This window comes from Bubalus kerabau, chromosome 18 (genome assembly GCF_029407905.1).
Source record: "Bubalus kerabau isolate K-KA32 ecotype Philippines breed swamp buffalo chromosome 18, PCC_UOA_SB_1v2, whole genome shotgun sequence".
NCBI lineage: Eukaryota > Metazoa > Chordata > Mammalia > Artiodactyla > Bovidae > Bubalus > Bubalus kerabau.
The window spans coordinates 37,153,127-37,441,484 of NC_073641.1; the positions used below are offsets into that span (position 1 = coordinate 37,153,127).

At 38.9% G+C, this 288,358-nt stretch overlaps 2 protein-coding genes and 2 long non-coding RNA genes across 11 annotated transcripts; 3 read left to right on the plus strand and 1 right to left on the minus strand.

Annotated features, from left to right (window-relative positions):
* Nucleotides 1-18,128: 18,128 nt before the first annotated feature.
* On the plus strand, nt 18,129-154,815 carry RICTOR (RPTOR independent companion of MTOR complex 2). Of its 4 annotated transcripts, XM_055554724.1 has the most exons (39): nt 18,129-18,239; nt 18,411-18,458; nt 55,371-55,468; nt 78,669-78,733; nt 79,523-79,654; nt 85,347-85,410; nt 91,799-91,925; nt 94,098-94,267; nt 98,801-98,868; nt 105,516-105,583; nt 111,471-111,553; nt 112,881-112,968; nt 113,616-113,706; nt 113,819-113,885; nt 114,012-114,092; nt 115,664-115,764; nt 117,525-117,690; nt 118,312-118,413; nt 118,536-118,582; nt 120,028-120,163; nt 120,542-120,741; nt 121,901-122,027; nt 122,427-122,591; nt 122,762-122,838; nt 123,277-123,355; nt 127,526-127,635; nt 128,075-128,162; nt 129,399-129,491; nt 130,059-130,165; nt 130,626-130,855; nt 132,597-133,605; nt 133,878-133,949; nt 137,271-137,448; nt 138,220-138,298; nt 138,997-139,230; nt 147,922-148,077; nt 148,410-148,533; nt 150,113-150,251; nt 150,377-154,815. In XM_055554724.1, exons 1-39 carry the CDS (start codon nt 18,191-18,193, stop codon nt 150,449-150,451), a joined length of 5,193 nt encoding a protein of 1,730 aa, XP_055410699.1. In that variant the 5' UTR covers nt 18,129-18,190; the 3' UTR covers nt 150,452-154,815. The 4 variants fall into 4 exon arrangements, with proteins under 4 accessions (XP_055410699.1, XP_055410700.1, XP_055410702.1 ...); XM_055554725.1 differs by lacking the exon at nt 133,878-133,949; XM_055554727.1 differs by lacking the exons at nt 18,129-18,239; nt 18,411-18,458 and adding an exon at nt 25,948-25,971.
* Nucleotides 154,816-159,288: 4,473 nt separating this feature from the next.
* OSMR (oncostatin M receptor) lies at nt 159,289-227,451 on the minus strand. Of its 4 annotated transcripts, XM_055555335.1 has the most exons (19): nt 227,342-227,451; nt 227,099-227,173; nt 208,200-208,285; nt 199,796-199,968; nt 192,180-192,351; nt 184,023-184,292; nt 182,617-182,740; nt 181,936-182,087; nt 179,447-179,589; nt 176,949-177,102; nt 173,592-173,668; nt 171,579-171,801; nt 168,761-168,940; nt 167,535-167,639; nt 165,689-165,865; nt 164,888-165,055; nt 163,277-163,358; nt 162,179-162,251; nt 159,289-161,823 (listed from the first exon to the last, which is right to left on the minus strand). In XM_055555335.1, exons 1-19 carry the CDS (start codon nt 227,362-227,364, stop codon nt 161,248-161,250), a joined length of 3,033 nt encoding a protein of 1,010 aa, XP_055411310.1. In that variant the 5' UTR covers nt 227,365-227,451; the 3' UTR covers nt 159,289-161,247. The 4 variants fall into 4 exon arrangements, with proteins under 4 accessions (XP_055411310.1, XP_055411311.1, XP_055411312.1 ...); XM_055555336.1 differs by lacking the exons at nt 227,099-227,173; nt 227,342-227,451 and adding an exon at nt 226,274-226,523; XM_055555337.1 differs by lacking the exons at nt 227,099-227,173; nt 227,342-227,451 and adding an exon at nt 226,073-226,247.
* LOC129633384 (uncharacterized) lies at nt 225,521-231,132 on the plus strand. 2 transcript variants are annotated; one of them, XR_008705045.1, is made up of 3 exons: nt 225,521-225,845; nt 229,012-229,141; nt 229,773-231,132. It is a non-coding gene; the product is annotated as an uncharacterized LOC129633384 (long non-coding RNA). The 2 variants fall into 2 exon arrangements; XR_008705046.1 differs by having other exon boundaries at nt 225,521-225,832.
* A 31,294-nt stretch (nt 231,133-262,426) lies between these two features.
* On the plus strand, nt 262,427-264,516 carry LOC129633385 (uncharacterized). Its single transcript, XR_008705047.1, has 3 exons — nt 262,427-262,542; nt 262,726-262,805; nt 263,106-264,516. It is a non-coding gene; the product is annotated as an uncharacterized LOC129633385 (long non-coding RNA).
* Nucleotides 264,517-288,358: the final 23,842 nt, after the last annotated feature.

The following is a 288,358-nucleotide window of genomic DNA, read 5'->3' on the forward strand; positions in this document are numbered from 1 at the left end:
GAATACACAGAAAAACTGTACAAAGAAGATCTTCATGACCCAGATAATCATGATGGTGTGATCACTCACCTAGAGCCAGACATCCTGGAATGTGAAGTCAAGTTGGCCTTAGAAAGCATCACTACGAACAAAGCTAGTGGAGGTGATGGAATTCCAGTTGAGCTATTTCAAATCCTGAAAGATGATACTGTGAAAGTGATGCACTCAATATGATAGCAAATTTGGAAAACTCAGCAGTGGCTACAGGACTGGGAAAGGTCAGTTTTCATTCCAATCCCAAAAAAAGGCAATGCCAAAGAATGTTCAAACTACCGCACAATTGCACTCATCTCACATGCTAGTAAAGTAATGCTCAAAATTTTCCAAGCCAGGCTTCAGCAATACGTGAACCGTGAACTTCCAGATGTTCAAGCTGGTTTTAGAAAAGGCAGAGGAACCAGAGACCAAGTTGCAAACATCCACTGGTTCATCGAAAAAGCAAGAGAGTTCCAGAAAAACATCTTTCTGCTTTATTGACTATGCCAAAGCCTTTAACTGTGTGGATCACAATAAACTGTGGAAAATTCTGAAAGAGCTGGGAATACCAGACCACCTGATCTGCCTCTTGAGAAATCTGTATGCAGGTCAGGAAGCAACAGTTAGAACTGGACATGGAACAACAGACTGGTTCCAAATAGGAAAAGGAGTACGTCAAGGCTGTATATTGTCACCCTGCTTATTTAATTTCTATGCAGAGTACATCATGAGAAACACTGTGTTGGAAGAAGCACAAGCTGGAATCAAGATTGCCGGGAGAAATATCAATAACCTCAGATATGCAGATGACACCACCCTTATGGCAGAAAGTGAAGAGGAACTAAGAAGCCTCTTGATGAAGGTGAAAGAGGAGAGTGAAAAAGTTGGCTTAAAGCTCAACATTCAGAAAACGAAGATCATGGCATCCGGTCCCATCATTTCATGGGAAATAGATGGGGAAACAGTGGAAACAGTGTCAGACTTCATTTTTGGGGGCTCCAAAATCACTGCAAATGGTGGCTACAGCCATGAAATTAAAAGATGCTTACTCCTTGGAAGAAAAGTTATGACCAACCTAGATAGCATATTGAAAAGCAGAGACATTACTTTGCCAACAAAGGTCCGTCTAGTCACGGCTATGGTTTTTCCAGTGGTCATGTATGGATGTGAGAGTTGGACTGTGAAGAAGGCTGAGCACCGAAGAATTGATGCTTTGAACGTGGTGTTGGAGAAGACTCTTGAGAGTCCCTTGGACTGCAAGGAGATCCAACCAGTCCATTCTAAAGGAGATCAGTCCTGGGTGTTCTTTGGAAGGACTGATGCTAAAGCTGAAACTCCAATACTTTGGCCACCTCATGTGAAGAGCTGACTCATTGGAAAAGACTCTGATGCTGGGAGGAATTGGGGGCAGGAGGAGAAGGGGACGACAGAGGATGAGATGGCTGGATGGCATCACTGACTCGATGGACGTGAGCCTGAGTGAACTCCAGGAGTTGGTGATGGACAGGGAGGCCTGGCGTGCTGCAATTCATGGGGTTGCAAAGAGTCAGACACGACTGAGCCACTGAACTGAACTGAAGGTACAGTGTCCAGTTTCAAGAGAAAGACTTAACAAGACTGAAATATAAATGTAATTATTGTTAGGTAAACTTGAAGAATATGAAGTGTCAAGTCTACAATAACTTCAGGAAAAAAAAAGATAGTATATAGCGAAGGACTTTTTAGCAAACATATCAAAATTTACACATTCAGCCTAGTATTCATTTCTTTCAAAGCAGTCAATTTTAGGTATCTACACTTGTTTCAACTATTTGTACGAGATTAAGATTTGTTGTTAGGCCAAAAAAAGAAGAATTTCACTTTAAATTTGCCTTTAGAACTTAGAACAAATTATTTTTAATATATTTGTTATCGAAAGATAATAAATGTTTATCCTTTGAAAGCAGATTTGGTTTTCACAAGTAGGCTAAAACCATTTAAACTTCATCTAGGGTATAAAGTGGGTAAGAAATCAAAGCAAGGCTTCTATGCACAATTAAGCTGTGACTGTATGTTGATGGTATTTTCTTGTTCATCATAAATTTCTTCTAACCTTTGTTAGTATCTAAAGATAAATTTCATTGAATATTTAAATCTTACATTTATAATAATGGTATAACAGTTTTTTATTTCTCCCTCAGCCATCTTTTAAAAATGAATTTTATCATTAAATAAAGTATTGTAAATATATTTAAAGCTCCCTGTGTGCTTCACTCCAGTCACGTTTTATTTCTTCCTTTCCTCCTCAGAAAAAAACAGTGCCTGATTTTGGTGTTCGTCATTCCCAAGGATTTCTTTATACTTTCATTACATATGTACGTATCTTTCAAAATTTATCAGTAACTATTTTTTTATTTGTTAAAATTTGATGTAACTAGTATCATACTATATTTACTTATTTGCAACCTGCTTTTGTCACTCCTCATTATGTTTGGAAGAGGTATATCATTCTTTGAATAAACAAATCACAGATAGTTCTGTTTTTAAACTGCCATCTAAGTTTGATTATTTCCAGTTTTTGACATCATAAATAATGCTGTTGTGAAAATTCATGACAGTTTCTGTGGGAGCACATATGAGGGTCTGTCATTATACCCAGGAGGGGTACTTTTAAATCTTAGAATGGGGCATCTTCCACAAGAATAGAGACCTCCACAAGAAAAATCTCCATTTGGTATCCCCAGTTGGTTTTCTTTTCATTTTAATATTTATTGATTGATTTGGTTGCACCAAGTCTTAGTTGGATCATGTGGGATATTTAGCTGTGGCATGCAAGATCTTTAGTTTCTGGATGTGGACTATAGTTTTCTGACCAGGGACTGAACCCCAGCCCCCTGAATTGGGAGCACAAAGTCTTAGCCACTGGACCACAGGGAGGTCCTTGCGTGTCTTATTTTAGAAATTCTAATCATTACCAGTTCATGAAGCTATTCTATACTTCTAAAAGTTTTGTTTTCCCTTTTTAATTCTTTGAACCCATCTGGAAATGTAAATCTTCCCCCACCCCAATTAAGCTCCTCCTTCAGACCACTTTTGCCTGGTTCAACTGTCTTCACTAAATGCAAGACCAACTCTCCATCATATGCTAAGGTCTCGTTTATATCTGTTGTGAGTCTCATTCCCAGGGCTTCACTTTTATTTCCACTAAATTCATGCTGAACTTTGCTTCCTATCTGACCAGACAATTTCAAGACTCGGAGCACTTTTTACAAAAAATTTAAAGAATTCAATGTGTTGTGCTGTGCTGTGCTTAGTCGCTCAGTCATGTCCAACTCTTTGCGACCCCATGGACTTAGCCCACCAGGCTCCTCTGTTCACGGGGATTCTCCAGGCAAGAATACTGGAGTGGTTTGCCATGCTGTCCTCCAGGGGATCTTCCCAACCCAGTGATTGAATCCAGCTCTCCTGCATTGCAGGCGGATTCTTTACCAGTTGAGCTACCAGGGAAGCCCAAAGAATTCAACAGCATCAATAAATTATTTAAAAAGAAGCCATAATAATTTTTTAAAATCTCCCTTATAGTAGCAAATTAAAAGAATTATCTTTTGTAGGAATACTAAAGGAAAAAAGTTAATAAAAGCATAAATACAAATTAGAAATTTACAAAAGTCAGAAAAGTTAATGAGGAATATTAGACACAATTTGTTAAAACTTAAAGTATTAAAATATTCCTCAAAAAATCCAACCATTGGATGTCCCTGGTGGCTCAGTGGTAAAGAATTTGCCTGCCAATACAGGGGACACGTGTTTGATCCCTGGTCCGGGAAGATTCCACATGCCATGGAACAACTAAGCCCATGGGCCACAACTATTGAGCCTGTGCTCTAGAGCCTGGGAGCCACACCACAGCTACTGAAGCCCGCATTCCCTAGAGCCCGGGCTCAGAAACAAGAGAAGCCACCACAATGAGAAGCCCATGCACCTCAACTAGAAAGTAGCCTCTGCTTGCTGCAATTAGAGAAAAGCCCAAGAAGCAGTGAAGACCCAGCACAGCCAAAAATAAAATAAGTAAAAGTATTAAAAAATAAAGAACTATTTCTCTAATTTCATGCTGACAAAGTAACCTCAGTTTCCAAGGTATATCTGGAAAGAGGGTACTGCAGTAGAGCAGAAATAGACACTTCAGTCCCTGGAAGAGCTATTCTATTTAACAAATTGCTTTCTTACACAAAAGAATTCTTATGAATGTCTAGCGTGATCTTCAGGAAAATCCTAAAATAGGATCTGAAAATAACTGGCACCAATCATGTAATTATTTTTCCCTCTTTTGAAAAAACGAAATCTCACAGATCATGACATTTGTTTTTAAAGTTGACCGAGCCATGTCCCAAGGCTCTTCTTCTGACTGACAAGTTGTGTCTATGCTGAAGGTAAATGAAAGCCTGAGCAAACCGCCTCTTTGAAGCTCTTTTCTAAGGAATCCTGCTTACTTCCTGTTCTGTGCTTGCTTTTTCTGATAAGACTCCTTACAGGAAAATCAAGTTTTAACAGCAATCATCAGGAAAGAAATCTGCCTAAACTAACAATAGTTCAAGAAGTATTTTGGACTCTCCCCTTATAATGATCAGCAAGTTTTCTTCATTTATTTCTATTTTTGTTTTGTTTTGTATTGTTACTATTTTATTAAGTACATATGCTTTTATAATTTTAAATCTTCCTTATCACCGAGCCTCTTTTCATTATGTTGGGATAACTTGGGCCACTAATTACGCTTTTTGACTTAGTCTATTTTTTTCTCAAAGTCATATAACCACTCCTTTTTTTTTCATCTGTACAGTTTTAAACTTTTTAAAAATTTTAGTGTATAGCAATAGCATAATTGAATTTTTAAAATTAATTTAACTATTTCTGACTTTTAACTGGTCAATTTACAATTAAATACAGATAAAGCATTCCATCTGTGTACATATAATTAGATGTGTTTTTAATCTTGCATTATATTTTCTGTTTGCCAGGTTTCCATTTTGTCTTATGCTTCTCTGTTCTCCTTCTTGTCTTTTTTTTTGAAGACCGATCTATTTCTTCCTTTGCTGTTTTTGTTAGCTCATTCCCCATAATCGCATACCACTCGTGTGTAAACTCTGTAATCTGTTGTTCTTCTTTTGGTTGTTACACTTGCATTTTTTCCAGCATACTTCAAGAAGTCTAAAGCTGGTAAATTACTTATCCCCTCCCTTGGAACAATATAAGCATTTTTGGACAGATTAATTCAGATCTCCACTCCTACATAACAAACTAATATTGTCCGCTATTTTATTTCTTTCTTTTTTAATCCCGAATATTAAAATATTTTCAGAAGCAAACTTTTTGTTTACATTTGTTTACATGAGTTACTAATTTCTGTACTCATCATTCTTTTGTATCTTAGACTATCCTTTCAAAACCATTTTATTCTTCTTGAAATGCATATAATGAAGAGTCCTATGGTCAAGTCTTTTGGTGGTGAATGTTCCTGTTGTTTATCTAGAAATGTCTTTGTTTTTCTATATTCTTTAAAGATAGATTTTTTTTTTTAGTACAGACATTTGGTTGGCAGTCATATTTATTACCACTTTAAAGAAAATTTCCTCTGGCATCTATTATTTCTGCTGGGGATTCCTGTAGGTTATCTATTTTTCTTCTACATCTGCCTTGAAGAATTCTTTGTCTTCGATGCTCTGCACTTTCACTATGTAGTGTCCAGGTGTGGATTTTCTTTTATTTATCCTGCTTGCCATACTTTATCCTTCCCGTATTTGTAAATTTGAATTTTTAATAAATTCCTGAAGATGTAAACCCTAATCTCTTCAAATATTGAATCTTCTCTAATATCTCAATTCCTTCTTTCTGAGAATCCTTTTAAAGTATGTTAGAGCTTATACTACACTCTGTATATTTTCTACATCTTGGGGTAATTTTTACTTCCATTTTTTAAAGGTCAAAATTATATACAGATAAATTTGACCTTTTTAATATATAGTCCTGTAAGTTTAACAAACACAGTCACATAACCATCATTGTCAATAAAAAATAGAAATAGAATAGAAATAGAATCCTACTGTTTGCAGTATGGGTCAAACTGGAGGGCATTATGCTAAGTGAAATAAGCCAGACAGAGAGAGACAAATACTGCATGATCTCATTTATATATGGACTCCGAAAAACTGAACTTACAGAATCAGAGAGCAGTTTAGTGGTTGCCAGGGGCAGGAGGTGGAGGAAATAAAGAGAGGTTGGTAAAAGGGTACAAACTTTAAGTTACGAGAGGAATAAATTCTGAGGATCTAATCTATAACATGACTATAGTTGATAATACTGTATTGTGTCATTGAAATTTATTAAAAGACTAGATGTGTTCTCAACAATAACAAAAAAGGTAAATCTATGAGGTGGGAAATGTGTTAATTAACTTAATGTTAGGAATCCTTTTATTTGTTAATTATACACTACTTTAAAAAAGAAAATATTTTCTCAAAGTCTATCATTTATCTTTTTATTCTCTTAAAATTATCTAAGAGCAGAAATCCTTCTTTTTCATAAAATCCAATTTATCAGCTTTTCTCTCATATTGACCATGCTTCTGGCAACCTATGTAAGAAATCCTTGCCTCACCAAAGATTACAAAGATTTTATCCTCTTTTCTTTTAGAAGTTTTGTAGTTTTAGGCTTTATATTTGGGTTTATGATCCATTCAAAGTTAATTTTTACATAGAGCATGAAATGCAGATCAAAATTTATTATTTTGTATGTGGGTATCCAATTTATTCAACACATTTGTTGTAAAGACTATCCTTTCAACATTTAATTGTCTTCCCAACTTTGTAAAAAAATCAACTGAAGATATGACTATATCTGAGCTTTTTATTTTTGCTCATTTCATTTACATCTATCCTTCTCTATAAAATTACCCTGTCTTGGGAATTCCCTGGTGGTCCAATGGTTAAGACTTGGTACTTTCACTGCCAAGGTCTCCAGTGTGATCCCTGGTAGGGGAATTAAAACCCTAGAAGCTATATGGCCCAGCCAAAAAATATACATTTGTTTTTCTTCTTCAGTATTGTCTTGGCTATTCTGTGTTTTTGCCTTTCCTTATAAACTTTAGAGTCATTTTGTTAATATCTATAAATGAGATTCTTGAATAACCATTAGTATTTTGCATCTTTCAAGGAACTGGTCCATTTTTCATCTAAGTTGTCAGATTTGCTGGCATCAAGCTGTTAATATTCCTTTTGTAGTCTTTTAATATCTGGAGGTTCTACAGTGGTGTCCCATCTTTCACTTTTGATATTTGTAATTTGCAGCTTCTCTCTTTTTTCTTGATCAATCTGGCTAGAAGTTTATCACTCATTTATTTCAAAGAAACGACTTTTGATTTCATTGTTTTTCTCTGTTTTCCTGTCCTCATTAATTTCTGCACTTAACTTTTTTATTGCCCTCTGCTCATTTTGGCTTTAATTTGTTGTTCTTTTTCTAGTTTTTTAAGGTAATAGTTTAAACAATTGATTTGAGATCTTTCTTTTTTTAAATAAAAGCACTTAATACTGTTAACTCCCCTGCTTTAGCTTCATGCAAAAATTTTGGTATGCTAAGCTGTCATTTTTATTTAATTCAAAATACATTTTAATTTACTTTTTGACTCTTTCTTCTTTGACTCTTTTCTGTTTAATTTCTAAATATTTGGAAGTTTTCTAGACCTTTTTGTGCTATTGGTTTCTAGTTTAACTTTATATGGTCCAAGAACATGTTTCATATAATTTCAATTTTTCAGAGTTCTTAGAATTTGTTTTGTGGCCCAGACTGTGCTCTCTCTTGTATCTATTCTGGTTGCATTAAAAAGAATGTGTATTCTGATTTTCTGTGTATTTGTTCTCTTAATTACTGATGAAGGAGAGTTGAAGTCTTTGACTGCAAATGTGTATTTATCTCTTTATCCTTGCAGTTCTTTTGGCTTTTGCCTCTTGTTTTCATCTATCCTTACGCCAGGTCTACATTGCCTTAATTACTGTTGGTTTGCAGTAAGTTTTAAAGTCAGAAAGTGTATAATTTACATACTTTTAATATAATAATTGACATGGAAGGACAGAAATCGCCTATGTAGCTATTTATATTATATACAATCTTAACTAATCACTGTATGCTTTGAACTAATATTGCACCATTTCATACATACTACAAGAACATTATAACAGTCCAGTTTTGTCACACGTTTTACTTCTATAATTTAAACCCACAGTACATTGTTGTTGCCTTTGCTTTAAACAAGAAGTTATCTTTTAAAAAGCATCTTTTGCATTTAAGTATATATTAACCATTGTTGTCTCCATTCTTTGTCTCTTCATGTAGATCTGAATTTCTATCTGGAATTATTTCTCTTGTCTGCAGAACTACCTTCAACATTTATTGTAGAATACGTCTGTTCATGAAAAATTCTTTCAAATTTTTGAAAGTCTTAAAATGTCTCTATTTCATTTTTTAAAAACTGATTTTACTAGATACAGAATTCTAGACTGTAGACATTTCTTTCCTTTCTCACTTTAAAGATGTCATTTAATTGATATCTTATATTCCTTTTGCCTGGCTTACATTTTTTCTGACTGGAAGTCACCAGTAATTCTTATTGTTATGGCTTGTAGTTAATTTGCTTTTGGTTCTCTTCTCTGCTTTTAAGACTCTTCTCTTGGGAATTCCATGGCAGTCCAGTTGTTAGGATTCTGCACTTTCACTGCCAAGGTTAAGGGTTCAATCCCTGGTCAGGGAATTAAAATCCTGTAAGCTGCATGGCACAAACAAAGATTTTTCTCTTTCTCTCTTTGTTAATTTTTTAAAAATTTATTTATTTTATCTTTGTCTGCACTGGGTCTTTGTTGCTGCCTGCAGGCTTTTCTCTAATTGCAGCAAGTGGGGGCTACTTTCTAGTTGAGGTGTGTGGGCTTCTCATTGAAGTGGTTTCACTTGTTGCAGAGCATGGGCTTTGGCATGTGGGCTTTAATAACTGAAGCACATGGGCTCAGGACTGGCACATGGGCTTAACTGCCCCACAGATTCTTCCCAAATCAGGGGGAAATGTAGATTCTTCCCAAATCAGGAGTCAAACTCGTGTCCCCTGCATTGGCAGGTGGACTCTTAACCTCTGAGCCACCAGGGATGTCCTTCTCTTTAGCTTTGATTTTTGACAAGTTGACTATGATATATCTGGGAATGGTTTTCTTTGCTTTTGATTCTTTCAGCTTCTTGGATCTGTGTTTTTGTTTTCATAATGTTTGGAACATTTCAGCATTATTTCTTCAAACATTGTTTTTCTGTCCCAATCTCTTTCTACTTCTCTTGGGACTCCAATTACATATGTTTCAGGCTGTGTGCTTGTTGTTGTTTTTTTTTTCAACATGGGTTACAGAAACTTGTTCTTCCTTCTTTCATCTTTCTTTCTCGTCTTTTTCTTCTCTAGTCATTTTATTGCTCTCTCTTCAGATTCATTGGTCCTTCATTTTTTAGTGTCTATTGTGTCATCATTTAATGGATTTTTACAATTTTAATTTTGTATTTTTCCTTTCGAGAATTTTCACTTGGTTCTTTCTAACAGTATACCTTTCTTTAGTCAAAGTCCCCATCTGTCTATTTATTATGTCCAACTGTAAAATATTTAACTATATTTATAAAATTCTACTAGTGTCAATATCTGTGTTATTTCTGTGTCTGTTTTAATTGACTCTTTTTCTAATGATGACCCATATTTTCTTGGTTTTTCACATCTAATAGAATTTTTATTATACGTTGGACATTGTAAAAGCTATGTGTTTGAGAACTGGGATATTGCTTTCTTTTTAATGGCTTTGTGATTTTTTCCCCCTAGTTATCAGCTAATATATTGGCAAATCAGTTTGATCCTGTTCAGACTTGGTTTCATGTTTTGTTTGGATGCATCTATAGTATTCTTTATTTTAGGATTGGTGCAGGTTTTCCCTAAGTTATAAGTGTTGGGGGTTCTCCATTCACTCCTTTCCCTAAATTATAGCCGTTTGGGAAGTCTTAACTGAATGCTCGGAGTGTTCACCAAAGTCTCTACTTCCTGGTTGGAACTCATACTGTCTTTCACCAGGCTGCAAACTCTGGATCTTCTCTGTTTAGTTCAGAGTCCCCAGGAGTTGTTCTCTGCCAGGTCTCACAAAGTACCAATACTTATGCAGCTTTCAGTTCAGCTAAATAATCAAAAGGATTCATGTACAGATTTCTGAAATTCCTACTCTGTACAGCTCCCTCCTTCCTGGTATTTTGTCCCTCAAATTTCAATTGCTTCATTATTTCTGAACTTTAATCTTTCTTTCCTCCATTCAGTGAGACTGCTGTTCTCTATTTTGTTTCCACAGATTTGTGTTTTATTTTGAAAGGTGTCAGCAGGCAAAAAGCAAGAGAGAATGTTGAGTTGACTTTGTTTCTTAATCTCCTTCTAAATCTTGGGCTTTCCTAGTGGCTCAGAAGGTAAAGAGTCTGCCTGTAGCGTGGGAGACCCAGGTTCGATCTCTGGGTAGGGAAGATCCCCTGGAGAAGGAAATGGCAACCCACTCCAGTATTCTTGCCTGGAAAATCCCATGGGCGGAGGAGCCTGGCAGACTACAGTCCCTGGGGTCGCAAAGAGTCAGACATGACTGAGCCACTTCACTTTCTTTCTTAATCTCAAGGTCATGGTCCACACTATATATATATTGTCCAATGCCTAAAAGCAGTTGTTCATATATTTTATCTAGACTAATATTTATTGTGGGAAAGTAAACCCAACACCTATAGTCCATCATGGATGGAATCAGAAATTCTTAATTAAAAAATTATCTATCTATCTATCCATCTACCTATCATCTAACTGCTGCTGCTGCTAAGTCACTTCAGTCATGTCCGACTCTGTGCAACCCCATAGACAGCAGCCCACCAGGTTCCCCCGTCCCTGGAATTCTCCAGGCAAGAACACTGGAGTGGGTTGCCATTTCCTTCTCCAATGCATGAAAGTGAAAAGTGAAAGTGAAGTCGCTCAGTCGTGTCCGACTCTTAGCAACCCCATGGACTGCAGCCCACCAGGCTCCTCCGTCCATGGGATTGTCCAGGCAAGAGTACTGGAGTGGGGTGCCATTACCTTCTCCATCATCTAACTAGATATCACCTTATATTCTGTTTCTGATCATCAATATCTGAAGCTGATGGGATATAATTCTGATTTTTATTTCTATTGATTCTTATTCATGGTGACTTTTCCCTATGATTTTAATGATCTTTTAACATGGACTTTTATTTGTTTGATCTTAAATGTGAAGAGCCTAGGAGTTACATAGAGTGTATCTTTTTTCCAGAAAGGATTTGTAATTGCTACTTCTGGAAGCCAGGGGGCACTACCAACCTGGGTCCACTTTGGTCCACTTCTGGGATCTTGGGCTTAAAGCAGAAGTGTCAGTATTCTGCTTTTCTTCCTTCTGGTAGTGGTTTGGCCTTCAAAGCCCTGGTATGCTATTGGCATTTGCCCTCTAGAGAGCTTGGCTTCTCCAGTTCTCCATTTGTTTACTATTGCTCTAATTTTAGTACACTCTTAGGCTTTTGGTGGAGAAGTTTTGGAGTTTTTTTTTTTGTTTTTTTTTTTAGGAAAAGAACAAGAAAAGATAAAATAAACTATTGGTATTTATTATGCAGATTGACAATCAAGCTGTCATTTAGTTAGTAGGTTAAATTGGCATGAGTCATATAAGGTATCCTGAGGGAAGACTCGGAGAAGGCAATGGTACCCCACTCCAGTACTCTTGCCTGGAAAATCTCATGGACGGAGGAGCCTGGTGGGCTGCAGTCCATGGGGTCGCTAAGAGACACGACTGAGTGACTTCACTTTCACTTTTCCCATTCATGCATTGGAGAAGGAAATGGCAACCCACTCCAGTGTTCTTGCCTGGAGAATCCCAGGGACGGGGGAGCCTGGTGGGCTGCAGTCCATGGGATCGCTAAGAGACACGACTGAGTGACTTCACTTTCACTTTTCCCTTTCATGCATTGGAGAAGGAAATGGCAACGCACTCCAGTGTTCTTGCTTGGAGAATCCAAGGGACAGGGCAGCCTGGTGGGCTGTTGTCTATGGGGTCACACAGAGTCGGACACGACTGAAGTGACTTAGCAGCAGCAGAGGGAAGACTAGGTGTTCTGAAACTCAGAGGAGTTCACAACACTCCCCTACGAAGTCTTTCACGTGGGCATCATATATCCATATATTACATCCAGATAAGTGGATTTAAGGAGTATATTTTAAACTATCTTTCAAAAAGTGGATACATGGTGGATACAAGATGACAAAGAATCTTGCAAAGGACCTGTGTGATTATAAAACAAAGAGTGAAAGCACAAGAACGAGATTTTAAAATATGGAAGATCAGATATTCCCACTCCTGATATTAGCACTTTATCAACATCATTATAATGAAAAAGCAATGATAATGTAATCGGATGAGATGGTTGGATGACATCACTGACCCGATGGACGTGAGTTTGAGCAAGCTCCAGAAGTTGGTGATGGACAGAGAAGCCTGGTGTGCTGCAGTCCATGGCATTGCAAAGAGTTAGACATGACTGAGTGAGCTGAACTGAATGTAATCGGTTATCAGTGTCAGTCAACATTTAAAAAAAATTGAAATGATTACAATTATGTGAAATATGAATTTGTGCACATTGTCTTTTAATATTATTTAATTCTAAGTGTACACTGTTCCTTGGGATGTTAGCTAATTATGGTATAAAGCTATCTGATTAGTAAAATATTTCAAATATTATGCAGATAATTGAAGATATTATGAAAATAATTTTCTATTTTGTTTTCAGTAATGTTAGAAGTTATACAGTGTTGAATTCGAAGAGCCGACTCATTGGAAAAGATCCTGATGCTGGGAAAGATTGAGGGTGGGAAGAGAAGGGGGTGACAGAGGATGACATGGTTGGATGGCATTACTGATTAAATGGACATGAGTGAGCAAAATCCGGGAGATAGCAAAGGACAGGGAAGCCTGGCATGCTGCAGTCCATGGAGCTGCAAAGAATCCAACATGACAGAGCAGCTGAACACAACAACAAAGCACTGAATTCATTGCTTTGCAAAAAAATAGTTCTTTTTAGCAACAAAGAGGTCCATGAAGTCCTATTGGCCAACCAAAACAAAAAAGGAAAAGAGAAAACAAACTGACAATTTGAAGAAAAAGGTACTTGAACAAATAGGTATTATGGAAGCTTTTCTGTGCACTCAGATGGAAGCAAAAACGACACTTGTCTCCGCTTATGTTGTTTGCTAAATTCTGATCATTGGTAAAACACACCAATAACTGCTCTTTTTTTTTGTAGCACCAAAGCAAAGATGTACCAAAGAACATATATCCTTGTCAGTAAACAACTACCTTAAAAAAACCAATGTTTTATGAAAAAAACAACAGAGGTTTCTATAAATTACAATCTTACAGGAATTCACACATAAACAGAAAAATACAGTTTAGTTTTCACACGCTTTGAAACGAGAAGTGGAGTGACTATGAAGAGCTTTTGTATCATGCAGGTGTTTGATATCTATTTAGTGCCAAACTGTTTTTTTTGTGTGATGATTGATTATGTCCAGTAGCATTGTATCTATCAATTTTTTAAAAATTTTAAAGAAATTTTAAAAAACATTAAATTTAATATTTTCCTTTAAGGTAGACATGATGAGACTAACTAATAAAGCTATTGATTTTCAGAGAACTGTGTGCTAGGAAGAGAGCATTTAAATAACAGGTATTTGGAAACACTTAGCTTTGTGATTTTTTTCTTCTTCTGAACACAAATATAAATACATCACCCAAATAAATTTTATATCTACACATTTAAAAATCATGGAAACAGAGTTACTAACATGCTTCGAATCTTTTGGATAAAGATTTTTAAACCATTTTGAAATTATCTGATAAATATTTCTAAATGTTTGCCTTCCTGTTTGCTATGAAAATGAATTGACATGAGGAGAGATGGACATTCATTAGCTAAATTACATTTTAAAAGTTTTGAATGAATGGAATTGGATGGATTTGAAAAAAACAAGGATTATGATTTAGAAACTGCAGCCAAGAGAATAGTTCTTTGACTTTTGACTTCTTTTTTGTCCAGCCACTAAAACTCAATATACAAATAAACTCTTCTTGGAATTACTTTTGAATTGCAATACCATGAAGATTTTAACAAGAGATTTTTAAAATACTGAAGTATATTCAGCTCCTTTGCTTTTTACTTGTGCCATTAGTAAAGTAACATAAAAAATTACTTTGAGCCATTTTAATTTCATCTTTATGCTTTATATTTTAGTTAATAAAAAAGCTAATATACATGTATTAGAATATGTGTAGAAATGTTCTTTTTAAATAATGAGATACATAAACAATTTTGATAGGTCCACCACTTAACAAATTTTTACAATCAAATGTTTATAATTGTGGTTAAGATAGCCAACAAAATGTCTCTAAAACAGTTTTCCTTTAAAAAGTTTTTCATAAGTAATAATTTGTTTTAGAACAATTAAAATGAGAAAAAGAAAAATAAAGTCACTCAAAATTCTACCAACCAGAGATAATCACTGTTGAAATTTTGGCACATACCCTTCCAGATTTTATGAATTTATTCATCTTCTTTCACAAACATACTCTTAATTTCATTTAAAGCTGTTTTCATTGACGGCCTTTAGACTCCACAGAATTTTTTTTTAAATGAGATTTATATTAAGTTTTGGAACAGAGATTGAAATTGAAAGGAATAATGCTAAGAAGCAACTTTGTGCTGTGACAAGGCTGAATCTTCATAATTAATCCTGTCAACTAAAAAGATGCACAATGTGAGTATTATTTTGGGCAAAATGAGGACTGCAGCCTGGGAGACAGCATCTCAGATAGCTCTGAGGAACTGTCCCAAAGAGGTAGTGAGGGAAGGCCAATTTGTAGTTGTCAATCCTGTGTAGGACTATAAGATCTATTTTAGACCACCGTCTGTCATTTTAATGGCCTTTATCTAGATGTTAAATTGTGGTTTAACTAAGGGATGAAATTACCAAAAAATAGACTGATCAAACGTTGTGGTTTTTGACTTACTTTATCTTCATATGGCCTATGTAATAAGGCAGATAGATAAAGGGAACTAAGATTTTGGCAAGGCTTCATTTCTGTTCAGTGTTACCACTGTATCTGAAACTGATACAATTTGGTATATAATTAGAACTATTAACTGTAATTGGATAGAAATAGAACCCAGAGAATGACTATCAGTGAAGTCATTGTATCTTTGGAATCAAGCAGTTATCTTTCAGAGGTGCGGTCCTGGACCTAATCTCATGTAACATTTTTTATCAATGACTAATACTACAAGAAAAAACAGTCATTCACACAGTAAATGAAACTTAGTTGGGAAATGAAAACTAAGAAGAGGAAGTCACATTCTCAATGACCAGATTAGAATCAAAATGACCTGGAAAATTGGAGAAGTAGTAAGAAGTAAACAAAATGAGTAAGACAGAGGGATGGGCTAAAATAAACAAGGAAGAAAAACAAGTTTCAAAATGAGAAATGGCTAAATATTGGCAAGTTTAGAAAATAACTTAGAGATTTTAAAACAAGCTAAGATTAATAATGTAGCATTACAGTTTAAATTAAGAGCAAACATAACAATGTATTTCCTCCTAAAATTTACTGAAACTCCTGCTTCCTAGATGAATGTCATTTGTAAACACTAAGAATGTGTGTTTACCAGAAATGCCATTCACCTTAAGAACAAACATGGAGAACACAGCCAAATGACTGAGATAGTAACACAGGAAAAAATTAGTTTCATTGTAAGATGTAAGTCTTGGAGAAAGATGATTTTTTTTCTCCTGAAAGAGATGGAGTAATTGAATAATGATCTTTAAATAGGAACATATATGGATAGTTATAAAGATAAAAGACTGTTAGATTCAGGTTCTCAAGTATCTTAAGTCACTTAACACTGTATCAGTTGTACTCAGTTTTCGTGGAAGACTGAAAAAGAAAACCAAGTTAAGTTGTACTGGGAAAGAGTTAATTCAGAATAGATGAGAATTTCTTTAATTGGTTTAAAGCGTGGTTGAAAATCGGAACAATACTAAGAAGGTGGTGGAATTTCATTGCTAGATTTCTGCTTTTCTAAAATGGTGAAATGTGCTACATAAAGAGATGAAATACAAAATTTTAATGTCCTAACTAGACTTCAAGTTTTGCCTTAAGCTGTAACTAGAATATTAATATCAGAGTATATTTTTAAAAAGTAGGCTAATTGTATCACATCCTTGAATCTAAGAAGAGTATCAGCAGCAGATATCTGATTGCAGATCTCCTAAGAAAAGGACCCGGAATATACAGAAAATAGTATCTTAAGGAATAAGTATTCCTCTTTTGTTTTCTTGATGATGCTACTCTATGCTGCTTTTATTTTTCTCGTTAAAATTTTTACTTATTTTACAATCGATATGTACTGATTATAGGACATTTTAAAAGTACAGACAAGCAAACAAGAAGATAAACCCTATGTCTAATACCACCACTTAAAAGGGAAAAAAGTTAACATTTTGATGTATATATCAGACTTTTCTCTCCATACATAGATATGTAAAATATTTTGTATACTTTTATGTATTTTAAGTGTTTATAAAAAAGAGAACTAATCTCTTGCTAGATTTAATATCATGAACATTATTTCCTACAAATACACTAGACCTGATTCGTCATTTTCAAAGGCTGCAATAATTTGCATAATCCCTTTCTTTTTTCCATTGTTCCCTATTATTAACGACTGCAATTGGTATGTACAAATAGCTTTTTTTTTTTTAACAGCAAAAAGAGCGTTGAAACAAGGAATCCAAGGCATTTATTCAGATAATTCATTATTTATTGAACACTTATTTATTATGGACAACGCATTAACCGGTAGCTGGGAAAAGACAACAAGATCTCTTCTGTTAATCAACCTCCAGTCTTATAGAACAGAAAGGAAAGCGTTGAGGAATAGGAAGAGACGAAACGCTCACCCCTCTCTTTAAAGTTAATCTAGTTTTTAATCAGCTGTGCCCCAATACCAAGTAAAAAGTTAATAAAAAACAAAGTTAATCTAGTGTAAAACAAAGTTGCTGGGTCTGTGGCCAGAAGCATATATAGTGATTAAAGTCTCTACACGTAGTAAGTGTTAGGTTCATCTATAAAAAATATTGGTCCACAACATTTGCACTACCCACTGTTTCAGGAGTTACACAGAGGGAAAACCCAGACAGAGGCTTCAGCCACTACTCTTGGTTCCAGGAAGAGAGGAAACCCTCTCCCCGGGCCCGCAGGCGCCCGCGCGTGCGCGGGAACAATCCCACCCACCGTCAGGGACCACCACCCTGCACCCCTGACTTCTTCATCCCGTTCTCGGGTTCCGCTCCAAGCGGTCAAAAACAAAACTTCCACCCGACCACTTCCACTTAAAGAAGCCAGCCTGGCTGAGTGTGGCTTTGAAGATCAAATGCAAGGCTGCTTAGCACGGTGGTTTGAGCGAGGTCGGAGAACAAACTTTGTTATATGTTAACTTGGTTGGGGCAAAGAGATTCTAGGCAGAATTTAGTTACATTAAAACGGTGAATTTTTTTTTTTTTTTGGTATTGTTGTTTTAATAAAATCGTCTTGAATTGATAAATAAGGAAGAAGGGCTGTCTATTTCAGGACTTGAAAACGGTCATCCTGGATGGTTTCAGCAGGTGGCCAGTGCGGCGCATCACGGCCTCCTCCCACCTAGCGTCGGTTTAGATTACGGTTTCCGCGGCGGCTGGACGGGAAGCATCCTCCACGCTGCAAATTCGCATCAATGGGATTCCCCCCGTGGGAAATGCCCCCTCCTGGCGGACGTGCCCCGGAGGACCGAGCACGTCGCGGAGCCTTCCACCCTCCGTCGAAAGCTCTATCGAGATCCCAAGTCGGCATCCTATTCCCTCCGCGCCCGGGTGAGCCGGCACCACCCGCTGCCCGCCGCCAGCCGCCGCCGAGGGGCGGGAGAGATGCCGCGGGGGGCAGGCGCGGCGCGCGGGGAGGGGAAGGGGTTCTCGCGCGATTGGGCGAGGTTTCCGGTGTTGTGACTGAAACCCGTCAATATGGCGGCGATCGGCCGCGGCCGCTCGCTGAAGAACCTCCGAATACGAGGTAAGTCCGCTGCAGCCCTCACCCCTCGCCGCCCGGCAACCGCCACCCCTGGCACTTGCCTCCCCCGGGCCCTGGGCGGGTGGAGCGAGCCGGGGCGCTGGTCGGAGCCAGGGCTGCCACCGCTGGCCTGGGAGCGAATCCTAATTGGGGCTATGTGTCTGTTTCGCGCAGGGCGGAATGACAGCGGCGAGGAGAACGTCCCGCTGGACCTGACCCGAGGTAACGCAGGGCGCCGGCGAGGGCGTCCTACTGGGGAGGAGCCGGGGTTGGGGGCCGCGGGCAGGGACCGGCCCCGCACGGGACCTGCGGGGGTACGAGAGACAGAGCCCGAGCCCCGCCTGCCGGCCCGCGGGAGCAAGTCGGGGGCTGTCTTCCCGGACCCATCCCCCTTCCCGGTGCCCGCTTTCCTCTCCCTAAGCCCTTTTCCGGGCCTCTGGGTGCTGCGGTGCCCAGAAGCACCAAGCGGGACTCGGCGGAGTCGCCGACCCTCTGGGTTTTCTAGACCCCGGGGGGAGCGTAGTCGTACTATCCCGGAGCTCAAGCAGCCGAATCCCAGGGGCGGCCGGAGGGAGGTGGAGGCTGTTATTTAGGTTGCTAGAGGATGTCTGAGGGAAGAGAGACCACATCCTGCCCTCCCCGTCCCCCAGCGCCAAAGCCGGACCTGCTCGGTCCTTGCCGACTGCGTGATGCATTTCTCCTTGCCCACCGCCCTGGGGGACTCGCAGCATTGATAAGTCAGTAGCGAAACCCAGAGCCCGTGATTTCTGCGAAGCGTGTGTGTTTCCCTCTTGTTTCCCTTTCCCGGGCCGCTGAGACTGTAGTTGGCAAAGACCGCCCCCTCACCCTAGCTGCAGGTTCATTGTTTACCTTCTGCAGTGGCGACGGGTTTGTTTACACCTTCGGAACTGGGTAAACCCGGGTTATATTTTTAAGGACCTAATCCGGCTACTGGCCAGTATATTTTCATCACTCACCATAATTGGAGTTTATTCAGTATCTCGGCCGAGGATTTGGTAGTTATATACAGGGTTTTTCTTTTCTCTTCCACGGTAAACAAGATTGAGTCTATTGATTCCGATGAAGTCGTTTCACACCCGCTGTAACTTAACGTGTAACCTGGTTCAGCTGTATAGAACCAGTTTCCTTTTTGAGATCTGAAAAACACTTTAGAAAGTTTAAAAAAAAGTCCTTTTAAACATTCTATATAAAAATTTTAAACTACGTTCTACTTGACATAATGACTTATTTACAGTATTTGTTAGATGCGGGCTCATTGTTGAGGATCATTTCTGTATCTAAAGCATAGCGCATTCTCTAATTTGTTTTATTTTGTATATCATAATGTAAGATTACTGTTTTGTGGACTGAAAGGCTAGTTTTTAATTTAACTACAATAAATTTTTTTTAACAATATTTTATTCCGAAAGTTCAGGGACTTTGTTTCGGGTGAACAAGGTACTTTTGTGGAGTTGCTACAATAAAATAGGGCTTAAGTAATAGAAATGACAACTAATTAGATTACTAATGCACTAAATTAGAACTTTTTTCAGCAGATAGGGTTTGAATATTAATGTAGAGAGATATAAAACTTGACTTTTGTGTAACAGTTTGGAAACTTGACTATAACACGCATATGAAAAGTCTGTATAAAATACATGAGCAAAAAGATTTTCTAGTAAATTTCATGACAAAATAAGATTCCCACAGGGCTCAATTTAGCATTTGAGTTTTGTAAAAGATGTAGTTTTAGTGATTTAATTTATATATGTGCATATATGTTTTAGATGAAGGTGCGAAGATCATTTATTCGATAGATATTGGGTTTAATTTGTGCATTAAAAATCTGTTTGAATGTGGTACTAGAAAATGAATTATACTTGTGCTTTAAATTGACTTTGCTGATCTCCTATATGTAGTGGTTTGTCTGGTGTCAAAATTTGGGGTAGTAAAAGAGCTTATGTACAAATTTGAGTTGATACCTTTCATTTACTCCAGTTTTACTCAAGTACACAGATAGCTGTATATTTATTATTTAGAATGCTGTATTCCCTGAGTGTTTAGTAACCATCTGTGTCTATAGGTGTTTCTAGGATAATATCAGTACAAAAAGTGCAGAAAACGCTTGCCCTGACAAGATGGATTTCAGTTTAGAATGAAGTACGCACAACTAGTGAAACTGATTGCAAAAGCAACATGTAATGAAGAGTGAGAGGACATGTGAGAACTGTTCTCAAATCTTAAGGAAGTTTTGAATAAGAAAAATAATCTGAGTTAGATTCATTGTATAGTGACTCTATTGTTTGAGAAATTGCTATTCTCACAAACATTCATTGTTAGAAGAAGGCTTGTGGATCTAACATGAAGAAAGTTCATGAGGAATTAAGCTTCCGTAATCATTTGAGAACTGTGGGGCAGTCTGGGTTGCAGCTGAAGGGCAGCTGTTTGTGGATTGGATTACGGCATGTTTTAGATAAAGTTTGAGTAACTGAAAAAATTTCTTAAATGCTGTAAGGCAGGGTTTGCTCTCATTCTCATTATTTTTATGTAACCTTTGAGAAAGTCATTGTGTAGCTGTCTAACAAAGTTCATTATAAAATAGAGGCCATGGTCATTGTAATTCCTAGAGGAGCCATCAGTGTGTAGTATAAAGTCAAATGGTTCTGAGTTGTAATCTCAGCTGGGTGACTGGGGGCGGTTTATTTAACCTTCATTAACTCTTGGTTTCTTCAGCTCAAAAAAAAAAAAAAATTCAGGTTATTCTTGAAGGTTGTTAAGAATATGAGAAGTAAAGGAACTCGGCCATATAGTACTCAGAATGGGACCTAGGACTTTGTGAGTGATGTTAACTAAATGTTAGTTGCTTTCCTAAACAATGAAATCAAACTTCTTGCTTCTTGGTATCACATTTAAAGTATTTCAGATGATTGTTTTTAATGATGATTGTTTTTAATATTATGAACTTGTTAACCAGGAATCACTGTATTGAAGCTTTCATTTATTTTTGAGACATAACAATTAATTGGGTATAATCTCTCTGAACTGGAATTCTTTTTTATTGTTTTTCAATTTGTTAAGAAAAACTTCAAAATATATAAATCATATGTGAATACATGAATATAGTAAGTTATAAGAAACTCGCGTGTGTCCGCATCACATAGTTTGTTTCCTAGGCTCCTACCCCTATTGTGATCATTTTTTCTTCTTTTCTTGAGAGATAATTAACATACAGCACTTCATAAGTTCTTGAGTATAACAACTGTAAAAAAAAAACAAACTGTGACATTACTAAGTAAAGAACAATCTATTATATGTACTTAAGATAAAATGTGGTATTTTATTTAAAAATATTAAATATTCTACTTTATGGTTTTTCTCCCTGATTCCAGAAAATTTCTTGGTAATGAGACTTGGCAATCCTTGCAAGCTTCTTGAAGTCCAGGAGAGGTTTAAAGTTCTTTAGTTTTTGTTTTGATGTTACTGCTATGCTTTGTATGAAAGTGCTTCAGTTAAAAATTGTTTATGGGTTAATTTTGAGTTTAGAAACTTCATTGTAGGAGATCCTATAGTTGATTTATTGGTAATTGTTGCTTTAAGTTTTGTTCAGGCAATTACTTAATTGTGAAAGTCCCTGATAACTGCTATTGGTATCATTAAATACTCTCTCTGTTTTGCATGCCAAAATTTATTTTGAAACTGAAATGCTCCCTTAACCACTTCCACCGCAAGGATAGTCTTTTTTTTTTTTTTTTTAAATCAGTCCACTAAGGCATCTCTTCCTGGTACTAAATAACTTGGGGAGAGAGTATTCTTCCTGGAATAAGAAACCCTTCTTAGTATAATTTAATTATTGTGTTCAAGGTGAATTCCTAGGACATGGAAACATGTATATTCAAATATAAAATATAATTTATTAAGTATTGAGTCTTAACATATTTTTGACCATTCAATCCTTTTATTTTTCCATTACTAGGAATGAAAAGGTTGAGTGTCTTAGCTGCTCTTTAATACTTAGAAAAGCAGGAAGGTTATCTGAATGATGCAGATTTGAACACTGTGTTGCGTGATTTTTTTTCTTGTTAGGATTAAACTCATGTTTAATCACTTAACTTCAGTTAGACGAAACAAACATTTGACTGCTTTTTATATAATAAATGCTGAATTAAGTGCTGGAGGACTAAAGATGAGGAAGATATTACTCCCTTTTTTGGAGTTTACTGGAACAGACACAAGTGATTGTGATATAGAACAATAAACTAATCAAACTATACAAGGAACAGAAGTAGCCTAGAGGAGAGAATGATTAACTCTTTGAGGAGAGGCTCAGAGGCAGCTTCATGGAGAGATTGACTTCTCATAAAATAGTAGTGGACACGGTGGAAGGAAATGTGGGCTCTCATGTCGAGAGAATATGCCACACCTTGGGAAGAGACAGCAGGAAGAGGAGCTGCTCTGTAGGCCACTGATAGAGTCTGAGATGATGGGGCACTAGACCAGGGTATTGGAGGCAGATTAAGTTGAATATATGTTAAAATGGATGAACCCACTAATTTTTTTCTCCAGATTCTAAACTGACTTCGGAATCCTCCTACCCTGCATGGAGGAAGATTTTATTTCTTTTATTTCTTTATTAAGAGGATGGAAGCTGTCTAATGTGAAACTACTTGTCTTCTCCCCTTTATATTTCACCTATGCTCACCTTCTGTTTTCTCGAATCAGAGGATAAAGCATCTCTCTTCGTTTCCAAGGCTAAACTGGATAAGAATTTTATGCTCCTAATTTTATGCTCCTAATTATGTTTCCCCTAAGATTCTTTGTAGAAGATTTCTTGCTTCTTTACTTCCTGTTAGGTTAATTTTCTCATATTCAGCAAACATTTGTTGTATTCTTTCTATGGATCACTTTGCTAGGCATGGGATGATGGTGAGACATATGGAACAATAAAGACAAAGATTTTTAAAACAGTCATTTTTTCATAGGCTTTACACACAGAATAGTTTATCCTCACTCTAGTTTTCTTTCTTAACTCCTTCAGTCTTGTAAGCACAGCTCTCCCCCTGTACTTAAAATAGTTTTCTTAAAGGATGCTAGTAACCTCATGCAAAATTCATTGGCATTTTTAAGTTCCCCATTCTATTATTAGTACTACTACTGTATTAATGTTGTTCCAGACAGTAAAACGTATTATTTTACTTAATCTTCAACAACTCTTTCTGTGCGTGCGTGCTCAGTCATGTCCTACTCTTTGCCACCCTGTGGACTGTAGCCTGCCAGTCTCCTCTGTCCATGGGATTTTCCAGGCAAGGATTTGGAGTGGAAATTCCTTCTCGAATTTCCTTCTCCAAGGGATCTTCCCGACGTAGGGATAGAACCCTGTCTTTTGTGTTTCCTGCATTGCCAGGTAGAGTCTTTACTACTGTGCCACCTGGGAAGCCCCGACGACTGTTTGAGGTTCTCTTATCCCTGTTTTACAGTTGAAGATACAGGCTTTTAAAATTCTAATGACTGAAACTCAGAAAGGTAAGTTATTCAGCCTTACCTGAATAACTAGTGAGTGACTAACTGCAGATTATGCACTTCTAGCTACTACACTGTGGCTAGTCTTAAAACTCTGGTTCTTTTCCTTAACTCTCATGCCACTCTTTCTCTGTTTACTGGCTGGTCTTCCAGCTCCTTTAGCAAGTGTACCCTAAGGTTCTGTTCTTGACTTTTCTTGTCCTCTCTCTCATTGATGCTACCTTCTGTAGCCTTTTCACTCGTGGCTTCAAAAAATCCATGAATTGAGATGGTTACAATAGTTACATTTTTATTCACACTTTTTCTTCTAAACTTGCAAAATTTATTAGTGTGTATGTGTGGTAGGTAATTGTCAGAGATTGTGGTGTATAAAATTTTGTACCCCAAAACTTACCCACTTTTCACTTTCTTGGTACCACCACCATCCTTTGGTATTCAAGCTGGAGACCCATTGCTTGTCCACTTTGTTCATTTGACGTGTTTCCCCAATTTGCCTCTGAAATACCTACTGAATCCAGCTTCTCCTATTTTCATTGTTGTTGGTCTACTGCACATTATATCATTTGGATGACCTCATTATCTGGTTATGTTGACAGTAAAATATTCTTTTCTCTCACTTTTTTCATTTTTTCTCCTATGTGATTGCCAGGATAATTTTCCTGAAATCTAGATCTGATCTTTTCATTTCTCTTATTTAAAATAACAACAATAATCCATGTGCACTTAATAGTTTCATTTTTGCTCACAGTATAAAGTCCAGATTTCCTAGCTTGGCATTGAAGGCCTTTTGTGATTCCAGAATTATTTTCTTCTATACTATCTTAACCATACCATTCTCTGTCTGTCTGTCTCTCCACATAGTTAGCTTGGGTAAAGCACTCCCTTCTTTTCACACAGTGCTTCTCAAAGGGGGGTATTGGAGAATTTGCTAGTCTAAGCACCTACATTCCACATTCATATTGTTTCTCCTTGGAGATCGTGTTGTGCCTTTGATTGAGATTTTCTGCTTTAGTCAGAGGTGACTGTTTGTTATTCCTTGCACATGGCATGCAGTTTCTGTTTACTTTGCATAGGTTGTTTTCTGTGCTTAGAATTCCGTTTTCAGCACTCTTTAGAGAAATCCTAATTCTTTAGGGTCTAGGTCATATGCCACTTCTGGGAAAATCCTTCCTTATCATCCCAGTGGGAATTCATTCCTTCCTTCTCTACTTTTCCACATCTTTGTTTATTCCTTTCTAAATATCACTTACTATTGCCTTATTTAAGTTCTTTGCTCAGTTCTTTTTTCACTGGATCTTACGCTGCTTTCTCAGCATATATCATATAATAATAATAACTGAAACATGTATTGTAAGGAAGAATGGAGAGAGAGAGATGAGAAAAGGGGCACAATATTGAGAGTAGAAGTAAAAGAGTATTTAAATTTGCAGACTTGACAATGAAAGCATTGGTGCCAAGAAATGGAGAAATTGTTTTGGAAGTGATGATAATGAGTTCAGCTTTGCACTTTGAGTTTGTCAGAGATGTGTAAGAGGTAGCAGCAATTTCTGGCATGGATGTTTTTGTAATTGTTTTTAACTTGTGATCTGATTGTTCTCTGCTTTAGGGCCTTGAGAGAGGGAAGAATGTAAATAGAGAAAAAGCTAAAGATTTGGATGTTAGCGTATATGCTGATTAGAGTGTACGTCACAGCACAGGGATCGATAAAAGGAAAGAGGCCAACAAGAGAAGAAAGCTTAAAAATTAGCAAGATTGTGATCTTTGAAGCCAAGGGGAGAGCTTTGGCTTGAAGGCACTGTCAGCTCTAGCATTGAAATTGAGTTCTGGAGGACTCAGTTCTCTCCCTTAATCTGAGGTTGATCTTGGCACGCTTATTTAACCTCTTTAGGCTTCAGTTTTCTGATCTCCAAAATGCATACTACTTTACATGCATAGCCCTGTCACCTTCAGTCTTTGTGATTCTCAGATATCAGGGTGTTTCTGGGATATCGAAAGGTTAAAGAGCAAGTCTTGTTAAATCACTTGTTAAATTACTGTCAGAAGGATTCCCATAAACAGCAATGAGTATATGTAGGAGTATGGTATTTCATAGTACTTTAAATGTAAATTATAGTCAACTCTCAATTTCCTTTTAAGTGATCATCTGCAGTGACTTGCTGCCTCCTCCCCCTCCCAGGTCTCAGGCTACTGAAAATAGGGCTGTGAAAAGCACAGTGGGGTGAGTGAATGGTTTGCATGCCTGTGTATCTGTACTCCTATCACCAAGCTGAATGCAGTCCACTCTCAGTTATCTATACTTCATAAAAAGGTAAATACTAGTGGAAGAATTCTAAATATATAAATAACTTTATATATGGTTGGGGATGATTTTGTGTTTTTTCATCCCCTACTGTAGATTGATGTATCTTTCATTTGAATTGTTAGCATCAATTTTTATTTCTTAGGCAAATACTCTTAGAATAGTGAATGTAAACAGGCTAAAATATTAACTAGGTAATCCACATATGAATAATTGAGAGTTGACTGTTAATGCTTTTTGGATCATCCATTGTTTTGTATTACCTGTGCTTTTTTTTTTTGTTACTGTAACCGGGTTAAAGCTGAATAGCTACTTCAAAGTTATATTGATAGGATAAGTGTACTTAGAAGATTGTACAGATGCAAACTAAATTGAAAATAATTACGTAAAACTAGCTAAATATAACATTCGTGCATTCAGAATCATAAGATTGAAAGAGAACATAAGCCTAAGTACATTCTTAATATTCCTCTTATGGAGTTGTCCAGCCAGACATATTGCATAAACTGAGTGATGTGACTGGTAATGACAAAATTTATATAAAATATAATAAAATTGCGGATGTACCAAGGCTTCAAACATACCTGTTCGAGGAGTCAGTTGAGATTAGTAATCAATATACAAGAGTTTTTAACCTTAATTACCTGAATTTTAAAGAATCTGGCCCCTTCAATTACTTTGCCATTTTGTTTATCCTAAAATGTTGAAGAATTTGGATGTGTAATGGTTTGTTAAGTCAGCATATTTTTGTAGTAAATGTTAATGTGAATCAGAAAGGCGTAATTCTTGGCTTTACAGAGTTTATATTATGGTTGGGATATACCTGTATCAGAACATAGTATTTGAAGCACCTGCCAGTTATCTTTATAAAGGAATCCAAAGCTAGAGGAATTAAGGAAAAAAATGGGAGATAGATAAGGAATGACCTAGAGGGGAATCCTCATCAAATTGTTGACACCTGTAATACCTTTGCATAAAAGGGCAGTGTTTAAATAATTGTACTTACTTTTCTGAACTGACATATTCCTGGCATATTGTTGAGAAAAAAATTGGTGATGAGCTTTGTATATAAATATACTGAAGGCTGATTATATTTCAGACCAGCGCTTTTCAAACCTTTGAAGGTAGTGCTTGACTAGACTGAGAGATTTTAGGCATATTGTAAAGTAATTGTGTGCTTCTGATTATGAGTATATAGATGTTTGGCTGCATTCCAAACCAAAGCATAAATAATTTCCTTCCATTGTTTTGTAGTGTATCTCCCCTTCATTAATATTGCATGCTCAAAGGGCTCTGTAAATTTGTATCAAACTTATTTCTAGATACGTGCAGTTTGGAAGTAGATACCAGAAGTGTTTTTATTATTTTCCACATTAACATGACTTTGACTTTAAACGTATTTTCTGACTTTAAACATGTAACCTGATGGTGAGAGAGAATATTTGAAATTAAGATTATCCTGAAAAACATGGACTGTTTCGTTGCCAAATCCAGACATCCTACCCTCTGATTATTTGGGTAAAAGATGAACAGTATTTGGGGAAGTTAACACTCTATTAAAAAGAGCAAAACAAGAATTGAATTGCCACTTGCAGGGATTGCAAGTAATCTTGTTCAGAACCCAGTGTAATTTCATGTGTTTCTTACAATGAATAAATAGTGAAGAGACACAGAAGCTGTAAACAGAGAAGACTGCCAAGTAATGTACTTTTAGTTACTTAGAAGAAACAGCTTGCCAGATAAAAGTGTATTTAACTGTTTTTAGATGTGTATACATATATATTTTTTATCAATAGTTTCATATTTTGAGAAATCACATCTTAATATTGCTAGTTATTTCCATGCTTAATGTTCATCCCTCATATAGTAAAACTTTTAATTGCCCTGGTTTTTCTTTCACTCATAATTCTGTATAATATCCACAACCCCATCACCACTAACCCCCTCCCCCAAGGGGGGAGCGGAACTGAGGGGAATAGAGTTGCAGAGTGAGTGAGAAGACTCCAGTGGTTGGAGGTAGGTGAGCTATGAACTCTAACGTCTAGCTATATGGCACTGTCTGGGGTGGCAAGTGGAATGTTGTAGAATGTTTCATTTAACAATGTGTTGTAGATACAATTTTATTCATATCTGTCACAAATTTTAGTATAAAGTCATGGTAGTGGGATATTTGAATGCAAATAGCTATTTTTACCTTGTTTATTTAGAGTGGTTTGTGATTTTATTACTGTAGGTTGTAATTTGTGTTATTTTTGAACGCTATAACATGGTATAAAGTAGACTGGGTTTATTCTTAAATTGTATAGGATTCTGTATTTCATGTAGGAATAATTCTTAACATAAAATTTTATAAGTTTGTAATGAGCTAAATTTTAGATTGGCATAGTCTTAAAGTTTAAATCACTTTGTATTTTTAATAAAACCTTACAATAGCCCTTTTCTGTCACGGGAGAATTCAGTGTTGTGTATTCATGTTTCCACATTGTTTTGAATATATAAGTATATATTGTTTTACCTGGCAGAATGAAGAAATTTTTTAAAATGCTGGTTTTCAAAAGGAAATAAAAAGCTTAAGAGATTTGGATAGACTGTGGCAGTTGCCTTTTGCTATATTATTGTTTCTTGTAATAGTTGTTTTGTTAAGAAAGTTTAGATTTAATTTTTGAGTCCTAGGAAATTTCTTTTACTTACATCAGTAATTATTTCTACATTATAAAAGTGTGTCAGAAAAAAGTATAATTATTTTTTAAATAAGTATATTGCCACTAAATAGTCACCTGGGGTACTTGAATATGAGTGGATTTGGGGGAAGTATGTGTCTGTATAAATATTATGTCTATTTTTAGCATATTTGGAGTTCCTTTAGAAATTTTTTTTTATATTACTGTGATGTAAAATAGAAACTGTGTAACTGGACTTGTTAACATTATATGGAAAATAAGGATAAATAGGTTGTGATTATAGGAATTAAAGGGCTTTACTGTCAATAACATATGAACTGTAGTGAGTAAACTTTGATGATATATACTTTGAATTTTTATTGACATCTTTTGGAGTGCTTTCTTTTGCATCCTGGTTGTTTTCAAGACAGATAATTGCTTCATAGCATAGTTCAAGGTAGGTGAGATATGACTTGATAAAGTTATTATATATGTCTACAATTTGAATAGTAGGATTATATGTATAAAGATAGACAATAAGGTAAAAAATATATAAAATAGTAGGATACTAATATGGACAATGTGGTATGAATGTGGACAGCATTTAATAACATGCTTTCCCTGGTAGCTCAGTGGTAAAGAATCGACTTGCTAACACAGGAGACGCGGGTTCGATCCCTGGGTCAGGAAAATCCCCTGGAGAAGGAAATGGCAACCCACTCCAGTATTCTTGCCTGGGAAATCCCATGGATAGAGGAGCCTGGCGGCCTGCAGTCCTTGGGTTTGCAAAAGAGTCGGAGAGGACTTACTGACTAAACAGTTGCTTGACACATAGACAGTCTGGAACTGTAAGCGCCTGAGCTTTGGAACCTTGCCTTTTGTAATTTTTTTACTTTGGACAAACTGCCTTTTCTGATCATATTTTCTCATCTCTATTGGAGGAGTTAGTGAAATGTTTGTAAAATATTACAGTTGGCAGGTAGATATACATAGATATTAGGTGTTTTTTACATGTTCAGTTAAAGCAAAGGAGATGAGAAGAGGGAGAGTTTAAGTGTGAACTGTTAAAAAAAATGAGACATTGTTTCAACTTTGAGTGGATGTGGTTAAATCAAATAGGGCATAAATAAAAAACAAAGTATTTTACTGAGAGTAGACTAAGAGAAAGAATTTTAATATTCATGTTGGGTTTGTAGAATGGGGGTACTGTAGAGTTTAAAACTGTGTGGAGTTGTTAAAACATCTTTTTTTGTTGTTAAAATATTTACTATAGGAAGAAATGGAGAAGGAAATGGCAACCCACTCCAGTGTTCTTGCCTGTAGAATCCTAGGGACAGGGGAACCTGCTGGGCTGCCGTCTATGGGGTCGCACAGAGTCGGACACAACTGAAGTGACTTAGCAGCAGTAGCAGCAGCAGCATAGGAAGAAAGCAGTAAATGTTATTTATAATTGAAGAAAATGTAGATCTGAGAGTTGTCATAAATTTACAGTTCTATGAAAGTTAACAAATTGAACCCAGGTCAAGAGTCAGAATAGTGCAATACCCTAGAAGTTCCTATTCTGTCTGCATTTAGGCACTACTTCCCCCACCAAAGACAGCACTATTCTGACTTCTGATACCATAGATTAGTTTTGCCGGTTTTTGAAGTTTATGTGATTTTCTCCTACATTTTTGAAGTTTATGTGATTTTTGTTTGTTTTTGAAGTTTATGTGATTTTCTCCTACATATACCCTTTTATATTTAACTTCATTTGCTCAATAGTATGTTGTATCGCTGTGTTGTATGTAAAGTCGAAGTTATTTTAATCCAAGTCTGCCTATGTGTGTCAGGTGTATCATGATATATATGGATTTTTTTAATTTGAAAGGGAAGTGAATTTATATGATTAAATAGAATTTGGAATAATTCCACTAATTCCAACTTTAAAAAAACTTTAAAAATCATTTTCTGAATATGTCTTTTTTTCCTCTTCAGTCTGACCTTTTAATAGGTTTTAGGCATTAACACATCTGGATAGGTGAATTTTTTTCTTCAATTTTTTTCAAAATGACTATTTAAAGAAAAATTAATAGATCACCATATGGAGTTCAAAGCTACCAGTTAGTAAGTTGGAAAAATTAGAATTCCAATCCAATGAAAGTTGTGTTGACCTAATTAAATTGGTAGAATGATTATGAAAATTGGCTTAGTATTTTTATGGAGAAAAAGGGTAGATGGTAAGCGTTTCTTGGACCTCACTGATAATATTTTCAGTGGAAGACCTCATTAATAGTTACAAAGTATCTTCATGTGATTGTTTCTCTATTTTCCCTTGTTTTTTCAATTTCTTTCATTGATTTCTATTTCTCTTATTCCATTTCTAGTCTTCTGGTGACTACTGTAATAAGACATGCTATTGAAATGGACTAGTTTTTTTTTTCTATGTATACTTGATAGTGTTTTCTATTCCTTGATTGAAGATAAATTTTAATTGTTTTTTATTTTATTTGTTTTTTACTCAGTCCTTTACTGAATTTTAGGTTTTTTTCCTCTGAGTTGGCAGTGCTTTGTGAGGAAGATTCTACTGCCCATCTCTTGGTGTGCGTATCCTCAAGAAAGTAGAAGAGAGTATTGCATGGGAAATTGATTAAATACTTGACAGCAATTTGGCAACATGTGCTTAGTATAAATGAGTGAAATAGAATAACATTTACTTATTTCAGTATGCAAAAACAAGAGTAAATGTGAAAGTGAAGCAATATTCAACTATACTGAAGGTGAAGAAGTTTTGATGAGTGAGTTTTCTAAACGTTGGTAATTTTAAAGATATTAATATTCACTCCACTTAAAATATTCTTATGCATATACTCTTTGAAAGTATGGAAAACAGTGACTTAGTAATTTCCTGAAAGCTATGCTAAGTCACTTCAGTCGTGTCCGACTCTGTGTGACCCCATAGACTGCAGCCCACCAGGCTTCCCCGTCCCTGGGATTCTCCAGGCAAGAACGCTGGAGTGGGTTGCCATTTCCTTCTCCAATGCACGAAAGTGAAAAGAGAAAGTGAAGTCGCTCAGTCGTGTCTGACTCTTAGCGACCTCATGGACTGCAGCATACCAGGCTCCTCCATCCATGGGATTTTCCAGGCAAGAGTACTGGAGTGGGGTGCCATTGCCTTCTCTGAATTCCCTGAATGTGGGAACATTTAATAACCTTGGAATATCCTTGTTGATTCTGAGTCTAGAATATTTAGTTCACTGAACCAGATTTAAACTGTGTGGATTATTAATTACCAAAAGAATGCTTGTTTTTAGTGGTGAATTTTGAGTGATTGCTTGTTTGATTTTATTAATTAGGAATGGGTAAATGCAGTAAATCTATATTTTTAACCATGTTTTTCAGGATTATATTAGTTACTGCTCTTGTAATACTGGTACGTAGTTTTTTTTCCAGACTATTTTTAGTGATTTTTCCTAGCATAGAGCTGAGCTACTGTGGTAAATTGTTGGCTCGCTAACATGATCAGAACTTGGTCTAAATGATATTTTATCAAAACATTACCAATTGTGTGAAGGATTTATCAAATGATGACTTGTTTATTCTAGACTGTCTAGCAGACAGTCTAGAAATTATTTGTTATGAAGTAGATGTTTTCCTTCTAAGCAGTCCTCTTGGAAGGGCACATACTTGTTTTAGAGATGATGTCACTGTTCAAACTTTTAAACATTCTGCTTCTGAAGATTACTAAAGCTTATAATACAGACTTTTAGATTGGTATTTGGTTTCTCCTTTGGGAAAAATTGGAGTTCAGGAAGTGGTTAAATATAAATTGGGTTCAAATATAGTGGGAATTCCATTTGATTTATTCACTCATTAATTTGAAAAAATTCATTGAGCATCTGCTGTATTTTAACATTGTATTAAATAGTGGAATATATGTGACAAAATAGTTTTTCTTAAAAATATACAACCTCTATATGTGATGACTGCCATTATAATCTAGTTAGTGACTTCTTCACAACCATTCTCATTTCCTAAGTCTTCCTTTTGTTCATTATATTTGGCAAAACAGCCTCTCTCTATTCATTCCTACTCTTATTCTCTTCTCAGGGCCTTTGTACTTCTTACATTCTGTCTGGATTATTCTTCCCCTAATCTTAGTAGGCTTGCTCTCTCACTTCATTTAGCTGTGTTCAAATACCACTTTATCAGTGAGACCTTCTCTGATCACCTGTTGTAACCCTCATCTCCATCATTTTCCATTTGGTTTTGTTTTCTTCCATAGCTCTTGTCACTGTTGCCGATTGCGGTATTGTTTATTGTCTCCTGGAATGTAGGTTTTGTGAGGACACGCGCTTGGTGGTGTTCCCCATTGTATCCCCGCGCCTGGCACAGCCCCAGTGCGCTTGATAAGGACCATAAATCATTTATTGGCTGAGTAAATGACCATCAAATTTGTGTTGAGTTTGAGGGCTCCAGACCAATTTTTTCAACAGCTTACTCAATATCTTAACCATGTGGTCATGTATATCAAGCTTTCTGTGTTTCACACTTACTAATTACCTTACTCTTATAAAAATCTTTCTGTATTTTCCATCTGGGTCTTCAGCGCATTACTTTAATGGGCCAGATCACCCAAGAGAATACCCAGGAGACATTCTGACCTCATTCCTTGTCCTTTTTCTGCATGTCAAATCTGTGACCAGATGATAATGACTTTATCTTTAAAATACTGAAAAAAAATTTTTTTAAGCACTAAGAACTTTATTCAATATCCCGTGATAAGCCATAATGGAATACAATATGAAAGATAATATATTTATAACTGATTCACTTTGCTCTACAGCAGAAATTAACACAACATTGTAAATAAACTGTACTTCAATAAAATTAAAAATAAAAGATGTTGTTTTAGTTGCTAAGTCATGTCTGACTCCTTTGCAACCCTATAGACTGTACCCCAACAGGTTCTGCTGTCCATGGAGTTTCCCAGGCAGGAATACTGGAGCGGGTTGCCATTTCCCTCTCCTTGGATAAATCTTTTTTTCCGTTTCTGTTGTCATACCATTACAGAGTCCTCATTTTCTTTCTTGGGTGATTGCATTGGCTTCATAACTAGTGTCCCTATTCTAGTTCTGTCGTTTTCCAAACTGTTCTTTACACTCTTAACTAGAAACACATTTTCTACAAAGTTAATGTTTATTTCTCAGCTGGGTTGAATATCTTCCTTATTTGAGCTTCTGTAATATACTGTATGTTTCTTGTAATATTGCTATAATTTCTTCACTCCTTTCTCCCTTAGTCATAGTTGACAAATATTTATTTACCTTTACTATGTGCTGGGTAATTTTCTTTTGCTGGTGATTCAGTGGTGAAAACCTTGAATATTTCCACTGAGGAGTTTATGTTCTAGTAGAGAGAACACAGATAAAAGCAAGTCAACACAGAATTTTAAGTAGAAATAAATGCTCAAAATAATGTAAAATTTGAGTATGTGAAAGGGAGTTGATAGGTGCTTAGGGGGATTGTCAGGGAAAACTCCGATACTTAGTTAATCCAGGACTAACAGGGAAACAGTAAGTGAAGATGTAGGGGGAAAGTCAAGTAGAAAGAGTATATAATACTAAGGCCCAGAGATAGGAAGGAACCATAGATAGAAAGTGCTTGGGGAGAGGGAGAGTGGAGAATGAGAAACTAGAAGAGGTAGGCAGGAAGTAGTGTAGTTCAAGTTTATTGGTGTGGAACCTTGAAGCTGAGTAAGTACTGAGAGTTTAGAGGTAGCAGAAACTTTAGAGATCACTTAAAGTTGTGAGACTTAAGAAAAGGGCTTTCTAAATATTATAGGTAGATCAGTGCTGAGGAGACTTGTAACAATATTAAGAAGGTTGTTTGAAATAAACTTGTCAAACCCTGCTTCCTTTACCCCCAGTTGATTTTATTATATGCTTACAGACTCATACTGGAGAAGGCAATGGCACCCCACTCCAGTTCTCTTGCCTGGAAAATCCCATGGACGGAGGAGCCTGGTGGGCTTCAGTCCATGGGGTCGCTAGGAGTCGGACACGACTGAGCGACTTCACTTTGACTTTTCACTTTCATGCATTGGAGGAGGAAATGGCAACCCAGTCCAGCGTTCTTGCCTGGAGAATCCCATGGACAGAGGAGCCTGGTGGGCTGCTGTCTGTGGGGTTGCACAGAGTCGGACACGACTGAAGCGACTTAGCAGCAGCAGCAACAGACTCATACAGAGATAAAATAGGAATTACAAATTGAAACAGTATTACTTCAGACCTAACTGGTAATTTGTGCAGGTCTGCATTAACCACAGTTTATTTTTATAATGCTGTGAAAAAGATATTTTTAATACTATCAAATTAAACTATTTTGCTTAGAAAACTGACATTTCTTTTTTGAAAATATACATTCCTAATTATTCTGGGAAATGAAAACTGAGTTGGTAATAGGGAAGATCTTGATCCAAATTCTTGCTCCGTAATCTGCAGGGAAATACCTAACTTGCTATTTAATTTTCTGAGCCTAAGTTTTCTTTTTTATGGAAAGGGTTATATTAGGCTGGTACAAAAGTAATTTTGCTTTTGCATTGTTGAGCTTTACCGTTTGATATTGGAATGCATTCTTAAATAAATGTTATATTATACATCATTTCGATGTGCACTTCTTGCTTTACATGTTTTGCTAATGAATTATTACTTGCTGATTATTTTATATGTATTACAGACTATGGATGATGTTAGACGAAAAGCAAATTCAAGTGATTTTCTTATTTGAGTTCAAAATGGGTCATAAGCAGTAGAGATTACTTGCAACATCAACAATGCATTTGGCCCAGGAACTCCTAATGAATGTACAGTCCAGTGGTGGTTCAGGAAGTTTTGCAAAGGAGATGAGAGCCTTGAAGATGAGCTCAGTGACTGGCCATGGGAAGCTGACAACGACCCACTTGAGAGGATCATTGAAGTTGATCCCCTTATAACTGTACAAGAAGTTGCCTAAGAACTCAGTGTTGACCATTCTTTGGTTGTTTGGCATTTTAAGCAAATTGGAAGGGTGAAAAAGCTTGATAAGTGGGTGCCTAATGAGCTGACCACAAATCAAAAAGATCGTTGTCTTGAAGTGTCATTTTCTCTTATTCTGTGTATCAACTATGAACCATTTCTGGATCAGATTGTGACGTGTGAAGAAAAGTGGATTTTATACGACAGCCAACGACAGCCAGCTCAGTAATTGGACCAAGAAGAAGCTCCAAAGCAATTCCAAAAGCCAAACATGCACCAGAACGGGTCATGGTCACTGTTTGGTGATCTGCTGCCAGCCTGATCCACTTCAGCTTTCTGAATCCTAGTGAAACCATTACATCTGAGAAGTATGCTCAGCAAATCGATGAGATGAACTGAAAACTGCAAACCCTGCAGCCAGCATGGGTCAGCAGAAAATGGCTCAGTTCTTCTGCATGACAGCAGCTGACCACATGTCACACAGGTGCTTTAGATGTTGGATGAATTGGGCTACAAAGTTTTGCCTCATCTGCCATATTCACCTGACCTCTTGCCAACTGACTACCACTAATTCAAACATCTTGACAACATTTTGCATGGAAAACGCTTTCCAAGAGTTTGTTAAATCCTGAAGCATGGATTTTTATGCTACAGGAATAAACAAATCTATTTCTTGTTGACAAAAATGGGTTGATTGTAATGATTCCTGTTTTGATTAATAAAGATGTGTTTGAGCCTAGTTATAATGATTTAAAATTTGGGTCTGAAACTGTAATTACTTTTATGCCAACCTAGTAATACTCTGGCTCTTACAAGATTATTACAGTATAACATGAGAAAATTTGTTCAAAGATCCTAGCATAGTGTCTGTCAAGTATTAGGGTGAAAACCCAGAAGGTAAATGTTATTAAATAATAGTGATTTATTCATTCTTTTAATCTTGGACATTTGGTCATTTGTAGTTCCTTGCTCTTACAAAGAGTAATTTTATATATAGTCTTGTATATGAATTCTGGTACTCATACATAAGTTACTCTAGGTTGTATAATTTGGTGTAGAATTACTGCTTATGTGAAAAAATTATATATCATAGTAGAGATATATTAGAGTTGTTCTTGATCCACATACTTGGGATTATCAGACTTTCACTAAAAATATTTTATTATGAAAAATTTCAGTCATAATATGTAAGAAAAATATAAGGAGCCCTCATATATTCCTTATCCCCCTTCAACTATATAAACATATGGGGCAGTCTTACTTCATATGTATATTGTCCTTTTTTCTTTGTGGATAATTTTAAAGCAAACTTAGGCATATATTAATTTCATTTGTAAATACATCTGTGTGTATTTCTAAGGGATAAGGACTTTAAAATATTTAACTGCAATACTGTTAGCACAACTAAGTAAATTAGCAGTACTCCTCTTTAGATCATCTAGTATTCAGTGTTCAGATTTCCTATCTTACAGATAACATTTTGAGTCAGGATTCATACACTTTTGGTTTCATTTTTTTATATATATATATCACATTGCTTTTCTTGCTACATAATCTGTCTTTTCAGATTATGTATTATTTCTTTTGCCTTAAATATCTTGGAAAAAAATGTGTTTAGATGGTTGTTTGTACTATTTTGAAATTCATTGAACGTCCTGATTCTAAGTTTTTGAAGAATTTTGAAAAGTTCTCAATCTGAGGTTTTGAGTATTGCATCTCCTATATTTTTTCTTATCTTGTTTAGAAATTCTTACTAAATACATGTTAGACTTCTTATTATCGTTCTTGTTTTTTAAATTCTTTCATGTATTTTGTCTGCTTTTTTCGTGGGGATCATATACATATCATCTTCAGATACATCTTCCAGTTCATTAGTGATACATAATATCTTTAGATATATCTTTCAGTTCATTAGTTCTCCCCTCAGCTGTATCTATTATTTTATCCCCCCATTGAGTTTTTAAAATTTCAATCATGCTGTTTTTATTTTAAGAAGTTCTGCTTAGATGATTGTAAATTTTGAATCTTATATTTCTGGTCCTTTCTTTCTTTTAAACCAAAAGTTTGCAAGTTATAGCTTGAAGATCTTGTGATGTAAGGCTTACAAAGCTGCATTTCTAATAGTCTTATTCAGACATAGACATGCTCATTTAATATTGTCTATACCTGCTTTCTGAGTGTTGAGCTTTAAGCCAACTTTTTCACTCTCCACTTTCACTTTCATCAAGAGGCTTTTGAGTTCCTCTTCACTTTCTGCCATAAGGGTGGTGTCATCTGCATATCTGAGGTTATTGAAATTTCTCCCAGCAATCTTGATTCCAGCTTGTGCTTCTTCCAGCCCAGCGTTTCTCATGATGTACTCTGCATGTAAGTTAAATAAACAGGGTGACAATATACAGCCTTGACATACTCCTTTTCCTATTTGGAACCAGTCTGTTGTTCCATGTCCAGTTCTAACTGTTGCTTCCTGACCTGCATACAGATTTCTCAAGAGGCAGATCAGGTGGTCTGGTATTCCCATCTCTTTCAGAATTTTCCACAGTTTATTGTGATCTACACAGTCAAAGGCTTTGGCATAGTCAATAAAGCAGAAATAGATGTTTTTCTGGAACTCTCTTGCTTTTTCCATGATCCAGCAGATGTTGGCAATTTGATCTCTGGTTCCTCTGCCTTTTCTAAAACTAGCTTGAACATCAGGAAGTCTGATTGAACTCCGGGAGTTGGTGATGGATAGGGAGGCCTGGCGTGCTGCGATTCATGGGGTCGCAAAGAGTTGGACACGACTGAGCGACTGATCTGATCTGATACCTGCTTTGGTGCTACTATTACTGAGTTAATTACTTATAAAAGAGACCTTATATTAATAGCTTTCAAAGCCCAAAATATTTAGTCTGACCCTTAATGGAACAAGTTTGCCAAACCCCCTGCTGTATTTTCTTTTTTTTTTTTTTTTGTATTTATTTATTTGGCTGCACTGAGTCTTAGTTGTGGCAAACAGGATCTTCATTGCAGCACGCGGGATCTACTTTGCTGACCAGTAGTCGAACCCTGGGCCCCCTTCTTTGGGAGCGTGGACTCTTAGCCACTGAACCACAAGGGAAGTGCCGCCCCCCCCCAACTTTACATATATAAAATATTATTTCATTGTTTGTATTATGTATATGATAATTCTAATATTTAATGTGTTTTTAGTTTTTTGTTTTGTTTGTTTCTGTTGAGACTGACTCGTTTTCATGTTTATAACCAGGGTAAGGGTAGCTTCTTAGTTGGGTGGGAGGGTGGGTGGGTTGGAGTGGTGGTTAATGGTTGAATTTGCCTCTCCTCCTTGTCCGGGAATATGGTAGACCAAGGAATACTTTAAATTAAAATTCTCTCGTTGAGGTTTTTTTGATTGTGCAAAAGAATGTATCTAGGTTCCAGAGACACTTGCTTCAGAGTCTCAGGGAAGTCTCTCTTTATTTTTCAGCTTTACCTAGAAATACTTTTCTTTGCTCTCTGCCTCTGTTGAATAAGTGTTCTAAGTGTATCCAGACTCACAGAATGAAAGCAGATGGTCAGCATAAACCATACTGTTTGCATAAATGGTTTAGGGCCAGGAAGCCACTCTTACCAGTTAGGGTGGTAGAAACATTCCCTGAGTTTGTTTCCAGATGTAAGCCAGCAACTAACCTGGTAAGTAGACCTTTTTAAGGAAAAGCAGTTGGGCCTGTTAGGTTACTTTTTTCTAAGTAAATGTACAAATGCAACACCTGAGGATGTTGATTTAATGAGAAGTCAGATTGGGGAGGTATGGGAGCGTGCAAGATTCTACATTTCTAACTTGCTGTGAGGTAGCACCCATTTTGGTAGTTCACAGATGTACTTTAGTAGCCAGGTAGCTGCCCTGAAGCAGAAGTCTTTCTTTCCAATGGTTTTTTTTTTTTTTTTTTTTAACCATACACAGTAAATTTTTATTCTGAATTGATAGAAAAGTTATTTGTTGGGGATTAAATTCTCTGTGGTGACAAGTTTTTTCCTTATTGAACTTTACTCAACTTGACTAAGGAGATCTAAATTTATACTTCAATATTGGTACATATTTTTTGTCATTGGGAGAAATGCAGTTTCAATGACTTTGTTGTAGAAAAGAATGCAGGGTCTGGGATGTTGGTAATACTAATTGTACAGACCCACAGCCTATTATCCACAGTTTTGAAAAACCAAAAACTCTGAAAATGAAAGCTGTTTTTTGTAAGTAAAGTGATGTGACAAAACCTAACCTGACCTAAACTTACTTGGCAGCAAAACGTGACCAGAATTTGTATTATCTCAGTGTGTCTAACCAGCATGTCAGACAAAGGCTCATCTATAAAGCAGTCATATTTAAAGGAGTTATCAGAAAACATAAATAAATATAAAAATATTAGCAGTTAGTGTGGTCATATTCAGATGTCCTGTTCATGCAAGAGATAACCAAAGAAGTGCTTTTTATTGTTATATTTATAATAGTTCAGAGCTTTTTAAGGTTAAATTCAAGCAATGTTTGTAAATTTACTTTTCGATTTTGATTATTGGTGCTAATTCACTTATTTATGCATGCCTGAGTGAAATGTATGGAAGAATAACAGGTAGTAAAGTTTTAATTAGAGAGTTTGTTTACATTTGCATTACACAAATAAATTGTGTATTATCGAATTTTTGCATAATTAAAATCACCACTGACCAAGGTTCTTGAAAAAGCTTAATGTATCATGTGTTTTTCTTATTCCTGGGACTCCAGATTAGTCATTATGTTTTTGTCTTGATAATTTTGATGAGGTGTGTCTTCTTTGATGTATATAAATTATTTTTTTGAGCCATAAAAAGCATAAACAGAAAACTACATGTGGGCACTGATTCAGAACTTAATAGTACATAAAAATAAAATACTACTGTGATATAGTCTGTATAAGATGTCTCAGTGATATTTGTTGTCCTGGATGTAATTTTCTAGTTCAGACATTGTTACTATTGGCTGTAGAAGGAAATTTTGGAAAGTTTTTTTTTTTTTTTTAAGGATGAATTAATTTGATTACAGGACATACTGAATTTGAGATGACAGATCACCAAACATGAAAATAGATTTGTTTCTTAACAAATGTAGAATAATGATAAAATGTAGAATTGAAACTTTGAGGCTTTGTTTATTTAAAGGTTTAAATTGAATTTGTTAGTGTTACGGAGACAATGAAAACAGAAACCTAAGGGCAAATGATAGAATTTTTGGTAATATTAAAGAGTATAAAATAGGAGGAAGGAATGCAGACCTTTAAGAGAGGTGCATAAGCAACAGTGAGAAATAGGTATGAAGAGGACCAAGATAGTGTGATTATAGAAACGAAGAGAAAGAAGCTAGGTTTGGTTATCATTGGCCAATAGTACTATAATGGAAAAGTCAGGGAGTTTGAAAAGCTGAGAAAAAAACCTTTGCATTGGGCAAATAGTGAACTTGTAGAGGACAACTTTAGTGGAATGGTGGCCTAGATACCTAATTAGTAGAGTTTAGAAGGTGAGGAAAGAATTAATTAGCGAGTTTCAGAGAGTTTTGGTAGAAGTAATGTCACATCAAAAATGGGAAACACTGGGCAGAAGCATTTTTTTTTAAGACTGGTAAAAGAGACAGGTCAATTAGAAATAGTGAGTAATTAATGATGGAAATACTGGAATTAGTAAGGTGTGAAACCAATAATACAAATGGAAAGGTTAGAAAATAACATTGTAAAAGCATTTTTCAGCTTTCTGACTCACATTCAAATTGTGTCCTGCAGCCAAAGTATGTTTGTACCCTTTACTCCTCGGGCTCTGAGAGGGAAGTCCTTAATTACATTCATAGAAGCCACCTGCCAGACAAGTGATCCTACCTATAAATAGTCGTTTCATAGAGAAAAACAGAAACATGAAAATAGCTGTATAAGCAAAATGTACAGCTAACTTTGTAAATAAATCTAATAGGCTGGGGGTATATAACAATTAATTGTCTCAGCTTTTAGGCACAGCTGTTCTGTTCTTTTACAAGGTTCATTGACATAGTGAGTTGTTTCAGAGAGAAACAGAACTTTTTTCTTACGATGAAAGATTTCTGACGAGAGGACTGTGGAAACCTAATGATTTAACAGACTAAGACATAGAAGTTTTAGCAGAACATCCAGTGATTGTAATCTTTATATGGAAATAGATTTTAGTTATTCACCATCTTAGAAAATGTTCTGATTGCAGACAGTGCTTTTCATAGATTTTCTGCAGAAAAATAGCAATAAAATAATGTGATGACCAAGATTTCTTTGAATCTTTTTTGTAGCCCGGTGAATGGCTTTTGTATGGCTTTTTTTGGTATGGCTTTTGTATGGCTTGGTGAACACGTACTTTGTTTGTGTTCACAAAGTGAAAGTGCTTTGTGAATTTGGTTACTATTTTGTACAGGAATTACAACAAATGTTATAAGCCTAAGCATTCTGATCTCTAATTTTACTGTAAAAAAGGGAAAGAGATGAACTCTTAAGAAAGTACTTCATATTTTTTCCCCAACTCTTCTTCATTTTCTACCACAAACATCTAAGTTATCTTTACCAGAAAATCTTTAAAAATTCACAGATTACTTAGCATGTAAAAATAGAGATGATGAAATGATTAGAAGATAATTAGGTAAGGTAAATTGTTAGGGTCAAGGCAGTTCATTGTTAATCATATTAAATAAGCTTATTCTTACTTTAGAAAGTGTGATTCCTTTCCAAAGCAATAGAAATTGAAAAACAGATACATTAAAGCAGTATGATCTTTCTTATCTGCTCCTTTTTTATATGCATTGCTACTATAGTTATTGTCATTATTATAATTAATCACAAGATAGCATTTCCATTATAAATTCTTACATTTTAATATTCATAGTGTGATGTGGGGCATCTATTCAGTAAATGTTTTTTGGGGTGGTTACTGTGTATCAGACATGATACTGTGTGATCATCACAGTATCATGATACTGTGCCATTAGGATGGCATCGTAATTGTGAACCGAAGGTCAGACTATCATGTAATTACAAACTAGTATGTACACTGAAGATACATTCTCCTTTGAAAGACAGGAGAATTGCATATGCAGGGTGATTCCATATGGAATAAGATAGACTCTAGAGTCATATAACTTAGATTCAGATCTTGCTACCATATCTGGTATTTATGTGACTTTAGTCAATGAACTAATGTTCATTTTTTTTAAACATGAGAATGATAATATTAGCACCTACCTTGTATGGTTGGTATGGAGATGAAAACAGATTTTTCATGTAAAAATATTAGCAAAATATGTTGTAGTACTTAGCTTACAGTCTAGTGAAGTCTTTATCAAACTTTTTGTTTTTCCCGTAGTATTACTAGTAAGTGCTGTATATATTTTCATATATATATACACACCTATTCCCATTTCATGTTGATCTCCAGACCTGAGATTGTATCTTATATTTACTAGTATTTCTCATCTAAGCAGTTGGCATATAGTGTATTGGCATAGTGAACCCTGAAATGTACAATTGAAAAAAACTTAGATGTGGTTAAGACTCCCAATGCAGGGGCCATGGGTTCAAGCCCTGCTTAGGGAAAATCCCACATGCCTCATGGCCAAAAGAAACCAAAAAAAAAAAAAAAAAGAAAACTTAGAAATGTAAAGTTACTCCCAAGATAAATCAAAACTGTACTTTATAGGATACCTTTGTATTCTTAGTTTTATAAGTAATAAAATGGCTAAATACAGTCCAGAGGGGAAGCCTATGTTCCTATTATACTGTTCCCAGGATGTTGGAACAAGAACCCAACAAAAGTATTCTCTTCCAGTCTCTGGGAAAAGGAGATAGAGAAAAGATTTAGTTGTAAGAAAGTATACAAACGGTGGTTGAGTTTTAACTAACTATACCTCTGATGGTCATATCATTTACAGTACAGCCTAGCATACTTCAGGGAGTGAAAGGAGGTGGTATTAATCACACTGGCATGATAGGTGTAAATTAGAACTTAGATCAGATATATGTTCTGTCATAACTTGTGATAGTGGTATGAAGAATGTATCATGAGAACATAAAGAAGGGTGCTTGCAGGTTAAGGAAAACCTTTACACTTCTGAGTAAGACTTCTGAGGAATGAGGACTTCTTCTAGATCAGGTAGGGAAAGAATGGGCATGCCTGGCTAAAGAAACCAAGTGCCATCTTGCTGTCTCTGTAGTCTTGCCTCTAAACGAATTATTCCCTTTCAAGAGGTGCTTCATGTCCATCATTCTTCTAAAGTAGCCCTACGAAACTATTCAATTTTTAGTATAATAAATCTAACATTTAAGGAGCTTATAACTAAACTGATTTGCTTGCAGAAGTAATTGATAGGTTTCCTTGTCCATCTCTATTACATATTTATATTTAAAATACAACAGTGATTAAAAGAAGATTATTGTCTACTTCAGTTGCTTGTGAGGAAAAATGATCATTTTCAGTACTGAGGGTAGATAATTCCTGTTCTGCATTCCAGATTGTTACACCAGAACAAATGAATGAAAATTACAAAGGGACAGAGTTTGGCATTAGTATAAGGGGCAATATTCTACTACTCTATCAAAAGTAGAATAGGGTCTCCTAAAGGAAAAGGAGTACGTCAAGGCTGTATATTGTCACCCTGCTTATTTAACTTCTATGCAGAGTACATCATGAGAAATGCTGGACTGGAAGAAACACAAGCAGGAATCAAGATTGCCAGGAGAAATATTAATAACCTCAGATATGCAGATGACACCACCCTTATGGCAGAAAGCAAAGAGGAACTAAAAAGCCTCTTGATGAAAGTGAAAGAGGAGAGTGAAAAAGTTGGCTTAAAACTCAACATTCAGAAAACGAAGATCATGGCATCTGGTCCCATCACTTCATGGGAAGTAGATGGGGAAACAGTGGAAACAGTGTCAGACTTTATTTTTTTTGGGCTCCAAAATCACTGCAGATGGTGACTGCAGCCATGAAATTAAAAGACGCTTACTCCTTGGAAGAAAAGTTATGATCAACCTAGATAGCATATTGAAAAGCAGAGACATTACTTTGCCAACAAAGGTCCGTCTAGTCAGGGCTATGGTTTTTCCAGTGGTCATGTATGGATGTGAGAGTTGGACCGTGAAGAAAGCTGAGCACCGAAGAACTGATGCTTTTGAACTGTGGTGTTGGAGAAGACTCTTGAGAGTCCCTTGGACTGCAAGGAGATCCAACCAGTCCATTCTGAAGGAGATGAGCCCTGGGATTTCTTTGGAAGGAATGATGCTAAAGCTGAAACTCCAATACTTTGGCCACCTCATGCGAAGACTTGACTCATTGGAAAAGACTCTGATGCTGGGAGGGATTGGGGGCAGGAGGAGAAGGGGACGACAGAGGATGAGATGGCTGGATGGTATCACTGACTCGATGGATGTGAATCTGAGTGAACTCTGGGAGTTGGTGATGGACAGGGAGGCCTGGCGTGCTGCGATTCATGGGGTCGCAAAGAGTTGGACACGACTGAACAACTGAACTGAACTGATCTGAACTGAAGAAGTTTTTAGTTCCTTTGCGTTAAAGGTAAAAGGAAGGCCATTTTCCCAGGATGCTATCATTTTGATCTTTTCCCTCCTAAATTATATAACTCTTTGATATTAATAGTTGTTAGAATTTCAGGAAATGTTAAATAATTTGAAGCAGTGCTTCCTCACCTTTTGGACCTGTGGGTAAGGGTGAGAAGATGTACTTTCACTGTCCTTGCTGATGGAGGAGACAGATTTGTTGCTGGCTTTTACAAAGGAAATACTAACTGTAGGTATTGCCATGTATTTTTAATCCTTTATGTCTTCTCATAATAAACATAGATAATATTGAGATGTAATTAAGTAATACATATCAGATTTATGAAGTCACATTTAATTTTGTTACATTCTTATGCATCCAGCTTTTCTAGCTTGATGCTTATTAGCATTTGTTCATGTATATTCACAAATAAATCACAGAAAATATTGTCCAACTCTGCACCCACTCATTATTCTGTCATTTTTAAGAAGGCAAATAAAACAAAAAATTTTACTTCAAAAATGAGCAAATCTTGGATCATAAAAGTAATACGCTAAAACATGTAGGCAAAATTCATTAATTTAGACACACTGCTGCTACTGCTGCTAAATCGCTTCAGTCGTGTCTGACTGTGCGACCCCATAGACAGAAGCCCATTAGGCTCCTCTGTCCCTGGGATTCTCCAGGCAAGAACACTGGAGTGGGTTGCCATTTCCTTCTCCAATGCATGAAAAGGAAAAGTGAAAGTGAAGTCGCCCAGTCATGTCCAACTCTTCACGACCCCATGGACTGCAGCCCACCAGGCTCCTCCGTCCATGGGATTTGCCAGGCAAGAGTACTGGAGTGGGGTGCCATTGCCTTCTCCGTTAGACACACTAATATGTGAATTAAACATTTGTTTGGGCTGGCCGCATAACTTTCACATAATTGATCCATAAAAAAACATAAAAATTGTTTTTGTAAGCAGATAATAACTAATTTTAATGATAGCTGCTGCTATTTATTGAATATCTGTTATGGGCTAGGCACTCTGCTAAGTTGTAGCTCACACCTTGAAACAATGCCTTCAAGGTTAGGTAATTAGTATAATATATTCACTATAACCTTGGGCTTCCCTGTTAGCTCAGTTGGTAAAGAATCCACCTGCAGTGCAGGAGACCTGGTTCAATTCCTGGATCGGGAACATCCACTGGAGAAGGGATAGGCTACCAGTATTCTTGGGCTTCCATTGTGGCTCAGCTGGTAAAGAATCTGCCTGCAGTGAGGGGGACCTGGATTCGATCCCTGGGTTGGAAAGATCTGGAGAAGGGAACGGCTACCTACTCCAGTATTCTGGCCTAGAGAATTACGTGGGCTGCAGAGTCCATGGGATCACAAAGAGTTGGACGCGATGGAATGACTTTCACTCATTCACTATAGTCTTAACATTTTATGGAAAAAACCCAAAATGAACTTTTTGGCCAACCCAGTATAAGAAAATGGTGCCTGTGAGGTTTAGTAATGTAGTCAAGGATACATGGTTTGTAGGTGTTTAAGCTAGATTCCTTTTAAAGCTGTGGTTTTTCTAGTAGTCATGTACAGATATGAGAGTTGGACCATAAAGAAGACTGAGCACTGAGGAATTGATGCTTTCAAATTATGGTGCAGGAGAAGACTTAAGAGTCCCTTAAACTGAAAGGAGATCAAACCAGTCAATCCTAAAGGAAATCAACCCTGAATATTCATTGGAAGGACTGATGCAGAAGCCGAGACTCCAATACTTTGGCCACTTGATGGGAAGAGCGGACTCATTGGAAAAGACTCTGATGCTGGAAAAGATTAAAAGCAACAGGAGAGTGAGGTGGCAGAGGATGATATAGATGTAGATAGCATCACCACTCAATGGACATAAATTTGAGCAAGTTCCGGGAGATAGTGAAAGACAGCAAAGCCTGGCATGCTTATAGTCTGTGGGGTTGCAGAGAGTCAGACACAATTTAGCAACTAAACAGCAGCAAGCTAGATTCAAATCCAGTTCTTTTTTATTTCAGAATTGTTCTTTCTATTACTCTCAAATAAATGTATGCCACTAGTATCTGGTCATTAATTTACTCTGTGTACTTGAACCAAAATTTATTTAAGTATCAATTTTATGCTATATGTTTATTGACAGGTAAGGATATTATTAATAATATGATTTATCACAGCATGTTACAAAGCAGTATATATTGGAAACATTTTAAAATAAATGCATGCTTACTCGTGTGTGTGTGTGTGTGTGTATATATATACATCTGTGCATGTATGTATATGTACATACATGGAAAATTATATATATATATATGTGTGTATCTATAGATGTATAGAGATAAAAGTTTTCTTCACTGTAGTTTTCTTTTGGTGGTTTTCTGTATTTATATTTGTATCTATGTATGCATGTTTGTGCTTATATAATATTAAATTGCTGAGTATTGACTATAGTTATTTCATTACTTCCAGAGAGTCACTGGGAACATGCATAGGACTACAAGTTACACAATAAGAGGAAAAGAGCAACAGTAATTTTAGCAGTTCTTTTGTGTTTTGCTTCCTTGCATTTGAATGGTTGGCCATCATTGCCAGCTAGCCACATTTTTTTTCTCTCTCTTTTTTTCTAGCCACTTTTTTTTTTTCTTCTCTTTTTTACTTAATGCAGCTCTGGGCTAAACTACTGGGCTTCAGGGAAATCCTAGTAGATTATCTCATTTGTGCTTTATACATTTCACATAGCACAGTTTTGGAGAGGCTGAATTGGAAACATTAAGTGAAAGTAGTAAGAAATCAGAAAGGTAATGCTAATGCTAAGTCGCTTCAGTCGTGTCCGACTCTGTGCGACCCCATAGACAGCAGCCCACCAGGCTCCCCCGTCCCTAGGATTCTCCAGGCAAGAACACTGGAGTGGGTTGCCATTTCCTTCTCCAATGCATGAAAGTGAGAAGTGAAAGTGAAGTCGCTTAGTCGTGTCTGACCCTTAGCAACCTCATGGACTGCAGCCCACCAGGCTTCTCCATCCATGGGATTTTCCAGGCAAGAGTACTGGAGTGGGGTGCCATTGCCTTCTCCATCAGAGAGGTAAACTCCTCCTTAAATTCTCTCCCCTGTGCACTACCCCCCCCCCCAATAAAAAGTCCATTGATCTCAACTTGCTCATGTAGTTTTAAGTTCTGTCTAGCATAGGAGTTGACAGTTGACAGATCATGAGCCAGTGTTATTGAAACATAGCCTCATTCATTTACTTACCTATTTTCTCTATTGCTTTCTTGATTACAACAGAATTGAGGTTACAACAGAACAGACTTTATGGCCTAAAATACTTACTGTATGGGTCTTTAATTAAAATGTTTAGGTACTCCTGATCTAGCACGTAAGGAAGAAACTAGGGACTTCTCACTTAACCAGGGAAAATTTACCTTAGTATTTGAAGTTATGGATCCCCATAAGAACATTGTAACATATGAGCATACCTAGTATTTGATGTTTAAAATGGCCCTAATGCTGCCCTGGTGGCTCAGATGGTAAAGCGTCTGCCTACAAGGTGGGAGACCCGGGCTCAATCCCTGGGTTGGGAAGATCTCCTGGAGAAGGAAATGGGAACCCACTCCAATATTCTTGCCTGGAAAATCCCATGAATAGAGGAGCCTGTTAGGCTACAGTCCATGGGGTTGCAAAGAATCGGACACGACTGAGTGACTTCACTAAAATGCTATTTTTGAATTTGGGAAGAAGTATGAGTTTCTGGAAGGAAACATGTTCTGTGTTTCAGGAAATATATTGTGAAGAAACTTAGAAGCTCTTCCATATTCCAATTCTGTTTGGGGGTTCCTGGTAATTGTGTGGGCTTCCCTGGTGGCTCAGATGGTAATTATATATAGGACAAAGGGATGAGGAGGGGAAAGAAGAAAGGCTGATTTGATTTGGATTGACAGCAACAGTGCATTAAAGTATGGTAGGTTCATTTTATATCAGTATTTATTAGGCAAACATTTGACACAGTATTGGCTTCTGACTACCTGTCAGTTTTCATTTTGTGCCTTTTTCTGTTGTTAATCCTCAGTTTTCTTCCAATTGTTTATAAGGTCCAGTAAGAAAGGATGTCTCTTGTTCATTGATGTATTATTCCCAGTACCTAAAACAGTACTTGACCATAGTAGGTGTTCAGTTAATACTTCTTGAGTGAGTGAGTTCAGACTCGAGGTTTTATTTTTGTCACAAAATTGTGGCTTTTCAAAAATGTCTGCAATCAGTTTGTACCTAGAAAATAGGTGATAATTAGAAATATGCAAGCCTTTTTGAAAACTATATCTTCAACCTAATCATCATAAGTATTAGTCCTGTCACATACCATAGCAGAAACTGGGTCTTCGCTTTAGTGAAACTGTTTGATGTCTGACTACTCAATTATAAATTGATGTAAGATGGTTAAATTATGTATTTCCAGTAGGTGAATTTCACAATGCCTTTTAGTAAACTCTGACTTGTAAAGTGATATAGGTTCTGAATTAGCACAAGTGTTGTTAAAAATTGTAGTATGTTCTCAAATATAGTTAAATCATTTAAAAATCATTGGCTTACTTAAATTTTTCTTTTTCAGTGTCTCCAAACAGGTACCATTTATAACAAAAAGATATTACTAATAGTGATCTACTCATAGTTCCTTGCAGTTTTTTTTGTATGAGCTCTGCTACCACACAGTGATAAGCTGTTTTCATTCCATGTTTAAGATGAAAGAGTTACTAATTATAAAGACATACCCTAAACCATCTAATATTAGATCAAATTTCATTGGAGTTAAAATAAATATATCCAGTATTTGTAGGAAATGTTCTGAAATCAAATGAATGATCTTCTTGTTGTTCAGTTGCCTGGTCATGTTCAACTCTTTGGGACTCCATGGACTGCAGCATGCCAGGTCCCTGTCCCTCACCATCTCCTAAAGTTTGCCCAAGTTCACGTCCATTGCATCTGAGATGCCATCCAGCCATCTCGTCCTCTGATACTGTCTTCTTTTGTCCTCAATCTTTCCCATCATTAGGCACTTTTCCAGTTAGTTGGCTGTTTGCATCAGATCAGCAAAATACTGGAGCCTCAGCTTCAGCATCAGCCCTTCTAATGAGTATTCAGGGTTGATTTCCCTTAAGATTGACTATTTTGATCTTATGTCTTAGTCACTCAGTGGTGTCTGACTTTTCGACCCCATGGACTGTAGCCCACCAGGCTTCTCCATCGATGGGATTTTCCCGGCAAGAATATTGGAGTTTTGTTGTAATTTCCTTCTCCAGTGGATCTTCTTGACCCAGGGATCAAACCTGGGTCTCCCACATTGCAGGCAGGCTCTTTACCATCTGAGCCACCAGGGAGGCCCTCGTGGGGTTTGATCTTTGTAGCAATTTCAAAGAGATTGGAGATAGCTAGGATATGTAATGGAGAAGGAAATGGCAACCCACTCCAGTATTCTTGCCTGGAGAATCCTGTGGACAGAGGAGCGGGCTGCTGTCTGTAGGGTCACGCAGAGTCAGACATGACTGATGCAACTTAGCATGCATGCATGCACTGGAGAAGGAAATGGCAGCCCCACTCCAGTGTTCTTGCCTGGAGAATCCCAGGAACAGGGAGCCTGGTGGGCTGCCGTCTATGGGGTTGCACAGAGTCGGACACGACTGATGCGACTTGGCGGTGGCAGCAGCAGGATATGTAATATGCTTAGTGGTTTGACACTAACCAATGTGTGGTTGTCATGGCTCACGCTGAGTATAACAATGGAGAGGAGCAGATGCAAGCTAAATTTATAGAACAATGTGATGTTTTATTTGCTGAGGAAAACACTTATTCAAAACAAATAGCTTCTTAGTTTGTGTTAACAGATTAAAATCTCAAAGGAAAGTCATAATGGGTCTTAAAGTAAAATATCAATAATGTGATAATTTTTTTTTCTTTTTTAGATTGTGCTTTTGTTTAAAGCAAATAGGATGCTGAATATGTTATTAGGAAAATAACTTGAATAGACACAGTATCCAAGGGTTGGCAGATTCCCAACCACAGGGCAATTTCTGGCTTTGGCCTGTTTTTGTAAAACAGGTGAACTAAGGATTGTTTTTGCATTTTAAAAGCTTTTTATTTTCTTTCAGTATTTTAAGATGTTCCCCTGTCTTCTCATTTGCTTTGTTTTCCGGGAGAAATTTGTCATTCTTCTCTTTATTTCTCTGTATGTAACTTGTCTGTCTTTGTTGTTGTTCAGTCGCTAAGTCATGTCCTATTTTTTGAGACCTCATGGACTGCTGGGCTCCTCTGTCCTCCGCTGTTTCCTGGAGTTTGCTCAAATTCATGTCCATTGAGTCTGTGATGCTGTCTAACCACTTATCCTCTGCCACCCCCTTCTCCTTTTGCTTTCAATCTTTCCCAGAAACAGGGTCTTTTCCAGTGAGTTGGCTCTTCTCATCAGGTGGCCAGAGTATTGGAGCTTCAGCATCAGTCCTTCCAATGAGTATTCAGGGTTTCCTGAATATTCCTGATTTCCTTTAGGATTGACTGGTGATCTCCTTGCAGTCCAAGGGACTCAAGAATCTTCTCCTACACCACAGTTTGAAAGCATCAATTCCTCCGCGCTCAGCCTTCTTTATGGTCCAACTCTCACATCTGAGTATGACTGCTGTAAAAACCATAAATTTGACTATGTGGACTTTTGTTAGCAAAGTGATGTCTCTGCTTTTTAATATACTGTCTAGGTTTGTCATAGCTTTCCTTCCAAGGAGCAAGTGTCTTTTAATTTCATGGCTGCAGTCTTTTTTTTAATCTGGTTGCTTTTAAGATTTTTCCTCTACCAGTGATTTTGAGTAATTTGATTATGATGTACCTAGGTCTAGTTTTGGTCCTTTTCCTTGTGCTTGGGATTGATTGAACTTCTTGGATTTATTGGCTTACTTTGATCAAACTTGGAAAGTTTTCATCTATTATTTCTTCAATTAATTCTTCTATTCCAAACTTTTTTCTTTAGGGACTCTGGTTACACGTATTACAATTTTGTTAAGCTGCCTGAATCCCTATAGTTTGCTGTTGGTCTTTTCATTTTTCTTTTTTCCCTTTGTGTTACATTTTGGATAATTCTTACTGCTTTGTCTTCAGAATTCACAACTCTTACTTTCTATAAAAGCTATTATGCTTTTTTTCTCATCCAATATATTTACATCTGAGACACTGTAGTTTTCGTCTCCAGAAATTCAGTTTGAGTGCTGTTTACACTTTTCATGCCTCTCCGTAAGGTTTTGAAATATAGACTACAGTTATAAAAATTGTTTTAATGTCCTTTTCTACTGATTGTATTAGATTGTTGCAAGAGTAATTGAGGTTTGTCATTGTTGAACTTTGCCATTTGATATTGGAATAGTCTTAAATAAATGTGATTATGTTATGCATCATTTTAATGCACATTTCTTACTTTGTTTTTTTGCTAATGACTTATTACTTGCTGTTTATATTTTAGACTAGGGAAATGATGTTACACAAAAAGTAAATTTGAGTGATTTTCTTATTCAAGTTCAACATGGGTCATAAAGCTGCAGAGACAACTTGCAACATCAGTAACACATTTGGCCCAGAAACTGCTAACGAACGTACAGTGCAATGGTGGTTCGAGAAGTTTTTCAGAAGAGACTAGAGCCTTGAAGATGAGGAGTGCGGTGGCCGGCAGTCAGAAGTTGACAACAACTAATTGAGAGGATCATCAATGCTAATCCTCTTAGAACTACACGAGAAGTTGCCCAAGAACTCAAGTGTCGACCATTCTTTGGTTATCTGGCATTTGAAGCAAATTGGAAAGGTTAAAAAGCTTGATAATTGGGTGCCTAGTGAGCAAATCAAAAAAATGATTTTGAAGTGTTGTCTTCTCTTATTCTGTGCAACAACTAAGAACCATTTTTTTTTTTTTTTGGATTGTGATTCGTGACTAAAAGTGGGGTTTTTTTTTAATTTATTTTAATTGTAGGCTAATTACCACTAATTGCTAATTACCACTGCAATTACCAGCCCAGTGGTTGGATGAGAAGAGGCTCCAAAGTACTTCCCAAAGCCAAACTTACACCAGAAAAGGTCATGGTCACCATTTGTCCATCTGCTGCTGGTCTGATCCACTACAGCTTTTTAAATCCCTCTGAGACCATTCTGAGAATGCTCAGCAAATTGATGAGAGAGGCACTGAAATCTGCAAAGCCTCGAGCTGGCATTGGTCAGTACAAAGGGCCCAATTCTTTTCCATGACAACGTCCAACCACATGTCTCACAACCAACACTTGAGAAGTTGAATGAATTAGGCTACGAAGTTTTGCCTCATCTGCTACATTCATCTAACCTCTCGCCAACTGATTCACTTCTTTAAGCATTTCGGTAACTTTTTGCATGGAAAATGCTTCCACAACTAGCAGGATGTGGAAAATGCTTTCCAAGAGTTTATCGAAGTCTGAAGCACAGGTTTTTGCGCCAAAGGAATGAACAAACTTATTTCTTGTTGACAAAAATGTGTTGATTATAATGGTTCCTATTTTGATTAATAAAAATATGTTTGAACCTAGTTATAATGATTTAAAATTCACAGCCCCGAACCGTGATTATGTTTGCACCAACCTAATACTATCTGTGTCGGTTCTGGGTCATTTTCAGTTGATTAATTTTTCTGCTTACTATGAGTCATGTTTTACCTGCTGCTTTGCATGTCTGATGATATTTAGATACTAGTCATTGTATATTTTGCTTCATTAGGTGTTTTCTATTTTTCTTTTATGATTCTTACTGAGCTTTGGTCTGAGACATTTTAGTTATTTGGAAACAGTTTGATTCTTTCAAATCTTGCTTTGAAGATTTGTTGTGTGCCGTGTGCTTAGTCGCTTCAGTTGTGTCCAACTTTTTGTGACCCCATAGACAGTAGCCTGCCAGGCTCCTCTGTCCATGGGGTTTCTCCAGGCAAGAATACTGGAGTGGGTTGCAATGCCTTCCTCTGGGATCTTCCTAACTCAGGGATCAAACCCAAGTCTCCCACATTGTAGGCGGATTCTTTGCTACCACGGAAGCCCAAGAATACTGGAATGGGTAGCCTATACCTTCTTCAGAGGATCTTCCCAATCCAGAAATCGAAACGGGATCTCCTGCGTGGCAGGCAGATTCTGTACCACCTGAACTGCCAGGGAAGCCCAAAGATTTGTTAGGTAGAATCAAAGAAATGTTTCGTCTGTCCATGATTGTTCCCCACCACTGAGCCAAGACTTTTCTGAATACTCTGTCCAATGCCCCATGCACTATTAAGGTTTTCAGTATGGCCATTAGAAACAAGCACTGCTCCCTGTCCTGTGTAAACACATGATACTCATCCCTTTACTTTTTTTGAGTGTTAATTTCCTCACACACATGCACCAACTGTTGCTGTAATGGCTGCATAAAGGGTCCTCCCGCAGATGTTCAGTGTTCTCTCTGGGCGATGCTCTGTTCTCTGGTACAGTTTGTTCTCCTTGGACTCTGAGCTCTGTCTCTTGAACTCAGTTTGCCTGGGTATCTCCTCTCAGCACCAAGGCCTGGAAACACTCTAATGACAGTAAACTGAGGGCAGTTGTAGAGCATTCTTGGTTTTTTTTTTTTTTTTTTTTCCATTTCTCAATGATTATTTTTCTTTACTTAATGTCCAGTGTTTTGAGAACTGTTGTTTTATATGTTTTTTTCAATTTTGGGGTTGATTCAAATAAGACAGTATGTTTGGTTCCTGTTACTACATTATGGCCAGAAGTGAAAGGTGTTCTTGCAGTTGGGGTTGAAATTTTAGAATTAGTGGTTAAATAGTTCCAGGGGATGTAGAGAGTTGGACCATAGGTATAAATGGAGTAGAGAGGTGAAGGTCATTCACTGAGTCATCCACATAAACTTCGAAGTCTCCTAAATAGGTAGATTTGAGACAGAATGTAAGACTTTAAAAAAAACCCGAGAGTCAAAGTTGTGAAGTTTTAATAATGCATGTTTCATGTGTTTTGTTAGGGAAAATAAAATTGTTTTAAAATTATCTTAATCTTTTAAAATTATGTTATTTTATCTGTTCTAGAACCTTCTGATAACTTAAGGGAGATTCTCCAAAATGTGGCCAAATTGCAAGGAGTATCAAATATGAGAAAGCTAGGCCATCTGAATAACTTTACTAAGGTAAGTAACTTCAGTCTTTACATTATCATCCTAAGTTACTTTTTCCTTATTGTACTTATTAGGTATATCTTAACCACCATTAACAAGAAATTCTTCAGTATTCCCTCAATATTAGTGTTTCCTTGGCCCTTTCTCATGGATTTTTGTCATATGTTTTTAAATTTAAAAGTATATTTGAATAATGAGAAGTATTTGACATTTGTTGTCAAATATTTGGTAGGTTCAGAAGAGAATAAAGAGAAAAAAAATCACTGAGAAATCAGTAATTCAGTCTCCACTATTAGTCACATAAGGATGTAATTCTGTTGCCTTTTAATATTCATTTTTATGGGGTATCATATGATAAATATGTTGGTATATGAGTATGGTGTGTTGCATTTCATGGATGTAATGATTTCCCGAGAAATATTACCACTTCCTCTTCTTTCCTGATAACTCTGTTCCCATTATCTGGATCTCAGAACTCAACATAAATGTTAGGGCACTTGTCCCAAATAAATATTGACGTGATCTCTACTAGCCACCAAGAATTCCCAAGTTTGATAGATGGATTGGTATGGTTGGGAGCCTGGTAATGCCGAACAGCCAACTCGTGGAAACACTAAAATACCTGTTATTCGAAACACTAAAATACTTGCCATAAATAGAAAATAGAATGCTTCCTTTGGGAAAATGAATTTCCATTTTTACTTTACTAAGTATAAATTATTTTACGTTTTATTTATTTTTATATTTTATTGAAGTTTAATCGATTTACAGTGTCATGTTAGTATCAGGTGTACAGCATGCAATTCAGATTATATATACTCATTTTCAGATTCTTTTCCCTTATAGGCTGTTACAAATATTGAGTATAGTGCCTTGTGCATTTTAAATGTAGGAATAATTGTTTTAGCTGCTTACTAAAAGTGTGATCCATAGACCTGCAACATTGGTGTCACCTTGGAGTTTGTTTGATATGGACAATTTTCAACCCCACCCAGACCTACTCAGTGAGAATCTACATTTTAATGAATATCTCAGATGAATTTGGGTGTACATTAAAATTTGAGTCACACTGTTTTAATCTTTCCAAAATGTTTAATTCTTTGCCATTTGGTAGTTAGACTGTGGCTTAAATTTGATTTTATTTCATAGAAATAGAAGGGGTAAGAATATAGTCATATAGTAACAAAAAATTTTTTTCCCAATAAGGTGTTATATAATAAATACAAAGTAGATTAGGTTTTTTCTTTCCATAGTTGGTGCAATATACATATACACTTATTTTTTTCTTAATGAAACATTCTGGGATTTATTTTTATACAACATGAGAAAATTATCTTGTATGATTGATGACAGTGATTTTTTTAAAAAACTTTCAAAAACATTGAATAAGTGCTTGTGAAGGGGTTTTCAAAAATATCCTTGTTGTATGTTTCATTTTTATGAAAGTGTTGAAAATCTTCAAATACATTTCTTCAGTGTACTACTCAAGTAATGTCAGATTTTTAAGACCTAGAGTTATTTCAAGGTTACAAATTGAATCTCCTGGTTTTACTCTATTAAATTTCCCAGTTTTATGTCATCATTCTTCACTCAGGTCTAATAGTAACATGTCTTAGCACTTGCCTTCATTTAACTGTTAAAAACAGTTAATAGAGGTTTATGTCTTGTTTGATCTCCTGGTTCATGTTATAATCAGCTTGACATCTAGTTATGTACTTCGATATCATTTACAACTGGGATTCTAAAAGAAGAATGAATATAAGAATGGCAGTGATTTCTTTTATTTCACTTTGGCACCGGAATGGGTCCTTTTTTTGTTGTTCAGTCTTCAGTCGTGTCCGACTTTTTGCAACCCCATGGACTGCAGCACGCCAGGCATCCCTGTCCTTCACCATCTCCTGGAGCTTGCTCAAACTCATGTCCATTGAGTCGGTGTTGCCTTCCAACCATCTCATCCTATGTTGTCCCCTTCTTCTCCTGCCTTCAATCTATCCCAGCATCAGAGTCTTTTCTAATGAATTGGCTTTATGCATCATGTGGCCCAAATATTGGAGTTTCAGCTTCAACCTCAGTCCTTCCCGTGAATATTCAGGACTGATTTCCTTTAGGATTGACTGATTTGATCTTCTTGCTGCCCAAGGGACTCTTAAGAAGGGTCTTCTCCAACACCACAGTTGAAAAGCATCAATTAGCACTTGCCTTCATTTAACTCAGCTCTCTTTATGGTTCAACATAACTACTGGGAAAACCATAGCCTTGACTAGATGGACTTTTGTCGGTAATGTCATGTCTCTGCTTTTTAATATGCTGTCATGGTTTGTCAAGCTTTTCTTCCAAGGAGCAAGTGTCTTTTAATTTCACGGCTGCAGTCACCATCTGCAGTGATTTTGGAGCCCAAGAAAATAAAGTCTGCCACTGTTTCCATTGTTTCTGCATCTGTTTGCCATGAAATGATGGGACTGGATGCCATGATCTTAGGTTTTTGAATGTTAAACTTAAGCCAGCTTTTTCCCTCTCCTCTTGCACTTTCATAAAGAGGCTCTTTAGTTCCTCTTTGCTTTCTGCCATAAGGGTGTGTCATCTGCATATCTGAGGTTAATGATACTTCTCCCAGCAACCTTGATTCCAGATTGTGTTTCATCCAGCCCGGCATTTCAAATGATGTACTCTGTATATAAATAAGCAGGGTGACGATATACAGCCTTGACGTACTCCTTTCCCAATTTGGAACCAGTCAATTGTTCTATGTCCAGTTTAACTATTGCTTCTTGACCTGCAGGCAGGTTTCTTAGGAGGGAGATAAGGTGGTTGGTATTCCCATCTCTTTAAGAGTTTTCCACAGTTTTTGTGATCCACATTGTCAAAGTCTTCAGTGTAGTCAGTGAAGCATAAGTAGATGTTTTTCTGGAATTCTCTTGCTTTTTCTGTGATCCAGTGGGTGTTGGCAATTTGATCTCTGGTTCTTCTACCTTTTCTAAATCCAGCTTGAATATATGGAAGATCCCAGTTCCCATTACTGTTGAGGCCTAGCTTGGAGAATGGGTCCTAAAGCACAGTTAAACTCTGGAGAAGCACAATACAGTAGAAACACATGTAGGCCATTTTTGTAATTTTAAATTTTCTAGCAGGTCACACTAAAAAAGTAAAAGGAAGTGTGAAATTAATATTATATTTTCTTTAATACACTATATCCAACTTAACATTTTATGTAATTAGTATCAATTAAATATCAATGAGATATTTAATATTTTTTCATACTAAATCTTAGAAGATAAGTGTGGGTGTTTTCACCTCAGTTCAGTTGCTCAGTTATGTCTGATTGTTTGTGATCCCATGGACTGCAGCATGCCAGGCTTCTCTGTCCATCACCAACTCTCAGAGCTTGCTCAGACTCATGTCCATCGAGTCGGTGATGTCATCCAACATTCTCATCCTCTGTTATCCCCTTCTCCTCCTGTCTTCAGTCTTTGCCAGCATTAGGGTCTTTTCCAGTGAGTGAGTTCTTCACATCATGTGAAGATGTGAAACTCCAAATTATTGGAGTTTCAGCTTCAGTATCAGTCCTTCCAGTGAATATTCAGGACTGATTTCCTTTAGGATTGACTGGTTTGATCTCCTCGCAGTCCAAGGGGACTCTCAAGAGTTTTCTCCAACACCAGAGTTTAAAAGCATCAGTTCTTCGGCACTCAGTTTTCTTATGGTCCAACTCTCACATCCATACATGACTACTGGAAAAACCATAGCCTTGACTAGACGGACCTTTTTCGGCAAAGAAATGTCTCTGCTTTTTAATATGCTGTCTAGGTTGGTCATAGCTTTTCCTCCAAGGAGCAAGTGTCTTTCAGTTTCATGGCTGCAGTCACCATCTTCAGTGATTTTGGAGCCCAAGAAAATAAAGTCTGTCGCTGTTTCCATTGTTTCTGTGTCTGTTTGCCATGAAGTGGCAGGACCAGATGCCATGATCTTAATTTTTTTGAATGTTGAATTTTAACTCAGCTTTTTCCATTCTTCTCTTTCACTTTCATCAAGAGACTCTTTAGTTCCTCTTTGCTTTCTGCCATAAGGGTGCTGTCATCTGCACATCTGACATTATTGATATATCTCCCTGCAGTCTTGATTCCAGCTTGTGCCTCATCCAGTTCAGCGTTTCACATGATGTACTCTGCACATAAGTTAAATAAGCAGGGTGATAATATACAGCCTTGACATACTCCTTTCACTGTTTGGAACCAGTCCATTGTTTGTGTGTGGTCCTGTTGCTTCTTGACCTGCATACAATTTCTCAGGAGGCAGGTAATGTGGTCTGGTATTCCCATCTCTTGAAGAATTTTCCACAGTTTGTTGTGATCCACACAGTCAAAGGCTTTGACATAGTCTATAAAGCAGAAGTAGATGTTTTTCTGGAACTCTCCTTCTTTTTCGATGAGCCAGTGGATGTTGGCAGTTTGATCTCTGGTTCTTTGCCTTTTCTAAATCCAGCTTGAACATCTGGAAGTTCTCGATTCATGTACTGTTGAAGCCTCACTTGGAGAATTTTGAACATTTGCTAGCATGTGAGATGAGTGCAATTGTGCAGAAGTTCTGTGGAACATTGTTTGGCGTTGTCTTTCTTTGGGATTAGAATGAAAACTGACCTTTTCCAGTCCTGTGACCACTGCTGAGTTTTCTAAATTTGCTGGCATATTGAGTGTAGCACTCTCACAGCATCATCTGTTAGGATTTGAAATAGCTCAGCTGGAATTCCATCACCTCCACTAGCTTTGTTCGTAGTGATGCTTCCTGAGGCCCACTTGACTTCGCATTCCAGGGTATCTGGCTCTAGGTGCGTGGTCACACCATCATGGTTATCTGGGTCATTAAGATCTTTTGTATAGTTCTTCTTTGCATTAATGCCACCTCTTCTTAATATCTTTTGCTTCTGTTAGGTCCATACCATTTCTGTCCTTTATTGTGCCCCTCTTTGCATGAAACGTTCCCTTAGTATCTCTGATTTTCTTGACGAGATCTCTAGTCTTTCCCATTCTGTTGTTTTCCTCTGTTTCTTAGCAGTGATCACTGAGAAAGGCTTTCTTAGCTTTCCTTGCTATTCTTTGGAACTCTGCATTCAAATGGGTATATCTTTCCTTTGCTCCTTTGCCTTTACCTTCTCTTCTTTTCTCAGCTATTTGTAAGGCCTCCTCAGACAACCATTTTGCCTTTTTGCATTCCTTTTTCTTGGGGATGGTCTTGGTCATTGTCTCCTGTAAAATGTCATGAACCTCCATCCATAGTTCTTCAGACACTCTATCAGATCTGATCCTATTTGTCACTTCCACTGTATAATCATAAGGGATTTGATTTAGGTCATACCCGAACGTCCAGTGGTTTTCCCTGCTTTCTTTAAGTCTGAATTTTGCCATAATGAGTTTATGATGAGCCAGTCGGCTCGCAGTCTTGTTTTTGCTGACTGTATAGAGCTTTTCCATCTTCGGCTGCAAAGAATACAATCAGTATGATTTTGGTGTTGACCATCTGGTGATGTCCATGTGTAGAGTCTTTTCTTCTGTTGTTGGAAGAGGGTGTTTACTATAACCAGTGCTTTCTCTTGGCAAAACTCTATTAGCCTTTGCCCTGCTTCATTTTGTACTCCAAGGCCAAACTTGCCTGTTACTCCAGGTATCTCTTGACTTCTGCTTTTGCATTCCAATTCCCTATGATGAAAAGGACATCTTTGTTTGGTGTTAGTTCTAGAAGGTCTCATAGGTCATCAAAGAATGTTCAGCTTCAGCTTCTTTGGCATTAGTGGTTGGGGCATCGACTTGGACTACTGTGATATAGAATGGTTTGCCTTGGAAACAAACAGAGATTATTCTGTCATTTTTGAGATTGCACCCAGAGGCTCAGTCTCCCACTGGCCTCCAAGGTCAAATTCCCTGGGAGTTCTCAGCCCCTTTGCAGGATGCCCAGGTTGGGAAATCTGTTGTGGGTCCTAGAACTTTCTTAACAGTGTGAGAATTTCTTTAGTATAATTGTTGTGCAATTTGTGTATGTTACAGCACATTTCTGTTCAGATTAAAACAAATTTCTGTGCTTATAGCCACCTGTGTGTGGCTAGTAACTACTAAACATAGACAGTGTGTGTATAGAACTTTTTGAATTTGGAGTGATTTAAACATCTATTTCTTGTAATCTGTTGGATAGCTTTCTTTTTCACTTCTCTATTCTACATATATTTCTATCTAGATCTCCATTTCTTATGGGTTAAGGTCAGTTGTTCTCTTTCCCCTTTTCCTCCCTCCATTTCTTTGTTTCCTTTTGAATTTTTCCCATGGTTTTTCACGAAGTTGTTCCCTCCACTTGGTCTTTCTTTGATCTGTGTTCTTCCAGTCTCTTCTCGTGTTTCTCTTTCCCTCTGTTCTCTCCTTCTACTCCTCTTTTTACCTGCTTTCCTGGTTCATTTCCTCTCTCTTCACCCTTCCCTACACCTTCCCCTCTCTCCTTCCCTCTCTGTTTTCTTCCTTCCTTTTCCCCATCGTATCACTGTATAGAATGATGTGTCTCTGTAATAAAGGCCCTAGGCTTTTGAGCGGAGAAGGCAATGGCAACCCACTCCAGTACTCTTGCCTGGAAAATCCCATGGACGGAGGAGCCTGGTGGGCTGCAGTCCATGGGGTCGCTAAGAGTCGGACACCACTGAGCGACTTCACTTTTACTTTTCACTTTCATCCATTGGAGAAGGAAATGGCAACCCAGTCCAGGGTTCTTGCCTGGAGAATCCCAGGGATGGGGGAGCCTGGTGGGCTGCCATCTATGGGGTCGCACAGAGTTGGACACGACTGAAGCGACTTAGCAGCAGCAGCAGTAGCAGCGGCAGGCTTTTGAGCTTCTTGTACTTTTGTCTTTTGTTTTGCCATATCCTTTGTGTACAGTTTTCACATTTCTCTCTGGCTCTGGTATCAGCTTGTAGCAGCCCTTTTATTTTCTGTTTTAAATTATTTATGGATTTAACAATCAGATAAGCAAACTTACTAGAATTTTTCTGGAATATGAGAGCCTAACCATTGGGTAAGGGTGTGAAGGGCTGTTCCATTAGTAAAGTCCATAAACATGAGACTTGATAAAATCTGCTTTGGCTGCCTGGTGTTAACAGTGAGAAAAGTATGAGCTTCAGATCAAGTGAGTGAGGTCTTAATAGCCCATCTCTGACCCTAACTAGCAAGGCAGCATTGGACAGATTTCTTTACTCAGAGATTGTTTTGCTGCAGTTAGAGGCAAGGTCCCAATACAGTGCTTGGCACATAATATGTACTCCATACCAGATACTGCTTTACAACCTAGGGTTTGTTTTTTGTATTCTTTTTTTTTTTTTTTTGCTAATTTTCAGGAATTTTTGTTGACTGTAAAAAGGTGAGTCTCTTTAATAGCTTGAGTTGGAGATTGGTAAGCTGTTACTGTAACAGTTTTTCAGCTTGAGCAAGTTGACTTATTGGGCCAGATAATTATTTGTTTGGGGGAGCTGTCTTGTTCATTGTAGTGTTAGCAGCACCCCTGGCCTCTACCCAGGAGATGCTTGTAGCACATCTCCACTGATTGTCACAAGCAAAACTGTCTCCAAGCATTGCCAAATGTTTCCTAGGGGACAGAATCATCTCAGTTAAGAGCCAGTGCTGTGAATAAATGTCTGTAGGTTTTACTATCGGAGAAGGCATGGCACCCCACTCCAGTGCTCTTGTGTGGAAAATCCCATGGACGGAGGAGCCTGGTGGGCTGCAGTCCATGGGGTCGCTAAGAGTCAGATACAACTGGGCGTCTTCACTTTCACCTTTCACTTTCATGCATTGGAATAGGAAATGGCAACCCACTCCAGTGTTCTTGCCTGGAGAATCCCAGGGACGGGGGAGCCTGGTGGGCTGCCGTCTATGGGGTCACACAGAGTCGGACAGGACTGAAGTGACTTAGCAGCAGCAGGTTTTATTATAAAATTTCTCCAAATACCAAGCACAAAATAAATGCTTATTGAATTTAAATCATAATAAAATGTACTTTGAATTCTATTTTTTTGAGCTATGTTAAAAAATATTTACAGATTTGGTGTTTTTTGGTACAGTCTGTTAGTTCATTAACTTACAGTATAATATTTAGAAATTCTTAGAAGTCTCTAAGAATAGGTCTGCAGAATAAGAAAATAAAAAAAAAAGGGTTATGATTCCAGGAGACTAGTTAGACAGGAATTAGTTGGTCACCCTTCATTGTGTTCTCATAATAGGTTATAAGTGTCTACTAAATTTTATGATTTTGGGTATCATTACTATTTATTGTGTTGCTCTCTTATTAAACTGAGATTATTAAGCACAAGAAATATGTAGTATTTATTTTTTTACTCTTATATCCCTCTCTTCCCCAAATCTTGGCACATTGCAAGTGTTTAATTAAAGGTATTACATTGGAATGATTTTGCAGTTTGAATAAGAGTTTTCTGTTGTATTAGCATTTGTTTTGTTATTAAGTATAGCATGCCTGTTAGGATTAAGTTAATTTAGTAGATCAGTGGGGCTGAAATGTTGTATAGGGTGGGCTTTATCTCTAGAATTAAACCTCCTTTTAAGGTATGAAGAGAGGGTGCCAGTGATGTGATCCTAGGACCACGTGAATGTCACACACCCATGCTTGCCTTCTGACATCATTTCACTAAAGTATTGTGTATAACAGGCTGCTGATGAAAATAATCTTAGCATTCTATTTTTAAAACTGACAACATGCTGATTATCTAAAGACCTTTTTTTAAAGGTGAAAATATTTTAGCTCTTTTACATTTTAACTCTTTCCCTATATTTAATCTCATACATGAAAAGCTCCAGAGGAATCTTGTTCTGTCTAAAAAAGCTTCAAAATTATATAAATTAAATATAAAAATAATAGTGGTATTAAACAATATGCAGTAAAAAGTGAAAGTCCTGTCTCACATCTCTTTCCCATCTACCTCCTCACCCCGACAAAAGGACCATTTCTCAGAAGTTACCACTAGAAGGTATTTATTTTTATTCTTCTTTGGTATAATTATCAATGTGTATGTGTGTATGTTTTACTATGTTGTAAGAATTAAGCTAAACTAGAAATGTCTGATATAATGCTCAGTGTATTTAACATTTATTATATGTGTACATAAGGGTTTTTTTAATGAGATCTTGAGATTTGTAGTTTGTACTTTATCCACTTCCCAGGATATCATGAGCCCTTTCTTTTTCTATAAATGTAAATCCACTACTTTTTTGTAGCTACATATGTGTGTTGATAGATGTGTGTGCATATCTATCCATCTGTATATATGTATATGCGTCCAAATATACATACATGCATAATACATATACTGTAATTTATTTAATCATTCCATCATTAGAAAATGCAAGTATTCCCTACTTCTTTTTGCATTTTAAATAATGCATTAGTAACACTCTTATGTACTGTTTTATGCAGAATAGAATTTTAAAACTGTGATTATTTAGCCAAGAGCATTTGTACTTTTTATTTTAAAACCTACTTATAAATTACCCTCTAAAAAGACTATGCTGTGGAATTCTAATTTGTGGCAAGATTTTTTAAAGTTTGGGTTACTCTCTTTTGTTTCTTTAGGAGAACTGTTCAGTTAACCCTCAAAGCCCTATAAGTATAATGGTCATAGCATTTAACTGTCCAGTTTTAGCTGATCATTATGTTTTTTAAAGTTAATAATTTTAATAAGCATCTCAGGCACTTTTTATTACCTAGAGATGGTTAAGACTTCTAACTTGTCAAAATATAATATTGTTGATAGCCACCTTTGAATATTTTATATTTGTCAGAAATACTTAATTTGTAAAGAAGTTCTGTGAGTTAAGGATAACAAATAGATTAACTAATGTTGCACATGGATTTTATTAAGCAGAATATACAAATAGCTGTGAAAAGAAGAGAAGTGAAAAGCAAAGGAGAAAAGGAAAGATATAAGCATCTGAATGCAGCGTTCCAAAGAATAGCAAGAAGAGATAAGAAAGCCTTCTTCAGCAATCAATGCAAAGAAATAGAGGAAAACAACAGAATGGGAAAGACTAGAGATCTCTTCAAGAAAATTAGAGATACCAAGGGAACATTTCATGCAAAGATGGGCTCGATAAAGGACAGAAATGGTATGGACCTAACAGAAGCAGAAGATATTAAGAAGAGATGGCAAGACTACACAGAAGAAGTGTACAAAAAAGATCCGCACGACCCAGATAATCACAATGGTGTGATCACTGACCTAGAGCCAGACATCCTGGAATGTGAAGTCAAGTGGGCCTTAGAAAGCATCACTACAAACAAAGCTAGTGGAGGTGATGGAATTCTAGTTGAGCTATTCCAAATCCTGAAAGATGATGCTGTGAAAGTGCTGCACTCAATATGCCAGCAAATTTGGAAAACTCAGCAGTGGCCACAGGACTGGAAAAGGTCAGTTTTCATTCCAATCCCAAAGAAAGGCAATGCCAAAGAATGCTCAAACGACTGCACAATTGCACTCATCTCACACGCTAGTAAAGTAATGCTCAAAATTCCTCAAGCCAGGCTTCAGCAATATGTGAACCATGAACTTCCTGATGTTCAAGCTGGTTTTAGAAAAGGCAGAGGAACCAGAGATCAAATTGCCAACATCTGCTGGATCATGGAAAAAGCAAGAGAGTTCCAGAAAAACATCTATTTCTGCTTTATTGACTATGCCCAAAGCCATTGATTGTGTGGATCACAATAAACTGTGGAAAATTCTGAAAGAGCTGGGAATACCAGACCACCTGATCTGCCTCTTGAGAAATCTGTATGCAGGTCAGGAAGCAACAGTTAGAACTGGACATGGAACAACAGACTGGTTCCAAATAGGAAAAGGAGTATGTCAAGGCTGTATATTGTCACCCTGCTTATTTAACTTCTATGCAGAGTACATCATGAGAAACGCTGGGCTGGAAGAAGCACAAGCTGGAATCAAGATTGCTGGGAGAAATATCAATAACCTCAGATATGCAGATGACACCACCCTTATGGCAGAAAGTGAAGAGGAACTCAAAAGCCTCTTGATGAAAGTGAAAGTGGAGAGTGAAAAAGTTGGCTTAAAGCTCAACATTCAGAAAACGAAGATCATGGCATCTGGTCCCATCACATCATGGGAAATAGATGGGGAAACAGTGGAAACAGTGTCAGACTTCATTTTTTGGGCTCCAAAATCACTGCAGATGGTGACTGCAGCCATGAAATTAAAAGATGCTTACTTCTTGGAAGGAAAGTTATGACCAACCTAGATAGCATATTGAAAAGCAGAGACATTACTTTGCCAACAAAGGTCCGTCTAGTCAAGGCTATGGTTTTTCCAGTGGTCATGTATGGATGTGAGAGTTGGACTGTGAAGAATGCTGAGCGCCGAAGAATTGATGCTTTTGAACTGTGGTGTTGGAGAAGACTCTTGAGAGTCCCTTGGACTGCAAGGAGATCCAACCAGTCCATTCTGAAGGAGATGAGCCCTGGGATTTCTTTGGAAGGAATGATGCTAAAGCTGAAACTCCAGTACTTTGGCCACCTCATGCGAAGAGTTGACTCATTGGAAAAGACCCTGATGCTGGGAGGGACTGGGGGCAAGAGGAGAAGGGGACGACAGAGGATGAGATGGCTGGATGGCATCACTGATTCGATGGACGTGAGTCTGGGTGAACTCCGGGAGTTTGTGATGGACAGGGAGGCCTGGCGTGCTGAGATTCATGAGATCGCAAAGAGTCGGACACGACTGAGCGATTGAACTGACTGACCAGTGTTGTTGTTGTTGTTCATTCACTAAGTCATGTCTAATTCTTTTGAGACCCCATGGATTACAGCGTGACAGGCTTCCCTGTCTTTCACTATACCAGTGACATATTATCAAAACCTTTACTTCATTCATTCATTCATTCATTTATTTTTTTGTCTGCGCCATGTGGCATGTGGAATCTTAGTTCCCTGACCAGGGATTGAACCAGTGCCCCCTGCAGTGAACGCTTGAAGTCTTAACCACCGGACCAGGGAAATCCCGTTCCCCATTTAGATATAAGATATCATATAGCAATATTTTTGTTTATATTAAAAAATTTAATAGTTACACTCATGAAATAGTTGTGAATTTCAGATGGTATTGAATGCTTAAGTTGATGTATAAGTAACAAATTTAACAAACCTAATTCAACTGAGCTGATTATTTGCTTTCATGATGAGCAAGACCAAAAGTAAAATCTTAATTTCAGGTGGAATGACTTAGGGGTTGAAAAAATGTTAATTGTATTCTCTCTCTCCATTTCTCAGCTCTTTTCTTTTAGGTTAGTTTCATTCTCAAACACTTTCCATATGACTAAGATAATCATCTTTACATCTTTCGATAATAAGAGCTTAGCCTTCTCTTACAACTTCTGCCTTAACTCTGATCCTATTTAGTGATATTAAACTAGGTATTTTGTGACTGATAGTCATAAAAACAATGAGGTGGGAAGCAACAGAACGCCAATGAAATGTGTGATGTCTAATAATTTAGCATTTTAAGTGACTATTAAGTTCCTAATTCTTACACTTTGAAAGATTTTTCAATGATTTCTAACAGTAATTTATTCTTACTATTAACAAACCTATGTAATAGGGCAGGCATTGTTACATTTTAATATTTTACACAGGAGAAGGAAAGTTACCAATAATAGCTAAGACAGAATTTTAAAAATTTGTTACTTAATGATTGAAGGTTAATTAGTAATTCAGTCAGTAGTTGAGGCAGGATGAGATTCCTGTTATTTAAATTTACCAATTCAGTGTTCTTGCTATTTCTGCCCACCTCTTTGCTAGAGTTAAAAGTAAAAGGGTTTGATTTGTAAGATTTGTTTATTTAAATTGGGAGGTGATTGGTAAGAGAGTAAATCACCATAAAATTTTTTTATTAAAATAAGTTATTCCTAATATTTTGAAACTTAACAATAGATGAACTCGCCTGGTGATTAAAAGTGTAATGTTTCTTTAATAGTGGAAAATTTAGAATCTTAACAGTGTCTTCTCTAATTTCTTAGATATTTCTTAGATATATTTCCTGATATATGTGCATTATTTACATATAGAAAATTTAGTCTCTACTTGGGATAATTCTAATTCAAAAGGGATATTTTCATTAACACCGATTACTAAGACCTCTTCTATATATCTGGAAACAATTGTTCAGTTGCTAAGTTGTGTCAAACTCTCTGTGACCCCTTGGACAGTGTAGCCCAGGCTCTTCTGTCCTCCACTGTCTCCTGAAGTTTGCTCAAATTCATGACCATTGAGTGGTTGATGATGTCTAACCATCTCATCATCATCTTCCCCCTTTTCCTTTTGCAGTCTTTTCAAGCCTCAGGGTCTTTTCTGTTGAGTCAGCTCTTCACATCAGGTGGCCAAAGTATTGGAGCTTCAGCTTTAGCGTCAGTCCTTCCAATGAATATTCAGGGTTGATTTCCTTTAGGGTTGACTGGTTTGATCTCCTTGCTGTCCAGGGGACTCTGGAGTCTTCTCCAGTACCACAATTCCAAAGCATCAATTCTTCGATGCTTAAGCTTCTTTATGGTCCAGCTCTCATGTCTGTGTACATGACTACTGGAAAAACCATAATTTTGACTATAGGGACCTTTAGCAGCCAAGTGATATCTGTACTTTTTAATGTGCTGTTTAGGTTTGTCATAGCTTTCCTTCCAAGGAGCAAGTGTCTTTTAATTTCATGGCTGCAGTCACCTTCCACGGTGGTTTTGGAGCCCAGGAAAATAAAATCTGTCACTGTTTCCACGTTTTCCCCTTCTGTTTGCTATGAAGTGATGGGACTGGATACCATGATACTATTTTTTTTAACGTTGAGTTTCAAGCCAGCTTTTCCATTCTCCTCTTTTACCCTCATCAAGAGTCTCTTTAGTTCCTCTTCAGACAATATGAAAGCACAATTTAGCCACCTTTGAAAGGATAGCCTTAATATCTGTTACTATCCCTGGAGAATAGGCAGATAATTATGACAAATATGTTTCACTGTAAACTGTTTTTAGTTACTTGTGATTTTCCATTTTCCAGCTGAGTGGACATTTTTCTCAGAAACATTTCTTTCAGTATAAATACCTTTATATTAGGTAGCAGAAAATGAAACTCCTTTCTAAATAATTTCCAAATTCTGTGTGCTTTTAGGAAATCATAATAATAACTTAGACAAAAAATTTTTTTTCACCTTTCAAAACTGCTAATTCTAGCAAATGTTAAATGGTGAACAGTCATATATTTTGTGGTTTGAGAAGGGGGATAATTTTGAAATTACGTTTCACTGAGTCTATAGTTTTCTGCAAGGATATCTAGTAAGTGTGAAAAAGAAAATGCAGGGAAGGAGAACCAAGTACATACTTAGGTGAGAAACTAAGTCTTGACCAGATAAGATTTTTTATACTTTATTTTTAAGTTTCAAAGCATTTCATTTTATTAACATGATGTAGCAGAAGAATGGAAACACTGCCTTTTTAGAAATGGAGTTAGTTTAAGAAACTAACATTTTCCCCATTTTAGAAGCACAATATTTTATGTTTTAATAACAGATTCTGAGTTTAATTTTTCTATTAAGTTTATAAATTAGAACATATCCAAAATCTAAGTGATAACACCATGATAAGATGTCCTTTTAATTTTCTTTTTTATTAATATATGGTGCCATACAGTGACAATGATAGTAATCTAAAATATTTGTGAAATCTCAAATACTCCATATTTCTAGTAATGCAGTTTTAAGTCTTTTTGTCTTTAGGTCTTTAAGTAATGCAGTCTTTTTGTGTGTTTGTTAATCCTTTGAAATGGGCAGTAATTTGTGTATTTTTTTGCTAGCTGTTCTAGAAAAATATAATAAATTCACTTATTCATTTTATGTGTTAATAGCCAAGAGTATGGTTCTCCAGATTCTTGATTGATACCATTTTTGCAGCTGGGGAAATGATAATGTTCAGTTATTCTGTTTTTAAATCCACCACCTCCCCCATGTAAATTTGTGTGTGTGTGTGTGTGTGTGTGTGTTTGTTTTTGCATTGCATATGTAAATAATTTTAATACAAAAGTAGACTCATATTTCAATGGGCTCTGGACTTAGACTGGTTTGGTTTCATTTCTGGCTTTACCATTTAATAATAGCTTTGTGATGTTTGGAGGTCTTATTACCATCTCTAGTCTCAGTTGTCTTTATTACCAAAATATTACTTCTTTACTAGGATTGACATGATTAATAGTCAATAAATGCTACTTCTGTTACTATTTATGAATAGTATACTGTATATATAATTCTTCTTAGATTATCTAAGTAATAGATAATCATTGTAAATATTTATAAAATACAGAAAAGCACAGAAAGAAAAATAAACCACCTATGATTGTACTTTGTTTTTTGGTGATAAAATGGTGATGTGTGGACATCTTAAAAAAATGTATATACCTTTTTTTAAAGAAATGTATATTTTAAAGAATATTTTCCCTAACTCATTGATACATTATGCAGTTGTTCTTTGTGTTTCCAGTCTTCCCAGATGGGCCCTAGTGGTAAAGAAAGCACCTGTTAATGCAGGAGATGCAAGAGATGTGGGTTAGATCCCTGGGTTGGGAAGATCCCCTGGAGGAGGGCATGGCAGCCCCCTCCAGTATTCTTGCTTGGAAAATCCCACGGACAGAGGAGCCTGGTGGGATGCAGTCCACGGGGTCGCAAAGAGTTGGACATGACTGAAGCGACCCAGCGTGTTTTGTGTTTCAGTATTATGTAATACTAATACTGCTACATAGGTTTCTCCTTTATAAACATTTGTTTCTAGTTCCTTATTGTTGTAAATCATGTCATGAGGATCTTGTGCTTGAACCTACTTTCAGTTCAGTCAGTTCAATCGCATCTGACTCTTGACCCCAGGGACTGCAGCACACCAAGCATCCCTGTCCATCACCAACTCCTGGACTTTGCTCAAATGCATGTCATCGAGTTGGTGATGCCATCCAACATTCTCATCCTCTATCATCCCCTTCTCCTCCTGCCTTCAGTCTTTCCTAGCGTCATGGTCTTTTCCAATGACTCAGTTCTTTGCATCAGTTGGCCAAAGTATTGGAGTTTCAGCTTCAGCATCAGTCCTTCCAAGGAATATTTAGGACTGATTTCCTTTAGGATTGACTGGTTTATCTCCTTGCAGTCCAGGGGACTCTCAAGAGTCTTCTTCAACACCACAGTTCAAAAGCATCAATTCTTTGGTGCTCAGCTTTCTTTATGGTCCAACTCTAACATCCATACATGACTACTGGAAAAACCATAGCTTTGATGAGACCAACCTTTGTTGGCAAAATGATGTCTCTGCTTTTTAATATGCTGTCAAGATTTGTCATAGCTTTTCTTCCCAGGAGCAAGCGTCTTTTAATTTCATGGTGTTAGTCACCATCTGCAGTGATTTTGGAGCCCAAGAAAATAAAGTCTGTCACTGTTTCCATTGTTTCTGTGTCTGTTTGCCATGAAGTGATGGGACCGGATGCCATGATCTTTGTTTTTTGAACGTTGAGTTTTAAGCCAGCTCTTTACCTCTGCTCTTTCACTTTCATCAAGAGGCTCTTTAGTTCCTCTTTGCTTTCTGCCATAAGGATATTATCTGCATATCTGAAGTTATTGATATTTCTCCCAGCAATCTTGATTCCAGCTTGTGCTTCATCCAGCCTGGCATTTCACATGATGTTCTCTGCATATAAGTTAAATAAGCAGGGTGATAATATACAGCCTTGACATACTCCTTTCCTGATTTGGAACCAGTTCATTGTTCCTTGTCCAGTTCTAACTGTTGCTTCTTGACCTGCATACAGATTTCTCAGAAGGCAGGTAAGGGGTCTGGTATTCTCATCTCTTGAAGAGTTTTCCACAGTTTGTTTGAAAGTTAAGGCTTTGGCATTGTCAATAAAGCAGAAATAAATGTTTTTCTGGAACTCTTGCTTTTTCTGTGATCCAGCAGATGTTGGCAGTTTGATCACTGGTTCCTTTGCCTTTTCTAAATCCAGCTTAAACATCTGGAAGAACCTACTTTACTTTTTAAATTATTTTATTAGTAGAAATCATCAAAAGAAAGTCCTGATTTTGTTGCATTTTTCCAACTTAGTTGTCCATATGTGTTTAGTTTATAATTCCATCCGCAGTATGTTTTTTTATTTAGTATATTCATGTTGAAAAACAGTTTCTTGCCAGTTTGTTAAGCTCTGTTTAAATAGCATTTTCCGGTGTATTTGATTCAGATTTTAGGAAATAGGATATATGTTTATTTATCTTTAGTAAATTGTTTTGTGCATTTTCTTTGCCTCTTATTAATCTTTTTGCAATTTGTTTAGACTTTCACATGTTAAGCACCTGCCTGTATTACTTTACTGTGAGGGTGGGGTGTTATGAGCTGAATTGTGCTGCATGTTCCACCTCCAACCCCCCCACCAATTTGTTTGTTGAAATTCTAACTCCTAGTACCTCAGAATGTGTCTCTATTTGGAGCTTGGCCCATTAAAGAGGTAATTAAGATGAAATGAAATCCTGTGGGTGGTCCCTAATCCAGCGTGATTGGTGAATGGATAGATAAAGACCACAGCATACGTAGAGGAAAGATCATGTGCCGACACAGAGAGATGATAGCCATCTACCAGCCAAGGGGTGAGGCCCTAAGAACAAAAAACTCTGTCAGGACACTTTGATATTGAACTTTTAGCCTCCAGAATCATGAGAAAGTAAATTTATTTGTATAAACCATCCAATTTGCTTATTTGTTACAGCAGCCCTAGCAAACTAATATAGGGCCTAGACCTTTTTGCCTGTCATGTTTTTATAAATATTTTTGATTAATATATTATTTGCTAGTAATATTGACTTCCAGAAAAACATCTATTTCTGCTTTATTGACTATGCCAAAGCCTTTGACTGTGTGGATCACAATAAACTGTGGAAAATTCTGAAAGAGATGGGAATACCAGACCGTATTACCCACCTCCTGAGAAATTGTAGGAGGCGCTAATGGTAAAGAATCTGCTTGCCAATGCAGGAGACGTAAGAGATACGGGTTCCATCCCCAGCTAGGGAAGATCCCCGGGAGAAGAAAATGGAATCCCATGGACAGAGGACCCTGGCAGCCTACAGTCCATAGGGTTGTAAAGAGTCAGACATGATTGAAGTGACTTAGCATGCATGCATATAGCTTTTAAATAAATTGTCAAAACAGACTGGGTCAAAAACAAGGAGAGCCTGTGTGAAGGCAACAGGCAGTTACTCAGACTGTAAGTGGTGTAGGAACCAAGACTTCAGAGAAGAATCTTGTGGAAATGAGTTAACTTCTGCAACAATATTTACCTGGGAAGTACTGACTAATGTGGAATGTGGATGGGAAGGTAAAAATTCATACTCTAGTCCCAGGAGTACTATTGCTGAAAGATGGAGAAAACAGCACAGAGCTTTTGATGGAGACCTGTGGAATCAAGTAAAGGAGATTCTTTCCTCAGTACATATGTTGAATCCTGGGATGGGAAACTTAAAATCATAAGTAGAAAACCTTTGAAAATCAAGGTGGAGCTCCTAATGTTTTTGTAAAGCAAAAATGAGATGTGTCATTCTCTTGAGATTGGTCTCATGAACAACAAGCTTTCAGTTGAAACCTGGGGGAAGGAGGGGATAAAAGGAAAAACCAGAGGTTGACTCAGTCTTACAAGGGCAGCAGCCTAATCAGGACTCGCAAAGAGAGAGCATTGGCCTCACAAAGAGAGAGCAGGGTGAACCCCTTGTGGAGAAAGATGTCATCAGGAATCTCTGCAGGTTTTTGTGTACAAAGGTTATAGAATCCACCAAGATAGGACTGCATGACCAGAACAAAAGGAAAAACAAATAATGAAAACAGACTCAGAGATTATCTATATCATTCATATCCATTTAGATGATAAACACTTTAAATATTTAAAATGTAGTTAATATATCAAGAACATAGAGTAAACTGGAGAAAATAGGTGAAAAATGATTTTTTATTATGATATTGGATGTGTACAAAGTAAATGGAAACACATTATGTCAAGTTAAAAACTCACTGGATAGGTACAATAGAGGATTAGACATATCAGAAGACAAGATAATAGAAAATACCCAGCTAAAGGACAGAACCCCATGAACAGTATGAAAAGGCAAAATGATAGGATACTGAAAGAGGAACTCCCCAGGTCAGTAGGGGCCCAGTATGCTACTGGAGATCAGTAGAGAAATAACTCCAGAAAGAATGAAGTGAAAGTGAAGTCACTCAGTCGTGTCCAACTCTTTGCGACCCCATGGACTGTAACCTATCAGGATGCTCCATCCATGGGATTTTCCAGTCAAGAGTGCTGGAGTGGATTGCCATTTCCTTCTCCAGGGAATCTTCCCAACCCAGGAATCGAACCCGGGTCTCCCGCATTGCAGGCAGATGCTTTACTGTCTGAGCCACCGCCGAAAATGAAGGGATGGAGGCAAAGCAACAACAATACCCAGTTGTGGATGTGACTGGTGATAGAAGCAAGGTCTGATGTTGTAAAGAGCAATATTACATAGGAACTTGGAATGTTAGGTCCATGAATCAAGGCAAATTAGAAGTGGTCAAACAGGAGATGGCAAGAGTGAACGTTGACATTGTAGGAAACAGTGAACTAAAATGGACTGGAATGGGTGAATTTAACTCAGATGACCATTATATGTACTACTGTGGGCAGGAATCCCTTAGAAGAAATGGAGTAGCCTCATGGTCAACAAAAGAGTCCGAAATGCAGTACTTGGATGCAATCACAAAAACAACAGAATGATCTCTGTTCGTTTCCAAGGCAAACCATTCAGTATCATAGTAATCCAAGCCTATGCCCCAACCAGTAATGCTGAAGAAGCTGCAGTTGAACAGTTCTATGAAGACCTACAAGACCTTTTAGAACTACTACCCAAAAATGATGTCCTTTTCATTATAGGGGACTGGAATGCAAAAGTAGGAAGTCAAGAAACACCTGGAGTAACAGGCAAATTTGGCCTTGGAATACGGAATGAGGCAGGGCAAAGGCTAATAGAGTTTTGCCAAGAGAACTCACTGGTCATAGCAAACACCCTCTTCCAGTAACACAAAAAGACTCTACACATGGACATCACCAGATGGTCAACACGGAAATCAGATTGATTATATTCTTTGCAGCCAAAGATGGAGAAGCTCTATACAGTCACCAAAAATAAGACTGGGAGCTGACTGTGGCTCAGATCATGAACTCCATATTGCCAAATTCATATTAAATTGAAGAAAATAGGGAAAACCACTAGACCATTCAGGTGTGACCTAAATCAAATCCCTAAGAAGTAGATGTAGGGGACTAGATCTGATAGACAGAGTGCCTGATGAACTATGGATGGAGATTCCTGGCATTGTACTGGAGACAGGGATCAAGACCATCCCCATGGAAAAGAAATGAAAAAAAGCAAAATGGCTGACTGGGGAGGTCTTACAAATAGCTGTGAAAAGAAGAGAAGTGAAAAGCAAAGGAGAAAAGGAAAGATATAAGCATCTGAATGCAGAGTTCCAAAGAATAGCAAGAAGAGATAAGAAAGCCTTCTTCAGCGATCAATGCAAAGAAATAGAGGAAAACAACAGAATGGGAAAAACTAGAAATCTCTTCAAGAAAATTAGAGATACCAAGGGAACATTTGATGCAAAGATGGGCTCGATAAAGGACAGAAATGGTATGGACCTAACAGAAGCAGAAGATATTAAGAGGAGATGGCAAGAATACACGGAAGAAGTGTACAAAAAAGATCCGCACGACCAAGGTAATCACAATGGTGTGCTCACTCACCTAGAGCCAGACATCCTGGAATGTGAAGTCAAGTGGGCCTTAGAAAGCATCACTACAAACAAAGCTAGTGGAGGTGATGGAATTCCAGTTGAGCTATTCCAAATCCTGAAAGATGATGCTGTGAAAGTGCTGCACTCAATATGCCAGCAAATTTGGAAAACTCAGCAGTGGCCACAGGACTGGAAAAGGTCAGTTTTCATTCCAATCCCAAAGAAAGGCAATGCCAAAGAATGCTCAAACGACTGCACAACTGCACTCATCTCACACGCTAGTAAAGAAATGCTCAAAATTCCTCAAGCCAGGCTTCAGCAATATGTGAACCATGAACTTCCTGATGTTCAAGCTGGTTTTAGAAAAGACAGAGGAACCAGAGATCAAATTGCCAACATCTGCTGGATCATGGAAAAAGCAAGAGAGTTCCAGAAAAACATCTATTTCTGCTTTATTGACTATGCCAAAGCCTTTGTGTGGATCACAATAAACTGGAAAATTCTGAAAGAGCTGGGAATACCAGACCACCTGATCTGCCTCTTGAGAAATCTATATGCAGGTCAGGAAGCAACAGTTAGAACTGGACATGGAACAACAGACTGGTTCCAAATAGGAAAAGGAGTATGTCAAGGCTGTATATTGTCACCCTGCTTATTTAACTTCTATGCAGAGTACATCATGAGAAACATTGGGCTGGAAGAAGCGCAAGCTGGAATCAAGATTGCTGAGAGAAATATCAATAACCTCAGATATGCAGATGATACCACTCTTATGGCAGAAACTGAAGTGGAACTCAAAAGCCTCTTGATGAAAGTGAAAGTGGAGAGTGAAAAAGTTGGCTTAAAGCTCAACATTCAGAAAACGAAGATCATGGCATCTGGTCCCATCACATCATGGGAAATAGATGTGGAAACAGTGTCAGACTTCATTTTTTTGGGCTCCAAAATCACTGCAGATGGTGACTGCAGCCATGAAATTAAAAGACGCTTACTCTTTGGAAGGAAAGTTATGACCAACCTAGACAGCATATTGAAAAGCAGAGACATTACTTTGCCAACAAAGGTCCTTCTAGTCAAGGCTGTGGTTTTTCCTGTGGTCATGTATGGATGTGAGATTTGGACTGTGATGAAAGCTGAGCACCAAAGAATTGATGCTTTTGAACTGTGGTGTTGGAGAAGACTCTTGAGAGTCCCTTGGACTGCAAGGACATCCAACCAGTCCATTCTGAAGGAGATCAGCCCTGGGATTTCTTTGGAAGGAATGATGCTAAAGCTGAAACTCCAGTACTTTGGCCACCTCATGCGAAGAGTTGACTCACTGGAAAAGACTCTGATGCTGGGAGGGATTGGGGGCAAGAGGAGAAGGGGACGACAGAGGATGAGATGGCTGGATGGCATCACTGACTCAATGGACGTGAGTCTGAGTGAACTCCGGGAGTTGGTGATGGACAGGGAGGCCTGGCGTGCTGCGATTCATGGGGTCGCAAAGAGTCGGACACAACTGAGCGACTGAACTGAACTGATCAACCTAGAGATTCGGAAATTTATGTTTTCCCTAAGCAGGGATACAGATAAAACCACACTTGAACAGTTAGAATGAGAAAATCAAAAGATAGAGAACAATATCTTGCATGGAGTCTGAAAAAAAAGAATATGACCTTCTTAGGAGCCAATAATAAGACTGATATCAGACTTCTCAACAAACAATGGAAGCCATTTTGAATTGTTTTGAATTCATTACCAGCAATCTTGACTATAAAACAAATGAAGATACCAGTAAAACAGATCAACAACAATGACTGAGGGAGAAGAGAGAATACCCCATAAAGGTATCACTGGAGTGAAGAATAATGGAAATATTGTGCATTTGAGAGTAAATATAAATTGGTAATTGAACTAACTAAAAACAATTGTAGCTTTATAGGGCTTAAAAGATAGGTAGAAAAAGCAAAAACATAGGGAAAGGTGAGAGGAATAAATGGAAATGAAGTGTTTAAAGAGTGTTTTTATTGAGACATGGTAAACTAGTAATTTCTGTTAGACTGTAGTAATTTCAAAAACTGCATGTTGTAATCTCAGGAAAGAATAGTTTTAAAAGCAGTAGAAGTATGAAGGGGGGAAAAGAATAATAAAAAATAATTGTTTAGTTTTCAAACAAAGTCATGAAATGTAGAACTGTCAAGTTGGAAAAACAATTAGGTGATAGACATAAATATTCATACTTTGAAAGTCGAATCATATATTTTTCAAAATTTTATTAAAGACAAAGATCTTAATTTTCCTTTTTGAAAAAGTAATGTGTGTAAGTAGGCAAAAACATAATGCATTTTTGTATACTTATTTTGTTTTTCTGACAGCTGCTTTGTGATATTGGCCACAGTGAAGAAAAACTGGGTTTTAACTATGAGGATATCATAATTTGGTAAGTTCAGTTCCCTTCTTCATATCTTCTGAATTTTTAGTAATTTCAGTTTTAGTCATTTTAAACTAAAAATAGGTTACTGTAACACCTTGTATTGATTTTATATAAACAGTTGTGTGATTGTTAGAAAAATTTAGGATCTCCAACATTTTTAACATTTTCAACTGTTAATCCTATTGTAATTTTCAAATACATATAATCAAAACTAATGTTGAAAAGTACCTGGACTTCTACAGTCTTAACTTCTAAATTAAACACAGTAAAAGTTCTCATGTTATTCCCAAGAGCAAGAAGAACCTGTATAATTATCTCTACATCTCACCTAAGACAACATGTGCTTATGGCAAACCTGATTTGCTCAAGCCTACCAAGAAAGGCAGTGTTACAGTTTCATAGCCATCTTTTTGGTATGCTTAGGAATTAAAATTGGTATAAATAGTCTCTTCCTAATGTCATTATAAAGCATTTTTATTTATTGGCTTAAACCAGTGATTCTTTGAAAGAAGTGAAACAGGTAGGTGAATGGAGAGTGATAGATTGTAGAGGCATATGTGATACAGCCTTAAAAAGGCATGTATAATTTCCCTTTGTTTTTATGAACTACAGAAGGTAGGGATATACCAAAGAGGCACAAATTAAAAAACATTAGTGAAGTACCATGGCTTACAGTGAATAATTTTTATATGTTTAAAATGATGAGTATCTTTGCTTATTTCAGCTGAGGTATTTGATACCACAATTTTGTGTGTATTTGAAACTCATGTAGCATGACTTTTTGTTTTCATACAGCTTGCGGTTAGCTTTATTGAATGAAGCAAAAGAAGTGCGGGCAGCAGGGCTTCGAGCTCTTCGGTATCTCATCCAAGACTCCAGTATTCTGCAGAAGGTGCTAAAATTGAAAGTGGACTATTTAATAGCTAGGTAATTTTCTTAGAGCCCTCTGTTTTTATATATTTTTTAAATCATATATTAAGTTTTAGCATACCTATCATAAAGTATAGAGATTTTTAGTGTAAAACCTGTAATTTTTACAGGTAGATACAACCAAGTACCCTATTATCCAAAATAAGATATGGAACATTTTCAGTATCCCAATCAAGTTCTCTTGTGTCCCCCAATCAGTAGTAAACATGGCTCTGACTGTTCTCATTTTAGACTAGATTTTCTTATTTTTGAGTATCATATATTGGAAGTATATGTTACTCTTTTCTTTCCTTAATGTTATCTGTGAGATTTATCCACGTTGATTTAAAAAAAAATTCCATGTAGTATTTCATGTTATAAATAGAGTATAATTGATTCTGTTGATTTTTTTTTTTTCTTGGTTGTTTTCAGTGTTTGACTATTTTGAATAAAGTTGACCTGAACTTTATTGCACAAGTTGTTGGTGGATGTTGTGCGCTCATTTCTTTTAGTTACATATGTAGGAGTGGAATTGCTGGGTGATAAGTTTTTATGTATATTTAACTTTAGTAATAAGTTCCGTGGTAGCTCAGACAGTAAAGCATCTGCCTACAAAGTGGGAAACCTGGTTCGCTCCCTGGGTCAGGAAGATCCTCTGGAGAAGGCAGTGGCACCCCACTCCAGTACTCTTGCCTGGAAAATCCCATGGATGGAGGAGCCTGGTAGGCTACAGTCCATGGGGTTGCAAAGAGTCGGACATGACTGAGCAATTTCACTTTCACTGCTGTGCAGTTTTCTAAAGTAGTTGTACTGATTTCCATTCCTATCAGAAATACTTGCGTGTTCCAGTCTCTCCATATTCTTACCAGCATTTACTATTTTCAGTTTCTAATTATACCTTTTTTGCTATGGTTTTCATTGTGAGTTTCATTGTGCTTTTAATTTCCATTTCCCTTTCATTTGCCTGTTGACTGTATATCCTGTTTGTTTTTTGCTTATTTGTAAATTGGATTGTCTATCTTTTTGTGTAGGAGTTCTTGATGTCTTCTGGATATGATTCCTTTCGAGTATACTAATTGAAAATGTCCTCTCCTAGTCAGTTTACTTTGTTTTCTTACTCTTCTTAATAAAATCCAATATAGCAGTCTTTTATTTTATGGTTAATGAGTTTGGTCTTTGGAAGAGAGGTCTCTGATCTCTTCTGAAGGGTTTATTCCTTATATGTCGAAATAATTGTCAGGTCATGATTCATTTTTATCAATATCCAATAAATATTAGAGGCATTTAGTGAAAAGATTTTCCTTTTGTGTTCTAAATTAGTTTCATTTTTGTTGTAAGTCAGGTAATTGATAAGTATGGATCTATTTTTGCTTTCCCTGTATGCTTTATTTGGCCTGTTTGTCTGTTCTAGCTTTGTTTTCTCCCAGTTTTAAGTGTCTGTAGCTTGACAGTAAGTTATCTGTTAATGTAAGTCCTCCTTGAGTAAAGAAGTTTCTGGGTTATTTTGAGTTCTGTATTTCCACATGAATTTTAGAATCAACTTGTCCATTTCCATCAGACTTTCCTAGGTATTAATAATAATTGCATTGAAGCTCTGGATTAATTTGGGGTGAATTGACGTTTTAATATCAAATCTTCTCAGTGTTTATTTATTTGGAACTTTAAATTCTCTCAACATTTTGTAGTTTTCTAGTAGAGGTCTTGCATATATTTGTTAGGTTTATCCTAAGGCATTTATTCGGAGAAGGCAATGGCACCCTACTCCAGTACTCTTGCCTGGAAAATCCCATGGACGGAGGAGCCTGGTGGGCTGCAGTCCATGGGGTCGCTAAGAGTCGGGCATGACTGAGCGACTTCACTTTCATGCATTGGAGGACGAAATGGCAACCCACTCCAGAATTCTTGCCTGGAGAATCCCAGGGATGGGGGGAGCCTGGTGGGCTGCCGTCTGTGGGGTCGCACAGAGTCGGACATGACTGAAACGACTTAGCAGCAGCAGTAGCAGCAGCAAGGCATTTATTACATGATAGTGTTAATGTAATTAAAATTTTTTTTTCATAGTTCTCTCTGCTAACATATAGAAAAATAATTGTAGGGTTTTCTTTTTGTATATTCTTATCTCAGTGATCTTGCTAAATTCATTTTTTAATTTTAATTGTTTTTAAGGTTATTTTATTAGAGTTTCTATGTACATTAGTATTAGTTGCAATTGATGACCATTTTATTTCTTTCTTTCCAATTCTTATGTTTTTATTTTCCTCCTTATTGCTCTGGTTAGAATATTGCACTGACTAGAAATGGTATTTGGATAACTGTTTTGCTCCTGAACTTGTTGAAGTTGTTTGGCTTTTGCCATTGTTTATGATACTTTTTGTAGATTTTTAGTGGATTTCTTTATGTTTCTTGTTTGTATTCCTGAGATAAACACCATTTGCTCATTATGTCTTTTTATTTTATTTTTAATTGTATTTGATTTGCTAATAGTTTGTGGAAAAATGTTTGCAATTATGCTTATGAAAGGTATTGGCCTATTTTTTCCATTTTTCTGATCTTGTTTGATCTTGGTATCAAGAGTATGTTTATAAAACAACTTGAAATATTTCTCTCTTTATATTCTCTGGAAGAATTTTTATAAAACTCGTCTAATATACTGTTTTTTACCATACATGATCAGTAGAATTCACCAGTGGATCTTTCTGGGCCTGTGGTTTGTTTTTTAAGGCAGTTTTAAGATTATAAAGTCAGTTTTTTTGTTTGTTTGTTTACTGGCATAATACTATTCACATTTTCTACTTCCTCTGTCAGTTCTTTATATATTTTGAAGCTTTGTTATTGCATTCATATTTAGAATTTCTCATTGGGCTAATTGTTTTATACTTAGAAAAATGTGTCTATTTCTGGTAATACTTCTTTTATGAGTGTTCTTGTTATCTGATACTAAGATAGCTATACTAACTTTCTATTTCTTTTATTTAGGATTTGCACAATATATCCTTTTTTGTCCTTTCACTTTATTTTTCTTTTTCTTAAAAATTTAAGTTTCTCTCCTGTTAACATCATACATATTTCTTAAAAATCTAGTTTGACCATTTTTGTCTTTTGATTGGTGTATTTAGACTATGTCTAGTGGTTTTTATATGCAGCATCTATGGGCTTTGTCTAATGTAATTATATATATATATGTTTATGAATTTGTCATCTTGCTATTATTTTTCATATATATTTGTCTTTGCTATCTTGCTGTTCATATTTTGCTTGCCACATTTATTTTTTGGTCTTGCATTTGTCCTTTTTTGCTTCTTTGGGGAAAAAATCAAGATTTTTTTTTCCCTTGTCTATTAATTATTGGCTTTAAAGCCTTTTCTTCTTTAGCAGTTACCCTAGAGATTACATTTATCCTTGGTATATTAAGGTTTGCCACTTTTATTACAGCCAGAACCTCTTACAGTTTGACCATATTACCTCCCCTCTTGTCTTTTGTCATGTTACATTTTTATTTCTATATATATTTGTAAACCCACAGGATAGTCCTGTTAATTGTTTTAAATTGGAACCCTTGATATTTACGTATGTTATTTACTCATTCCAATATTCTTCCTTCTTGCATTTCTACACTTCTATCTTGGGTCACTGTCTTGAATTCCCATTACTGTTTTCTTGTAGTATAGGTATACTGGAGTTGAAATCTTTCATATTTTGTCTGTAAATCCTCTATTTACCTTCCCACTTGAAGGCTATTTTTTTGATCAGTTACTATTTTTCAGTGCTTTAAGTTACTGTGTTCTGGATTTTGTTTCTAAGTAAGTAGTTTCTCTTGTTGCTTCTTGTAAGTGGTAAGGTCTTTTTCTCCTTTGGCTACTTTAAAGACTTGTCTGTTATTTTTCTCTCCTATCCCCTGATACTCCAGCTATACAGTGTTGAATCTTTACACTGTGCCACATGTCTCTGATGCCCTTACTGTAACATTATTTTCATATTTGGTGTTGTTAACCTTTGTGCTTTCTACTAATCTGTTTTTTTTTTTTTTTTCTTCCATTGTGCTAGTAAATCAGTCTTTTGAATTTTGAATTTCAGTTACTGTATTTTTGTGATTTATATATTACTTAAACATTCTAGATCTCTCCTTTATTTATTTTCTTGGACATAATAGTCATAGTTATTTATAGATCTCTTACAACAGTTCCAATACGTGAATCACTTGAGTTTTGTTTCTGTTGTCATTTTCTTGGATTTTGGCTACTTGACCTCTTTTTTTTTTTTCGTCTTAAAGCATATTTCATATTACGTGATAGGATGTGAACATTGTATATTAAAAATTTTTGGTTCTTGGATCATGTTATTTGTAGACTTATGCTTTATTCTGGAGTGTTGATTTATTACACTAATTCTGTTAAAATTTGTTTTTTCCTTTGCCTTGGCTAGGAAGTGTCTATTGAGAATCTCAAGTGAAAATGTGAATGTTTAGCAGAACCGCTTCATCTTGATCAGCCTCAAGCCCTAACATGTTTCTTACAGTATTATATACCTGCTAAAATTTCTACTCAGTTATCTGGCTGCTCAGCTGTAGCTTTTTGCTTGGTTTTTTGGACTTTAACCCTGCATTTGCACGACATAGAAATAGGCAAATGTCTTGGAAAGAAGATTGCATGCGGATTCTTGCTTACTCTTCTACTTTCGTTTCTCCGAGATTTTTTTCCCCCTCAAGTCTCAGCCACTTTGGCTGTGCCAGTTCAGTCTCTTTACACAGTACAGCAAGATTTTTGTTTTTTTTTAGGACTCTATTCACTTAAAACTGGAAATTGACAAGTGTCCCCAGATACAAAACCCGAGTGAATATGGAGCTTGCGCTTTTTTCCAAGGGTTATTATCCATTGCCTTTTCACAGTTGCTTTATAAAGTAACATATTTAACCTTTATAGTTATCATTAGCAGGAGGATTGTTCAGATCTTTTGTGGCCAGAAATAGAATCCTGTGTCTATTTACTTTTTGATAAAATTGTTTTAGATTAATTATATTCAGATAGCAGAAATGCTTTTTGAATAGCAAGTTATCTATTTATCAGTAGGTAAAATATTGATTAGAATAGTGAACTGTCTAAACATAAGTAAGAATGAATTATTCTGCCACATAAACCAAAGCTCTTTAGAAATTGAATAATGAACTTTACAGAGAAATGTCAGTTAAGTCATACTTGAGCATTAATTTTTGAAGTACATTCACATTTCAAATTATATTTTAGTAAAATAGAGTTATTATGACTAATGTAAGACTTAACGTAGTCATAACATGCAAAATTTAGGCTGTGGTTAAAATCACAATTAAACTAAAACTAGGCTTGAAATATTTTTCCTTCACAATTTTTTAAAAATATCTGTGAACTTTTATCAAAGATAGGTGAATATCTTTTTCAGTAGATTTCTGATATTTTGCTTTATAAATATGTTTATTATTTCCATATAGATGTATGTAATTCTGTAAATTACTTACTATATTCTTTCTTGGAGTTTTAAATGAAATAGTTTTGATTTATAACAAGTATTTATCACTGGAGATATTAAATTAAATATCTGCTGGTACTGAAAAATTACATATATTAACATTTAAAAATAATGTATTGACATGAACATCGGTCTGTCTGATCATGGTATTATACAAAAATTTGTTTAATAAGATTTTTATCAATAATTAAATATTTTATATATTCTTTAGGTGCATTGACATACAGCAGAGCAACGAGGTAGAGAGGACACAAGCACTTCGATTAGTCAGAAAGGTAAGCTCCATGTCTGAGAGTAAAAGCAGATTTATGGTTTTCATGTTATGCATTTTACAGTTTCAGATTTAGACTGTCTTGTGAAATCTATTAAAATTTAAAGACTGAATTCTCATTAAACATTTTTATTTTGTTGAAATGATAGGCATTAAGTAGGTTCATTAAACTTCAAGGTAAGCATAGATATTTTGTGTAATTATTCTATGTGATTGGGTATAGCTGGGACAGTATTTTTAATAAAATCTCCATTGTAAAGAATATTTCTTCCTTTATTAGACATATAAAGAAATTACTGCTTTGATATGTTATTGGAGAAAGAGGATTACTTGTGTGGCACCCCCATTTTGTCTTAATTATATACTTGGAGTTAATTCTGTTTAAATGAATGTCAAAGGTCACCAGCTGGTTGTTTTGAAGATGAATTTGGGTACATCAGTAGACAGTTGCAATAAACAATTCAGGCCATTGTACAGAATAAAAGGTCAAAATCTAAACTCTGCAAAAGAAGATGTTGAGGATAATCCATAATGCTTCTAATGATAGGCTTTCCAAGAGTTTTTCTTTAAATTGTTAATGTGATGCCCTAATGGCAGAGGAATAGACTGAATTGAGAGTTAATTTGGTTAGGGTATGGCTCATGTAAGAATTTTATCATCTTTCATTCTGAAGTATCATGTTTCATCTTAAAAATTTGTAAGACTCATGCAGTATATGTTTGTTTTAATGTAAAAATATCTAAAATTAGCAGTTAACATTTTTTAGCTCTTCTCCTCTTTCCCTACTTTTGAATTCAGCACATGTTCCATGATTGCAGAACGTTGAGTTTGTGCATTAACTTGACCCCCTCTTTCCTTTTTCTTCCAGTTGTCCAGCTTATGGTTAGTAATAGTACCCACAGGTGAGCATAGTAAGGAAGAAGCAAATGGATGAATTGTCTTCAAAGAAACTTTTAGTTCTAGTTAAGAATGATATTGGAGATAGATTAAAAAAAAGTTTGTTATAGGGTAAAAATTGCTATGTGGGCATCATGATTTGACTCTTCATATTTAAATTTAAAAATTAGATTTATGTTTCCTTACTTACTCATACAATCTTTCCTACTGCAGTAATTTTGAGAATTCATGATAAAAAAACAAAATATGTTTCTGAAAAACCTAGAAATAACTCTTTGGTTATTTGAGTTATATATATGTCAGTATTTACTTACTAGGAATTTAAAGTGAGAAATTTAAAGATATATCAACATATTAAAAATTCATTATAAGTAAACAAAAATAACACTTTTATAAAAATAACTTTTTCAAAAAGAAAATTAATGACTAGAGTGGCATTATTTTAGATTTATACAAATTTCTGTAGTGTTTGTCCTGATAGAAGATAGCTGGATTGTCATATTTGCTTCTATATCCAATCTCTTGTGATTTCACATGCATTGAAGCCTCTGGAAAAATTCCATATGTACTTGTGAGAGAAAAAAGACAAATAATATCTTTGAATTACTATGAAAATAGTTTTGACTTTGCAGAATCCCTGAAAATATTCTAGGGACTGTCAGTTTTCTGTACCACAATTTGAGAGTTGCTGCCTTAGAAACAGCATTCAGGTGGAAAAACAAACCCAAATGGATTCAATTCAGCTTCTTTGAATTATTCACTAAATATTTTCTTTCAGTTTTGTTCAATGTTTTATGTAAGTTACCATTTAATCTGTAAGTAGCTCAATAAAAATAAGCAGACCCTTGAAGCAATTTAGTAATGCCATAACAAAAATATAATTTTGTTATCTTTTAAAGAACAGAGTAATTTGAGGCAGGTATCATTTGTGGATCCAAGGGCAAGAAAATTGGAGAAGGAAATGGCTACCCACTCCAGTATTCTTGCCTGGAGAATCCCATGGACAGGAGTGCCTGGAAGGCTATAGTCCATAGGGTCACAGAGTCAGACACGACTGAGCATGCACATACATGCACGCAGAGGTGGGGCGTGGAGGACAGCAATGAACGAAATAGATGAAGATGGTCAAAAGATGCAAACATCCAGTTAAAAAATAAGTCATGAAGATGTAATGAACAGCATGATAACTATGGTTAATACTGTATTGTATATTTGAAAACTGCTGAAAGAGCAGATCTTAAAAGTCCTGATCACAAGAAAAAGAACTGTAACTCCATATGGTGATGGATGTTACCTAGACTTACTGTGGTGATCATATCACAATATATACAAATATTGAATCATGTTGCATACTTGAAACTAAAAAAAAAAAAAAAAAAAACAGGCTCAAAGCAAGAGTTGTGTCGTAGGGTTCCTTGGTTTAGCTAAAAGCAGTTAGTTTAAAAGGGAAAGCATGCTTGCTGAATCAACAGTGGCCTCTAATGGCCAGAGGAACTATAATTTCACTAATACTTTTAACAATCAAAGCATGTATTTCTTTTTTGCAGCAACATCTTGACAACTGAGTTAGTAGAAATTAATGTTAATAATATAATTGCTAGGTCAACTGTGGGTTTTTTGTATGCATTTAGAACAGTTTTTAAATTTTCAATGAAAGTATTAATGTTTTATAGGGCTTCCCAGGTAGCTTAGTGGTAAAGAATCTGCTTGCCAGTGCCAGAGACTTGCGTTCAGTCCTCGGGTCAGGAAGATCCCTGGAGAAGGAAATGACAACCCACCCCAGTATTCTTGCCTGGGAAATCCCATGGACAGAGGAACCTGTCAGGCTACAGTCCATGGGGTCACAGAGAGTCAGACATGATTTAGTGACTAACCAACAATTAATCTTCTATATTTTAAAGGAAAAGCAAAAACACCTGTTGCTTTTGGATAACTTGCTTTATGAATAATTCAGAATACTCATGTTACTTTTTCTTCTTTTTCACCTGTTTCATTCATTTAGGGAATTTTTTTGTTTGCTTGTTTTTTTTCAATGTGTTTAATTTTTTTTTCCCTCTCTCTAATCCAGGTAATCCTTCCTGATTCTTACCGCTCTCATTTTCTATTATTATTTTCCCACTGAGCAGCCCTTGCTACTCTTTATCCAATTTAAATTCTTCTTGGTGGTGGGTTAGTCGCTAAGTCCTGTCTGACTCTTGTGAATCCATGGACTGTACTCTGCCAGGTGACTCTGTCCATGGGGATTTCCCAGACAAGAATACTATTGGAGAAGGAAATGGTAACCCACTCCAGTGTTCTTGCTTGGAGAATCCCAGGGACGGGGGAGCCTGGTGGGCTGCCATCTATGGGGTTGCACAGAGTCGGACACAACTGAAGCGACTTAGCAGCAGCAGCAGCAGGCAAGAATACTGGAGTGGGTTACCATTTCCTTCTCTAGGGATCTTCCTGACCCAAGGGTCAACGCCAGGTCTCCTGCATTGATGGAGGTCTCCTGCATTGCAGGGGGAATCTTTACCAACTGAACCACCAGGGAAGCTCTTACTTGCTGCCTAATTAGGCTATTATTCATACATCATTTCTTTATTTATGCAGTATAAATTTACTGGGCTTCCCTTGTGGCTCAGCTGGTAAAGAATCTGCCTGCAATGCAGGAGACCTGGGTTTGATTCCTGGGGTGGGAAGATCCCCTAGAGAAGGGAAAGGCTACCCATTCCAGTTTTCTGGCCTGGAGAATTTTGCAAAGAGTCGGACACGACTGAGCGACTTTCATGTTCAACATTCATGAATTTAATATATCTCACATTTTTTTTAATAGTTGAAAGGGATTGAGTTAAAGGAATCACTTGTCCTTGATACACAGCAGGATATTGGTTAAACCAGAGTGAAAAACCCAGTTCTCCAAATTTCCAAACCTGCACTGGCTCATGAATCCTTTTGGTATTAAGCACAACCTGCTTTTCTTGACATTCAGAGCTCACTTTTTGGCCAACCAGTTACTATGACCTATCTCATTATTAGCTTTAGACAAGCTGCCTTTCACCACTGCTATGATCATTGCTTGTGTCCTACTCTTTTCATTTCCACCCCTTTCTACATTAGATTCATCTTACAGTCTTAGCTGAAATTTTAAATATTTACCCTAGAAAAGTAGACTTCCCTGGTGGCTCAGACGGTAAAGCGTCTGCCTGCAATGCGGGAGACCTGGGTTCGATCCCAGGGTTGGGAACATACCCTGGAGAAGGAAATGGCAACCCACTCCAGTATTTTTGCCTGGAAAATCCCATGGACAGAGGAGCCTGGTTGGCTATTGTCCATGGGGTCGCAAAGAGTCGGACACGACTGAACAACTTCACTATCTATCTATCTAGAGAAGTCAGTGTTTCTGTAATTTCTTTTATAACAGTTCTACAAATTTATTACATACTTATGATCTTATATTTGTTACATATATATATCTGTTCTATCAAGAGATGATTAAACTTTTATTTCAACAGATATTAAATTGAATGACTTTTCCCTCACTGATTGCTCATTGATTTGTAAGAAAAACATCCATCCTCCAATTTACACAGAATTTAAGAGTTTCTTTGCACATATTTTTCCTGGAAAATAAGAATGGTTTCATCTGTAAAAACTTTTAAATTACAGATACCCATTTTATAGCACTACACTTGAGATTAATAGATTAGAATTTAATACTTGAAATTCTAGACATCATCAGATCATATGCATCCTCATTTACAAATGAGAAAACTAAGACATCGAGAGGACTGATTTCCCAAGGTAACAGTTTATTAATGTTTGATTTGGCCCTGAAAGCCAGTTGGCCTGGCTTCTAGCCACTTCTTTTTAGAATATGTTGCATACATCTTAACAGTCCTTATATGTGTAATAATAGATCAGTAAGTATTAAAATACAAATTATAGTCATAGGATATGAGAATTTTCTCACCCAGAAAGATCAGTTTCTTATACCTTTTTCCTTTCTTCTCCTTTCTTCTCCATTTTTAATTAATGAAGGATACTGTTTAGAAGCAAATGTGGAAGATTTTATAGATTTTAAAATTATTGGAGACATATATTTTATGTCATGGAGCAGTATTCTGTAATTTCATATGAATCTTGTCATACATTTACATGTCATGGAGCAGTATTCTGTAATTTCATATGAACCTTGTCATACATTTACATGTACTCTACCCAACATAGATCTTTCCTTTGAATCTGTAAAGGACCTAACTGGATATCAATTAAGTTTTATATTGTATCCTCTAATTGTGTCATGATACAAGTCTTATTTTTCAGAAGAATTCTGAATATAGTTATATCTAGGAAAGGTTGATTATCCCCAATATTTATTACCACCCAAATTGAAGAAAACGTTTTCATCTACTCCCATTCTAAGGACCTGTTATTTTGAAATACTTCATCTAACAAATAGTCTTTTATTTATTAAACAGTAATAGCTACATAATTTTTCCTTGTTTTCCAAATGGAAGATATATGTTATCTGTTTTCAGTATTCCAAATGTTATTGCCAATTAAATTTTTCATTTAAAGTGAGATTCAACAAAAGTTTTTATCACCAGGGGTATAATGTTTCCAGCACAGTTTTTGAAATATTAGAAATAGATTATGGAGGGATTCCTGCCTACTCTGAAATAGCAAATAATCATGAGTGAGCTCCCCATGACCGGGATCTAAGGGTGGCCTCTAAGAGCTGAGAGCAGTCACCACAACAATCCGAAAGAAAGTGAGGACTTACAAAAAAAAGATTATGGGTTATTAAACTTTGGCTTTCAGTATAGCAACAAATGATAGTTAGAGATGGGGGATTATTATGTTTCATTTTACTGCAGTCAAAGTAAGAAAGAATGCGGGCCCAAATCAGAGTTTGAAAGTGGAAAGAATTGGGTTAATGAGGTAAATTGATAGGATAGAGTGGTGATTATATATGAAGAAAGGGTCAGGAATGTAATAATATAGAAGTATGTTGACAGCTATTGTCACCACTGGTTTAGTTTGTCTGGTTACTGAAAAGTTGTTTAAAATAGAATTAAGCTTTTTTTTTTTTTTTTTTTGCCTTTTCATTCTATTCATGGGGAGCCTGGCATGTTGCAATTCATAGGGTCGCAAAGAGTCAGACAAGACTTGGCGACTGAAAAACAACAAGAGCTCCTCTTATCCTCTCGAATAAGCTCCTATTCTGGAGGAATTTAGAGTCTCTGAAAGATTATATCTTGTTAGTCAACTAATTTATAGTCTGGACTATTACGGGAAAAAAGCCAACACTGTTTGCCATGGTAATGATTAACATTTATTGTATCAAATATCTGTTGTATTAGCCCTTTGACATGTTCATATGAAGCAGAAGATTAAAATTGATGCCTTGGTCTTAAAAATATTCTGTGGTCTTAAACACCTCTGTCTGAACAAGATAGGTTTCGAAAATGTATTAGGAAATAATTTCTTTTTCTAATTTCTCCCTGTTACAGATGATTACTGTGAATGCTTCCTTGTTTCCTAGCTCTGTGGCCAACTCATTAATAGCAGTTGGAAATGATGGACTTCAAGAAAGAGACAGAATGGTTCGAGCATGCATTGCCATTATCTGTGAACTAGGTCAGAATTATTCTTTGAGTAATAAAAATACAGTATTTTAGAAAGAATATATAACATTTTTAATGTGAATTCTTTAGGTGTTGGTTAAAAATAAGAATATGAAAAAGTAGGACATTCCTGATAGGGAAGTAGTGGACTTACTGTTTAAACAGATTATTTCAAAGAGACATTTAAATTCTACAGATTTTAAAAGTTTTACTCATCATGAAATTTAAGGTAAAGGAATTGTCCAAATTCTAGTAATTAGAATAGAATCTCTTAAAGTGTGATTCTCAGACATTAGTTAACCACACTATGTATCTTGATGTGAATGAAAAACAATTCCCTATGTATTAAAAAAAGAATTCTAAATACAGGTTTAAAGAGTTAAAAAATATGGGGAGAAAAATGGATGAATTTTTTCTGATTGTAAGGAAAGGGAGTTTTGAATTATCGAAAGAAATCAAACATTTCATCAGCTGTAGATTTTATTATAAGGAGGTAAGAAAACATGCCATGCCAGAACAAAGAAAAAATAAATATAACAAATATGATAGGTAAAGAACTTATTTATATACAGATCAGTAGGAAAAATAAGTAATTCTCAAAGAAATGCATGGCTAATCAAAGTATTTTAAAGGTTTAAAGTTAAACCTCCCTTATAACCAAATAAATATAATTTTAAATGACAAGATAAGATCATATTTTTCCCCACTGAAATGGTATAGGTTACATTCACTCTAGATAAAATAAATAAATTAATAACAAAATTTAAAGGAACAGAAGAGCCAAGCCTTTAATTGAGAGTCTAAAAAGTACTGTGCGCAATACCTGTTGGTTTAAAGAGAAAGTCAGATATTTGATCAAGAAAATTTTTAAAAATCATGAAGATTTGACTACCTATCAATAAGTGGGATTCCTGGAAAGTCATATATTCAAGTTAACTTTTCATTAGAAGATACTTTTATAATTATGCAAAACATAATGAAAATAGTGAGTGAACCCAAGAAATAGAAAAGGAGGGAAAAAAGTCAATTTTAAGATAAGCAAGAGGAAAGCAATAATAATTTTCAGTCTTAGTGAACAAGATAATTTAATCTGTGTTAATTGGAGGAAGAAAATGATAGACACTATTGTTTTAGATACACAGATTGTTTGAAAAATGCAAAGGTCAGAGAAAGAAAAGGTTAATAGGATAAGGAAGAGAATGTAATATGAATTTTGAAAAGTATGAGATGAACTTTTTATATAATTCAAAATCTTATTGAAATGAATAGATTTTAATTTCCAGTTGACTCAAAGCAGAACACGTGATGGATCACAAACCATCGAAGTACTTGATGAATTAATTGCCTCCAAAAAAGACTCATTCACTTCTGTCTTAAAATATTGTTTCAAAGAACAAATAATTCTCATACACTGTAATCAAATTGATTGTAATTTGTAATTAATTTGTAATCAAATTAAAAATGTGTAAATTTAGCAATTTTTAAAATGAAAGTAACATTTTAAATATATAAACGCACACATACCTACATAAAGTGAAATAATTAAGATGCTACTATGAGAACATTTTTGAAAAATAATAAATGGAGGGGAAGAGTTTTTTTTTTTCACATGTATTTAAAAAATCTTAAGCTAGGTTATTAAAGAAAAAATGAAAAAGAGTCAATAGTTGCTTACCCTTACACATAGAAAACTTCAGAAAGCATGCTGGGATAATTGAATAAACATTTGAAAAAAATTGAGTTTATCATTATTAAACCAGAGTCTATTTCCTGAGAGATTTAAAACTGAAATGTTCACCATGAATTCAGTTAAAGCACACACGTGTGTGTGCGTGCATACAAAGAGAATGCCTGATCTTTGAAGTAAGGGAGGAATTTCTGAGCTTAAAATCTAAAGTTATTATTAGAAGTCAGCTAAAAGATTTGAAACAGATAAAGGGCTAATCTTTCCCCTATATAAAGAACTCCTGGCAGTTGACAGGAAAGAACTTTTCAGTAAAACATGGACAAAGGATATGAAAAAACAATTCAGAAGACACTAAGAAAAAAAAATTTTGTCCATGTTTTACTGAATACTATAAAGTTTTTTCAGTCAGAAAGCTCAGTTTTAAAATAAAATCCCAGATTTCTGATTATTTTTAATTATTCCCTATGTAATATGTTAAGTTTTTCTTCTTTATTTTAGCACTTCAGAATCCAGAGGTGGTTGCCCTTCGAGGTGGACTGAACACCATCTTGAAAAATGTGATTGATTGCCAATTAAGTCGAATAAATGAGGCTCTCATTACTACAATTTTGCACCTTCTTAATCATCCAAAGACCCGACAGTATGTACGAGCTGATGTCGAATTAGAGGTAGGATCTTTAATATTCTCTTGTAATTTTAAAATATGACTTTAAATACATACTCTTACTTTGAAATTTTAAAGTTAATAGATGCAGCACAGCATTAATTATTAAACCTAAATTAACATAAGTTTGGCTTATTCCAGCAATATTTTATCACTCATTCAATTTGGTTTGAATTGAAAGAATTCTCAAGAATATTTCATCAACATGTGAAGTTTATTCATTTCTTTATTATCTGTGAAAACTTGACTGAGCAAATTTGAGCACAATTAAGGTTTCATAGACATTTACCTGGAGAAGGAAATGGCAATCCACTCCAGTGTTCTTGCCTGGAGAATCCCAGGGATGGTGGAGCCTGGTGGGCTGCTGTCTATGGGGTCGTACAGAGTCGGACATGACTGAGGCGACTTAGCAGCAGCAGCAGACATTTACCTGTTTATTTAAGAAGACAATTTCTTTTTAAGGACTGCAGTGTATTAATTGTGTGGGAATAGCTCCTGCTAATTATGTACTATTTATTTATTATACCATGCTAAAATTTTCTGAACTTGGGAGCACTTGTTGGCAACTAATGGCCATATACAATTGAAAAAAATAGAATAAATATCTTTTAAAAAACACACTGTTGTTTTTCTGTTTTTACTAATTCAGTGTTGTTTTTTCAGTTAGTCTAAAATAGTAAGGCTATTTTTCTATAATAAACTGTGTAGTAGAGTTTGGAATAAAATTATCACAAGTTGTGTTCTTTCTTTCTCTCCCCCTGTCATTTTTGGCCTTGTCTTGTAGCTTGTGGAATACTTAGTTCCCTGACCAGGGATTGAATCTGGGCCCTTGGCTGTAGAGTGCAGAGTCCTAACCTCTGAACCACCAGAGAATTCCCACAGACTATTCTTACAGTTTATTTGTGTGAATATATTCAATATTACATTGTTGTCCATTGCAGGTATTATTCAGAGTAAGCTTACTATGTTTGTATTTGGGTGTGAAATTATGCAAATTATGAAAGATTTATCGTTCCCTACTTTGCCTGTTTAGATCATTTTATGAAACTTTCTTAAATGTTATAGTTCTGGTTTTATTAGGGCTACTAGAAATATTTTGATATTATAAAATTGACATTAGCTTGTATCATTAACAAATTTCAATACAACTTTCTCCTTAATAAATGATTTTAAATACATTATTCATGGGAATCCAGTGGGAATGAGCTGGTATTTTTGATATTTCACAGTGTATTTTGCTTTAAGTGTTTTCTTTATCAAGTGGGGAAACTGCTTTTAAGATTCGAGAGATGATCACAATAAAGAAAGATGTGTATAGACCTGTTTTTTTTCTTTTACCTATATTATCGTACAGCAGATTAGCAGAGCCTTTGTGTATATGAAAAAACCCTCAAAGAATACGGTGGACTTTTTAAGTACACTACCATCTTGGCTTCTTTCTTGTTTTTTTTTACAAATGTTAGTGTTTTTTTTCTTTAACAAGATTCCCCTGGTGTAGCATAGTGATTGAGAGCATAGACTTCAGGCTTTACAGATCTGATTTTGATTTTTTTGTTCTATAACCTACTAGCTTTATGATGTGGGGCACATTATTAGCCTCTTTTGGATCCATTTTTCACTAGGTAAAATAAAATTCATGGTTTTTACTTTAATTATTGTGAAGAATAAATACTATAATAATAATGGTAATAGTAATAACAACTAGCATTCTTGTAAAGCTTATAATAAGTTAGGTAATATTTCCAAGTGTTTTACATATATTCATTCTAATCTACATAAATGTTTTAGTTAGCACTTGACACATAATTAATATTCAGTAAATACTGATTGCCTTGGATATTAAATCATTATCATTCAGTTCAGTTCAGTTCAGTTGCTCAGTCGTGTCCAACTCTTTGTGACCCCTTGAATTGCAGCACACCAGGCCTCCCTGTCCATCACCAACTCCCGGAGTTCACCCAAACTCATGTGCATCGAGTCGGTGATGCCATCCAGCCATCTCATCCTCTGTTGTCCCCTTCTCCTCCTGCCCCCAATTCCTCCCAGCATCAGGGTCTTTTCCAATGAGTCAACTCTTCGCATGAGGTGGCCAAAGTATTATCTTCTACTTTATCGTTATCTTCATCCTAGAGTTAAGAGAATCTTGTCCCCATTTTTATTAATTATATTTTTATAAATTTTCACTCTAATTTGATAACTTTTTCCTATTCTTAACATGTTCCAAATTCTGAAGCAATTCTGGATGAGTACTTAAAGATTTAAGTTCAAAACTTATGAAGTATGTAGAAAAAATACCCAGTCTCTCACTGCTGAAGAGAAAAAAAAGTTTGCTAAAATCTCTATTTATAGTTTTGGAGGTCCATTCTTTAGAAAAAGGAAAACCCAAGGTACACTCAAATCGTAACAAAATTGCAGTGGTGGCTCGGTTTAACTCGGTGATTAGAGTAAGCTGATCACTCCCTTTAATTGACCTGACTACAGAGGAAAGGGTGAACCGTCTCTAATGAAGATAACATCGCTTGGAACCTTTAATCAAATCTGCAGTGTCCATCATTCAGTCAAAAATTTGACTATGTAAATGAAAAAGGATACATGTAAAAAGTTATGACTGTGTAATTGAAAACTCAAAAGTAATTCCATAGACTCATATCCACAGGTGATTCAGATACTGCAGCCAGAGGGACAAGATTTTAAAACACCCATGACTAACTTATTAAGAAAAATGGAGAAAAAGAAGAAAATAGATAAAATAATGGAAAATTTTACCATCTAATTGGAATATGAAAAATAAATCAAATGGAGCTAGTATCAAAAAATACAATACCTGAAATTCTGAACTAGATGAAATTAAAAACTCATTTTGGACAAGAAGGTGTCATTAGTAAACTGAAAGAGAAGTCAAAAATCAAAGCATTTGCAGGTGGGTAATAGGAAGAAAATGAACAGAACAAAAGGGATAAAACATAATTGTTGTCTTTGGAAAAGAGAGAGAGAATGAGCAGAAGCAAATATCCAAAGAAACTGTGTTCAAAACTTTGTTTTTAAAACTGGTGAAACTTCATAAAGCTCAGAAAACTCAAGATACTATAAAGAAAACAACTCATAGGCACATCATGGTAAGATTGTTGAAAACCAAGATAACTAAAAATCTTAAAATCAGCTTGAGAAAAAAAGACTACTTTCAAAGGAACAAATCTGACAGCCGATTTCCCAACAGAAATAGTAGAACCAGAAGACAGTAGAATGGCATCTTTAGAGTGCAAAAGGAAATAATGCCACCTCCCCAGAGAAAATGTCTTTCAAAAACAAAGGTAAAATAAAGATTTTTTAGACTAACATAAAAAGACCCAAGGAAATCTAAAGAAACACTATTCTTTCTTGGATTCCTTGCCTTTATGTCATGAAGACTGTAATGCAGCCTATAATGAGGCACACATGAGAAGGAACTCAGCCTTGTTGATAACAATTTGCATGTTGTGAGTGAACCATCTTGAAGTGGATTCTACAGCTTTAGTCAAGCCTTGAGATGACTGTAGCCCTGACCAATATTTTCACTGTGATGTTATGATGGACCCTGAGTCATAACTGCACAGCTAAACTCTTCTAGAGTCCTAACTCACAGAAGCTATGTGAGATAATAAACATTTATTGTTATTTAAAAAATGAGACAGACACAGAGGAAGGTTAAAGGGACTCCTTGCTGCTGCTGCTGCGTCACTTCAGTCGTGTCCGACTCTGTGCAACCCCATAGACGGCAGCCCACCAGGCTCCGCCGTCCCTGGGATTCTCCAGGTGAGAACACTGGAGTGGGTTGCCATTTCCTTCTCCAATAAGGGGCTCCTTAGAACGAAAATGATCTGAGACAAGGAAATGCAAGAAAGAATGAAGGGTGGCATAAAAAGGTACACATGTGACTAAATATAAAAGACTACTCATTGCCAAAAGCAGTATTTGTAATGTCTTAAGTATTTTAAAATTCAGACCACAATATAGTCACTGCAGAGCAGGGGGGTTAGGTAAATGCATTATAGTAGTTTAAGTTCTGAAATACATGAGTTTATTAACAAGATTGCTAAATACAAAGGACAATACACAAAAATAACTTGGATTTCTTTATACTAGCAACAAAAAGAATGGAATTTATAAAATAAAGACATTTAAATAATGTTCAGAAATAAGCAACACTAACTCATAGTGTTAGAAATCTGTGTAGTCATCTTGGGGGGAGAAGAAGGAGGCTTTGATGATGCTAGTTACAGTGAGTGTGTTTAGTTTGAGAAAAATCTGTCAAACTTCACATTCGTGATTTGTGCACTGTTTAATAGGTACAATACCTGTCAATTTAAAAGTTCAAAAACTGTACATTAAAAGAAATCGTTCAAATATATTCCTTGATGATGAGTTTGAAGAAATAAGCTCTTCAAATAAGCTCTAGTTGGGATTATTAGAGATACAGAGAAGTTGGATGAATTTTAGCTTGTTAAAGGAAGAGTGCATTTTATAAGGACTCTTTTTTCTTGCTTTTTCCTTTTATTAGCGAATTTTAGCACCCTATACCGATTTTCACTACAGACATAGTCCAGATACAGCTGAAGGACAGCTAAAGTGAGTACCATGTGTGTTGCTGTTTAAAATTTTTAGATTTGCCTGATTTTGCATGTCAAGCCAGAGCAAAATGAGTTTAAGTAAATTTACTGTTTCATGGAGTTACATTGTAGTTCTCTTGTAATTAACTATGGCTTAAAAAAATTAAAAGTAAGCTTTTGGGAAATTTAAAGACTTGGAATTAGTGTCTTATTTTAATAATCTAAGGTAGGTGGCAGTAGAAATCTAGACCTTTAATCATTTCTCTGTTGTACATTTGTTGTTGTTCAGACACTAAGTCATGTCTGACTCTTTGCGACTCCATGGACTGCAGCATGCCAGGCTTTCCTGTCCTTCACTGTCTCCCGAAGTTTGCTCAAGCTCATCATGTCCATTGAGTTGGTGATGCTACCCAACCATCTCATGCTCTGTTGCCCCCTTCTCCTCCTGCCCTCAGTCTTTCCCAGCATCAGGGACTTTTTCAATGAGTCTGCTCTGCGCATCAGGTGACTATAATATTGGAACATCAGCTTCAGCATCAGTCCTTCCAATGAATATTCAGGATTGATTTCCTTTAGGATTGACTGGTTTGATGTTGCTGCCCAAGGGACTCTCAAGAGTCTTCTTCAGCCCATTGTACATATTTTTAGCATAATTACATTGAAATGCTAAAAGAATCAAATAATAATGAGTAGAATGAAGAGCTGCCTTAAATTGAGTATGCAGAAAGATAAGCCATGTAGAATTTTGAGAGTAAGGTTAATAGGGAAATAAAAGGAGATAAAGATTATTTTCCAGAAATGAAGTAGGATGATTTTTCAGAGTCTTTTGGGAGAGAAAAGCACGTGTTCGCTAGGAATGCTGGAATAATTATATTTAAATTGATTTAGAGGTCAAATAATACACTATCTGTGGAGTTTTGCCAGTGACACCGTTCCAATAAATATGCTTTCAGGTGTAGCATAGTAGGTTTGTTGAATTGCATATATACATGTTTTTTTAATTCCTCCACTAAGTTTGGGAACATTGTAAATGGGCATATTTTTGTTGTTTTTCATTTTTCTCCAGAATTAAAAATAGCGGTTTCATATCTTGAAATACCTCCATCACTGTGGATGCATTGCATGCTAACTAACATCATTTCCTGAGCTAAGAAATTAAGAATAGTTGTTCTCTAGTTAAGACTTCTCAGATTTTATTTTTGCTAAGTTATGAATTGAGATTCTTCAGCCCCTTCCTTTCTTGGCTCCCTGTGACACTTGGGCATTCTCCTTACTGATGAAGAATGTATCCATTTTCTATTGCAGCATGACAAACCATTATAAATATAATGGTTTAAAATAGCATTAGTTTATTAGTTCACAATTCAGTAGGTTAGAGGTCTGGCATGGTTCTTATCTGGAGGTTTTAGTGAAGAATCCATTTATCTCTAAGGTCACTCAGATTATTGGCAGAATTCATTTCTTGCTCTTGTACAACTGAAGTTCCTGTTTTCTTGATGTCAACTGGGGCCTTCTCTCAGCTTCTAAAGGCCACCTTCTTGTCTTGGCACATGGCACTCTCCATCTTCAAACACAACAGAAATTCCTTGAATCTTTGTGCTTTGAATCTCTCCCTGACTTCCTCTTCTCCCTCCAGCTAGAGAAAGCTCTCCAGATCAAACCTACCAGATGATCTGCATATCTTAAGGTCTGTTGGGCTGTATGATATAAACATAATCACAGTCATGGCAGTGACACCATATTCATAGGGATCCAGGGATTAAGACCTGCAGTCTTGAGAAGAAAGGGGCATTTAGAGAAGAAAGGTAGGCATTGCCTACCAGGATAAGTAAGAAATGAACCAGGGTACTTAGAGGTGTGGTTGGGTGGGAAGTATATTCCACCAAAATCCTATCTTTCCTGTTTGGTTCAATACTTCTCTTTCCTTAAGTTTCTGGAGTATGGGCAGTTTCTGTAGCATGGGTACATTATGGCTAGGGCATAAGGAAATGGATGGATTGGTTTTGTTTTGTTTTTCAATAAAGCTACCAATTTATTGAATAGGTTAGAGAATGGGTTACCAGGCAGTCAATACAAGTGTGTCACAAACATTTTTAAGATAAGGAGCACCAAAAGTTTAGTCACACAGTTATCTAATTCTCATTTCTTTCACCACCCCATGTCCCCATTTTAGCTTCTGTTACAGTCTCATGTTGATTAGTACAGCAGAGCTCAGTGTGGTTGGTCTGTATGTGGGGGGATATTTTTAACTATTTTGTTCCACTTTTATAAACTGCTTGCTTACCATTCTTTAATTTGATTTTCTTTCATTGTTCTCTATTCTTTATGTTTTTGTTTTTTCCCTTACCAACTCTCTAGATTTTTGTATTCTCAAATTGTTAAGAACTTTATTAGAAAAGTGAAAAATATGGCACAGAAAAGAAATGGGCTGTTGACAGGGTAGAGATGGTTGAGGTAACATAAAAGTGCATGATTGCTAATTAAGTAAAACTGGCCATGTGCCATACATGAACAGTATTTAACAATGTAAATAGTTCTATTGGTTAATTGATTATCATAAACTATTACATAGAAAGACACAAGTGAGATGATTGGACACCAATTATAAAAGAAGAAAGGAGCTGGTAGTAGGCCCCAGCTGATGAGAACCAAAACCTCAGTTATACAACAGCAAGAGAGTGGATTCTGCCAACAGCCTGAATGAACTTAGAAGTAAATGAGTCAGATCAGATCAGTCGCTCAGTCGTGTCCGACTCTTTGCGACCCCATGAATCTCAGCACGCCAGGCCTCCTTGTCCATCACCAACTCCCAGAGTTCACTCAGACTCACGTCCGTTGCGTCAGTGATGCCATCCAGCCATCTCATCCTCTGGCGTCCCCTTCTCCTCCTGTCCCCAATCCCTCCCAGCATCAGAGTCTTTTGCAATGAGTCAACTCTTCTCATGAGGTGGCCAAAGTACTGGAGTTTCAGCTTTAGCATCATTCCTTCCAAAGAAATCCCAGGGCTGATCTCCTTCAGAATGGACTGGTTGGATCTCCTTGCAGTCCAAGGGACTCTCAAGAGTCTTCTCCAACACCACAGTTCAAAAGCATCAATTCTTCGGCGCTCAGCCTTCTTCACAGTCCAACTCTCACATCCATACATGACCACTGGAAAAACCATAGCCTTGACTAGATGGACCTTTGTTGGCAAAGTAATGTCTCTGCTTTTGAATATGCTATCTAGGTTGGTCATAACCTTCCTTCCAAGGAGCAAGCGTCTTTTAATTTCATGGCTGCAGTCACCATCTGTAGTGATTTTGGAGCCCAGAAAAATAAAGTCTGACACCGTTTCCACTGTTTCCCCATCTATTTCCCATGAAGTGATGGGACCTGATGCCATGATCTTTGTTTTCTGAATGTTGAGCTTTAAGCAAACTCTTTCACTCTCCACTTTCACTTTCATCACCAGGCTTTTTAGTTCCTCTTCACTTTCTGCCATAAGGGTGGTGTCATCTGCATATCTGAGGTTATTGGTATTTCTCCCAGCAATCTTGATTCCAGCTTGTGTTTCTTCCAGCCCAGCATTTCTCATGATATACTCTGCATAGAAGTTAAATAAACAGGGTGACAATATACAGCCTTGACAAACTCCTTTTCCTATTTGGAACCAGTCTGCTGTTCCATGTCCAGTTCTAACTGTTGCTTCCTGACCTGCATACAAATTTCTCAAGAGGCAGATCAGGTCGTCTGGTATTCCCATCTCTTTCAGGCTTGTCCACAGTTTATTGTGATCCACACAGTCAAAGGCTTTCGCATAGTCAACAAAGCAGAAATAGATGTTTTTCTGGAACTCTCTTGCTTTTTCCATGATCCAGCGGATGTTGGCAATTTGATCTCTGGTTCCTCTGCCTTTTCTAAAACCAGCTTGAACATCAGGAAGTTCACGGTTCACATATTGCTGAAGCCTGGCTTGGAGAATTTTGAGCATTACTTTACTAGCGTGTGAGATGAGTGCAATTGTGTGGTAGTTTGAGCATTCTTTGGCATTGCATTTCTTTGAGATTGGAATGAAAACTGACCTTTTCCAGTCCTGTGGCCACTGCTGAGTTTTCCAAATTTGCTGGCATATTGAGTGCAGCACTTTCACAGCATCGTCTTTCAGGATTTGGAATAGCTCAACTGGAATTCCATCACCTCCACCAGCTTTGTAGTGATGCTTTCTAAAGCCCACTTGACTTCACATTCCAGGATGTCTGGCTCTAGGTCAGTGATCACACCATCGTGATTATCTGGGTCGTGAAGATCTTTTTTGTACACTTCTTCTGTGTAGTCTTGCCATCTCTTCTTAATATCTTCTGCTTCTGTTAGGTCCATACCATTTCTGTCCTTTATCGAGCCCATCTTTGCATGAAATGTTCCCTTGGTATCTCTAATTTTCTTGAAGACATCCCTAGTCTTTCCCATTCTGTTGTTTTCCTCTATTTCTTTGCATTGATCGCTGAAGAAGGCTTTCTTATCTCTTCTTGCTATTCTTTGGAACTCTGCATTCAGATGCTTATATCTTTCCTTTTCTCCTTTGCTTTTTGCTTCTCTTCTTTTCACAGCTATTTGTAAGGCCTCCCCAGACAGCCATTTTGCTTTTTTGCATTTCTTTTCCATGGGAATGGTCTTGATCCCTGTTTCCTGTACAATGTCATGAACCTCATTCCATAGTTCATCAGGCACTGTATCTATCAGATCTAGGCCCTGAAATCTATTTCTCACTTCCACTGTATAAACATAAGGGATTTGATTTAGGTCATACCTGAATGTTCTAGTGGTTTTCCCTACTTTCTTCTATTTAAGTCTGAATTTGGCAATAAGGAGTTCATGGTCTGAGCCACAGTCAGCTCCTGGTCTTGTTTTTTCTGACTGTATAGAGCTTCTCCATCTTTGGCTGCAAAGAATATAATCAGTCTGATTTCAGTGTTGACCATCTGGTGATGTCCATGTATAGAGTCTTCTCTTGTGTTGTGGAAGAGGGTGTTTGTTATGACCAGTGCATTTTCTTGGCAAAACTCTGCCCTGCTGCATTGCGTATTCCAAGGCCAAATTTGCCTGTTACCCCAGGTGTTTCTTGACTTCCTACTTTTGCATTCCAGTCACCTATAATGAAAAGGACATCTTTTTGGGGTGTTAGTTCTAAAAGGTCTAGTAGGTCTTCATAGAACCGTTCAACTTCGGATCGGATTCTTCAGCGTTACTGTTTGGGGCATAGACTTGGATTACTGTGATATTGAATGGTTTGCCTTGGAAACAAACAGAGATTATTCTGTCGTTTTTGAGATTGCACCCAAGTACTGCATTTCGGACTCTTTTGTTAACCATGATGGCTACTCCATTTCTTCTGAGGGATTCCTGCCCGCAGTAGTAGATATAATGGTCATCTGAGTTAAATTCACCCATTCCAGTCCATTTCAGTTCCCTGATTCCTAAAATGTTGACTTTCACTCTTGTCATCTCTTGTTTGACCACTTCCAATTTGCCTTGATTCATGGACCTGGCATTCCAGGTTCCTATGCAATATTGCTCTTTACAGCATCGGACCTTGCTTCTATCACCAGTCACATCCACAGCTGGGTATTGTTTTTGCTTTGGCTCCATCCCTTCATTCTTTCTGGAGTTATTTCTCCACGGATCTCCAGTAGCATATTGGGCACCTACTGACCTGGGGAGTTTCTCTTTCAGTATCCTATCATTTTGCCTTTTCATACTGTTCATGGGGTTCTCAAGGCAAGAATACTGAAGTGGTTTGCCATTCCCTTCTCCAGTGGACCACATTCTGTCAAATCTCTCCACCATGACCCGCCTGTCTTGGGTTGCCCCACGGGCATGGCTTAGTTTCATTGAGTTAGACAAGGCTGTGGTCCTAGTGTGATTAGATTGACTAGTTTTCTGTGAGTATGGTTTCAGTGTTTTTGCCCTCTGATGCCCTCTTGCAACACCTACCGTCTTACTTGGGTTTCTCTTACCTTGGGTGTGGGGTATCTCTTCACGGCTGCTCCAGCAAAGCGCAGCCATTGCTCCTTACCTTGGAGGAGGAGTATCTCCTCACCGCGGCCCTTCCTGACCTTCAATGTGGGGTAGCTCCTCTAGGCCCTCCTGCGCCCACGCAGCCAATAATACCTAATTATTTAATAATATTAGTGAATATACAGCTTGTTGAGCTTGCTTGGTAGAGTAAGTAGAATAAGCTTGCTCAGATAAGTTTGGGACAAGACTCTTGAAGTAAAGAGAACACATGTAGTAACAGAGGTTTATGTGGTAATTTTCTTTGCTAAAGGGCAGTCTTTTGACAGAGATGCTTCTTAAGCAGGCTGGTGGTGTTGCCAGTGCTTACAGGTGTTAGTGAGCTATCTAAGAATAGTTTTCAGAAAGAGCAGGAAAAGTAGAACTCAGAAAAGCAGAATTTATAATTTGTTTTAAAACGTGAATTTCACATGTGGGAAGGCGTGATCAGTACATAATTGAGTAATTTGCTTTGAGGTAGATCTTATCTTTATTTTTTTTAATTATTTTTAATTTCCTATGTAATACTTAAATATTAAGTAGTGATAGCTGTTACTCTGATATAGTAATAGGGCAAAACTTACTTTTTATTTAAACATTTAATTTGTTTGACTCTACCCCCACCCCATCCAACAGAGAAGACAGAGAAGCAAGGTTTCTAGCCAGTAAAATGGGAATCATAGCAACATTCCGGTCATGGGCAGGTAAGTTCCTCTGTGTCACTTTGTAACATATAAGACAAACTTGACTATTTTTTCAAATGTTAACTTATTGTAGCATCTCATTTATATGTTAGCATGGTCTTTTTTTATGTGTTATCATTAGAACCAAGAGGGGTTTAATACACAGTATTAAAATTGACCATTTGTAAGTCAACATGCTGATGATAACCTAGGCATTTAAATAAAAAATTTGAACATCATCTGTACCAAAAAAGATTTTAAGAATGTTAGTTGAATACATAGCTAAAGTTTCTTACCTTAAAGTATAATGTAGAATGTTGTAAATACCTAATAAGCAAGATAGTAGTCCCAAATACCTTTCCTTTTGTTTCTTTATTTTGTTTTGGGATGTGTTCTTTAAATTTCTTATTGAAATATAGTTGATATATAATGTGCTTCTGGTGTATAGCAGAGTGATTCAGATAGAGAGAGAGAGAGATATATATATATATTCTTTTTCATATTCTTTCCATTATTGTTTGTTATAATGAATATAGTTGTCTGTGCTATACCTATATTGTAGGACCTTGTTTATTTTATATATAGCAGTGTGTATCTATAAATCCCAACTCCTAATTTATTGCTCCCTCACTTCTTTTCCCCCTTGGTAACCATATGTTTGTTTTCTCTGTTTGCAAGTCTGTTTATGATTTCATAAATAAGTTCATTTGTATCATATTTTAGATTCCACATATAAGTGATATCATATGGTATTTGTCTTTGTCTGACTTCATTTAGTATGATGATAATCTGTAGGTCCATTTGTGTTGCTACATATGCCATTATTTTATTCTATATTATAGCTGAATAATATTTCATTTTATATATATACCACATCTTCTTTATCCGTTCATCTGTTGATGGACATTTAAGTTGCTTCTGTGTCTTAACTATTAAAATAGTGCTGCGGTGAACACTGGGGTGGATGTATCTTTTCACATTACAGTTTTCTCTGGATATATGTTCAGGAGTGGAATTCCAGGATCATATGGTAACTCTATTTTTAGTTTTTAAGGAAACCTCCATACTATTTTCTATAATGGCTACATTAATTTACATTCCTGCCAATAGTGTGAGAGGCTTTCTGTTGCTCCACAGCCTCTCCGGTGTTTATTATTTGTAGACTTTTTAATGATGGGCATTCTGACTGGTGTGAGGTGATAACCTCATTGTAGTTTTGATTTGTATTCGTCTAATAATAATTAGTGATGTTGAACATCTTTTTGTGTCCCTATTGACCATCTGCATGTGTTATTGGAAGACATATCTACTTAGGTCTTCTTCCTTTTTTTTTTTTTATTAGATTGCTTTGTTTTTTTGTTACTGTGTTGTGTGAGCTGTTTAGATATTTTGGAAGTTAATCCCTTGTCAGTTGCATCATTTGCAAATACTTTCTCCCATTCTGTAAGTTGTCCTTTCATTTTGTTTAAGGTTTCCTCTCTATGTAAAAGCTTAAAAATTTGATTAGGTCTCATTTGTCCATTTTTGCTTTTTTTGTAAAAATTTTTTTATTGGAGTACAGTTTAAATACAGTGTTGTGTTAGTTTCAGGTGTACAGCAAAGTGAATCAGTTATACATATATCCACTTTAAAAAAAAATTTTCTTCTCAAATAGGCCATTACAAAGTATTGACCAGTGTTCCCTGTGCTATACAGTAGGTTATTATTAGTTATCTGTTTTATACATCAGATCAGATCAGATCAGTCGCTCAGTCGTGTCCGACTCTTTGCGACCCCATGAATCTCAGCACGCCAGGCCTCCCTGTCCATCACCAGCTCCCGGAGTTCACTGAGACTCACGTCCATCGAGTCAGTGATACCATCCAGCCATCTCATCCTCTGTCGTCCCCTTCTCCTCCTGCCCCCAATCCCTTCCAGGTTCAGAGTCTTTTCCAATGAGTCAACTCTTCTCATGAGGTGGCCAAAGTACTGGAGTTTCAGCTTTAGCATCATTCCTTCCAAAGAAATCCCAGGGCTGATCTCCTTCAGAATGGACTGGTTGGATCTCCTTGCAGTGCAAGGGACTCTCAAGAGTCTTCTCCAACACCACAGTTCAAAAGCATCAATTCTTCGGCGCTCAGCATTCTTCACGGTCCAACTCTCACATCCATACATGACCACTGGAAAAACCATAGCCTTGACTAGATGGACCTTTGTTGGCAAGTAATGTCTCTGCTTTTGAATATGCTATCTAGGTTGGTCATAACCTTCCTTCCAAGGAGCAAGTGTCTTTTAATTTCATGGCTGCAGTCACCATCTGTAGTGATTTTGGAGCCCAGAAAAATAAAGTCTGACACCGTTTCCACTGTTTCCCCATCTATTTCCCATGAAGTGATGGGACCTGATGCCATGATCTTTGTTTTCTGAATGTTGAGCTTTAAGCAAACTCTTTCACTCTCCACTTTCACTTTCATCACCAGGCTTTTTAGTTCCTCTTCACTTTCTGCCATAAGGGTGGTGTCATCTGCATATCTGAGGTTATTGGTATTTCTCCCAGCAATCTTGATTCCAGCTTGTGTTTCTTCCAGCCCAGCATTTCTCATGATATACTCTGCATAGAAGTTAAATAAACAGGGTGACAATATACAGCCTTGACGTACTCCTTTTCCTATTTGGAACCAGTCTGTTGTTCCATGTCCAGTTCTAACTGTTGCTTCCTGACCTGCATACAAATTTCTCAAGAGGCAGATCAGGTCGTCTGGTATTCCCATCTCTTTCAGGCTTGTCCACAGTTTATTGTGATCCACACAGTCAAAGGCTTTCGCATAGTCAGTAAAGCAGAAATAGATGTTTTTCTGGAACTCTCTTGCTTTTTCCATGATCCAGCGGATGTTGGCAATTTGATCTCTGGTTCCTCTGCCTTTTCTAAAACCAGCTTGAACATCAGGAAGTTCACGGTTCACATATTGCTGAAGCCTGGCTTGGAGAATTTTGAGCATTACTTTACTAGCGTGTGAGATGAGTGCAATTGTGTGGTAGTTTGAGCACTCTTTGGCATTGCCTTTCTTTGGGATTGGAATGAAAACTGACCTTTTCCAGTCCTGTGGCCACTGCTGAGTTTTCCAAATTTGCTGGCATATTGAGTGCAGCACTTTCACAGCATCATCTTTCAGGATTTGGAATAGCTCAACTGGAATTCCATCACCTCCACCAGCTTTGTTTGTAGTGATGCTTTCTAAGGCCCACTTGACTTCACATTCCAGGATGTCTGGCTCTAGGTCAGTGATCACACCATCGTGATTATCTGGGTCGTGAAGATCTTTTTTGTACACTTCTGTGTAGTCTTGCCATCTCTTCTTAATATCTTCTGCTTCTGTTAGGTCCATACCATTTCTGTCCTTTATCGAGCCCATCTTTGCATGAAATGTTCCTTTGGTATCTCTGATTTTCTTGAAGAGATCCCTAGTCTTTCCCATTCTGTTGTTTTCCTCGATTTCTTCGCATTGATTGCTGAAGAAGGCTTTCTTATCTCTTTTTGCTATTCTTTGGAACTCTGCATTCAGATGCTTATATCTTTCCTTTTCTCCTTTGCTTTTTGCTTCTCTTCTTTTCACAGCTATTTGTAAGGCCTCCCCAGACAGCCATTTTGCTTTTTTGCATTTCTTTTCCATGGGGATGGTCTTGATCCCTGTTTCCTGTACAGTGTCACGAACCTCATTCCATAGTTCATCAGGTACTCTATCAGATCTAGGCCCTGAAATCTATTTCTCACTTCCACCGTATAATCATAAGGGATTTGATTTAGGTCATACCTGAATGGTCTAGTGGTTTTCCCTACTTTCTTCTATTTAAGTCTGAATTTGGCAATAAGGAGTTCATGGTCTGAGCCACAGTCAGCTCCTGGTCTTGTTTTTTCTGACTGTATAGAGCTTCTCCATCTTTGGCTGCAAAGAATATAATCAGTCTGATTTCAGTGTTGACCATCTGGTGATGTCCATGTATAGAGTCTTCTCTTGTGTTGTTGGAAGAGGGTGTTTGTTATGACCAATGCATTTTCTTTGCAAAACTCTATTAGTCCTTGCCCTGCTGCATTACGTATTCCAAGGCCAAATTTGCCTGTTACTCCAGGTGTTTCTTGACTTCCTACTTTTGCATTCCAGTCACCCATAATGAAAAGGACATCTTTTGTATACATAGATGTTTAAACATTTTATACATACATGTTTTATACATAGTAGTGTAGATATGTCAATCCTGGTCTTCCAATTTATCCCCACCTCCATCCCCTGGTAACCATAAGTTTGTTTTCTACGTCTATGACTTGACTTTACTTCTGTTTTGTAAGTAAGTTTATTTGTATCCTGTCCCCTTTTCTTTAGATTGCACATGTAAGCAATATCATATCTGTCTTTCTGTGTCTGAATTACTTCACTCAGCATGACAGTCTCCAGGTTCATCCACGTTGTTGCAAATGGCATTATTCTTTCTTTTTATTGCAGTAGTAGTGCATTGTATATATGTACCACATATTCTTGGTATATCATGTTCTTAGTTTGTGAAAATGACTATGCTATCCAAAGCAATCTACAGATTCAGTGCAATCTCTGTCAAATTACCAATGGCATTTTTCTCAGAACTAGAACAAAAATTTGTATGAAAACACAAAAGGCCCTGAATAGTGAAAGCAATTTTGAGAAAGAAAAAAAGGAGCTAGAGGAATTAGTCTCCCTGACTTCAGACTAGCCTACAAAGCTACATTTATCAAAATGGTATGGTATTGGCACAAAAACAGAAATATATAATCAATAGGAAAGGATAGAAAGCCCAGAAATAAACCCACTCACCTATGATCAATTAATCTATGACAAAGGAGGCAAGAATATGCAGTGGAGAAAAGATAGTTTCATCAATAAGTGGTTGGTGCTAGGAAACTGGACAGCTACATATAAAAGAATGAAATTAGAGCATTCTTTGCACCATACACAAAAATAAATTCAAAATGGATTAAAGACCTCTAAGGCCAGACACTATAAAACTCTTAGAGGAAAATATAGGCAGAACACCCTTTTACCCAAATCACAGCCTGATCTTTTAAAAAAATTTTTTATTCATTTCTCCTAACGTAGTGAAAAAAACAAAACAAACCCAAATAAACAAATGGGATCTAATTTAACTTAAAAGCTTTTATACAGCCAAGGGAACCATAAACAACAGAAAGGCAGCCCTCAGACTGGGAGAAAATATTTGCAAATGAAGCAACTGTCCAAGGGATTCATCTCCAAAATATATAAATGATTCATGCAACTCAATATTAAAGACCCAAATGAAATGACTCAATCAAAAAATGGGTGGAAGGTCTAAATAAACATTTCTCCAAAGAAGACATACAGATGGCCAAAAAGCAGGTGAAAAAATGCTCAATATCATTAGGAAATGCAAATCAAAACTACAGTGAGGTATCACCTAACACTGATCAGAATGGCATTGTTAAAGAATCTGTAGGCAGTAAATGTAGAGAAGGTGTGGAGAAAACGGACCCCTCCTACACTGTTACTGGGAATGTAAATTGAAACAGCCACGATCGGAGAACCATATGGAGATTCCTTAAAAAACTAAAAATATCGATAGAGCTACCATATGATGTAGCAAGCCCACTCCTGGGCATATACCCAGAGAAAGCCATATTTTTGCTTTTATTTTTATTGCTGAGCAGTCCAGAATTTCTTGAGAACCTTTTTGAATGTAATTTAAATGGTAAAATTATTGATAATCTCTACTTGGTTGGAAATTCAGAGAATGTTTGAAGTATACTATCACTTATGATGATCAAATAATATAATAGTGTAATTTAGCTTTGAAAAATGTCACATTTTGTATTATGAATACATCTTTTGAAATTCAAATCAGTAATTTTTTTTATCCTTTATAGGTATTATTAATTTATGTAAACCTGGAAACTCTGGGATTCAGTCTCTAATTGGAGTACTTTGCATTCCAAATATGGAAATAAGGGTAGGTAAAAATTACTCTGTATCAGAATTTTAGTGGAGGAAATTAATTGGAGAAAAGTTTCAGGTGGTGTTTTTTCTCATGAATTGTTAATCTGTATCACAGAACATTTTAAAAATAGAGGAATAAATATTTATGACTTAGTTGTACACTAAGGAATATGAATCATTTGAAACAATGCTGTTGTTAGGAACTATGGATGTATTAAAATTATATTAAAATATGACATTAATTATGCCTTTTCTTTCTTTGAAATTAACTATGCTTTATTTAATAAAAGGTATAGACATTTCACAGGGGCATTCTCATTGTAAAAGTTTCAAGCAATACAGAAAACTATACTTAGGGAAAAGTAAGCATAGTAGTTATGCAACTTATGCCTTCTAACTTTTATTTTTATGTTATGAGCAATGGTTTTGATTAAAATTGGGGTACTTACATGCTTAATTATTAGACATAGCCCTAAATTATTAGGGCTTTCCTGGTGGCTCAGATGGTAGAGAATCTGCCTGCAATGCAGGAGACCCAGGTTCTCTCCCTGAGTTGGGAAGGTCCCCTGGATAAGGAAATGACAATCCACTCTAGTTTTCTTGCCTGGAGAATTCCATGGGCAGAGGAGCCTGGCGGGCTACAGTCTGTGGGGTCGCAGAGAATCAGACACAACTGAGTAACTAACACTTCACTTTCTAAATTATTAATGTATACGAATTGTATAAAACAGCTAAAACAGGTTGAAATTAGAGGGAAAGAAATTAACTCTTCACAAGGTTCTTCCTTTTCCCGTTCTACGTTTTTCTATTAATGTTCAAAGGAACAAAACTTGCCCCCCTGTTTCTAATTATTAGTACAAATATTAGCTAGAGGTGCCTTGCTTAAAATGTGAACTAAAAATAAAAGCATCTAAACCATGGAAGGATGTAATTAAGGATGGAAAGATCTATAAGCAGGGAACTAAAGGTTCCAATTCAGTTGACTTCTTACTCAGCAAAAAAACATGCTCTTTTGAGTTTGGCCAGACTGAGGTTTGACTCCTGATTTTATTATTTATAGTTCCATGACCTTAGGCAAATTATTTTAAAACTTTAAATCTATTTCTTCATGTCTACAATGGGGATAATACAAGATTTATTGAAAAAGTTACATCATGTATATGTAGTAAGCATTCAGTACTTTTCTCTAATATAGGCAGATACAGTAGTTTTCTAAAATATAGTAGTTCTGTTTTTACCAATTTTTAAATCTGTGAATAGGACATTTAAAAATTTTTAAGTAAAGATTTATTCCGTAAAAACAAATGAACTGTATTTTTTTTTTTTTTTTTTACTTTCAGCGAGGTCTCCTTGAAGTGCTTTATGATATATTTCGTCTTCCTCTACCTGTTGTGACTGATGAGTTCATAGAAGCACTGCTCAGTGTAGGTAAGTATTGAAGTGCATTCACTGTTCATATATTGTAATTCTTTAAATGACTTACCTAATAGAGGCAGAATCCCTCGAAGGGAAAATACTAAAATAAGTATTGAATATCACTTTCTTTTCTTATTGCATATTTGTGGCATGAAATTAATATAAAAATAAAATCTCAGGTGAACTTCTAAAAAGAAATTTTAATTTCTTCTCTGTCATCCTAATTCCTGAAATTAGCAGTGAAATTAATAATAGAAGGATGGATCAAGAAAGGAAGAGAGGAGATAATAAGAAACCTTTTGCAATTCTCAAATTAGATTATTTGATTTTTTAAATTTTATTTTAGCTAAATGACTCTAAACCCTTGAATGAAGAAAGTTAAAGTTAGATTTATGTAAACCTTTCATTTACAGAAATCATTTTTTTCTGTACGCCTTTTTGAGTCTTTTTCTTTTCTCTTTTTTTAGCCAACAGTTAAAATTATTTATAGCCTGGTTGTATGCTATGCTGTGCTAAATTGCTTCAGTCGTGTCTGACCCTTTGCGACCCTATGGAGTGTAACCTGCCAGGCTCCTCTGTCCATGGATAGCTTGTTTAGCTGATGGTTATTTAAAGTGTTTCATTGATGTATTATTTTCTTCTATCTAAATTTATTTTAGATCCAGGTAGATTCCAAGACAGTTGGAGGCTTTCAGATGGCTTTGTAGCAGCTGAGGCAAAAACTATTCTTCCTCATCGTGCCAGATCCAGGTAGAATTTAAGTACAGAAATAATTCAGATTTATTACAGTTGCTATTGTTATGTTCAATTTTCTAGTGTATGAAACAAGATTTAAAATTTTCTGTGCTGTGTTTATTTCCAGGCCAGACCTCATGGATAATTATTTGGCACTGATACTCTCAGCATTTATTCGTAATGGACTTTTAGAAGTAAGAATTATAAACCTTCTTCTATTTTATTTTCTCTAGCAGTTCTTTCAGAGCAACAAACATGATGCATAGGTGTGTTCATGTATGCTATTTTGCAACTGTGATATTTTCTTTTTATTTTCAAAGGGTTTGGTTGAGGTAATAACAAACAGTGATGACCATATCTCAGTTAGAGCCACCATCCTTTTAGGAGAACTTTTACATATGGTAAGTTTAACAACTTTTGATAATGTTTTGTACATTAATGTTTTAATTTATGAAACAAGGCTATTTTAACAGTGTTACTTTGCATTATCTCAAAAACATAAGTTTGCATTTATTTGGATATATATCTTTGCATTACAAAGAACCCTTGATACTTTGTATCATATATATATAGGCTAGTGTTTTAAATGGAAAAAATGTAAAGTACTGAATACTCACTTTCAATGTTGACATTTTGAGTTCATAAATATCTTTCTTTAGAATCTTTAGAATGACTTCCTACCTAAAAATTACAGAATTACAAAACTATAGATATTACTTCACTCAGCTAGGGATCGAATTGATAACAGTAAGTGCCTAAATTTTAGAAAACTTTGTGAAGGAAAAATCTAAATATAACTGCCTTATTTGAACATGTACTTCTCTGTAAACTTGTCAGTTGAGGTTTGTTTTGAAAGGTGGGAATCTTTTTTGGGGGGACATGGTTTTATGACATCAGTAACTTGTGGAAACAAGGAGCTAGCCAAGTGATCTGATCATTTTCAATACTTAGCAGATGAAGTAGTGAGGGTACTCTGACCATTTACAAATTCAAAATTTATATTTCTAAGTCTGTTAGTTAACAAGTGTGAAAGTCGCTCAGTCATGTCCAACTCTTTGCAACCCCATGGACTGTAGCCTGCCAGGCTCCTCTGTCCATGGAATTCTCCAGGCCAGAATACTGGAGTGGGTAGCCGTTCCCTTCTCCAGGGGATCTTCCCAACCCAGGGATTGAACCAGGTCTCCTGCATTGCAAGTGTATTCTTTACCATTTGAGCCACCAGGGAAGCCCATTAGTTAATAAAATACTAACTAAAAAGAACCACTCTGAACTCATTAAGGAAGAAGTAACCCTATGGGAAATCATTTGAAATTATGTTATGGCTTGTTATTACTGTCAGATTATTTTTTGTTTTTATAGTTGTGTTTGGCCCCTTCCATCACCAGGGTTTTTTCTATATAGAAGTTCAGCTTTGTGAGTGAGGAAAAGAAAATTAAGCAGTTTAATGATAACTGTCTTGTTTATCAGTAAGTTATTTAGCCACTTGCTCTGTTAAGCCCATCTATGAAAGAATTAATATTGCAGGTTTTGTTTGGAAAGCAAAAGGCAAGTTTCTTATTTTAAAGATTGTTGGAATTATGAGACAAACCTCTTTTGAGGAGCTGGCTTTTAAACCTAAGAGATAAACTTGTAAATTATGATACTGCATCCAGCATTTTAAATTTTACTTTTAACATAACATTATAGCACTGAATCTAAGTTTTGACCTACCATCCTTTTAAATTATTTAAGAATTGAGTTTAATTGGGTACCACTTAAGATTATAAATTAAAGTTAAGATTAAGGATCTATGGAATTTAGAGTTTTATTAATGTAATCTGAGCCTTTATCCTTGTATTTGTTACATGTCATCCTTGATGAAAGCAAATAAGATAAAAATAATAAGTATATATCAGAAAGTAAATAATTAACTCTGTGGCTAACATAAAATACTCTTTTTTAACTTTTTATAAAATACTATTTTTCATTTTAGGCAAACACAATTCTTCCTCATTCACATAGCCATCATTTGCACTGCCTGCCAACCCTAATGAATATGGCTGCATCCTTTGATATCCCTAAGGAAAAGAGATTGTAAGTATCCAAGTTCTAGCAAAGCTTGTGCGTAGTATATTTAATACTCACTTAGATGTCCTTATCTTCTTTTTAAGAAAGTAGTATATATAGGTTATTCCTGAGATTTCTTTTAGGGAAGCCTTTGGATAAGAGGAAAATTTGTAGTTTTTTAAAAATAATTTGTATTTTAGGCTACCAAGTATTTTGGCTTGGTAAAGTCAACCTTTTCTCATGTGTTTCTGGACGACATAAAATTTCTACTGGATCAGTCAAAATATTGGGATTGAGAGTTTTTTGGACAGTTGTATGTTTTGAGCAACAATTCAGTCTCTTTCTCAATGTCTAAATTAAATCAGATTAAAGCACAAAGACTAACAGTGTAATTTTTTTAATGGGTTAAAAATGTTGAGAAAAAAATGTTGGAATTTAGTAGCCCATACTTTAGGCATCGAAGTAAGCTAAACTCTTAGTGCTGAAGGAAATACTGCAAATATAGAATTTATAAACTAAAGTATGGTAATACAGCTGTAACTCTGCTGGAATTTGAGGACTAATAATAAAATATAATTTAAAGTGTAAGGTAGAGGAGCTTGATTGTATAGTGATAGTAGGAATCTTTTTTCATCTGATAAAGATTATGTCTAGTCCAGGGATGTCTTTTTTTTTCTCTCTTTATGATCAGAAAAATTTATATATTTAGGCTTCATTTTTTTTTTCCGTAATGTTTTAAAATGTTGTTCATTAGCTTAGTCAGAAACAGGAATTTTTGTTAAGTTATACTACAATTCTCAAAAGTTTAGTTAGCTTTATTAATTTAAAAGTACCTATAAGGGCTTCACTATAAATAAATAGTATTTTTTTATTAATTTAAAATCTACCAATGAGAATACTATTATTTAACAGATTGAAGTTGTATTATAAACTGAGGGCATTAGGGATCATCAGTTCTGACTTCAGGCTTAACATTGGTATTGGTAGCATTCAGTTCTTATTTTAGTAGTTTTCTTCATGGAAAAAATGTACTTTCTCAAAGCCTGGTAGACCTGAACTCTTTGAGTCAGCTTATGGCCATGGATTTTAGCATTCATCAGGAATTCAAATTTACCTTCAAAATTCCAATGATAATAGAATTTTTTTTTTAGCTTGGTAAGCTGTCTTTACTGATAAGTACTTGCCAATCTGGGCACATCTCAAAGTTTTTAAATTTTGAATCCAGTTTGTATTTATTACAATTTCTGAAGTTGAGACTTGACTGCCACCAGATTCTTGAAAACTGTACTTTTTATATACCACAAAAAGGGAATTAAAAATAATTTTTAAAAGGATTCCATTTACATTTACAGATTAGTAGGTAAAATAGAGACTGTTCAGTTAATATTGGTTATCCAACCTCATACCTTAAACAAAAATCAGTTTCATATGGATCAAGGCCTTAAATGTGAAAAGCAGAGTTTTAAAATAAGAAAATATATAAAACTTCAGTTTGGATCTTGAGGAGGGAGTTCTTAAAACTAACATACGACTGTACCACCACCACTATAAGAAAAAATTAGTATGTTTTGATGAATCTGAATAATTAGTGTTTCTTCATACAAATCAGCAGTGTTCTTGGTTTTTTTTTTTCTTTGTGGTTCCAAATTTGATTAAATCATTTACTTTTTAGTAACAGTATCTAGCCTGCATTCATGTAAGTTTCAATAGAATAGTTTACCAAAGTGATCTCTTTAAAATTATGCTATCCCTGCTACAGTATTAATTGAATTTTTTTCCTCATTTAGGCGAGCCAGTGCAGCTTTGAACTGTTTAAAACGCTTCCATGAAATGAAAAAACGAGGACCTAAACCTTATAGCCTTCATTTAGATCACATTATTCAGAAAGCAATTGCAACACATCAGAAACGGGATCAGTATCTCCGAGCTCAGAAAGATATATTTGTTCTTAAGGTACTGATGCAGAAGATGCGATTTTTACTTTAATTTCGTAATTCTTAACCTCTGTATTTTAGTAGGCATATACATGCTTGAGTTAGCACTTTTATTCATGCATATGGATTTTCAAAAAGCTTCTAATAAGTTTTATCATGATTGGACAGTTGAGCTGAGTTTTTATAACTTTTTGAAGAACCTTGATAATTCTCCTTTTTTTTTTTTTCAAAGTCAGAGATGGTGATGATGTATTTGCAAAGACTTTATCTCATAAAAATTTAAAGTTTTCCTTTCAGTTTAATTGCTCAGTCATGTCCTACCCTTTGCCGACCCCATGCACTGCAGCAAACCCGGCCCCCCTGTGCATCACCAACTCACGAAGTTTACTCAAACTCGTGTCCATTGAGTTGGTGATACCATCCATCTCATCCTCTGTCGTTCCCTTCTCCTGTCTTCAATCTTTCCCAGCATCAGGGTCTTTGTAAATGAGTCAGTTCTTCACATCAGGTGGCCAAAGTATTGGAGCTTCAGCATAAGTCCTTAAATGAAAAATTTTTCTTTTTGTTTTTAAAATTGCAACGGTTTTTTGATGTAAGGCCAGTTTTTCTTAATTTTTCTTATTACTTTCTGGTGATTTAGGATACAGAGGAAGCTCTTCTAATGAACCTTAGAGACAGCCAAGTCCTTCAACATAAAGAGAATCTTGAATGGAATTGGAATCTTATTGGGACCATTCTTAAGGTATGATAGGATACTTCTTGATAATGGCTTGATTGTTTTCATTATATTATTCATTGCAATTTATCATAATTATATGTTTAGGAATTAATAAGTACATAATACAACATTTTATGTTTTTCTAGTGGCCAAATGTAAATCTAAGAAACTATAAAGATGAACAGTTGCACAGGTATGTAAGAACTGTTTTACATTTAAATATAAAGAACTCAAATTTGAATTATATTATGCCTGATACCTGTTAAAAGTAGTAATTGACGTTTTAAACATACATTGTTACTTTTTAATAGTTGGTATTCAGTAGGTACATATTGATATATATTTTTATATATAGCTTGTGTTTTGTAACCAGAAATCATCAACTAATTCTTTTTCTGGTTATTTACATTCTGGTTTTAGTTTTGGAACAAATGAAGTACTTAAGATAAAAGTTTTATCAAATCAAGAGTATCAGCCATGTACTAATGTTGGCCCTAACATATGAGAATGATATATTAAGAGCATAATGTCTCCCTCTCAAAACTATGGCCATTTTAAATATTCTAATTTCTTTTGCCTGTGACTTTGGAGGTTATTCATTCTTCTCCCTTTTTACACTGTTAACCAGCCACACCTTCCATAAAACAGCTTATATTTATAGTATATACAATACTTAAGGGTATTATGCTATTTTCTGGTACCCCATGCATTTTTATTCCTTCTGAGTTTAGATTACCCAACCACCAGCATTGATTTCTTTGGATAACAGAGCTTTTACTTCATGTTTTTGAAAAGTTCACATCATTGGTATTATTATTGATTATTATCATCTCTTCACATTTTGAGAAATGTATAGAACATATAAATTACATTGGGATAAAGAAGCATAGCACTGACTTTTCCAGCTTGTGAGAACAGATATGAAGTCTCATTCAACTTTGTTTCTCCAGCTCCTGGACCTGGCATCTTTATTAGATTGGATAATAGCGTAGAAATTAAATTGAACTAAATTAAATGGAAGCTTAGAACATAATGTTGAAAATTATAACATGAAAATATCATCCATTGCTTTATAAATTCAGTTGTTTAAATTTTACCTGAAGCTTTTATGGTTGACTTTTTGCCTAATTGTGAAGAACTGACAAAATCATAGTGTAGTAACATTTATGTGCAGTTATCTAGTATAAATTCATAAAGTATAGTAGAAGAAAATATATATATTCTAGGTTTAAATAGAGTTTTAAAAAAAAGACCTAACAGTAAAATAAAATGTATACCTGTCAAAAAGAAAAAGAAGAATGAAAATTTATATCCAGGTGGTTTCATCATATTTATCCAACTGTGTATCTTCTAGCAGTGTTATGTTTGCATTTTTCCTGCTGAGCATCTTCTCCACTATTTTCTATCAGGCATCTCACCAAAAAATTCTTATCTCACGAAGATATTTTTTATAATGAAGGGGATTATTCGTGTGTGTGTGTGTGCGTGCGTGCACGTGCATGTGTAGAATGTACCAAATGTGTTTATTAAATTTACCCCAATGGTTTAAACTCAAAACATATTCAAAAGTTATGGTTAAGATTCTAAAATAATTGTTTGGTTTATTACTTTGTTGCTGATTTTTTATTTTAACCTTAGGTTTGTACGAAGACTACTGTATTTTTACAAGCCCAGTAGTAAGTTATACGCCAATCTGGATCTGGATTTTGCCAAGTCCAAGCAGCTCACAGTTGTGGGTTGTCAGTTTACAGAATTTCTTCTTGAGTCTGAAGAGGTAATAGGCACTCCAGAGTACATGTTTTTCACTGAATTTGACCCCTTCCTTTTATTTTTGAATATGTATAAGCTATATTTAGAAACATAGAATGAGCCCAGACCTAGATTTTTATCCTTAGTCACTAGCTATCTATGTGACTTTGGACAAGTTATTTGCCTTCTAAAAGACCTGGTTTTCTTTTGGTAAAATGGAAAATAATACCATCTCATGCAGCATTGTATTGAATGGGATTAAAAAGAACAGATACTCAGATTAATGTCTGTTATTAGTAACTTCATTATTATTAAATCTTTTGGACTTGATTAATCAAGTTGATTTTTCTAATTGTAGGCACTGACTGCTTTTCTAGCAATATCATAATGTATTTGCTTTTAGGATGGGCAGGGATACTTAGAAGATCTAGTAAAGGATATTGTTCAGTGGCTCAATGCCTCTTCTGGAATGAAACCTGAAAGAAGCCTTCAAAATAATGGTTTATTGACTACTCTTAGTCAACACTACTTTTTATTTATTGGAACACTTTCTTGCCACCCTCATGGCGTCAAAATGCTGGAAAAATGCAGCGTATTTCAATGGTGAGCATTCCTAGATTCTGTTTCAGTATATACCTAAACTTTATTTTTAATGTGATCAGAAAGGGTATGCTTTTTAGTCTATGTACCTGTATTTGGTAAGTTTTATTGTTGTTCAGTCTCTCAGTCATGTCCATCTCTTTGTGACCCCGTGGACTGCAGCATGCCAGGCTTCCCAGTCCTCCATCTCCCGGAGCTTGTTCAAACTCATGTCCATTGAGTCAGTGATGCCATCCAACCATCTTGTCCTCTGTTGTCCCCTTCTCCTCCTGCCTTCAATCTTTTCCAACATCAAGGTCTTCTCTAATGAGTCAGCTCTTCACATCAGGTGGCCAAAATATTGGAGCTTCAGCTTCTGCACCAGTCCTTCCAATGAATAAATATTCAGGGTTGATTTCCTTTAGGATTGACTGGTTTGATCTTGCAGTCCAAGAGACTTGCCTGTGAGTGTCCTGGAGTCTCAGGTGGAAGCGTGGGTTGACAGTGGCCTGCTGCAGGGTCAGGGACACATACTATAACAGTCCTGGAACCTGCTGGCATAAGTCCTTTTGAAGGAGGTCACCATTACCCCTATCATAGTTTGGCCTCAGACCAAACAATAGGGAAGGAACACAGTTCCACCCATCAGCAGAAAATTGGATTTGAGATTTACTAAGCTTAACCTTGCCACTAGAGCAAGATCCAGTTTTCCCCACAGCCAGTCCCTCCCATCAGGAAGCTTCCACAAGCCTCTAATCCTTGTCTGTCAGAGGGCAGACAGAATGAAAACCACAATCACAGAAAACTAACCAAACTAATCACATGGACCACAGCCTTGTCTAACTCAGTGAAACTATGAGCCATGCCGTGTAGGGCCACCCAAGATGGATGATGGGTCATGAAGAGTTCTGAAAAAATGTGGTCCACTGGAGAAGGAAATGGCAAACCACTTCAGTATTCTTGCCTTGAGAACCCCACAAATAGTATGAAAAGGCAAAAAGTTTTGTTAAAATACAAAAAAATTTTAATTAGAGTTGTCTTGATGCTCTGATGCTTTTTTAAAAATGGGATATTTCTTAAGTGCTTTCTTTTAGAAATGCTTAGGAATTTTAAAATATTTGTTGAATTAATGAGTCAGTACAGTAATTTCTAGTAACCTTTATTATTTTCATCATTTTTTTAGTTTACTTAACCTTTGCTCCTTGAAAAACCAAGATCACTTGCTAAAACTGACCGTTTCAAGCTTGGACTATAGCAGAGATGGTTTGGCCAGGGTCATCCTTTCCAAAATCTTAACAGCAGCCACTGATGTGAGTATAACATAGGCAATAGAACTATAAATTCATAACTGGTTAGTTCAGTATTTTATAAACTTTAGCCTAATAAAATTACAAATTTTAAGACTATGGGATGGAATTTGAGTTTATATTTAAATTTTAGTTTGTCCAGAGAACTCGACTACAGTACCCATATTTTTATATAAAGAGAAATGCTTTGAAGCACCTAGATAGATACAGTATTTTATTATACTGGGACTAAAAAATATATTTGTATCAAGGGCTAGATTGTCAATTCCAGTCTTTCTGCCCTTTTCAAGTGTAAAACTATTCTAAAACAAAGTCAGATGGACTGTCTATAGTGAAGTTTGGATGGTGGTGGTTGGTTTTTGTTTTTGTTTTTTTTTTTAATGTTCTCATTTATCTTTATAGGCCTGCAGACTGTATGCAACAAAACATTTAAGAGTATTATTGAGAGCTAATGTTGAATTCTTCAATAATTGGGGAATTGAACTACTAGTGACCCAGCTGCATGATAAAAACAAAACGATTTCTTCTGAGGCCCTTGATATTCTCGATGAAGCATGTGAAGACAAGGTGAAGTTTCATTATCTTGTAATAAAATACTTAGATATAAATTTTTATGAAACTATTCAAGTTTGATAGAAAACTGTGGAATTATAATGTATGTAATATAGTGGTTTTGGAAGTAGAGAATTTACTATCTTCATGCAGTTATTAATTTGCCTAATACTTATTTATTTTAGGCCAATCTTCATGCACTTATTCAGATGAAGCCAGCTTTATCTCACCTTGGGGACAAGGGTTTGCTTCTCCTCCTGAGGTAAATTTTAAGAAAATTTTTCTCGTAGTTATGTTTTCTTTAGTGTGCTCTCTGGCAGTGTGTATTAAAGCTGGATTCAAATCTGTAAAGGAAGCACTCTAAAGAGTTTAGCTGTTACTTCTGAAAGAGGCCCATTTTAGAATATTGGGCATCCTTTAATACTGAAACTAGGGCTTTTCATTGTTTTCCATAGTGTTTCTTTTTCATTTCTATGTGTCCTCATTCTTTTCATAACATTTTCTTTACTGTGGTTGGATTCATGTTTTTTGCAAAGATTTTCAAAGTATTTGTATTTGAAATTATAAGATAATTGACCTCTTTAAGGCACACTGTTCTTAAAGTCTTTGGGCTTAAGTGTATTTGGTTTGAGATACTTTAGCTTTTTAAACAATTTTTTGTGAGACCCAATGTTAAACTGTTGCCTGTTGCACTTTACAGATTTCTCTCCATTCCAAAAGGGTTTTCCTATTTGAATGAAAGGGGTTATGTAACAAAACAGTTGGAAAAGTGGCACAAGGTAACTTACTGTTGAATAAGTTTCAGTTTGTATGTTTTTATTTTGGAAAATAGATTTGAAGATTTTGAAATTAAAGTTAAATATTTAAATATTCATATGAAGTCAGGTCTTCAAATTCTGTTAATTATTTATATTCATATTTATCCATTTTTTAAACTACAGTTATTTTATAGTGTGAACTGTTGATTTTGTATGTTTTCTGTTGAAATTTTGCTTTCAGCTTTAATCTACTGGCATCATTTGTCAACCCTCCTTACCATCATCATTTCTTTTATTTTGGATTCCTTTTACAGCCCTTTTGAACTGAAACTTAAAACAGTTTTCCTAACTGAAGATTATAAAACAGTTTACCAAGCAGATATAATAATCTAATTATTAAACTTCATTTTAGGGTAGACTTTTCATAAATCTGAGAGCACACTTCTTGCTGTTGTACATAATAGGGAAATCTAGGAAGAAGGGACTAGTTTGAAGGTATTGGTTATCTCTCTAGCTTTTCTTTAGCTGGTCATCACTGTGGCTTCAGTTAACTTGAAGCATTATAAATCATCAAAGCATCTTAGAAGCTCATAGAATAATCAGTCCTAAGATAAATGATTCCCAGATTTTCCTTTATTGAATTCAGATCATTGTTTATATTGTCTATATTGAACCATATTTCATAAGATAGTCTCATTTAAAAAAAAAAATAATGAAACTATAGTTATAGTTACCAGAGGTGAATGTGGGGGTAGAGGAAATTGGATGAAGGCAGTCAAAAGATGCAAACTTCCGTTTATACACTTATAATAAGTAAGTACTAGGGATATAATGTACAACATGATAAATATAATTAGCTTTGTTGAATGTTATATATGAAAGTTGTTGAGTAAATCCTGAGAGTTCTTATCACAAGGGAAAGTATTTTATTTCTTTAGTTTTGTATCTATATAAAATAATGTATGTTCACTAAACTTATTGTGATAGTCATTTCAGATGTGTGTAAGTCAAATCATTATGTCAGTTGTACACACTGCTAGATGTCAATTATCTCTCAGTAAAACTGGATGGAAAAGAAATACTGTAACTGTAAAGCGTACAACTTAAGGCATGGAGTCTTTCAATAATTGGTGAATTGGAAAACTGAAATAAAGACGTAATAGTTTCATTCCCTAAACAAAATATTATCCTCACTTTAAAAAAAAAAAAAGTGAAAATATCTAGGAATACCGAATATGTAGTTTAGAAGCAAAATTGGTAAGAGCATGAACTTCAGTGGTGGCGAGGTTTGATAGAGACATTTTCTGGGCATTTTTAAAATAAAATGGACGGAATTCATGAACTGATTGGATACAGTAAATGAGGACTACTTGACTCTTACGGTTTCTGATTTGAATGCCTGAGTAAATAATGGCTCATCACTAAGAGACTGTGATTTGCAGGATTGAGGATACTAAATTTTGAATAAGTTGAACTGCTATTGCCTATGGGATGGCAAGTGATGATATCCAGAAAATACTTGGAAATGTGGATCTGGAGCTGAAGATGGCAGTTCGGGAGTTGTCAGTGAATAGTAGTAGTTGAAATTTGAATTGAGTGAGATCATCCAAGGGAAATGTAAAGAACAAAAAAATAAAACTGGAAATTGCTCCCTAGAGAACACTCTGCTTTAATGAGGGGAACAGAAGGATGGGGACACTGAGGAAGAATTATCAGAATGATTTCACTAAAGGATGCTTCAGGAAGGAGAGGCCAGTGGTATATATTCTTGAGAGAGGTCGGATAAGGTAAACACTAGAAAAAACACTGTTAAATGTGACAGGTCATTGGTGAATTTTGCCAGAGCAATTTCAGTAGAAAGTTGCAAACAGATGCTAACTTGCAGTTATAGTGAGTTTAGCCAGTAAATGGGAGGTGTAAAAACAAAGACAATGTAGTCTACTCTCTCAAATTAATTAGCGAATGGGAAATTAATTAGTGAATAGTGATTGCCTACCATTAAACTTAGTTCTTTTCAAGTATTACCTCATTTAATCCTCACAGCAACTCTGTGTAATGTTTTCTATTATTTCTGTTTTATGAAGGAAAATGTAGAAGCTAAGATGAGTAACCTAATTTATCCTAGGTCACAAAGCTTGAAAACAACAGAGCCAGGGACACTTTTTGATTCCAAAGCCCTTGATGCTCTTTCCTCAGTGTTTGATTTTCTCCCAGTAGTTTGTACCATGCCATGATAAAGCTGATGCTCTTTTTCTGGGTAATAAAACATCCAGGCCAGAATCATACTGAAAATCCAGTCATTTGATTAAAAACTTTCTCTCCTAGCCCAGGCTTGGTACAGACTTAGAAACCTGCAGTAAAAGAGGGGGTATGGTTTGTTTCATAACTCTTTATTGTTTATCTCCTCCCCATTTACCGGCTGCAGATTTAGGGCCTCTCCAGCTTTAGAGCAGGAGGGAGAAGAGGAGGAACGGATGAGAATTCATGGACAGTCTTACCCAGCTGATGCAGTTGTTACCTGGGGCTGTTAGCTTTGGGGAGGGCAGATTTCAAATGTTGATTTTTCTTTTTACTCAAGTCTTATGTTTGTAAATTCCTCAAAGACTTCACTCTGGAGATCTCTCACTTGTAGTTTCCTTTGACCAGAGAAGTGGCTCCTCTGGTTGCTTACTTAGTACCTCCTAATATCTAGAGGTATACCCTCATCTGGGATCTTGTCCCTCCCTGCCTCCTTGAGGCAGGATCCTCAAGATGATCCACATCAAAAACTCACTGCATTTCATCTTCACAAACCATACCCCTGACCTTTGCTAGTGTGTTCCACATGGTTGCCACTGGTCAAAAGACTAGCCAGACAGCACCATGTGAATGTAACTATTCCTACATAAAGCTCAAAATACTTGCCTTAAGTTGTATTTTTGTACTGAGATTTTCATGTCTAGAGGAAATTATGGCAGTGTTACAGCAGTAGTAATAATCTGGTTTGCTGATAATATAATTAAACTCTTACATTAGTTTTGCACAGTAAAGAATCTGAAAGAAAAGCAGAAAAAGTAAGCTTTTAGAGTCTCTAAGTAGGGAGTTAAGGTAACTCATCAAATTGAAGTAGTATAAGATGGTTTAAAAATGAAAAATATCTCCCTGCCCCCTTACTCTGTCTTCTCTGAAGGTAATGTTTGTTAACATTCTATATACATTTAAAGATGTATTGTACATCTGTAAATATATATTCTTCAACTAAAAATACAGATGAATTCATTCACACCTGTAAATAGGACTGTATTTAATTTTTTTCTTTAGCAATATATGTGAGATATCTTTTCAGAGCTGTGCATTTAGAGCTATCTAATTCTCTTCAGTGGCTACATAGTAAATTATATGAATGTACCCTAATTTTTATCATCACTCTTGTATTTTGGGCACTTAGATTGTTTCCAACTTTTTAGTTTTGTAAACAGTATTTGCTTTATATTCTTGCATTTTTTGCTTACTTGTGCAAATATATTTGTTGAACAAATTTCTAAAGTATAATTGTTGAGTCAAAAAGTATATTAATTTAAAGTTTGAATAAGTACTGGCAAATTGCTTTTCAGAGGTTCTATCAATTTCTTCTGAACAGTTTAAAGTGGAGATCTTTTGCAATGAAGATGGTAGTGTGATTGACTGTCTCAGTTAAAATAATTTGACTAGAAATTTTCCAGGTTTTAGTTGGAAATATTTTTACATTTGACCTGATTTAAATCAGTGAAGAAAGAGATACTATTTTTCACCAAAAGGTGCTAAAATGATAGAACTCAGTTAATTTCCTTTTAAAATTCCTAGTGAATATCTTCAGGATTTAATATTAAGAAACTTGTTTTTTTTTGTTTTTTTTAATGAGGAAAGGAATTCAAATAAGATGAAAAACAAAATTTTTAACTTACTTATATGGACCCCAAAATATTAATTGAAAATGGGGGAAAGAGTATAAACAGAAAGTTTATGGGTATGGATATGGTAGAACATTTTTGCATTCATAATAGCTTGTTATATCCATGCTCTTCAAAAATTTCTCAAATTTCCTGAACAAAGAAAAAGATATTCATTTTTCTTTTATTTGTGCTTCCAAGATTTGCTAGGTAACTAACATACTAGAGATTTAGTAAATGTTGTTATGGTAATATATATAATTTAAACAATATTATTTTCTAGGAATATAATTCAAAATACGTTGACTTGATTGAAGAACAGCTTAATGAAGCACTCACCACTTACCGGAAGCCAATCGATGGTGACAACTATGTTCGTCGGAGTAACCAAAGGTATAGTCCAGTGCATGGAACAGTTTATCGCTAGTCCTCAAGCATAAAACTTAAGATCATGTTGTCATAAATCATTATTTTTTAAAGTTTTCTGAGTACTTGGATATTCTTACACTGACATAGGAAAAATCTTTTTAAAGCATAGCACTGAATGTTCAGAATTTCAGTGGCATTCATAACTTGCATTCCCTGACTTGTAGAGTGTTTAGATCCCTTCATGTTCTAACCCTCGTCTGTCTTTCTAGTCTTAGGTCTCTTACCATTACTCTGAAACCAGCTAAACAATTATTTTTCTAGAAGAATTCTAATGCCTTTCCACCTCCGTATTTTTATTCATGCTGAGTGATGGTCTAGTTGTTTATCTCATATTTTAAGTCATTTTATAAATTAGTATGTTTACAGTGAACCAGTAGGTTTACCAATCATGTTTATCATACAGATTACAGCGTCCTCATGTCTACCTACCTGTACATCTTTATGGACAACTGGTACACCACAAAACAGGCTGTCATTTATTGGAAGTACAGGTAAAAACATAATTTGCTTATTTTAAATAGCTACAGTAATAGAAAAAAGTTAATACTACTAAAGTGTTATCTTTGCAGAAACTTCTCAACAGCCTTAAAGTCAGTGGTATAATTGCTTTTCAAGCTCCATCTTGTAACTGACTTTGGCATTCTGTGCTTGCAGTCCTTAGATACATAAACAGGCTTGCATACATTTCCCTGACTTAGGATCTTTTGCATATGTAATTTGTTATGTAGAATAAGTAACCCAGTCAAGGTCCAAGTTCTTTTCCTTTCTAGTTTGTTGGGAAAGTTCATCTTCTTAGTAAAAAAAACATGCTGAAAAATTGAATTTCTTCATTCCTCTCATTGGAAAATTAAACTGAACCTGAAACATGTTCAGTTAACTTTGGTGTGTAACAAACTGAAATTATCAGCTGCTGTTTGTTAGTATCTAACTACTCTCATATACTTCATGAAATATTGGAGGCTTAGGCAACCAGCTGTTCTTTGAGTATAGCATGCACATCAAATTTTGGGGGGGAGTATGTCTTGCTACTAGGTCTTTTCAGTAAGTATAACCGTTTTCTTATTTTAGGAATAGTTACAGAAGTATTTGTGTGTGTTTCTTAACAGTAGTAACCTAGATGTTCAGTTCCTTTTCATATCAGTATTCCCATCTCAGGAGCAAAAGTTTTACATAAATACACTCCATAATTTCATGTATTTTTATATTATCCATGAAGATTATTGAGGTGTGTACCTTTATATTAATTTTTTTTAATTTGCTGAAAATTTAAATGATTTTCTAAATGTCATTATCTCCATAGTATGAGAAGATCTAGTTGCTAATTTATTATTTTCTGTCTAAAAGAAATAATGATAATTAATGGCTAACATTTTATAATACTAAGTGCCAAGTACTTTGTTAAACTTTCTATGTAATAATTCATTAAATCATTAAACTTTATGAAACAGAGGCTATTATTATCCCTGTTTTAGAGTTCAGGAAATCAAGGCATGGGGAGATAAAGTAACGTGCTGAAAGCCACTTGCCTAATAAGTTCCCAGCTCTAGTATATGAGCTCAGAGCGCATATTCTAATGCTGCTTCTTAAGAAATTTTGCATAAAATTATTTTAAGATTTTAAATATATAGAAATCACTAAATATAAACATTAAATAGATTTTAATATACAATAAGAGAATATGTTAAAAATGTATTGGTAATCATATGGCATTTTTTTTCCTTCTCCAGAATATTATTACAGAACTCTGTCACAATGTTCGTACACCAGATTTGGATAAATGGGAAGAAATTAAAAAACTGAAAGCATCTCTTTGGGCCTTGGTTTGTAACAGACACTTCTATGAGATCTTCTAAATTTTTAGATTTTTACTCATTTTCCTATTGATATTAAATAAAAATTATTTTGTTTGGAATTTGTTCTTAGATTAGTATTCTAAAGCCAAGATTGTTTCTGCCCACTTAAATATTAGAAAGTAAATAATTAAACTATTGTTTTTCTTGATAAGACAAAAGTAAAGTGAAGTTGCTCAGTCGTGTCCGACTCTGCAACCCCATGGACTGTAGCCTACCAGGCTCCTCTGTCCACGGAATTTTCCAGGCAAGAGTACTAGTGTGGGTTGCCATTCCCTTCTCCAGGGGAAATCTTCCTGACCCAGGGATTGAACTGGATGTCCTGCATTGCAGGCAGATGCTTTACCATCTGAGCCACCAGGGAAGCCCCTTGATAAGACAAATGGAACTTTAATTCCTGAAGTTCCTTATGTGAGGTTTTTTTTCCCCCACAGTTCTTACAGATGTGGTTAGATTTTTTGTGTTATAGGTAGCTTTTTAAATGTCTTAAGAGTTACTCTTGGAAATATATATGACATGTGATTTCCTTTCTTTTAGGGAAATATTGGCTCATCTAATTGGGGTCTCAATTTGCTACAAGAAGAAAATGTGATTCCAGATATACTGAAACTTGCAAAACAGTGTGAAGTTCTTTCAGTCAGAGGGTGTGTTATTTAACTCAGAAATCTCTATTGTATATACTGTTGTTCACATGTGGATGTGAGAAAATTAGTTTATGATTATAGTTTTTCAATTAAACCTCTTATGGAGTTCCTTGTTTAATATTACTTTATTTTTTAACATTATAGTATTGACATTTACCCTGCAAGTAAACAGGGAGAGTTTAGCATGTGTCCAAATAGTCCAGTGTTCCATTAGCCTAAATATTCTGAATTTATTTCAGAAAAGCTAATGTATATGTATATATATGTTTTTTATTTGATTATAATTCTTTGAAATTATTTCCTTGTAATTAATAGTTTTATTAGGAAGATTTTCATGTCATTTTTAATAGCTTATTAAATAAAATGCAAATGTACATATAGCAAACCAATATTTTATGGTTGCTTTCAGAAATCTCAGTTTGAAATTATAAATTGTCAATACTTTACTTTTTCCTTACAGGACCTGTGTATATGTTCTTGGGCTCATAGCCAAAACCAAGCAAGGCTGTGATATTCTAAAGTGTCACAACTGGGATGCTGTAAGGCACAGTCGTAAACATTTGTGGCCAGTGGTTCCAGACGATGTAGAACAACTCTGTAATGAACTCTCATCTGTCCCAAGCACCCTCAGTTTGAACTCGGAGTCCACAAGCTCTAGGCATAATAGTGAAAGTGAATCTGCACCGTCAAGTGAGTACCGTGACAGCGATGTGTGAAGCTAGCAGAACTGACCCTGCTGATGTAAAAGTTAAATGAATTTTACATTCTTAATTTACTTCTTTCGGAGATAATTTGGCAGTAATAGCTTCTTGGAGAGTGTGTATCTTTTCACAACAGGGAGTATAGCCATCAACCTGTGTTGTTGTTTGCCTTTGCTTTCTAAATAGCTGTTGGAAACTTGTACTTACAGAGTTAAATAATAAATCATGTGCCAGAAGAACCATTCCCCCCACCTTTTTTTTTTTTCAATTTCTAATAAGTAAATGTTTATTTACCTACTGTCATCTTTTACCTAATTCTTTAGTTCATTTTTCATATATAGGGTTGTTGAGCTAGAATATATTTATTAAGAGGTATTATATTCACATACTCATTTTTAGAAGAAAAGCTAAATTTTAAAATTAAATAGTGAAACTGCTAAAAGGGAGTATCAAAAATCAACTAAATGAAGTTTAAAAAATCAACTAAATGAAAAATGGATTGCAATTTTAAGCTCTGTGTTAAACAGTGCTAGGTGCAAAAATTTAAGACACAGTTTTTTTAAAGAGGCTAGGGCACTGTTTATCGAACATATTTCACCAGGTCTGAGACATCCTAAATTATAATATGCACACCACTGTGTAAGAAAAAAAGATGCCTATTACAAGATACATCCTGATTTTAGAGATTTTAAGTGTGAAACATGTGCATCTTAAAATTGACATAATATGGAAAAACAGTGCAGTATGCAAGTTTAAGATTTTGTTTTGCCTTTGTTCAGAATATATTTGAAATCATTTCTAATTATTCAACAGAAAAATAAAATACAATCCCATAGATGTCATTAGTCACCTGGATTGACTTTTTTATTAGAGAGAGGCATTGAATTTCAGAGAAGGCAATGGCACCCCACTCCAGTACTCTTGCCTGGAAAATCCCATGGGCAGAGGAGCCTGGTAGGCTGCCGTCTATGGGGTCGCTAAGAGTCCGACATGACTGAGCGACTTCACTTTCACTTTTCACTTCATGCATTGGAGAAGGAAATGGCAACCCACTCCAGTGTTCTTGCCTGGAGAATCCCAGGGATTGGGGAGCCTGGTGGGCTGCCGTCTATGGGGTCACACAGAGCCGGACACAACTGAAGCGACTTAGCAGCAGCAGCAGCAGCAGGCATTGAATTTAGAGGAGTTTCTTAGTACCTAAAACAAAATGAGAAATAAATGTAATTCATTTAAACATGAACTTAAAATGTGGTGACTCAGTTCTAAGTATATGTTGTTCAAGATTGGACATTCATTTCTTATAAGATTGATTTCTCTTACCTATTGTGATTGGAAGTATAAACCACCAGGAACATGTACCAACTGAATAAATATCCATAGTCAAGTCTCCTTTCTGCCTTTAATTTTATCCTGAATATTTGGAGGTTTTAGAAACTTACTGGGATACAAAAGAAACTTCAGATAAGCTATGACATAATGAGTCCTGTAGTTTTTTTTTGTTTTGGAAATAACAAGATTTCATATTGACATAATTTTATATTTTATTCAAATACAAATTCTGAATCTCAAGGAAGCTCTGTTTATTTGGCTCAGCAGTCTTAACTCTTTATTTTTGAAAATAGTTTTTCCAGGTGACTATTAGACAAAAATTTCCTCAGCTATGTCACTTAAAGTTACCATAATTATTTGTCCTTTTTAATGTGCTTTTATTATCAATCCTTTGATTGTAGGTATGTTCATCATGGAGGATGACCGGTTTGGCAGCAGCTCTACTAGTACATTTTTCCTTGACATCAATGAGGATGCAGAGCCGGCATTTTATGATCGACCTGGACCTATAAAGGATAAAAATCCATTCCCTTTCTTTGCTTCTAGTAAACTTGTGAAGAATCGTATCTTAAATTCTCTTACTTTGCCTAATAAAAAACATCGTAGCAGCAGTGATCCAAAAGGAGGGAAACTGTCATCTGAAAATAAGACAAGCAACAGGCGGATCAGAACGCTTACAGAGCCCAGTGTTGACTTTAATCATAGTGATGATTTCACACCCATATCCACAGTACAGAAAACATTACAATTAGAAACTTCATTTGTTGGGAATAAGCACATTGAAGACACTGGTAGTACTCCAAGTATTGGAGAGAATGACTTAAAATTCACCAAGAGTCTTGGTACAGAGAATCACAAAGAAAACACAAGCCGAGAGAGATTAGTTGTAGAAAGTTCATCGAGCTCACATATGAAGATACGTAGCCAGAGTTTTAATACAGATACTACAACAAGTGGCATAAGTTCAATGAGTTCAAGTCCTTCACGAGAGACAGTAGGTGTAGATGCTACGACTGTGGACACAGACTGTGGAAGTATGAGTACTGTGGTAAGTACTAAAACTGTTAAGACAAGCCACTATTTGACGCCACAGTCTAACCATCTCTCTCTCTCTAAATCAAACTCAGTGTCCCTGGTGCCTCCAGGTTCTTCTCATACACTTCCTAGAAGAGCACAGTCCCTTAAAGCACCCTCTATTGCTACAATTAAAAGTCTAGCAGACTATAACTTTAGTTACACAAGTTCTAGAGATGCCTTTGGCTACGCTACCCTGAAAAGATTACAACAGCAAAGAATGCATCCATCCTTATCTCATTCTGAAGCTTTGGCATCCCCAGCAAAAGATGTGCTGTTTACTGATACCATCACCATGAAGGCCAACAGCTTTGAGTCCAGGTTAACACCAAGCAGGTGAGCAAATATACATTTTAAAATGAACATGGTTGAATTTTAACAGACTTAAATGTAAAGCGTTAGCCAAGTTTTACATCTACATAAGCCTCAGAACTAACCTACTGTTCACTGTAGTAGGCTATAAGCTCCTAGTTACCCGAATGTGATTTGAAATGGATTCTTGCAGCTGCGAGGGGGGAAAAGAAACTCCTTTAGGCCCTGGAAATAAACATACATGCTTTGCAAGGACACATAAGTCACAAGCTTTTTTTATTTCTCGCTTCTGCAAGGATCAATTTTAAAAAGAAGCATGTCGGGGGAATCAGGAGCTTAAGACCTACAATAACAAACAACTTTTTCAGGTAGGTCAATTTAAGGCTCCAAAAGTTGACCTTTTTTTTTTTTTTTTGAAGATAATAAAATTTCAGTACAAGTCTTTCCAGCTTAAGTTGTTTAGTCGCTAAGTCGTGTCTGACTCTTTTGCGACTCCATAGACTGGTAGCCCGCCAGTTTCCTCTCTCCTTGGGATTTCCCAGGCAAGAATACCAGGGTGGGTTGCCATTTCCTTCACCAGGGGATCTTCCTGACCATGGGATCAAACCTGCGTCTCATGCATTCGCAAGCAGGTTCTTTACCACTGAGCCACAAGGGAAACCCTCAGTTTAAGTAGCTGTGATAATTAAAGTAGGAACCAAATGAACATTAAATGAATTACTTGATCCTCAGAATTCAGCATTGCAGTATGCCTGTGCTCAAGAACATTTGGGAGATTTCTGCCGTATCTAAAGATTATATCAAGCTGGTCAAAGTAGTAAATTTTATCTGTAAAAGATTTTCATCACTAAATTTGATTTTTGTAAAAATTTCTAAAAGCTAATTTTTTGTTGGGTCAAGTGCTTCTAAAAATTTTCTATAGTTTTTGATTATTCATTTACTTTTTTTAAATGGATGTATTTGCCAAGTAGTGAGCCTAGTTCCTAGCACAAATTAAGCACTCGATAAAAGTTAGCTATTATCATCATGATTATTATCACTATTATTATTTATAGTTATTTCTTTAATCCATTTGGCTCTTATGTAATCAAGTTGTTAAGAAGTTATGAAGGCATTTTCTTTCAGTAATGTTAACACATTTAGTAGAAGAGACTCCTTGCAGCAGATAGTAAATTATGTTCCCTTTGGTAGGATTTCATAAATTATGCAGTACTGTCTTATCTATCTGACAGCCTCATCCCTCTCAACAACTCACTAGTATAAATCTATGCAGTGACATTCACAAATTTTATTCAAAGGAGGTACCTCTGACCCACATACAAAATTTGTCGGTATTTATTCTAACAGGTTTGGATATCAGGTTTTCAGGCCTATAGAAGCAATAATTAAAAACTTTTACTGGTAAGGACACTGTGACAAGAAAGAACAGCTTTTGAAATTGGTAGCAAAGAAGGAAACTTTTATACTAAAGCAAAGTATTTGAAAACTCGAGACTATAACAGCTAGTAGCATTCAGCCAGGGGCAGTAATGTAGCACCCAAAATAAGTAGTAAGGATACCCCCATCTTACAGCTCAGTACAATAAACAAAGCACTGTTAACTCTGGACCACCCAGTTAGGATTCTTCTACCCAGTTAGAATTATTCTATCTTGTTGAAGCAGGTATTTCTGTCTAAACTGATTACAGCACAGGTAAAAAGTTTCATTGCTTAACTATTCATTAGAATAAGCCAGAAATGACAACTCCAAATCACTATTTCCTAATCAGTCTGGGTTCTTAGGATCTTATTTCCTGTATTCTCTGTTGGAATGATAGACGGGTATGTGGAAGTTTTACTCCCGGAGTAAAATTCCAGCTTATTGGCATTATAAAGGATTACTATTTGTTTTTCATTTCTTGGGAGAAGGGAAAAAATAAAAACAAGATAAAGCAGTCAAGAGAAACAAGAATAGCTGTACAAAGGAATGAATGCTGAACAGAAATCTTACGTTCATCAAATCTTCCACTTAATCTTCAAACTGTGTTTAGTATTTAACCAGGTTCCATGGAGGAAAAAATTGTCGATATTGGTCTTCCTTTTCCCACTTCTTTCTTCTGGTTAATTCAGAGAAAATGAAAATGATGGAAGATAACTACACATTTACTATAATAGTTTAGATCGAGGCTGAAAAGATTTTTTTCCTATAAAATTAGAAGAGTAGTCATTCTCATACTGTAGTATAATGATTAGCGTGAATCCAACAGTCTTAAAAACTGTGTCTTTCTGAGATGTTTCTTTGAGGCATAGCAGAAAAAAACACTGAGTAGGAATCCTTAATCTTGAGATCTAATCCCAGCACTGAGTGAAGGAACTTGGAAAAAGTTCCATAATTATGCTGTAATGTCTCATCTCCTTGGAATTCAAAAGCTTTGCAAGCCTCATCAATCCAGAACAAAGGCAGACAAGCCTCTCAATTGTTTACTGTTGTAAATCTATATAGTAAAATTCATGAATTTTGAAATATGTAGGCCTCAATTGCTTGGAGGCAATTGGAGTAGATCAGTGGTTTTAAGCATTTTTTTAAGCATTAACTTTTTAAGTAGAGAAACCCTTTCTGCATAAAAACATTTCTGTGGAAACCCAATGTGAAGAATATGTAAAAATGGAGCTACTCTGATTGAAATAGGTATTGTGGAGGCAAGTATAACAATAATTTCTTCCCCTTCAGTCCAGTAGTCTTTGAAGAATTCTCTGGAATTAGATATAAAAGTACAAATTAAAAACTACTGACCTATTTTATAAAATTTGTAAGTTTCAATTCAGAGTGATTTTTAGGTGGAAATTAGTAGTGGTTTTTCCTATGTTACTTTTATTAGCTATTTATAAAACATTTATTTTGTATGCTTTTCAAAATAATTCTTTATTAGGCTACATTTTTACATTTTAAATGATTTGAGTTTTCAAATAGCAGTATACATATACTGTAGAACCTTGGGTACTGCCTTGTATATACAAAGCAGGCATATAATAAATATTTTAGTATGTCTGTTACATAAATAAAAATCTGTATAAGAAAGGTATATCTTATGGAAATGTTAGTATTCCGTGTCATGGAATCACTGGTAAGGAATGTATTGAGGAAACATCAGTGCTTCATATAAACTATCCTTTGTACTATTTATATATGATACCATTTTTACTATTTTGTGTCTGTCTGCTATGTTAGAAAATCTTATGTTGATAAAGTAATTACTATACAAAAGAATAAGTGATTAAGCTTATTTTAATAAAAGTAGTATTAAATAGCATTAGTAGACGTGCCCTTACTTCTATGATAGCAAATCTGGCAGTCTGAAGTGACTGTGAAGTTAATATTTGGATAACACCTCTTTTCTGAGGTCAGTTTTGTTTTTTTTTTACTTGTAGATGTTGAAAGTTACCTTAATTGCTCACCTTTTCACTTTTACCTGAGAGACCATAACAGTTGTTTTTGGTCAACAGTCAACATTACTAATGAACTATATATCAATTTATAAGAGAGAAGTATTTTCAAGTGTTCATATGTTCTCAGTACATAAGATGGCACTGTTTAGTACTTGACGCGCTTTCTCTCCTTTTTGAAGATACGAAAGAAAATGGAGTACAGTTATTTGTCTGATTGCTGTAGCAAATCAATAAACTAATGTAGTTTTTTTAATGATATTCTAGGTTCATGAAAGCTTTAAGTTATGCTTCGCTAGATAAAGAAGATTTATTAAGTCCTATTAACCAAAATACGCTGCAGCGCTCCTCCTCCGTGAGGTCCATGGTGTCCAGTGCGACATATGGTAGCTCAGATGACTATATTGGTCTTGCTCTTCCAGTAGATATCAATGATATATTCCAGGTATCATAAATTCTTTTGGTTTCTTTTGAATTAGTTTACTTTTCTTTTCATATTAATTGCTTACTAGAAATTATAATTTAGAGTGAATACTAATTTTAGGGAAGGTGATATTCTTAGGCAGTTTTATTTAAAGAAATTTTACCGTGAGAATTATTCCACCTTTCTCAATTATTCTGTACTCTTTTTAGCACCTCTAAGTCCCCAAAACATTATCCTTTTTCTCTTCTAATACTAAATCAGCATCTTGTTTGATTTCTTTATCTGTATATTCTCTATAAAAATTTTAAGTCCTAATCTTGCTTTTTAGTCACATTTGACTTATTCCTTATTTGTTTAAATTGATATACAAGTGACATATAACATTGTTTAAGTTTGAAATGTACAGTATAACCCTTGTTTTATTTAATCCTTTGATTCTGCTTATCTCATACATGGCAGCCACATACTGTGGTAATCCCACAAAATACTCAACAATCTAGATGGTAGATAGAATTAAGAATACACATTTGTCTAGAAGACCAAAAACACTTTAGATAAATTCTAAAATAATTATTTTAATATCCATTTAAGTAAACAAGGCTAGATAAGGACCTTAACGGTTTTATGTTATTTTGTCAAGTTTTGGTAATATAACTTCCTTCAGTATCTTTTCATTATAGGTTCATGTGCTCTAGTAATTCCATTTAAATTATATTTCATTTAATATTGCTAATATTCATAAAATAAATTTCTTTTTATAATAGGACTTACCTTGACTTATATCTATTTCAGGTAAAGGATATTCCTTATTTTCAAACAAAAAACATACATGATGATCGAGGTGCAAGAGTATTTGCCCATGATGTTGGAGGTAATGCGTGGTTTTTGTTCTCTTTATATTAAAAAGAAAATTCTTAACAGTAGGATGACACTAAAATTCACATATATTTAATTTTGGGCAAGAAAATAGTTAAGTCAATTTAAAATTAAACCATAACTTTTTTGCGGGGGGAACTAAGTACCTAGCCTCTCAAGAAGACAAAAACCAGATCAGTTGTTTCTGTTTTAAACATATAAAAAAAAATTGAGCACTTACTTTTTTTGGAGAGAGGAGACAGAAAAAAACTGTATACATTACATGATCTTTCTTTGCTATGATCTGTAGTATTCTAATTAATATATGCATATCAGCCACAGCTTTAAAGCTTTATAATCTTGATTTTTTTCTTAATAAGGACCTCTTTAGACCCATAATTATTTACTTTTTCTTTATGCAAATGTTGAGAAGAATTGAAATGATACCTAATTGTATAATTTTAATTTTTTATTTTGCATTTAAAACCTCATGTTAAAGTAAGATAAATATATCTGCTGATATTATTTTCCTAATTTAAAGCAAATTATCCTGTTTTTCTCCCCAATTAAGGTTAGATTTTGAGTCATAAAAGGTGTTCTGATTTTCTTCCCTAATTTCCCTTCTTTAAAATTTCACATAGTTTAATGCATCTTGAAAGAAGTGTCATTGATGCCATCTTCCTCAGATTATCTTTTATATTTACTCACACACAGGTCTTCCATCTGGAACTGGAGGTCTTGTAAAAAACTCTTTTCACTTGCTACGACAGCAGATGAGTCTTACGGAAATAATGAATTCAATCCATTCAGATGCTTCTCTGTTTTTAGAAAGTACAGAAGACACTGGACTACAGGAACATACAGATGATAACTGCCTTTATTGTGTCTGTATTGAAATTCTGGGTTTCCAGCCCAGTAACCAACTGAGTGCAATATGTAGTCATTCAGGTGAGTGATTATGTCTGTCTGGATGAATCCACCTGAATTTGAATCTGCTCAATCACAAGACATCTCCTACTGATCATCCTTCTTTCTCCATCTCATTACCTCAGCTTCAGTGCAGTCCCTCAGCATCTACCTGTGGAGTGTTAGTGTTTGTCTCCAATTTTGTCCCCTTGCAATTCACCTTTCATACTGTTGCCTTGGATTAGTCTGTTGACAGTTCTTTACTGACTTTTCATGTCTAGCACACAAGACTCCATCTGATCCGTCAATTGTTTTTATCACCATTCCCCTGTCTTGTAATTGACATGCCTTTACTTACTTATTTGGTGTTCTTGAGCAGACTGTGCTCTTTTTCATAATTCTAGGGTTGAAAAGTGTGTTTTCCATGCTGTTCCCTCTTGCACCTTCCCCTCCTCACACCCATGCAAGCTCACACACAGCCATGTAGAGCCCATTTGGCAAGCCCACCTCATCCTCAGAGATGAGCATGTTTCATCTTCACAGCTTTGTCTGACCCTCTTAGATATTGACACTTTTTCCTCTTTACTTTTATTGCCCTTTGTACATAGATCTCTTGTGTTAATTATTTTTGGTTATTTTTTTCCATTCCATTCAGTAAGGTGCTTCAGGATATAGTCTGTCATGCCCTTTCATTTTTATTTTCTAATACCTAGCTGCATACTGCTTTATATACTAGGCACTCAGTATGTTTTTGTTGAGGTAGAAAGTGAATCAGATCCAGATTCAGCTTTTTTATATGATATGTATGTTTAAAATATAACTATAGATACCTTTTCTTGGTGAGTATCACTTCGCCACCCTCAGAAAAACCTAGTGATAACCAGAATTCTCTGGGTCATTCATCTACACTTCTCCATGGTATTCTGATTAAGAGCTTCCCAACTGATGGATTTTGGCACACTGATAACTGAATAGGTTATGGATGTGCTGAGAGATTAATCCTCTCCCAGTAGGGCCTGGGTTTGACAAACCCTTGGACAAGGCACTTCCCACTATGAACAGGGACTCAGCCTGCTATATTATTTTCATTTTCTGTTGAGTGAAAGGTTTGGTCAGTATTGTTCTGATGTATTGTACACAGAAAAGAAGATGCTACTGTCATTTGTCTATACATTGTTTATGATGTTTTAGTTCTTGTAAGTTCTGTTTGTTTACTCATTCAGCAAATACTTAGGAAGCACTTACTGTGGAGTTCCGCTATACTCTTTTCTCTTTATCAAACAGGAAATAGGGAAGCCAGCCCTCTAATTACCCAGTCACAAGACAGTCCAGCAAATTCATTTGTGATCTGTTGCTGAGCTAGTTGGGCTTCCCTGGTGGCTCAGACAGTAAAGAGTCTGCCTGGAGCATGGGAAACCCAAGTTCGATCCCTGGGTCGGGAAGATCCCCTGAAGAAGGAAATGCCAACCCACTCCAGTATAGTAATCAGGTTGAGACTCATCAAGTTTGGGACTTGTGGAAGAATTGCTGCCATCAGTGAGGCTCTCACCTTGGCACAGCCATTAGAACCCCTTGACTTGTTATTCAAGTGATATGAAGTGGGGAGGAGAATAACTCTTAACTGGGAAATGATTACAGTTTACTACTGATATCCTCTCAGAGGTGTGAAAGGAGGCAGGCTAGTTGTTAAAAAGACACTGAACCTCTACTCATTCATGCATTCAACTTAATATTTATTATGTCACTCTGGGGATCAGGCATTGAACTAGATGCTAAGAAGACAATTGTGAGAGGAAAAAATAAAAAGACACTATTCTTATATTGTATATCCAATGGAGAAGGAAATGGATTGATCAACCACTCAATCAGTCAATACACAAATATAACAACCACATTTGCAACAAGTGCCATCAAGGGTAGGTACCAAGTATTAAGTTTTCCGTCAGTCATATCTAACTCTATGTGATGCTATGGACTATAGCCCACCAGGCTCCTCCTCTGTCCATGGGATTTCCCAGGCCAAAATACTGGTAGCCATTCCCTTCTCCAGGGGATCTTTCCAACTCAAGGATCGAACCCAGTTTTCCCACATTTCAGGCAGATTCTTTCCTGTCTGAGCCACCATTACTTGCTGCCTGGTATTAGCAAAGGAATAGAACCAAGTGAGCTTCCCTGGTGGCTCAGCGGTTAAGAATCTGATTGCAATGCAGGAGACCTCCTGCAATACAGGAGATGCAGATTCAGTCCCTGGGTTGGAAAGATCCCCCGGAGAAGGAAATGACAAACCCACTCCAGTATTCTTGCCTGGACAAGAGGAGCCTGATGGGCAGTAGTCTGTGGGATCGCAGAAAGAGTCGGACATGACTTGGCAACTAAACAACAGACATCATCAAATAAGCGATCAAAGAAGAGACTTCTGAAGAATTGCTGTTGAGCTGTGGTTGAAAGAATGAATAGAACCTAACTGAATGAAGACTGGAGTATAGAGAATTTTAAGAGAGAGGAAGGAACATGAGTAAAAGTCTTCTCTGATGGGTGCAAGCATGGGACACCCATGGGAATGGAGCCTGGAAAGTGAAGGGAGAGGAAATACAGGATCAGCCTAGAAAGATAGGTAGAGACCAGGTCTTGCATAGCCCTTTCTACCCAACGTGGCCAGTGAGCCAGCAGCAGCAGCATCACCTGAGCACGTTAGAGATGTCATCTCAAACTCTGCCCCACACAGAATCAGAGTCAGCATTTTAACAATATGCCCAGGTTATTCGTGTATACATTAATGTTTGAGAAGCACTGCTATCGGCCAAATGAATGAATTAATGTATCAGAAGGGAGATATCTTTATTATCCATGCATGTTCATTTATGTCCAACTCTTTGTGATCCCATGGACTGTAGCTCCCAGACTCCTCTGTCCATGGAATTTTCCTGGCAAGAATACTGCAGTGGATTGCTATTTCATCCTCCAGGGGTTCTTTTCAACCCAAGGATCAAACCTGTATCTCCTCCATTGGCAAGCAGTTTCTTTAGCACTGAGCCACCTGGGAAGCCCTATTATCCGTGGCAGATAACTAAAAAATAGTTCTCTACTTTTTTTTAATTGAAGTATAGGTAATTTACAATGTTGTGTTACTTTCAAGTTACAGCAAAGTGATTCAATTTTACATGTGTGTATGGGTGTCTTCTCTTTCAGATGCTTTTCCATTGTAGGTTATTAGAAGATACTGAATATAGTTCCTTCTGCTATACAGTAGACCTTTGTTGTTTACCCATTTTATGTGTAATAGTGCATATATGTTAATCTGAAACTCCTAATTTGTCTCCGCCCATCCCCTTTGGTAACCATAAGCTTGTTTTTTATGTCTGTGAACCTATTTCTGTTTTGTAAATCAGTCCATTTGTATCATTTTTAGATTCCACATATAAGTGATATCACGTATTTGTCTTTCTCTTCTGACTTAATTTGATAATCTTTAGGTCCATCCATGTTACTGAAAATGGCATTATCTCATTCTTGTTCATTGCTGAATAATATTCTGACTTCTTTATCCATTTGTCTATCGATGGACAATTAGGTTGCTTCCATGTCTTGTCTGTTGTGAATAGTGCTGCTGTGAACATTGGGGTGCATGTATTTTTTTGAATTATGGTTTTCTCCGGGTATATGCCAGGAGTGGGATTGCAGGATCATATGGTGACGCTTTAGTTTTTTTAAGGAACCTCCATACCATTCCCCATAATGGCTGCGCCAATTTATATTCTCACCAACAGTATAAGAGGTTTCATTTTTCCTCTATACCTTTTCCAACATTTACTATTTGTAGACTTTTTAATGGTAACCATTCTAACTGGTGTAAGATGGTACCTCATTGTCGTTTTGGTTTGCATTTCTCTAATAGTTAGTGGTATTGAGCGTCTTTTTATGTGCTTATTGGCCTTTTCATGGTCATCTCTATGCCTTCTTTGGAAAAATGTCTGTTTAGGTCTTCTGCCCACTTTTTGATTGGGTTTTTTTTGTTTTTTTTTTTTATTGAGCTATATGAGCTATTTGTATATTTTGGAAATGAATTCCTTGTCAGAAACATTGTTTGCAAATATTTTCACCCAGTCTGTAAGTTGTCTTTTTGCTTTGTTTTAGGTGTGGTGTTTTTTTTTGTTTTTTGTTTTTTTTTGCTTTTGCAGGGGGAGGGAGGGGGTTGCTGTACAAAAGCTTTTAAATTTATTTTGGTTATTTTTGTTTCCAGTTCAGTTACTCTGGGAGACAGATCCAAAAAAACATTGCTGCGGTTTATGTCAAACAGTGTTGTACCTATGATTTCCTCTGGAAGTTTAGGTCTCTAATGCATTTTGTGTTTATTTTTGTATGTGGTGCTAGAAAATGTTCTAATGTTTCGTTTGAACATTTCATGCTTTTACATGTAGCTGTGCAGTTGTACCAGTACTACTTGTTGAAAAGACTTTTACCCAGTGTATATTCTTGCTTCCTTTCTCTTAGATTAATTGACCATATGTTCATGGGTTTATTTCTAGGCTGTCTCTTCTCTTTCCTTTATCTATATGTTATATGTCTGTTTTTGTGCCATTACCACACTGTTTGGATTACTGTAGTTTGCAGTAGTCTGAAGTTGTCCCTCTGCTGTGTAATGATAATTTTAAAGAGACATCAGGACTTCAACATAAGACTTTTCACTCTTTAAAACTTTCAATCTGGTGGTAATGTTGGTAGTGGCAGTTGTTCAAAAAATGTTAAAGCTCAGAGGAAAGGTGATTATGATATTTCCTAATACTGTATTCTGTGTCTACCACCTTCTCAGATGTTTATGCAATGTTTTGTTAAGTATGCAAGGCAAAGTGTTGGCTGCATTATATGTTTCTTTAGGGTGCACTTTATGTATTACCACTGCATTTGCCATATTGTAGCTAACCAACTAAAAGTGGGTTAGACTGGTGTTTTAGACTAGTCCATCTGTGAAAGAGAGCACTGGAAAAAAATCAGCAGACTATAAAGGATAATAGCAAGGAGATTGGTTTGAATGTCTGAGTTATTAAACTGACAGATTTGTGAGGAGTGGGTAGCGATTACATTGAGTAAAGGAGGGCCCTAAAGAGACAGTGGTGGTTTTGAAAAATATTAGGTGTAAAACCCACGTTTCAGTAGCAGTCTATACAAAAGATCAGTGGTACGCAGATGATGGTGTAAGGGGAACACCAGGTGGTGTCCCATCTCCCTGTCCTCACCCAAATGTACAGCTGGGGATGGAGGAGACCAGGAAGTGCCAGGGCTCCAGGAAATCTCAGACCCTGGTGTAAACATAGCAGGGTGTGGGGTTTGGTGTCAAGAGCACTGAGGCTCAAAGCCAAACGTTTCCATCTTAAAATTTGATCTTGGGCAATATACTTAGTTTGATTGAGCTTTACTTTTAATTTTTTCTTAAATTTCTAAATGGGAATAATGATACCTGGCTTATGGTGTAGTTTTGGTACTTCCTAACGTGTAAGATTAGCATTCACTAAGCTGTCCATTAATGGTGACTCACACTAAGTTGTTTACATTAGCAATAATATTCTTTCATAAATTCTGATAGTTCAATTAGAATGATCTTACTGTGTTCCTAAGGAAAATCTCCTTGTTCATTTCAACAACAGTCTCCTTGTTCTTGCTGCCCAGGAGAAATGATGATCAGGTGAATAAGAGCTCCTCACAGAAATTCTTGATTTTTTTGATGAATTGTTTCAGCATTTAGTACGCTATTTGGAGACTTCACTTTCTGATAGGAAGAATTTAGCTTATGATTTTTCTGAATTAACCCATATGGACTTACATAATTATTTTCCCTAGAGCTTTTTGTTCTTTCTCACATAAGGCTGGATTCAGCCTTATGCCCAGATACAGGGTATAAAGAAGGTATGCAGTCTCTTAGACACTGATCTATCCTATACTTCATGTCACTATTTTTAATTAAAAGATAAAATAAAGCTGAGCTAGTGGCTCAGACAGTAAAAAATCTGCCTGCAATGAGGGCATCCTGGGTTCGATCTCTGGGTTGGGAAGATCCCCTGGAGGAGGGCATGGCAGCCCATTCCAGTATTCTTGCCAGGAGAATCCCCTTGGACAGAGGAGTCTGGCGGACTGCAATCCGCAAAGTTGCAAAGAGTCAGACACAACTGAGCAACTAAGGACAGTACAGAATATTATTAACTAAAAAGAGAGAAAACAATAAAAGCAACAGCTACAGTTAAGAAACTAAACATCAATTACATAGATAAAAAGATTCAATTTATGGACATAATGCTTCATCCAAATTAAATATAATCTAGAAATAAAATGTGTTGAGTAAAAGTGTGTAAAAGTTTCATTGCATTGAATACTTTTCAAAATTAAGGTCCCTAAAAGTCAATATCATCAGTCTAGTATGTACAGTTTTGGCCTTTAACAGAGTGCTAGACATTATCTTCCATACCTAAGAAGAAGTAGGTCAACTAGCTTCCCAATTTCAAGAAATTTTGGTTCTCCATATCCTGCTGCTGCTGTGTCGCTTTAGTCGTGTCCGACTCTGTGCGACCCCATAGACGGCAGCCCACCAGGCTTCCCGTCCCTGGGATTCTCCAGGCAAGAACACTGGAGTGGGTTACCATTTCCTTCTCCAATGCATGAAAGTGAAAAGTGAAAGTGAAGTCGCTTAGTCGTGTCCGACTCTAGCGACCCCATGGACTACAGCCTACCAGGCTTCTCCGTCCACGGGATTTTCCAGGCAAAAGTACCGGAGTGGAGTGCCATTGCCTTCTCCATATCCTACTGATTAATAAATAGTGCCAATATTCTACCCACGTGTTCTCTGAAGTTTCCATTTAGCACATGTAATTATTTCATAAAAAATTTTTATTCATATGGTTTAGCAAGTTTCACACAAAAGATACCCCATGGATTAAAAGCCTTCTGTTACCACTATTCTTGGGATGTTTTTTCACATCTTCCAGTGGAAGAAGATGTGAAGAAGACTCCAGTGAGGCTTCCCTTGTAGTTCAGTTGGTAAAGAATCTGTCTGCAATGCAGGAGACCTAGATTCGATTCCTGGGTCAGGAAGATCTCCTGGAGAAGGAAATGGCAACCCACTCCAGTATTCTTGCCTGGAGAATACCATGGACAGAGGAGTCTGGTAGGCCACAGTCCATGGGGTTGCACGAGTCGGACATGATTAGCAACTAAACCACCACAGTGGGAGAAACTAATTGTTTTGGCTTCTTAGTTAGAGGCGTGGGTTTTTTTTTTTTGTTTTTTTTTGGGGGGGGAATAAGAATGGATGATATCTTTAGAAATAAAATGTGGTTGTAACAGGTTAGAAATGTTAGGAGTCATCACTGGTTGAAGATGAGGCTGAAATGAATAAGTTTATAACTTTTCAGAAACAATGTTGACAAAGGAACATTGTCAGCATTTTCAAAACAACGTTGACAAAGGAAGATATAATTTTCTTATTGTTCTTTGTGCTGGAATATTTTGTCTTTTTACTTCCTGGGAAGCTTACTGAGTCCAAAATAACATAGTCATTTCTTACCTGGTTATTCAGCATTACTGGTTTTTAAGTACATCTTTAGTTCTCAGATCTTTGGCAGTAGTTTTATTTTTAAAATCAGTGTATAATTTAAGTAGCATATGTTACTTTTAAGTACCTGACAGATGTGTGATTTTCTTAGTAACCAAGATATTACAACTATGCTAAGTTGATATCCTGAGGAACCAGAACATATTCTGCTTAGTATTATGTCACTATTAATCTTAGGAAGTACTTACAGGTGAGATGAGGTAGTGACATCTATTTTACTGAAGCAGCATAGGGAGAATAGTATGTGTTGGTGTAGGTCTAGTTTCCTGGACTTTTAAAAAACTCTTATTACCACTCTGACAGTGTACTGTAGTGGAAAGAGGATAGGACTGACTATCAAGAGGCCTTACCATTTGACTGATGGTGTCTCTTCTCTCTGAAATCTCTTTTTCTTAGCGTACTAAGGTTGCATGATTTTCTGGGTTGCCCAGTGTTACCTCCTAAAAGGATAACTGAAGACTTTCTGATTTCCATTTGCTCTAATCACTTAGTTTAGGTGCTCAGGGAACTTTTAAATAAAAAATATTGATGTTATTTTAGCTGTACTAAGATGTTTAGTTGACTTTAAAATCCCATCTAGGAGTAGACCTTAGCAATGCATGGATAGTATAGTAAGTTTAACCCTATGGAAGGAACTGATAAGTCTGGAGAACTGTGATTGTTATATTGGTGATTATTAAATGGTAGGACTAGCAAGTGATAGAAAAATGGATACAGTGTAATCTCACTTATACACCTAAAGAGCAAGAGAGAGAAATTTAAAATATCAGACGATCTGAATTTTTATGTATTTAAAGAGAAGGCTATTTAGTTTAGGGGTGGGCATGGAAGATGGGGTAGGTAAAAGACTCTCACTTATTCTATATATATCTTTATATGAATTCTTTAAATAAACACATATTTATTATTATTATAGTTTAGGAAAATAAAATCTCAGGTATAAATGTCTTTAGAATTTAACACGTTACTATCTGAGCAGTCTGTAAATTTACTTTGAAAATCTTCATCTTGGAAAACAATTATTGAAGAGACTGGAAGGAAATTACAAGGAGAACCATTCCTTTGTGGTATACAGTGCAAGCATAGGACTTAAGCTGTTTTGATCTGTTGATTGAATTAATTTATTTCTTCAGACCTTCAAGACATTCCATATTCTGATTGGTGTGAGCAGACTATCCATAATCCCTTAGAAGTAGTTCCCTCTAAATTTTCTGGCATTTCTGGATGCAGTGATGGAGTGTCTCAAGAAGGCTCAGCCAGCAGCACCAAAAGTACAGAATTGCTACTAGGTAAGTTTTCAGATTTAAATCCAAACCTTGTTAACTGTACTTAGTTGTTTGTTGTTAATGATGAGTGCTGTTCATTAGTTGTCTCAAATCTATGACAACTTACTTTTATTGAGGTATATTTAGTCCACCATTGTACCTGTATCAGCTGCTGATACGTACTTGCTTAGCTGTCTGCTTTCATTAGAAAGAATTTTGATCCCCAAATGATTGGCAGGTCATGTGCAGTTTATCTTAGTTTTATATATATCTTTGGTAAAGTTTAAAAACAAATTCCATGAGTTATAGTAATTTTCTGTTGTGATACAGATAAAATATTTTGATCTTCTTTTCAGGTGTTAAAACAATTCCAGACGATACACCAATGTGCCGTATACTCCTTCGTAAAGAAGTTCTGAGATTAGTCGTTAATTTGAGTAGTTCAGTTTCAACTAAATGTCATGAAACTGGGCTTTTAACGTAAGTAAGCTTTGAGATGAGTATTTTTTGCTTTTTTATGGTAAATACTTAAAAAGTTTGATCAGTTAGCTTTACATCAGTAGTTCTCAACTGCATGGCATATCTGAGTGAGCCTAGATTTTCTTCATCTACTTCAACCAAACTAACATATGGTAATAAATTGAATGCAGAAGCAGGTATGTGAATCCAACGGTTTTCTATTCAGCCAGACGTTAAAAAGATTTGTAAAAATGTAAAACAATAGCAACTCTTCTCACTGTCTTGCTGCTACTGCTAAGTCACTTCAGTCGTGTCCGACTCTGTGCGACCCCATAGACGGCAGCCCACCAAGGCTCCTCCCTCCCTGGGATTCTCCAGGCAAGATTACTGGAGTGGGTTGCCATTGCCTTCTCCATCTCACTGTCTTAGTTTTGGAAAATATAGTTATTTTTCATTAAAATATATGTATTTATGTTAACATGTAATGATTTTATTTTTTAAATGAATTAATGTTTTGTAAATTTTCTAAATTTTGTAAATTTCTTGTATGTTAATTATTGATGGCTATGGCCCACAAAAGTAAAAGTAAAGAATCCACCTGCAATGCGGGAGATGTGGGTTCGATCCCTGGGTTGGGAAGATCCCCTGGAGAAGGGAAAGGCTCCCCCACTCCAGCATTCTGGCCTGGAGAATTCCATGGACTGTATAGGCCTTGGGGTCACAAAGAGTTGGACATGACTGACTGACTTTCACTTTCATGGCCTACAAAAAATAAGATTTGGGGGTTTCTCAACAATTTTTAAGAAAGTAGAAGAATTCTGAGACCATAAAACTCAAGAAAAACTGGCATACGTAAAAATAAGTGACATTTTCTTGGTTTAATTTTTCTCTATTTTTACTCCTTTCTTTTAATAAAAGTTGTAGAATTTTTTTTGCTTTTCTCAGTCACAGCAACATGATAAAAGAATATTCAGGCCATCTTCAACATCTTTGTTATGCACTATTTAAAGCTGTGATCCTCAAAAAATGAAATGCACCTCAGGGTCTCCCGTGGAACTTTATAAAATGTAGTAGCACATATACCAGGCCCCCACTGCAGACCTCCTGGCCAGAAGCTTTAAGTGTAGAGGGTCCTTTACCTGTGTTAGCCCACCCCACTGCTGGTTCTGAGGTGCTGTACCAGGCGAGAGCCACTACTAAATGCTGAAAGATACAAAGACAGAGCCCAGTCAAAGTTTAACTTCAGTTTAACTTTAAAATTTTATTTCTATTTTAAAGCTTAGTTTTAAAAATACTGAGTTATTCTGGGCCAGTAAATACACTTTGTAATTTCTCAGGCTAGTGAAAAAGAATATTTCTCACTTTCTAAGAAGTATTTGGGTTTTTATCATTTTAAGAGATAGCTGAAACTTAAAATAGTTATAGTTTAAGTGTGAGGTAGGAATATTTACTATTTTATATTCTTATGCCCTCACTCCAGATATGTCACTTGATCTATATATCCAGAGGAAAAAGATATTTAAAAATGATATTTTGAAAGAAAATAGGCAAGTCATTATTATAATTTTTCATCACATCCTAGTCTTTTCTTTCATTTTAGAATTAAAGAGAAGTATCCTCAAACATTTGATGACATATGCCTTTACTCTGAGGTTTCCCATTTGCTGTCACACTGCACATTTAGACTTCCATGTCGGAGGTTCATACAAGAATTATTTCAGGATGTACAGTTTTTACAAGTAAGTAGGATTTGTATTCTGAACTTTATCTTTCAAAAATATTTGTTTGAATTAAACTAAAAGTTTTGAGATTATATCTGTTAATAGACTAGAAAGTCATTAATAATTTACCACTTCTTCCCTAGATGCATGAAGAAGCAGAGGCTGTCTTGGCAACACCACCAAAGCAAACTATAGTCGATACATCTGCTGAATCCTGACCTCATATTTATGATGTATATAGATGCAGACTATATATATATATATTCATATTTGTGGACTTCTAAAAGCCTCAAAAAAGCCGACTGACTGGGCAGCAAAGACAGGAGTATCTTCTATACGCTGTTCCAGCAATTACTGGTACATGAACAGTTGGAACTGCGGACTTCCCTAACCAAAACAACTTCCTCTCCCCTCTGTGGAGCCCCATTGGGGGTTCATTATTCATTACCACAGTTTTAAGAGTTTTAGTTACCATTGTATGCAAGATTCAAGCACTGAGTACCTACATGGGTTTTCTACTTTTCATTTTAAGAGCATAACAACAGTGGAACAGTACGGTATGCAGAAGCACCCTACACACCGTTATTTCTGAATTCCTTTTTTAGGGTAAATATAAAGATGCCTTGTTTGTTAACTAATTTTGGAAGCCAGGAATCAGTGTCTTTGAGGCTGCATCCTGTTAGCACAATGGGATGTTCTGTAACTGCTGGTATTAGAAGGGGATCTTTGGCCCTTCCACTTTTTTCTTCATGTTTATAACACTACTTCAGAGGTTTTTAACCTCAAAGCGAAAGAAGAGCCTCAACAACCAGGACTTATAAGTTATTTTTATGTGACTAGACTTATATAAAGTTTCTTGTTTTCCATCTCTTTAGTTTTGTTGCAATGTGTTATTGTAGGCTATTTGAACCGATTAAGGTTTTTCACTACAGTTCCTGATTAAAATCAGAAAATTATTTTATAATTCAGAGTATTTTTCATTTATAAAATGCATATGTTTTCAGTGCACTTCCATTTCCATTAGCTTCCCACATCACCATTTTAACAGGAACTTGAACAAAGCACTATTAATTTAGACCTAAAGTAAAAGAAAGCATTAAATAACACCTTGGATCTCTTGAGGGAAAGATAAGGTTGCCTACAATTTATACATTCCATGGGAAAAGAAGAGCCATAGTTTCTTTTAAAAAAATCCTTGGTGAAACATTATTACGATTAAAAATTGTAGTGAAAAGCCTTAAGTACCAAATTGTAAAGCAGCAGTAATTTAATTTTTGTATCAGTGTTCTTGTTTTGCACAGACTAAATGCAGTGATAGGTGAGTTTATGAGTACAGTAGTTGCCTTTATCACATTTGTGAAGTTAAAGTTGATGAGGGCAAAGTTTTATTTGTTTGTTTAATTTGTGTATGTCTAAAGATACTTGGAAATCTTTACAGGAATTAAACATATATGCAAATTTGTATATAAAAAAAGCATGGCCATCATCATTAGAATGCTTGTAAATGAAAGGATCTTTTTTGAGGTCTATATATAAGTAGAAAAAAAATCCAGCTGGACTGATTAGGACCCTTTTTAAATTGATTTGTTTAGACCATTTTTACAGTTACGCATCAGCTCTGACACAGTCATAGTACGGGGACTAGTATTTTCCCTTGTTACAGTTCTTTTTTATAATGGGCTTGTTCCTTGAGATCTCTGTAAAGAACCCTGTGAACTAGAAAGCATAACTCACAGAGATACTTTTTTTTTTTTTTTTTTTAATTTACTGGCACTGAAAGTTCCAATTGAGATGAAGCATTTCATCTCACTTCATAACACCTCTTTGACTGCACTTCAGTGAATTGTTCTTATGTGCACTGTGTAGCAACTTACATTATAACAAAGCAGATAAGGGCTGTAAGCTGCTGCTTATGTTAAAAAGTGGTTCTTCAGATTTTCTTTCATAAAATCCAATTGAAGATAAAACAGATGCTTTTTTTTTTAACTTTAATTTATCACTGAACCCAAGTGTTTATTTAAATGTCAACAGTACTTCTAAGAACGTTGCCTGTCACCTTGGTCTTTGGTCTTGGATGATGAAACTGCCTTCCAGAGAACCAAATGTCAGAGATACTAGACCAAATAGTGGTTTAAAACTCCAAAGGAGGTAATGTAGTAATCTTATTAATAATGGGATTAACATATTTTAGACATTCATTTTTAAACACTACCTCAGTTAATATAGGGTATAAAATCTGTGGTTTAATCCCTCAAAAGTTAACAGTAAATTCTTTTTTGTTACACACACACACACACACACACACACACCTTCATCCCTGGACCCCACCTCACTCATCAATCCTGAAATGAAGTCTTTGTTACAATTAGCCTGAACAGTTTTTTGGATTATTACTTTGAAAGATATGTATGTATATATCATAATATTTGCCTTTAGCACTTAGTTTGGGGAGACACTCAGAGCTTTGTGGTTCTCAATAATCTTAAAAAAAAAAGATGTCTATATTAAATGTATAGTGCTATTTGGTTTATCCATGTTTCACTGACAGGTCTAATACGTTTTCTTTAAGTACTTATTTGTATAAAAGTAGACTTTTACGATGAAAAATGCTCACATGCAGTGCCAAGTGATTTACTTAGGTGTTTAAAATGTTAAATTATAGCAGAAAAGATTAGGGATGTTGTCAGTGGTAATAGAAATAATTGAAAAAAGCATCTATATGTAATAGATATTACCAGACTATAAAATACCAAAATAATGTCAATACTGTAGTTTTTCAAGATTTTAGAATTAATCTTAGTCCATATAAATTTGTACTACTGGTAATTATTGAATAATTTGGAGGAATTTGGGCAGTTGTGCTGGTTATAAACTGTGAATTTCTAATTGTAAAGTGAATTGTTGTTTCTAATTGAAATTTTTTTCAAGAACAGATTTCAGCTTCACTTACTAAGTAAATACTGATAAATAAGGAAATTAGAAATTAGTATTTGTAATTAAACATGATCTAAAATTTCTTATACTTTTACTTCCTGTTTATGCTTAGGTAGATTTGAAGGGGGAAAAAGTCTTTTCTCCCTAATAAAAAATTTTCTAATAAAGATTGGTAGCATAAGGGCATTCTGTAAGACATTGACATTAAAAGAGGCTCTTTGGAGGTATATACTTTATTTTACTACTTACTCTAACATCATATGTATAAGTCCTTTTGAAATGGTGTAGCTTTAATAGTTTTCAGCTCTTTTATCCAGAGCTTGAAGTAATTAAAGCTGAGTTTTTCAGGGCATATTACAGATGCAAAGTGTTCAACAGTGAGGTGTGAATGCTTATTTAGATTTGTCTACTGCTATTTATATAAAAAATTTTTTTCATTCCATTCAGAGGATGCCTTTTATCCCCACATTAAAGCACAGATCACTAAGCAATAAAAAGCAATCAAATTGTCATCCAAATTATAACTGCAGTTACTTTTGCATGGTGAGAGTGAGGTGCTAATTTTGTGTGAGAGGAGTTTTGTAAACTACCTTGGGAAAGGTCCTTTGGAAGTAAGGTTTTTTCCCCTTGAGTCTTATGTTTCCAGTTTTGTGTCACATTCACAATCCATTAAATTAGGGAAAAAAGGAACAATTAATTGAGAGAGTTTGATAAGAGCTGTTGGAATAAAAAGAATATTTCAGATCTTCCAAAATGTCAGTTGAGAAGGGTCTCCCTTGTCTCTGCATTCAGGAAATACATTCTTACCAGCTTCACTTCAAGACTGTCACTACAGTGAAAGTTTGATTACAAAAGCATACCAGTAAAATTAATAGCAGTGCTTATCAGACAATGTTAACATCTGTGAGAATCTTTCTAGGAGCATTTGTTTTTTCTTTTAGTTCTAGGTTCCCAGGGTAGTTTTCATTCATAGTAGGTTTCTTTAATGAATGTGGATTTTCTCCCCTTTAGAGTATTTTTGTAACATAGGTGGATAGCTATGCCACTGCACGCATAAATTGCACATTTTGTTTGACTTTCTTTATAAAATATTTAATTTGAAAAATATAATTTATGCCAAAAAAGTATATCTTGTAATTTTGCCACTAATAGGTTGATTTAGCACAAAATGCAAAGTCTTTGGGCAGAGGAGGGGGGAGATTAAAAACTTTCATAGATAATAGTTGAAAAGTGTTCCATTATTGGCCTGTCAGAAACCCTGAAGCTGCATTGTAAAACAGATGATGTAAATTAGTTTTGAAAAGTGGTAAGGGACTGTGAAAAAAATCTCAGACTTAATGCTCCCTAACCACATAATTTTCTTTTTTATTTAGTAATACGCTGCTACATATTTGGAGGTTCTGGTGTTTGTAGGTCACTGAACAGACATTGAAATCTGATTTATATTGTATAACTGTAACATAGAAAGAAAAGTATTTATATATTTTCCGTAAGAATATTTCATTGAGTTGTGTATAATTTAAATAAGGTTTGTCCCTAAATGGTTTTGCTCACCTTGATTTTTTTTTCGTGGTTTTCTTGTTTTTGTATAATGTGTACAGTTTATGTCAAGGGCATTAAAAGCCTCCTGAAGCATAATCTTATCAAAGGGATACATTCTTAATAAAATGTACTTAAAAATTCTTAACCTTGTGTCATTGTTCTATTTCAAATTTTAAAACCATTATTGTTGATTTATATACACTGAGGCTGTTACATGTAACTCTAGGTAAAAGTGACTTTTAAATACCACAGATAAGAATCTGGTTCAGTAACACATAGTTCAGTTCAGTTCAGTTGCTCTGTCGTGTCCGACTCTGCGACCCCATGGACTGCAGCACGCCATGCCTCCCTGTCCATCACCAACTCCTGGAGTTTACTCAAACTCATGCCCATTGAGTCGGTGATGCCATCCAACCATCTCATCCGCTGTCATCCCCTTCCTCCCACCTTCAGTCTTTCCCAGCATCAGGGTCTTTGCAAATGAGTAGTGGCTTGTTCCAGATGTTTTAAAATAGGTATTTATACTTTCTAAACACTTCATAATCTAATCAAACATCTTTACAGTTATTATTTTTTAACCTCAGGTTATTGTGAAAGGTTTGATAAAGTAGATCTATCTTCAGAACAACTCCAACTTTAGTGATTAATATATAGAATGAGCAATGATGGTATGATGGTAATTTTTCTGTGTAAGCTATTTGATTTCACTCAGCCTTCCCTTGTGGCTCAGCTGGTAAAGAATCCGCCAGCAACGCGGGAGACCTGGGTTCCATCCCTGGGTTGGGAAGATACCCTGGAGAAGGGAAAGGCTACCCACTCCAGTATTCTGGCCTGAAGAACTCCAAGAGTCTGACATGACTGAGCGACTTTCACTTTCACAGAAACTGGATCAGGTAAGCTAGCCAACAGCCACCTAGTGGCAAAAGAAAATACTACAAGGGAAATAAATGGTCAATCCTGGAGAATAAAATTCAGTGTCAAAGTTAGAGCCTGTTATCATTGATTGAATGTGGTAAAATGTATTCAGAAATAGATTTATTTGGGATAGTTTGGTTTTTAAACACATTTATGTGTATCATTTTCATACTGCCTTCTACTCTATACTTTTCAACAAAAATGTAGTTGGCCCTCAAAAAGCACACTTAATCATCATCATACAGCTCATCTTTGAAAACTGACAATGTAGCTGAGCTTCAGAAAGTTTGTTTCATTTTTTAAAACTCTCTGGTGTATAAAGTACTCCCAGAGATAGTGAAAGACAGGGGAAGCCTGGCGTGCTGCAGTCCATGGGGTCACCAAGAGTTGGACATAACTTAGTGACTGAACAACTATAGCAAAATACCAAAGACTGGACAGTTTATAAACAACAGGAAATTTACTTCTCACAATTCTGTTGGCTGAAAATCTGAAATTAGAGTGTGAACATATTTGGGTGAGGGCCCTCTTCATGTCCCAGACTTCTTTTGTCTTATGTCCTCGATGGCTTGATGGGACTAGGAAACTGTAGTGTCTCTTATAAGAACATCAATCCCACTCATGAGAGCTCTAGCCTCATGACCTCCCAAAGACCCCCATCTACTAATACCATCATCCCTGGGTGTTAGGATTTCAATGTAGGAATTTGGGGAGGCAGGTGATCATTTAGACCATAGCAACTAATTCTGTATTGATTAAAAAAAAAAAAAATGTATGAAAACTTCCTCTAATGCTTAGAGGACAAAGACAACTACATTTGCTTAAATGTAGCAAATGTCCTTTAAATGGGAATATATTTATTATAAATACTATTTTAACTACTAATTTTGAAGGCTTTATATTTTCAGTTGTATCTTTTGGAAGGTTGGCATTTTGTTTTGGCCATGCCTTGCTGGATCCTGCTTCCCCTACCTGGGATTGAACCACACCCCCAGCAGTGGAATCACACAGTCTCAACCACTGAATCACTAGGGAAGTCCCTGTTTGAAGGTTTTAAAATACCTACTTTATGCAAAATGCTTAGCATGTTTTGTAAATTCTTTGAGATGAAAGCCAGCTGGTCTCCACAGAGTTCTTAGAAGAAATACTAGATATTGTCTAATACAACCTGGTTTTCTTAATAAATGACATTCTAGTGGAGAATCAGTTTCACTAGACTTAGTATGGGTCAGATATTGGAATGTCAGCAGGCACTTCCAGCAGGTCCATGGATACATGTATATATGAATCAGCCGTACCCCTGAAAACTAACACAATATTGTCAATAAATGCCAATATAAAGTAAAAAATTGTTTAAAATCACGTCTAAAACCTAGTTAGTAATAATATTCCATATCAGTATCACTGTGATACTAGTTTCCTGTGTGACTACTAGATACTAGAACTGTGTGACTAGTTCTCTGCTTCCTGTCTACCTACCTGCAGCTGAGGAGCAGTCACCAAGCTGGGGCGTTATTTGTATGTCTTTTGCCAGTTCCACCCACCATCAAAATATCCCGGAATATTACTAACTAGGTTTAACGTGTGTTTTTAATTTAAAAAAATTTTTATGTTGGAGTTGATTGACAATATTGTCTTAGTTTTCAGGTCTACAGCTAAGTGATTCGGATAGACATATATCTCTTCTTTTTCAGATTCTTTTCCCATATAGGTTATTACAGAATATTGAGTAGAGTTCCCTCTGCTATACAGTAGGTCCTTGTTGAGTATCTATTTTATATATAGTTGTGTGTTTATGTTAATCCCAAGCTCCTAATTTATCCCCCCCCCCCCCCCACCACCTTTTCTGTTTGGAAACCATCAGTCTGAAGTCAGTTTGTTTTGTAAATCCATTCATATCAGGTTTTTTTTATAGTTCACATGTAAGTGCTATCATATTTGTCTTTCTCTGACTTCACTTAATATGATAATCTCTAGGTCCACCCATGTTGCTGCAAGTGACATTATTTCATTCTTTTTATTCTGTTGCATACATGTACCACATCTCTATCTGTTCCTCTGTTGATGGACATTTAGGTTGCTTCCATGTCTTGGCTATTGTAAACATTACTGCAGTGAACACAGGTGCATGTATCTTTTTGAATTATGATTTTCTGCAGATACATGCCCAGGATTAGAACTGCTGAATCACAAGAGCTTCCCAGGTGGCTCAGTGGGTAAAGAATCTGCCTGCAACGCGGGAGATGCAGGCAAATGTGAGTTTTATACCTGGATTGGGAAGATCCTCTGAAGGAGGGTATGGCAACCCACTCCAGTATTCTTGCCTGGAGAATCCCATGGACAGAGGAGCCTGGCGGTCTACAGTCCATGGGGTCACACAGAGACAGACAAGACTGAAGTTACTGAGCACAAAAGAATCGGACACAACTGAAGCGACTGAGCGGGTGCCCAAGCACATGGTAGTTCTAGTTTATTAAGGAACCTCCATTCTGTTCTCCATAGTGGTTGTATCAATTTACATTCCCACTAATAGTGATGGGGGGTGGCTCCCTTTTCTCCATACCCTCTAGCATTTGTTGTTTGTAGACTTTTTTATGGTAGCCATTCTGACTGATGATGTGAGGTGATACCTCATTGTAGTTTTGATTTGCATTTCTCTGAAAGTTAGCAGTGTTGAGCATCTTTTCATATGCTTTCTGGCCATGTGTCTTCTTTGGAGAAATGTCTGTTTAGATCTTCTGCCCATCTTTTGATTCGGTTGTTTTTTCATAGGTGTGATTATTAAAAAGGTATTATGGCTATTTTAGAAAAAGTAAAGCCAATTTAGAAAAACATTTACAAATGAAACCATGATTTGCTTCAAAATCGTATCAAGGGGGAGGACTGAATAAGACTATGGATGGACTAAAACAACCGTGGTTTAGTGGCTATTGGGGTTGATGATAGTACCTAGTAGTGGTGTTAAGTCGCTCATTCATGTCCAACTCTGCAACCCCATGAACTGTAGCCCACCAGGCTCCTCTGTCCGTAGGATTCTACAGGCAAGAATAGTGGAGTGGCTTGCCATTCCCTTCTCCAGGAGATCTTCCTAACCCAAGGATCAAACCCAAGGTCTCCTGCATTGCAGGCAGATTCTTTTCTATCTGAGCTACCAGGGATAGTTCATAAGGGTTTGTTAAACTCCTGTTTCTATCTATATTTGAAATTCTCCATGAGTTGGTTTTTTCTTTTAATCCTGTTGATTCTGACACAAATTTCAAAGTTTCTGAATAACACTTCTTAAAACAATGCTGTTAAGTGGAATATAGTCTTTAAATACTGTTATTTGATTATTTATGGACATGGGAAAGGAATGTTTAGAGCCAAAACTAGGGTCATAGTGATACTGTAAGGACAAAGTTATATAAACCCAGCCATTTCCCATTGGTGTGTTGTTACATTTCAGAAAGACATCTTTGTTTGACTCAGGTCAGTGATTCTCAAAGTTGAGTGTGTATCTGAGTACCTGGGATGTATTCCAGGCCTTGTGCCACACAGATTTTGGTAGGGAGATTTGGAGCGGCACCTAGGAATTTACAGTTCTAGTAAGCTCAGAACGTGATTTATCACTTAGGATAATTGCAAGAGTTTCACTTCACTGATATAGAGAAAACACAAAATAATGCAGTGATGAAATATTTTAATTAAGGCTTAGGCAACAGAAATGACTTCAAGGTTTTGTGCATTATTTTTCTAAAGAATATCTTTACAAAAGATACTACTTACAAATCAATCATCACCATCATTGATGTTTCCATGTATTTTTATAATTACATCATGACAGACACAAAGAGGCTAAATGATAACAATACTGGCCCCAAAGTCTTCTCAAAACAGACTAATCAAGATACTTGTTTGTACTGTGTTAGGTGTACATAGTCCATTATTCCAGCCAAAAGCATAGTTATATGGAAGGAAAAAGTTAAAAAGAATGAGCAGAAGTCCTGGTTTGTGTATATTTAGGTCAGTTAACAGCCATCTTCCTTTCAGCTGTGGCTCCTTCTCGCTTGTTCTTCATAGTGGGGATGGTGTGACACGGGCCATTTGGTACCGGAGGCACAGGCAGCACCATCTCCACCACAGCAGAGAAAGGAGCCCCTAATCACGCTTATTTAGAAATACGGTAAGTAAACATTAAGGGTTGTTGGGCAGAGAGAAGGGAAAGGAACTCGAGCATGACTGAACACTGCTACATAGCAGGTAGGTGCTTTGCATATATTGGTTCAAAGAGACAGCTCCTGCCAAGCCATTAAGGAATTCCCACTCTACATAGCCTTTTACAGTTATACCATCATAGGAATAGAAGGAGACAGTGAAGGTGTTATCTTGGCCCAGACAACCTACTGGAGAATCCAAAAGAGGCTTACTGGAAACAGGTCATGTATATATCATAGTTCTTGGAAAAAAAAAAAAGATGAACCATAAAATGTGAATGAAATTAATGACATTTTCCTTCTATTCTGAGGTAGTCATCAAAAATTATAGATGTGTCTACTAAGTAGGAGTGCTATAATCTTGACACTGAGGCAGGGCTTCTGTGCCAGCCCCACTCCTTAACTGTGGTAAACAACAGAAGGACAACTGTGGGGACCTCATCAATTCATTTGCATGGCTTACCTATTAGATAAGGTCTAATCGTACGGATGTGAGAGTTGGACTGTGAAGAAGGCTGAGCGCCGAAGAATTGATGCCTTTGAAGTGTGGTGTTGGAGAAGACTCTTGAGAGTCCCTTGGACTGCAAGGGGATCCAACCAGTCCATCCTAAAGGAGATCAGCCCTGGTATTTCTTTGGAAGGAATGATGCTAAAGCTGAAACTCCAGTACTTTGGCCACCTCATGCGAAGAGTTGACTCATTGGAAAAGACTCTGATGCTGGGAGGGATTGGGGGCAGGAGGAGAAGGGGACGACAGAGGATGAGATGGCTGGGTGGCATCGCTGACCCGATGGACGTGAGTCTGGGTGAACTCCAGGAGTTGGTGATGGACAGGGAGGCCTGGCGTGCTGCGATTCATGGGGTCGCAAAGAGTCGGACACGACTGAGCAACTGAACTGAACTGAACTGAATAGGAAGAGTTCATCTTACTACTGTCACCACTTAAAAGCAAGTCTAAAATCTGTTTTGGTCTCAAATATGTGACTTCATTAAACACACCCAGAATAAATTAACCTTGACAATTTATGCTCCCATAACGAATCTTCTGTGGCCTGAAATCTAGTTCCTTTACCCTTAAGATACAAAATGTGTGGTAAAACTTACTGGAAATGCTTTCTTGCTAACCCCGTCCAATATTGAGCGGATGCGGTCTGTCTCTCTGTCAAGTGCCAGGTCTGCTGTCATAAAGGTGAACGTGCAAGGTAAGCCTGTTCACACGATCCTGCCATTTCCACGGCAAGCCTGCTCCAAGCACAGATGTTAAATTTCATAGCTTTCTGACCTTTGAAACCTAGCAAAACCATATAAATCAGACCTTCCAGTGGTGATAATTCACTGGGATTGAGCCCCGAGGTATCTGGTGGTGAACAGTGCCAGCTATGCTTCTACTAGTGTCTGTGTAGCGTAAGGATATGAAGTGGGCACTCTGCTTAGTGGCAGTGTTCACTCGGATCTAAAAGGGCAGTGGAGGACAGGCTGCTGTTCTCACTTGGGGCGGGGGAGGCAAGACCCAGGGGAATAGCCATTTGCATTTTATACTCTGAACAGAGTGCTGGCTCTGGTGGATTTGTTGGTGGGCTCTCCCTGTCTCCAGACATGGGTGAAGCCAACTGGGATACATAATTCAAATTAGCTTCTCCAGCTGGGATTTCCCCCAGGGAGTTCATGTAGTTTTGTTCCAGTGTCTTTAGTAAATTTTCAGGTGAAGTCAGTGGTCCCAGCTGACAGTGTGGGGCTTGAGGGGTTACTGGGAAATGTCCACAATAACCCAAGTCAGAAGCTGCCTGATTATAGGTGAAGTTCTCAAAACAGATGCAAGGAGCAGGGCCAGAGTAGTTCTTCTCTGTTGGGAGCAGGTCCAGATAGGCAGGCTTAGTACCTTTAGTTTCTGTGGGTGACTTCCTAGTGCCTATGAACTGTATCTTACTCCCTTCGGGCTTGTTTACAACTTCAATAGCATCTGGAACACAGTCATTGACGTTCATTATTGTTATATGAGGATTCTCCTGAAACAGAAACAGAAAATGGGCAAAGATAATGTGTGTGTGTGTGTGTGTGTGTGTGTGTGTGATGGTATATAAAGTATGTGAAATGCACTGAGAGCTTCACTTTTTTGTGTGTTTTATCCTGGTCACAAGTTAATGGTGGTGATCACAAGGAGGTGATGCTGAAAACCAAAGGACAGACCCTGACAGAAGAAGTCACAGCTGGGTTCACTCATTTCATGGCTAGGGGAGCAGAGGTGGCTCTTGCTTTGTTATATCTTCCTGAGGAGGTCTAGGAATGTATGATTATTATAGCCCAACCCCTGGGTTAGTCTTTAAGAAGTACATGGTATCCCTAGAATTTCCCAGCATTTACCTTGAATTTTATTAATGACAGGACACTGCTCTTGTAAGGGTCGGGAATGTCAGGATAACACTTGTCCTTCAACCTGGAAAACCAACAAAAATTACACTGAATTTTGCAATAGAGTGGAATGGTTAAGAGTGAGAAACCTGGAGTCAGATTAATCCTTGCTTTATCACTCTTAACACTGTAACCTTAAGCAAGCTTTTTAACCTTCCTATGACCAACCTAGATATCATATTAAAAAGCAGAGACATTACTTTGCCAACAAAGGTCCATCTAGTCAAAGCTATGGTTTTTCCAGTGGTCATGTATGGATGTGAAAGTTGGACAGTGAAGAAAGCTGAGCACCGAAGAATTGATGCTTTTGAACTGTGGTGTTGGAGAAGACTCTTGAGAATCCCTTGGACTGCAAGGAGATCCAACCAGTCCATTCTGAAGGAGGTCAGCCCTTGGTGTTCTTTGGAGGGAATGATGCTGAAGCTGAAACTCCAGGACTTTGGCCACCTCACGCGAAGAGTTGACTCATTGGAAAAGACTCTGATGCTGAGAGGGGTGGGGGCAGGAGGAGAAGGGGATGACAGAGGATGAGATGGCTGGATGGCATCACCGACTCGATGGACGTGAGTTTGAGTGAACTCTGGGAGTTGGTGATGGACAGGGAGGCCTGGCGTGCTGCGATTCATGGGGTCGCAGAGAGTCGGACACGACTGAGCGACTGAACTGAAATGAACTGATGATTTGATTTCCTCACTGGTTCGATGGAGATCATTATGGTAGTGATGGTGTTGGAAAGACTGAGTGAGTTGTTATATGTAAAGCACTGAAAACACTGCCAAGCACATGGTAAAGGGAAATATAAATATTAGCTATTGCTATTAAACAAGTTTTGCAATATTTTCAAATAGTTTCCTTATGTATTGACTTCTTGCTTATCTGTTGATAAACAAGATTATTCAAAATTTTTCATATTTTTACCAAATCTTCCTTTGTCCTTTCCATTCTAGCACTTTGCCTCATATGATCCAGTGGGATTTCTATCTTATTAAATTCCTTTCTAGATTTTTTCTTTGACTCTCTTCTTGGATGAAACCTTCCCCACACACTTACCACTGGCTTTTTAGGTAGCAGATGATCATGATGACCAAAACGCAGAAAATCATGGGGAGAATGATGTGTATCAGTATATGGGCTGGAGAAGGGAAAAGAAAGGGATTTTTTAGTGACTGCTTGTCCCTCAAAGAAATAAATTTTACATGTCTGTTATTTCTCAAAACTCTATTTGTGCAAGATTCACCATGAGTGCTGTCTGACTGGTGGGGAGCAGGGTGTGAGACGCCAACCAGCCAACACAGGGATCCATTTGCCCTTAATACTTGTGGCTCAAACTCGCTACCTCTCCTGACAGAATGGATCATTACTCCCCATTCTTCACTCCCTCTCTGTATGAGAAGTATACTCCAGCCCCTTGACTTGGAGGCTCAGCCATGGCTTGGTTTGCCCAATGGGAGGTGAGTAGTGGTCACGCTGGTAGCCGAGTTGAGTGTGCTTAGAGTTGGCTTGCTCGTGTGTTCCTGTGATGCACTCTGAGCAGAGCTGGTCCCTCAGAGCCACTGTCCTTCAACCTGAGCCTCAGAGAACTAACAAACTCCATGGAACAGACCTAAACGTGCCTGAAGCTTGGAGCCCCACTGGGTTCAACCTGCGTCAGCCAAGCCAGGAGCATGAACAGACAGATTTGTTTCTGTATGCCACTGAGATTTGGAGGTATTTTTGTTATTCGTTGTTCAGTCACTAGGTCATGTCCAACTCTTTGCGACCCCATGAACTGCAGCACACCAGGCTTCCCTGTCCTTAACTATCTCCTGGAGTTTGCTCAAACTCATGTCCATCTCATCTTCTGTTGCCCCCTTCTCCTGCCCTTAATCTTTCCCAGCATCAGGGTCTTTTCCAATGAATGGGCTCTTCACATCAGGTAGCCAAAATATTGGAGCTTCAACATCAGTCCTTCCAATGAATATTCAAGATTGATTTCCTTTAGGACTGGCTGGTTTGATCTCCTTGCTGTCCAGGGGACTCTCAAGAGTCTTCTCTAGCACCGCAGGGTATTTTATTACCCACTGAAAACTGACTAATGCACCCTTTCTAGTTAGGGTCTGATAAAATTACCCAAGTCATAACCTAGGTAATTGTTCTACTTTTATTTCTCAGATATATCAACCTGTACTTCATTTTCATAAATGCCCATCTTCCAGTTCTCACTGCTTGCAAATCCACCAAAGAACAGTGCAGATAGGTTGTGAAACATCCACTTTTATAAAAGGAAATCATACAAGGGCGTTTGAAGGCTGATAGTCATTCACATGTACATATATTTCTGCTGACAAAAACACCCCCACCCCTCTCTAGATAGAACTCATAAGGGTCTTCCCAAGTCAACACTAAAATATGCTATCTGTGATTTTCAAACTGTTCTGGGACTGAGAAAGTTTCCAGGTCATAGATCAGTCAGATTAGCTTCACTCTTATCTATTGTATGTTGTGGGATTCTGTGTAACTTTTTTTTTTTTTCTTTCCTGAGTTTCATCTAGAGAAAGAAAGAGACAAAGACAGAGAAGAAAGGTTTCAACATTCCTGATCTAGACCAAGTCCACAACTGTGTGTCATTTGTCAGTTCCCCAGGAACTCCTAAGAGAAGAGTTTTGATGTGGAAAAACTCACAGTATTCATCCGGAGTCGTGACCTTTCTGAAGTCATCCAGGGGACCCTCACCAGCACTTGTATAAGGAGTGACCAAAAACTCATAGACAGATTCTGGCTGTAGGTCTTTCACAACAAATGTCTTTTGATCCGGGTTGTCAATTGTGTATTTGCAACATACTGAATTATCTGTTTTAAAAAAAAAAAATTTTTTTTTAAGAAGAAAAAAATGATTAAGAGTGTAATAAAGATCTTGTGAGACAGTCAGGCACTAATACTTCTGTGGACTCAGCACTGCCAACATTTCTAAACCAATCAAAAATGAAATCATAATTTCATCACACTGGGAACACTAAGATGTTTGGGAGATGGCAAGCAAGACGAGCACTCCACTAAGCAAAGGCTATTCCTGATTGGGGGTGGGGTGCGGGGCGGGGGTGGGACTCAAATCTGCCAGAGAGAGAGTAAGAGCTTGCCAGAGCTACTTAGAATACATTGCGATAAGCTTTAACAAAGTCAAAAAAAGAAAATGAGGTTAGCAAGCAAGTTTCCTAAGCAGTAAGTAGGTTGTCTTAAGGAGCTGGGAGTACTTCAAGTGCTTCTAAAAATACCGGGCCATATTGTTTTTAAGTAAGTTAAAATCCTGGCCCCCATCGTCCTGTCCACCCTACTAATTTAAGGACACTATTCGATGATTAAAGCATGCGAGCACAGAAATCAGCCTGGACACGATCAGAGATGGCTGGTAGCCTTTCCAATGATTTCAAGTAAGGAGATCTTGAAACTGAAAACAGACTGGAAAAAAAAAAAAAAAAGTGTCACCTGTAAGAAATGTCTTTTCAAATCCCCGGTGGCACTTCTCCCCTGTCTTGGATTTCAGGTAGACATAGTACCCTTGTATAAAACCAGTTTGAGATTCGGTGGGATAATCCTTCCAACTCAGAGTGAAGGAGTGGGAGGTCAAGTTAGTCATATTCACTTTAGGGTTGTATGAAGGAGCTAAGAAAGGAAGGTGAGATAATGTAAGAGTCACAATTTGGAAGCAGTCTCAGAGCATTCATGTAAATTGAAGGTAGAACCACAGCCCACTCCATAGGTGCTTATGACAAGTGAAGGACTCTTATCTTTTTCTCTGACTTTGTTCGTGAGAGCTGGGAAGGAACAAGCTTCGTCTTGTTCAAGCCTTGCCTCTCCCAGAAGTAGAAATGGAAGCCCAGAGAGATTCAATAACTTGCGCAAGGTCACACAGCAAAAAAGAAAATAAAGGCTTCCCTAGACTTTTTTCTGTGCCTGAATTCTAAACAGTGTTTGGGAGAATGAACTGAAGTAGGGGGAAGGGAGGAGGAGGAAGGGTTATATTTGAAGAGGTCAGGGTGGCTTTGAAGAGTTTTAGTTCCCAGGCAGTGGCAACGCACAGTTGTCCAAGTGTATGTGTGTGTGTGTGAAGTCACTTCAGTTGTGTCTGACTCTGTGCAACCCTCTGGACCTCAGCCCACCAGTCTCCTCTGTCCATGGGATTCTCCAGGTAAGAAGACTGGAGTGGGCCACATTCCCTCCTCCAGAGGATCTTCCCGACTCAGAGACTGAACCCACATCTCTTAGGCCTCCCGCCTTGGCAGGAGGGTTCTTCACCACTCGTGCCACCTGGGAAGGCCCTGTCCAAGTGTGGGAAGAGTTTATTCTGAGGCTGCCCTGAGACTGTTTCAGCACATAGGCTGGTGCATGCCTGGCCTGTGCCCGCCAACACACACAGAAACACCCCTCCTGCCTGTCTGGAACAGCACCCACTCAATGGAGAACACTAAAAGCTGGTCTGATTGATGCAAGGTTAATGACCCAGCCGCCCAGCTCCCAGTGAAACCCTGGATGCCAAGAAGCTAAATAAGCAACCACATGAAAGGATCAAAACTTGCCCATGTTGCTGGTGGAATCAAAGTACAATGTCTGAGAGGGGCAGCAATTTCACAGTATATCTGCCAAAAGTCAAAAACTGTAAAACTGTATTTAAGAAGTTCAACCTTCTGGTTCAAGTATTCTACCTCTAGGACTTTACTTAAAAACCATTATCAGAGTAATGGACAAAGATTCAGCTAAAATGATGGTGAGTCAGATAAGACAATAAGGGGATTTGGCCAAGAAAAAGAGAGAGATTGAATATTAGAGACTGCAAGAAAATTGAGGGTGAATTTTATAGTTTTTAATTGAAAAAAAAATTTTAATCATCCTAAAAGTCCAAAGATGGGTGATTTGCCATATGCAAACCATGAGGCAGTTTGCAGTCATAATGACTGAAAAGTTAAATATTACTTAGTGACACGAGTCAAAAAGGACTTTACAAAACTGCATAGAGTAAGATCTGATTTTTATATCAAAGTGCATGCCTGTACTGAGAAAGCACACACACAAAACATTAACTCTGGATATGTGCCCTTGGATGGTAAAATCAGCCAGTTTTGTCATCTTTGGCATAACATTTCATGAATTGTCTTTAATGAAAATGTTTTATGTTTATGATTAAAAAATAATGTTTTAAAAAACCCAATGGCCAGAATAAATAGCACACTGAAAATCAGGAAAGGTGCTGTAATTTTCCTAAAGCTGAAGCAAAGAGTCTCTGAATTGTCCTGAACAAGTCTACCCATGGACACAGTAAATGCTTTAAACTTACCCAGTTCTTTCAAATAGCCAGCTTTTTTCTCTAATAAATGGGCCATCCTTTTTGTAGAAATTTCATAAATTCTGAAGTTGTAGCGAACCCCTGGTCTAAAAGCACCTAGAGAAGAAAAGTCAACAGATTGTCAATAACACAGGATGACATTCTCTTTATTTCTGAAAAGGGAAAGAAAGAAAAATGAATTTGGGTCCCCTTAAAAAATCTTCCTCCTCGGAGTTTCTGCCCTTCATCTCTACCATCTTCCTTCCTTCCCCTGAGCCTTGAAATCCTCCAGCATATCTGACAATGGGGGACTGTTTTCTACATCATCCTCTCTCAAAATACCCTTATCCATGTGCATAAAACTGGGTGCAGAATTCAACCAGAACCAGAAAACCATGTAAAACTCTTTTTTGACTCTAAATCTCCCGCCAGCGACGCGCCCTTTCTCCGCCCATGAGAGGCAAGCGCCTGGAATATCTGCTTCGGGTAACTCACTTGCCCCTCACCCCACACCCTTAACACTGCTCAAGAAAGGGAAGACTCCTCCTCATTCCCGCCAGCCACCCGAATGACCCCACCTGAGCCTCATCAGTCACCCTCAAGTGGTGGGGTGGTGGTAGTTTAGTCGCTAAGTCATACCCTACTTTTGCAACTCCATGGACTGTAGCCCATCAGGCTCCTCTGTCCGCGGGATTTCCCAGGCAAAAGAGGGGTTTGCCATTTCCTTCATCACTCGCTCTCTGGATCGACCATTTCCACAGCTCTACCTTGTGACCAGCAGATGGCGCCACTAACCCACTGCTCAAGCCACTAACCTTTGCTACACTTGCAACCTGGAAAAGACAAATCCAGTGTGGCGGGGAAAGAGACCACGCTCTACAAGTTGCACTGAAACGGAAGGAGTTGATAATCGACTACCATCAACTCTACTCCTACGTCTTCCAAATCCACATCTTTGCTTTTGTAAAAGCTCTCAGGACGACTGTTACAAAGGTCTTTTGCTATTCATTTGAGACTGCTGGCTTAGAACAAATTCATGAACCGTATGAACTTACATCTGGATGGCTCTGTAAAAGTAAATATAAAGGTCAAAACTTAGGCCACATCACTGCAAAACTTGAACTCCAAGACCCACGCGGGATTTGGAGTTATCAGTGAGCACAGAGTATCTGAGATGGTCCAGAAACCCTAGTTGAACCAGGTGGATGGAGCGAGATGGGAATACAGAAGGTTCTTACCCGAGCTAATGACTGTGCCTGTGTTAGTGGGGCCTAGGTTTTTCCACCGGAGAACACAGGGAAGGTGCTGGGGGCTGTCACACCACTCCACAACGTAACCTGTGGCATTTCTGGATTGGGGTTTCCAAGACATGGGAAATCCATCCTCGGTACCATTCATTCTTCCTTCTTCAACATTTTCTGTACGTTACAAAGAGGGCAATGCTTCAGATTTAATTAATCAGACATTCTGCAAAAGTATCTAAAGAAAATAAGCTTGAATATGCTGTGTATCTAGCAGGTCAAGCCTTCCCTCTGTAATTGCGACAGGGCTTAGGATAAGGGCAGGAGGGATGTTTTCATCAGGTTTTTCCTACCTCTCACTCCCAATAAATATTCACACCTGCCCCTCAAATGTCCCTTGTCCTGAGAGACCCAAAGAAACATCAGCTCCTACGACAGGGATCAGCAGGCAGGACCGCTGGTGGAACAAATCCAGCCTCGAAAGCTTGTTTTTACGAAGAACAGTTCTAAGATTTTTAAAGTGTTGTTAAAAACAAAGGATATAAAATACAGATTGGAAAATGATGACTGTCGTGCCTACATTAATGTCTAAAATATTTATGCTCTGCCTTTTTACTGAAAAAGTAGTTGACCTTTGACCTAGAACTGTGTCTGGTACTTGATCTACTTTCAAAAATTATCTGTTGAATAATTCAGCTTATTCCCCCACACAATGCTGGCTGTCCCAGAATGAACTCCTGTCTCCAAGATGTTAGGGGTAGAAACTGAGGTGATCGCAGAGCAAAAAAGGAGAAAACGACTCACATACATACAGAGTCAGATTATGGAAGGGTGTGACAGTACTTAGGACCTAGGATGCTGCCTCAATGTATTTTATGCACCAGGGTAGTCTTCCTAACATCCGACAACTGGACAAAAAAAGGTGATGGTCTCAATGGACTACAGCTCTGCTGATTTCAAGCAGGTCAGTCTAGGTCTGGAGGGATAAGAACTTCTGTTTCCAAGGCAGATTCCACAGCCTCCCACTATTCAGAAGGCAGTGGACCCAGGTGGTCACTTAAGTGAAAGCAGACTCTGATCAAGGACTGGGCCTGCAAGCGGCTGTTCAGAGAGGCAACCAGTGTGGTACAAGCAGATATGACCTGGGATGGACTTAATACTCCAAATGTACTTCTTGTTTCTCTGCAACTCATATTTGATGAGGCATCTTTTCTTTTATCTGGCAATTCTAATTACAGCTGAATGTTGATGGGTGCTATTAAATTTTCCAGGGCACCAAATTATCATCCAGCTGGGAGCACCCAAACAAACGTGCAGCCCCAGGTATAAGGTCAGGGGTTCCCACGAAGGCCTGTGTCTATCCTACCCACACAGCTTCTGTCTTTCTTCATCAGAGACACAAATCTCTTTCATGCTGAAACTGACATTTTCCATTTATTCACACTGACTATAATTTCACCCCAAACTTAAAGCGTAACTCTCCCAAGCTGCTTCTCTAACCTTGCAAATGAAGAAGGGAAATGAAGGGAAAGGCAAAGAAAAAGGGAATCTTTTCTTTTCAGTCATTCACACTTTAGCATGAATTGGCTGAACCTCCTTGGTCTGTCTCATAGCACATCAGTGCCTTTATCCACACGAGAGACATAAGAATCTGGACCATATCAGAAGGCTGGATAGAGCCTCACAAAAGGATGGAGTGGGTTCTGAAGGCAGGGCATGAGGAAGGAAGACAGGGTAGGAACCCACAGATGAGGATGACCCCAAAAAAGAAGAGTGTTTAGCAGAGTTGTTTGAGCTGAGCCTCCCTGGAGGTAGAGTTTCTTTTATCTATCAGCTCCCCTAGGGGTGAATGAAATGCTCACCCTTTCTGTTCTGTTCCTAACAAAGACAGAATACAACCATTCACTTCCTTCTCTGATATAGTTCTTCAAAAGCAAAGATTAGGTCAAGTGACTCCTTAGTTTTTCTTCTGTGGCACAATCCCAAGTTCTTTTTCTTACTTGACACACTGGATGGTTCTTAACCAAAATAAATAAGACAAAATAATAACACCCTCCAATCTAGCCCATTTAACCTAAATGTAAGCCTAATTTGAATAACAGGTATAAAGCGACATAACCCCACAAGCAGGGTCTGACAATGTTTATAGCAGCAACTGAAGGGTGACATTATTGCAAGGTTCACAAGTGAATTTAGGATGTCTGTGGGGTGCTGTCCAAGTGTGCAGTGTCTGTGTGTGTGTACCACTGGGGGCGGGGTTAGTGCAACCAACCCCCTTTCATAGCTCTCCCAGGAAGGAAAGTAACACCATTATTGATTGTACATGTAAGGTCATTTCCACCTTGTTTGGACTTTCACAGGCTAAGTGTTTAGACAGTTATCATCATTTATTCCGCAGCTTTGGCAAAGCTCTTTTTGAAAGATAATGCTAGTTCTCCTTGTGGCCAAGATTGACAAAATATTTTGCCATATAAGAAATGCAACTCATGTTCCATAAGCCACAAAGCATGTTCATACCAACTCTAACTCTGTTAGGACTGTTTGTGTTGCATTTATTTAAATAAAATTTGAGATCTCAAATCAGTGGAAGAGTCCCCGGAAGGGAAATGTCCGGACCCATGGCTGAAATCTTCCCACACCGAGGAAGACTGTCCCAGAAACCCGCCAACATGCCTGGACCCAAAGAAAATGACAGACAGTGTTTGGCAGCTGCATCTTTTGTCTCTCCAAAGTACTCTTTCCAATTTATTCATATCTACCAAATAACACCATCAACATTTTCCTAGTGAAGAAAAACAAAACCAAAGAAACTCACCATTTCCAGGATGTCCAGAAATGGCAACTGTGGAAGCCGGAGAAGGACCCACACTGTTGTGAGCCGTGACACAGATCTGGTAAGAACTCTGATTGAGGGTTACTTTTGTGCTGTTGGCTGGAGCAGGGACAGAGAGGACCTCTAAACTGGACGGTTCATCGAGATTTTCCACAACCACATTATAGAACAGGATCTTCCCGTTGGCGTGCACTTTTGATAGAGGCTGAAAACAAATATCGACAATCATTTCAACATGGGCTTTCCTCTGAATAAGAGTTTGCTCGATTACTTTCTCATCTTTTCTCTCCTTTGATTGCCTTATACATTCACACACACACACACACACACACACACACACACACACACACACGCAGAGCAAATTAAAACAGTTTAAGAGAGAAAATAACCTTCTAAATAAACCCCACTTGAAATCAGACATTCTATCTTAACTAAAACTGAGTACAGAATAGGATCATTTGGGGGTGAGCTTAAGAGCATATCACGTCCAAAGCATGACCAATTAAGGAATCGAGAGGAAGGGGGTTATTTAGCCTGGATTAAAACACACTTGGTGAGTATGGGCTCAGTCGGTAAAGATTCCGCCTGCAATGCAGGAGATGCAGGTTTGATCCCTGGGTTGGAGAGATCCCCTGGAGGAGGAAATAGCTACCCACTTCACTATTCTTTCCTAGGAAATCCCATGGACAAAGGAGCCTGGCGGGCTGCAGTCCATGAGGTTGTAAGAGTCGGATATGATTTAGCAACTAAACCACCACCACCACAGTGAGTACAGAGCAGGGAAGACAGGGGTAACCCCAGACAGGAGGGGGCTGGGCTCCTGGAGTGCTCCCTCCACCAGCTCTGTCACCCCCTTGCCCCCAAGCTGTGCTTCCCCAGACCCAGGGCCCAAGGTCCCTCTTTTAGATGATCCTCCAGGTGGTAGAGAATTCTCTGTCCACACAACCCTAAGCCCACTCCCAAGGCCTGAACCCCCAGCCAGATGGTGCCCCCTGATGTGTGCACCCCCAGGCCTGAGATCAGGCTGGGGCAGCTGTTGGCTCTGGGTGTGGACAGAACCTGCCTGTACAGACTGGCACATCCACATGTGTGTGAACAAGCCCCCTGATGGGGAGGACCAGAGTGGAGGTGGGAAGAAAAGCGGGGTGGGCTCTGGCTGGGGCCAGCTCCCCCAGCATGGCCATGCTTTAGCACTAAACACAGGAATTCAAGAGCTCTGAGTGGGGTTTTCCCGGTGGCTCAGCTGGTAAAGAATCCGCCCGCAATGTGGGAGACCTGGGTTTGATCCTTGGGTTGCGAAGATCCCCTGGAGGAGGGCATGGCAACCCATTCCAGTATTCTTGCCTGGAGAATCCCCAAGGACAGAGGAGCCTTGTGGGCTACAGTCCATGGGGTCACAAAGTTGAACACGACTGAGTGACTAAGCACAGCACAGCATAACCAGTATTCTTGCCTGGGAAATCCCATGGACAGAGGAGCCTGGTGAACTACAGTCCATGGGATCAAAAAGAGTCAGCCATGACTTTGTGACTAAATCACCACTACCACCATCTCAACACAAACCAGGCCTTCCACGTTGTCATGAAGGCATATTAGTCAACACAGAAGGACTAGATTGATTTCTGTTACAATATTTAAGCTTGACTTATAACTTTCAAATATAAATATTCATAACTTTAAAATATGGTATATATTTTTCCACTTCTCCTCATGCCCTGGGCCCTGCAGATGTTAGGGGCAGGCCTGCGGGGAAGTTAGGAGATGCAGTTCTAACCATCAGAACCAGCCACCCGGGCAAGGCAAGAGGCTGCCGAGGACAGAGGCCCTGGTCCAGTGTTAGGGGTATGGATGCGGAGTGGGGATTCCCCGATCAGGTCAGAAATTCTACAGGATTCCTCGGAAGAGCCCTCCCAATCGAAAGACTACATCAGTATCTAATCTTGGTGAAAAGCAAATGACAAGCAAAAATGTCTTTTTAAACCTCTAGCCTCTTACCTTCCAGAACAAGGTCACCGTTGGATGTCCTGACACAAATGTCACATCTCTCCAGACATCAGGCGCCTCCGATGGAGCTGAAATTAACCAAAGGAAAGCTCCTGGGTCACAACATGGACGTAGAACAATACTTTCAACCTTCCTCTAGTTCGGTCAGCAAAGTGACCACGGCCAGTCCGAGGCCTGCATCTCGGTTTTTCACTCTCTGTGATGTCTACACACTTGGCCGTGGCCACACTGTTCACTCCTCACAAGGGGCAGGCACACAGTAGGTGCTTTACAAAAGGGCTGCTACATCAGAACGGGAAGTGACACAGGGGCCTTTGTGAAACTCAAGCCTCAGAGCTTCAAGAAGCCACCAAGGAATTTTGGAACCCTGCGCCAGTCCAATGCTAGGGGCTTAGTTAGGCAAGAATCCTGCATCAGGCCAATGCTAGATCAGTTAGGCAAATTTCCCATCTCTGGAATTTCTAGGCACAGCAAACCATTGCTACTTGCTTGCCCCTCTGGTGGAGGCTGCAGTTGGACACCCTCAAGTGGAGCCCAGTTCTCCTGACTGAACACTGGCTGGCTCCTGGCTGTGGTCAGAGCCTGGGATCCCTTCCTTGTCCCCCTCCTCCCCATGCACGCCTGTCCCCCAGTTCCTGGCCTGAGCCTAGGGCAGCTCCCTGTGTGTGGGCCTTTGGGGCACCGGCTGCAAACCTCCCCCCGTACGCCTCACCCTACTCTGTTCTAGAAGACCTTGCCTCCTTGTCATTCTTGCCACTAAACTGTAGACCAGTGATTTATGACTGGATTCAACATATCTCTGCACAAGAAGAAAACTGTTTTGCAACATAACATAAAATTTTAATTCTCTGCTTTATGAAAATATAGTTTACAGTCCCCAACAACTGAAATTTTTTAAAAAATGAAAAAATTTTTCATATAGTTGCTAACACTTTCTATTCAACATGAAGGTGACCGTATATTTTTAAAATCTTTGCAACCCCATGGATGATAGCCCGCCAGGCTCATCTGTCCATGGGATTCTCCAGGCAAGAATACCAGACTGGGTTGCCATTCCCTTCTCCAGAGGATCTTCCTGACCCAAGGACTGAACCCAGGTCTCCTGTATTACAGACAGATTCTTTACCATCTGAGCCACCAAGGAAATCTCTGAAATTTAAGAGACTCCTTTTTTTTTTTTTTCCCTGTAGTTGCTAACACTTTCTAGCACAACATAAAGGTGACCATATATTTTAAAAATCTATTAAGAGGCAGATTTCAATTTGCTAAACAAGCCATCAGAGAAGCCAATATTAAGTATAAAACATATTGAAAAACTCGAGCAGCATATGAGACTTCCAGCTCAGTGCAGACTCTCCCGCTGCTGGTCTGTACGTGACCATCTGCACAAAAGGAGAACAGCAGCGCAGCTGATGGTGCTCCATATTTATGTCACTACAGTATCTCCCCATGGGGTCATTTATCGCTGCTCACCGTGATTCTGCTTAAGTAGAATTATAATACATATAAACATCGACTCTGCCAGCATTGAGCAAAGTGTTATCAGAGTGGAAAAAGTATAGGTTCATCATCAGTAGATTCAACTGATTTTAACTTTGCAAAAGCAAAGTTAAGCATTTTCAGACTTATGATATTATAATCTAAAATAAACTAGTTACCAAAAATGCTAAAAAAAAAATGTAAAGTATTTTTCTTTCCACTAAGTTTTAGGTATAATTTTGGAATACACTTGCAAAAAAAATAACCCCAAAGCAATATTAAAGTATAAAATATTAGGATAAAGCAAATCTTCTTTGCTCAGTTGCTTCAGTTGTGTCCAACTCTTTGCGACCCTATAGACTATAGCCTGCCAAGCTCCATTGCCCATGGGATTCTCCAGGCAAGAATGCTGGAGTGGGTTGCCGTTTCCTTCTCCAGAGGATCTTTCTGACCTGGGGACTGAACTCGCACCTCCTGTCTGCACTGCAGGAGGATTCTTTACCCCCTGAGCCACCTGGAAAGCCCACAATTGAGGAATACACCACATTACCATCAGGAATGGGGCTCTCTGCTCCAAGGATTCTTGGGGGGTCTATACGACTAGAAAAAAATGACTGGACTCTTGGAGGGCCTGATGAGGGGAAGAGGCTACTGAGCACCTCTGGAGACCAGCCCACGTGTGGATTTTGGTGCCCTCACTACCCCCTCAGTCAGAGTGCTTTAAAATGTCCCTTCCAGGCTGAAACAGAAAAAAAAAAAAAAAAAAAAAATCCACAGCCTGCAGACATGAATAACAAGATAGAATCAAACAAATATATACAATCCTTCCTTAGGCAGCAAAACAGCCCGGATTTGAGTCCACAAGCTCTCCAGGCTGTAATAACACCCCCGAGAGACACACCAGGCAGGCTGCAGTCTGGGTGAGGGGGAAGCTCTGGAGTCGACTGGCCTGGGTGTCAGCCGCAGTCCTGACTCAGTCCCTTGCTGGCGGGGCCTGTGAAACTCCTCATCCTCCCTGTGCCTCCCGGGCCTCATCCACTGAGTGAGGAAACTAACAGGACCTGCTGCACGGCGGTGGGAGGATTTGAGGAAAACACTGGGAAGCCTTGGAGTGGCGTCTGGCACATACTAAACACTCTGTGCTCCGGTTACTGTTGTTACGTCTGCTGCTCATTAACTGCAAGCTGGCGCGTCCCCCCAGTCTACGGGCCCAGGCTGCCTCACGCGTTAGCCGGGTGATGGCATGACTATTGTGTGGGATTGGAAGGAGATGAATGCAGGGCTGGGCCATCTCATCTCCTGAGCAATACTTGTGGTCTAAAACGTAGTTATTTGGGAGGAAAACTCTCTGTTTAGTCATTATTGAGGAAACAACCTCTGAGAGCATCATGAGAAAGCTCCCAGTTTGCTGTCGCTGGAACGAAGGACTTGACGATGATTAGGTTTCCAGATACTACCTTCCAGACACAGCCCAAGGCTGTTTTCTATGAGATCAGTGCTTTCCTCAGCACAAATGCTACTGTTTGTCCCCACGTCTGAATGAAAAGTTCATACTTATTTACAGAGCCCCGGTTCCAACAGGAATCCAGCAATACCAGGAGCTTAGAAACCATTTTGGAAAACTAAAAATCCCAGAGAAAACGTTCAGTAGAAATAACTTGGATGGCAAAGAAATGTCTGAGGCAGATGTCTTCCCACCCACACTGCATTAGGCATTGAATTCACTTCTTTTTTTTAAAAAAGATGGTACTCAGCCTCTGCTGTAACACTTTCCCCTGAGTTTTTGGTACGAGCAGAAGTTCTCAGGGAAGCCCACCCATCTCCTGTCAGTCCGTTTAGATTCTTGGGATGTCAGGGAGCCAAACGTACCAGCTTCAGCTGTGGTGAAGTTCTGGCTAATCAATTCACTCCATTTCCAGAAGTGGTCGGCATAAGCACAGCGTACACGGGCCATATATTCTGTGTCCGGCTTCAGTTCACTTAAGAGGTACTCACCATTCAGCCTGACGGAGATATTGTGTTGCTTGATTTAAAAAAAAAAAAAAAAAGATGAGGTGGGGAGGAAGAAGTCAGAAGTACCAGTGAGCATACTTTATTATAAAACCAAATCACACACGGAACACCTAGACCTGGAGTACAACTAGTTCTTCGAGGAAAAATATCTCTAAATTCTAGAGGTTTATGATTAATTGCCTGGACCTTTGTTTTTTTAATTGGAATAGAATTGCTTTACAATGTTGTGTTAGTTTCTGCTGTACAATGAAATGAATCATCTATATATATACATTATACGCACACACACACACATCCCCTCCCTCTTGGACCTCCCTCCCACCTCATATCGTCCCACCCTTCTTGGTTATCACAGAGCACCGAGCTGACCTTCCTGTGCTATATAGCAGCTTCTCACCAGTCATTTTATATAGGTTGGTGAAGAAGTAATTGTGGTTTCGGACCATGAATTTTAAATCATTATAACTAGGCTCAAACACATATTTATTAAGCAAAACAGGAACCACTACAATCCACACATTTTTGCCAATAAGAAATAAGTTGGTTTATTCCCATAGTGTAAAATCTGTGCTTTGGGATTCATCAAACTCTTGGAAAGCATTTTCTGCCTCCTGCTGGTTGTGGAAGCGTTTTCCCTGCAAAACATTGTTGAGATGCTTCAAGAAGTGGTAGTTGGTTGGCGAAAGGTTGGGTGAACGCAGTGGATGAGGCAAAGCTTCACAGCCCAATTCATTCAACTTTTGAAGCATTGGTCGTGCAATGTGCATTCAGACATTGACGTGCAGAAGACCTGGGGCTGTTCTGTTGACCAATGCCAGGAACTGCAGTTTTTAGTGCATCTCACTGATTTGCTGAGCATGCTTCTCAGATGTAATGGTTTTGCCAGGATTCAGAAAGCTGTAGTGGAGAAGGCAATGGCACCCCACTCCACTTTTGCCTGGAGAATCCCATGGACGGAGGAGCCTGGTGGGCTGCAGTCCATAGGGTCACGGAGAGTCAGACATGTCTGAGCGACTTCCCTTTCACTTTTCACTTTCATGCATTGGAGAAGGAAATGGCAACCCACTCCAGTGTTCTTGCCTGGAGAATCCCAGGAACGGGGGAGCCTGGTGGGCTGCCATCTCTGGGGTCGCACAGAGTCGGACACGACTGAAGTGACTTAGCAGCAGCAGTAGCAGTGGATCAGACAGGCAGCAGACCATCAAACAGTGACCATGACCTTTTTTTGGTGCAAGTTTGGCTTTGGGAAGTGTTTTGGAGCTTCTTCTAGGTCCAACCACTGAGCTGGTCATCACCAGTTGTCATATAAAATCCACTTTTCATCACACATCAAAATCCGATCAAGAAATGGTTAATTGTTTTTGCATAGAATAAGAAATGACGACACTTTAAAATGATGATTTTTGTGATTTCTGGTCAATTAATGAGGCACCCACTTATGGAGATTTTTCACTTTTCTAATTTGCTTCCAATATTGAATTACCACAGAATGACCAGCACTGAGCTCTTTGGCAACTTCTCCTGTAGTTGTAAAATGATCCTCTCAGTCGGTCATTGTCAATTTCCGATGGCCGGTCACTGCACTCCTCATCTTCAAGGCTCTTGTCTCCTTTGCAAAACTTCTTGAACCACCACTGTGCTATAGACTCGTTAGCAACTCCTGGGCCAAATGTGTTGTTGATGTTGCAAGCTGCCTCTGCTGATTTATGGCTCATTTTGAACTCTAATAAGAAAATCGCTTGAATTTGCTTTTTGTCTAACATCATTTCCCTAGTCTAAAATAAATATAAAATAAATAGCAAGTCATAAGTCATTAGCAAAAAACATAAAGTGAGAAGTGCACATTAAAATGATGTGTATCATAACCACATTTATTTAAGAATGTATTCTAATATCAAACAGTAAAATTCAACAATGCAAAACCATGATTACTTTTGCACCAACCTAATATGTGGTAGGGTATATATGTCAATCCCAGTCTCCCAAAGCATTCCGCTCCTCCTTCCCCTCACCCCCGTGTTCGCATGTCCCTTCTCTACATCTGCATCTCTATTTCTGCCTTGGAAACAGGTTCATCTGCACCATTTTCTAGATTCCACATTATGCATTAATATATGATCATTGTTTTCCCATTTCTGACTGCTTCACTCTGCATGACAGGCTGGTTCATCCATGTATCTACAAATGACCCACTTCCATTCCTTTTAGTGGTTGTATAATATTCCTGGACCTTGTAAACAGATGATCCCTTCCATTTGAACCCACACAGAAATAAAAAGTTCAAGAGATTTTATATTCACTGGTCTCTGTTTAGACATAAAGAAATTTTTGAAAATAGAGAGTTAAGCTCTTACTTGTATCACTTTTCCTTCACCAAGGAGTTGAAGCTGACACAAAAGTGCAGAACTGTTTCCTATGGAGTATACCTTCCAGGTCATAGTGGCATCTGTAGCACTGACAGTTTTAGGGAACAACTTATAGGGAGCCAGTGGATGAACTGCCAAAAGAAATTGAAAAATAAAAAAAACTCAAGCGAAGATCCAAAAAGACTTTGGTAAATAGGCACTTCATTTTTTCAATGTTTTACCCAATAACCATTTTTGCTTATTTTTGAGAAAATGACAAATAAAACCAGACTTGCAGCTAAGATAGAGTAAGCCAACTACAGCCTTTCTCTCTCATTGATGATATTAGAAGCTCTGAAAAAATATTTAAAAAAAAAACTGAGGACTCTTAAACAAAAGCAGGGAAGAATGTAGAGGGGAATCGAAACTTGGAGAAGTGGCCCATCAAAGAGAATATAACAGAATCCAGAGTCTAACCAAAGTAACTTTAACAATGGCAAGAATACAATCCAAAATCATTTGACATACAAAACAAAACCAAAAAACAGAAAATGCCACCAATTTCAAAGGGAAAAGTCCATCAACAGATATCAACTCATGCATCAAGATGAGTCCCTTGAAGCTACAACGATTAGATAAAGACTTTAAAACAGATCCATGAGGTAAAAGTAAATGCACCTGAAATGAAGGAAAACACTTCTCAGTGGAGAAAAAACTAGTTTTTAAAAAAGAATTAAATGGAAATTTTAGAACTGAAAATATCAATTGAATATCTGAAATAACAACACCTTCCATCTTACCCCCTTCCAGAGCTGCTGTGTGACCTGGCCATGGCCCACCACTCCAAGCTCCTTCCTCTCACAGGAGAGACACGGAACGTTCTTTCTGTCCCTGGAACACCCAGAGCCTGTTCCCATCTCAAGAGCTTTTCTAACCCACTCCTTTTGCTCCAAATGCCCTAGAGGTCTCCTGCCTCTCCACCCTTCAGCGCCCTCATCCCAGCGGAAGCAGCACCCCCGGCATTCTCTACCCTCCTACCTCAATTTTATCTTCTTCACAGGACTGAGCAGTGCTTGGAGTTATGCTATTAACTTGTTTATATATTTACTGCGTGTCTCCACACCCCCCTCTCCACCCTCTCCCCCAGCACACACTAGCACATATACTCAGTTAGGGGCAATTACTCAATCCTGTTCACAGCTGGATCCGAAGTGCCTGCTGGACTGGCATTACCCTGTAATTAGCTGACTGACTGAAGTGATAATTAAATTGAAATCTAAATGATCTGTAGAATTAAGAAGGTAAAAGAAGGACAAGCATTCCAGAAAAAATGAGCAGCATGACTAAAGATTCTACATTTCATAAAAGAGGAGGAGGTGTAATCAAAATATAGACAGAGATATGCAGCTTCAGGATGTGCAGATCAAAACCATCACAAAATGCCACTTTCCATTCACTCAGCCGACAAAAATGAAAAGGGCGACAATACCAATTTGGAGAGAACACACTGCTACAACCACTTTGGAAATGAATTTGGCATTATCTTGTAAGTTGAACATTTACATTTTCTGTGTCCTCACCAATTCTACTCTTGAAGTGAAGTGAAGTCGCTCAGTCGTGTCTGACTCTTTGCGACCCCATGGACTGTAGCCCACCAGGCTCCTCCGTCCATGGGATTCTCCAGGCAAGAGTACTGGAGTGGGTTGCCATTTCCTTCTCCAGGGGATCTTCCCAACCCAGGGATCAAACCCAGGTGTCCCGCATTGCGGGCAGATGCTTTAACCTCTGAGCCATTTGGTAAGGTATAGGTATATACTCAAAAAACAACAACAACAACAAACAACAGAACAATTATAGGTGTTTACTGGATATATATATCAAAATGCTCTTATTAACACTGTATCCAAGAGCATAAACCTTTTCAGAGACAACCTAAAAACCCATCAAAGGAGATGCATAAATAAAATACTGTATATTTACACAATGAAACACTTAATAAATATGAAAATAAATGGACTACACCACCACTGAATAATATGAGTAAGTCTTAGCAATTTAATATTACATAAAAACAATTACAAGGATTATTACATATAGCGTGATGTCTCTGATATGCATTAAAACAAAATAAAAACAGGATTTCATAAGAAATGAGAATATATCCACAAGCACACACAAAATAAATCTGTCATTTCCGTAGTGGAGGGAGCGGGACAGGGGGCTGTGGGATGGGAGATGACATAAGTTATTGTCAGATTTCTAGCTTGAACTGGAGGTAAGCTCCTTGGCATTTATTACATTATCAACACAAACAAATAATAGGGACCATGGGCCATGCATGCACCCGTGAAGAGAAGCGTGGCGTGAACAACAGTTACAAACTAAAGCTTCCACTTAGGATGTGAACGAGGCAGAAATCTCTAGCACATTTACTTGATCACACAGTGTGTCAAACAAAGCTACGCCAGTGACCACAGTGAGCTACACTCAAGTCTCACCTCCATGGATCAGGTTAAAAAGAATACTGACACTTCTTTTTCTAAAGTAGTTTTCAGCCACGAGTGTAAAGTTATACATTTCTTGTGAGTCTTGAGTTACTCGCCAATCACACCGGTTTCTGTGTTTACAAAGTGTCTTTTTCCCGGAAAATCTTAAAAAAAAACACACACACAACAGTTTCAGGGTTTACACTTTTGTCAACACAGATGTGTGTCCCTGAATCCCTTGGGGGACACGTTCAGTGGCTTTCAAACTAAGTTCCACACAACAGCACCGATCCATCACCAGCAAACACTGACGATGAAAATACGGTTTCAAAAAACTTGATTTATGTGGTTAAATATGTAAGGATGAGTTGCTGACTTCCCCTCGTGGGTTGTGAAAACGTTCCTTAGTTTACTACTTTGGGTACTCTTAAAAAGTTAGAAGTCAGGTAGATCTAGATCACCATATGGAGTTATTTCACATCAAGATTCACAACTAATGGTCTTATTATTTTTATGCTCCATTTTCCTGTCACAAATTTGGATAGAAAGTATTATATACTTGTGACCCCTTAAGGATTTCTTCCTGACCCTGGCAAGGTTGTCTGAAAATACTTGTTGAAAATTTTTGATATGTTGTCACAAGCACCTCAAACAAGGGAGAATCTGTCACTAATGTACCCAGAGCTCACTTACGATTCAAATAAAGTGTAGGAAGGCAGTTGAATCAAGCCAGTGTCATTCCCGGGATCCCAAGTACAGGTCAAAGTCTTCAGGTCCCGGGTTTCGCAAGAAAAGTCCTTGGGCTCTTCAAGCACTTCTGTCCAAACAAAGAAAAAGCAGAAGAAACACTGAGCAGAAGCCCTTTGTTGAAACACAAGTGAAATGGAAAGCTCTCTCTGGGATCTGAGGCCACAGAGTTGCTCTGAACACTGAAACGTTTACTTCAACAGAGGCCAGCGCATCAGCAGCTCCAGAAAGTCACATTTGGGTACCTCACCTTGGCCCCTTCTCCTTCCTTCCCTGGTGCTTTGCTGGGATGTCACCAGGGACAGTGGGGGTGACTGTATGAGGTCTGCACTAGCAGCCCCAGAGCTGGCCAGTAAGCACTCAGCAGTCGGGCGACATGCAGACAGAATGAGTCAAGTGATGAATGAATGGAGTCAGTGTTGCCTGGTGTTTCGTGTTGGATGCTGCGGCTTCGAGAGCCTGGGCTGTGCTTGGGAGGCCAGGAAGCCAGATCTGGGGAAGCCGCTAACTTCCGCAGCTGAGGGCTGAGAGTTCTAAGGAACGTACGTGCGGCATCTCCAAGTCCCCGAGGCACTGCTGTTCTGAGAGGACACACAAGGAGTATGGGTGAGCAAGCGCCCAGGAGACTGGAGATGGCCTGTGGCAGGGAAAGCGGGGAGGGAGGAGATGCATGTGCTGCCCCACTGTGTCGGGGGAGGGCGGAGGCTTCGAGACAACACAGGAGGCCACGGCAGGTCGGGGAGGGGGAGCATACACAGATCGACAAGAGAAGTACAAGGCTGCCTCCCCTCCCCTTCACCACCCAGTTAAGGGCAGTAAAGGCCTCGTCTGCTGAAGCCCTGCGTGTGCGGCTATTGATCACACAGCACTGCCCGCGTTCCTGTGATCGTCACAACAACCATTACTAGACGGCTCACAGAGGGGGAAACTTGGCCAAGACGGTGCACCCAGCCACGGGAAGAAGATTCAAACCCGGGTCTTCCGACTGTGACCTGGGCCGCCTCTCTAGGGCCATCCAGCCTCAGCCTCTCTCCTCCCCGCCCCGCCATCCTGTGCTCATTCCAGCATGGCTCACACAAAGCAGGATATTTTCTCAGTGGTCCAGGTCATGACCTGAACTTTCTCCTTTTTATCACTTGATTTTCTAGGAATAAAATTTCAGTAAGCTCAAGAAAACAACAGGAAATCCGACAAGTATTGCTTCAGAATATCTTTGACAGAGACTCTCCTAGAAGGCTTGGAAAACAAAAGTCAACTGAGGCCACAAGTAGAAATCTTTCTTCTGGGAAAGAAGATTTGATCTCTTCCACGGGAAATGGGAAGAGGGGGTCACAGAGAATGGGTCCACTCACTTGAGACAAAAAGAACGACGCCCTCTGGAACACCTTGGCCCTTACAATAGAAATTGGTTCCAGTTTTCCTAATGAAAGAAACGTTCTTCAACTCGAATGCCCATACATTTTGATCAAGTTGTCTTCCATATGTCAGTACATCTTCCAAATAACAGGATATGTTATCTTGATGGTTCCTAGAAATGTAACAAATGGTGACATCGGAGCCCTCTTCCACCAGCTTATCTTTAGGGAAAACGTACAATGGATGATCTCCAAGTGAATTCTGGGCTGCAAGATAAGAGAAGAGGGCTCAGTGAGACTTGGGCTCAAATTCAAACCAGTCCCCTCCTGTCTCACTCTCAACAGATAACCTTAGCTTTTTCTTCCTCCTGGAGAAAACAGGAACCTAAAAATCTATAAACTTTATTGTGTGCAAAAAAGTCCTGTGTACCATCACTCTTATCGTTACGGGAACACCACTGCTCTGGCTTTCACTGCTGAGCCAGCACAGTGACTCTCTCCCTGTGGCCCTGAGGATGACCCTGTTACTGCCGGAGATCAGCTGGTTTCCAGGACAGCAGTAGCTGCTCTCTACTGATGCTAGCCATGCAGGAGGTCCCATGTTCGGTGCTTATGTATTTTCTCTCTTGTCATCCTTACCACCTCACAGCAATGGGACAGGCAGGACTGAGCTCAAGCTCACTCACCCTGCAAGTGGCAAAGCCACAGTCACATCCACCAGCTTCTACCCAGCTCCCAAGCCACGTGTCCCTCATAATCTCTAAAACATCCTGTAAATCACTCCTCTTCCAGCTTCTCAGATGCCAGTCACCCAAGTATCTCCTTTCACTTCTGTCTTCCTTCTGTATATCCCACTCATCATCCTCCATGCCTGCCTCCTGCCTCCTCTCCACTCGCTCGTCCACTCCCCAAGGAGCTGCCTCTGCCTCTCACTAAGCTGTCATCACCCCCTGATCACTTCACGCCCTTCAGTTTGGCTTCTGGCCCACCAGAGCTCTAAAATTGCCATCACTGAGGTCACCCAAGTGGAGTGGCCTGAGGGGTAGGATTCTGTTTTAAGGTCCCCAGGTGATTCTATGTGCAACCAGTTGAGAGCCAGTGCTTTGGGGATTAGGAATAATCAGCCTTGAAAGAAATCAAAGAAGACAGGAGCAGATGAAAAGATACACCCTGTTTTTAGATTGGAAGAATCAATATTGTCAAAATGACCACACTACCCAAGGCAATCTACAGATCCAATGCAATCCCTATCAAATTACCAATGGCATCTTTCACAGAATTAGAACAAAAAAATTTGTGTGGAAACATAAAAGAACCTGAGTAGCCAGAGCAGTCTTAAGACAGAGAGGAGCTGGAGGAAAGAGGCTCCCTGCCTTCAGATTATACTACAAAGCTATAGTAATTAGCACAGTATGTCACTGGCACAAAAACAGAAACATAGATTAATGGAACAGGATCAAAAGCCCAGAAATAAACCCACTCACCTATGGTCAATTCATCTATGATAAAGGAGGCAAGAATATACAACAGAGAAAAACAGTCTCTTCAATGAGCGGTACTGAGAAAACCGGACAGCTACATGTAAAACAACGCAATTAAAACATTCTCTAACACCATTCATACTGTTTTCATACTGTTCATGGGGTTCTCAAGGCAAGAATACTGAAGTGGTGTGCCATTCCCTTCTCCAGTGGACCACGTTTTGTCAGAACTCTCCACCATGACCCATCCATCATGTATGGCCCTACATGGCATGGCTCATAGTTTCATTGAGTTAGACAAGGCTGTGGTCCATGTGATCAGATTGGTTAGTTTTCTGTGATTGTGGTTTTCAGTCTATCTGTACTCTGATGGAGAAGGATAAGAGGCTTATGGAAGCTTCCTGATGGAAGAGACTGACTGAGGGGGAAACTTGTTCTGATGGGTGGGGTCATGCTCAGTAAATCTTTAATTTTCTATTGAAGGGCAGGGCTGTGTTCCGTCCCTGTTACTTGACCTGAGGTCAAACTATGGTGGAGGTAACGAAGATAATGGTGACCTCCTTCAAAAGGTCCCATGCAGGCACTGCTACACTCAGTGCCCCCAACCCTGCAGCAGGCCACTGCCAACCCACGCTTTGCCAGAGACTCCTGGACACTCATGGGCAAGTCTGGGTCAGTCTCTTGTGGGGTCACTGTGCCTTTCTCCTGGGTCCTGGTGCGTACAAGTTTCTGTCTGTGCCTGTTTCCCCAGAACAGTATGAAAAGACAAAAAGGACACTGAAAGAGGAACTCCCCAGGTCGGTAGGTGCCCACTATGCTACTGGAGAAGAGTGGAGAACTAACTCCAGAAGGAATGAAGGGATGGAGCCAAAGCAAAAACGACACCCAGTTGTGGATGGGACTGGTGATGGAAGTAGAGTCTGATGCTATAAAGAGCAATATTGCATAGGAACCTGGAAAGTTAGGTCCATGAATCAAGGCAAATTGGAAGTAGTCAAACAGGAGATGGCAAGAGTGAATGTCAACATTTTAGGAATCAGCGAACTAAAATGGACTGGAACGGGTGAATTTAACTCAGATCACCATTATATGTACTACTGTGGGCAAGAATCCCTTAGAAGAAATGGAGTAGCAATCATGGTCAACAAAAGAGTCTAAATGCAGTACTTGGATGCAATCTCAAAAACCAAAGAATGATCTCTGTTTGTTTCCAAGGCAAACCATTCAATATCACAGTAATCCAAGTCTATGCCCTGACCAATAATGCTGAAGAAGCTGAAGTTGAACAGTTCTATGAAGACCTACAAGACCTTCTAGAACTAATACCCCCCAAAAGATGTCCTTTTCATTACAGGGGACTGGAATGCAAAAGTAGGAAGTCAACAGATACCTGGAGTAACGGGTAAATTTGGCCTTGGAGTACAGAATGAACCAGGGCAAAGGCTAACAGAGTTTTGCCAAGAGAACACACTGGTCACACCCTCTTCCAACAATATAAGAGAAGACTCTACACATGGACATCACCAGATGGTCATTATTGAAATCAGACTGATTATATTTTTTGCAGTCAAAGATGGAGAAGCTCTATACAGCCAGCAAAAATAAGACTGGGAACTGACCGTGGCTCAGATCATGAACTCCTTATTGCCAAATTCAGACTTAAATTGAAGAAAGTAGGGAAAACTACTAGCCCATTCAGGTATGACCTAAATCAAATCGTTTATGACTATACAGTGGAAATGACAAATAGACTCAAGGGGCTAGATTTGAAAAACAGAGTGCCTGAAGAACTATGGATGGAGGTTCGTGATACTGTACAGGAGGCAGTGATCAAGACCATCCCCAAGAAAAAGAAATGCAAAGGCAAAATGGTTGTCTGAGGAGGCCTTATAAACAGCTATGAAAAGAAGAGAAGTGAAAGGCAAAGGAGAAAAAGAAAGCTATACCCATTTTTTTGCAGAGTTCCAAAGAATAGCAAGGAGAGATAAGAAAGCCTTCCTCAGTGATCAGTGCAAAGAAATAGAGGAAAATAATACAATGGGAAAGACTAGAGATCTCTTCAAGAAAATTAGAAATACCAATGGAAATTTTCATGCAAAGATGGGCACAATAAAGGTCAGAAATGGTATGAACCTAATAGAAGCAGATGATATTAAAAAGAGGTGGCAAGAGTACACTGAAGAACTATACAAAAAAGATCTTCACAATGCAGATAATCACGATGGTGTGATCACTCACCTAGAGCCAGACATCCTGGAATGTGAAGTCAAGTGGGACTCAGGAAGCATCATCATGAACAAAGCTAGTGGAGGTGATGGAATTCCAGTTGAACTATTTCAAATCCTAAAAGATGATGCTGTGAAAGTGCTGCACTCAATATGCCAGCAAATTTGGGAAAACTCAGTAGTGGCCACAGGAAAAGGTCAGTTTTCATTCCAATCCTAAAGGAAGGCAATGCCAAAGAATGCTCAAACTACCGCACAACTGCACTCATCTCACATGCTAGTAAAGTAATGCTCAAAATTCTCCAAGCCAGGCTTCCATAGTACATGAACCACGAATTTCCAGATGTCCAAGCTGGATTTAGAAAAGGCAGAGGAACCAGAGATTGAATTGCCAATATCTGTTGGATCATTGAAAAAGCACGAGTTCCAGAAAAACATCTACTTCTGCTTTATTGACTATGCCAAAGCCTTTGACTGTGTGGATCACAATAAACTGTAGAAAATTCTGAAAGAGATGGGAATACCAGACCACCTGACTTGCCTCCTGAAAAATCTGTATGCAGATAAAGAAGCAACAGTTAGAACTGGACATGGAACAACAGACTGGTTCCAAATCGGGAAAGGAACACAACAAGGCTGTATATTGTCACCCTGCTTATTTAACTTACATGTAGAGTACATCAGGAGATATGCTGGGCTGGATGCAGCACAAGCTGGAATCAAGATTGCTGGGAGAAATATCAATAACCTCAGATATGCAGATGACACCACCCTTATGGCAGAAAGCGAAGAAAAACTAAAGAGCCTCTTGATGAAAGTGAAAGAGGAGAGTGAAAAAGTTGGCTTAAAGCTCAACATTCAGAAAACGAAGATCATGGCATCTGGTCCCATCACTTCATGGCAAATAGATGGGGAAACAGTGGACACAGTGATGGACTATTTTTTTGGGCTCCAAAATCACTGCAGATGGTGACTGCAGCCATGAAATTAAAAGATGCTTTCTCCTTGGAAGGAAAGTTATGACCAACCTACACAGCTTATTAAAAAGCAGAGACATTACTTTGCCAACAAAGGTCCATCTAGTTAAAGCTATGGTTTTTCTGGTAGTCATGTATGGATCTGAGAGTTGGACTATAAAGAAAGGTGAGCACCAAAGAATTGATGCTTCTGAACTGTGGTGCTGGAGAAGACTCTTGAGAGTCTTGGACAGCAAGGAGATTCAACCAGTCCATCATAAAGGAAATCAGTCCTGAATATTCATTGGAAGGACTGATCCTGAAGCTGAAACTCCAGTACTTTGGCCACCTGATACGAAGAGCTGACTCATTTGAAAAGACCCTGATGCTGGGAAAGATTGAAGGCAGGAGGAGAAGGGGACAACAGAGGATGAGATGGTTGGATGGCATCACTGACTCAATGGACATGAGTTTGCATAAACTCTGGGATTTGGTGATGGACAGGGAGACCTTGTGTGTTGCAGTCCATCGGGTCGCAAAGAGTCAGACATGACTGAGTGACTGAACTAGCTAACACCATACACAAAGATAAACTCAAGACGGATTAAAGACCTAAGTGTAAGAACAGATACTATAAAATTCCTACAGAAAAACATTAGCAAGACACACTTTGACATAAATCACAGCAGTATCTTTCTGGATCAGCCTCCTAGAGTAATGGAAGTAAAAATAAACAAATGGGACCCAGTTAAACTTAAAAGCTTTTACACAGCAAAGAAAACCATAAACAAAAGAAAAAGGCAACCTACAGCACAGGAGAAAATATTTGCACATGATGAAACCATCAAGAGATTAATTTCCAAACTATACAAATAGTTTATATGGCTCAATATGAAAAAACAAATAAGAGAGTCAAAAATGGACAGAAGATCTAAATAGACATTTCTCCAAAGAAGAAAACAGATGGCAAAAAAGCACATGAAAAGATGTTCAATATCGCCAATTATTAGAGAAATGCAAATCAAAACTACAATGCAAAAGAAAAAAAAAACTACAATGAGGTATCACCTCACATCATTCAGAATGGCCATCATCAAAAAGTTACAAATAATAAATGCTGAGAGGGTGTGGAGAAATAGGAGCCCTGGTACCAACACTGTGGTGTGGCCACTGTAGAGCACTACATGGAGATTCCTTTAAAAACTAAAAATAGAGCTACTATATGATCCTGCAATCCCACTCCTGGGCATATACCCAGAGAAAACCATAATTTGAATAGATCCCTCCAGACCTACTTACAATAACCAAGGCATGGAACCAACCTAAATATCCATCAACAGAGAGATGGATAAAGAAAATGTGGTGTGTATATATATATACACATATATATAAAAGGAATTTTACTTAGCCATAAAAAAGAATGAAGTAATGCCATCTGCACAATATGGATGGACCTAGAGAGTATCACTGGAGAAGGAAATGGCAACCCATTCCAGTATCCTTGCCTGGAGAATTCCATGGACAGGGGAGCCTGGTGGGCTGCTGTCCATGGGGTCGCACGGAGTCGGACATGACTGAAGCGACTTAGCAGCAGCAGCAGAGTATCACACTAAGTGAAGAAAGCCAGACAAAGACAAATAACATATGATATCACCGATATGTGAATCTAAAAGAAAAAATAATGACACAAATGAACTTATTTCCAAAACAGAGAGAGACTCACAGATACAGAAAACAAAAACAAAAAAAAAGAGTAACATATGGATACCAAAGGAGAAAGAAGAGTACAGGGAATGGATAAATTAGGAGTTTCAAGTTAATATATAAACATTACTGTGTATAAAATAGATAACCAACAAAGACCTAGTAGATAACACAGGGAACTATACTTGATATTATGTAACAACCTATAAGGGAAAAGAATCTGATAAAAATACATATAAATGTATAACTGAATGACTGTGCTATTCACCTGAAATTTACAGGATATTATAAATCAATTATAATTTAATAAAAATTTTACCGGCAAAACCAGCTTTTCTATCAAGTTTGGGGTTAGTGTGGAGGTTAGAATTTTGAGAAACCTAGTCCATTGTACCAAAGTTGTTGATGATGTTGTTCTTTCTTTTTCTGTTACTATCTGTTTAATCTCTCTCTCTTTTTCTTTTTCTCTAAGTGTGTCTCTCAGCAATAGGATGTGATGGTTAAGAGCATGGCCTATGGAGCTAGATTTTCCAGGTTAGAATTCTGGCTCCACCACTTAGTGGCCTGATGACCTTAATTTTTTTTTTTTTTTTTAAGAAAGCTATTTGTGCCTCCACTTTCTCATCTGTGAAAAGGGGATGAGAATTATATGTATTTCCTAGGGGAGATGTGACAGCTAAATACTTATAGTGTTGAAAGCAGCAACTAGGAAGCAGATTTTATTCTATTAGTATTAAACTAATCATTGGGTCTCTTGTGGGTTAAAGTGTTATCAGTTTGAGTTAAGTTTGCATAAATACTTAGCTAAGGAATGGTTCTCTTGGTAGGAATTTCAGATAACCTATCAGGGTATATAGTTGAGAGCATCAGATGCCATTTCTTTACAGCTAACCTTTAGCTTAGCTGAAGCATACGAAATTGTGAAGAATGCTAACTTTTAATTACAACAAAATAACCAAAATTAAGAGATATTTAAAAACAATTACCCATGATTTCATTACTCAAATGAAGAATTACTTCCAGTTTTCCATATTTCCCTCCCTTGTCTCTACATGAGGGGTTGGCAAGCTATGGCCCATGGGCCAATTCCAGCCACCATCTGTTTTTTGTAAATAAAGTTTTATTGGAACACAACCATTCATTCACACACTGCCTATGACAGCTCCCATGCTACAATGGTGGAGCTGAATGGCCCTGATAGAGAATGTAGGGTTGTAAAACCTAAAATATTCCCTATCTTGTCCTTGATGGAAAAAGCTTCCCAAATTCTGCTCTAGTTATATACACATTTTGTGTTGTTCTAATAAAAATACATGTACAATTTATATTTTGCTTTGTTCACTTAGCATTCTATAATGTACATACTTCACATGTATGGAAAATGAATCCTACATTGCCTGAATTTGCATAATTACCTCAATGAATAAATTCAGAGGGAAAATCCTCAGACCTCCATCTGTCTCCCAGTGGCAAGTTTCACATCCATGCTTTTTGGGTCCAATGCATATGTGCTCAGTCGTGTCCGACTCTTTGTGAACCCCATGGACTGTAGCCTGCCAGGTTCCACTGTCCATGGAATTTTCCAGGCAAGAATATTAAAATCCTGAGATCTCTATCTCGCAGTGGCAAGTCTCACATTCATGATTTTTAGATCCAGTAGGAGCCAAATATAAATAATGCTGGTGTTTACCTGGAGTTCCTCAATAAGGACTTCTACCATTTGACTACTGATCCCCAAGAAATATTAGAAAGCAAACCCCCTCACTCTTTTATAGCCTCAGTTCTTACCATCGGCTTTCTCCCATGAACTCCAGTTACTCCAGAACCTGGGTGCAGGAATCCTGGCATCATCCACCATAGTCCTCATTCTTACAAAGTGTATGGCACATTCCAAAGGGAGCTCAGATTCCCAGCTCCAGTGCAGGACTTGGTTCCGCTTCACAGTGGTGCTGTAGTTCTCCTAGAAATAAAGAGAAAAACTTGGAAGCATATAGCCATGCAGTCCTGAAAAACAGCTTGGCTGGACTTCTCCTAAAGCACACACCTAAGAGTCCACTATAACTCCAGGATATGGACAAGCTCAGTCTGTCTCCAGTCAGCCAGCTCCTGTGCTCTGATGGTACAGCAAGGAACAGCAAGGAATAGCCTCCTGCCTATTGAAAACTTGGCTCCCAATCTCTTTGGGCCTCCAGTTCCAGGGGGATCACATGAACTAAGTGAGAGAGAGAGAACAGACACTACTTGAGTCTTAGGGGAAAAGATCAGAGAAAGAAGGTGTACGCACAGTTCTGGTCACAAGAGCATGCTGAGAAAATTCTTGCAAATTAGAGAATTAATTGAGGCACCTTTTTAAAAATAAGCAAGATTGATAAGAATTTTTAATATTCATCAGATCAAACCTCAGTAGAGCTGGCAGTCCTTCATGGTACCCAGAAGTTCCACTGTTGCCCAGGAGTTAATAGATCACTTCCTATGAGCCCCTTGGTTTTTGTCTCTTGTCTTTTCAGATGTGGGGGCCACATGGACCACACTGCCTTCCTTGAGCTCCAACCTTCACAATCTTTAGTACCAGAGATGTCAACCACATAGGCAGAACTTACATTGTGCTCTTGGGAAGCTTGTCCAGGTTGAAATGTAATTTGCTTTTCCTGCATAGATTTTAGTCTTCATCTTTCTAAAACATTGGTATTTTCATTCTTAAATTCAATAAACTTCAATGGCTCCTTTTACACTTTACCCTGTCATCCAAGGCCTTTTGCAATCTGACTCCAACCTGCTTCTCCCTTGCAGGACTCCTCTCAAGAACCAGTAGTTTGCTCCCACGCTGCTGGACCAGCTTTGTGCTTTTACATCTCAGTGTTTCCTCATGTCATGTCCCCACCCCCACCCCCCGCTCTGAATTGGGAATTAGTCTCAACCTTCAAGCCCGTTATACCCATCTTCATGAAGCTTTTCTTACTCTTTCCTCTGGTTTCTTCCCCAAGCTCCCCTGCATATGACGGTTGTTGTTCAGTCGCTAAGTCGAGTCCAGTTCTTTGTGGCCCCATGGACTGCAGCAAGCCAGGCTTCCCTGTGCTTCACTATTTCCTGGAGTTTGCTCAAATTCATGTCCATTGTGTCAGTAAGGCCATCCAACCATCTCATCCTCTGTTGCCCGCTTCTCTTCCTGCCTTCAGTCTTTCTCAGCATCAGGGTCTCTTTCAATAAGTTGGCTCTTCGCATCAGGTGGCCAAAGTATTGGAGTTTCAGCTTCAGCATCAGTCCTTCCACTGATTATTCAGGGTTGATCTCCTTTAGGATTCACAGGTTTGATATCTTTGTTGTCCAAGGGACTTTCAAAAGAGTCTTCTCCAGCACCACAATTCGAAAGCATCAGTTCTTTGGCACTCAGCCTTCTCTATGGTCCAACTCTCACATCCATACATGACTACTGGAAGAATCATAGCTTTGACTATACGGACTTTTGTTGGTAAAGTGATGTCTTAGCTTATTTCTTTTTTTTTTAACTTTTTATTTTGTATTGGTATACAGTCAATTAACAATGTTGTGGTAGTTTCAGCTCAATAGTGAAGGGACTCAGGCATACGTATGCATGTATCCATTCTCCCCCAAACCCTCCCTCCCATACTTCCTTATCTCTTGTAACAGTTTTTAAAGTCTATTTTGTCTGATATGATTATTGCTACTCCCACTTTCTTTTGATTCCCATTTGCATGGGATATCTTTTTTCCATTCCCTGACTTTCAGTCTATATGTATCCTTAGGTAAGGCCTAATCTCAGCTACTGTCGGCAGTTGGTGGCATTTCATCAATGGTCAAGCCCCTGACGTGAATATGGTACGGTAAAAGTAGGGACTGGGCTTTATTCTTCTTCTTGGACCACAGCTCCAAGCACCGATGCTCCTCAGTGGGATGCCTGCTTTCTGCTCCCACAGCTGGAAGACAAGGACAACAGATACCTTGCCCTTCCTGGGGAAAACTGAGTTTGCATCCATTTTTTAAGGGCCAATGGCAAGTCCTCCAGTGAAGAGGAGGGGCCAATACATACGTCACATGCCACCTGGAGCTGCCAAACTTGGAGGCCTTCCCTCCACTATGCCTTCCCCTCCCCCAGCTGTCAGCCTTAAATGGTGCCCTTGGCAGAACCAAACACTATTCTGGAAGGAGAACTGTTTAGTCCACCTCAAGGGCATCTAATCATGCGTGTCCTTTGCCACTCTAAGCAGAACTCCCATTTGTAAAATGCTTTCATTATTTCAGTTTATTCCTATCCCTATAAAGGGCTTCCCTGGTATCTCAGGGGGTAAAGAATCCACCTGCATTGCAGGAGACCCCAGTTCAATTCCTGGGTCAAGACCACCCCCTGGAGCAGGGATAGGCTATCCACTCCAGTATTCTTGGGCTTCCCTGGTAGCTCAGATGGTAGAGAATCTGCCTGTAATGTGGAAGACCTGGGTTCGATTCCTGGGTTGGGAAGATCCCCTGGAGGAGGGCATGGTAATTCATTCTAGTATTCTTGCCTGGAGAATCCCCATGGACAGAGGAGCCTGGCAGGCTACATTCCTGGGGTCACAAAGAGTCCGACATGACTGAGCGACCAAGCACAGCACAGCACATCCCTATAAAACATTGTTTTTAACAAGTTTTGTGGTCCTGACCCATGCAACTTTTACTATTTAATGTGCACAATCTAGCGTACATTTTCTCCACTATTTAAAAACTAGTACAAAAAATTGGCTGTTAGTCAATCGGTGACCTTGCCATAATATGAACATTATAGCAGTCATGGTGACCTTGCTATAATGTGAACAAGCCACAGGCTGAATTTCGCCTCCTATATCCCTCAGGAATTCAGCCACTGCTCTCCTCCCATTGTTATCACCTACTCCAGGCCCCTCTCCTCTGGACCAACCCCACAGCTCAATTCAAACTGGTCACACTTCACCTCCTCCAATTCTCCCAACTTCTCCCCACTGTGGAACCAGAGTGGTTTTAATCAGATCTCATCACTATGAGGGGGTGATCTCATCACCCCTTCTCACTGTTCCCAGGATAAAAAACAACACCTGAGCATGACCCCCGGAGTCGCATGTGGCCTGGCCCTGTCCTGCCCACACCACATGCCCCATGCTTTCAAGCCTGAAAGCTCCCAGCCCCTTTCACTCAGGGCCTCTGCTCACCCCAGCTGGATCTTCCTGGAACATTCCTCTCCATTCTCCATGCTAAATTAGCTTCTAATCTTCTTTCCTACTTTGACTCCAACTGCCCTTCCTCTAAGCTGCTAGAGAAGGTCAGGCCTAATCTCAACCCATAGCCCACTGTCAGCAACCTGCACTCCTCACATCTAGGACACTTTAACTTTGTGATCATCTCCTTAGTTTTGCTCAGCATTGATAGCCCCATGCCTTGAACAAGGCCTGGACCTGAGCCCGCAGTCTAAAACTATGTGCCAAATGATTTCATCAGTTCATTAATATGTCACGAGCTCTGTTTTTCCCAGACCCTCTTTGTGTGGATTCTGTCTAACCACAAAGTTGTGCTTTGTGGTCTTTCTAGCCATGTTGTGGAAGAGATAAAACTTTCCTTGAATGCATCAATTCAGTGACTTTTAAAAATGTGATGACTTGTGTTTGGGCTGTCTTCATTCATTGAAGTGGCAAGTTTAATTTGGCCCTGGCAGACATCAGTAAGTCATGAAAAGCTGGCATTTACATGATGCCCAAGTGAAGTCACTGATCCATTCCCAAGAAGCGAGCTTATTCCTCCCTGATTCAAGCTCCAGGCCTCCTTCCAAGCTTGAGTGGTTACTCTACTCTGCCTTCCCCTGCCATGGACGGAATCATAAAGCGTGTGACTAGAAAGGCCAAGGTGAGACTACACGGTGAGTTCTGAGTGGTCGGCACCAGCCAGGATCCAGCTCAGAGTCCCTGGACCAGCTGCAAGCACCCAGGTCAAGATGCTTGTCCTTTGGTTTATTTGTTATTGTTATTTAGTTGCTAAGTCACATCCAACTCTTTGTGATACCATGAACTGCAGCATACCAGGCTCCTCTGTCCTTCACTATCTTCCAGAGTTTGCTCAAATTCATGTCCACTGAGTCCCACCCGGTCACCCCCCTTCTCCTTTTGCACTCAATCTTTCCCAGCATCTGGTTCTTTTTCAACAAGTCAGCTTTTAGCATCAGGTGGCCAAAGTACTGGAGTTTTAGCTTCAGCATTAGTCCTTCCAGTGAATATTTAGGGTTAATTTCCTTCAGGATGGACTGGTTTAATCTCCTTGCTGTCCAAGGGACTCTCAAGAGTCTTCTCCGACACCACAATTTGAAAGCAACGATTCTTTGGTGCTCAGCCTTTTTTATGGCCCAGCTCTCACATCCATACATGCCTACTGGAGAAACCAAAGATTTGACTAGACAGACCTTTGTTGGCAAAGTAATGCAGTCTAGGTTTGTCAAAGCTTTTCTTCAAGGAGCAAGTACGTTTAATTTCATGGCTACAGTCACCATCCACAGTGATTTTGGAGCTTTTTCCCCATCTATTTGCCTTGTTTTATTTATTTATAATACATATTTAATTTAATATAAATTTATAAATTTAACATAAATATATTTATTTATTATTATCCATTGGCTTATCTGGGAACACACAATTGGAGCCATGAGGACAGAAAGCTGCTCCTTCTCAGCAAGAGTGAGGCTGCATTTCAGGGACCTGTCCTATGAAGGGAGATTATGGTCCAGATAGAAGCAGCCTCTCTCAGCTGGCTTTCTGAACTTTACATGGAGGGGACCTTAGGTCTGTCCTTGATTGCAGGCCCAAGAGGTTCAGATAACAGCTTCTCATGGCATCATTTATTCTGGGATGCATGGTGACTGATGACTGGGAAAGACTGAGTGTGACCATAAGCCCCATTTGGAGCCCAGGGCTCCAGTCAGAAACAGAGCTGCCTGGAGAGGGGCTGTTCCTTCCTCTGGCTATGGAGGGTCCTGCACCACCCAACCCCAGCAGGCAAAAGGAAAGAGTTCTGTGTGTGCGTGGTCAGGGGTCATTGCAGGTTTTCTGAAATTGTCCTCTTGGTGTTGCTGTGTGTGTCCTAGACTATCTTCTCAACTGTGCTGCAAACTATTCAAGTCAAAGATGATTTTTCTTTACCTGTTCCTGGCATATGGCATAGGCAGGTGTGATTATCTTTTGTCAAATGAATAAGTGACAAAAAAAAAAAGAAAAAAGCAGCATCACAAACCTTTCTGTGCCCTAGGGATCAGGCTGGGCTGGATGTTATGGGAACCATGTAATGGACAAGGCAAAACTCTACCCTCAAACACCTCCAGCCTTGGTTGGTTACAAGTAGATTTCAGCAGCAAGAAAACTACTTAGCAAGAAAGAAAAAGCTTTCTCTTTTTACCTTGAAAAGAGAACTAGTACCTTAATCAAAGGTCTAAACAGATGTGAACAACTGTCAGTTCAGGCTTTCCTACCATTATTTTCTTTACTATGGTAACAAAAAGAACTATCTTTTAGAAGAATAAAGAATGGGATCCACATGGTCTATGGTTAATGTTACTTTCACTAATGGGGTTAAGTGCCAGTTTTCCACAAATTCCTCCAGCCCTCCACTCAAATTTCTTTTCCCTAGGCAATTCTTAGCCTCAACATGACCTCTGTTCAATGCTGTGCTAGGCCCAAATCAACAAGTGTATCCGTCAATAATACAAAAAATATGAAAATACAAAAATTATCCCCGTGAAAGGGATAGCGGGAGGAAGGGCTGGGGAGGGAATAGCTGTATACAAGCACCGCTGTTGTATGCAATCTAGAAAAATGGTACAGATGAACCCATTTGCAAAGCAGAAACAGAGACATAGATGGAAAGAACAAACGTATGGACACCAAGGGGGAAAGGGGGTGGGATGAATTGGGAGACTGGAATTGACACATATACATCCTACAGATAAATACATAGCGAACAAGAGCCTGTAGGACAGGGAACTCTACTCAGTGCTCTCTGATGACCTAAATGGGAAGGGAATCCAAAACAGAGAAGATATATGCATATGTATAGCTGATTCACTCTGCTATACAGCAGAAACGAATACAACATTGAAAGCAATTATACTATATCTCAATAAATTAAAAAAAAATAAAAAGCCAGGGAACACAGTGCAAGTGTTTCTGAGATCTGTGTCTCCTGGCCTGTAGTCTTAAGAAACTCCAAATAAACTACTCTTTTGGGCCTTACAAAAAAAAAAAAAAAAGGAACATCAAATAACTCTCACAGTAGGAAGCTGCCCTTTGAGGGGTAGAATTATAGACCTGGTATCAACCTTAAATCAATAGTCAGAACGATATCTAGGCCACTCATTCAGATCTCAAAGGTGATGATGATGGATCATAGAAGTAACTGGAACCTTTAAAGTTAGTGACCTTTATGCTTTGCTAAAGGAACTGACCCTCTGGGTCCCTGTATCCATGCCTCCACTGCCTGAGAGAAGAGTGGCTATCCACTAGCAAATAGAGGTCCCCAGCAATAAAACATCCGTGTTTCACTTCCCTCTACGCAAATTCTCTGTTTCCCTTCAGTGAGAAAATATTTCACTGTCCTTCAACCTCCCATGATAATAAATGATCATGATGTGGGCATAGATTACTAGGCCTCCCTGGACCATAAATGGTCACTGAAAGAAACCACTAAAGTGCCCCAATGCAGTGAATGGGAAAGCATCAGGCAAAACAGACATAACCATGACTTAAACCAGACTAGAGCACGTCAATCCCAAATAATTCAAAGGCAAAAAGAGTATGAGTTCAGGATTTTCTTAATTTAATTTTCTATAGAAAAAGGCACATGTGAGGAAGCAAAGGACATGGTAAGTTACTCTCTGACAAGGTCCATGGAAGACCTCTTTGCTGGGTAGAAGAGAAAATGCTAAAATGTTTTCTTCCTTGTATTTCAGTACAGTATTAGTAAAGAAACTGCCTGAGAGCCACACTGACATGAGAATTGCCAAACTATTACATCTGATTTAGGAGAATCTTTGGTAGGCAGAGAAGGAAGAAGGAAGAGGAATAAGATGGCTGATCATGGATTTTTGGAATCCAGTCTTCACAAGGATAGACCCCAACAGCTTTCATAGAGAACAGAGAATAACTGAGAGAATAATAGAGAACTGAGAATAACTATGATCTATTTTTATAGCACAACCCACCCAACCTACCAAACTAAAACTGTCATGTTAATTTGTCCCAGATCCTCTTAACTAAAAACACAGAACTGTGATTATTTAGAACTGTTCTGAGTTGCTAAAATGATTCCAGATTGGGATTTTGGGGAGGATGTCATGAAAGACAAATCATGGTGTTAGAAAAGGATTTTTAAAATACTGAGCCAAGAATAAAAATACTTACCATCCAGATGACATTGGATGCTTTAAATCTACTGATCTGTATCTGAAAAACCATTTTTAATTCCTGGTGATAATCAGGGTTGTGGACAGTCCATTGTAAATGCAAACACTGCTTTGTAGAATTGATGGAAACGTTCAGTGATTCAGGAGTTAATGGTAAAGGTTCAGACAGGACTGAAAGACCAAAACACGATATGAAGTAACATTTAATAGGCGTATGATTGAATAATCACAGATAATTAAACTGTTCAATATTATCATTGTTTAGCTTTGGAAAACATTGCTCGCATATACACTCTAGAATTAGACACTGAAAAGCTGGAGGGAATTTAGAAATCACTCAGCAGATGAAGAAATTAAGCCCTAGATGAATGAAGTGAGTTGCTCAATGATACATAGCAAATTAATATATTGACAGTTACACAAAAGGATATTTCATTGAACAATCTAAATAGTTTAGAAATTTATAACAAGGCTGAATAAAAAAACAGGGCTTTTTGCTATAAATTTCATAGTTCTGGACACCTAAAATGAATATTTTATGAACTATCTGATAGTTTACGGGACTTCCCTGGCAATCTAGTGGGTAAGACTTTGTCTTCCAGTGCAGGGGATATGGGTTCAACCCCTGGTTGAGGAGCTAAGAGCCCATATGCTTTGTGGTCAAAAAAACCCAAGCAAATATTTCATAGTTCATTCAACAGCTATAAAGTGAGAACAAGTCCCATCTCTAGAGGCTATTGCTTAAATCTCAATGCACTGAACTTAAAACACCTTTAGCAAGAATTTACTGGGCTAACCCTAACCTAGTGTGAAATGAAATAATCGTGACAAGGTTTCTAGCTCAAGGAAGGAACCTAGTGGAGAGACACAAGAGACTTCTATGAAATAATGAGTGACTGCAAGTTTAGGGTGTTTAATGGTGGGATAGAGTCTGTCAAAGAGGAGAGATTCAAACATGGGACAGATTTGCTGAGGTCAGTGAGCTGGAAAACAGCCCAGAGAGAGGATTTGCCCTGATGGAGTGAGTGGGATCACTGCTAATGCTGGGAGAAGAACAAAACATGGCTTTTTACATAAGTAGAGGAAATGCCATACAGATTCAAGAAGAATTGTGTATTGTTGAATCAAGAGGCTTCACTGGTTGGTTTGAGGGCATCTAAAGTACACTGGAGAAGGAAATGGCAACCCACTCCAGTACTCTTGCCTGGAAAATCCCATGGATGGAGGAGCCTGGTAGGCTACAGTCCATGGGGTCGCAGAGTCAGACATGACTGAGCGGCTTCACTTAAGTCACTTAACTTAAAGTACACTGGGAATGCTGCAAAGGTATTGAAAAGATGAAGAGTGTATTGATAAAATCAACTGGGAGCTGATGGTTCATGGTGGAGCACATATCTTTTTAGCATTCATTTTCTAGTTCTTTGGGGATTTCCCCCTAGTGATCTGAGACTCTCTGGCACCCAGTTTAAATGGTAAGAGATTACCTTCTTTCGAGAATAAAAATGGCATGAATCTCTAATACTGAAAAAAAATCTCCCAAACTGTCATTCTACATGTGCTGCTTTTCTCACGCATGTGTGCATGGGCTTGCTCAGTCATATCCAACTCTTTGTGACCTCATGGACTGTAGCCCTCCAGGGTCCTCTGTCCATGGGATTCTCTAGGCAAGAATACTGGAGTGGGTAGCCATTCCCTCTTCCAGGGGATCTTCCTGACCCAGGGATGGAACCCACATCTCCTGCATTAGCAGGCAGATTCTTTACCCCTGAGTCACCTGGAAAGCCAGTATTTTTCTCACAGGGAGGTAAAAAATAACAGCAACAATAAGACTGAGCATATAAAGTTTATCAGGCATGGTGCTAGGTGCTTTGCATATTTTTTCTCGTGAAATGCCCATTGTAAAACTGAGACAGTCATTTTTTATAGATGAGAAGACTCAAGTTCGATAGCTTAAACAATGTACACAAAGCAGCAGGGAACTTAAGTATGGATCTCTTTAATACCAAGCCTTTACTGCACTGCTCCCCAACTGTGAAGGCAGGAACAGCTTGCCCAATTGAAGGCCACATGGACTAGAATGTCTGAGAAGTGTGGCTCCCATCATGTCTTGCCAAGTTCAGGATACAGATGGTAAGGATGGGGCTCTGGACCTAGCCAGAAAAGTTGATAAGTATTCTTGGTGGATACAAGCATGAAGTTCTCCATGTTAAAGGTCCACATGATATACAGCTTCAGGATCTAAATAAGGTTTTATCCTCAGAGTTTAGAAAAAAAAAAATCTCAGAAAATTCATTCTATGGAAGCAAAGTTAACAAGAATGGCCATAAAATCCAAGTTATTAGCCATTAACGACTATTTTCCCAGAAAGATATTCATCCTCTGTGAATTTTATAGATCAGATGCTGGGAATGGTTAGGATACAAATTAGAATCTTAGTCTGGACTCCCATGACCTTGGATTTGGCATTGGGTCCCTAGATATGATGCCAAAGCATGAGTCAAAAAAGAAAAAAAAAAAGACAAATGGAACTTTATCAAAATTAAAAACTTCTGTGCATCTAAGGACATTGTCAAAAGGGTGGAAAGAAAAACTAAAAATGGAGAAAATATTTTGCAAATCACTCATCTAGTATCCAAAATTTATAAAGAACTCTGACAACTCAACACCTAAAAGACAAACAACTCTATTTTAAAAACAGACAAATGACTTGAATAGGCATTTCTCCAAAGATGTACAAATGGCCAATAAGCACATGAAAAGACATTCAACATCATTAATCACTACGGAAATGAAGATCAAAACCATAATGAGATACTATCTTATACTCACAAGGAGGGTTATAATTTAAAAAATGGAAATAAGCCATTGGTGAGCATGTGGAGAAATTAAAACCTTTGTATATCAAGGCGGGAGTGTAAAAAGACTTTGGAACTGAAGAACACATTTTGAAAGTTCCTCACAAAGTTAAAATCACCATATGACTCAATAATTTCATTCCTACGTATATATCCTAAAGAACTGCAAGACTTCAACATTTGTAACAAATATTTGTAGCAGCGCTATTCACAATAGCAAAAAGGTGACAACAACCCAAATGTCCATCAGCAGATGATGGACAAACATACTGTGGTCTATTCATAACCTGAATACAAGAGAGGACTCTACACGTGGACATCACCAGATGGTCCATACCAAAATAAGATTGACTGTATTCTTTTCAGCCAAAGACAGAGAAGCCCTATACAGCCAGCAAAAAAAGACCGGAAGATGACTGTGGCTCAGATCATGAACTCCTTATTGCAAAATTCAGACTTAAATTGAAGAAAGTAGGGAAAACCACTAGACCATTTAGGTACAACCTAAATCAAATCCCTTATGATTATACAGTGGAAGTGACAAATACATTCAAGGGGCTAGATCTGATAGAGTGCCTGAAAAACTATGGATGGAGATTTCTGACATTGTACAGGAGACAGTGATCAAGACCATCCCCAAGAAAAAGAAATGCAAAGGCAAAATGGTTGTCTGAGGAGGACTTACAAATAGTTGAGAAAAGAAGAGAAGCTAAAGGCAAAGAAGAAAAAGAAAGATATACCCATCTGAATGCAGAGCTCCAAAGAATAGCAAAGAGAGATAAGAAACCTTTCCTAAGTGACCAATGCAAAGAAATACAGGAAAACAACAGAATGGGAAAGACTAGAGATCTCTTCAAGAAAATTAGAGATACCAAGGGAAATTTTCATGCAAAGATGGGCACATAAAGAACAGAAATGGTATGGACCTAACAGAAGCAGAAGATATTAAGAAGAGGTAGCAAGAATACACCGAAGAACTATACAAAAAAGATTTTCATGACCCAGATAACCACGATGGTGTGATCACTCACCTAGAGTCAGACATCCTGTAATGAGAAGTCAAGTGGGCCTTACGAAGCATCACTATGAACAAAGCTAGTGGAGGTGATGGAATTCCAGATGAGCAATTTCAAATCCTAAAAGATGATGCTGTGAAAGTGCTGCACTCAATATGTCAGCAAATTTGGACAACTCAGCAGTGGCCACAGGACTGGAAAAGGTCAGTTTTCATTCTAATCCTAAAGAAAGGCAATGCCAAAGAATGCTCAAACTACCGCACAATTGCACTCATCTCACATGCTAGTAAAGTAATGCTCAAAATTCTCCAAGCCAGGCTTCAACAGTACATGAACCGTGAACTTCCAGATGTTCAAGCTGGTTTTAAAAAAGGCAGAGGAACCAGAGAGCAAATTGCTAACATCTGTTCGATCACTGAAAAAGCAAGAGAGTTCCAGAAAAACATCTATTTCTGCTTTATTGACTATGCCAAAGCCTTTGACTGTGTGGATCACAACAAACTGTGAAAAATTCTGAAAGAGATGGGAATACCAGACCACCTGACCTGCCTCCTGAGAAATCTGTATTCAGGTCAAGAAGCAACAGTTAGAACTGGACATGGAACAACAGACTGGTTCCAAATCGGGAAAGAAGTCAAGGCTGTATATTGTCACCCTGCTTATTTAACTTATATGCAGAGTACATCCTGAGAAACGCTGGGCTGGAAGAAGCACAATCTGGAATCAAGATTGCTGGGAGAAATATCAATAACCTCAGATATGCAGATGATACCACCCTTATAGCAGAAAGACAAGAAGAATTAAAGAACCTCTTGATGAAAGTGAGAGAGTAAAAAAGTTGGCTTAAAACTCAACATTCAGAAAACTAAGATCATGACATCCTGTCGCATTACTTCATGGCAAATAGATGGGGAAACAATGGAAAGAGTGAGAGATTATTTTTTGGGGCTCCAAAATCACTGCAGATGATGACTGCAGCCACAAAATTAAAAGACACTTGCTCCTTGGAAGAAAAGCTATGACAAACCTAGACAGCATATTAAAAAGCAGAAACATTACTTTGCTGACAAAGGTCCGTATAGTCAAAGTTATAGTTTTTCCAGTGGTCATATATGGATGTGAGAGTTGGACCATAAAGAAATGTGAGCACCAAAGAATTGATGCTTTTGAACTGTGGTGTTGGAAAAGACTCTTGAGAGTCTCTTGGACTGCTAGGAGGTCAAACCAATCAGTCTTAAAAGAAACCAGTCCTGAATATTCATTGGAAGGACTGATGTTGAAGCTGAAGCTCCAATACTTTGGTCACCTGATGCGAAGAATGGACTCATTAGAAAAGACCCTGATGCTGGGAAAGACTGAAGGCAGGAAGAGAAGGGGGCGACAGAGGATGAGATGGTTGGCATCACTGACTCGATGGGCATGAGTTTGAGCAAGCTCCAGGAGTTGGTGATGGACAAGGAAGCCTGACGTGCTGCAGTCCATGGGGTCGCAAAGAGTCAGACACAACTGAGCTACTGAAGTGAAGAAAAATGAAGTACTGATACATGCTACAAATCAGGTGAACCTTGAAAACATTACACTAAGCAAAAGAAGCCAGATACAAAAGTCTCGTATAGTATGGTTCAATTCACATGAAATATCCAGAACAGTTAAATCCACAGAAAGATAAAGCAGACTGAAGGTTGCCAGGGGCCAAGGGAGGGAGGGAGGAATGGGGATAATTGATTAATGATTACAGTGTTTTATTTGGAGACAACAAAAAAATTTTGGAAGTATATAGAAGTGGTAGATGCAAAAAATTTTGAACGTATTAAATGCCACTGATTTGTTCACTTTACTCATAAATTGGTAATTTTATGTTATGTAAATTTCACATCAATAAGTATTATTTTTAAAATATGCATGATCATGACAAAAATTTTCAACCAATACAGGTATTGGTATTCCTTACCATTTCCACTCTCACTCCACTGCCAAGTTTAAATCATTTAGTTTTTCTTGACCTTTTTCATACATTTAAAAAAATCACATTGAACTATAACTCCATTTTATATTTTTTAAAGCACTTCCATTATTTTTAAAAAGCTATAAAGAAAAGTAAAACTAAAATGTTAACAGTCAATATTTCTGGATGGTGAGGTTGAGTGATTTTAATTTTTAATTGGAGGATAATCACCTTACAACATCGTGTTGGTTTTAATTTTCTTGTTTTATGCTTTTCTGTACTTTGCAGATGTTCTCCAGAAAACATGTATAACTTTCAGAACCATATAATATGCTAGATTTTAAGAGAAATATTCCTTTAAGATATCCAGTTCATATCACTAAGATGACACTTCAGAATGCATAATTTAGTCTTCTGAGTTGATTTGCACCAGAAGGCTGAGTCCTGGTTATATTTCTATGTTTTACTCCCCACTTAAACTTAATAAATTGGCATTCTGATTCTTAACAAGTTTGAGCTTAGGGAATTAGTTATCATGCCCCATTCATTCAAAGGCAAATGAAATAAGTTGGGATTCCTGAACATTCAAAGCCCAACAAAGTCATCCTCTATCATTATTTGATTAGAGGTTTTATTCCTTTGTGAATAAAATGTCTCAATTTTTTAGTTAAAGACAGCAGAAAGCAACAGCTGCTATTCATTCTCTCCCTAAACCTGTGAACCAAAGGGAGATTTAGGAAGTGAACTAAAGGGAGATTTAGGAAAATGAAAAGGCAGAACCCTTATGGAATGGGGGGGTGGTTGGATTATTTTTAATAACTGTGTAGAGAAGCAGAGTGCATACAAAATCAGCCCACTTTCCAAGCCCTCATTTCACCTTGCTTGTACGGTATGGTCATCTGTTGCTGTCAGTCTCACTCTAGATTCACATTTCCTGGAGGGCAGAGTCCTGCATCTTGGAATGAACTCTAGTCCCCAGAACTTGGCACAACATCTTACCCACAGCAGATCTCAAGTGATAGAGATCCAGCACAGCCCCGGCACGATCTCAAGTGCCTGCCTGAGCAGCTGCCCCTCACTAATAACTCGTCCTTCCTAACAGTCTCTTCTTCCCGTTGCAGCTTTTCCCACCCCATATTTGAACCCTGATCACAGCATGCGCTCATAGCCTGTTTGGTTTGGCTCCCCGCAGACCGTGAGCTGAACAGAGGTGGCACTAAGTCTTACTCATCTTGCTGAAATCAAGACTGTAACATCCCTGTCACAGTGCAGACACTCTGTGACTGATCACTGAATTGGTGAGTCACCTAACCTCTATCACCAGTGCTTCGGGAAGCTCTAGAAGGCTACCTTGTGATGCTTTAGACAAAGAGGAGCTTGACTCAGGTACTCAGTAGACAGCAGTCAGAAATAGCTGACTGCTATTTCTGAAATGGAAAGCAATCTAGGACTTCCTTGGGAAATGGTAGGAAATGCCAAGGTAAAGTCAGAGAGACAGAGAGACCTCGGAGGTGATTCAGTCCAGTCCCAGTGTTTTTCAGAGGAGGAAACTGAAGCTAAAAAAAGGGGAGCGACTTTCCCAAGGTCACAGAATCCAACCAGGACCCTGGGCTCTTGGCCCAGCTCTTGACAACACAGTATTGGTGTGTGGCCAAAAAGAGCGGGCTTAGAACCAGATAGCCATAGACTTAGTCACAGGCTCCCAACTTTCCCCACCAGTTTCTCCATCTGGTTCCAACACACTCAAGGAAACAAACTGTGGCCCATTCATAAGATGGGAGAGCTTGCAGCCATAAAATATGATGTTATTTCTAGAAAAACTAACATTAAAGGTAAAAACTTTCATCATATATTGTATTATTTTAAATATATATGTGAAAGTAAACTTATTAAAGTATATGTACTTTAATAAGTATATATAGTATAATTTCCTAGCATATACACTTATGTTATATATAATACATATATATTTATACTACATATACTATAGTATGTATACTTTATATTAACTATACTTTAATAAGTATACTATACAACAAATCCCATTCTCCAGAGCAGAGAATGGTGGGCTATAGTCCTTAGGATCACATAGAGTTGGACACGACTGAAGTGACCGAGCATACACACACCTTCACTGGGTAAGTAGCTAAGAGACAAATACTATTTCTTTAGCCATAAACAGCATTTCAGCACTTAGCATATTACTGTGGAAGCAATGGCCTCTCCAATGAATGGAGGACATTCCAACTTGTTCTAACTCTGATCACATAACCCATTTCTACACACCAAGTACAGAAGGAACTCCTCTGCCAATGGCAACAGATCATATATTGATCATGAAATGCTGAGGGATTAAGTCTAGTGACAAGTTTCCATTGGCCAGGAAATCAGGATTAAGGTGTAGCTTACTAAAATAAGCCATTAAGATCAGGAAGGTGGAGACTAAATTACTCACTGCTACTCACCAATTCCCGGTAATTCCCAAAGAAAAATGATCTGTTCATTTTTCTCCAAAGCACCAGTTACCTTGGTTTTTTTTTTTCTATGTGATTTTTTTTTTTCTTTATTGTTCTTTCCACTTCTTACCTTCACTTTGGTAAGTTCTCAAGGGCAGCAATGCCAAGAGGAATGTTGTCTGCAAGACTGCAAAGAGAGCCATAGGGTCTCGCCTCCTGAAAAAGATAAATTGCAAAGAAGAGAAATTTAATTTTAGATGTGAGCAGGTTTCTTTGAACCTATTGTGGAAGATAATGACATTAAAGGCTTTCATTCTGGGACTTTTCTGGTGGTCCCGTGGTCAAGAATCCACCTTCCAATGTAGGGGATGAGGGTTAGAATCTTAGTCAGGGGAACTAAGATCCCACATGAGGTGGGGCAGCTAAGCCCATGCACCACAACTAGGGAAGCCCTTGCTCCGCAACCAAAGATCACTCATGTTGCAATGAAGATCCGATGCAGCCACACAAATAAAAACAAATAGGTAAATTTTAGAACGGCTCCCACTCTATTTTCCTCCTTATATCCACACACCTTGTCACTGTGAATTTGGAGTCCTCTTCCAGCCCTACCCCACGATGAGCTGATTTTCCTGCTGCATCTGACTTGCTCGGCTCATAAATGAGGCAGAAATGACAATGTGTCCCCTTGGAGCCTGGGCCTCAAAAGACTTTATGTATTTCCTCTTTTCTGTTTCCACCTCTGGCACGAAAAGGACATTTCTGGGCTATTCTATTGGCCCCAAAAGGAGGATGAGTAACACAGGAGACAGAGGTGAGTCACCTGCGCCGCTCCAGCCCGGCCAGCCGAGGTCAGAAAGCAGCTAGGCAGCTTTCCCAGATGGGATGCTGAGGCTGTGTGGCAACAGGTAATGGAGTCACCAATCTCTTCACACCAGGCAAAGTTTGGTGAAGAAAGATAAAGCAGAAAAACCCAGCCACACTCTCAGAAGAGCTCCATTCGAACTGATGCCTTGCAGGGGAGTCACCTTCCCTCTTCCCTGTCTCTCTCCGTAAAATGTCACCTGAGAAACGCTCACACATCTCTGAAGGGGACAGGCAGAGTGGCATTGTTCTTGTTCAAGAGACCTTCTGGTGCTCTTGTCTTCCAAGAGGGTTATGAACTACAGGCCAAAAGAGCTCTGCTGATTCATCAGGTCTCTGACCGTTGTACAATGTGAGGGCACAACAAATAAGCTGGATGGTCTCAAGAAGGCTAATGTGTTCTTCACTTAATAATAAACACATTAGTCAGGGGAAGTACTGAATTTCACTTTTCTACTGCAAACTCTGACTCATCGCAAAGAGAAACAAAGAAAAATTCAAAGTCAACTTTTACCTCCATCCAGTCTGCTTAGGGTCATCAAAAGCTGGATGTTCTGTGAGCCAGATCATCCATTTTCACTGCCCACACTATCCATTTGTTTTCTTCAAACAGCATTTTACACGAAATGGGAACAATAGTGAAGACAGGAAGAGGGTAAACCAAACCAGTCAATTACTCTCGAGTGGTCAGATCTGCTTACACAGTAGCAAAAGTCTGCAAACGACAGCTTTTCTTCCTGATCCTTTAAGCACCGCTTCCTGCTATTTCAACTGTTGACAACAGGTCATTCACACCCTGCTGAAATGTCTACAGACAACTTCAGATGGGTTCCTACTACAACTGAATATCAAAGCCGGGAGGAAGACTGACTCAAGAGAAAAGAGCTTCTGCTGAAAACCAAAGTGAAGGCAAAGGAAAATGCCACAGTGGGGTTTTGATACTCACTGTGCATTTAAATATCCATCCAATACTGGTCTATGGCACAGGGTCCCATCCTCCTAACATGTACATCACACAAGAACACAAGGACTCGCTATGGTGAGAAGAGCATGCATGCTAAGTCGCTTCAATTGTGTCCTACTTTTTGCAACCTTATGAACTGAAGCTCACCAGGCTCTTCTGTCCACGGGATTCTCCAGGCAAGAATACTGGAGTGGGTTGCTATTTCCTTGCTCATGAAAGGGCTCATGAAAGCCCCCACATGAAAGGGCTATTTAAAATGTTTCTTAAAAGGTGGAGTCTCAGTAAATCAAATATCTACCAAGTCACAAAAATTAAACAAGTCATGGGGCAAAGAAACTTAAAACTAGGAGTTAGAGGCCACCTACCAGTTAAGGGTAACCAGAAACTAAAGAACACAAGTTCTCATATAACAGAATTGAAGATATGGTAATTTACAAAGGACCTATGTCTATGGTCTGGGTAGAATCACCAGGACAGTCCTGTCTGAAGCCCTGCCCTTTCCCACCATCTCACATGGCTGGTTGTGAAACTGGGGACCTCAGCTCCAGCTGCCATCGAATGTCCTGGTTTTCTTTTCATCAGTTCTCACAGGCATGGTTTTACAACCCACTGGACAGGTGGCAGCTGTGAGCCAGTGGTCACCGCCTGCACAGAGCATAGTGGTTTTGTCCAGTGTTGTGACTAGGCAGCCACCATCCAGATACTGCAGGCTCCAGATCACTCAGGACGTTTTGCAGAAGGACTAGGAGTCCTAGCTGTTGTCTGAAAATCTTCCAGTAAAATCAATAACATTTATCGAAACCTGCAGAGCAAGAGTCATGAGGGAGAACCTTCCAGGGAGCCCTGTGGAGCTCCTCCCTGCTGTGGGGCTCCTTCCTGCCGTGGGGCTCCTCCCTGCTGTAGAGCCCCCTCTGGGAAATGCCCTGTGAACAGGTTTCCTGCAGGCACAGAGCCTAACACTGTGGGAAAAACACAGATACCAGGAATTCTTATCCACGGCCCCAGGTGACTGGACGCACAGCCCACGTGGCTCCCCTCCACCCTTCCTACGTCAGTCTTCCTCGGGTGATCCAATTCTGAGTGCATCAGCTCTTCCCTGTGAGACCCGGAGGTGAGGGGGTGAGCTGTGCAAACGTCCTGAGGAGCTGAGCGCTGGGCATAGTCAAGACACGACACAGATCCGGGGCTTGGAGGGGGCAAGGAGGTGACTGACAGGAGAAATGAGACAGCACACAGAAAGGGAGAGCAGGCAGGGAAGACACTTTACAAACTTTGGCTTCTACTCAGAGTGAGATGGGAGCTGCTGGTGACTTTTAAACAAAGGAATAACGTGGTCTTGCACAGGAAGGACCCTGAATGAGAAGAGACTGAACAGGGCAAGAGTGGCAGGAGCGAGCTCAGGCCGTGGTCCATGGGAGACAGATATTGGCTTAGACCCCGGCGGTGCAGGGACGGCAGCGGCGGTGGGAAGGGTGATGAAATTCGGGAGAGATTTTACAGACAGAGCTGGCAGAACGTGTGGGGTGGTCACAAACTGAGACATCACGGATGGCTCTCAGAATTCTGGACTGTGTGCCTGGAAAATGGAATCACCACTAACGGAGAAGCAGAAGAATGATTCAGTGGGCTGTATCAGGGACTGAATGTGTGACATCTTAACTTCAGATGCTTACTTGATATTCAAATGAGATGTCAAGTAGCCAGCTAGCTACACAGTGTGCAGTCCATGGAAGGGGTCCTGGCTCAGGGGACAAACCCAGGGGTTTTCAGTGCACACGTATAAAGCCACAGAACTGGATGATCTCCAAGAGGAGAATAGACAGAAAAGAGAAAGAGGTCCGAGCATGTAGTTCTGGGGCACTTCACACTGTGTACCGTGCCCCGTGACCAGATCAAAACAAAAACCTGGGACCAGGCTAGGCTCTCCTACATCACCTCAAGGATGAGGGCTGGTGTGTCCGGCATCAGCCGGCCGCTTGGCACGTTCCCCCAATGGGCACTCAGGGCTTGGTTTTTCCTCCAAAGCTCTGCTTAATTCCCCAGTCCTCCCATTCATTCAACAGGCTTTCTCTCTCTACAACTGTGAGGGAGAAGCAAGGCTGCATCCAGTTTGCAATGAGAAAAGAAAGTCTGGGAAGTACGAGGTAGCAGAATTCACACAGGAAAAATACTTTTCTGCCTCAACTGCATGCCTTTGTTCTTACTCAAATCTGTTCTCTCTCTCTTTTTAAAACCTTTTAAATTTTGTATTGGGGTATAGGCAATCAACACTGTTTTGACAGTTTCAGGTGAACAGGGAAGGGACTCAGCCATACACGTACGTGTATCCATTCTCCCTTAAACTCCCCTCCTATCCAGGCTGCCACCTAACGTTGAGCAGTTTCCTGTGCTATTATGGTAGGTCCTTGTTGGTTATCCATTTTAAATGTAGCAGTGTATACATGTCCATCCCCAGCTCCCTAACTGTCCCTTCCCCTCCCCATCGGCAATGTTATTTCTCTTTAAAAAAAAAAAATCCTAGTGTTTTAAAATTGAAGTATAGTTGAGTTACAATATTGTGTTAGTTTCAGGTATATAGCAGGCAATTTGGCTACACACACACATATATATAGTCAGATTATTTTCCATTATAGGTTATTATAAGATACTGAATATAGTTCTCTGTGCTACACAGTAATTCCTTGTTGCTTATCTAGTTTACGTAGATAAGTTTGTAGTATATATTTTGTAACTGTCATTAGGACCATAGGATTAATGGATATAGACCAAATCTTTTATTTCTATTTTTCAGATCTCCATTATTCCCACCCAGACTATGAGTGCCTGAGGACAGGCTTGGATCTTATTCCCCACTGTCTATCACAGTTCCAGAATATAGTTGCTACCCAGTCAATATCCATTTAATGAGTAAAAACTTGTACCAATTTTCTTGCATTATTTCTTCTTTGCATTAAATTTTAATTAAAATAGATTCCTTTTCAGGCCTGTCTACATTTTCTGTTGTCAAATGTTGCCTAATTCATACATGTCTTTCACTGACATTCTTTCTCTGGGGGGAAAATGGGAGGAAAGAAAAAAAAAATCACCCACTTTTTTGTAGAACTTCTCATTCAAATCTTGTCTCTTTGCAAAAAGAAGATGGCCTTTGAGCATCCCTCGGTATAAATACTACATGTGTAGTAAAAGCACGGATTTTGAAAAATCTGTCCCTCTTCGTCAGCGCTTCTTGTTCAGTCATTACTGAAATATTTATTCCTGGGAAGTTTCCCCACTGCAAATAATCCCCATGAGAAGCAGTTTAATCAGTCACTTGCTTCCCAAGAACATGGGTGTGTTGCCAACCTCTTCAAAACTGGCTCAGTGCCCTAATGATGTTATATGCAAATACTATTTTAAAGAAAGAAGTTGTTGAAACACGATATGTGCCCAGGGTGTGTATCTTATGGAAGAGTTCTACGTGGCAGTACAAACAGTTGCTCACTTCTTAGAGAATCCCCACATTTTCCAGGTCTCATTCTTCTTATAGTTTTTTAAAGAGCCCTGTCTTTGAATGGACTTCCCTGGTGGCTCAGAAGGTATAGAATCTGCCTGTAGTGCAGGAGACCTGGGTTTGATCCCTGGGTCAGGAAGATCCCCTGGAGAAGGGAATGGCAACCCACTCCAGTATTCTTGCCTGGAGAATCCCATGAATAGAGGAGCCTGGAGGACTAAAGTCCGTGGGGTTGTAAAGAGTCGGACACGACTGAGCGAGTAACACTCTGCCTTTGAAAGGGCCTCCACTGTTACACTGGTAACCCACAGGGTAATTTCACTCCAATTTCACCATCCCTTCCTCCTCCAGAGGTATGCCCAGGGTTCAAGCACTTCTCCCTTGCTCTCTAAACCTATCCAGCTAAGTGTTTCTACCAGTTGTGTAAGATCAGTCCTCAGTTATGAGGCTCAACTGACTCACACACTGCTCATTTGCTTTTTTAAAGCAACATTTAGTTGTGATTCCAGCTGGGAGTAAAGGTGAGTCTCTGTTGTATGTGAAGTCAAAGAACTGCAAAACCTGGACCCAAAGAATATGCAAGCATTTGGTAAATGCCAAAGGCGATACTTCATTTGAAAAAAATACATTATTCCCCCAAATGGTACTAATCCAAATACGTGTGGGAAAAGGAAGCTGTAATAGTTACATACAGGTACTCTGACATAAGACTACTTATAGTCAATCCCCCTTTTGGCACTTACTAACTGTATGACGATGGGCAAGTTACTTAAACCACCTGGGCATTCATTTTCTTTTCTGTGAAATAAGATTAAATAACCTACCTCATAGGATTGCCATGAAGATCAAATGAGATTATGAGATCATACACATAGTAAGCCCAATTAATGTTAGTTTGATCATTATTGGTATAGCTTCATTTCCTTCAACAAAATAAAATCCAGATGAACAAAGATAAAAATGCAAGACCATTAAATTTACTAGAATAAACAGAGAACCCATACAATTCAACATGAAAAAAAAAAAAAAAACCCACACAATTAAAAAATGGGTGGAGAGCCTGAGTAGACATTTTTCCAAAGAAGACACACAGATGGCCAAGAGTCACAGAAAAAGATGATCAACATCACTAAACATCAGCGAAATACAAATCAAAATTACAAGGAGATATCACCTCATAACTGTAAGAATGCAAATGCTGATGAGAATGTGGAGAAAAGGAAATCTTTTGCATTTTTTTAAATTTTAGCTTTAATTGGAGGATACTTGATTACAATGTTGTATTGGTTTCTTTTTTTTTTTTTCCTTCTTTATTTTTTTTTTAATTTTATTTTATTTTTAAACTTTACATAACTGTATTAGTTTTGCCAAATATCAAAATGAATCCGCCACAGGTATACATATGTATACCTGCCCAACAGTAAAGTGAATCAGTCATAAGTATACATATCCTCTTGAATTGTTGATGGGAATGTAAATTGGTGCAGCCACCATGGAAAAGAGCTTGGCGGTTAGTCTAAAAATTAAAAATTAGAACTGCCATGAAAGTGAAAGTGTTAGTCGCTCAGCCTTGTCCAAGCTTTTGCAACCTCATGGACTGTAGCCCACCAGGCTCCTCTGTCCATGGGATTCTCCAGGCAAGAATAATGGAGTGGGTTTCCATGCCCTTCTCCAGGGGATCTTCCTCACCCAGGGATCAAACCTGGGTCCCCTGCATTGCAGGCAGACTCTTTACCATCTGAGCTATCAGGGAAGCTTGCTATGAAGAAGCAAATTCTTTTCTGAGTATTTATCTGAAGGAAACAATACTAATTTGAAAAGATGTATGTACCCCTAGTTCATTGCAGCATTATTTATAATAGTCAAGCTATGGAAGCAACCTAAACGCTCATCAATAGATAAATGGATAAACGAGATGTGGCACATATACACAATGGAATATTACTCAGCCATAGAAAAGAATTAAATCTTGGAATTTGCAATAACATGAATGGAGCTACAGATTATTATAAGTGAAACAAGTCAGAGAAAGACAAATACTATATGATTTTACTTGTATGCGGAATCTAAAAAATGAACATAGGTAATTTATAAGCAGAAACAAAGTCATAGATACAGAAAACAAACAGGTGGTCGCCAGAGGGAAGCGGGGAGAAAAGGAGGGAAATGGATGAGGGAACTTCAGACGCATAAGCTTCCTGTTACAAAATAAATGAGCCACAGACATGAAATGGACAGTGCGGTGAATATAGTCAATAGCAATGTAATATCTTTGGTGACAGATGACTAGGCTTAATTATGGTGATCATTTAGAAATGTACTGAAATACTGAATAACCATGTTGCATACCAGGAACTAACACAGTGTTGAACGCTGATTACACCTCACAAATAAACTATTATGAAAAAAAAAATCAGATTTGTGATTATCAGAGGCAGAAGGTAAGGGTAGGGAGAGTTGGATAATGCAGTCAAAAGGTATAAACTTCCAGTTATAAGATAAATAAATACATGGGATGTATTTATGTATAAGATAAATAAATACAAGCATGATAAAGATCATTAACAGTGTTTCATGTTATACATGAGAATTGTTAAAAGAGGAAAATCCTAAGAGTTTTCATCACAAGGAAAAATTTTTTCTATTTAATTTTTTATCTATATGAGATAATGGATGTTCACTGAACTTACTGTGATAAACATGATGCATGTAAGTAAAATCATTATCATGTACTCTACACTTATAAAGTGTTTTATTTAATTATCTCAGCAAAAATGGAAGAAACAATTACTTGACTAATACATAGATGAATACTTGTACAATCTGCCAAGCATGATGTGAAACCAGGAGCAAAAGTAAAGACTGCTATAACAATCAAATGAACACTGAAAATATTTTAGACATATAATAGGTCTAAAACCGAACTGGGAACAATAGTTTCAATACTCATGTCACAGGGTTATGTCCCTAATACATATACAGCTCTTAGAAATCAATAAGAAAAAGATAAGAAACTCCAAAGAAAAACTGATAAATGACATGATTATGTAATTTATAAAAGAGAAAGAAATATTAATAACCAAAAATAAAAAAGGAAAACTAGACACTGTCACTAATAATTAAATACATGCAAATTAAAGCTGCAATTGTTTATATCTGTGTGTGCGTCTGTGTGGTGTCCAATTGGCAAAGCTGACTTAAAAGACTTAATACCTAGCACTGGTAAAAGTTTGAAAAAGTAAGCACTGCTTGCTACTCACTGAGGCAATGACCAAAGCCATCCCCAAGAAAAAGAAATGCAAGAAGGCAAAATGATTGTCTGAGGAGGCCTAACAAACAGCTGAGAAAAGGAGAAGTGAAAGGCAAAGGAGAAAGGGAAAGATAAACACATCTGAATGCAAAGTTCCAGAAAATAGCAAGGGGAGATAAAGCCTTCTTAAGTGAAAAAGGCAAAGAAATAAGAGGAAAACAATAGAATGGGAAAGACTAGAGATCTCTTCAAGAAAATTACAGATACCAAGGGAACACTTCATGCAAAGATGGGCACAATAAAGGACAGAAACAGTAGGCGGACCTAACAGAAGCACAAGAGATTAAAAAGACGTGCAAGAATACACAGAAGAACTATGCAAAAAAAGTCTTAGTGACCTGGATAACCATGCTGGTGTGGTCATTCACCGAGAGCCAGACATCACGAGTATGAAGCCAAGTGGGTCTTAGGAAGCATTATTATGAACAAAGCTAGTGGAAATGACAGAACTCGAGCTGAGCTATTTCAAATCCTAAAAGATGATGCTGTGAAAGTGTTGTACTCAATATGCCAGCAAATTTGGAAAACTCAGTAGGGGCCACAGGACTGGAAAAGGTTAGTTTACATTCCAATCTCAAAGAAGTGCAATCCCAAAGAATGTTCAAACTACCATAAAATTGTGCTCATTCCACATGCTAGCAAGATCATGTTCAAAATCCTTCCAGTTAGGCTTCCACAGTACATGAACCAAGAACTTTCAGATGTACAAGCTGGATTTAGAAAAGGCAGAGGAACCATAAATCAAATTGCCAACATCCGTTGGATCATAGGAAAAGCAAACGAGTTCCAGAAAAACATCTACTTCTGCTTCCTTGACCATGTTAAAGCCTTTGACTTCACAACAAATTCTGGAAAATTCTTAAAGAGACGGGAATACCAGACAACCTTACCTGCCTCCTGAGAAACCTTTATGCAGGTCGAGAAGCAACAGTTAGAACTGGACATAGAAAAATGGACTGGTTTAAAATTGGGAAAGGAGTACATCAAGCCTGTATACTGTCACCTTGCTTATTTAATTTATATGCAAAGTACATCATGTGAAATTCCAGGCTGGATGAAGCACAAGCTGGAATCAAGATTGCCAGGAGAAATATCTATAACCTCAGATATGCAGATAACACCACCATAATGGCAGAAATCGAAGAGGAACTAAAGAGCCTCTTGATGAAAGTGAAAGAGGAGAGTGAAAAAGTTGGCTTAAAATTCAACATTCAAAAAACTAAGATCATGGCATCTGGTCCCATCACTTCATGGCAAATAGATGGGGAAACAATGGAAACAGTGACAAACTTTCTTTTCTTGGGCTCCAAAATCACTGCAGATGATGACTGCAGCCACGAAATTAAAAGATGCTTGCTCCTTGGAAGAAAAGCTATGACATAGTTAAAAGCATATTAAAAAGCAGAGACATTACTTTCCCAAAAAAGGTCCATCTAGTCAAAACTATGGTTTTTCCAGTAGTCATGTATGGATGTGAGAGTTGGATTATAAAGAAAGCTGAGCGCCGAAGAATTGATGCTTTTGAACTGTGGTGTTGGAGAAGACTCTTAAGAGTCCCTTGGACTGCAAGGAGATCAAATCTGTCAATTCTAAAAGAAATCAGTCCTGAATATTCATTGGAAGGACTGATGCTGAAGCTGAAGCTCCAATACTTTGGCCACCTGATGCGAAGAACTGACTCATTGGAAAAGACTCTCATGCTGGGAGAGATTGAAGGCAGGAGGAGAAAGGGACGATAGAGGATGAGATGGCTGGATGCTATCACGGACTCTATGGACATGAGTTTGATCAAGCTCCAGGAGCTGGTGATGGACAGGGAAGCCTGGCGTGCTGCAGTCCATAACAACTGAGCAACTGAACTGAACTGAAGTTATAGCAGAAGTGATGCAGGGATATGAGTGAAACTGGCAGAAGAAGAGACAAAAATAGATCAATGAAATAAGATAGAATCCTCAAACAAGTCCTTATATAAACAGGAATTTATTTTGCTGTAAATAATAGAATTCAGATGAGTTGGAAAAAAGTAGTATGATTATAAATATACCATATGAATCAACTATATCTTCCCAGGCCAGGTGGTATAACAGTAAACAATCCACTTGTCAATGCAGGGGATGCAAGAAATGTGGGTTCAATCCCTGGGTCTGGAAGATCCCCTGGAGAAGGAATGGCAACCCACTCCAGTATTCTTGCCTGGAAAATTCCACGGACAGAGAAGCCTGGCACACTACAGTCTGAGGGACTGTGAAAGAATCAGACAGAAGTGAGCACTCAGAGCCTCAATGATCAAATGCTTAAAACTTAAGAAAAAAGTTGTGACATTTTACCTTTCATCTTATACAAAAATCTGGTATTTTGAAAAGGTAAATGTAAAACCAAAGTAATAAAAGTATTAGAAAAAAAATAAAAGCTTAGAAATAATTTTCAGGTGAAAAAGGTCTTTCTAACCTAGACAAAGCACGTAAGTGATTAGATTGCAGCCGATTACACAAACATCTAAAACTTCTTGCAGGACTTTCCTAGTGGTACAGTGGATGGGAGTCCACGTGCTAATGCAGGGGACACTGGTTCCATTCCTGGTCTGGAAAGAGCCCACATGCAACGAAGCAATTAAGCTCAGGTATCACAACTACTGAGCCTGTGTTCCAGAGCCCACGAGCTGCAACCACTGAAGCCCGTGCTCTGCGAGAAGAGAAGCCACCACCGTGAAGAGCCTGCACACCGCAAGAAGAATAGCCCCCACTCGCCACAGCTAGAGAAAGCCCACGCAGCAACACAGACCCAGCACGGACAAAAATAAAATAAACACATTTAAAAACAAATAAATAAAACTTCTGTGCAGCAAAAGATATTTAAAAATAAAACATTATGAATAAGCAAAATGTGGTACATACAAACAATAGAACATTATTCAGCCTTAAAAAAGAAGGAAATTCTGATACATTCTACAACAGGGATGAGACTTGAGGACATTTTTCCAAGTGAAATAAGCCAGTTACAAAACTGCAAAGACTCTTCCATTTCTATGAGGTACCTGGAGTATTCATGGACTAACTGAAATGGACTGGAATGGGTGAATTTAACTCAGATGACCATTATATCTACTACTGTGGGCAGGAATCCCTCAGAAGAAATGGAGTAGCCATCATGGTCAACAAAAGAGTCTGAAATGCACTACTTGGATGCAATCTCAAAAATGACAGAATGATCTCTGGTTCGTTTCCAAGGCAAACCATTCAATATCACAGTAATCCAAGTCTATGCCCCAACCAGTAATGCTGAATAAGCTGAAGTTGAACGGTTCTATGAAGACCTACAAGACCTGTTAGAACTAACACCCAAAAAAGATGTCCTTTTCATTATATGGGACTGGAATGCAAAAGTAGGAAGTCAAGAAACACCTGGAGTAACAGGCAAATTTGGCCTTGGAGTACAGAATGAAGCAGGGCAAAGGCTGATAGAGTTTTGCCACGAGAATGCGCTGGTCATAGCAAACACCCTCGTCCAACAACAAAAGAGAAGACTCTACACATGGACATCACCATATGGTCAACACGGAAATCAGATTGATTATATTCTTTGCAGCCAAAGATGGAGAAGCTCTATTCAGTCGGCAAAAACAAGACTGGGAGCTGACTGTGGCTCAGATCATGAACTCCTTATTGCCAAATTCAGACTTAAATTGAAGAAAGTAGGGAAAACCACTAGACCATTCAGGTATGACCTAAATCAAATCCCTTAGGATTATACAGTGGAAGTGAGAAATAGATTTAAGGGACTAGATCTGACAGATAGAGTGCCTAATGAACTATGGAATGAGGTTTGTGACATTGTATAGGAGACAAGGATCAAGACCATCCCCATGGAAAAGAAATGCAAAAAAGCAAAATGGCTGTCTGGGGGGGCCTTACAAATAGCTGTGAAAAGAAGAGAAGCAAAAAGCAGAGGAGAAATGGAAAGATATAAGCATCTGAATGCAGAGTTCCAAAGAATAGCAAGAAGAGATAAGAAAGCCTTCCTCAGCGATCAATGCAAAAAATAGAGGAAAACAACAGAATGGGAAAGACTAGAGATCTCTTCAAGAAAATTAGAGATACCAAGGGAACATTTCATGCAAAGATGGGCTCAACAAAGGACAGAAATGGTATGGACCCAACAGAAGAAGAAGATATTAAGAAGAGGTAACAAGAATACACAGAACTGTACAAAAAAGATCTTCACGACCCAGATAATCACAATGGTGTGATCACTGACCTAGAGCCAGACATCCTGGAATGTGAAGTCAAGTGGGCCTTAGAAAGCATCACTACAAACAAAGCTAGTGGAGGTGATGGAATTCCAGTTGAGCTATTTCAAATCCTGAAAGATGATGCTGTGAAAGTGCTGCACTCAATATGCCAGCAAATTTGGAAAACTCAGCAGTGGCCACAAGACTGGAAAAGGTCAGTTTTCATTCCAATCCCAAAGAATGCTCAAACTACCGCACAATTGCACTCATCTCACACACTAGTAAAGTAATGCTCAAAATTCTCCAAGCCAGGCTTCAGCAGTACGTGAACCGTGAACATCCAGATGTTCAAGCTGGTTTTACAAAAGGCAGAGGAACCAGAGATCAAATTGCCAACGCCCTCTGGATCATCAAAAAAGCAAGAGAGTTCCAGAAAAATATCTATTTCTCCTTTATTGACTACACCAAAGCCTTTGACTGTGTGGATCACGATAAACTGTAGAAAATTCTGAAAGAGATGGGAATACCAGACCACCTGACCTGCCTCTTGAGAAACCTATATGCAGGTCAGGAAGCAACAGTTAGAACTGGACATGGAACAACAGACTGGTTCCAAATAGGAAAAGGAGTATGTCAAGGCTGAATATTGTCACCCTGCTTATTTAACTTATATGCAGAGTACATCATGAGAAACGCTGGGCTGGAAGAAGCACAAGCTGGAATCAAGATTGCTGGGAGAAATATCAATAACCTCAGATATGCAGATGACACCACCCTTATGGCAGAAAGTGATGAGAAACTAAAGAGCCTCTTGATGAAAGTGAAAGAGGAGAGTGAAAAAGTTGGCTTAAGGCTCAACATTCAGAAAACGAAGATCATGGCATCTGGTCCCATCACTTCATGGGAAATAGATGGGGAAACAATGGAAACAGTGTCAGACTTTATTTTGGGGGGCTCCAAAATCACTGCAGATGGTGATTGCAGCCATGAAATTAAGAGATGCTTACTCCTTGGAAGGAAAGTTATGACCAACCTAGATAGCATATTCAAAAGCAGAGACATTACTTTGCCAACAAAGGTCCGTCTAGTCAAGGCTATGGTTTTTCCAGTGGTCATGTATGGATGTGAGAGTTGGACCATGAAGAAGGCTGAGCGCTGAAGAATTGATGTTTTTGAACTGTGGTGTTGGAGAAGACTCTTGAAAGTCCCTTGGACTGCAAGGAGATCCAACCAGTCCATTCTGAAGGAGATCAGTCCTGGGTGTTCTTTGGAAGGAATGATGCTGAGGTTGAAACTCCAGTACTTTAGCTACCTCATGCGAAGAGTTGGCTCATTGGAAAAGACTCTGATGGGGGAGGTATTGGGGGCAGGAGGAGAAGGGGACGACAGAGGATGAGATGGCTGGATGGTATCACCGACTCAATGGACGTGAGTCTGAGTGAACTCCGGGAGTTGGTGATGGACAGGGAGGCCTGGCGTGCTGCAACTCATGGGGTCGCAAAGAGTCGGACACAACTGAGCGACTGAACTGGAGTATTCAGAGACAGAAAGCAGAATTATGGTTGTGAGGGGCTAGGGAGAGAGTGGGGAGTTGTCATTTAATGGGTACAGCATTTCAGTTTTGCAAGATGAAGAGTTCTGGAGATGGATGGTGGTAATGCTTGCACAACAATAGGCATGTCCTTAATAACACAGACCTGTGTGCTTAAAAACAGTTAAAATGGTAAATTTTATATTATGTGTTTTACCACAATAGAAAAATTTGGGAAAAGGAGCTTACACTAGAAGAAATATTTGCATCATCCATAAGAGACAACAGATTAAGAAACTGAATACCTGTAGAGCTTCTGCAGTAAACAGACATAAGATAAAACAACCCTATAGAACAGTGAGCAAAGGACATGCACAGGTGATTCACATAAGAAACACACAATCCATAAATATTTAGAGATATTAAACTGCAGCTGTTACTGCTGCTGCTAAGTCGTTTCAGTCGTGTCCGACTCTGTGCGACCCCATAGATGGCAGCCCACCAGGCTCCCCCGTCCCTGGGAGTCTCCAGGCAAGAACACTGGAGTGGGTTGCCATTTCCTTCTCCAATGCATAAAAGTGAAAAGTGAAAGGGAAGTCGCTCAGTCGTGTCCGACTCTGTGCGACCCCATGGACTGCAGCCTACTAGGCTCCTCTGTCCATGGGATTTTCCAGGCAAGAGTACTGGAGTGGGGTGCCATTGCTTTCTGCAGCAGTATTCAGCAAAATGTAAATTAAAATGTCTTACTGAGTTTCACTCATTCACCAGATTTGAAATTTTAGATAAAAAAAGATAATACCCAGTGTTAGGAAGGATGAGGAAAACAAATTCTCATGTGCTGAGTTTAAATTATTAATAGCACCTCGGGTGGGTCAGCTGTGCAATATGAAGAGTTTTATCTATCAAAGTGAAAAATGGATAAACTGTTTGATCCACAAATCTCTCTCCTAGGATATTACACTCAGGCTTAAGCACAAAAGTGAATGCCCAATTTTCCCTGAAGCACTGTTGCTAATGCTGAATAATTTTAGTTAACTTTGATGTCGATCAATAAGGGAAAGGATGAATAAATATCTCTAGCTAACATAATGAAAAATAAGAGTAAGTATTATTACTTTAGAATGTAGCCATTAATAAAAGAGGTACAGACATGATAGAGGTCTAAGACTTGGGGGTGAAAAAGTAAGCTGCACGATGATAGTAAGACCTCATTTACATTTATTAAAACATAATATTGGAGAAGGAAATGGCAACCCACTCCAGTATTCCTGTCTGAAGAATCTCATGGACAGAGTTGCTGGCGGGCTACAGTCCATAGAGTCGCAAGAGTCGCACACGACTTAGCGACTAAACCACCACGTACACATATATTTGCAAATGTATACCAAAAAAAAGTCTTGGAATAATAGGTACGAACCTGAAATTTCCCTCTTCTGAGTGAGAATAGGAGTGACAAAGTTCGTTCTACATTTCCCCCCTATACGTCATATATATATTCATTTATTATTTGTATTATTTTTAAAACATAAAAAATAAAACAGATAAACTAGAGTAAATAGCTTCTGAAAACAAATAGAAGGTTGTGACCACAAGGACACAGCTTTTATAAAAGAAATCTGCGCTACAGAACTATGAGGAATCCTGCTTGGAGGGAGGGGAATTTCTCACAAGTTCTTATCTGTCTCGTATCTCCCCATTTCATATATTTTTTTCAGTCAAAGAGGACTTCCTCCAGAGAAAGCAGGGCTAGGGCTCAGTGTTCCTGTAAAGTGAGCAGGATGACACTTGCTTGGCTTTCCTTCTGCTCGAGCCTACAGCATTCCCACGAGGAGAACACACTCTTTCCTCTTGTCAAATCACAGCACCACCTCTTTCAGACCATGATCGTTTTCCTGATTTGGTTCCTTTTTCAGGACAAATGGGCCACAAAAAACAACAGAGACTTTGGAACACCTCTGAGCACCACTGGGGGTGTCCCCAGTCTCTCAGGTTAAAGAGGTGGAAGGAAAAACCCAGTATGTAAGTAAGTATTCTCCCCGGTGTGGCTCCAGTCCCCACTGGACACCTAAGACGGCCGTTTCCTCTCAAGGTGGCCGTTGATACAGAAGGTTTAGACGCATTTGCTGAGACAACAGGAGGCAGAACAGGTACCGCAAGGAGGCAAGTTACAGCTGAGAGTTAGCCCTACCCAACAATGAAATGTTAGGTGGTGAGCTCCCTGCCACTGGAGGCATTCTAACAATACTGAAAGCTATCAGCAGAGGCGCCAAACTCAGCATGCCCTTGAAGATTCTGAGTAGGTAACAGGCTGGTGTCCAGTGCTTTTAAAGACTCCAAGAATAATTCTGAGGCACAGCTAAGTCTGGAAAGCCCTGGCCACTATGACTATTTGGTGCCCTTCAGATTCAAGGGTCTCTAAGTGCAGATTAAAGCAGCTCAGGAGAGAGGCAAAGCGCTCTGAGGACAGAGTGCTACAATAATGAAGCACCATACGCGGGGGGCGGGCGGGGGGCACTCCACAAAGGGTCCTAAAGTTTGAGACACAGACAGTGCTTACAGGCAGCCTCCAAAGCCAAATCCTGACTCTGCCACTTGCTAGCTGTGTAAAGCACAGACAAGTTGCTTAACTTCTCTGGGCCTCAGTTTTCTCACTGATAAAATCAGAATGGGAAAACTGTTACCCACCTCAGTGGTGAAGCTTAAATCATTCTCGTGTATGTACAGTACTTAGTGCCTGATCCATAGTTAGTGTGAACGGTTATTATTTCGTAGAGGAGGAAACAGAGGCTGAGGCCATAAGTTAACCTGACCCACGTCCTAAAGTCAGTTTAGACTTGAGAATAAGATCCACAGCTTCTTTCCTTCTAGCTCAAATTAAATACATGGCATTCAGTTCTATCAGAGCCTCTGCCTATATTGATCCCTCTTGAGTTGGAGAATAAACTTGTTCAGAGCCTTCAAGCTTGTCAGTTACCAGGCACCCTTGCCCCGTGGCACTGAATACTGTGCCTCCAGCCACAGGACAGGCAGGCAGGACGGATGGAGGCACGAGCCGGCCAAACACTGTCAAGAAAGGGCTCTCAGTGCTCCGCGACGTCACCGCCACCGAAGCCAGCTCTATGGTCTTGGACAAGTTGCTGAATCCCTCCGTGCTTTTTGCCTAGGAAAGGGCTGTCTGTAAAAGGGTGAGAGGCGGCGCGGTTACAAACACAAGGCTTCCATCGCCCAACCGGCCAACTTGGTGCTCCTTCCATTCGCTTGGCGTCTACCCCAGACACCACCGCATCCCCAAGAACTTTATCGGCTGCACCTGCGTGTGAGCGCCTCTCGCTTCCAGGTGTAGAGGGAGGTGGAGAGAGGTCCCCGACCGAGAGAGGTATGACCGTCAGGTAGGCGTTAAAGGAGCGTGAGGGACGGCTGGAGACCGCAATTAACACCCAAGTAACTCTGGGGTGCTGGGAACGAGGCAAAAGTGGGTCAAATGGGAATTTTAATCCCACAAATATCCCCCGACTGCCTTGCGAAGGACGCGGTGGGATGGGGACTGTAAACGCAGGGTGGGCACCGTCGTGGTTACGCACGGCGTGCGCTCTGGCAAGAATGAGTAGTTACGCACCCGACCGCGGGTCACCGGCGAAGACCCCTCGAAACCCCTTCTCGGGGCAGAGCGAACTCCCCAGCCCAAGCAAACGCGAGGCCTCGGGGCACTGAGCAGGAGAGCAGAGGGCTGAACTCCGGGCCGCGTCCAGACGGCAAGGGCCGGCGGAGAATCCACCGAGGGAGGCGGCGCGAGCGGGGCGCGCGGTCGGGTACTCACCCCGCGGGCCGAGGGCTCCGCGAGCCGGGCCGAGTCGTCGGCGGCTGGGCTGCCGAACCGCGGTGCGAGACCCGGGAGAGCGCGGGTGCGGACGTGCAGGGCCGACCCCGCGCCTGGCCTATGAATCAGCTGCGGGGCGCGCGCCCAGGGGCGGGAATTACGGGAAAGCCGCGGGGGAGGGCAGAGGGCCGAGGACTTTTGCAATTTCCCGTCTCGCTGCGCACTCTTGGCACTCCTGGGACCCACAGGAATTCTCTTCCTTTGGGTCCCCCGGGGGGAGAGCGGATGGGACCCTGCAGAGGTGTGGGACCCCGGGCCTCGGCGGCCGGGCGGGGACCGGTGGGAAAGGAAGTGGGCGAGGCCTGGGAAGGAAAAGTGGAAACCGAAAACGGCGGGCCGGGCACCCGGGCGGGAGCTCCGGCCCCCGCAGGCTGGCCACCCGGGCGGGAGCAGAGCGGAGCGAAGCGGGTGGGATCCCGCGGGGCCACTTGTTATCCCGGCCTGGAGGCACACCCCCTGGGCTTCCCGGCAGAGATTCTTTGGGCACAGACAAGCGCTCCAGGCAAACTTCCGACTGTGTGGGGTTTAGAGCAATAAAATTTGAATTCTAGGATCCTGGTTCGCGTTCCTCCCTAGAAACTCCCTGGCAGATACAGTTGTCCTTGCAGTAACTGTCCCATAGCCTTACACAAAGAGCTATGTGTGCTATAACGTGGCTTCCTTTTTCTCTTAATAATGCTATTTAATCTTTGAAATACATATTTCAAAATACAGGGCCCTTGAAATGCATATTTGCCCTCTGTTCATAGTTACATGGGGGCTTACCTGGTGGTACAGTCGGTAAGGAATCTGCCTGCAATGCAGAAGAGCCTGGTTCCATCCCTGAGTGTGGACGATCCCCTGGAGAAGGAAATGGCAACCCACTCTAGTATTCTTGCCTGGGAAATCCCACGGACAGAGGAGCCTCGCAGGCTACACAGTCCATGGGGTTGCAAGAGTTCGACAAGACTTAGCCACTAAAGCACCACCACCATAGCTATATGATAGACTAGCTAAAGGCATATCCACCTGGGATCTGGTATGGAAACCATCTAAATATAGCTGCTGCGGTGCCAGCCTTGGACCCAGAGGGAGATTGGTGGGGCTGGGGTGCTGGACAGGGGCGCCCTGCAGCTCTGAAATCTTATCCGTGGGACCTGGCTCTGGGCGATTAAGACTGATGAGATTCAGGTGCTGCAAAGTACCACAGTGATTGGGAGAACTAGGAGTAATGGAGAAGGACCACTCATGAATCGTATCTTAAGAGTCACTTCTTGAATTGACTGAATGGCTCAAAATGTCAGAATCAGTGCAAATGATTTTATGTTTAAAGCCCAAATACTTTTATGTTTGTCCATGTTTAATAGCTCCTCCCAATGCCATCCCAGGGAAAGAGTTCTTTTTAGACAGGTTGTGTCTGATGCTGCCAGGAAGACCATGATGCATACAGTAAATATTTAATGATAATGAAGTTAAAGGTACGTGTGTCTAAATAAATGTAAGGTACTTTGCCACACCTCTCATTACGGGTTTTAAAGAGTCCATTAGTTTAGCCATCTGGCTATGGAAGCTCTGTCAAACCAGGTCCTGAGGGTGAGGAAGGCTTTCTGATTGACTTTTTCATAGTGTGAAAAAAAAAAAAAAAATACTGAGTGTGATGAATTTCTGCAAAGTGAGTCTTAACTTGCTTTGGGTTCCTCTAACAATTGAAAGAAACTAAGTTGCAAAATATTCCCTGCTGTTGGTTCAGGACCCTCCAGTTCCCCTGGTGAAATTCTAAATTGGCCCCCTTACACAAAGGTCAAGGAGAGGCAGACCCATTCAGATTGGTTCAGTTCAGTTGCTCAATGTGTCCGATTCTTTGTGACCCCATGGACTGCAGCATGACAGGCTTCCCTGTCCATCACCAACTCCCAGAGCTTGCTCAAACTCATGTCCATTGAGTAAGTGATGCCATCCAACTATCTTATCCTCTGCCGTTCCCTTCTCCTCCTGTCTTCCATCTTTACCAGCATCAGGGTCTTTTCAAATGAGTCAGTTCTTCACATCAGGTGGCCAAAGTATTGTAGTTGCAACTTCAGCCCCAGTCCTTCCAATGAATATTCAGGACTGATTTTGTAGGTGGCAGTTTAAATAAGCAAGGAACTTACATAGGAGGCTTGTCTCCCACGGTAGCGAGATGAATAAATCTCTACATCTCCTCACCCACCTGCCAGAATCTTAAAAGTTATATAGAAGCCTTAATGGGGTTCAGTCCTGTGTACAGACCCCATGATCTTAATAACACATTGTTCTGTCAAGGTTGCATCCTTGAAAATGGCTCCTGGTACAGATACAGCCAGCAGAACATATATTCCAAGGACAGGGGAGGGGATAAGGAGGCTCTGATTGTCTGGGGTTGGAGGGTCAACCAGAGGGGACATCCTCTCGATGACATCCTTCCACAGGTGTCCACATAAAATTCACTTATTTTGTGCACCATTCTAATTCCTTGCATATACTCCTCTTTCTAGAGACTAGTTAGTGTAGCACCTGTAAATCTGTGATCATTCCCTTAGGATGATGTACTAGGTTGAATAGTGTCCTCCAAAAATTCATGTCCACCCAGAATTTCAGAATATGACCCCATTTGGAAATATAGATTTTGCAAATTTCATCAAGTTGAGCCTGAATTAACCCAATGCCTTTTATTCTTATAGGAAGAGGAAAATGTGGACACAGAAACCCAGGAGGAACACCATGTGATTCCTGAGGCAGAGATTGGAGTTATTCTGCCTCAAGCCAAGGAATGCCAAGGATCACTGGCCAGCAGCAGAAGCCAGGAGAAAGGTACAGAGAAGTATGGTTTTCAGCAGAGTTTAATATGTTGTCAAAACAAAGAACATTAAACAAGTCAGGGATACATTCCTTTAAGGTTTCAAAAAAAAAAAACAACAACAACAGATCAGCACCTACACAGGGAGTTAGTATGACCTTGGCACCTGGAAAGGGAGTCTTGTTATTGAACGAGTATCAGCCCTGGTATCCCAGGAATGGAGGCGTTTAATAATGCATTTAATCTTTATTTTTAACATGGACATTCTTCTGGTCAGTGCTCCCTTTTCTTTCATAATTAAAGCAGATGGACAATGTATTTTTTTCTGAATTTTTTTTAATTGAAGGATAATTGCTTTACAGAACTGTGTTGGTTTCGGCCAAACATCAACATGAATCAGCCGTAGGTATACATGTGTCCCCCTCCCTCTTGAACCTCCCTCCCATCTCCGCCCCCACCCCACCCCTCTAGCTTGTTACAGAGCTCCTGTTTGAGTTCTCTGTGTCAGAGACAGGCTGTTTTAGTTAGCATTAAATTCAGGTTAACTTGTGTATAAGCCAGAATGACTTCCCTAAATACCTCAATATGCAAAAATTTCCTTTAATCATTTCCATGTCCCTTTTTCATTCTCTGTCTGTCTCCTAGATGTTGGCCTGTCCCAGGGCTCCATCGTTGATTCTCTCCTCTGAATCCACAGTCTCCCGAATGATCATGTCCATGCTCCTGATTTCCATGGTCACTTGTGCTCCGATGAACCTTGAATCTTCCTCTCCATTGCAATTTTTTCATCTGAACTACAGACCAACTTATTTGTACATCAAAATCAATATGTTCAAGTTCAAATGCTTCACTTTTCCACCTTTGATTCTCTTATATTAAGTGAATGCCCCAACCTTTAACTCAGATACCAAATCAAAAAACCTGGGAATGATTCTTGATCCATCCTTCCTCATCTTTCACCAGAAAGTCTCATATATGTAACTATTGTTGCCAAAATCTTGGCCCCCTGTCCACCAGTGCCAATAAAGAATACGAAAACAGAGTTTGGAGGAAATAGAAAAATGGCTTTATCTTTGCCTGGCAAAGGGGAATACATAACAGGCTCAAGTACTGCGCCCCATCTCTTGGGAATAGAGAGAGGTTTTATAACCTCATGAAGGTCTAGCATTTTCATTCTTTGCAAAGTTTCAAAACAACTACAGCTGGCCTGAGGTAACTCAGCAACCAGGTCTGGTTTCCCTGAAATAATTGGCCCGTGGCCTTTTTTTCTGAAATGCAGAATGCTCCAAGCGATTGTAAGGGAACAAGAATGCCAGGTGTAGGGTATAATCTATACGGAGTCAGAGAGTAATTAGCTTTGTGAAGGACAAGCCCAACTACAAGTGTTTGTTAGTAGTAGCAGCTAAAGAATGACCAAGATTGTTTAACTCTTGCAAGCCTGTTTGGCTTGTATGTGCGAAAGGCCATTCACTCATTTCCATTTTTGCTGCAACACTATGACAGGAGAGACGTGAGTGGAATGTTAGTTAGCCTTACCCTATCCAGTTTCTCAGGGGAAATACAGTCCTATAAGTATCAGGAATATTACATAGATCTGTCTATGGATGTAAATATGGAAGAGGGCATGGCAACCCACTCCAGTATTCTTGCCTGAAGAATCGCCATGGACAGAGGAGCCTGGTGGGCTACAGTCCATGGGGTCGCAAAGAGTCGGACACGACTGAAGCAACTTAGCACACACATAGATATAGATGTATGAAATCATCTATGTAAGCTGTGAAATATAAATTATTATTCTATTTGTTAAACTGCTACAAGTATCTATAATTACATATTTGGCAGTATTTGATAACCAGACTGATAGAATTTGAAGGAATTGGGAGTTTTCTGAAAAAAGTGGCTTCATCAAGTAAGTAGTGGATGATGATTTACAATTACCTTCATGGATAAGAATTCTCTATTTCTTTTTGGATGTTATCACATTTGATATATTAAAGATTCACTTTTAGGTTTTAAAGCATGCTTCTGTGGTTATGATTGTTGGTGATATTGGCATTATTTCTAAGAAAACAATGGAAATTAAAATGTTATTTGGTAAATGTATTCTTATATTGCAAAAAACAAAACAGGAATTTTGAAAAGTTTCTAATATAAAATATATCATAAATCTTGACTAGCTAAGAGACAGTTATCATTTCCAAATGTGTATATTTTTTTTAAAAATCAAAAGCAAACGAAAAAGGGAGCTGACAATGACAAAGCAAGGTGTTAAATATTATAGGGTCACATGGAGCTTTCATATTTTAGAATTTCAGAAGATTCCTTTAAGTACTTGAGTATGAATTGTTTTCCTTCAGTGTCTGTTAAGTGGATTTAAGTGAGGGATAACAGCATCCTTAATAGTTCTAAAGGAGTTTCTTGGTTGAACTAAATGTTAGTGGAAGATTGGTTGAAGGATTGATTGCTTCTACACATTCCACCCTCTCCTGCGTATTCCAGTAGTTTTCACACCTTATTCCAGAATTCGTCAGAAACCAGACCATAGTAGTAGTGTTAGTTGCTCAGTTGTGTCTGACTCTTTGTGATTCCAAAGACTGTAGCCTGCCAGGGTCCTCTGTTCATGGAATTCTCCAGGCAAGAACACTGGAGAGGGTTACCATTCCCTTCTCCAGAGGATCTTTCTGACCCAGGGATCCAACCCAGGTCTCTTGCACTGCAGGTGGATTCTTGACTCTCTGAGCCACCAGGGGAGCATTTTGGATTTTTTTCTTTTTTTTCTTTTTGCTCCATGGGCTTTAGAGATACTGTTGAATATGTGTTTGCTTGGATAACTGCTTTTATTCTTTTAGCCTGTGGTTATGGGGATTAATAAAAATGAGCATAGTAATTAATACTACAGGACAGACCATTAATCCAGTCAGGAAGGAAGTACTTTGAGGGAGAGTCAGGTGGGAACTTTGGGAACTTTTGAAAATGATTTGCTAACCTTGACCTAAAATAAATCTATAGTCATGTTCATATTGATATTTAAACAGCATCTCTTATTGAGAGCGTGTAGTTGGAAGTTTTTTAAAAAGTACATTCTCGCATTTTAATTTGATAGAGGGTGTTTAGCACACTTACATTTAAGGTAATTATTGATATGACTGAGTTAAATCTATCACTTTTCTATATGTTTTCTCTTTCATTCTCCCTGCTTTTTGTCCTTCTGTTTCTCCTTTTCTGCCTTCTTTTACATCATTTGAATTTTTAAAAGAATTTTATTTTAAATTTGCCTTTTGGGTTTTTGTTGTTCCTCTTTACAGAACTTTTTGGTATGTGGCCTAATGGATTAAGATATACATCTTTAATTTTTACTGTTTGCTTGAGATAATATTAAACCATTTCACCTACTAGGTCCATTTAACCATGCTTCTTGTCCTTTATAATTATAAAATGTATTATGTTTATGACAAGATAAAACTGGCATGTAATATGTATTTTAAAGAAATTAAGAGGAAAAATAGTCTTTTCTATTTACATGTTTACCTTTACCCCAGTGTTCTTCAGTCTTCCCAGAGATCCGAGTTTTCATCTGTTCTTGTTTCCCTAAGCCTGAAGGATTTCCTTTAGCATTTTTAAGTGCAGATATGGAGATACACTCTCTTAGTCATGTGTGTGTGTTTAATGTCTTTACTTCATCTCGTCCAGCTTCCCTGGTGACTCAGATGGTAAAGAATCTGCCTGCAATGTGGGACACCCGGGTTGGATCCCTGAGTTGGGAAGATCCCCTGGAGAAGGGAATGGCAACCTACTCCAGTATTCTTGCCTGGAGATTCCCATGGCTAGAGGAGCCTGGTGGACTGTAGTCCATGAGGTCCAAAAGAATCAGACATAATTGAGTGACTGACACTTCACTTCATCTCATGCTTGAGGGATGTTTTTGCTGGGTATAGGATATTTCCTTGACAGCTTTTACCTTTCAAACTTTTAAAATGTTGTTCTGTGATTTTCTGATCTCTATTGTTTCTGTTGAGAAGTTGTCAATTATTCAGATTATTATTCCCCTGTATATATAATCTGTCATTTTTCTCTGGTTGCTTTCAATATCTTTTCTTTCTTTTTGGTTGTCAGTATGACAATGATGTGTGTAGAGATTTTTTAAAAATTAGTATCATTATCCATCAGGCTTGACATTTGTTGAACTTCTTGAATTTGTAAATTTATGTCTTTGACCAAATTTGAGAAATTCTCAGCTAGTGTTTCTTCACATTTTTTTTTTTCTACTCTTTTATCTTTCGCATCTCTCTCCTAGAATCCAGTTACTCATATGTTAGACCTCTCCCTTCATATAGTCCCAAATGCCCTTGGACTTTATTGTTTTCACTTTTTTTCTTTGTGTTTTTTAGACTGGAAAGCTTCTATCAAACTTTATTTAAGCTTATTGACTCCTCTCCTCTCATCTTAGTTTTGTTATCAAATTCATCTACTAAATTTTGTATGATAGGCAGTGTATATTTCAGTTCTCAAATTTTTCTTTTTTATATATATTTTCTATATCTTTCCTGATATTTAGTGGCCTAATGGATAAGGCACTGGCCTCCTAAGCCAGGGATTGTGGGTTCAAGTCCCATCTGGGGTGGGGGTGGATAAACCACCGAAAGTTCTCCTTTGCTGGACTTTCCCAATGACTCAGAGGGTAAAGCATCTGCCTGCAGTGCAGGAGACCCGGGTTCGATTCCTGGGTCAGGAAGATCCCCTGGAGAAGGAAATGGCACCCCACTCCAGTACCCTTGTCTGGAAAATCCCATGGATGGAGAAGCCTGGTAGGCTGCAGTCCATGGGGTTGCAAAGAGTCAGAAACGACTGAGCAAATTCACTTCACTTCACTTCACTTCCTGATATTTACTATCCTTTAGCTCATGCTAGGCATATTTTCCTTTACCTCATTGAGCATAGTTCTAATGACTGCTTTTAGAGCATGACTTGGTTATTCTAACATCTAGGCATCTTAGAATCAGGCTTATTGACTGTGGCTCAAATGAGAATGTATCGCATTTCCTGGTTTGTTTATTTATTTTTGTACTGTCAAGTAATTTTGGATTACAACTGGACATTGTAAATATTATGCTATGAAAATGAGTTCTATTACATTCCTCCAGTGACATTGATTTTCTTTTTTAAATGGGCAGTTAATGTGGTTAGGGGCTTCCCCATGGCTCAGCAGTAAAGAATCTGCCTACTGTGCAGGAGATGCAGGAGATGTGGGTCCAATCCCTGCATTGGGAAGATCCCCTGGAGGAGGAAATCGCAACCCACCCCAGTATTCTTGCTGGGAAAATCCTATGGATAGAGGAGCCTGCGAGCTACGCTCCATCATAGGTCACAAAAAGTCAGGCACGACTGAGCGACTGAGCAGCTGCAGAATGTGGTTAGACTCAAACTGCAAACAAGATATTGATTGCAGTAGTAGCAGCTCAAATCCAAATTCTGTTTTGTGTGTGTGTGTGGGGGGGGGGGCTTGTTTTTATCTAGGCTGTTTTGAATTCTGTCTTGCACAGTCATGATTCATAGCTTATCAATGATGTAAGTTTAAGCACAGAATATAAGCTTTTCCTCTCTAGCTATTTCTTTTCTGCTGTTTCTCACTTTATTTTCCAAACACTGTGTTTGCATCAAACTCTGACCTCTGATTCTTCAAGCCAGAAATATTGTAAACTTTCTAACAGAGTTTTAGTTACCCTCACACTGCACAGGACTTGTGGGGTCTCAGGCTAAGGGCCATAAAATATGGGAAACTCACTCCATACTCTTTCCTTTGTTCCAAGTGTTAATTCTCTTCCAGAATCTTACTGTTTTTGTCAATTCTCCACTGCTTTTTATGTGTTTTTTATCTGTATTTTTCCTAGTGTTTGATATTGTTGTATGTAGGAGGGGCAGTTTAATGAGAGCTCCTCAGCTATGACTGAAAGGACACTCCCTATAGTTATATTTTGAAGCACTAAATGACAAAGTTATTGGGAGAAAATACAAGGAACTTGTTTTTTGTTTTTTTTTTCCATTTTCCTAGGGTAGATTTCTCCCTCCAATAAAATATTCTTCTGAAACAATCCAGTTTTTCAAAAGATTCAAATATTTTTGCCTTAGACTTCAATCTGGAAACTGCTGAAAGCCTGCTGGAATTGTGTAAGGCTAATCTATTAACTTAAATGTCATGTTAGAATAAAAATGAGTGCCAATAACATGATGAAAAGGTAACAGTGTTAGTCTCTCAGCTGTGTCCAACTCCTTGTGACCCCATGGGCTGTAATCTGCCAGGCTCCTCTGTCCATGGCATTCTCCAGGCAAGAATATTGGAACAGGTAGCCATTCCTTTCTCCAGGGTATCTTCCCAACCCAGGGATTGAACCCACATTTTCTGCATTGCAGGCAGATTCTTTACCGTCTCAGTCACCAGGGAAGCTCATATAACACAATACTACCAAGGAAACAGTTTGGGGAACGAAAGGAGGATTAGTGAAACTTGTCTTTGAACTTCCTGTGAATTTTGTTGAAATGCCAAAAACAAAATTTATTTGAGGGAGTTTGGGTAAAGGTTTATCTTTATCTGGTGATTCCATTTGTGTTTAAATTTCATCTAGACTAAAATGAATACTTCCTAAAGTTATTCACCTTTATATCCAATCTTGTCAGCTTTTAAAATGTAGGTTCTTTCATTCAACTCTAACATAACAGCAATTATTTGATGATGCTTAGTCACTGTGGAATAAAACTCTGGTAATTTCCACATTCTCAGGGTATTTTTTTGAAAACAGGCCAGGGAGAAATGTTCATTCAAGTTCAATACAAAATAATCAAGCTAAATTTAAAAGCCCAAGAAGGAAAAAATGTTATTAAATTAATGTTACTAGATTTTGTAGCAAAAATAATCATAAAAATTGTTTTCTTAGAAATTACTGGAACATGATGCCTAAAGATAAAAGTATAAATGTTTCAGAAAAGAATGAATACAGACCATTTCCTTTGAAAATACCCCTTCTTTTCAGGAAGAAAAAAGTAATATTCACTTAGCTGGAAATGTAGACTTACAGATATTCATAGTTGCAAAATTGTAACACACACAGATGCTCATTAGAAAAACATTATGGGGGAAATGGGGTGATGGTAGGAAAAACACTGTAATAACAAAAACTAGTAACAAACTGAAGATCATTCAGTAGAAGACTATTGAAAACGCTATGATTCATCCTTTCAAAGGAAGGGAAGGAAGATTATGTGCTTTATCAGCTGCTGTGGAAATATGTCCAAGATAGTCAATTAAGTCAAAAAAGAGTCAGAAATGTGTATGTGGTATGTCCATTTATCTATTTAATTTGTTAATGTTTATGGCATATATGGAGAAGGCAATGGCACCCCACTCCATGGATGGAGGAGCCTGGTGGGCTGCAGTCCACGGGGTCGCTAAGAGTCAGACACTACTGAGCGACTTCTCTTTCACTTTTCACTTTGACACATTGGAGAAGGCAATGGCAACCCACTCCAGTGTTCTTGCCTGGAGAATCCCAGGGACGGGGGAGCCTGGTGGGCTGCTGTCTATGGGGTCGCACAGAGTCGGACACAACTGAAGCGACTTAACAGCAGTAGCAGCAGCATGGCGTATATGCATGAGCCTGTTTGGAGAAGGATTACAAGAAATTTGGTGACTGTGGATGTTCTTGGGGAGAAGGGCAAAAATGGGGGATAATGTGTAGGGAGGGCTTGTAGTTTTTCATTTTAGACCTATCTGTGCAGATTCGTTTTTTTTTTATCATTTGTTTTTATTTTTTATGGTAATATCTTTAAAAATCAAAGAATATGAGAAGCCACATTTGTTATTTTGGGGGGGGGGGTTGTTCTGTTCAAGTTATAATCAATTATAATCTCTTTAGGGATATAAAAGAAATAAAATTAATTGCCTCTGCGGAAGACAACTGAGGGACAGAGGGGAGAGTTTTAACTCTTCCTTTTCATATCGTTTGAATTTTTATCCATATAATTATGTTACTTAGTAAAGGCTGCAGTCCATGGGGTCACTGAGGGTCGGACACGACTAATCGACTTCATTTTCACTTTTCTCTTTCATGCATTGGAGAAGGAAATGGCAACCCACTCCAGTGTTCTTGCCTGGAGAATCCCAGGGACGGGGGAGCCTGGTGGGCTGCTGTCTATGGGGTCGCACAGAGTCAGACACGACTGAAGCAACTTAGCAGCAGCAGCAGTAAAATATTAAATTTTTTAAAAATGCAACGATTAACAACAACAAAAATGGGACACTGGTCTGAAGTGTTGCCTGTGAGTTCTACATGTCAACCAGTGGGCTTCATCCGGAGTGAACAGACAGAATTGTGTTCCATGCAGCCTGCATAGCATGCATGCTGTCCAGCACTTGTCTGAGAATATGGGCTCTTAGCAGCTGTTGTAGACTTTGGCTTCTTAGAACTAGGGGAACTAGAGCCCCTAACCCACAGGGAGCTGGGTTGGGGCACAGACCCTCCCATGGAAAAGTGGGCCCTGTTTCAGAAAGTCTATAGCCAGATACCTCAGCTTCAGGGGTTGTCCCCCAGATAATGCTGTTTATCTCTTTCCATACACTCTTTTTTTTTTTTAATTATAATTGGAGGTGGTGGTTTTTGCCATACATTCACATGAATCAGCCATGGGTATACATGTGTTCCCTATCCTGACCCTCCCTCCCACCTCCCTCCCCATCCCATCCCTCAGGGTCATTCCAGTGCACCAGCCCTGAGCACCCTGTCTCATGCATCAAACTTGGACTGGCGATCTATTTCACATACGATAATATACATGTTTCAATGCTATTCTCTCAAATCATCCCACCCTCGCCTTCTCCCACAGAGTCCAAAAGTCTGTTCTTTACATCTGTGTCTTTTGTTGTCTCTCACATAGGGTCAGCGTTACCATCTTTCTAAATTCCATATATATGCGTTAATATACTGTATTGGTGTTTTTCTTTCTGACTTACTTCGCTCTGTATAATAGGCTCCAGTTTCATCCACCTTATTAGAACTGATTCAAATGTATTCTTTTTAATGGCTGAGTAATACTCCATTGTGTATATGTACCACAGCTTTCTTATCCATTCATCTGCCGCTGGGCATCTAGGTTGTTTCCATGTCCTGGCTATTATAAACAGTGCTGCGATGAACATTGGGGTACATGTGTCTATTTCAATTCTGATTTCCTCAGTGTGTATGTCTAGCAGTGGGATTTTTTTTCCATACACTCTTAATCTTTACAGAGTGAAGTTAGTCAGAAAGAGAAAAGCAATTATCATATACTAACGCATATATATGCAATCTAGAAAGATGGCACTGATGAACCTATTTGCAGAACAGCAATGGCGATACAGACATTAAGAACAGACTTATGGACACGGCTGGGGGAGGGGAAGAAGCCGAGGGTGGGAGGTGTGGAGAGAATAAGATGGAAACATACACTACCATATGTAAAATAGATAGCCAATGGGAATTTGCTGGGGCTTTGTAACAGCCTAGAAGGGTGGGAGGTGGGAGGGATGTTCCAGTGGGAGGGGACATGGGTAAACTTATGGCTGATTCAGGTTGATGTTTGGTAGAAACCAATGCAATACTATAAAGCAATTATCCTTCAATTAAAAATAAGTAAAATTTTAAAAACAATAATATTACAAAAGTTAAAAAAATAGATCTCTGTAGAAAACTATACAATTATGGGAAAATATGAAGATGAAAATAATCACTATCTGCTTATTTAAAACAGGAAAAAACTCCAGTACTATACTGCTTAGTTATTTTAGCAACATAATTGCATATAACCAATTTGTTGCTCTTTACTTACAAATGGAAAGTTAGAAGCAACTTGCAGGTCTTTCACTCACATATTTACTCCACTGGGCTCTGTGCAGCAAGGCAAAGAGGTTTGTTTCTCACTCAAGTCATAGTCTGATGCTAGTCGAGCTGTCTTTTCTCTTTCAAGTGGTGAGTCGAGGATAGAGGCTGCTTCCTGGTTATCACCTTGCATCTGGAACACATGGCTTCCACACGTACTTGCAGCAACGAAAGAGGCCAAGAGGTTAGCATGGGTTGACTTTAAGGCCAGGGCCAGTCACTTTCACCCAGCACTGGCTGGAACTCAGTCACATGGACCAGCCAAACTGCAAGGGAGGCTGGGAAATGGAAGCAGCCTATGGGCCCAGGAAGAGGAAACAGAAGCTTGAGTGGGTGGAAACATTGTCTGGACACAGAAGGAAGCTTATTATTATAATAAATTATAATATATCTTTGTAATAGAATATCATTCAGCCATTGAAAATCAGGTTTCAGAATGTATTTAATGACAGGCGGATGCAAATGATAAAAATGAAAAGGGAAGATACAGAATCTTATGATTCTTGTTTTGGAAAAAACATAGTATTTATACATTATATGTGTGCCTATAAATATAAACTAGAAGGAAATAGATGATATGTTCTTTGCAGTTATCTTTAAATGGAAGGGTGATAGGTCTTTTTTTTTTAATGCTTTTGAAGAAATTGCTAATTGTCTTCAGTGATCATGTATTTCTTTAAAAAGAAGTATGTATAATCTGAAAAACTTTCTTTTAAAGTGGAAAAGAGATCCTTAGGTCATCTGAAACTAGAGCTGACACTTAAAATTCCCTTATAAGTTGCTACAGACTATGAATTTGAAGTTATGCTAGTACTTCAAATCAGCAGAGGGCCGCTGTCTGCTTTAGTGCTTATTTTTCCTTTGGCATCGATGCTAGCCAAACTCCCTGTTTTACACATTAATTGTGGTCAGAATCCTATATTCCATTTATTCTTTTGGCAGGGATAAGCCACATCTGAAACCTATCTTTGTAAATTGTAACACTCTTTGAGTAGCATCTATTTGCTGACCAGAGCAAGTAAGCAAACCCGGTCAGGGCTTGCAGGACGTTTTCATCTACAACAGACAGTGCTACCATAGCGACAGGCTCCATCACAAAACTAGGAAAGGAGAGCAGTTTCGCAGAGTGAACAGTCCTTGTGAGAAGACAGCCCCAGGGTTTGGAAGAGAATGAGGACTGGGCACAGGGGGGCTGGGCATTCCGATAGGACAGGGCTAGACGGAAACCATATTTCCTTGCACAGGGAGACTTTGTGGATTAAAAGAAAATACATATCAGCTTTAACATCTATATAAGGCAAAGAATGGGGCTTCCCAGGTGGCACAGTGCTAAAGAATCTACCTGCCAATGCAAAAGACACAGGTTTGATCCCTGGGTCGAAAGATCCCTTAGAGAAGGAAATGGCAACCCACTCCAGATTTCTTGCCTGGAGAGGTCCATGGAAAGAGGAGCCTGATGGGCTACAGTCCCTGGGATTGCAAAAAGTCAGACACAGCTGAGTATGCACTCACAGGGCAAAGAATAATAACAAGATAGGAAGAGACAAAATACAGAAACTCATTAAAAACAGATGTTCTCCATATGTATTTTAAATCTATCATGTTACAAAAATGTGCAAAATTGATCTTGTCCAGTGTTAATGAGGATGTGGGTCAACAGTTAATTCTCAAATGCTGTTGGGGGTATAAGTTAGCCTTTGCATTATCAAATGTATGTGTCCTTTGATGGAGAAATTGAACATCTGAGGTAGCTCACTCAGCTGAAATAATGTGGGTGAACGTGTAAAGCCTCTGCTGTCCACCTTCATAACCAAACCTGTGAGGTATGTTGTTCAGCCGCTCAGTGGTGTCCAACTCTTTGCGACCCCATGGACTGCAGCGCCCCCGGGACAGGCTTCCCTGTTCTTCACCATCTCCCGGAGTTTACTCAAACTCATGTCCATTGAGTCTGTGATGCCATCCAATCATCTCAGCCTCTGTCATCCCCTTCTCCTGCCCTCAATCTTTCCCAGCACCAGGGTTTTTTCTAATGAGTCAGCTCTTCCCATCAGGTGGCCAAGGTTTTGGAGCTTCAGCATCAGTATCAGTCCTTCCAATGAACATTCAGGGTTGATTTCCTTTAAGATTGGCTGGTTGGATCTCCTTGCAGTCCAACGGACTCTCAAGAGTCTTCTCCAACACCACAGTTCAAAAGCATCAATTCTTCTGCGCTCAGCCTTCTTCATGGTCCAACTCTCATATCCATACATGACCACTGGAAAAACCATAGCTTTGACTAGATGGACCTTGGATCTGCAAAGTAATGTCTCTGCTTTTGAATACGCTGTCTAGTTGTTACAACTGCCCTCAATCTCTTGGCAGGCGTAGTAAGATCCAAAGCAGTTCAGCAAACCTGTCAGTTCAGTTGGACAAACTACAGAAAGAATGAAACCCGCAGGTGCCCTCTAGTGGCACCACTTTTTAGAGAACAGGCTCTTCAAAGAATGTTTCAAGCCTTCCCATGAAGGTGGCAAGACCTGTCTGACAGGGCTGGGCGTTGATTCTTGGCCTCCCACCTTCCCACCCGCAGATTCTGGTACTAGCCAGGAACAGCCCTTTGGCTTGGCTTTACCTAAAATGAGTTTGGGGTGTTTCCAAGGAGCTGCAACCTCAAATTTCTTCCTACTGGTGTGCCAATTCAGACAGCCAAGAGACCTGGCAAAATCCCCAAGGTGCTGTCTCGTGTGGCCCACCACCCCCAACCCCGCCCTGCTCCATAAAGCCCAGGGACACGCTGGTAAAGCCCCTCCCTAGAACAACTTAGGTTTCCAATTACTTCCTTGAAAATATGCTAATTAACTTGACATTGAGTTATACAAGAGTGAGCAAGTAAGGAAAAGATAATACAGGCAGGAAAGAATGGGAGGCCCCTAGAGAGCAACATTGATATTTGCAGAGTGCCTACTTGGTGCCAATTATCAGGGCTGCCACAGGTGCTGGGCCACCCACAGCTTGATGTATTTCTGCACATTTGTAAAAAGTGGGTGCAGGGTTTGGCAGAGAGATGGAGCCTTTGTGTAAAGGCAGAAATGCTCTCTTCTCAGGCATAGGTACCTTCATGCTTAGACAACAGTTTGGTGACAGAAAAGGACTTGAGTTTAGTCCCCATTCACCCCCACCCCGTTGTCTCAGCACTTTAGAAAGTACACCCATGTCACAGGTGTATCAGCAGCCTTGCACATGTGATGCTGAAGGCATCTGGCCAAGGGAAGAGCAAGAGCTGAAAATCTAGGCCTGCTCTGCCGGCCAAGCCCTGAGTCATGTGTCAGTCTGGAGCCCTGGCCTTCGTGTAATAAGCACAAAGGTGCCTTATGTGCTAGTGGCCCTGGGTCTCTGTTGTGTCATTCTTTAATAATCCTGTAAGGTAGGCAGAGATACGTTTCCTGTAAAGCTAATCCAAGATCTAGGAGGCGTTCAAGCACTGATTCACATGGTCACGCTGCTTCTGCTGCTAAGTCGCTTCCGTCGTGTCCGACTCTGTGCGACCCCATAGACGGCAGCCCACCAGGCGCCCCCGTCCCTGGGATTCTCCAGGCAAGAGTACTGGAGTGGGGTGCCATTGGCTTCTCCTCACATGGTCATATTTTGTTCTAAAATTTGCAAAATAAAATCATTGAACCATAATCGCTTAAAACGATTGTCGCAGCAACTTTTGGATACAGGTACAAAATTATCTCCATCTTGTAACTGAGACAGAAATGGTAATTAGCATTACTGTTAAGTGTTAGAGCTTGGATTTGTTGCAAACTAATTGATATGAATGCCAGAGGATCATGGAGAATATTGTTGCTAAGGAAGTATATTATTTCTAAGAGGTTTGTGACATTGTACAGGACACAGGGATCAAGACCATTCCCAGGAAAAAGAAATGCAAAAAAGCAAAATGACTGTCTGAGGAGGCCTTACAAATAGCTGTGAAAAGAAGAGAAGCGAAAAGCAAAGGAGAAAAGAAAAAATATATCCATTTGAATGCAGAGTTCCAAAGAATAGCAAGGAGAGATAAAAAAGCCTTCCTCAGTGTCAATGCAAAGAAATAGAGGAAAACAACAGAATGGGAAAGACTAGAGATCTCTTCAAGAAAATTAGAGATACGAAGGGAACATTTTACGCAAAGATGGGCTCAGTAAAGGACAGAAATGGTATGGATCTGACAGAAGCAGAAGCTATTAAGAAGAGGTGGCAAGAATACACAGAAGAACTGTACAAAAAAGATCTTCATGACCCAGATAATCACGATGGTGTGATCACTGACCTAGAGCCAGACATCCTGGAATGTGACGTCAAGTGGGCCTTAGGAAGCATCACTACAAACAAAGCTAGTGGAGGTGATGAAATTCCAGTTGAGCTATTTCAAATCCTAAAAGATGATACTGTGAAAGTGTTGCACTCAATATGTCAGCAAATTTGGAAAACTCAGCAGTGGCCACAGGACTGGAAAAGGTCAGTTTTCATTCCAATCCCAAAGAAAGGCAATGCCAAAGAATGCTCAAACTACTGCACAATTGCACTCATCTCACACACTAGTAAAGTAATGCTCAAAATTCTCCAAGCCAGGCTTCAGCAATACGTGAACCGTGAATGTCCAGATGTTCAAGCTGGTTTTAGAAAAGGCAGAGGAACCAGAGATCAAATTGCCAGCATCCACTGGATCATCGAAAAAGCAAGAGAGTTCCAGAAAAAAACATCTATTTCTGCTTTATTGACTATGCCAAAGGCTTTGACTGTGTAGATCACAATAAACTGTGGAAATTCTTCAAGAGATGGGAATACTAGACCACCTGACCTGCCTCTTGAGAAATCTGTATTCAGGTCAGGAAGCAACAGTTAGAACTGGACATGGAACAACAGACTGGTTCCAAATAGAAAAAGGAGTATGTCAAGGCTGTATATTGTCACTCTGCTTATTTAACTTATATGCAGAGTACATCATGAGAAACGCTGGGCTGGAAGAAGCACAAGCTGGAATCAAGATTGCTGGGAGAAATATCAATAACCTCAGACATGCAGATGACACCACCCTTATGGCAGAAAGTGAAGAGAAACTAAAGAGCCTCTTGATGAAAGTGAAAGAGGAGAGTGAAAAAGTTGGCTTAAAGCTCAACATTCAGAAAACTAAGATCATGGCATCTGGTCCCATCACTTCATGGGAAATAGATGGGGAAACAGTGGAAACAGTGAGAGACTATATTTTTCTGGGCTCCAAAATCACTGCAGATGGTGATTGCAGCCATGAAATTAAAAGACCCTTACTCCTTGAAAGGAAAGTTATGACCAACCTAGACAGCATATTAAAATGCGGAAACATTACTTTGCCAACAAGGTCTGTCTAGTCAAGGCTATGGTTTTTCCAGTGGTCATGTATGGATGTGAGAGTTGGACTATAAAAAAAGCTGAGCACCAAAGAATTGATGCTTTTGAACTGTAGTGTTGGAGAAGACTCTTGAGAGTCCCTTGCACTGCAAGGGGATCTAACCAGTCCATTCTAAAGGAGATCAGTCCTGGGTGTTCATTGGAAGGACTGATGCTGAAGCTGAAACTCCAATACTTTGGCCACCTGATGCAAAGAGCTGACTCATTTGAAAAGACCCTGATGCTGGGAAAGATTGAGGCCAGGAGGAGAAGGGGACAACAGAGGATGAGATGGTTGGATGGCATCACTGATTCGATGGATATGAGTTTGGGTGGGCTCCAGGAGTTGGTGATGGACAGGGAGGCCTGGCGTGCTGCGATTCATGGGGTCGCAAAGAGTCGGACACGACTGAGTGACTGAACTAAAGGAAACAGTGCTTCCAAGAGTATCCTACCAAGTCCTATTCATTCATGCCCCCCATTCTCCAAATATCACAATCAATGAAAGACATCTTTGGATGTTATTTTAGGTCTGATAAGAGGCAGAGAATAACACATGAGACCAGAGGTCAGACCAGAAAGATGCAGTGGCTTCTGTGAAGCCAGCCCTAGATGTTGTCAGCTTGGCTAGTCTCTGTTTAGGCTCAGGGTTAACTTGTAGATTCTTTTACTAAAAGGAAGAAAAGAAGATGGATATTGGGAGATTATTAGAAGTCTTTACCAACACGGCATCTGGTCCCATTACTTCATGGCAAATAGATGGGGAAACAATGGAAACAGTGACAGACTTTATTTTCTTGGGCTCCAAAATCACTGCGGATGATGAAATGTGGCCATGAAATAAAAGACACTTGCTCCTTGGAAGAAAAGCTATGACCAACCTAGATAGCTTATTAAAAAGTGGACACATTACTTTGCCAACAAAACTCCATCTAGTCAAAGCTATGGTTTTACCAGTAGTCATGTATGGATGTGAGAGTTGGACCATTAAGAAGACTGAGCGCCAAAGAATTGACGCTTTTGAATTGTGGTGTTGGAGAAGACTCTTGAGAGTCCCTTGGACTGCAAGGAAATCAAACCAGTCAATCCTAAAGGAAATCAATCATGGATATTCATTGGAAGGACTGATGCTGAAGCTGAAGCTCCAGTACTTTGGCCACCTGATGAAAAGAGCTGACTCGCTGGAAAAGACCTTGGTCCTGGGAAAGATTGAAGGCAGGAGGAGAAGGGAACAACAGAGGGCGAGAGTGTTGGATGGCATCACCAACTCAATGAAGATGAGTTTGAGCAAGCTCCGGGAGTTGGTGATGGACAGGGAAGCTTGGCATGCTGCAGTCCATGGTGTCGCAAAGAGTCGGACACAACTGAGTAAATGAACAACAGCAAACAACACCATTAGGCCAAGAATGGTTTGCCTTAAAAACCTGTGAGTCCTGAGATCTATGGGCACAATGTGCAAATTAACATGAACTGTATGGCAAAGCAGGTGAGCAAGAGTGAGAGATAGAGCTTGTCAGGAGGCAGTCACGAGAGACAGGCTGCATGGGGCTAGGAGTGGGTGGAGCACAGTGAGCAATGGCAGCCGTTTCAGGGGACTTTCTCACAGCTTTGGGCTCAGATAATCTGACAGAAATGATGCTGAATGGGCTTCCCAGGTGGTGCAGTGGTAAAGAATCCACCTGCCAATGCAAGAGATGTGGGTTTGACTCCTGGGTCGGGAACATCCCCTGTAGAAGGGAATGGCTACCCACTGCAGTATTCTTGCCTGGGGAATCCCATGGACAGAGGAGCCTGGTGGGCTATAGTCAATGGGGTCGCAAAGAGTCGGACACGACTAAGTGACTGAACCGACCTGAGCTGAACTGCAGTAGTCTTGCCTGGAAAATTCCATGGACAGATGAGCCTGTCGGGCTACAGTCCATGGAGTCATAAAGAGTAGGACACAACTGCGCGACTGAGCACACACACAATCTGAGGACAAGAAAATATACACGGACTTTTCAAAGTCATTTCCCTTGACTCACAAGAAGACTTGGGAGACCCAAAAAAAGACCCCTTCATTCAGAGAATGAGGAAAAGATAATGAAAAAAAATGACAAAACAGAGACATTGAGGCTATTCCTAGTCTCCAAATTGACCAATCCACCAGTGGGGAATGATTCACTATTACAAATAACACATGGGTAGTAACCGCATCCTTCCCCCTTCTCTCTCAATGAAGGTTCTGTAAAGAGTTGTTCCATGGGAATCATTGCCTCTACCTTTTCATCTTTTCACCATTCAAATGGAACAGCCCCCGTCTGGTCTCCAGGGATATCATTATTGCCCAATTCAATCGATTCTTTATATTTTTGCATGGTGTTCCTCTACATCATTTAATCTAAGTGATTAACCCTTGACCTCTTCATACGGCCTCTTGTCACAATTTCTGAGTTACTAGGTTCTTCTAATTCTGTCTGACTTCATCTTCTCATTCCCCCCATCCCACCCTAAACTCCTCCTGCTCGGGATGGTGTGTTAGAGAAAGTAGGTTGGCAAATAAGTTCTCTCAAGTCTCATTGCAAACTCCTTCTAGGTTTCAATGGCTGGAAAGCTAAATAGCTACATGTCCCCAAGCCCCTTGCAACTAGCAGTCCAGACATGTTCTAGATTTTGCCAATCAGGTGGGCTCACATGGAAACCTGAGGAGAAACATCAAGAATCAAGGAAACTTGGAGAAGAATTAGATCAAAGTATTTATCAAAATCTTAAGAAGGTTCCTAAGTCTAAAGTAGGTTAAGAGTCACTGCTTTACACAGTGACTAGAAAATGCATCTGCTCTTAGATTTCAGTTTCCTTGTGTATGTGGATGATTTTTATGTTACCACTGAGGCAATAATGCTGCATTACAGGCCATCACAGAGTTTAGCGACTTGCAAGAAGAACTCCTTGCAATTATTTTGCTCATAGTTCTGCTTCAGGCTGCTGGTCACCTGGGCTTGGCTTGAGTGGGCTCAGATTTCCTCTGTGTGTGTTAGCATTCTCCCTGATGGAGAGTTACTCAGGACATGTTCTTCCCATGGCAGATCAGAGAAGCCAAATCACACAAGCCCATTTAAAGCTTCTGCTTTCATCATGTCTGTTCACATTTTTGGCCAATGAGATTCACCTGGTCAGGTCCAAAGTCCATATGGTAAGACAGTATCTTTGTTGCCTGGTGGCTCAGATGGTAAAGAATCTGCCTGCAATGTGGGAGGCCTGGATTCAATCCCTGTGTCCAGAAGACCCCCTGGAGAAGGGAATGACTACCCACTCCAGTATTCTTGGGCTTCCCTGGTGGCTCAGTGGTAGAGAATCTGCCTGCAACGCAAGAGCCCCAGAGGACACAGGTTCGATCCCTAGGTTGGGAAGATCCCCTGGAGGAGAAAATGGCAAACTGCCAGCTCCAGGATTCTTGCCTGGAGAATTCCATGGACAGAGGAGCCTGGCGGGCTACAGTCCATAGTGTCACAAAAAGCTGGACCCAACTGAAGCAACTTAGCACACACACAGGGAGTGGGAGAAGAAAGAAATTCATGTTTTCAAAAAAAAAAAAAAAAGAATCAAATCTAGCCCAACTTTGAATGTAAATATTGAGCTTGGAATATTTCTCTTGGGCTCCAGACACTGTCTGTGGGATGTCTTTTCTGCCCTGGTGTTGCTTCCAAGGCTGCCTGCAAAGGTGCCCATGGCTACCTGTTTAGTAACTGCCAGTTTGCAGAACAAAGTAGGAAAAGTTAAAAAGAATGAGTTGACTTCTGCAGAGAAAGGGTGATCTAGAGAGGGGCTAGACACTCGTGTGTGTGGATGACTAAAGATTCCTTTAAGTACTGATGGAAATTTAGCATTCAAAGCCTTCAGTGATTGGAAATTCCCTGGTGGTTAGAGCCTCGTACTGCTTCTGCAGAGGGCACGAGTTTAGGGCAACTAAGATCCTGCATGGCGTACAACGGGGGGAAAAAGCCTTCAGTAATCAAATTTTTCAGTTTTCTGTCTCACAGTTCCTCCTCTTGAACCTTTTACTCTATGAGAATTACAACAAACAAAAGTAAACCCCACTAGAAAAAAAAGAAAGGTCTTATGTGAATACCAATATATTGTTAGAAAGAAACTAAATCTCTTTTGCCATTTAAAAGCACAAAGTCAATGAACAGTCTGAAATAACTTATTATATGACTATGTTTTCAAATTAATCACCCCAATTAAATGTTAAAGTATTAATATTTTGATAAATTTTTCCTCTGGAAATTCATCTGATTTTGAGGGGTTTTTTTGTTTTTGTGTTTTTTTTTTTTTCTGTTGAAGAAATAAATAAGGAAGTTAAGAAGGCTCCCACCAACATTTTATCAGGACTTCTGCTAGGGTGTATAATGGCTTCAGATGAAAGTATGAAACCTCTGGAATAAGCTTTTTTGGGACAATCTATTAAAAAAATAGATGTATTCCTTCTTACTCAGTTGATTTCTCCCAGATCAGTCTTCCCAGTTAAGCTGAGTCAGGAAATCCCCTGACTCAGAGGTGGACTCCTCCAAGGGGTGGAGGAGCCCAGCCCTGAAGCTTTCTGTGAGCCAAGGGTTAAGATCCCTAGGATGAAATCCCCTTGGTCTTCGGCCAAGTTTTGTTTCTTTACCTTTTCAAGGGGCTCCCTGTGCCACCCATCAGAAAGATGAATTTATTTCAATCCTCTAGAGACTACATCCATGAAAACCACCAAAGCTCCCCAGCTTCTCACCTAAGAGATCTAATTTTATTTTTTACAAACTTTGTATTATGGAAAATTTCAAATGTATACAAAATTAAAGAACAATGGCATATAAAACCCATGTGTCAGGCATTGTTTAATCACCCAGCTTAAACGATGATCTATTCCTGTCCAGTCTTATGCCATTGCTATGTCTAGTCACTCTCTTTCATTCCACTGTATTGCTTTGAAGCAAATCTGAAACATTCTGTCATTTCAATAGCAAATAATTTAGTACCATCTGTAAAAGATAAGGGTTCCTTAAAAGAAATCCAATATCATTGTCAGGATCAATATTACATATTAAATAAGCAAAATAGCAGAGCAGCTCCGTCCCTGAGATCTGCTGAAAGTCAGCCCTCAGCACAGTGGTTTATAAAAAAGAAAGAAAGAGTAAAAAAGAAAAGAAAATATAAAAGAAAAACAGGTAAAAGCATAATGTATAAATTGCTGTTAAGGAGAAAATTTGTTTTTTGGTAAGACACCATTTATAACTATTTCAAATAACTGCAACAAATGATTTTCTGTGGGTATCAGAACATAAACCACAGAGGCATTAATCTATAAAACTCAGCACTGACCATATCACTTCAGCTGCAGTAATCAGAATAGCTTGATTCTATTCATTTTAAATAAATTCAAAATAAGAGGTTTCATGCTCAGCTGCCAGTTTCTTAAATTCTTCCTATTACTATACTTGAATAATTTTCTAGGAATTATTCATCTTGAGAAAATTATCCTTCCCCCAATATCTTACTTAAAATATCCTTTGAGCTCTACATTTTCCTGCAAAGCAACTTTCTTTTCCACTCATGCGTCAAGATACATTTTCATGCTGGTTTCACTAGACAGCTGTCAAACTTTGAGGGTTGTCACTGTAGCATTCTATGGTGGCCTCACCAACAAGTTTCAGATGTTCAAATTCCAAGCCATTTAATACTGTTTTTGTTTTAATTTCCTTTCTTTTTTTTTTGACCATGCTGCATGGCTTATGGGATCTCGGTTCCCTGGACAGGAATTGAACTGGACTCACAGCAGTGAAAGCGCTGAGTCCTAACCACTGGACTGCCAAGGAATTCCCCAATTAATGCTATTATCATCAGCATTTACCAAATAGCTTATTAAAGATAAAGTGGTGGGGTGGTGGTAGTGTGGGTGAGTGTAGAATTGGAGAGGTTCGGAGTGATCAATAGCACATTTGAGCCCTAAGCATCGAAGGCTTGCTAACTAGTTTTAAAAAAAAAATCATCACTGCAAATTTCCATTGCTGTAATACCTCTTTCTTGCTTTTCTTTAAAATTGTTTGATATTTATTGCAATGTGTATATGTGCTCATTCTCTCAGTCATGTCTGACTCTTTGCAACTTCATGAACTGTAGCCCACCAGGCTCCTCTGTCCATGGAATATTCCGGGTAAGAATACTGAAATGGGTTGCCATTTTCTGCTTCAGGGGATCTTCCTCATCCAGGGATTGAACACCCACTCCTGCATTTCCTGCATCAGCAGACAGATTCTTTACCACTGAGCAACCCGGGAAGCCCATAGCCTCTCAGAAATTATGAAGAGGTTGACATATGCTCTTATAATGAAGAAATATGTCTTAGCACTGCTTCCTGAATCTTTCTCTGCCTTGCTGGTCCACCCTAACCCCATGCCTTTTGCTGTACTCAATTCCTTGTCTTAGTCTGTTTGGGCTGCTATAACAGAATAATGTAGTCTATGTGGTTTATAAGTGTGAGAAATTTGTTTCTCACAGCTATGGAAGATGGGAAGTCCAAGATCAAAGTGCTGGCAGATTCAGTGCCTGGTAAGTAGACAGTTCAGTTCCAGGCTTGTAGACAGCTGTCTCCTCACTATAACCACACGTGCAGAAGGGACAAGGGAACTCTCTGGGGCCTCTTTTACAGGGGCTCTAATGTCATTGTAAGGGCTTCACCCTCATGACCTGATTGTCTCCTAAAGGTCTTACCTCTGAATACCATCACTTAAAGAATGATAAGGACCCAGGCTTGAATAGACTCCCACTGGCCAAATCAGGGGTACTCTGAAAAAGTAATTAATGATACTGTCAATAATAAACTACAGAATAAAAAACATGAGAGTAAATAAATAATGAGTAGATTAAAAGTTTGATAAGGAATGATGTGTTTACGTATTTTCAAAATACCTTTCTAGAAAATACTTATTAACTACAAATGAGAAAAGTGCAACTGTACAGTGGAGGAAACCAGCAGATTTCAGGATTGGGGCAAATGGAAATTGTGTGTCTATCTCATAGATTGGATGCCATCAGAAGCATTGCTTCTGTGATGGCCTTGACAAAGATGCAAAACGTGAACCTAAAAAGGAGAAGACATTAGGAAAACCCAAACTAAAGATTATTCTGGAAAATAACTGGCCTGTAATTTTCAAAAGTGTCAAGGTCAAAAAAATCAAACAAAGATGGAGACACTATTACAGACGTAATGGAAACTAAAAAGACATGATGTGCAGCACGTGACCTTGGACTGGATTCTTTGCTGTAAAGGGCATGCTTGGGACTAATGGTGAAATTTGAATAGGGTCTGAGAATTCAGTGGTAATAACATCAGTGTCAGTATTCTGATTTTGGTGGTTGTATTTGTTTACATAGGAAAATGCCCTTTGTCTGTAGAAAACATACCAAAGAATTTGGTGGTAATGGGGCTTTGGGTTGGCCATTGACTGAAATGGTTCAGGAAACAAATATTCTTCCTCTGTACCTGCGATTTTCCTGCAAGCTTGTGAATGTTTCAAAAATATTAAAAATTAAGGCCATTAATCCCTATTTCCCCCAAAACTGTATTTTGTGCATAATGAATGGTTTGTGGGCAGTCCTTTGGTGTACACTGGCCTGGATGGGCTCTGAGGTCCTGCCTAGCCAGAGTCTTACCATTTTCCCACTTCCCCGCTTATGTCCACTTTCCTTATTCAATGGAGCAGAGTGAGGGGAGTGCGAGGTGGGGAGAAGGGAGAAGAATCACAGTCAGAATGCGGGGAGGCTTTTGACCACACCTGCAGTTTTTCTCTAGGATTCTGGTCCCAAGACACCCCACTTCACTAAATAAGCTATTTTTCAAATGAATGAGATCTCTCAAAAACTTTACCTTCCACGAACTGTTTCTAAGAAAACTGCTAAAGAGTATGCTCCACCAAAACAGGAAGTAAACCAATATAGAAGCAAACAAGAGATACAATCCAAGAAAGATATAAAGAAACGCCAAAGTGATAGGAAAGGGAGATTTCAAGAAAACAGGAGGTAGCATCCTATCCAGATAATTGCAGGCCAGAAGGCTCTAGAAGAGTTATCTTCAAGAAGATGAAATTGATGAAGCACTTAATTTGTTTAAATATATCCAGAGGAAATTTACAGGGGGAGTGTTCAGAAATAAATTAATAATAAATACATAGGAAAATAAGCAAATGAAAAAGAAAGACAAATATTACCTTTAGGGACAGAAAAGTGTGGATGGAAAAAAACGATCATAGTTTTTTTACATTGCTAAACTTTGTCATTTAAGTATAATCATAATAATGTATTTTGAAGAAGGAAATGGCAACCCATTCCACTGTTCTTGCCTAGAGAATCTCATGGACTGAGGAGCCTGGGGAACTACAGTCCATGGGGTCGCAAAGAGTCAGACAATACTGAAGTGACTGAGCACGTAATAATGTATTTACTGAGTATTGATTTTAACTTTACTGGGACCATGAGTGAATGGACAATGCACCCTGTGTGTTTGTCTGTGTACATGTATGTGTATGTGTGTGTATAGAAGAGAGCAACATCTGTCTTCACAGAGGAAGGTTGATGGATAATGTCTAAAACAAAATTATCAAAAAGTAGCAATGAAAGCATTTTTTCCCCAGAGATATGAAGGGATATGTCAAAGGAGTTGAAACTCCTTACCTCTGGAAAAATGGAAATAAGAGGGCGTGGAGGGGGTTGTTCCTTCTAGTAAGAAGGTCAATAGAACATCTGAGTCTTAACCACAGTTGGACTTCTCTGGAGATGAGTTATTGGGAAGTGCTTTGGAAATATACGCTTGTGGAAGAGGCCTGAGTGAAGAGCAAAGGAGCCTTTTCTTACAGGTCAGCTCCTACAGGGAGACGGCAACGTGGAGGGTGGATCTGCAGTTAGTCATCACGTACACATGTTTATGCTTGTTTTATAGAAGTTGGAGAATAACGCCTTCGGTTCTTTTAACATGGCTTTAAAAAAAATGATACATTATTGTCCTATATATGCTTTAATTTGGTAGTTTTACACTCAAGTAGCCTGCCCATAGAAACCTCCTCCTTCTCCCTGCAAAAAGAGATCTATGAAAATGACCTCACGCAAAAAAGATCTGCGCATTCTTGCAGTGGCAGGGGGCTGGGGATTAACTTGGTTAAATCCTGTCTTTTCCGGAGTTATTTGTCCACAGCAATCAAATTACATGATAATATCCCAAGGAATACACTTTAATAAACTCATTTAACTGTGGCTGGACTTTCTTCAGGAATGCAGGCTCCAATCACGGCATTGTTCTTAGAAGGAAACATGATTCCCTTTAGGAGGACGATTCCAAGAACTGACTGACTGTAGCCAAAAACAAGGTCTGCCTATACATGCCTGGTTGAGTGCTGTAAAATGGAAGCTAAACAAAACACACCTAACTAGAAAGAGGAGAACCACAGGGAGAAAGAAGGGAGGGGTGGAGACTGTTTTGAACTAGGTTTGAAAGATGCAATAAGCATCAGGGGTATTACAAGACCCCAGATGGAAAACAGTTTTGTTTGTTTTTACATAAAAAAGGCACAGAGTAGGGGATGGCTTTATCCCCAGAAGGCTGAGGTTCACCTGGTTTAGAGCACTGAGTTTCAAAGTAAACTGGCTGTACCTGTAGTGAGTCTGAGATCAGCCAGGGACTCTGCTTCCAAAGGAGCCAGCCAGCCTGGGAGAAAGACATGAGAGCTGTGAAGCATGACTGAGTAACACCCAAGGCTGTCAGTCAAGATCAGATGGCTCTCAGTGTCTCTGCAATTTCTCCATCTGCGTTTAATTTGTTTGGTAACTTTCCCATGCTGGGCTAACTTCATCCTTCACCCTATGAACAGAGACTCTCATAGGTTAGCACCTGTTGCGGCGGCTTGAGGTCAAGAGGGAGGGGCAGGTTGGAGAAGACAAGGTGGTCTCCTGAATCTAAGATGGCCCTCTAAAGAGGAGAAAAAAGTGTCTTTACCTTTCCCCTTGACCTCTTACGTAGGGGTGAGGGCAATGAGTTGGGGTAAACAGTTCAACAAGTCCAGGGGAATTTCACCTCATGGGGCAGGAAGAGATGGTGGGGATAACCCTTACAGGTCCTAAGCAATTCCCCCATCTAAGTTAAGTTTTTTAAAGATTTTAAATAGGTACAAAAGAACATTTTAAAAATGTATATAGTAGCAAAATTATGGTGATGAAAACAGACAAGGGGTTGCCGGGGGTTAGTGTTGGGGGGAGGTTGTGACTATCATGTTTCTTTGTGGAGATGGAACAGTTCTGTATCTTGATTGTGGTTGATGATGACAAGAATCTATATATGGGATAAAACTTCATAGAAGCACACACACACACACACACACACACTACAGGTAAAAGCTAGTGAGATCTGAATAAGGTCTGCAGTTTACTTCATGGCATTGCACCAAGGTCAGTTTTCTGGTTTTGATCATTGAACTATGCTTATGTAAGATGATGTCATTGGGGGAAGCTGAATAAAGGATACATAGAAACTCTCTGTGCTCTTTTTGAAGTTTCTATGTGAGTATGAAAAGAAAAAGTTTTTAAAAACTTGGGGAGTTTTAATAATAATACTTCAATAGAGATCCATTACCAACCACCCACTTTAAGAAGAAAAGTATTCCAATATTTTTGGAAGCCTTCAAAGCACTCTTTCTGGATTCCTTCCCTTCCTTCTCCTCCTCCCTTTCTTCAGAGATAACTACTGCTGCTGCTAAGTTACTGCAGTCATGTCCGACTCTGTGCAACCCCATAGGCGGCAGCCCCCCCAGGGTCCCCCGTCCCTGGGATTCTCCAGGCAAGAACACTGGAATGGGTTGCCATTTCCTTCTCCAATGCATGAAAGTGAAAAGTGAAAGTGAAGTTGCTCAGTCATGTCCGACTCTTAGCAACCCTATGGACTGCAGCCGACCAGGCTCCCGCCAGGCTCCCCTGTCCTGGGATTTTCCAGGCAAGAGTACTGGAGTGGGTTGCCATTGCCTTCTCCGAGATAACTACTACCTGGATCTTTATCTTCATTATCCCTTTGCGCTTCTTTATAGTTTTGTGTATTAATTGCTCCGTTGTATGTCTAACTCTTTGCAGCCCCATTGACTATAGTCTGCCAGGCCCTTCTGTTGATAGAATTCTCCAGGCAAGAATATTGAAGTAGGTAGGGAGATTCTTTATTGTCTGAGCCACCAGAAAAGCCCGTAGAGTCATTGTGCTCATGTGCTAAGTCACTTCAGTCATGTCTGACTCTTTGCAATCCTGTGGACTTAGCCCATTAGGCTCCTCTGTCTATGGGATCAAACCCATGTCTCTTACATCTGCTGCATTGGCAGGCGGGTTCTTTACCACGACTGTCACCTGGGAAGCTTCTTTGTAGTTTTACCTCATGTATTTTAATCCCCAAACAGTATGTTGTCTAGTTTTGCGTGTTCTTGAATGCTTTATAAATGAAATCATTCTGCATGAGTTTGTCCGGCTAATTGCTTTTTTTTACTCCATGTTTCCTTTCTGAATTCCATTGTTGATGAGTGTAGCTTTCTGATTTGTTCATTGATGTATTCACTGTGAACACACCATGATTTATTCATCCATTCTATTGTTTATTAACATTTGGTCTGGTTTCAGTTTTTTTTTTTTTTTTTTCAAATTACACACAGGGCTGCTATAAACATTCTTCTGCATCTCTCCTGGTTCACAGTGCAGAAGTATCTCCAGAGACTCTACCTTGTGGTGGAATTACAGAGTCAGAGACTTTAGCTACTTTTCTGATTTACTAGATAATGCCAAATTATTTTCCTAAATGGTATAACTATTGTTGTGTATTTTTAGTAATACTGGGTATTATCAGTGTTCTTCTTGTATGTATAATAACTGTAAAATCTGATCATTGTGGTTTTGTGTATTTTTTTCTAATTTCTAGTATTATTACCCATTTTCATCTATTTCTCTTCTGAGAAATACATGTTTAACACTTTGTTCATTTGTCAGTTGGGTTGTTTGTCTTTTTCTTATTGATTTATGGCAGCTCTTTATATATTCTGGAAATTAATGCTTTGTGTTGCAAAAACCTTCCAGTTTCTGACTTACCTTCTTACTTTCATTATGGTGTCTTTTAAGGAACATAAAATCTTAATTTTAATATAGTTAATCTCATATTAAGGATCATTTCATTTAGCATATATTTTTGTAGCATATAGTTTTTCAGAGAAATATTTCTAAACCAAAAAATCATAGAACTGTTCCCTTATATTATTTCCTCAATTTTCTAAGTCTACTTTTACATTTAAGTTTTTACTACACCTGAATTTGGCTTTTATGTGTGATGTGAAGAGCTCAATTTTATTTTTGAAATATATGGGTAATTTGTTTTTCCCAGACCTACATACTGAAAAAATGTGTATTTTCCCTAGGCATCTGTCAGGCTTTCCAGGGGGTGCTAGTGGTAAAGAATCCACCTGCCAGTGCAGGAGTTGCAAGAGACCTGGGTTCGATCCCTGGGTTAGGAAGATCTTCTGGAGTATAAAATGACACCCCACTCCAGTAGTCTTGCCTGAAAAGTTCCATGGGTAGAGGAGCCTGGGAGGCTACAGTCCATGCATGCTAAGTTGCTTTAGTTATGTCTGACTCTGTGCAACCCTATGGACTGTAGCCTGCCAGGCTTCTCTGTCCGTGGGATCCTCCAGGGAAGACTACTGGAGTCAGCTGCCATGCCCTCTTTTAGGCGATTTTCCCAACCCAGGGATCGAACCCAAGTCTTTTGCGTCTTCTGCATTGGCAGGCGGGTTCTTTACTACTAGTGCTGCCTACAGTCCTTGGGACCACGAAGAGTCAGACACAACTGAGCAACTGATCACAGGCACACGGGTATCTGTAATGTCAGCCCTAGAAAAAGCCAGTCAGATCTCTGTATATATCTTGATTTGATTCTGGGCTCTATATTCTGCTGCACTTCTTCATCTATAGCTTTCTCACTAATACCACACTATCTTAATTACCTTAACCCTAGAATAATTTTAATATCTGGAAGACAAGTTCTCTCATATAGTTCTTTTGGAGTGTTTTGTCCGTTCTTGTCCTTTGCTCCTTCATATACGTTTTGGAAAACTTCCTGAGTTTCTTCAAAGCCAAGGGGAATTTTGATTGGAATTATATTGAATTCACAAAGGAACTAAAGAGCCTCTTGATGAAGGTGAAAGAGGAGAGTGAAAAAGCTAACATAAACTCAACATTCAAAAAGCTAAGATCATGGTGTCTGGTCCCATCACTTCATGGTAAATAGATGGGGAAACAGTGACAGATTTTATTTTCTTGGGCTCCAAAATCACTGCAGATGGTGATTGCAGTCATGAAATTAAAAGACGCTTGTTCCTTGGAAGAAAAGCTATGACCAACATAGAATATTAAAAAACAGAGACATTACTTTGCCGACAAAGGTCTGTATAGTCAAAGCTATGATTTTTCCAGTAGTCATGTATGGATGTGAGAGTTGAACCATAAATAAATCTGAGCACCAAAGAATTGATGTTTGTGAACTATGGTGTTGGAGAAGACTCTTCAGAGTCCCTTGGACAGCACAGAGATCAAACTAGTCAATCCTAAAGGAAATTAGTCCTGAACATTCATTGGAAGGACTAATGCTGAAGTTGAAACTCCAATACTTTGGCCACCTGATGCGAAGAACCAACTCATTGGAAAAGACCCTGATGCTGGGAAAGATTGAAGGTGGGAGGAGAAGGGGATGACAGAGGATGAGATGGTTAGAGGAAGTTTGAGCAAGCTCTGGGAGATGGTGATGGATAAGGAATCCTGATATGCTGCATGCAGTCCATGGGGTCGCAAAGAGTCAGACACAACTGAGCGACTGAACAACAATAACGATACAAAGTCATATATCTTCAAGTGTATATGCCCATGTACTTGACCACATTTTTCAGCCAAGTAGATCATTTGTACAGTATTACACTTCATTAGATCACTGATGCCTGTCAGGGGCTGGGTGTTGGCTCATTGTGGAGGTATGAGGAGCCAGTGGGTTTTTTCCACCTCCAATATATCACTGTCTGATAACAATATAGAAGAAGAACCTGTGCTTGATTTGCCACAGTTCAGTTCAGTTCAATTCAGTCGCTTAGTCGTGTCCAACTCTTTGCGACCCCATGGACTGCAGCATGCCAGGCTTCCATGTACATCACCAACTCCCAGAGCCTACTCAAACTCATGTCCATCTCGTCAGTGATGCCATCCAACCATCTCATCCTCTCTCGTTCCCTTCTCCTCTCTCCTTCAATCTTTCCCAGCATCAGAGTCTTTTCTAATGAGTTGGTTCTTTGCATCAGGTAGTCAAAGTATTGGAGTTTCAGCTTCAGCAGCAGTCCTTCCAATGAATGTTCAGGACTAATTTCCTTTAGGATTGACTGGTTTGATCTCCTTGCAGTCCAAGGAACTCTCAAGAGTCTTCTCCAACACCACAGTTCAAAAGCATCATTTCTAAGGCACTCAGCTTTATTTATGGTCCAACTCTCAAATTCATACATGACTACTCGAAAAACCATAGCTTTGACTAGACAGATTTTGTTGGTAAAGTAATGTCTCTACTTTTTAATACATTGTCTAGGTTGGTCATAGCTTTTCTTCCAAGGAGCATCTTTTAATTTCATGGCTGCAGTCACCATCTGCAGTGATTTTGGAGCCCCAAGAAGTTAAGTCTTTCACTGTTCCCATCGTTTTCCCATCTGCCATGAAATAATGGGACCAGATGTCATGATCTTAGTTTTCTGAATGTTGAGTTTTAAGCCAACTTCTTCACTCTCCTCTTTCGCTTTCATCAAGAGGCTCTTTAGTTCTTTTTCACTTTCTGCCATAAGGGTGGTGTCAACTGTGTATCGGAAGTTATTGATATTTCTCCCGGCAATCCTGATTTCAGCTTGTGCTCCATCCAGCCTGGCATTTCGCATGATGTACTCTGCATATAAGTTAAATAAACAGGGTGACAATATGCAGCCTTGATGTACTCCTTTCCTGATTTAGAACCAGTCTGGTGTTCCGTGTCCGGTTCTAACTGTTGCTTCTTGACCTGCATACAGGTTTCTGAGGAGGCAGGTCAGGTGATCTTTGCCACAGTTTTCAATTAAAAAGAGCTGTTCCCTAAGTCAGACGATCTCATGGATTGCAATGGCTGTTACACAAATAAATCACTATAAACCAATGGAGATTTTATTTCTGGGTATGCCTAATATAAAACATTGCAACTAGACCTGGAAGCAAATGCTATATGGTGTAGCAGTCAAAAAGCCTTTTATATCTATCCATGTCTTCCCATCTTTTAAAAAATTGTAAGAATGTTTAATTAAGGGCTGTTGATCCAATTTAGATGAGATTCTATAATTCTGCAATATGACTGCAGGGTGAGAATTAAAAATTAGAAAGAGTGTGATACTCTGCTCTCAGGTCAAATTAATATTCATCTTCTTTTTTTCTGTTTAATTAGAGTTTAATTCGGGTTAAATAAATAAATGAAACCTACAGGCACAACATATATGAAACTTGTCAAGCCATTTTCCAGCACTGGAACCTGACCACAACCTCATTTATCTTGGTCCATGAAGTTCGGGGAAGCATTGCACTTTGGCTGCAGCTTTAAAAGGCTTGTATGTTAATGTGTACCCCCTGTCTTCCAGAGATAAAGTGCTGTTTCATTGGCATTACTCACCATGTCAAGGCTTTCTGGTAAATTCTTTAGTCCCTCACCTTGCGGGAAAAGGCATCAGTTTACCACTTCCCAAGAAATGGGCTGTTCATAATGCTATGTTGTAATTTGATTCTTCTGAGGCATTGGTGGAAGACAGTAATGGCCCAGAGTCGATGATGATATCTAGAGGCCGACCCTTAAGAGATGCCCCTTAAGATGAGACCCGTTTTTATTTGACTGTAGTGTCAATTCAGTTGACTAATAATGTCTGACTCTTAATCATATTACTATGATTCAGAAAAAGCACCACTTTCAAACTGTCTAGGTGTTTAATCCAAAATTGTGGTTGTGGTTTAGTTTCTAAGTTGTGTCCAACTGTTGCTATCTCGTGGACTGTAGCCCACAGTCATGGCTTTTTCCAGGCAAGAATACTGGAGTGGGTTGCCATTTCCTTCTCCAGGGGAATCTTCAAGACCCAGGGATTGAGCCTGGGTTCCCTGTGCTGCAGGTGGTCTCCTGCATTACAGGTGGATCCTTTACCAACTGAGCCACCAGGGAATTATATAACAGTTTTTAGTTGTTTGGGGGCATAGAATGACCAGGCAGGACTTTTGCACTCAAGAAACTTACAAACTAATAAATGAAAGAAAGCCATATATGGCCATAGGACTGTTCAGGAAAGTTCATTGAATCAACCTGAGATGGTACTGTGATTTGGAGAGGGATAATAATAGTAAAAAAAAACAAAACCAACCCTGATCAGCTAGCAGCATTATTTGAGCATCCACTGAGATAAACTGGTGGTCTACTTTTTCTTTTTTTGGATGCTTTCTCCTAAAAAACTTTTAAAAATAACTTTATTTATTTTTAATTATTTTTGGCTGTGCTGGGTCTTGTTGCTGCACAGGCTGCTCTCTAGTTGCGGTGTCTTCTCTTGTGGAGCATGGGCTCTAGGGCACGTGAGCTTCAGTAGTTGTGGCTCCAGGGCTCTAGGGCTTGGGCTCAGTTGCTTTGAGGCTTGTGGGATCTTCCCAGATCAGGGACTGAACCCGTATCTCCTGCATTGGCAAGCAGATTCTTTACCACTGGGCCACCAGGGAAACCCTAAAAAAAATTTTTTTTAAAAAGCTGTATGTATACCTCCTGTTTCTGCTGCCAATGTGGAGACAGCCAAAGAAATTGCCACTGAGACTTGCTACATAGGCACAATTTGCTATGCTAATTAACAAAAACTGCTTCAGTGCAAGAAGACTCAGGTTGTTCCTTTCAATTCTAGGATAATTAAACATGAAGTGCCTGCCATGTGTCAGGCCTTATCTGAAGCATTTATATAGTTTATCTCATTTAATCGTCACCAAAACCTAATGAAATAAATACTAGGATTATACTCATTATCTAGAAAACTGAGGCAGGGCTTAGGTAACAGAGAAGTACATGTGGAATCCAGGCATTTGGCTCCAGAGATCATGTTTACAATCTCCAAGATCTCCTGAGCCTTTAGGCAAAGACTGCCTATTCCCAATGCAGTCATTAAGACATTTTTTTTTTTTTTTTCCAAAGCTTTAGAGGCAACCCTGAGTCTGTTGGCCTCAGAGCTTTATCCATCTCAGATGGGAAGGCCAGCGCCAGCTTCGCCGGCAGGACCACGGCATCTATGGTGAGGATGTACCTGCTCTCTTGATAAGCTCCCGTATTTCCTCCTGGAGCTGTGTCTGTGGGAGCAGGGACAGCTTCATCTGACTGAAAAGATGGCAGGGGGTACAGCAATGTCATAAATTTGCCATAATATCCCTTGACTGATATTGTCCCAAGTTTCCCCATAGAATCGGTCTCTCATGAGCCTCCATTCCCTTCAGGATTCCCAGGCCTCCCCCAGAGCTAAATCTGACCTGGAGGAGAAAAGAAAAAGAAAAGAAAATAGGAGAAACAGTAGCTCTTTGTCATTTGAATAAAGCCTGTAATGTAAGGCAGATTCAATAACTTGAGGCAGAATCAACTTGAAGCAAAAACTGCCGTCACAGCTGTTACTAGGGAAAAACGCAAGTGTAGAGCACTGAACGCGTACCCCCGTAAGTTTTTATTACAATTGCTTTTAGGCCACATTCTCTCATTAGACGCTAATAAATGTTTTCCATCGTGTGCAAGAAAGGTTTTATACAAATTCCATTTCCCAGAACTCCGTGAATGAAATGGAAACCCCCTTTTCTGGGTGTGGAAATAACAACAAAAAAAACCCCCTAAAACCTCCTGGCACAGTGTTTCTCAAGTACCCTCTGGGGTGGCTAGGTGGCGCCGTAGGCTAATGCACGGGCCCGGCTCAGCTCTCAGGTTGCCAGCTTCTATGGGAGGGTTGGAAGGAAAAGAGAGAAGAACACAAGGGCTGCCGGTCCCCAAAAATCAGGTTCATCAACTCAGCTCTACTCACAGCATGTGCCTCTGTCACTTTATGAACTGTATCCTTTCTCCCCTGCTTTACCTCCCTGGGGTTTGTAGGCCCTGGGCTTTGGCTATCCTTGAGGAAAAGTCTGCAGAATCTTAAACATGGTCCTAAATCTCGTTTCTCTCCATCTGACTCTCCCAAAAGTCGTTCAAGAATCCGAGGAGGAAGGACCAAGCTCGTCTTGAAGAATGAAAGGAAGGGACACCAGCTCCCTCTCCAATCTCGTGAGTAAGGTCAGGGTGTGGGCGAGTACAGCCCCTCGTCCTCCCCTGAGAGCCCTGGTATTTCCCAGCCTCCTGCAGCCCTGCAGCTCTCAGACAAGCTGGCTGCAGAGGATGAGAGGGCCCTGCTGTAGGGAGGTGGGGAGCACAGGTCCATAAAACCCCTGGACGGTGTGGAGGACACCAACGGACCTTTTGTCTTAAGGGAGAAACCCCTTTCCCACCCTGCCAGAGTCCCGAAACTCCTAAATTACTGACTCCTTTGCCTGAAGCCATTAAAGACTCTCTTTAAAACACAAACAGGATGGAAAGGCTTACCTCGGAGAAGTTGGTGGAAGAATCCATTGCACGATGGTATTGCTCAGAGGGAACCCCAGGGAGGAGCCAGCTGTGGATGGGCCCGTGGGCTGCGCTGAGACAAGAGGAGATAGCCAGGGTGGAAACAGATGCCACTCGCTCAGCCTCTTTGTGGGGCTACAGCCTCCTTTCTACCTGCTCCGTTTGGGAGCTGGGAGTCAGATACTGATCGCTGATTGCCAAGGCCGTGTGCCCTCAGGTTCTAGGAGAATCTGGGTTTCAAATAGTGCTCTGGTATTCCATAAGCACACATACCCATCTGCTCATTCGTTCTGGTTTTGGTTCAGACACATTCCTGCTGCACCTGCCCTCCCCTGAAACCTGCCTTGTGCCTAGGGGACCCTGGCTGTGGTCTCTGGGCCTTGGGGGGATGACAGGCTGAAGAGAGGCCCCACAAGTGAAAGGTGACCTGCGTATGTTCCAGAAAGGAAGCTCGTCACCAAACTTGCACAAGCATCTCAGACACAAATAGGGATGCCAGTCACAGAGGGTATATTCCAGAAAATAGACAAAAAGGGGAAAATATAAAAGTCATGTATTAGAAGTGAAAACAAGAACAAAAATTAAGCTTGAAAAGATATATAAAATATAGTCATGAGATCTCTATATAAAATATGTAGACATCTGTATCTATATAGATATATGTTCATAAGAAGGTAAAGAGAAACCCAAAACCCCCAAACCCTAGATGAGAGGGATAAAAGCTAAAAATAAATATATACATCTATGAGTTTTTATGACTACCTTGTGAGTTTACTTGCTGTCAAACTGTTCTGAAGACATTTATTTGAGCAGCTATAGAAACTCCTACAATGCCGTTTTCATCTTGATACTTCTATTTTAACCTTGAACAGTCTGTCAGGCCTCCTACATTTCTCTCTGTCATAGCCATGATGCCTCTTTTGGCAATAAACATCAGTAAACTTAAGTACCATGAGTCATATTGTCAATGTTTAATTAAATCATGGTCTAGCTAGGGTTTGATTTATTTAGGCCTGAATTCATTTAGACCCTGGTCCACATAAATTTACATAGCTTATTTAACAAGCTCATGATTGTATAAATTGTAGACTCCTTTAAAATTTCTAACAATATAAGTTGTAAAAGCCTTTTCTTGTCAAGCCAAGAGTGGTGGAATATAATTTCCAAGGGTGGTGTTTTATTTTTAAACCAAGCATTATAAAAGAAATCTGTTGTATTCCTAAGTAAAGACATTTATGAGATCATTTAAAGATAACCATCCCATATGTTTTCACTCAGAGTTTTAGTGATATGGCAAAGCCTCATTATAACCAGTGGTGCTGATTTTTTTTTTTTCTTTCCCAGAATGGTTTCACACAGATGGTTGTAAATCCATACAGTGAATGTCTAGTAAAAAAAAACAAAAAACAAAACCAAAACTCATCTGCTCAATTAAATATAGTAAATACTGCTTTAAACTGCAGAAGTGTGAGTCATACGGATATCCACTTTCCTAGAATTCTAATAAAAAAGCATCATGGTTAATTAATGTTCCCAAGAAAGGGTCAGAGCTCACAGGAAATGAATGGGAAGGTGACAGGAAGAAAGGGTGGGGAGCACAGGACACTCTGGCTCGGGCTGTTGACAAGATTGTGATTCCTGCAGCCAGAAACTGACAGCAGCTTCGGGGAGGAGAGAGACTGTGCTGCTCACCATTTACACGCAGATCTGACTGGACTGGGGGTGCAGGGGTGCAGAGGGGATGACAGAAAGGTGGAAAGAATGAAACTGCTAACATAAAACAGATAAGCAAGAAGGATTTACTGTATAGCACAGGGATTATACCCCATATCAGGTAATAACATATGCTTGCATGCTAAGTCGCTTCGGTTGTGTCTGACTCTGTGTGGCCCCATGGACTGTAGCCCACCAAGCTCCTCTGTCCATGGGATTCTCTAGGCAAGAATACTGGAGTGGGTTGCTATGCCCTCTTCCAGGGGATCTTCCTGACCCAGGGATTGAACCCATGTCTTTTATGTCTCCTGCATTGGCAGGTAGGTTCTTTACCACTAGCACCACATGGAAAGTTAATGGAATATAATCTGCAAAAAAAAAAAAGAAAGAGAAAAAGCTGAATCACTTTGCTATACACCTGATTGTTTTCGTTGTTTAGTTACTCAGTGGTGTCTGACTCTTTGCAACCTCCAGGCTCCTCCATGTAATTGTCTAGGCAAGAATACTGGAGTGGGTTGCCATTTTCTTCTCCAGGGGATCTTCCCGACCCAGGGATCGAATCCATGTCATCTGCACTGGCAGGTGGATTCTTGACTGCTGAGCCACCAGGGAAGCCCATGCATGTGATACTGATACAATTATCGTAAATCAACTATACTTCAATAATAGAAAAAGAACAGTATTTAGAAACCAAAAGAAAAAAAATTTTATTCTTTATTTTTAGTTGGAAAAAAAGGAGATGCAACTAGAGGAGCAGGTCGTGGTTCAGGGAAAACGGCAGAGGGAGCAGCAGTGGGGGAGACGCCCTCCGCGGCTGGTCTGATCTGGACCCTGCTTTCAAGTAGCTTTGGTGTGTTTGGGGTTTCATAGAACTGAGTGTTAAGTATGATTGAATGGGCACAACTGGCAATTCTGCACTCATGACTCAGTTGAATTTACAGCCTGTAGCCAGTCATCACGTAACCCTCAGAGGGGAAGATGAGTCAAATGCATCATTTGCAAAAGGCAAGATGAAATTTGCTTTGTAGGGAGAAATTAGGGTGCTGCCCACGCCTGTGTACGGGAGCAGAGCGTTAGTGTCTGCTGCCTGCTGTCAGTGCCCTGGGGACCGGGCAGGTGGGAGGAGCCGGTCACCCGGCCTAGGCAGAGATGCTCTGCCTGGAGGCTGTTGTCTTCTGGCTCATTCTGCCCATTGCGTTACAGCCCCCACATTTCCGAACACACTATCAGGATGCAAGGTCCAACACAGGGTTATTATTTTTTTTTTTTTTCTGATGAATATGAAACATTTACAAAGGTCTAAAAATCAAAAGCAAATTTCATTACATGCTTAATGAACTTATTTGTCAGAAAGAAATCAGGATTCTTCCGGGAAATCTAGAAAGGGTGGGTGTCATCCTTCTAGCAATTCCTGAAAACCCTCATGGATTATTAATTTTCCTGGAGGGAGGGGCTGTGATGGCCTATATTGGTTTGCAACACCAGAAGCATAGCTGTATTTGTTTCAAGGACGAATGCTCAACTTATTTTTTAAAAAGGTCTTTCTTTATGTACATGATTGCACTTTTGATGGAGGCTAGGGGTGGGGAAAGGATGACTATTATATAATGCAATAAAATGTCAGGTATCACAAATCTCTGAAGTTCGGGGTCGTTTAGCTAACTCCGAGGAATCCAGATTCATGAGCAGAAACCTTTCTTTCTCTGTGCCTGGCAAGACACTGATGACCCCATTGTGGATATAATGAGAAGAAAAGTCAGGCTGAAATTTAAGTATCATCTGCCAATCCATTAGCAAACAATGGAAAGTCCCGCTTGCATGTGAGACTGTTTTTCTGAAAATGACAGGTTTACTGTATGAAGTTGAGAAGCCAAGAAAATATTTTTATGATGTGTCTGTCATAGGGGTCAAGACTTGTGTTCAAAACCCAACTCCACAACTGACTTGCTGTTTGGGGACAAAGCATGTTATTTCTCTGGGTCTTCGTTTCCCAGGGGGATTGGGCTTTTTTTTTTAGTGATCAGTACAAGCCACCCAGTTCTAAACCACGTCCTGAGTCTTCCAAGTTTCCTTTGTTGTAGCTTGGATATATTCTAACAAGGATTTTGAGAACCAGTAATTGATATTTTCTAAATATCCCACTATTACTTATAGACTATATCATATATATTCTTTTATGTTATATGACATAGTATACATTTATAGAATGTGTGTTGTCTATGTATATTTTGGATAGGAAAGTTATGAGAACATTCTAATGAGATCTTGATATTGACTTTTTTTGAGTGCATGTGAGAAGGAAAGCCATCCTTGACCCTCTTGCTGCTGCTAAGTCACTTCAGTCGTGTCCGACTCTGTGCGACCCCGTAGATGGCAGCCCACCAGGCTCCCCCGTCCCTGGGATTCTCCAGGCAAGAACACTGGAGTGGGTTGCCATTTCCTTCTCCAATGCATGAAAGTGAAAAGTGAAAGTAAAGCTCAGTCGTGTCTGACCCTCAGCGACCCCAGCGACCCCATCGACCGCAGCCTTCCAGGCTCCTCCGTCCACGGGACTCTCCAGGCAGGAGTACAGGAGTTGGGTGCCATTGCCTTCTCCCTTGACCCTCTTAGGTACATATTAAACTTTCCTAGTTGGGCTGCCAGTAATCGAACAGAAAAGACAAAAGCGATTGTAATATATACTTAGATCGATACAGAGAAAAAAAAGGAGTTGACAATGACAAATAAGGGTAAAGATCATTGAAGAATGGATGGACTTAGACCAGTCTTGAGCCGGGAGGTTGTGCTGGGCAACAGCTCAGCCCGTTCCTGCTGAACCCCCAGGGATGGCTTCTTCTTTTCTGTTTCACCGGGACTTGAAAAGTAAGGAAGAATGAGCTTGCTTGGCTTGGCTACTGTTTGCACAAACATGGCCCAGGGCCTTGTGAGCCCCTAAACTGCTGCTGCCATCTCTGCCTGGGTGGAGAGACACTTTCCTTTTTGTGTTTTTTGGATCCCAATTTCTCTCACCTTTCCTGAAGTTACTATTCAATGCCTGGAATGATTCTTTACCCAAGAATTCTATAAAGTCTTTTGCTTTACAGGGCCTGGGAGGGGATGCTGAAATCAGGCAGCTTGCTGGTGTACACCACCGTAGGTGCAAAAGTCCACCTCCTGGGCCTGTGTACATGTGTGGGTGTGAGCACATGTGTGCATGTGTGTACTGGGGGTGGAGGGAAATCCTTGGAGGATCCAGAGGGAACTTCCTGGGCCCTGAGAGAGTGTCTCTGATGGTTCATTTTATGTGTGGACTTGGCTTGCCTGAGATTGGGTCTCACAGTCTCTGAAATTGGGGAAGTCAGTTCCTTATGGTAAACCTCTTTCTATTTACACACACACACATCCTGTAGGTTCTGTTTCTCTGGAGAACCCTGACTAACAGCTTCATGTACATCCCTAATTCCTGACTCTTTTTCTTTACTTCCTATAGTCTTTTCTCTGAAAGTCCTCTTTCCCCGTCACGGCAGGTTGGATTCCCTGGGAAGAAGAGTTTACAGCACAGGAAGTTTATTAGGCGGTGTCCTTGAGACAACAGCTGTGAAAGAGCTAGAGCCAGATTGGGATAAAGGAGAAATTGAACTTCAAACTTCCCCAGGAGCAAGTTCAGCCAACCTTTGGGGGGCTCTGGAGCAAAAATGGGCTGTTGGAGTTGTCCCACACTGGGCTGGAAGGCCAGCCTCCATGCACCCACCTCACTCAGCCACTGAACATGGGCAGGCCCTGGGGTCAGGCATGCTCAGTGGCTGAGCTGAGCTGAAGGCTGTCGCTGATGGCATTCCCAAGAGCCCAGTAAGCCCTCTCTTAAAGGGGCAAGCAGGTCACTGGACCTGTACAAGAGGCTGCTTGTTGTCCACTGATAGACATTTCTACCCCTTTTAAGTGCCTGATTTTATCTGGACACTAAGTTCCCAGAATAAAGACTACATTTCCCAGCCTCTCTTGCAACTAGGTGTAGCTATATGATTCTCTTTTGGTCAGTGGATGTCAGCGGGTATGTGTATGTGCAGCCTCCACAGCGTGGCCTTAAATGGAGAAGCAGGTGGCTTTCTTCTCCCTTTTTCCCTTCCCACTGACTGGAAGATAGATGCAGTGACTGGGACACCAGCAACCACTTTGACAGTGATGTTACTTTGGTAATGGAGATTACACGTGGTAGAGTAACTCAGAGAAGGAGCCTGCTTCTCTACACCTGTGAATTACTTACCAGTCTTGCTCTGGCTACCTCCAGCCTTCTTAATAAGGATACACAGAGAGAGAATCTTTTTCTTCTTCACGTCATTCTGGTGTTTTTTTTTTTTGCCATGCTACCTGGCATGTGGGATTTTAGTTCCCCGACCAAGGATTGAATCCACACCCCTTGCATTGGAAGCACAGAGTTTTAACCACTGGACACCCAGGGAAGTCCCAAGTCATAATTTTCTGTTTCATACAGCTGAAACTAATTCTGATTGACTTTCATATTCCTGCTTATATACCTTTTGCCTAGGTTAAGCCCAACACACCCTAGAAAAACAACTAAGTCCTACATCATTTGGTACTTTCTTTTGTTTTGTGTTCTGTGTAATGGCCTTTCTCTTTGGGCTAACTTCTGATTGAACATCAAAAAGGGTGAGTTTTGGTCTCTGAGATGACTGGCTAAAGGAGGCAGTGTATATATAGAGGTGAGCTTTGGCCAATAGAAAAGAAGGAGAGGGCTTCCACTCTGGTTCATGGCTTGCTCTCTCTTTGAAAGTTCAAAGTGAAATCTACCTCATCATAACAAGGATTCATTTCCCTTCAAATGTAAGTATTTTATTAACACAAAAAGTCCTATTTTTCGTATCCACATACATTTGACTCAGAATGCATACTAAATGCATGCTAAGCCGTTTCAGTCGTGTCTGACTCTTTGTGACCCCATGGACTGTAGCCCACCAGACTCCTCTATCCATGGGATTCTCCAGGCAAGAATATTGGAGTGGGTTGCTGTGCCTTCCTCCAGGGGATCTTCCCAACCCAGGGACTGATTCGTGTCTCTTATGTCTCGTGCATTGACAGTTCGGTTCTTTACCACTAGAACCACCTGGGAAGCCCACATTTAACTCTACTTCATAAAAGTTAGAGTTGAAGGTTTTTTGTTTTAAGGGGAGGATTTGCCCCTTCTTTGCCCTGGGTTGCATTGACAAATTGCGTTACAATCATACCTCCGGATACTGTGGGTTAAGTTCCAGACCACAGGAAGAAAGTGAATATTGCAATAAAGGGAGCCACAGAATTTTGTTGGTTTCCCAGTGTATATAAAAGTTATATTTACACTATACTGTAGTCTATGGAGTGTTCAATAGCAGTAAATTTAAAAACACAATGTACATACAGTTAAAAATATTTTATTGCTAAAAAAAAATGCTAACCATCATCAGCAAGTTGTAATCTTTCTGCTGGTGGAAGGCCCTGCCTCAGTGTTGATGTTTGCTGCTAAAGGTTGGGGTGACTGTGGTGATTTCTTTTTTTTAGAGTAGATTTATCTTTTTTTAAATTAATTAATTAATTAATTTTACTTTTCAATGTTGTATTGGTTTTGCCATACATTGACTTGAATCCGCCATGGGTGTACATGTGTTCCCCATCCTGAACCCCCCTCCTCCCACCTCCCTCCCCATCCCATCCCTCTGGGTCATCCCAGTGCACCAGCCCCAAGCACCCTGTATCATGCATTGAAACTGGACTGGCAATTTGTTTCACATATGCTAATTTACATGTTTCAATGTCATTCTCCCATATATCCCACCTTCGCCCTCTCCCACAGAGTCCAAAAGACTGTTCAATACATCTGTGTCTCTTTTGCTGTCTCGCATACAGGGACACTGTCTCGTTACCATCTTTCTAAATTCCATATATATGCGTTAGTATACTGTATTGGTATTTTTCTTTCTGGCTTACTTCACTCTGTATAATAGGCTCCAGTTTCATCCACCTCATTAGAACTGATTCAAATGTAATTTCTTAAAATAAAGCAGCAATGAAATTTGCCACATCCATTGAGTCTTTCTTTCATAAGTGATTTCTTTGTAATATGCGATGCTGTTTGATAGCATTTTACCCACAGTCAGTAAATTGGTTCAGTTGCTCAGTCATGTCTGACTGTTTTCAACCCCATGGACCACAGCATACCAAGTTTCCTTGTCCATCACCAATTTTCTGAGCTTGCTCAAACTCATGTCCATCGAGTCGGAGATGCCACCCAACCATCTCATCCTCTGTCATCCCCTTCTCCTCCTGCCTTCAATCTTTCCCAGCATCAGCGTCTTTTCCAATGAGTCAGTTCTTCGCATCAGGTAACCAAAGTATTGGAGTTTCAGCTTCAGCATCAGTCCTTCCAATTCAATACTGATTTCCTTTAGGATTCACTGGTTTGATCTCCTTGGGACTCCAAGAGACTCTCAAGAGTCTTCTCAAATCCTCCAAGGGACTCTCAAGAGTCTTCTCCAACACCACAGTTCAAAAGCCTCAATTCTTCGGTGCTCAGCCTTTTTTATAGTCCAACTCTCACATCCATGCATGACTACTGGAAAAACCATAACTTTCACTATACAAACCTTTGTCAGCAAAGTAGTGTCTCTAATTTTTAATATGCTCTCTAGGTTTGTCATAGTTTTTCTTCCAAGGAGCACATGTCTTTAAATTTCATGGCTGTAGTCACCATCTGCAGTGATTTTGAAGCTGGAGAAAATAAAGTCTGTCATGGTTTCCGTTGTTTCCCCATCTATTTACCATGAAGTGATCGTACTGGATGCCATGATCTTAGTTTTTTGAATATTGAGCTTTAAGCCAGCTTATACCCACAGTAGACCTTTCCAATTTACAGTCAGCCCTCTCAAACTCTTCTACTGTTTAATCCACTAAGCTTATGTAATATTCCAAATCCTTGTTATTTCAACAACCTTCGTAACATCTTCACCAGGAGTAGATTTCACCTGAAGAAATGACTTTCTTTGCTCATCCATAGGAAGCAAATTCTCATCCATTCAAGTTTTATTATCAGATTGCAGAAATTCAGTCATGTCTTCAGGCTCTACTTCTTTCTTTTAATTAATTAATTTATTTATTATTCTTATTTTTTTTTTTAATTTTTGGTTGTGCTGGATCTTCATTGCTGGGCTGGCTTTCTCTAGTTGAGGTGATCAGGGGCTACTCTTGGTTGTAGTGTACAGGCTTCTCGTTGTGGTGGTTCTCTTATTGTGGAGCACGGGCACAGGCTTCAGTGGCTATGGCAGAGGGGCTCATTTGTTGTGGCTCGCTGGCTCTGAAATGCACAGGCTCAGTAGTTGTGGCTGGTGGGCTCTAGAACACTGGGTTGGTAGTTGTTGCTCATGGGTTTAGTTGCTCTACAGCACGTGGAATCTTTCCAGACCAGGGATTAAACCAGTGTCCCCTGTATTGCCAGATGGGTTCTTATCTACTGTGCCACCAGGCAAGTCCCAGGCTCTTCTTGTAATTCTAGTTCTCTTGTTATTTTTACCACATCTGCAGTTATTTCCTCCTCTCAAGTCTTGAACCCCTCAAAGTCATCCATGAGCGCTGTCATCAAATTCTTCAAAAACTCCTGTGAATGTTGATGTTTTTATCTCTTCCCAAGAATCAAAAATATTCTTAATGGTATCTAGAATGGTGAGTCATTCCAGAAGATTTTCAATTTTCTTTGTCCAGATCCACCAATGGAATCACTATCTATGGCACACATAGCTTAATGAACTGTATTTCTTAGATAATAAAACTTGAAAGTCAAAATTACTCCTTGATCCTTATACTGCAGAATGGATGTTGTGTTAGCAGGCACAAAATAAGATTAGTCTTGTACATCTCCATCAGAGTGCTTAGGTGACCATGTACATTGTCAATGAGCAGTAATATTTTGAAAGGGATCTTTTTTCTAAGCAGTAGATCTCAACAGTGGGCTTAAGATATTCTGTAAACCATGTTGTTAACAGATGTGCAGTCATCAAGGCTTTCTTGTTCCACTAACAGAGCACAGGAAGAGTAGATTTAGTGTAATTCTTAAGGTCCTAGGATTTTCAGAATGGTAAATAAGCATTACTACTACTAAGTCGCTTCAGTCGTGTCCGATTCTGTGCGACCCCATAGACGGCAGCCCACCAGGCTCCCGTCCCTGGGATTCTCCAGGCAAGAATGCTGGAGTGGGTTGCCATTTCCTTCTCCAATGCACGAAAGTGAAAAGTGGAAGTGAAGTCGCTCAGTCGTGTCTGACTCTTAGCAACCCCATGGACTGCAGCCCACCAGGCTCCTCCGCCCATGGGATTTTCCAGGCAAGAGTACTGGAGTGGGGTGCCATTGCCTTCTCCAAAATAAGCATTAGCTTCAACTTTATCACAAGTTACATTAGCTCCCAACAAGAGAGTCAGCTTGTCCTTTGAAGTCAGGCATTGACTTCTCCTCCCTAGCTCTGAAAGCCCTTGATGGCATCTTCTTCCAATATATATTGAATGTTTCTGTATTGAATATCTGTTAGTTTAGTGTAGCCACTTTCATTAATGATCTTAGCCGGATCTTTTGGATAATTTGCTGCAGTTTCTATATCAGCACTTGTGGCTTCACCCTGCAGTTTGATGTTACGACTTCTTTCCTTCACCCTCATGAGCCAACTTCTATTATCAAACTTTTCTTCTGCAGCTTTCTCACCTCTCTCAGCCTTCACAGAATTGAAGAGTTAGGGACTTGCTCTGAGTTAGGCATTGACTTAAGGAAATGGTGTGAGTGGTTTGATCTTCTCTCGAGACCACTAAAACGTTCTCCACATCAGCAATAAGATTGTTTCACTTTCTTATCATTCATGTGTTCACCAGAACAGCATTTTTAATTTCCTTCAAGAACTTTTCCTTCAAATTAAAAACTTGGCTACCTTTGACACAAGAGCCCTAGCTTTCAGCATATCTCAGCTTTAGACCTGCCTTTCTCATTAAGCTTGATCATTTTTTTGTTTTTGATTTAAAGTGAGAGATGTGTGGCTCTTCTTTTCACTTGAACACTTAGAGACCATTGTGGGGTTATTAATTGGCCTAATTTCAGTATTGTTGCTCAGGGAATAGGGAGTAAGAGAGATGCGGGAACGGCCAGGGGAGTAGTCAGAGCACATATAACATTTATCAACTAAATTCAATACAGGTGTGGTTTGAGGGGCCCAAAATAATTACAATAGTAACATCAAAGATGATCACAGATCACCGTAACAGATATAATAATAATGGAAGGGTTTGAATTATTGCAAAAATTACCAAATGTGACACAGAGACATGAGGTAAGCAAATGCTGTTGGCAAGATAGTGTTATAGACTTGATCGATGCAGGGTTCGCATAAATCTGAAATTTATAAATTTGTGGAAATATTGTTAACCAGCAATAGACTCTCTCTTTCTCTCTCTCTCTCTCTCTCTCTCTCTCTATATATATATATATATATATATATATATGAAATATAGGCAATAAATGAGACAAAGAGTTTGGTCTTTAAAAGGAAAATAAAATGCAAATTCCTTTGATGAAAACTTTTCAGAGCAAAGTGATTAAGATGATTGATTATACTCTGCAAGACTGGAGATGGGAACACAGCAGATGGGGACAAAGGTTTGCCTTATACTCTGCCAAATATTTCTGAGTGGGAGGAGGCCAGATGGCTACAAAGCAGGCTGGAAATACAACAGTTTAGGTACAAAAGTAACTGGAACCATAAAGGAAACTAAAAGTGGGAATTACTAAGAAAAAGGCTGTGTAAATGTTTGTGACAAGGAAAGGAGACAGTTGATCTCTTTTAGGGTGGAGGGATTAAATCAAAGGCAAAAAAAAAAAAAGCTGTATTTTATAAAAATGACCAGCATGGGGGTTGGGGTGCTGAAGAAGGTGGAGGTGATGATGGTGAGAGGTTGGGGAGAGTTCTGCCCTCAGATTGTGAGTGGCAGGTGAGAGAAGCATTTCTGGAAAAGAATGCTTCAGGGGGCAGAACAGTGAGATGGGATCAGGCTCTGGTTCTGTAGGCCCTAGGTTGGAAGGCCTGTGTCTGAGTCCCAGATCCATCTGTGTCACCTTGGCTCAGTGACATCATCTCTCCAACCCTTAGTTTCTGTATCTGTAGAGTGGGGCTAATTATAGGACTGGTCTCATAGGATCACTCTATTGGGTCAATGAGGTAATGCATGATGAGTGTCCAGTCTGGCACATAATAAAGTCCTAATCAATGATAGCTTAAAAAAATAATGACTGGAAGAGGAGTCATAAGATTTGGTCAGGTTCAGGCTTTCCTGAAAGCCCTTGTCATCATCAGAAGCAAATTATGTCACCTCTGTAAGCTGAGGTGGCCCATCATGGTGTGATGGTTGCTCCAGCCAGTGATTTTCCTTCTTGGCTACATTTTGAAATTAACTAGGAGGTTTGAAACATGTTAATGCTTGGGTCCCATCCCTAGAGATCCTGATTTAATGGTGTGGGGAATGGTCTAGGCATCAGAATTTGGAAAAATCCCCCAGATGAGGCTAATGTGTAGCCAAGCTTGAGAATCTCTGTTTTATCCCTTTCATCATTCCCTAATGGCCACTCCTAATTGTTTCAGGTGTATTAGTTTTGTTTATTCAGCTTGTTGGCAAGGTCTGTGGACTCGCCTACATGTTCTCCGTTATTGCCTGGCAGAGTAAGAACCATGGGGGAATGGAAACTAAAAGGCTTGGATTCTGGATCTGGTATTTTCTGTCTGGCTGTAGGACCCTGGGTCATAGTAAGATTGAGCATGTACCAATGCCCAGACACTATTCCAAGAACTTTGCATGTATATGTTCATTTATCCTATCAGACTGATGAGATAGGATACATTATCTTATCCTCTATTATTAGCCTCAGAGTTAATGATAACACACTATTATGAGAAGTTAGTAACTTACCCAGGGCCACAGCACCATGTGTCTGGATGTGAACCCAGGAGGCCCGAGTGCCCACCATGAACCACTCCACCCTTCCCAGCTGATACCAGGCTGCTTTTGAATTTGTTCATCCCTAAGTGGAGCTGCTGGATCATCCTTGGTCCAACCTCCCAGCTCTGATGCTCTGCTGACCCAACCCGCACCTGGCAGAAGGTCATAGTGGATGGTCTGGCACTACCCAGCCATGGGCTGATTATTAAGTAAATCGAGGACTTGAGCTCAGACCAGAATGAGGACAAACAAACAAGGAGGGCAGACACGTGGAAGTCATGACTTAGGAGGGGGCTCTGCTCAAAACAGTGACCTGGCTAAAGGAATGATGTTATGCTAACCACTGTGCACCCCATTATGTTTCAGCCAAACTAATGAGGATAGGGACATGTTCAAGTCAGCCCAGACTAGTGTAGTCTAACGTGGACAGGTAAATTTCCCTGCATAAAAACTCTTGTCAGGAATTTGGGGGAATAGAGACCAATAGTGAGAGAAAAGATGAAAAAGTCTCTTGAGTGGATGTGGCCCCAAAAGTAAAATATAATTCATTGTGACTGGAATTTTCCATGGCTACCTGACGATGAAGCCTGATGTTCAGTTTTGAGGTGATGCCTGCTGTTCTGTGTGTTAATGCCCTTCCTTAGCATGTGACTCTCCATAAAGTGACATGCAGAGTCTTTTATTAGCGGTGCTTTGAGGGGATGAAGGAGTGGAGATGGTGTCAATCATGGAGAAAAACAATGAGGACGAGAATAATGGTGGCAGGAGATAAGACAAAGTTTAGGGGAAGCAAGAGGGATCCACAGAGACTTAGGTCCCTAGGAATGCTTAGATATGTTGGGTGAATGTGGCTTAATGGAATTTAACATATGAAAGGACAGAAAAATCCTACAATCTGAAGGACTAGGACACTCAGGAGGCTGACATGTGGGTTATTCAAGGTCAAACAAGAAGTTGAGATGAAAGACGGCGTAAAGTCTGATTTCCCCAGTGAAATACAGAGTAATAAAAGGAGACTCCTTAATCTCAAAATGAAATAGATTTTGGGAAGAAGAAGAGAGGTGAGGTAGAGTAGGGGTTGGAAGACCCCTACTTAACCCCTGGCAGGGGTTAGAAAACACAGCTCCACCTCAGATGTCTTAACAGGGGTCCTCAGTTCTGAGGAAGACCGGAACTACATGGGTTTTCAGAATCTTGCTCTCTAGTCCACGACAGGGAGAAGGGCTGACAAGAGTGGTCTAGGAGGTGACCTGGGCACAGGACTTTTAGGAGCTCCTCAAGGGGTCTAACGTGCAGCCAGGTTGGGAACCTCTGTCCCTTCGGGAGAGCCCCTGGGGGCACAAGGGGACTGGTGGTTCTACACAGACACATTTGGCTAAAGCTTAAAGCTGTCATGATGGCGGTCACGCTGGATTAGGTGAGCATCACGAAGTTAGTATTAGGAGTTTCAAGTGTGGATAAATACCCAGCAGAACGATCGTGACCTTCCTCGCATAAAATCTTGGCAGGAACTTTCCCAGAGAGAAAATCTGCACAGAGCACATCTCAGTTGCTGGACGGTGCCTCGGATCCCCTGCATCCAGATGAAGGCAGCTGAGCACAGCGTGACTGACTCAGAGCCCTGGGGAGGCTCCAGCTCTCCTCAGACGCCCCCTGCTCATATTGGGAATACAAGTCGAAAGCTTTAAAATTCACAGGAAGGAGATTCGACAATTATCTTATTGAGCCTCTGATGTTATAGAATTTTTTTAAAAAATCAAAATTGAGAAGGGAAGTGTCTGGCTTAGGAAACACAAGACTAGAGTGGGGTCTTGGGACAACCAGCCTATTACTTTCTGTTAAACCTGTCTGCCCTTCCAGTGCAGGGGTTAATATGTAGGTGGTGCTAGTGGTGAAGAACCTGTCTGCCAGTGCAGAAGACAGGGATGCAGGGGTTCAATCCCCGGGTGTGGATGATTCCCTGGAGGAGGGCATGGCAACCCACTCCAGTATTCTTGCCAGGAGAATCCCATGGACAGAAGAGCCTGGCAGGCTACAGTCCATGGAGTCACAAAGAGTTGGACACGACTGAAGTGACTTAACATGCACACACACCCTCAGGAGAAGTAACTGGGCTTAAATTCATATTCAAGTGTACATGACTAATATAAAAGTATTTTCTTTCCAGCAGGGTGTAACTGGGTATGATGAATAAAACTTTATAGAGACCTGAACATTGGAAGAGAGAGGGAAGTATCAAGACTGATGGGAAAAGTCAAAGAAAGGGGCCTGGGAAGGCGGGTGAGGGCAGACAGAGCTGATTTCACAACTTAGACTAGAACGGACCTCCAGAGTGGAACATGACTTGAACCTCCCTGTTGCCCATCCCCACCCCACCCTGGGACACTGTAAGAGGGAAAAGAATGCCTTTATGTTGAATATGTTTATGTGTGAACACATTTAAAATTAACATGTGCCCAAACCACCCACCTACCCAGAGCTCAGAGGAAGCTCCTAAAGGCTGGCCCTGAGCGACTCCATCCCATTACCAAGAATCACTGGCAAGTAAGGCTATTGCTACTTCATCCAAAAGGTTTTCAGTTACCTTCAGAGTCAACAGGAAATTAATCAGCAAGTAGAAAATTGAAAGAAGATCTGCATCTCACTGTAGGAGTCATTAAAATAAAAGCAGATTTGGCAAAAGGGCAAGTTTTTTTTTTTTTTTTCCTTAATCTCTCTTCTACTTTCTTAATAAGTTGAAAAATTCCAAAACTAAAAGCCTGAGGAACACAGGCTCCTTGGAGAACGGGGCACACAATGTCCTAGAACCTGCACCCCTCTGCTGCGCATGCCAGCCCAATGGTCATCCAAATAGCTCTCCCCTCAAGCTCTCAAAAAGCCCCTGGAAACCCGATCACGTGGTGACACGGTCTATTTAAAACTCCCTGGACGCATCTCAGGCCATATCTATGTCCTGTATTGTTTGACTTGCCTCTCCTCTGTAAGCTCTTGGGAGAAAAGAGCTTTTTTTCCCCTTGTTTTGGAATGATTTTATTTATTATTGTAAGCCTGGGTGGAGAATGTACTTCCTTGCTGATTGCCCTGTTATATAGATGTATTAAATAATAATAATAATACCTGGATGCAGCCGAGATCATAAAACTCTGCCTATCATGTAACCTTTTCTCTGCCATCCTGAATATCTGGGGAAGCAGCTTCCCTCTGTCTTCCTAATGGAAACTAGAAACCTGGAGACCCTAAGTCTGAGAACTGATATATGGAAGGGTAGCACGAAAAATGTTCTCTTCCATGAGCTTCTGACCTATTGATCTTTAAAAGTTCCCCTGTTCCCCTGCTGTAGAGTGGTTGTGAAGAGAATAGATATGGAATAAATGCATTTCACGTACAGTCTTGGGGTTGGAAATCACAGAAACCACCTCCAGTTGGCATAAGCAAACCACGACATTTATTGAAGAGCCAATGGTGTTTCTCATAGAACCAGGTCTCTGGGGTCTGTTAGGGAACTCAGGAATGTGCTTTTGATCTCTATTTGCCTCTCATCTTTGTTTTCTGGCCCCTACTTAATGTGAGTTTCATGAAAGCAAGAATTTTGTTTGCTCTTTTTCCTGCAGGCTCTCCTGTGCCTAGAACAGTACCTGGCATATTGTAGTTGCTTAGTCAGCACTTATTACCGTATTTCTCTGCAGAGCAGCTGCCTATGTTCCTCAGAGGGCAGTCACCCCTCAGTACCCAAATTTTCACTTTTGAATTTCAGACTGGTGTCAAATATCTATTCCAGATTGGTCAACTCCAGCCAGGGGATGGGATTTCTGAGCAAGTGTGATCGAGGCAGAGGTGCTTTTGCATGAAAGAGGCTCTTTAGAGTAAGGCAGACACCTTCACGTGTGTTTACAATTGGGCAGGTGGTTGTCAGGTAGCCTGTGGGAAGTGGAGATGTGGTAATTCCCACATGGGACTGTCTTTTGGTGAATAGCCTGTCAGAGGGGGGGCTCCATCTACTCCCATAACATGAAACTTTATTGCAGCTTTGCTGATATTGTTGTCAGCTAGTCTCTCTTTGGACATCTCCAAGGCCAAAGATGGCATTATTTTTCAAGAGTTGTTCACTCTGGTGTCTTAGATGGTAAAGAATCTCTTGAAATGCAGGGGACCCGGGTTCAATCCCTGGGTTGGGAAGATCCCCTGGAGAAGGGAATGGCAACCCATTCCAGTATTCTTGCCTGGAGAATCCCATGCACAAAGGATCCTGACAGGCTACAGTCCATGGGGTCGCAAAGAGTCAGACACGACTGAGTAACTAATGTACACACAATGATTAAGAAATTCTCCCATACATCTGTCTGACTTCAGTCTCCATTGGTTCTGACTTTGCCTTTCAGGAATGAGAGAGAGCAAATTTCTTCTCCATATAGCAATCCTTAAAAAAGTGATCTGAAGAGAGTGATCATGTCACTTTGAAGTCTTTTCCTTGGAGTGATGAATACATGCTGTCTGTGCAGTCATTACATTGTGTCTAGGATTGCTTTTCTCTGGTTCCTGAAAATGATCAAATCAGTGACTCAATTGTGGATGGGAGACAGGCCCTCAGACATAGGACTACATGATCTTGGTTCCCACCTGATAGATTTCATGTGTCTTTTCAGCTACCCTTAAAGAGTTTTCATCATTGGTGGCATCTCCTGCTTCAAGGAATACATGTCACCTGCTAAGGGGAGATGACTAAGGGAGCTGAAATTCATCAGCTGTTTAGTCTGGACCAGTGAAGATCTAACTGGTAACCTGGAGCTGTTCCCAAGCTATCAATATCTTTTACTAAATTTGTCAGCCCTTTATATCTTCTTTTTTCAAGGCTAAATAGACACATCATCCCTATCTCCTCCTTCTTTCTGTCTCTTTCTCTCTTTACATTTAATTGACATCATGTAACAAACATTAAAAGATGCTTACTCCTTGGAAGGAAAGTTATGACCGACCTAGATAGCATATTGAAAAGCAGAGACATTACTTTGCCAACAAAGGTTCGTCTAGTCAAGGCTATGGTTTTTCCTGTGGTCATGTATGGATGTGAGAGTTGGACCGTGAAGAAGGCTGAGCACCGAAGAACTGATGCTTTTGAACTGTGGTGTTGGAGAAGACTCTTGAGAGTCCCTTAGACTGCAAGGAGATCCAACCAGTCCATTCTGAAGGAGATCAGCCCTGGGATTTCTTTGGAAGGAATGATGCTAAAGCTGAAACTCCAGTACTTTGGCCACCTCATGCGAAGAGTTGGCTCATTGGAAAAGACTCTGATGCTGGGAGGGATTGGGGGCAAGAGGAGAAGGGGACGACAGAGGATGAGATGGCTGGATGGCATCACTGACTCGATGGACGTGAGTCTGAGTGAACTCCGGGAGTTGGTGATGGACAGGGAGGCCTGGAGTGCTGCGATTCATGGGGTTGCAAAGAGTTGGACATGACTGAGCAACTGATCTGATCTGATCTGATCTGAACAAACATTTATAGAATGTCAACTACTGGGGAATCTTCCCTGGTGGCTCAGATAGTAAGGAATCTGCCTGCAGTGCAGGAGAGCCAGGTTCGATCCCTGGATTGAGAAGATCCCCTGGAGAAAGGAATGGAAACCCACCCCAGTATTCTTGCCTGGGAAATCCCATGGACAGAGGAGCCTGGTGAACTATAGTCCTTGGGGCCGCAAAAAATGGGACACAATGGAGCAGTGAACACCAACAACTACTGGAGAAGAACCGCGTTGTTTGTTGGAATAACAGGTAAAGGATAAGACTTCTTTCCTCACAGAATTCACAGTGCAGCGAGAACGGTAGGGCAAGTAAACGGGTGATTGTAACCCAGGAGGAGTGCTGTGATAAAGGTATAGATAAGGGCGGTCAGCAGCATGCGGCAGGAGGGGCACCCAACAGGAGGCTGGAAGGGGTGTGGGGAGAGGGCTCTGGGAACCGCCTGGCAGAGGTGGGGCCTGACAGGAGTCTCCAAGGAGGAGGAGTCACCTGGATGAAGAAGGACGCCCGAGGGAGGAGGTGGTAGACCAGGCAGAGGTTTTGCCTTTGCAGAGCTGTGGAGAAGTCAACAGTGTTTCGTTCAGAGCGTGGCTGAAACAAAGAATTATGAGCACCAGAGTGGAAAGACAGATAGAGTAGAACAGGCATGGACTGTAACAGTTGGCTATTGCTTCATGACAAACCACCTCAACACCCAACAACTTAAGATAGTAAACTTTTATGACCACTCACGAGTCAACACATCAGCTGGAAAGTTCTGCTGAAGTGGCCCAGGCCTGTCTCATCTTGACTGGGCTTGCTCATGAGTCAGTTGGGTGGAAGTCTTGGTCTTGGATGGCCTCACTTGCACGCTGGCAGTTTGCAGGCTGTCAGCTGGGTGTCCAGATGATGTGCTTCTCATCATACAACAGGCTAGCTGGAGCTTGTACACACAGTGGTGCCAGAAAGAAAGTGGAAACACATACGACCACTTAAAACCTAGGTTTGGAATAGGCATGCCATCACTTCTGCCCCATGTTATTAGCCAGAGCAAGTCACAAGACCGCTTCATTCCAGGGACAGAGACATCTCTTGATGGGAGATGCTGCAAGGTCTTGTTGCAAAGGATGCAAATATAGGAAGGGGTGAATAACTGCAACCATTTTTCTAGCACAAGTAACATAGATGATTAGGATTTCTCTTGAAAAAGATGGGGAAACATCAAAAAGATATATTATTTCTAAGCTTTTCTTATTAATATGCATTAGTTTAATAATTAAATGTTATAAATTATATTTCATATTTTATTATTGGATTTTTATTATATTGTGTTGTTATTTATTTATTATATTAACATTTTTTAAAGTTAATTTTCATTTACACAGGTAACACTAAGCACATTCTGCCTTGAACATGGGATGTCAGATAAGGCTAAAGTCTCCTGCCAACCATGTCTTTGTGTGGTAGGATGGTACAAATGACATTTCTCTGGACACCACCCTCTGGGTCACCCTCCAGGGTGCTGTGGACCATTCCCCTGCATCCTTTGCCTCTGGTTGTCCAGCTAATTAGGAAGCCACGTGAATTTCTTTGCCCCTAGAACACAGTCTCTACTTCTTCACAAGAATTTCATAAGAAACCATGTCAACTGCCTCATGACATAGAGATCCACTGTGTCTACAACACTCCTTATTGGTTCTTGGTCTAGTAAACCTGTCAGAAAACAGACTGAGGTAGGGCTAGTCCAGCGTGGCTCTCTAAGTCACCTTTTGCAGCTCACTCATATCTCCTTTCATAACCCATTCTAGAAGGTGGCTCCAGTTCCACACTGAGGTGACTGGTGTGTTATTTGGGCATCCATGTCGAAGCGCTGTTTGAAACTTGGGGTATAGTGAGCCACGTTCTCGTCTCCTCCCTGGGTTCTCCCTGTTCACTGAGAGAAATTTCACCACAGCCCACCTGCTGATCTGAGTTAGACCCAGATACTTAGGTGAGCTCCTCTCTTGGCTGGTCCTCAGTTGTCACAGGTCAGTGTGCTTCAGTCTCCCTATCTGACATGGGAAAATATCAAGAAAGACAGGGAGAGACAGAGAGAAGGGAGGAAAGGCAGGGAGGAAGGGGAAAGGAGGGGAGAACTGAGTGTGTCTTCTGGTTCTGTCATCAGGTTTTTACTGCACCACATGCCCTATTTGACCAACTTCTAAAATTTTTGTGTTCATCCTGTTTAGCCTTGAATTAGATATGAAACTTTTTTGGGAATTTTTTCCTGAAAGTAATAAGAAACTGTGGTTCCATTTGGGGAGAAGAGCTGGGGCAAGCTTGTTGGGGGCTGTTTTTGTTTGGTGTTTCTCTCCACTGATTGAATTCTCTGGCATGCCGGAGAGACTCATCTAGAAAATGGAATGATGGAGCATGTTCCTGATTTTCTTAATTTCTCTCTTTTTATTAAAAAGGGTGGAAACAACCACTTTTTTGTTGTTTTTACAACAACAGCATATATATATATTAATACTTGGAGCATTTACCTTGTGACCGGCACTATGTAATGTATGTGCTCTATGTTTATTATCTTCTTTGTCCTATAACAACCTGCTTGGGGCGGGGGCTTCTTTTTTTAATTTTATATTGTAATATACTTGATTTATGATAGTGTGTTAGTTTCAGGTGTACAGCAATATGATTTAGTTATACATAAAAATATATCTATTCTTTTCCAGACTCTTTTCCTATTTAGGTTATTGCAGATTATTGAATTCCCTGTACTATACAATAGGTACTTGTTGATTATCTATTTTATATGTGCTGCTGCTGCTGCTAAGTCGCTTCAGTTGTGTCTGACTGTGCGACCCCATAGACGGCAGCCCACCAGGCTCCCCGGTCCCTGGGATTCTCCAGGCAAGAACACTGGAGTGAGTTGCCATATATATAGTGGTATGTATATGTTAATCCCAGCCTACTAATTTATGACTCCCTTCTCCCTTTCTCCTTTGGTAGCCATAGTTTGTTTTCTAAGTCTGTGAGGCTGTTCCTGTTTTATAAACAGCTCTCTCAGGCCAGTGAGCCTTAGTTTTCCTACTTTGACATGGGAATAATATCAAGCTCATTTGTATCATTTTTTAGATTCCACATATAAGTGATATCATATGATATTTGTCTTTCTCTATCTGACTTATGTCACTACTTAATATGTCCATCCATGTTGCTGCAAATGGCAGTTTTTCATTCTTTTTAATGGCTAAGTAATATTCCATTATATATATATATATATACACACACACACACACACACACATACGTACACACACACACACACACATATATGATATTCCATCTTCTTTATCCATTCCTCTGTTGATGGACATTTAGGTTTTCCCATGTCTTGGCTATGGTAAAAATTGCTACAGTGAACACTAGGGTGCATGTATCTTTTCAAATTAGAGTTTTCTCCAGATATATGCCCAAGAGTGAGATTGCTGGATCATATGGTAACTCTATTTTTAGTTTTTTAAGAAACCTTTATACTGTTCTCCATAGTGGATGTACCAAATTCCATTCCCATCCACAGTGTAGAAAGGTTCTCTTTTTAGGGAAGGACTTCTTATATACAGTTTTAAAGATAAGAAAATAAAGGCACAGGGCAGTTATGCAAATTAGCTAAGGCCACACAGCTACCAAGAGTCAGTGCCAGGATTCTCCCCCTGCCCTTCAATTCTATCCAGTTCCATAACGAAGGTTTTAGTACACCATGCGATGATGACTCCTTCCATCTTTTAATGGATTTTCTTTTAAAATCTGGGTAATCAGAGATGACATGGGCAACCATGTGACTTTTTGTGGCCACCCCTCCCAGTCCTGGACCATCTGCGTCAGGTGGGATTGTAGTCCGACTGTCTTCATGGGAATCTCTTAGCTTCTGTGTTTTCTCTGAACTCGGAGAATCCACCCTGCTAACGTTGAAGTCCATGTTGGACTGAGCTTATGCTGTCCTTCCCTGCTTTCCTCTGAGTTTAAAGAGTTTGCTCTTTTCTGCCTGGTTTCCCTTTTATTCGTAGCTAATTTTTCTCGACTGATCAAAATTTGGTGCAGGATAATGGTGCTCCTGCCCACTCCATTGTTCTTGCCTGGAGAATCCCATGGACGGGGGAGCCTGGTGGGCTGCCACCTATGGGGTCACACAGAGTCAGACACGACTGAGGTGACTTAGTAGCAGCAGCAGCAGCAGCAATGGTGCTCCTTATCACGTTTCCAACTTTCTGGGAGATGAAATCATCATAAGCCACGTTAAGAATTTTCTATGTTTGTTGTTGACCTTACCCCTGCCTTGCCACATAGTAAAATGCTCTGAGTCCTATATTAGTTACTTTGGGTTTTGTTTGTTTGCTCATTGTTAACCACAACTGAACTTTAAGTCTGGGAATGGTTTCCAAGTTTCTGGAAATAGTAGGTGGTTCCTCATCTCTCTGCTGTTGCTATAGATCAATTTTGGGGAGAAATTCAACCTCAAAACCCCTTTGATTCCTTTCTTTCACTTGCTTCTCCCCTCCCCCATATAAAATTAATGACTGTTCCCTCTTCAAAGTATCTCTTCCATCTTACTTTCATAACTACTTTTGCCACAATAAATAAAACAGGTTCAGGCTTTCAAAACATTTGAACCTACTGTGTAGCAATAACTCCTAAACTGGCCCATTCACCATGCAGATTTTCTTATCAGTATCCACCCCACCCTGAATGGTTAACCTAAACTGGTCATACTAATTGCATTCCTCATTCTAGTAACTGCCTCAGGAATGGGCCTGTGGCCTGATTCTATTCAAAGTGTGAGGGATGTCTATTACAGGCCTTCTATGAAAGGTTTCCTTGGTCCTAATAATTAGAAGAGTTGGTTTCTTTGTCTCTTCTGGATGTTCACATCTTGATGGGAGAACAGAATGTTGAGCAATCATTTGTAGATATTTCCCATGATATGCAATTTCAGCTGTCCAAATTTTAACATATACAGCATCCCAACAGATGCTTTAACTTCTCCCTTTCTGTTATAGGGAGAGATCAGCCTCTTTCCTTACAAACTTCACATGCTCTATCTTACTTTTGCCAAATTAACCACCCTAAAATACCAAAACCGTTATAACTTCAGTCCTCTCTTCCCTCTTGGAGGGAATTGAAAATGAAAAACCGGGGTCCAAGATGGTAAGAATCTGTACAAGTGTATAATGTTGTTATTGTCCATGCTTGCTATTTTTTTTTATATTATACCATGTTTGGGCATTTTGATTCATTCAACACATGTTTATTGAGCATATATTGTCAGGTGCTGGAGGTGCAAAAAAATGAATAAGCGTTTCTGCCATCAAGGAATTTACAGTCTAGTAGGGGCTTCCCTTGTAGCTCAGTTGGTAAAGAATCTGCTGGCAATGCAGGAGACCTGGATTTGATCCCTGAGTCAGGAAGATCCCCTGGAGAAGGAAATGGCAACCCACTCCAGTATTCTTGCCTGGGGAATCCCAGGGACAGAGGGGCCTGGCAGACTACAGTCCATGGGGTTGCAAGAGTCGGACATGACTTAGAGACTAAACCAACCAACCAGGGGAGTATGGCAGACACTCATGCCGTCCACTTAGTAGATAACCCCCATTCTTTCTTCTTAATGGAACCCCAGTTTTGTTCAGACAACAATATCTCTGGGCAGAGGGGATGATTCATAATTTATCTAGGAGTGAACATGTGAATGGAACTTAAGGGGAAGTCTACTGAGAATTTAGGGAAGAATTATCTTCCTGATGAAAGACACAAGCCAATCACCTACTTCCTTACTTCTTATGGTCCTGTTACAGAAGACCATGATGTGAGGAGCAGTGGCAACCATCTTGAAATTGAAGGAAAGACCAGTCAAATCAGAGATGCATGGGGTGCAGTCACCCTGTGCTATAACATCATTGAACTGGTGATCCAACTTTGGAACTGTGCATGTCCAGACTTAATTTTCTATAGGGTAATCAAGTTCCTTTCTTGTTTCAGCCATTATTAGTTGGACTTCCTCACTAAGACAAGGGAGAAAGCCATGCATAGAAGTATTTGAAATACAGTATAATACATGTGAGGGCTTCCCTGGTGACTCAGTGGTAAAGAATCCACCTGCAATGCGGGAGACACAGGTTCGATCCCCGCGTTGGGAAGATCCCCTGGAGGAGGGCGTGCAACCCACTGTAGTATTCTTGCCTGGAGAATCCCACGGACAGAAAAGCCAGTTGGGCTACAGTACATGGGGTCACAAAGTGTGGGCTACAACTGAAGCGACTGAGCATGCATGCCTAATATACGTGACGACTGAGTTATATGTGGGAAGGCAGTATACTTAGAGGTGCACAAAGAGAAATATTAGCCGTCCCTGAACCTAAGAATCACAGTCTAGGAGAAGCATCGTCAATGCGTATTTATAGTGCGTGGGATAAATGCAATGCTAGAAATGTTCGTGGAAAAGTGTAAGCACACCAAAGGCGAAAACCTGGCTCAGGCGTCTGCAGTGTTTGCTCATGATGGGGGTGAAGTTATGTATTTTTGGCAGGAGCACTGCAGAGGTCACCTTGTTCTTCCCAGCAAATCACATCGGTAGGTGCATAATGTCAATTTGTGCCATTACTGGCAATGGTAAATTGGACTATGAGGTTCAGGAGGTGTTTGGCAGGTTCTTATCATTAAATTCACCATTTCCCTTTATCATTAATAAGTATTTTGTGAGAAGATATTTTGAGACTCTGTAGATATATCATTATCAAACTTCTCAAACTTTCACTTACCAGTTTTAGCATCTATTGATGATTCTTGCTGAACTGCTTTTTATAAGGCTGTTTGTGAAGTGATTTTTAAAACTCTATTCCTTTTATATTTATTTTGTGGCAATCTATAATAGGGATTAGTTTTCCCTTCTACTTCATTTACTCCAATTATTCTTTAATTCATGTCAGTATGACTTTATGGATTTCTATTTTATTCAATAGATAATCTGTAAATATCATGTA

Bases quoted from the DNA above. Each gene is read 5' to 3' on its own strand.
- RICTOR (XM_055554724.1), top strand. From the start codon at position 18,191: ATGGCGGCGATCGGCCGCGGCCGCTCGCTGAAGAACCTCCGAATACGA. The intron at 115,765-117,524 runs GTAAGTATCCAA...TTCCTCATTTAG, and splicing joins ATCCCTAAGGAAAAGAGATT to GCGAGCCAGTGCAGCTTTGA. The intron at 122,028-122,426 runs GTGAGTATAACA...TTATCTTTATAG, and splicing joins TCTTAACAGCAGCCACTGAT to GCCTGCAGACTGTATGCAAC.
- OSMR (XM_055555335.1), bottom strand. From the start codon at position 227,364: ATGGTTTCCATACCAGATCCCAG. The intron at 192,352-199,795 runs GTAAGTATTTTT...CTTTATTTCTAG, and splicing joins CATCCAATGTCATCTGGATG to GAGAACTACAGCACCACTGT. The intron at 171,802-173,591 runs GTAAGAGGCTAG...ATTTGTTTTCAG, and splicing joins CGGTGACCTTGTTCTGGAAG to CCTCTATCAAAAGTGCACGC.